The 248,364-nt window shown below is 38.4% G+C and overlaps 2 protein-coding genes across 5 annotated transcripts; one reads left to right on the forward strand and one right to left on the reverse strand.

Annotated features, from left to right (window-relative positions):
* Nucleotides 1-39,700: 39,700 nt before the first annotated feature.
* ZnT86D (solute carrier family 30 member 7) lies at nucleotides 39,701-48,771 on the forward strand. The gene is made up of 2 exons (XM_083119880.1): nucleotides 39,701-39,860; nucleotides 46,932-48,771. The coding sequence occupies exon 2, from the start codon at nucleotides 46,971-46,973 to the stop codon at nucleotides 48,006-48,008; it is 1,038 nt and encodes a 345-aa protein (XP_082976006.1). The 5' UTR covers nucleotides 39,701-39,860; nucleotides 46,932-46,970; the 3' UTR covers nucleotides 48,009-48,771.
* Nucleotides 48,772-62,743: 13,972 nt separating this feature from the next.
* On the reverse strand, nucleotides 62,744-230,820 carry LOC145985057 (lysosomal cobalamin transporter ABCD4-like). 4 transcript variants are annotated; one of them, XM_083118590.1, is made up of 12 exons: nucleotides 230,550-230,820; nucleotides 132,789-132,954; nucleotides 126,240-126,367; nucleotides 124,529-124,668; nucleotides 122,511-122,627; nucleotides 120,481-120,606; nucleotides 118,778-119,045; nucleotides 110,869-111,140; nucleotides 82,394-82,482; nucleotides 76,548-76,750; nucleotides 75,260-75,399; nucleotides 62,744-63,501 (listed from the first exon to the last, which is right to left on the reverse strand). In XM_083118590.1, exons 2-12 carry the CDS (start codon nucleotides 132,928-132,930, stop codon nucleotides 63,198-63,200), a joined length of 1,929 nt encoding a protein of 642 aa, XP_082974716.1. In that variant the 5' UTR covers nucleotides 132,931-132,954; nucleotides 230,550-230,820; the 3' UTR covers nucleotides 62,744-63,197. The 4 variants fall into 4 exon arrangements, with proteins under 4 accessions (XP_082974716.1, XP_082974715.1, XP_082974718.1 ...); XM_083118589.1 differs by lacking the exon at nucleotides 230,550-230,820 and adding an exon at nucleotides 140,974-141,300; XM_083118592.1 differs by lacking the exon at nucleotides 230,550-230,820 and adding an exon at nucleotides 140,679-140,963.
* Nucleotides 230,821-248,364: the final 17,544 nt, after the last annotated feature.

Below are 248,364 nucleotides of genomic sequence, written 5' to 3' on the forward strand. Positions count from 1 at the left end.
ATATGTAATAATATAATCTTATACACACACACACACACACACACATATATATTGTAGCGTGACGTCGGGTAAGGTACGGGATCGAGTCACGCCGGGACGTAGCTCAGATAAATACAATAGGTCTTAAGTTTGACTTGGCTAACCACCTCTACCCTTAAGGAGGCTGATGAAGGATTGTTGGGAGCCTGTGTTGTTGAACGCTACTCACCCCTTGCTGTTGGTCTGGCCCTCGGCTTCTGGCGTCGGCGACGGTGACAGGTGTCCGCTGGAGAGATCGAAGATGACGATAAGAGACGGCAGGCAATTCGGCGACTTGTTTTATTCTTGCAGATTCTTCGGTTGGCTTAATCCGGACTGCTTATGGACTTCTCGCTTGTTGCCGCCTCGTAGTGTCGCGATCTCTCAGCAGGCCGTCGTCCTCTTCTCGTCGATCAGTTTGGTGGTGATATTGGAGCGAAGTGAGAGATCGATTTACTGTCTCCAGCGGTTTTATACATTGGATTTGAGTCATAGGTTGGTGGACTTTGCACCTCCACTGTGCACCTGGGGTATCCCTGGATGCAGATGGAAATTTACAGTGGAGGTGCACTCACCGCTGGCGAGGGCCGTTGCCTTGCTGAGTGTGCAGAGCCGAGTGGAAAATTCTTGTTGCTCGGCTCTGCATCCGGTGGAATGTGGGGTGAATGAGCGTTCAACTTGCGAGCTTCAGAGCGATGTTTGAGGCAAATTAATGTTTCGACTTTTATGCTCCCAATTCCTTCATCATTCCCCTGGCCAAGATGTATCCACTGTGAGTGGTTACGAAGCAGAGTAGAGATGGTTATGGAGAGTATATTTTGAAATAATAATTGAAAGTACATTGAGTAAAGAAAAATAAAAACCCTGTATATAATAATGTGGAAAAATAAAAAAAAAATAAAAAAGTTGGAGCTGTCGGCATAGCTGTACTGCACGGGTCTGGCTGCATGTTCAGCTGGAATGCTGACTACTGGTGGTATGCTGAGCTGCAGGCTGCCTGTGGTCTGCTGGCTACATGTTTATGTGCTTGCTGCAGGATGGCGGCATGGTGTCTGGCTGGCTGCATGATGTCTGCATCGTGTGCTGCAATAAGATATCTGCTGGCTGGCCGACTGCATGATGTCTGCTGCAATAGGAAGGCTCCTGGCTGGCTGGCTGCATGATGTCTGCATCGTGTGCTGCAATAAGATATCTGCTGGCTGGCCGGCTGCATGATGTCTGCTGCAATAGGAAGGCTCCTGGCTGGCTGGCTACATGATGTCTGCATCAGGATGTCTGCAATAGAATATGTGCTGGCTGGCTGGCTGTATGATGTCTGCAATAGAATATGAGCAGGGTGCCTGGCTGTATGATGTCTGCAATAGATGGCTGCTGGCTGGCTGCTTGTACAGCTGCTCCAGGATGACTGCTGCGCCATGATGATTCCTCGCTGACCGACTGCTGGGTGACTGGCTCTATGCGGAACTGCCGAAGAGAAGCTTGAGAACGCCGTGAGAGTAGTATGGCCAGATGGTGACGTTGTGCAAGGGGGAGCCGACAAGCGTAGGGAAGGGGAAGTTATAATAAAAGGTGTTCGCCTAAGTGCGGAAGAGTAAAGGTTGGAGTCGAAGGTGACATAAGTGAAATGACAGGGGTGGGTAGACAGTAGCCATCATCGAAGGTGATACGTGTGGGAAGAGGAGGAGCTAAGCGAGTGGGAGTTGTAAGTTGACGAAGAGTGGGAGGGGGAGGTGGGGAATGTGCGGGACGTTGAGATATAGCAGCTACAGAAATAGGAGAACTAATAATAGGGACGGAACATGTCTTAGGAGGAGATGGGGTTCGCCGGTGACAACATGAACAGCAAGAAGTGTGACGTTTTAGACGTAAGTACATGTAGGTAATGCAAATACAGAGAAGCAGCAGAGCTATGAAAATTAAGAAGAGATAGGTGGTTGTATGTGCAGGAGATTTTACAAGGTCATGAGGGGTAAGTGCACGAGCCTTAGAAGTAAAACATAAGAAAAGGGGAATGTGGAGAAGTTTAAATTGGTATATGACACCTAGAGTGAGACATGTGAGCCAGACAAAAATTATAATGATAGGAAAATCCGCATGTCTGTAAAGTGGAGTTATAGGAGGGATGTCAAGAACTTTATATTGGGAGAGGTTAAGGTGAGGGATATGAAATGTCCATTGTTTATGATAAAGAGCCGTTGCATTCACAAGGGGGGAAATCTTATAATGGGTGTCGAGTAGAAAATTGGGATTGTTGGTCCAGGCAGCAGGAAGGATATGAATTGTTCGGTGGATTGTTGAATGATCGAAACCACAAGGAAAGATAGCATGAATTTTGATATCGGGGGTGATAAGTACATCTGTACGGCAAGCCACGTGTAACAATACTGCACCGGGTTCGTGAAAAGTGGCAAGATTATAATGTAAAGTGGAGCCATTAGCATAAAAAAAGGTGATGGTAGGAGGAGGATTAATTATTGCATAAACATTCAAATCTAATTTGACCACATCAGTGAGGTGGGATTCGTGACATGTGTAGGTACACCCATTCATCGTATCAGCCACGGTTGTTGCTTGAATCAACTTGGAAAAACAGAAATTGAGCCCATCGTGTCTTCCTGTGTGAGAAGGCAGAAGGCACAATTTCTGTGTATGGACCTGACAATTTTCAAGGTCTGTACCGCTAATAGTGACAACATTATGAGAATCATCAATGGCGATATACGATGGATTATGCGACACTACGCATGTTAAATTTTGATATGAAAAGGGGACAGGGATTGCTAAATAAAGTTTATATTTCTTCTGAGTGGAAGTGATAGGCACCTTCAACTCAATATTGACAGCATCAGCAGAAATTCTGCATTGGGACAGTGGTATCTGATAATACATGTCAATAAGGGTGAGAGGAATCGCTATATCAAATCCAGTAGGAAGAATATTTTTTTGAATCTTTTTCAAGTCTCGGTGCAGTGTTGTTTTAGATACTACATGTTCAGAGAGAAAATGATGTTTACAATTGTTAATGGTATTCTCATATTCAAAAAGGGTGAAAATTTGGCTAAGCTGTAAGGTTAGGGTCATAAATTCGATGAGATATGCCTGTGCTTGATGCGCATCTTTGATTGTTAAATTTTTGAGTTTATTAATTAATGCTGCCTGATTTCTAGCCAAACTATCAGAGTGGTTAGCATATTCAGTAAAAACATCCTCAATCTGATGTTGGAAAGAGTGAATTTCACCAGTTAAATTTTGATAGAAAATATGATTAGCTTGCAGTTGTAGTTTAATGTTAGATATCGTTTGTTTTACTTCATGAGCATTTTGGAATAAGGGTTCTAGTTGCTTAGTAGTGGCAAAATCACAGCAATAGTTAGCAATGCTACTTATAAAGCCAAGGAGTGCACGTTTTTGTCTAACTACGGAAGTGTTGGGACTGGGTCTTGTGAAGAGGGAAAGGTGTGAAAAAAGGTGTGAATGAAAATTTTGGAGTTGGACCGCAAGTTTACATTGGTTGGAATCTTCGTCGCCTTTGTTGCACATGGCATTATGTAGTGTTGATGGGAAGTGCTGGGGTTTAGGCATTTCTAATTTCACATTATAGTAGATGGGGATGGTATAATGATAAGGGATGGTTCCTGGTAGTTCTTTCAGATAAATTCCCGAGATGATTTTCACATGTTCAGTCGCCGTGGTGACCGAAAAAATAAGGGAAAAAAGGGAAAGTAGTAACATTACTGCCATTGTCGGTAGTGAACCCTGAAAGGGACAAAGATACAAATTTAAAACTGAGTTTGCATAAAAAAAAATATGTATTAAGGATGAGATTTGTGATGAAAAAAATGTTTTCCGAGTTAGCTACTCAAATAAAAAGGTAAAAGAGCACTAATGATAAATTTGAAAAGAGAAGGAATAACAAGCTGTAATGCAAGAGATTCTCGAGACTGAATAGTTTATAATATAAACTTCTGCATTTTTATTTGTTTGTATTTTATTACCATTTCTTTACGTTTTGCGCTCCGCGATGTATTTGCTCGAGCCGAGGCGATTGCTACATCGTCAGCTGTGCGAGATTCGTCTACGGGTAGGTCGCGCATGCGCAGATACTTGTGCGAGTTTTTTTTTTTTTTTTTTTTTTACCATCTGCTTGCTGCAGACAGAAAAAAAAAATCGCGTTGTCTCAAGCGAGTGAAAATTCACGTACTCAACCAGTAGTCAGATGAGAGACTACGTTCCTGATTGGCCGTTTTTACTTTCTACTTCTTTATTATTATTTTGTGGAATATTAAAAGTTTATTTTAGTCTTCGAACTTGCTTTTAAAGTTAATTCCCGACTCTTTTATGTGTACAGTATTTGAGGAGGAGGGAACAGGAAGAAGAGGGTACTATGTGAATCAAAATGTCGGAACTTCCGTTTTTACATGTGCTCGTTCTTGTGTGCGGCTTGGTGAAAAAATCGCGTTGCGAAGAAAAAAAAATGCGAAAATACAAGTATTATATTGACATGTGGCTGCGAAAAGAATATTTATAAAGTGTGAATGGACTGTGCAACGGTGAAAAATTGAATATTTAAGTGACAGACTCTTCCGAGTCAAGGTGCCTTGTTTTCAAACGGTGAATCGTGATAGCATCAGTTTTCAGTTTGCCACGACCATCGGTGTATTCCACCAAATAGGAATTGGCGTCGTTTTGTGAAATTATTTTCCCTTGAAATTTGTAGGAAGAGGAAAATGCCTTGGGTACGTGGGGATGAGGGGTAGTGTCCAAAATATACACTAATTGTCCAGGGGAGTAGGTTGTTTGTTGTGTCTTTTTGTCGGCACATTGTTTTTGCTGCTCAAATCGCTTTGCTAAATGTTTGTGTGCTAGTTCTCGAGCGGCTTGGAGTTGTTCTATTCTCTGTTCATTAGAGTGGATAGTGGTGTTGTGATTAGTAGGGAGAACAGCATCTGCAATTAACCTAGGGTGTTGTCCAAATAGCAAAAAATAGGGGGAATTGTTCATGCCAAGATGTGTACTTACATTGTGGGCATGGGTCGCGCTAGCCAAAAGTTCATGCCATTTACCTTGTTTTTGTACCACATAAGTTTTCATGATGGATTTCAAGTAGTGAAAAGATGATTCGACGACACCATTTCTGAAGTGGGCAGCAGTATCAACAAATTTTAATGTGACACCAGTAATTTTGGATAATTCCTGTATTAATTTGCTACAGTTCGGGGAGCTCCTGTCAAGCATAATCGTCTCTGGAAGACCAAAAATGAGAAAAACATGCGAGACAAGGGCGTTAGCTATTGAGTTGGCATCATGGTTGGGAAGGGTTGTAGTTATGGCAAATCTGGTACAATTGTCAACAACGGATAGAAAATATTTGTGTCCTGTGTCAGAGGTTGAAGTCAGTGGTCCACACACGTCAATATGTATTTGGCTAAAGGGATGACTAGCGGGTGGGCTCGTTTGCAGTGTATGTTGTACGGCTCCGTGAGCTCTTTTTGCTACTTGACATTCAGTGCATTTGCGTACTGCAGCGTACACATATTTCTTTAGATTAGGCCAATAGTAGCGTAAAGAGAGATGGGAGTATGTTTTAGCAGCACCTTGATGTGCGGCCATCATTTTGTTACAGTGAATTAATTGAAACACTTCTTTTCTTAGTTTTTGGGGAATACATAACTGTCTTTTATAGCCTGGTGAAAATTTAGTGTTCCTATAAAGGATTCCATTGTCAAGAACAAATGAGTAGGCTGTTTTCTCTAATTTGTGATCAGCATCTGGGTGGTTTTCATGAATTTTGATTAATGCTTGTAAGTATGGGTCCTCTCTTTGTGCCGTACCTATGTCAAAGTCATCAGATTGTAACACGAAGACTTGATTTAGTATGTCCTCCTTGTCTGTGTCAAGGGAAGTGTCTTGTGCTGTATCGTTGGGCAAGGAAGGGGCTGGGTCTACAGGATTCCTCGATAATGCATCAGCAATACCATTCTGTGATGATGGGATATGGTGGATTTGGAAGTCGAACTCTTGGAAGAAGAGTGATCTTCGAGCAAGGACACCGGACAACTGTTTTGTTGTTCTAAGGTAAGACAATGCATGGTTATCTGTGAAAACTATAAAGGGTGTGTTGATTAAGAAGAATTTGAATGATTTTAGGACATAAAAGGCAGCTGCAATTTCAAGAGAAAAGACGTCTGCTTTTTTCTCAGTGTCTGTAAGGTGTCTGCTGCAGAAGGCTATCGGATGTAGTACTCCATCATCATCCTTCTGCATAAGACAACCGCCCATACCCTGGTAGGACGCGTCGATGTATACGCATGAAGTTTGCTTTGGGTCATAAGGTCTAAGAATGGGTGCGGAAATAATTTTGTCTTTTAATGCCTCAAAGCTTTTCTGATGCTCTTCATGCCAATGAAAGTTTACTTTCTTTTTGAGTAATTTGAACAAACATTCTGCGGGTTCCGCAAACCCTTGTACATAGCGTCTGATGAAATTGCATATGCCTAGGAAAGATTTCAAATTCTTCTTAGATTTAGGTGGAGGGAATTCTTTGATTGCACGCAGGATGTGATCAGAAATTTGGAATCCCTTTTGCGACACAAGATGGCCTAAGACTGGAATTTCTTCAAAGCAAAATTTACATTTACTTGGCCCTAGTTTCAAATTGGCTGCACGTAATTTAGCAAAGACTTTATGTAAAACTTGTAGCATTGCGTCAACTGAGTTTGTGTAGCAAATTATGTCATCCGTATATGCAGATATCTCGGAACTATCTATGCCAGATAGAGCCATAGACATTACATTGTTCATGACCTGACTACTTGTCTTCAATCCCATTGGCAGTACTTCATACTCGTAATTTCCACAATTACTAATTGCAAATGAGGTCATCTTCTTTGACCTTTCTGTTAATTTTACCTGAAAAAATGCCGATTTAAGGTCAAGGGTTGTGTAATATTTCTTGCCTGCCATGTCTGCTAAAATGTTATCAATGTTAGGTGTTGGGAGAGAAGAGGGCTGAATAATTTTATTCAGCGCCCGAAGGTCAGACACCACGCGGAACGAATTGTCTCGCTTGCGCACTAAGAGAACTGGGTGTCGGAATGGACTACCTTCTGACCTGCGAATGATTCCATCTTGTAAGAGCTTGTTAAGCTCAATTTTCATTTGCTCTCTAAGATTCAAAGGGATGGGGTATTGTCTCATATAGGGAGGTTGATTGTCGCCAATGTCAATGTCGTACTCATAAATTGGGGTTGTGGTGAGTTTATCGCCTTTCCAAGCTAAAACATCAGCATAAGCAAATACTAACTTTATGATTTTTTGTTTGTCTGCCTCTGATAAGTCAGGGTTAATACTAATGCAAGATGGGTCAAATTTTTTCTGACTTTCCTTCAGTCTTGTGTTTTCTGTATTGTCTTCTGTGCATGCGTATGTAGTGGTAGTCGTATCAGTGTTGGATGCGTCTGTCATGTCTACTAGAATGTCACATGGGGTTGCTTGGCCAAGTGGGGTGTTGGATTTGAGTGTGACTGCTTTCTCTGAGGGGTTATGAATTAGTAACAGAGGGGAAGAAGTGTTAAGGAGAGCATGGGGTATGAGGATATTGTATGTAAGGAGTGTTTCCTGAGAGGGTGTGAGTAGGATATTGTGAGGGAGGGGGGGAGTGATGGAAACTGAAACATATGTTCGGGTTCTAGGTTGTAGGGTTACATTTTCTGGGATTGTTACTAAACTGTGTTGGTTGCTAGTAGGGTGTATTTTAGAAAAACTTACATCAGGGATGGTGTAGGTGTGTGATTTTGTGGGAAGGTTATAGTTTGGAATATGGCCTAAGCGTCTAAGAGTTAACAGGTTAGTACTAAGTGAAATGTCACAATTTTGTGTCTTCAAGAAGTCATTGCCAAGGAGAGGAGGTAATTCTTTGGATTGCACAACTCTAAAAGGGTGGGAGTACCTATATCTTCCTATGTGAAGGGGGAGTATTACAATTTCAGAGATAGGAAGTCTGTTACCAGTGACGCCTTTAATAATGCTGTGCATTTGAATTTTCTTTGCATTGGGTGGAATTAAATGCTGAGGACAAATACTAATCTGGCTTGCGTTGTCAATCATAATTTCTAGTGGGTTATTATTTACATGAGCTTGAATGAAGAATAGGTTGTTTTTTTCAAGGATAGGAACTGTGTCAAATTTTGTCTTGCGTGTGGATCCGTCCCATCGATTCACACGGTTTTTCAGTTTAAATCGTCCTTGTTTTCATTGTTTGGGTTATAAAAACAGTCCCTGGTAGAGTGATTTGAACGGAAACAGATCTGGCATTGCGAAAACTGTGAATTTTGTCGCCCCCCGGCTGAATTATTATTTCCACCTCGAGATCTGAAATTACGTCTCATGCCGCGAGTAGAACCTCGGCGATTGCCATTCCCCTGGCCGTAAAAAGTAGGCCGGGTCTGAAATTGATTACTGTTATTTGATTGTATTTGATCTGCCAGGTTCTGGACAGTGTGACACAACGCTTCAACTTTATTTTCTAATGTTAAGGTTTGCAATTGGTTCGTGACTGAATCTAGTTGGTTCGCTGTTGAACCGCCAGATGGCAAAATTGCGTTGCAAGACTGGGAAACGGCCGCGCTGGTAGAACTAGCGGACTGCGTGTGTGGAGCTTGACTGGAGGGGAGGGAAGGAGGGGCTGTGGGCGTGGTTTGGACTTGCCATGAGTTGGTCGGGAGAGCTGGTGTAGCTTGATAAGATTGCTGCGGAAGAAAGTTGTATGGAGCTTGAGAGATCTGCGGGAGGGGGGTAGGGGGGGAATACGTCACAAATGACGAAGCAGGCTGAGGTGTGGGGAAAGGATGCGTGTTGCTGACCTGTGGTTGCGTACAGCTGGGAAACTGAGGGGAGGCTGTTGCGTAAATGGAGTGCATGTACTTAGCGGCATCTATCAGTTTCATCGCTTCACTTTGTTCCTCATTGCGTCTAGCTTGAATCAGCATGTCTTGCCTTTCTTGATTCTGCAGATGTGCAATAAGAGAACTCGTGTCGGTGAACTCTTTGTCTCCTATCGCAGCGATGTGTTTAGATCGAAGTCCCGACACAACATAGGAAAGGATTTGAGGGTTCGTCGCTTGCGGGAAGAATTGAAGGACGAGATTTTTCTTACGAATAACATAATCATGAATGGGCTGGTTAATTTCCTGCTTTGTCTCTAATAAAATTTGGATGGGCATGCTGACTAAGTGACTGCCTTTAAATAATGAAATTAATTCTTTTTTGATTTGCGGAAAGGTGAGGGTGTTGAAGTTTGGCTGCTTCTTGAGATCGTTCAAAAATGTGAGCGCTATGTCTGCGAGGAACAATGGCAACATTTCGCGTTTTTTATTTTCCTCCCACGCCAAAGCGCCCGCAATGCTATCGAACTTTTCAAAAAACTGCTCAACTTCTTGAGGGTTTTTTCCTGTGAAGGGGGCGGGGTATAAACCATGGGGTATATTTACGGACATTATTGACGGGGATGGATTGATGGTGGTAGGGGTGTTAGTTTTAGGTGTACTGGTTTGGGGTTCTGGGTGTTTCTTTTTTCGTTTGGGTGTTTCTAGACCACCTAAAAACTGGGGATAATCGGGATGTTGAGCCTTGGATCTGGTTATTCTGGGGGAAGGAGCGGGGGAATTAATAGCGGAGGCTAAGGAGAGAATCTGGTCAAGAGAACGGTCTAGCTCTTCGTGAAGAATAATTTGGGATTCGTTCATGCGAATTTAGGGAGGGGGAATTTTTATGCACTTATTCACAAGAAATGAAGGATAGTGAGCGGAAGAGAAATTTTACGAGTGGGGAGTTTATAATACGAAGTGTATTATCGAAAAAGAAGAATTTCTAGGGTTGCTGCTGTGTGCGGCGGGGATTTTAAATTATGGGGTTTTGAGTGACGTAAAAAAAATTAAAATTTTCTGCAATTCCACGGAGTGGAGCCGGCTATCTCCACCATGTAGCGTGACGTCGGGTAAGGTACGGGATCGAGTCACGCCGGGACGTAGCTCAGATAAATACAATAGGTCTTAAGTTTGACTTGGCTAACCACCTCTACCCTTAAGGAGGCTGATGAAGGATTGTTGGGAGCCTGTGTTGTTGAACGCTACTCACCCCTTGCTGTTGGTCTGGCCCTCGGCTTCTGGCGTCGGCGACGGTGACAGGTGTCCGCTGGAGAGATCGAAGATGACGATAAGAGACGGCAGGCAATTCGGCGACTTGTTTTATTCTTGCAGATTCTTCGGTTGGCTTAATCCGGACTGCTTATGGACTTCTCGCTTGTTGCCGCCTCGTAGTGTCGCGATCTCTCAGCAGGCCGTCGTCCTCTTCTCGTCGATCAGTTTGGTGGTGATATTGGAGCGAAGTGAGAGATCGATTTACTGTCTCCAGCGGTTTTATACATTGGATTTGAGTCATAGGTTGGTGGACTTTGCACCTCCACTGTGCACCTGGGGTATCCCTGGATGCAGATGGAAATTTACAGTGGAGGTGCACTCACCGCTGGCGAGGGCCGTTGCCTTGCTGAGTGTGCAGAGCCGAGTGGAAAATTCTTGTTGCTCGGCTCTGCATCCGGTGGAATGTGGGGTGAATGAGCGTTCAACTTGCGAGCTTCAGAGCGATGTTTGAGGCAAATTAATGTTTCGACTTTTATGCTCCCAATTCCTTCATCAATATATATATATATATATATATATATATATATATATATTACACATGTATGTATTTATATTTATATACAGGGTGTCCGTAAAGTTTCATCCCCTGGGTATTGTGAGAACGGCTGTAAATAGGAAGAAATGGCGAAACACGTACTCCATGATGTTCAGGGGAAAACGTTTTGAAGCCAACCATTCCCTATCCGCCCCCCCCCCACAAGGGAACAGCCTGAGGTCGACTCATTTTTTTCCAATAGCAAGGGGGGTCGAAGAATATGTCGTTTGAAAGGTCTGATCATAACAATAATAATACAGCAAATCCGGGACCTCTACGTAGCTCCAATTGACAATGGCGTGAAATCAATTGTGGAAAATGACCAGCATTGGACAGGACTCCCAACTCCTACCCTAGTAATCCTAGACAACAGTGGGAGCTGGAAAAATGTTCCTACAGTGTAGCATGATTCGGAGATATCCTAGCAGTGTCTGCAAATACGTACAACCTCCCCCCCCCTCCAAGAGATGATAAGCGTCCGTACACAAAACCGCATATCATCGCGCCCCCTGAGATTGCTACCAGGAGGAGGACAAGGACCGACATGCCGAATCGCAACGCTTGCCATCTCTTGGGGGAGGGGGGGGGGGTTGTACGTATTTGCAGACACTGCTAGGATATCTCCGAATCATGCTACTCTGTAGGAACATTTTACCAGCTCCCACTGTTGTCCAGGATTACTAGTGTAGGAGTTGGGAGTCCTGTCCAATGCTGGTCATTTTCCACAATTGATTTCACGCCATTGTCAATTGGAGCTACGTAGAGGCCCCGGATTTGCTGTATTATTGTTGTTATGATCAGACCATTCAAACGACATATTCTTCGACCCCCCTTGCTATTGGAAAAAAAATTGAGTCGACCTCAGCCTACCCCCTTGTGGGGGCCCGGGTAGGGAATGGTTGGCCTCAAAACGTTTCCCCCTGAACATCATAGAATACGTGTTTCCACCTCTAGATTAATCGAGACTTAACATCATCAAACACACAAGGGCGGATACGAAAGTGTAGCAATGGGAAAACAAGGAGAAATATACGATTAGATTGTATACGGCATCGTGGTGGCAACCCCTATGGTAAAACTTATCCCTAGCTCTTCAAAACTTAATCAAGGGAACACATATCAAGCTAGTTCAGTATTGTTTCAATGTTATCACATGGACGATGTATATCTTACAATACAAAAGAAGTCAAAGGAGAAACATACCTTGGCATGTCTCCGGTCGTAAGTCTCTCTGCCACGAGGTTCAAGTGTCTCTGCCAGATGAAAGGTTCTCTTATCATTTACAACAACACAATAAATTTAGTAAACTGCCAGGACGAATACATTAGATGAGAATGAGAGTAAATTTAGTTTGTGAAGTTTCCTACAATTCAAGGAAATTAAAAATACTTTTTAACAAATCTCACCATTTTTAGACAACTCAACAAGAAGGATCAAGCAGAGCTACTGCCATCTATGAGTTACATAAATATGGTGACAGTCGTACCAGCTACTTACTAGGAGACACAACGTTCGTACAATAAAACACTATATACGTGTATTCCTTCGTACCTTGTCTTCGGGCATTGTATGTTGAAAATATAGGTGTGACTTGGATTCGAGTATGTATGCATAAACATACCACAGTATTAGTGTAATATAGTGAAATGTGCTGTTCCTTTTAAAATGATAAATGTAAATGTTAATAGTGAGTGGCGTGCAAAAAAAATTTGGGTGGGGTTATAGCCTTGTTGTCCAAGTATTTTTAAAAAGATAGGAACATTAAAGGCAAGCGGCAAAATGAGGTCATATTCCTAAAAAAAAGTAAACCGACCTAAGTCACTGCTAATAGCAATGGCAATGGTAGCATTGTGAACGGTAAATGTAACAATAATGTAAATGTATACTACGGCATTGTTCTAATAAGGTGTCTGTATTAGGTACAGTGGGATCCATGAGTACTACCGTGCAAATTGTCCATGACTATTTTCATTAATTTTTCTCTTACATCCTGTGTGATTTTAAGCGATGGATTTTTATGTACGCTGGTGCAGAAGTTGTCAACAGCTTGTTTTTAGTCTTCTTTTAATTATTGAAGCTCTTATTGGGTCAAATAAAGTGCACGAACATGGTGATGGGCAATTTGCACGGTAATACTCATGGATCCCACTGTACATCTATATGACATAAATTGAAAGTATTTTTTTCTCTCGAAAGCTGAAGCAATAATAAAAGTTCGCCTTAACATTCGTTGGTGTCTTGGATACGAAGAAATACGGTAATAGCACATCTACTGCCACTGTCAATTAAGGGATGTGTGGATGAAGTGTATGTATATTTCATGAACGAAACATCTGCCATTCCCACACCCCCACCCTATTTTTGGAACCTAATCGCCGCCACTGCACATGGGCGTAACACTAACACAACTACGCGAACGAAGAAAGTGCGAAAGTCTTAATAACAAGAAACTGGCTGCAGAACGATGTGAGATAGTCCAATACCCTCAGAATAAAAAGTTGAATTTCTACACTATGTGAAGTTGTTTCACATGGATAGTGCTGTCACTTTTCTACTCTTTGCATTTACAGCATGTTATGTAATAACAAAACATTGATGATATTTTTAACAGCATAATACTCTCGCTGCTATAATAGGTAACCGTGATTTGTAAAGTAATCCAAACTTCCATGTTATGGACTTTGACGCAAGGTAACTTAATATATAATTAATTACTTAATAACTTTGACGATCTGATAATAGATGCCTGTGTCATTTTAAAAGAAAAATACAGACACCGTTGAAGAAGAAGAGGACGTAGAACAAAATCCCTAGTACTTTATTTTAATGGATCTAACTTAAAAACAAACCGGCATGACATATCGTTTGTGTACAAAATTAACCAGTACGAAAATGTGTTACAGAAGATTAACAGGTCTCACTGCAGAACATGGGCTGCTGTTTTCCTCTGAATACACGAACAAAATTTATATTTACACAAAGTACGTACCTTCTGCTTCGATTTTCCGGTGTTCCTTTTCGGATTACTATTATATTATTCAGCGTAAAAAATGTTTTTCCTGGTACTAAAAGCAATGCATTTGTCAATTCGTTCGCGTCCATATTATTTAACAACTGTTGCCCTCAATTGTTTCGGAGTCTTCCTATCCGCACAACAGTTTGGCCACCTTGTGTTCCGAAGTCATATTCTTTACAGACATTTTCATTTCTTTTGACGAGGAATGCCTACAAGGTTAGGTTAGGTCTGTTAGGTTAGGTTTCATTAGCATAAATACAAAACCAACATAGTCTTATGTGACAACGGAGGCACCCGGCATTAAATTAACAAGCTTTTTCACGTGTGCTCAAGTGTTGTGCGGTTTCGGGGTCTTCCTATCCGCACAACAGTTTGACCACTTTGTGTTCCGAAGTCTTATTCTTTACAGACAGTTTCATTTCTTTTGACGAGGAATGCCTACTGACGAGGAATGCCTACAAGGTTAGGTTAGGTCTGTTAGGTTAGGTTTCATTAGCATAAATACAAAACCAACATAGTCTTATGTGACAACGGAGGCACCCGGCATTAAATTAACAAGCTTTTTCACGTGTGCTCAAGTGTTGTGCGATAAGCTAGACCTTTCGCATAGACATACTATCGTCTGTCATTTCGCAGCATTCGAGATGATTCCGTAAAAATGGTTTGGGACTGCACAGGTAGCCTTCCCTTCATTAAAATTTCGGTTATGTTTTGTTATAATACATTATTGATTTGGATTTCCTTACCCTTTTCTTTATTTTCATGCAGGAACGTGATAAACAATGTCGCTTTTTCGATTGTTTCTCCGCTATGCAAACCGTCTAGCATGGACATGTATTTTTCATTTTTTTTTTAAATAAAAAAAATTTCCGCACTTTAAAACTTACTTTATTCGATTACTTACTTCAATACCTTACCAAAAAATTAGGAACCACATTCCTTCTAAGCAGCCCATATTCTGCAGTCTTACCGATTAACATGTTCACAAAGAGAAGAAAATTAAGTTCATCGTTATATCAACATGCTTAATTATTGGCCTTTCCGAAGATCAAGAGCATGGACATACTCGAAGTTTTATCCGGTAGACAGGAGTTCTATTTATAAGCTATCATTTAAAGTGAAGGCACAACAAGATGCCACAATCAAGCTCTTCAGCTCCAGAGGAAAGGCACCGCATAAAAAACCAACGTACACGATAACTTTAGGCTGTGACAGCAACAAATATTCTTGTATAAAATCACAATCAGGTAAGATTCGGTCTAAATGTGCTACAGAAGGTATACTTTCAGCTGTTGAATATAGTTCATTTTGGATCACCATTGCTGATGGTACTGTAGAAGTTGGTAAATTAGGAAATTCTGAATCGTTCCTGTGTTTAACGGATCCTGAACAGATCAGCTTACAGAAGTGGTATTTCTCATTTTCGTCTCCTCCAGGAGCGTGTTGCCAATGGCTTTACACTTACCAGCAGCCAAGTACGACTTCATATGAAAAGACTGGCAGAAATGAATATGTAGACGTTTACCCACTTCCATTAAATCAATACGGAGCGGTGGAATTAATTTTACGAGTGCAGGCAGAACTTCTGGCTGGAGTTACGTTTCTGAAGGATCCAGTAACAGGCATGGCATATGAAATAATATTTGGAACATTTGATAATAGCTCTTGCAAAGTATATGTCAGAGGACAATTGGAAATGGAGGTGCAGTCTTATGGAGCATTGTCACCGAAAGAATACAGAGGATTCTGGATAAAAGTTAATCATGGCAGAATACTAGTAGGATATGAAAATGATGTGCTTAGAGTAAATCCTTTCTTGCAATATGATGATCCGGATCCAATGGAAATTGATTGTTTCTCTCTGCTATGTACTACTTCACCTGTTCGTTACAAATGTAATTTTGTGTCAGATGTTGGCTTTGACTCGTACAAAAAATGGCACATGAAAGGCTACATAAATTACTTTCAACTCCCAAGTAACCCTGATGGGAAAATTAAGTTTGAATTCACTCTACCTTCATGTACTGAAAAAGGTTTGTTGCTCCAAGAAGAGCGTGATCCTCAGGGTAAAACGGGCTACGAACTTTCCTTCCTAATGAACACAGTTACATTATTCAGGAACTCAATATTGAAAGATAGGATCACCATGCCTGAGAGAAACTACATGGAACACCAACGCTTTTGCTTTAGTGTGGAGGGTAATATGATCCAGATGTCCGCCTTTGGGGCTGCTAGAAATCCCCTTATTACCTTCACCGACCCATTCCCATTAAGAATTAAGTGGTTCAGTTTCCAAGTGTGCAGCTGTCCTACTTGCACGAAAACTACATGCTACTGCCTTGGTAGTTACAAGTACAATTTCACAGGTTTATTTGGCCACTTGCGACATTTCCAGAGCTGTGTGTCACTTCCGGAACGTGTCGTCAAAATGCCGAAGCAGCACAAGTGCTTCATCACGTTTCAGGTGAAGACAGCCAGCGATGCACATATATTGCTTTCAGGGTTCGAACATCCCCAGGCAGATACTCCTGTGTACGAAATAGTTTTGGGTGCGGAAAACAATACGAAGTCTTGCGTTCGACGTCTACAAGGAGGAACGGCTGTAGCTGTAACCGAAACACAAGGCATTGTTACTGGAGAAGAGTTTAGAGCTTTCTGGCTCTACTATAGCAGTGGTAGAATGGCAATTGGTAAATTTAACACCTTCGAGCCGTTCTTGACATGGTTCGACCCAAACCCTTTACGTGTAAGGTATATATCGTACAGTATAAAAGAAGACAAAGGCCGTGACCCAGGCACACACTTTTCCACAATAAGCTTACCTGGCAGCAAAAGACACGAGACTTCCTCACCAGGTACGTCAGGTACCAACACGAAAGTCAGAGAAGAAGGCACCAAATTGAGACAAAAATCCAGCCACTTCAAGCTCCCATTGGTATCGAGTGTGGCAAACATTACAATTGTCGCTGACGATACGAAGAACGAGCAATTTCCAGCACTGCCTGGGATGTTAAGAAGGAAAGTGAGCGCCTTATCTCCAAAAATGTCGAAACATCTTACCAAGCCCCCAACCACTGTACGATTAGAGGAAAGCTTTAAGACTTCAATGTGCAAATGCACAGATAAAGTTCATAGCGCTCTCGGAAGTAGATTCACATGATAATAAGTACTTTTGCTAAAACTATACGAATAATACTATCTCAATAACGTTATAGTGAACTAAAAAATCTGTCGGAAGAGAATGTATTGCACAAACTTGTATATGTCTTTTATAATAAAGCTAGCTGTAAGACCTTTGCCTTCGTATCTCATAAAAGGTTCTTGGTTAGCTCTACCCAGGGTGGATCTGTGATTTTATCAGGAAAGGGGAACTAGCTTAATGGTCTTATAGATGTTGCCATTAGCTCCCAGGCATTCAGTATCTTTATAATTGACTAATTGCTTAAAATTTAATTATTTTGATATCAAATCAATATAAGTTAGATTTTGACATACATAAAGATTTAGGGGAAAAGTATTTATTTCTACTGCTTGCGTGCATATGATAAGGATATTAATTGGCACCAATTAACACCAATACCATGTTTTAACTGGGTTTAATTTGAGTATTGTTTATTTAAACATTATATAACAAACTTAAAATATTAACAAAAATTAAAAGTTCCGTGAATTCAGATTGTATATCTTTGTCCAATATCGTCTAGTTGGCAACTCCGAAACAATATAAGAACCAGAACGTATCAGTGTTTTAAACATTTAATAAGCAGCATACGATCTAAAAAGAAAAAAAATGCTTAAAGATATAATGTGTATTTTTGTATGTGGCTATGGTGCTATTCGGTGCTATCTAATATGTAGGAAATAAGTATCTCTAGTTGGGATGTTATTCATAACTAGAGGATGACATTGTTCGAAATCAATTGTTGCGGTAAACCAGGTAAATCCCCTTACAACAATAATAATAAACATAAATTACTGTGACGTCCGCAAGATTTTCTCCTTGAAGTGGTAAGCATGTTATTTTTTTTCAGGGGGGGGGGGCAAAGCGGGCACAATTCTTATTTATTGTGTCCAGGGTTCGATACTAGGTGGAAGCACATTGTACACTGGCGAACTTTAAGAAAAAGGTCTCCCTCCTCTCAGTTAGGTTGGAAGCAACAAACAAAAACCGATATTGAATTGGAAACACTCCAGCGCCAATGACGAAACTGTATGCAAGATAAGGAAGAGATGCACAGCTGTCAGAAGAGCAATGTTAACCATGAGTCATCAAGGAATTAGCACAGCGTTTCTTTATGTGGTCATTCGGCCTCGGAAGAAATATTTGTTGTCCATTTTGAGCTCTCAAGAAATCAGGTTCTGAGCTGGCGATTTATTTCCTTCAAGAATGAAAATAGGTTCATTTTTTCGTTTCTTTTCTCTCTTTTGTCATTAGCTCTAAAACAAATATAAAATTAAAACGAGCACAGAAAGTAGTTTCTTTCGGCACGTGAAAGGCATATGTTGTAACTTTGCTATTTTTACGACCATATTATATCCCTCTTGTTTACTTTCAACGATAAGGACGAATGTTGGAGTGACAAGAAAAAATAAACGAACACAATAAGTTCTTAAATATTACCCACGCTTCGAAAAAAAAGATTCCGGCCCCAATGTCAGAGTGGTTATCACATCACGCTACGACGCCAGGCGTCCCGCATTCGAATCCTGGCCTGGGCATGGATTTGTGAGGGTCCATTCATCAATTTCATCATATCGTCACTCATCCCCATATTTGATTGATTGAGTTTGTGTTTGAAGTCCACTTTACGCACAGTAAGGCTAATCGGGACTGGACCTACAGTTTAAAGTTGGATTCGAACCACTATGTGCCTCCACCGGGTATCGAACGCGGGAACCCTTGATCATAAGGTGACGATGCTACCACTGCGCCATCGGGGAGGCCTCCCCCATATTTGCAACTTAGCCAAAAGTGGCACAAGAAGCGAAGTAAAATAAAGCAAATCAATCAATCAATCGAATATAGGGTCTCCGGTTTCATAGAGCAGTATGCAAAGCACTCGGTCATGAAGACCCTCAAAATTGAAATAATAAGTGGAACAAAAAACCTGATATTAGAGTATTTTAAGAGTTTAGGCAGATTAACAATTCACGTCAACCTACAACAATTTCAGCTGTATTGTGTGATATATGGTTCTGCCCTAATTAATTGAACGTGCTCTTGCGATAATAGTTACACATTTCCGTCTTGCAACACTCAACCTCGACTCGGCATGATATGTGCATTCTTTGCCCCTTTTCTGTATTCTTTTCTATTTAGGATATATTACGTTGCCTTTTTGCCTCTTGGTTAATCCGTGGCGATGAGTATGATTGACCAATTGATAACATGGATATGATGGGGCAAACATGCCTTAACCATTGTTCGAACTTAAGACCTCTGTCTTCAAAGCACGTTACAATCTGCCACGTGTGTCTTTTCATCTCCAGTCACCATTAATTTCCAGAGGTAGAAAACGACGTTACTCAAACAAATTGTATAAATATTTTCTATGACTATAAACATTTGTTGCACTTGTTGAGAGAAATCCATACCCTCGTAATGTTATAAGTAAACGTCAACCTAGTTGATGTCCCAGGAACCCTTCCTTGCACGAAAATCACACTGTGTCTACAAGATTTACGACTGAACGCTTACTAAAGTAATAGAAATGTGCATCCCCATTTCCATTAATCGTTCACTCTTCGTATATTTTGAGGTCAGCTAATTCGAACATACGACCCTAAGACAGCGTCACACTGCCAAAAAAAACTACATTGTCAACAAAGTAATTACTGTATATTTATATATTTTATTTTTGGTAATGGAATATTTTTCCCTTCAGCTTCTTATTTATGTTTGATTTGGTTTATTTTACTTCGCTTTTCTGCCACTTTTGGCTAAACGCGACGATGAGGACGAGCGATGAAATTATGAAATTGATGAAGTGACAGTCACAATGAACACCGATCGAACACAACGCCAAGGCGGTGTTTAAGCAAGCTGTGTTAACCACTCTACCACGGAGGCCGGAATCCTTTTTAGTTAGGAGAAATCGTTCCTTGACAGCGAACTAAGAACAGTTAATGTGCGTCACGTCAGAGTTATAATATTTTAAATTTCTAACAGTCAATTGTGATTTATTCTTAACCATTTTTTTGCCTACATAAAAACTTCCACACAGTTAAGATCGTTTACACTGCAACGTCCACCCACGCAGTGCTCAGCACCACCGCGCAGGAGTATTGGTACTGGCTGCGTTCAACACGCTAAACACTGCAGTTGGGTGGTCGGCAAAAGTTTACCCATATGTGCTAACTGATTCAGTCGTAGTACAAAGACTCAGAAATATCTCAGGGCTTGCTGGGTGTAAAGAAAGACTAAACCAGGTTTATATATAGATGTAACAGTTTATTATAATCCTATCACAAGGATGTCCGTTAGCACACTTACACACGTGTCTTTACCTTTACCCTTACCACTCACGTGCATTTACCTGTACCACCTTTAGACTCGAAGAGATAAGGGGGGAGCAGGGAACATCCAATTCATTCCTCGCAGTGAGGCGCCAATGGGGACCTAATTTTATTTAGGGCCTGGGCGCCGCAGTCGTCACGGGTTCCCCTGAAAGAGAGAGTAGGTTGTCTGGAAAACCAACGCCAACACTACCCTGGCGGGGTGCCGCAGGTTGATAGGGGAAGGAAACCTCTCGCAGCAAGCGGAGCGGGTCCTCTCACTCTAAAGTGGAGTTGTTCTCTCTCGCCAATAAGCGGAGTGGGTTCTCTTGCCAAAGGCAGAGTTCAACCTCTCTCGCTGGAAGGCGGAGTGCGGCTTCTCGGGTGCTTGGCCTCTCGCAAGAACGGACAACGGAGTGCAACTTCCTTCCTTCCTTCCTTAGGATGCTTGGACTCTCGCAAGAGCGGAGTCCTTGGAGGGGAGTGATCACTTCTTCCAGGTCCGTTGCGCCCAGAGGGGGCCACTCCACGACTTGCATGTTATTGGCTAGAGCTTGTGACGTCACCAAGAGGACACGAACGGAAGAAAGCTATGCGTAGAATGTAGCAGATGGCACATGAAACGCTGTGTTTTCATGCATCTTTTGATATTATACACCAAAGCTGTTAATTTAATTTGACAACAAGAGATCAAATACGCGATAGAAGAATACACTTATTCCGAAACAATGCATAGTTTATTTTTCAGACATTATTTGCGTGATATCTTGTCCCTGTAGGCTGTAGTCCACTGCCGGCTTTTCTTTCCAGCTAACCTATTGCATTTATTTTAAATGTCTAATTCTAAGGAAAGTTCTTGTCCGGGTATATTCTGATATGAATTTTTACTGAATGTCCTGGAATTTCCCTTTAATAATCTTACGTTACTTTTAAGATTCTCCAGTTGATCGCCACGATGAGGATAAATTTGTGTTTGTTATTTAGAGTCTTCTTCCACTTTTGGCTAATCGCGACGAACAGGATGAGTGATGATTAGTTTAAATTGATGAAGGTACACTCGCAGCAGGCACGTATCCAAGGGGGAGCTTAGGAGACTCGAGCCCCCCAAAAGGTTTTCGGTTTACAATAGATAAAATGAGGTTTTTGGTTTCTTGTGGTGGGAAATAAAATAATGTGACGATAATTTAAGGAGAGAAATAATTATCAAGTCAAGCACGTATCCAAGGTGGGAATCAGGGGGCTCCAGCACCCCCTTCAGGAAATTACGCTACATAAAATTAGGTTCATGGCTTCTTGAATAATGTGATGATAATTTGAGAGAAATAATTATCGAGGCAAGACACAGAATGTTCTATAACCCTGTTATTGTTAATAGCGCGTATCCAAGGTGAGATCAGGGGGCTGGAGTCTCCCCTTAATTTTTTTCAGTTTACACTACATAAAATTAGATTTTTGTTTTCTTGAATAGTGTGCCGATAATATAAGGAGAGAAATAGTTACCAAGGCAACAAGGAGAATGTTCTATAACCCTGTTGTTGATAATATTGCATTAAAACTTCTTTTGAGCTTTCGGTGTTGTCGCAGCACTATGTAAAGACTTGTCAGCATTTGGAAGCTGCAAACGTAGCGACACGTAGGGCGATTCATTGTAATATTTTAATCTCTGGAAAGCGCGAGAGGAAACGTTCTTGAATAAGAGAAGGAGTCGAACTACTGGCAACATTAACGAATCGTTTTATCTGCGGAATGTTCTAGAATATAATGAGGCTAAAATACGCGGCTTCAATTTCCAAGTTGATCTGTACAACAGAATCGGTTAATGAAAATTCAAAGGTAAGTGTGACAGTTCATATGTCGATTAGTGATCAGTCAGTGTCCATTGGTGGCTTTATAAGATCTAGTGATTCGAAGATGAAAAGGACTAAATACCGTAAAGTAACGAAGTCTACTACTAGTTCCAGTTGGGGTCCAAAGCTGAAGACATTAACGACAGCAGAATTTCCGGAGCCTCAGTGTAGTGCTAGTTCGGGTCGAGGGCCGAAGGGATCAACAGCAATACAACAATCAACAACCAACAATCTGTGTATTACTCTGTACTGTTTGTGATCCACATGGATTTGTGATCATCCCTTCCATCTACTCAACATTCATTTTCATCTTTGCGATTAGCCAAGGGGTAAATTATACTTGAAATAAAACAAAAGCAATACAAATACAAAACAAAAAATAATGGAACGATTATGCTGTTACGTTTTCCTGTATTTTAGGCACGTCACATTTATCAGCCAACAGTCAGAGATTGCTTTTCGGTCGAATGATACTTCTAATAATTATAATCAGAGGTAAATGCAAGCTGAGAATTATAATTTGGTCTCTTATCCACCTGAGTTGAGGATCTAAATTTTTAGATTTTATTTGTAACAATATTTACTACTGCGAGGAATTAAAAATAAACTTACGGCTAATTTCGGCACTGGCTTCCTATTCCATAATAGTTACATTTGTTGTAAGAACATAATACATTAATTTACTTTGTATAAATATTACATTATCCATCGTTTTTCCTAATTAAATCTCATACCATGTCCAACACACACATAAAATGTGTTTTACTAGTGGATAGGATCCAACTTTAAACTGTAGGTCCATTCCCAATTAGCCTTTCTGTGCAAAAAGCGGACTTAAACACCAATTCAATCAAGCAACACAAATATGAAATATTAAATCTAGTTTTTTTTTATTTGGTTTATATTACTTCACTTTTCTGCCACTTTTGGCTAATTGCGAAGATGAGGATGAGTCATGATGATGAAATTGATGAATGGACACTCACAAACATCCATACCCAGGCCGGGATTCGAACCTGGGATCCTTGGCGTCGTAGCGCGATGTGCTAACCACTCTGCCACGGATGCCGGCTATTAAATCTACATGGAAATATAGTTTCTGCAGTATGTTTGAGTTGAGTCAAACAAATTTCATAATGTATTCTCGCGGCATGTATTCAAATGTGTACTAACACAGGGCTAAGGCCTAACTACCGACTGCAGACCTCACTTCCACCTGCCGAGGCGGGAGATCATCCAACCTGTTACGAGGTGGCGTGTGGTCAGCACGACGACCCCCCAGTCATTTTTGTAAGTTTCCATGACCGGATTACGCTACTCATTCGTAGCTCTCCAATTTCCTCACAATGGTGGGTGGCCGCCGGTCCCATACACAGTCCGAAACCTCAGAAGGAAAGTTGTTACGCTTCAACTAGGAGACTCGAACCTGCGCGTTCCGTAGCATGACGTCTTAGACCGAACGGCCACGGTGTGCGACTAAATATGCCCTAAGTTTTAAAAGCAAAAGTACCTTCTGCGCGTTGTAACATGCCATGAATGAATATAGGGATTATGATTCACAATCCCGGCCATTTATGAAGGTGGTGTTAGCCCCGGCCTCAAAATACTATTTTTTTAGACCCCTGGTGAACCTCAAAACAGTTCTCATGCAAGGACGTTGCTGAGAAAATCCCCCTCGAGACCAACCACCCTGGGAACAGAATCCTTGTCTTCAGCGTGACAGTCAGATTATTTACCGACTGAACCAACGAGGCTTTTTAAAGCACATATAAAATAAAGCCAGCAAAATAGTATTATATTTGTACGATATCTTTAAATTATAATATAATAGACGTGTATACAACACAAAAATCATTGATAAATTTTTCCTTGCTTTGATAAGTATGCTTTATATTGAATGGCTTCTTTAGGGCATTATTTACATGACAGCTCTTCTCATTGATTGACGAGAAGATTGAAAGGATGTGCAGGGGAGAAACGTCTGTCCTGTAAGTCGTACATTATATTTTCAGCACAATTTCTCAACAAACGCACATAAAGTAAAGTAACACAGTGCAATTGTTAATTAGTGTTGGCCAGTGGCGTCGCTAGGCCATTTTAGGGGGGGGCTTCAGCCCCCCCCAATCCCTCGATAAGCCCCCCCAATTTTTAGCTATTATTACATACAGTATTTCGAGAAAACATATTTGAACAATTGTTAATGCAGGAACATACCTCTAGATACATATTCTGGTAAAGAATCGTTTCGTTATGACTTAGTCTTTTTTAAACCAAGATCTTACATCTGACACGTCATGTCTTTAGCTGGTAAAAGTGCAAACGATCGCAGTCATTTGTTCTATTTTCACAACGGTTGCTACGCGAGGAAACGGTAGTGGTGCGTTTTGTGTTACGGACATTTACTGTTGTTCGTACAACAATGGACAAATTTATTATTCGAAGTAAATGTTAGTGCAGTTAAATGTTCGTGCAGAACATCTAAGTAGCACTAGATGGGCTTGCCAAATAAGATCTCTACTTGCGGTGAGAAAAACTTATGATGCTCTTTTGAAATATCTGAGGAAACAATCAGATTCAGCAGATAAATGTCCAGTACCTAGGCCTTTATGAATTTTTGAGAAAATTCTCAACCATGACGTCTCTGTTTATTTTCATTGAGCTTCTGTCCATAACAGAAATTCTCAATAACAAGTTGCAGTCCCCAAGCCTTGATATTGCGGAGGCAATTGCAGTTGTTAATGCAGTGCTTGACACTTTACGCGGTATGCGAAATGAAGAATATTTTAACTCTGTATACAAAGAGACAGAGTCATTTGTGAAACAGAAGGTAACTCTCAATGAAACAAGTGTTGAATATTATTCAAAAGTTCACAAACGTGTTCACATATTACCATCATCACTGAAAGACCACGTTGTAAATGAAACCCTGGGGCACAAAACTGATACCGATAAACCTGCATTCTGCGGACTTTTTTACACTATCATTGATCGAATGATAAATGAGCTGGAAAGTCGTTTCAAAGATAAAGCAACTTAAAGTGTTCTGGTTGGAATTCAACATATGTCACCTTCTTTACTTTCAACAAATTTTGACTTGTTTTTGAACCCTCAATTCTTGAGTGGTTTTTGTGACTATTTTCAATTACAAGTGCCGATCGCTGAAATAATGGTTGCAAAAAATTACCTAAAGAACTTGACATACACCATCACGTCCATAGTACATTTAATGAACGCCATTCCAAAAGACATGTTTCCGAACTTATGCAGAATGTTGCAAATTGCAGTGACAATTCCTGTGACATCAGCATCGTGTGAGAGGAGTTTTAGCTGTTTGAAGAGAATCAAGACATTTTTGCGTAATAGTATGGGCCAAGATAGACTTTCCTCACTTGCAATACTGGCCATAGAAAAGGAAGAGTGTCATGAATTGTGTGTGGATTGTTTTTATTGATAATTTTGCAATAAATTCAAACCGTAGAGTACAGCTGATACATAAAGACATAGTTCACCAGCATTAGAAAAACAGGACAAGAATATCCATCTGTTTTCATAAAAATTAATGCAGTAAGTCTATGTTAGTTTTAATTCCTTATGATTGTTATATATTATTGTCTTATTAATCACTTTGCTATTTTCAAACATTAAAAATATTTACAACAGTAGAAAGCCATGTATCTGGTTGCAGCCCCCCAAAGCAGATGGTCTAGCGACGCCATTGGTGTTGGCTACCTACGAGATGTTCAAAGTATTATTCTCGCGGACGATGTTTCAATTTCAAAGCGAATAAATCTTATCTTGCACTCAATATTCAATGAAGCAATACTTAGAAACTGAGTTCGGATTCTGTAAAGCTTTTTGAAAGTTTCATACGTGATGATATGGAAGGCGAGTGTGGAAGTAAGGCCAGAGGCGCAACCACGAATTTTTGTCTGGAGGGGACAAGTGCCAGGATAAACGTACCAATAGTAATAATAATAACATTAATAATGGCATTATTATTACTAGTGGTAGTAGTATCAAAGACGTTATTATCTTCATATATTACGCAAAGGGAGGTAGATGTCTGTGCTAAAGCATTTATTTGGAACAAACGATTTGAAATATTTTTTTCAACACCAGAAATTTTACATTAGCTAATAATTGAAAACGAGCACACAAAGTGTATTTTTGAATGGCAGAAAATGAATGTTAAATGCATGCCGAAGATATTTTTTTGTACATATAACATGTATAACTTCCATATGTTTTACACATATGAAACATGGAGCGACATAAAATAAGAAAATACATATGCAAGATGCTAACCATAAATTATGTACGTATTCAAAGTTTATTCATTACATATATACAAAACATATTATTTAAATACATTACATTACAGAAAACAATTATATTGCGAGCGAAGCGAGAAAGAAAATTTTTATATCCAATATTTGCAATTTAAAACGATATTGATAGGGAACAAATAATATCACATTGCGCCAAGGCATTCTCTCTTTCACAACTTTTTTTTAAAAAAAATTAGATTATTTGGCGCCCATGGCCGACTCCCGCCGCCCCCTAGCTACGGCTCTGAACTTGACGAGACTGAGAAAAGCAGGCACTGCAAGCGAAGCGAGCAAGAAAATTTTACGAAATGTATTTTTATTTGTATAAAATTTGAAATAGAAGGGAGCAATTGCTGCTTTGTGCCCCCTGCAGGTGCCTTTGGCCATCAATGTTTGCTCCTCCTAGAATTGACTTCCGTCGAAGGTTGGGTGCAATGCCCCCTCCAGTGTGGTTGCACCACTGAGTAAGTCCGAAATTTGGAGGAACAAATTGAATCAATCCTGCTGCAGCAACTTGTTTTTTGGGAAGCAACGATCACTTCATTCCAGCGATTTTCTTCTATTATTATTGCACGTGGCAAGAGCACAAACAGGGTGATTTGTTCTCATTCTACCGGCATTCAAGAAAAGGTGTGTATAAGTAAATAATCGACCCATTTATCTCAAGCTTCCGTATACACTAACGAAGTAAGTTCCATTCTGTCCTCTTAATGACGTCATAGCGCGCACAGAATCATGGGAAAAAATCTCGAAACCTCGGGAATGGCATACCTAATAAAGGTAGAGTCAGATTATTTTCATAACAACTCCAGCTGACCACGCGAGTCCAGTTAGTGAGCCTACCAACAGTCCAGAGCGCGAGCAACAGGGATAGCGATAGGTGCTGGGTAGAGATGACGTCAGCGGCTCGTTTGTTGATTGGCTGCTCCGGGACTTATGACTCGCTCCAAAGCTGCCAATGCAAAACAGGCAGAGATGTTACGAAAGTAATCTCACTCTACCTTGCTGAAAGCCAATTGAACTCCGGGCCTCGCTGCGCTGGCTTTATACTCGCGGTGGCGCATGGGTGGTGAAAATGTTAACTACAAGTACGCGTTGCTAGCTCATTTTTTTACATATAGCAAACTTCGTACTGAGAAACATCCAAGAAGTAACATTAAGAAAACACTATAGTGCGCGTCAAATCTCCTGCATATGGCGATAGCCAATAGCAGCCCACTGCAGCGGTGCCAAGTCGAAATCTCACTTGGAAAAGAGAGCGTGGTTGAGCGAAAAGCCTTGTCACGGCGAGCTCGGAACATTTGATAATATAACATATAATAAACTTATTTGGAGAAAAGAATATACCTGATTATGTCAGAGGGCCTGCCAGTGGTCCTCGTCACTCCAACAACTGCCGTCGTTGGCCTCACCGTCACTGACCACACTACTTTCGCCCTCTGTGTCACTGTCCTTCAAATGTATTATAATTGGGTCCAAAATTTCGTCCCGACCTATCTCCCTTACAAAATCGTTTTCCTGTAATTGTTGTGCATGTTTAACCCAAGCGGCCCATTGTTCTTGTTTTACATTGTCAAGTTCTTCGTTAACAAGAGTACGTTATCTTTTTGGCAGTAGGAAATTCGCCACGATCGTAAAATTCAAAGACGGTTCTACGAACTCCGTCTTTTTCAAAGTCATCTAAGTTTGTCGTTCTTTTCGGGACGTTAATGTGCTTTCTAGGTGATTGAAACATGCCCCGATCCACATTGCTTTTCCACAGAACATATCCGAGAAACGTTAGCTTGATTCACACCACACGCTTAAGCTGTTAGAGCCTGGCACTTATTAGTCAATTTTACTTCTCTCTTCTTCACTCGAACATTTTTTTAAAAAATTGTACACCTGAAAAATCACCTGTCGTGCCTGGATTCGTACAACACTGTATTTTTCCCTCTTCTCTCGTTACCACTACCACTTGGTTTACTAAACGACATACTGCACACACCCACTAAATACATGTTAAAAACGAACGGTGACGGAATCCTCTTTGTCAACTTCTTGCACCATCACTGGGAACGTAGAGTCCAGCGCAGATAATTCTGCCGTGCGATGCGCGAAACAACTAAAGAAGCAGTGTTGCTAATGGAGCAGATAGAAAAATCGCTGCAGTGCGATGATGCACAGCTGTTACGTACAACAAGAAAATTAGAGAATTCAGGTCTATCTAACGTTGAGTTTTAAACGTCATGCATTATACCAGGACTAGGATTAATATGTACTAACAAGTGGCTTTGTATGTAGCTACATACATATGGACTAAGAATTCGCAAAATATGAACTAACACATAAGTAAAATTACCAAAAATGCTGCAAAGAAGACTTCTTCATACGATTCCTTATTTGAGTGATTTCAAACAAAATAAAAAAAATATATATATTATTTTTCATTGCATTAATGCACTGGTGGCGTTCTAACTTTTCACTCCCAAAACCCGTATACACTGGTATGGAACTGCAACGGCAGATAATAACATGCCAACGTGTTAAACCGCTACAATTGCACCATAACACTCCTCCTGAAGCAGTATTATTATTTCCTCTCTGAGATCGGCGACAGTCGGTTGCCTTTGTTGTACATTTACAAAGGATGCCGGCCTCCACAACAATAACAAGTACATATACTGCCACTAGAAGATAAGCTCCGCGGCTTTTTCTTTTGTTATGAACCAGGGCCGGCGCTAGTCATTTTGCCTCCCTGGGAGGTGGCGGCAGATGCCGCTCTATTTCGACCCCCCCCCCCCCGGTCATTACGCAGAAACGGAAAATTGAAAATCAATATATTCCTAACTAAAACATCAAAATATAAAATAAATAATGAGACTTCTTATGCTATTTCAATACTATTCAGCGCAAAAGAATATCTCGCTCGATCACAGTTTTCAATAGGCTTATTTTTTTCTTCTCTTCAAATTTTGCAGCTCTGGGCGAAGGGACGGTTCGCCCTCCCCTTCCGCCGGCCCTGCTATGAACTTGGTCACCCATCAAAGCATGGCAATTTTAACACAGAAAACAATATGTATCGCATTAAGCAGCAAAAATGACAGCCTCCTCTATGCAATTTCTACAAGAACACGTGCCGGAGCCAGAGTTGAAATGATGTTGGAGCCACATAATTTATTTATTTTGAATAATTCCAAAATTATGAAATATGAACAATTTGTTGCTGCAGTTCGCTGCTCTCTTGCCAAAATGCTTTATTGGGATGCTAACACCATGACTGGCTTCCTCCTTCATGAACTCGTGCACGTTGCTTAGAATTTCCCGAGCTTGGCTATGCAAGGTTTTTGATTTCAACTTCGACAGAACTGGAGGCATTATGGAATTTAACGTTCATTAGCAAACACACACTTTTACATACACACACGCAATACACGCACACAACGTCAAACCGGTCAAATACTTAGTATAAAATAAAAATATGGTGCTTCCAATCCAACAAAACTCACCGCCACTTTACCTGCCTTTTCCCCTTCCGTGACAGAAATAGTGCTTCATTATTACAGTTGGCAACACTAGTTACTAGCTAGCCAATGAACATGCACTGCATAAAAGAAGCAAGCACTACGCCGTGCTATATTGCCACATTAGCGTCCCTACCGAACGGTGGGAACCGCGAGCTGGAGCGCTATTCAATTGTTTTCAATGATGTTTGCGCGAGTGTGTCCAGGAATGGAATGACAATGTGGCAACAATAGCGAAGGTTTTCGAGCAGGGTAGAACACATGATGCTAAGACAGAGGGAGACGAAACGAAAATTCGTTTCTACGCAACGGCAAATTTACGTGTGTGGCACTCTACGTACCCTGTTCCCTTCGCTAATCGGAAAGTTTCGGAATGAAACAGGAACGAAGGAAGAGCAGAAACGATACAATGCAAATACGTTTATAATAACATTGCTTCTACAGAGGGAACGGTATATGCTACAATCACGCTTGTTTTTCGTACATACTCGCAAATTCATTATCTTTCCATCTGTTGAACTACTGACACTTGAAATAATCTATTTCTATCCGAGCGCCAGGTACACGATTTAGTAGCGAGGTGAAACAGGTTCTGAACTAGGCAACGCCGCACGTCTGTGATTCGCTGGTGCTGTGCAGGCGTTCAAGGCCATATGCAGGAGATTTGACGCGCACTTTAGTTGGAAAATCACTAGTTGCACGTGTCAATACAAACTAAAACTATGTGCATTCAGACAATACAATTGATATTGAGCCTCGCAGGACTCTTCAACGAATTGAACAGTATAAATGACCAAGGTACCTTTATAAGGTATGCCATTCCCGAGGTTCCAAGATTTTCTCCCATGATTCTGTGCGCGCTATGACGTCAATAAGAGGACAGAATGGAACTTACTTCGTTATCGTATACGGAAGCTTGAGATAAATGGGTCGATTATTTACTTATACACACTTTTTCTTGAATGCCGGTAGAATGAGAACAAATCAACCTGTTTGTGCTCTTGCCACGTGCAATAATAATAGAAGAAAATCGCCTGGAATAAAGTGATCATCGCTTCCCAAAAAGTTGCTGTAGCAGGATTGATTCAATTTGTTCCTCCAAATTTCGGACTTACTCAGTGGTGCAACCACAGGGGAGGGCAAGGGCATTGTCCCCCATCCTTCGACGGAAGTCAATTCTAGGGGGGCCAAACATTGATGGCCAAAGGCACCTGCAGGGGGCACAGAGGAGAAATTGCCCCCTTCTATTTCAAATTTTATACAAATAAAAATACGTTTCGTAAAATTTTCTTGCTCGTAGCTAGGGGGCGTCGGGAGTCGGCCATGGGCGCCAAATAATCTAATTTTTAAAAAATGTGAAAGAGAGAATGCCTTGGCGCCATGTGATATTATTTGTTCCTTATTAAATCAATATTGTCTTAAATTGCAAAAATTGGATCAAAAAATTTACTTTCTCGCTTCGCTCGGAATATAATTGTTTTTTGTAATGTGATGTATTTAAATAATATGTCTTGTATATGTGTAATGAAAAAAAACTTTGAATACGTACATAATTTAGTGTTAGCATCTTGCATATGTATTTTCTTATTTTATGTCGCTCCATGTTGCATATGTGTAAAACATATGAAAGTTATACATGTTATATGTACAAAAAAAATATCTTCGGCATGCATTTATCATTCATTTTCTGCCATTCAAAAATACAGTTTGTGTGCTTGTTTTCAATTATTAGCTAATGTAAAATTTCTGGTGTTGAAAAAATATTTCAAATCGTTTGTTCCAAATAAATGCTTTAGCACAGATATCTACCTACCTTTTGCGTAATTTATGAGGATAATAACGTCTTTGATACTACCACTACTACCACTAGTAATAATAATGCCATTATTAATGTTATTATTATTGCTATTATTTTTGTTTTGTATTTGTATTGCTTTTGTTTTATTTCAAGTATAATTTACCCCTTGGCTAATCGCAAAGATGAAAATGAATGGTGAGTAGATGAAATGGATGATCACAAATCCATGTGGATCACAAACAGTACAGAGTTGGCCCATATGCCAGAACCTAATAAGCCCGCAAGAATGAAGTTCCTAGGATATATTACCTGGAAGAAATATTGCTATTTGAATGTTTCCCGAAAAGACACCATTTATACAATAGCCATTATCTAATTCATTATTCGCCGGCTCGGTAGCCGAGGGCGTTAAGTGGTCGACTTTCGATTTCGCCTCCGAAGTTCCCGGTTCAAGTCCCAGCATGGGCATAGGAGTTCTCTGCGAGTCAGGCATGTATCCAGGAATTCCTTTCGTGGGGGACTAAACACCATATTTTTAAGGGGTATAGATAGAACCTCACAATTGTATGTTTAAGGCCAATGGTGGCAATTGGGTTCAAAACAGGAGTGGGGGGTGCAAGAAAAGATTTCTCTTCCCTTGGTATACAAGGGTTAGCATAAAGAGGTCATAGTGTGAAGGCAAAAAAATGGGGAGCAACTATCCTCAAAATCGTCGCCACTGTTCAAGGCTGCCAAATTATTCAGAACGTGAAGTCGGAACATTTTTTACCACTCAACTGCTCTGTTTCCATGCATTAACATTGTGTGCCGGAACCATCTCAGTACGTGTGCTTGTCCATTTCTTATCATCAGACATCAAAACATCTATGGCGTCTTCGAGTGTTTTTACGAAGCTGTTACACACGCACGGGATGGACAATCCACTCGACAACGCGAGACTCAAACTGTGGGCTGCGAACTGGACGCAGAAATTTCTCGAATATTTCTCTCTGATTCGAGCCTGAACACCACTACTGTGTCTTGTCCTCCCATGTTTACAGTTCTTATAAAAGCCGAAACTCACCAAATTATTCATATTGAGGCCTAAGCACTCGCAAGTGTTCACAATTGTCTGTCACAACTTCCCCAGTCTTGTCATATATTGGGACAAAACAAAGTAAGTCTTCTCGAATACAGTTCGAAACAATTAATTCACAATGAAAAACCCTTCCGATCCCAACACATCTAGTGTTTTTTCTCCCAATATGATTAAATGCTTAGTCATTTATTTCCAGTGACGTGCCCAAGGGAGGGTTGGTGAGGTCATAACCCAATTTGACCAAGTATTCCTTAAAAAAAATGAACGTCAAAGAGAGGAAAAGATGGCAAAATAAGGACTGACCACCAAAAATTGTATGCATAACCCTCCTCTTCTAAAATTCTGGGAAAATTTGGTCCAGGCACAATTAACTCATCACTCAAAACTTTGATTTTCAGTTGATCTGTGCAGCTTATTTCCTTTTTAATTAACCGCTCCAATACCCGTTACTGCTTAAATATTCACTTTAGAGAGAGACCTTCGATCTCTTCGGCCCTCGACCCGAACTAGCACTACACTGAGGCTCCGGAAATTCCGCTGTCGTTAATGTCTTCTGCTTTGGACCCGAACTAGAACTAGTAGTAGACTTCGTTACTTTATGGTATTTAGTCCTTTTCATTTTCGAATCACTAGATCTTATAAAGCCACCAATAGACTGTATGAACTATCACACTTACCTTTGAATACTCATTAACCGATACTGTTGTACAGATAAACCTGGAAATTGAAGCCGCGTATTTTAACCTCATTATATTCTAGAACGTTCCACAGATAAAACGATTCGTTAATGTTGCCAGTAGTTTGACTCTTTCTCTTATTCAAGAACGTTCCCTCTCGCGCTTTCCAGAGATTAAAAAATTACAATGAATCGCCCTACGTGTGGCGCTACGTTTGCAGCTTCCAAATGCTGACAAGTCTTTGCATAGTGTTGCGACAACACCGAAAGCTCAAAAAAAGTTTTAATGCAATATTATCAACAACAGGCTTATAGAACATTCTCCGTGTTGCCTTGGTAAGTATTTCTCTCCTTATATATTATCGGCACATTATTCAAGAAAACAAAAACCTAAATTTGCCGGACCCTGTGGTTGAGTGGTTAGTACATTGCGCTGCGACGCCAAGGGTCCCGGGTTCGAATCCCGCTCGGCCATGGTTGAGTGTGAATGTCCATTTATCATTTTCATAATTTCATCACTCATTCCCATCTTCGTAAATTAGCTAAGAGGAACAAAACGCGAAGTATAATGAAATAAATCAAATAAAAAAATAATTTTATGTAGTGTAAACTGAAAAAGTTAAGGGGGGGCTCCAGCCCCCTGATCCCACCTTGGGTGCGCGCTATTAACAATAACAGGGTTATAGAACATTCTGTGTCTTGACTAGAAAATTATTTATCTCAAATTATCATCACATTATTTAAGAAGCCAAGAACCTAATTTTATGTAGCGTGATTTCCTGAATGGGGTGCTGGAGTCCTTTGATTCCCACCTTGCATACGTGCTTGACTCGATAATTATTTCTCTCCTTAAATTATCGTCACGTTATTTTATTTCACACCACAAGAAACCAAAAACCACATTTTAACTATTGTAAACTGCAAACTTTCGGGGTGGCTCGAGCCGCCTAAGCTCCCCCTTGGATACGTCCCTGCTGCGAGTGTCCCTTCATCAATTTAAACTAATCATCACTCATCCTGTTCGTCGCGATTAGCCAAAAGTGGAAGAAGACGCTAAATAACAAAAACAAATTTATCCTCACCGTGGCGATCAACTGGAGAATCTGAAAAGTAGCGTAAAAATATTAAAGGGAAATTCCAGGACATTCAGTAAAAATTCATATCAGAATATGCCCGAACAAGAACTTTACTTATAATTAGACATTTAAAATAAATGCAATAGGTTAGCTGGAAAGAAAAGCTGGCAGTGGAATATAGCCTACAGGGACAAGATATCACGCATATAGTGTATGAAAAATAAACTATGCATTGTTTCGGAATAAGTGTATTCTTCTATCGCGTATTTGATCTCTTGTTGTCAAATTAAATTAACAGCTTTGGTGTATAATATCAAAAGATGCATGAAAACACATCGTTTCCTGAGCCATCTGCTACATTCTACGCATAGCTTTCTTCCGCTCGTGTCCGCTTGGTGACGTCACAAGCTCTAGCCAATAACGTGCAAGTCGCGGAGTGGCCCCCTCTGATAAATGACAATAAATGATAGCATTCACCGAATACAGTGACCACGCGGGGTCGAAGCTAATAAACGTAGAGGTGGATCCGTTAGCATTTACAGAATACAGCGACCACGCAGGGTCAAATAATACGTAGAGGTGGATCCGTTAACACATTTAAACTAAAAGCGTACGCTTCGCAGGGACTTTTAGCATGCACTCTTTATCCACACCTTCTTAACAAAATATAATATTGCGACCACGCAGGATCGTTAAATGTGGCGATCACGCAGGCTCGTTACAACACTAAGGACAAGACTGTTAAAGTCTATGCTTTAAGGAATGATTAAGCACTCTATGATGACGGAAAATAATAATTCACAAGCTACTACAGTGATGCATTACATCGGTGAAACATTAATTTTCGATCAGGAAGAAATATTGAAAAAACGCAGGGACACAATGACCAATTTATTTTACTTCACTTTTCTTTCACTTTTGAGTAATCACATAGATAAGGATGAAAGGTGTGTTAAGACGAAATTTGTGAAAGGCAATCACAAACGTAGGACACAGCCCAAACTTCACAGACCATTATACTGGCCTTGTGTCTAGACGCCAGATCCTCGTTAGTCTGCAAAATATACTCCGTTATCACAATGACGTAAGCATTCGTAGAATACATTTGTATATCATTCTCCCCCACCCCTCCCCATAAGAAACGTGAGCTAAACTAGTGCGCATTCTGTGATATGTTCATTACTTCTCAGGAACCACTCGCGGCCTTCAACTAGTTTATCCTGAAAAATAAAAAAAAACTGCGGGTAAGGATGTTAACAGATATTTCAGGGACAATATCCAAAGAATAGCCTACTGTCACTAACGCAGAATGCAAAACATTTCTATTTTCTCATTTCTAATACAACCCTGGCGAAAAAAGGCGGCTGGAGCGTGGTGCTGATCTTATCACCTCCAAAATGGCCGAGCTCGAAAATATGCGGTGCCCTACTACCACATCCCTTAAATGTGCCTTCATGGCACGTTGCTATACGCACGAGGAACTTTACCTAATCTTTACTACTACTAACTACTCATGCCAGGAATTTTGGTATTTTTTATACTTTTTTATTTGCCCATTGCTAACCTGGTTCATTCCCAGCCATAACAGCAATTAGTCGATGCAATAAACATACGCCAAACTTAAAAAGAAACAGGTGTTGGCGTGCGCGCTCGAACACACACACACACACACACACACACACACACACACACACACACACACACATACAGGAGTAATGAAGTGTTTCCAACTACCTTCCAATCTAACTAAGAGGAGGGAGACCTTTTTTAAAAGTTCGCCAGTGTACAGTGGTTCGCCGGCTTCCACTTTAAACTGTAGGTCAGTCCCGTTTAACCTATATGTGCATCAAGTAGACCTAAAATAACAACAACAATTCTTATTTATTGTGTATATTTATTATATATTCATTAGATATAATAGAAATAAAACTCCAAAGCAGGCATGCAAGTAAAACAGAAACATAAGTCCAACAACTTCAAATGTTCAAGCAATTTCTATATACATGAAAAAAAGCTAGTTTTCCGGCGGTAAAGCAGGTAACATGGGTGAATACTCCACTGAATTTTATATGCGGCCAAGACCCCCCTTACCTCCTTTTCCGGACGTCCATGGCAGGACCTGTGGCCGAAGTCCGCGAAGTTCAGTAGGTACGTAGCTACCAAACTATTGCAAATATCGGAATTACAGCGGAAGCAAACAACACGAAGATTCACGTGAATGCCTTAAAGGAATATTAAAAGATGTATTTTTCAGAATTTGTAATATCATGCCGTTTTTCGAAAGAAGAGGAAATTTCGAGAACAGCTTCACTGCCGTGAGCCAAAGATCCAGACGCTGATCTTGCGAGAAACCACGCGACGGAGAGGGGATCTATAAACCGTTAGATAACCACAAGATAAGCCTAGGATAGGACAGGATAAACGGAAACTAGCCAAAAACTCACAATTGCTGCAGAAGCTTCAACAGAACGAGCTGGCGACAGAACTTAGCAAGTATACAATTGATGTACAGTATGTGGGTTGCAGTAGATTAGGTGGAATGGCAGTGGTATAATACAAAGACAAAATAACGCAAGATACTATGAAATATGTAAGGAGGAAGATCTTGTATAGTGGGACCGCAGGTAAAAGACCTGCGGAGAACAGTGTGTCCTGTGCATCGTACGCGCGCGTGGAGGGGCGGGGCAGAGTGGAGCACGCTTCCTTATGGCCCGAGTTGAACTGATGGAGAGGAATATGCACGAAGGCTATTGGGCTATTGGCCAAAGATTCTTTATGTTTGTGGTCGCTCTACAACACACATAAGTAGGGCCCAGATAGTTATGCATTTTGCATATTACATTTTCAAATGTATATTTTAAACGTTTTTGATAAATGCATATTGCATATATGAATCATATATATAAACTTCTTGCATAGTTTAGAGCCAACAACCGCTAATAAAATTGTATTTTACGTCCATTTCCTTCCATCACTCCTGTTTATTCTCCACTTTGTTTTACAAAACAAGGAATTATAAGACGTCTTTCGGTGTCCTCCCGGAACACTCAAGTACTATTTTTGATAAAGAAACGAAAACAATGATAAGGACAGTCTATAGAATGATCTTGGACTTGACGTATCAGATACTGTTGCCTTAAAATGTTGTCCAATTGTATCTTGTAAAGTAAAGCGAGTTATTTCTGAGTATACTCGTATAAATAGTCTTGCCGAATACCTACAGGAGTTTCAAGGTTCAAAATATGAGATATCATGTAATCAAGAGTAGTTTTTCTTTCACCGCATGATCGTCTTACCCTCTTTTCGCAGTCCAAAAATTGGTTTTTAACCTCCCATCGTGTATCGTCACGTTGGAGCATCAGGTAACAAAACCAATGATAGCGGATCAGAGTCATCGGACACAGAAGATTAACTTTTATCCAGTCCGTTCTAGTGAAGGGAGTCCAGTACGGAAGCCCAGTCCATTCCACTGAAGGAAGTCCAGTATGAAGCCCAGTCCATTCCACTGAAAGAAGTCAGGAGAAGGAAGGATCAACGAATACGAAAGTGAAAATTGCAAACTGAAAGAACTACTATAGAGTATAGATATGAATATCGGCTTATGTGAATATTTCGAAGATCATGGACATATAAATATTTAAAGAAGAATGCTATAAATATTTACGTATATGTAACAAAGATAATATAACCTATAACCACGTATTGTAAAGGAAGTTAAAGAATATAATATGCTTGTCATCTCCATTGGAAGATTCTCATTGTTCTGATTCATAATTCCATCAAAAAACCCACAACCCTCGAAATATAGCCGTGGAAAGGATTTGCACACCAGAGGGAGGTAGCATGTATCTATGAATTGATTTTTTCCATTTACTTTGGACCATAATGTTGCAACTATACAATTGTACGTTTAGTTCTAGCTGTAATATTACCATACCATTGGTGGTCACATCTAATACTCCAACAGCATTTCGCCGACCACCGTAGTGGAGTAGTTAGCACAGAACGCTCCGACGCCAGGGGTTAAGGGTCCGAATCCCAGCCTGGACATAGGTGTTCTTTGTGAGTGTGTTCCTTTAATAATTTCATATCTTCCTCATCCTCATCGTCACGATTAGACAAACATGCCAGAAATGCTATGCAAGAAAACCTAATTCAATCAAACTCGCAGCATTTCTAATCTTCTCCTTGTTCCACATATTGGTTCCTTCCCCTTAAAAAAATCATGAGCAAGGGCCTTAGGAACATAAAATAAAAAAGAGCAAAATTATTAATAGAAAGCAATAATTAAAAATTAAATCTAACATTTAATAAAAACATTTAAACTATTTTCAACTTTCTCTAGATTTATATTTACATATATAAACACATTTTTGGATCTGGCCCCTCCCTAAAAAAAATCCTGGGTACTGGGGGACTACGTTCGTGGTTGCTACTAGCATTTTCTCTCTACCGGGAAACGACAAGATATTTTAGTACACAACGAATAGATATTGTTATTGATTTGCTTTATTTCACTTCGCCTTTGTGCCACTTTCGGCTAATTTGCGAAGATGTGGATGAGTGAAGACATCATGAAATTGATGAATGGACACTCACAAACATCCATGCCCAGGCAGGGAATCGAACCCGGCGTCATAGCGCGATGTGCTAACCACTCCGCCACGGGGGTCGACCCAACGAACAGATAGGAAAGACTCGCCCTCGGAATATTAATATCTCCGAAATCCGAATAAAAATTTGTCTCTGGTGCAAAGTATTATCTATAAAATACAATAATCAACAATGCATGTATTGTGCGAATGGATTAAAATAAAGGTTTAATCCTAGCGGCTTCTCTTTCATATCTTTAGCAGATCTGACATAAAAGAAAGATGTCCGTGGCAAGGATGAATCTATAGTGCACGGCTACTTACACAAAGAATAAGATATTGTGTCAATATAGCGCTAGCGCCAAACAAGACTTAAACTAGTAGAAAGAGATCCAAACAGATTATTTGTAGCAGCAATCACTATCAATGTAATGTGAGAGATATAATTGCTCATTGTTTAAACGTGGTTCTTTGTCAAAAAGCAAAGCGCTGTATAAAAAGTAATCTGTGATTGAAGATCACTTCCGGTACTTCCGGTCGGCTGTGTATTTCTATGTGGCAGTGGCACCCGTGTGTCGCGTGTGCCAGAAGCCGGAAATAATAAAATATTTAAAATGAGTATTTTGCTAACTACTGTGCCCAAATATGGGCTGTAATGGTCCATTAGTTTGAGTTTTACACAGCAATTAGGCACCAATTAACGTAAGTAAATTTGATAACTCTTCCAGGTGGAACATGTCAACATATCGTTTCTGACAACAGCTTTACTGACGGCATTTTACGTAGTCCATAAGAACATAACTAGTTATTTCAAAATGTATATTTCCGAATACGTTTTATTGAGTAGATTTTCAAATATATTTTTCCATTTTGGGAAACACGTTTTTATTTACATGTTGTTATTGCCCTTATGGATTGGGCATAATGCTAACATATGTACACACAAAAAAATTGGTTCATAGTTCATGTCAGACTCTTGATGGACATTTTCAAGAATTTTCTAAATAGATTGATAAATTGTTGGGTACCAGCTAAATAGATTGATAAATTGTTGGGTACCAGGTAGAAAAAAATTGATAAATTGTTGGGTAGACAAATACCCCCTCCCCCCAATGTTATGCAAAATTCTGGCCTTCCACTAAAAGTTGTGTGCATTGGTTGATGAATCGACTTTATACAAGTAGTGAGTTTTTTGATTATATACTGACTACATTTTTTGTACAGAATATTTTTTCATCCCATTCCTATATACAGTACTTACGAGTATAGGATGGTTAGGTTTGATTGCGTTAGCATTTTCACTTTCATTGATACCCAAAAGAATGCATCAGACTGCAGTGTGGTTCCTTGTGCAACCTAATGTTCATGAAATTAATACTTTTGTGACAACACAAAATACAGGGTGCCCCCCAAAAAGGTAACCGAACACATAAGTTAACAGTATATATTTCGGTTACCTTTTTTTTGGGCCAAACGTAGTTCCCTCGGCTAGACTCTACGTCCTTATCTGCATGGTGATTGCTTCTTTGCGTTCGTGGTGCGGCAGCCAGCATCTCTTCGGGCAAGTACCTTTTTCTTTTTACACTTTCTGTTCACGATAGCCCCACTAACCATTCACGGGGACGAGGTATGCCTACGAGGTTAGGTTAGGTTCCATTAGTCCTCATTTCACCCCTAGATACGTGCTTCATCATCGAAAAAATTCCTCAGTACGTTCAATTACGCATGTCCGGACAACATCGGTTTTTCTCGATTTACTCCTCCAGGAAATTTTTCCTCGCTTTGGGATTTACATTGTTGAATTCCTTATAAAATAAGCTTTCCGATATATGACACGTATTCCTTAGGAAAGGACGTAAACTAGAGTCTTACCGTTTCCTCAAATGTGAGATGAGATGTACTTCCTTCACAACTTGTGATCACTACACAAGTGAGCAGCTAATTGTTTATTGTCGTGGATATGGACTGCTGCTGCTATCTACGTCATGTGAGTGGGGTGTGAAGGAGTATTACCTCTATATTAAATGCTGCAACACCTCATTCGGGCCTTTTCCAACCAGTCCTATAAAACTTGTAAAAAATCCATCAACACTTGGAAGTGTTCACACATGTTGATATGTGTGTGTGTCAAGTGCTCCCCTGTGTTTGCACCACACCATGAAGGCTTATAGGGGGTGCGGGGTTAGCCAGCCAAAGTTGCGGGTGATGTGATCAGCACCATGCCCCTGGCCTGGCTGCCTTCACCCCCCCCCCCATTTCCTCCAGGTACCCACTTTATACGATGCTGGGTTGGTGCCGGTTCCACTCAATTTTTGATTAGTACACTCAAAATCTTAACACCAAAGGTTTGATGCATGTGTTGTTTTGTGACTGTCACTTCGTAGAGTACAACTAATCATTAATCCACACCTCGCATTTAACCTAAAGGCTAAGAGGCAGAAGAGTGATGTAAACTTAGAAAAATACAAATACAATTAGTCTTTTCCCCTCATTACAAGACATGAGTGGCAGAATAATTCCTGAATTAATCAATATAATTACTAGGGACCAAAAAACCTTGTTAATCAGAAAGATTAGTGTGAAAAGAACCTTTGTTCAAATTAATTGTATTACTTACATAACATTCACAGAAACAGACCATATTTTGTCCCTTCATTAGCCCCGTCTGGTTGGCTGCACTTTTTGACACTCTGTGCAGTGCAGGTGTATCCAGTGTCAGAGTGGTGCAAGGAAATTACGTTTAACCAAGTAGACGGAAAGCGGTGTTCAAGTTCAGAAGATTCAACAAATGTGTGTCTACTGCTTTAAACAGTCATTTGATTAGTTAGCATGCACCACGTGAACATACATATGCCGGTCCGGAAGGTAGTGCAGACGGTGCAGACACCAAATACACTACTTGACTCTAAATTAACGAACTAGATGACTTTGTGTTGCACCGTGCAACCAACTAGACGCTTCAGTTAAAGAGAGTCAAATCGAGTCAAAAAGTGCAGCGAACTAGACAGGGCTTTTGCAAGATAACTACAAAAAGGATAGCTCACTGAAAAGTTTGATTGGTATTCAGAGTGGGTAAAAAGTCCCTACCCACTGCTACACAGTTGGAGAGCTTAACACAGATGTTTTGGATCCTTAATCACTGTTTTATTATTGTTTTATGTGTATTGAATAATAAAAGCAATTTGTAATACCTAACAGTTGATTTATTACTTTGTCCTAATACACCTGTGTAGCAGTGAGTAGGGATTTTTCGCCCACTCTGTACTTTACTTCACTTTTCTGCCACTGTTGGCTAATCGCAAAGATGAGGATGAGTGGTGATATGATGAAATTGATGGGACACTCACAAATAACACCCAGGCTGGGATTCGAACCTGGGACCCCTGGCATCGTAGCTGAAAAGTTTGAAATTACATTCATAAGTACCTGTTTGTTACAAACACACCTCGGATTTTTAAGTTCTAAAAAATGTGCTTTTAGGTTCCTATAATATGCTCTAAATATCCTGAAGAGGGTTCTGAAAGACTTGAAATGGTTCCAAACTCGTGAAATGCTGGATAGGTATTATCGTTAAAAACAAAATTTCCAAAGAAACATAATAAATTTTAATAGGTATATATAACAACCAAATACCTATTATTTTTCTTACCAAATTTTCATTTGCATATACAGGGAGGTTATTTCAGTCGTTCACCGCCAGCGTCACGGCCGTTCGGCGGACTCTTCATGCAACAGGTCCCGGCAAATTGCGTTCAGGAAGTCCGTAACAGAAACCGCTTGTTTTGTAATGTTTCCACTTTTCACAATTACAATTGAAATAAGCACGTACCTTGTCGCAAGGATGCTGTGTGTGTGTGGAAAAGGTGTCCTCCCAAATACAAATATTTCTGGCACCTTATTTCTGACAGAAAATCTTAGATTAGACATCGTTACTTTATCGTCAGTTGTCAGAAAGGGAAGACAGCATCCCGGCGCATAAAGCAAACCGAAAGCGTAAAATGATATTTAAAAGTAATAATAATGATGATCACTAACCTCCTGTGTTATAAGAGATGTTGAAAATGACCTCCTTTAACAGCAATACAACACGTTTCTTAGGTTCAAGAGATCCTGTCTATCGTAATTCCCTGACCACTTTTCTGCAAGAATTCGTTTTCACGTAATTATCGTACATAAAAACTCTCTGTTCAAGACTATATTTGTTTAACGACATAACTAATGAATGAATAACAATTAACACACAATAAAGCACTGGCCATGAGTAGCACATTACAATAACACAGTATAAGCAACACGTCTACTGATAAACGCAAACAGAAGTGAACATGAATGTACACTGACGTCTGGTAGCCGACAGTGTTGCTAACCATTTTTCGGCAATGTCCCTACAGACGTAGTCAAAATGTCCCTACAACTGACCAAATGTCCCTACGCCAAGTAAAGCCTTCACAATGGGTGGGGAAAGGGTCTCCTTGGCCAAAGAAAGTGCGCATGAGTCGGTCAAAAATCAAGGTGATGGTGGTTTTGTTTTTTGATTGGAAAGGCCTTGTGCACCATGAATTTGTACCACCTGGGCAGACGGTAAACAAGGAAGTCTACCAGAAAATTCCAACACGATTGAGAGATGCTGTGCGTAGGAAGAGGCCTGAACTGGGGGAGGGGGGAATCAGCCGTGGATGTTGCATCATGACAACTCTCCACTGCACACATCACCCCTTGTCACAATTTATGATAAAAAAAATTGCCCTCCTGTTGTCCCCCATGCACCCTATTCACCAGACTTGGCCCATACAGGCTTTTTCCTCTTTCCCAAACTGAAAACCACTTTGAAAGGACTGTGTTTCCAGACCATCGAGGAAATTCAGGAAAATGCGATGAGAGTTCTGCGTGCCATCGAAGAAAGTGCATTCCAGCAGGCGTTCCAAAATTGGAAGAAACGATGGCAATGGTGTATTGACGCTTGGGGGGAGGGAGTACTTTGAAGGGGATAGTGGTTGAAAGTGTGAATCATGAGCAATAAAGCATGATCAGCAAAAGTTGTCTTTTTTTTTTTAACACACCTCGTATACCATTTAATTGAATTGAATTAGAATTTATGGATACATTGGAGCCTTTATATTATTAATATATTATTGTGTGTGTGGGGGGGGGGGTGAGAGACTGTAATACATAAGGTTGAAATAGAGAAAACATCTGCTTGTACTCTTGTTTTTTGGAAAGTTCGGCTTGAAACCCGGGAATTATACTTGAATTTTATCATGGTCCTAGAGTGGCCACCCGGAATACATGAAAATCTTTTTCAAGTTATGTACAGTCAGTCAAACTCCACCTTTTGTGTGTGAAGATCATCTTATATGCTGAAAATGATATTTCAACAGAACAGTCAGTGGCGCAAATTTGAATGCTGAAATGTTACTTCGCAAGGCATGAATGCCACACAGCACTGACGTGAAAGTGAGCCAGACCACATAGATCAGAAGTGTGCACTTTGGATTGTGCAGCTAACAGTGGCGAGAGATATTTTGTTTTATTTAGAGCTTTGAAAAAACATCATGGACTTGGAGGAAGGGAAATCGACAGAGTATGTTTCAAACACGTTAGTAATTTAATTTTTCATCACCAAACAGAGCAAATACCTCTGTGCGATATAAAAATCCTGTAAAACCTTAGTAAATGTATAAAGAAATAAAATAGGTTCTAACAAGCAAAATAGGTTATTTTAGGCACTATGAAACTTCATCAAATGTTGTGTTTTTTAATGAAACTGCAACATAACTTATTTCTTATTTACCTGCAAAGGAAAAAAATAGGTTAAAAACCTAAAATCCGAAGTCAAGTTATAAACTCAACCGAATGCTAGAAAGAAAATACATGAATTTGAGTCGGTCTATGAAGGTAATTTAAAAAAAAAAAACAAAAAAAACTGACCAACTCCCTGTACTCTAGAGAAAACTCAAAAAGGATAATGTGAAAAGTATGGCAAACATAGCATTGCACCAAAAATGAAACAAGACTTCAAGAGTGGGCAGTTGCAAATTTACATTGTTTGTGGTATTTTTTGTTATGTATGTGTAAGAATAGGAAATCACAAGGAACATTAAAACCAACATATTTTGCAACTTATTGTGCACAAAAGTAATGTGCTTAATATTTTATCCATATACGATCGCTTTGATTTATCACGAATGTTACAAATGAAGAGCAATACATTTTCACCTCAGCTGAAATATTGAGAAAGTCAAACATTGTACAAATGAGAAATGACATACTTAGTCATAATGTAACTTCTTCATTAAATGTACAGCTTTTCATTAAGTTTATTTATATATATTTCTCTAAATATTTCTAAATCAGTTGTAATATTAACTGAAATAGTAGTTGGAACCATTTTAGGCTGCACTGAGAATTTCTTATAATCCAGTGAAAATTGTCCCTACAATGATTTGAATCTGGGACCCAGGTATTCTATGTGAGAACAACCAACTAACCTATTAAGCTTACTTATAAAGTAAATCTGTGTTATTGTAATTGTGGCATTCCTAAACATGAAGGTTTATTGTTGCACAACCTAATCTATCTCTATGACCATTTTTGCCAATTTTGTCTTCCAACCTTCCTTTAAACTTTCCAACAGGCCTTTCCACCAGGTTTCCTAACAAGTACCTGTAAACAACTTTGCTCATCCATGCATGTCTTATTAGCAAAATGTTCTTGATCTAATTATTCCAATGACGACTTCTGTTTATTTTATGAAACAACATGACTGCATACTAATACGATAGGTTGATTTATCTGTTAGTTCTGCATTCTCGATGCAAGAAATAATGTTTGACAGTTACATCTGTGCGTAAGGTAATCCAATTCACACTACATGGTAGTAAGAAAAGAAACTGAGAAAGTCATTGTGTAGGTAAAGTTTATCTACACAATATTTTAACCATGTTTACTCAGGGTGGCTACTCATCGGGAATTCTGCTTGAATTTATCTCCGTAGTAGACGTGAACAATTGCAATTATTAATGCATTGAATTTATACATATTTATAAATGACCTGAGGCAAGCTTTCCACAGTTTAGATTTTATTTTTATCGAGGAACGAAAGAAAACTGCATGGAACATAAAACAGAATGTTCTCAATCAGTTTACTTTCTAGTGTCCTTTGCAGAACAATCTATCTGACAGACTGAAGATTTGCAAGATAAGATATCTTGAAGTTGATAATTTAAATTTGAGTGTGAAATTCTTACACAATTAACAATTTTTCCTTCATTATTATATCCCATAACATGTGTGACTTGTGTTTGTAGATGTATTTTGAGTCTGAATATTTGAAAATGTGAACTCCGCAGTTTAAATTAAATATTTTAAATGTAGTATATACCGTTTAATTGAATTGAATTAGAATTTGTGGATACGTTGGAATCACACAGACGCTATATATTGTTAATATATATGTGTGCGAGTGGTGAGAAGTGGTAATGTGTAAGGTTAAAACATCTTTTGTACCCCTGAATGTTTGGTAAGAACCTTGAAAACCAGGAATTATGCTTGAATTGTATCATGGTGTTAGAGTGGCCACCCTGTTACTACACCCAATCATGCATAATTGTTAGTAGTTCTAAGTTACTGAAAGTAAGCATTTGAAGAGTAACAAAATAAAAAGTGAGTTAATTGTGGGAATAGCCCATGCCATGTTATCAAGTTATTTCTTCCAGAAAATTTTTGGGTGTTCATTTACAGTGCATTAACTACATGATGTGTTTGTAATTCCAGGATTCTTCCACTATACGAAAAAGCTGTCAGATCTACGTGATGCTTCCAGTAACACACAAAGATGCACCAAGGTCACTTGGCTCTCGCATCAAAGAGAAATTCCAAGGATGGATGCGTCTGGTGTTCTCGGACAGAAACTCCAGAAATCTGTTTCTCTTCCTGATCCTCAATTTGTCCTTTGCCTTCGTGGAGTTGACCTATGGAGTGTGGACCAACAGCCTCGGGCTTATCTCCGATTCATTCCATATGTTCTTTGACTGCACAGGTCTCCTGGCAGGGCTCATTGCATCGGTTATTACAAAATGGAGAGCCAACGACAAGTTCTCCTATGGATATGTACGTGCAGAAGTGCTTGCTGGTTTCGTGAACGGTCTGTTCCTTCTGTTCATAGCATTTTTCATAATGTCAGAGTCAGTGGAGAGGCTGATCGAGCCTCCGGAAGTTAAACACGAGCGCCTCTTCCTGGTGTCGGTCGCAGGGTTTATAGTGAACTTAATTGGTATTTATGCCTTTCAGCATGGACATGGGCACGGTGGTGGCTCAGATGGTGGGCATGGGCACTCACATTCCCATGGGCACGGCCATTCTCACAACCATGCAGATCACGGACACTCGCACGACCTGAGCGGTGGGAACTCTCACATAATGCAGGGTGTGTTCCTCCACATCCTTGCTGACACCCTCGGCAGCGTGGGAGTGATTGTGTCTGCCATTCTCATGCAGTCGTTCGGATGGATGATTGCCGATCCTATTTGCTCTATGTTTATAGCAATTTTGATAGCACTCAGTGTTCTCGCTCTGATCAAGGACTCTGTGTATATTCTTATGCAACGGCAACCGCTGCAGTTGGATGCAGTGTTGCCTCAGTGTTACCAAAAAGTGATGCAGTTGGAGGGTGTGTACAGTGTGCAAGAACCACACTTTTGGACGCTGTGTAGTGATGTTTATGTAGGTGCATTGAAATTAGAGATTTCGCAGAAATCTGACCCTCGTTACATAGTCAGCCACACGCACATGATATTCACTGCAGTTGGTGTGCGGCAGTTGTACGTGCAATTGGACTTTGCCTCTATGTGATAAAACTATAATATAGGGTCAAAAAGGTTATAAAAAATAATAATTATGTAACAACTGTTAAACAGTTGGTTCAGGTGACATTGATTTCCATAATAAAAGATTTGAATTACGAAGTAATTACTAATTAGTGTTGTGAAATGAGAGTGCATTCTGCAGTCTTATGATTGGGATTTTCCCCTACATTCCATAGAGAAAGAATGTAAATAAAATACTAAACAAATAGGGATTTCATTAAAAGCATATGTGCTGTACTTTCAGAGCGGTTTTAATTAGAAATATTTCTTTTCTGATCTCAAGCATTTGGAATTAAATAACACTACCAGTGGGTTAAGTTTTACTGTATATACAGTATTACATAGTGTAAAATATGTATCCATACAGTCCATAATTGTTAAGACAGTGAAGTAATTTCATCAGGTTTTCCTCCTACCAGTATTAGGTGACTAATATTTTACACAAAGAGAAAGTGGGTTTTCTGGCTAGTTGAAAGGTCATGAGAATGAGTATTTCCATTTGATTTTGATATATTTTATTATTTGTTACTGTGTGTTGGCAGGGTGAAGTATTGCTATTTTGTGATTTTTTTCCATTTTAGGGCATAGTGTTGGGAATGGAATGAATGAATGAAATGTGACTGAGAAAAGGAAAAAATTGTAATCAAAGTCATACAAACAGATTGTTGTTTTATATTATTAAACTATATCATGTGAAAGATGATTTCTTGTTGATGTAAATATCTAATATACATACACATTAAATCGTTTCTTATTGTTTTAATTTTAATTTTGTAAAGCTAGATCTCCTATTGCTGTTTTAGCCAGAATCTTCTCTCATTGGAGTGGAAAATTGGATGATTGGTGTAACATACAGGGTGAACTCATTTTTCAAGGCCCTGCAGATTGAACTTGTTCACTTTGATGTGCTCTATGTTTTTTAAATTTTTTTTCTGGTCATATAGCAAAACTCTGTATGTAAAAGTAACCACAAATATATCAGTAGGAAAGACGACAGATCTGCAGAGAAGTAAGTTTGAAACTCTGCATGCTCAAATGGCAGCCTTGATAAGGCACCTGAATTGCCTAGAGTTGAACCAGAAAATGGGCGATCTTTAGGATTGATTTGGTTTATTTTACTTAGAGTTGGAAGTGGTCGGGGAAAAACAGGAGTTTTTTTCCCCCGTGGCTTTTTTCACAAAAGTGGCTCAAATCAATGAAAATTCAGGAGTTGGCAGTATTTTTCCTGTCCCATGGTTTTAGTTTATCTCCCTACTGTAAAATAAACACCCATTTCTAAATATAAAATACAATTTACAATATGAAATTCGTAGCTAGACATGAGCAGTTTTTTCAAGACAGCTGGCTTTTTTTAATAGGCGGTTCTTTCTGAGTTTTATCTACATATTTCGGTAGGCTTATTAAATATATCGATGTAGTATAAACATATTTACATAACTAGAGTAGTTTTGTATGTTTTTAATGGAACCTAATAGTATATGATTTTTAATGTTTGAATTTGTTATACGAACACGTACATGAAGCAGTAAAGAAAATACTGCTATACCTTTTGAAAATCTAGTATCAAATCTCTCTACATTAAATTTTGTGTTCAGTAAAATATATTTGAATGGCTTATTGCAGAAAGGGACCTGAGTCACTTTTGCACAATTCTGAGAAAAACAATGAAAAATCGTATAATATTAATAGTGTAAGAAAGAAATGTGCCGTTGTTGGCTCAAATATTCAACATAATGAATAGTTAATTTTGCAACCCTCAATGCACCCCACTGCAGTATGCTGCTAGACACAGTGGAGATGAAAAAATTAACTCCGATACCTCAAAAATGTGACTCAGGTCCCTTTCTGCAATAAGCCATTCATTTGTATTCTGGCTTTCCAGTACATCATGTATAATTTGGTTACATGGCCTCTAAACCTGGGCACGGAGCAACTACTAATGTATTTTGGCTGTTTGTTGCAGTAGTTCTCAACCTTTGTGAGACCACAGCCCAGTAAATTTATTTCTTACAAGTTAATGCCCTGATCCCAACAACTTCACTCATACATACATTTCTGATCTTTAAAGTTTATATGGAAATTAATATTTATATATCAACTATGGTATAATCATAGTTCAGTTATGTATAGACTTGCTGTCAAATATAAAATTAGATTTAAATTAGTCATCAACACCTGGGTGCAATGGACCTTTTGCAGACCAGCATTTGAAAAGCACTGGCACTAAAACTGAAGCAGAAGCAAATAAGACTGGCCACAAATGGCAAAAAAAAAATCTATTTTAGAAATCTGGACTGGACCTACAGTTTGAATGAGATCTGAAGCATTCTGCCTCCACTGAGAATTGAATCTCAGACCCCTTATTACAAGGAAACAGTATTACTTTATGCCACTCCAGATGCCCATTCATGATTATGAAAGGAACCTTCTATCAAAACACCAGCATTTTTTCTGACAGTACTTGCAATTTGTTTTCTGTAATTTACAGGCTAAATTAAATCTTAATTGCTGATGAAGTAACTAACAATTTTGTTAAGTATAGAGAACATTCAGATCAAAGCAACATATTACAGTGGGGGTGTAACATTGAAGTGGCAAGCGACATGGGCTCCTTCAGTCTATAAGAAAGCACTCCAACACACATGCACAAACAAGATCGAGGCGACACGATGTGTGCCACTGAAGGAGCTTTCAGACTGAAGTCACAGATGTCAAGTGACACAGTCTCCTTCAGTATAAAGCGAAGCATTCACTGTGCATGCAAGAACAACAGACTGGAGCGGCACGATGCACACCATTGAGAAAACAGTATAGTCCGAGCAACATGCAAGTGACATGTTTAGCTCATTGTTGCACTTCGGTTCAAAAGGTTGAATGAATTACTGAGGGTCTGCTTCCAAGTGACACATGTCACTTGTTGCTTCGATCTGAAAATTCTCTGAGAAAAAGGTATAGGCCAAGTGACACTTGCAGCTTATGTTGCTTCGGTTCGAAAGATTTACATTTATGAGGGTGGATCATTAAGTATCGCACAATATTTTTTTCCCGCGATGTTATTGTGGCTGGGACGTTGAAATTTTACAGATGTATAGTTTGAAGTTCGCGCTAGAGACTGCATTCGTTCGATCAGGTATAACTCTTGCGGCAGAAGCGTGAACTACTTAGCAAAGATGGCACACATGTTATTGTCATCGACGTTTGAAGAGCAAAGAGCTGTAGTACGTTTTTTGTGGGCGAAAGGACGAAACCCTAGCGAAATTCACAAGGAAATGTTGGGGAAGACTGAACCGTATAGCAACATCCCCAGGTGATGCACATACTTTCAAGGAGGCCGTGTGAACCTTGTTGAATCGTCACATTCTGGGCAACCAGTAACAGCTGCAACGGAACGGAATATTACAGCCATTCAGCATTTTTATACTTAATGATCCACCCTCGTACTTCTAAGGGTTGGTTTCCACGAGCCATGTGTCACTTCCATCTGAAAGCTCCATTAAACAGGATATATACACACATTCATATAATACATATACTTCTGCATATGTGTTGTGAACAGTAAAGATTTTTACCCTAGCTTACCTGTGCCGTACGAGAAACTTGCATACCAGGGGTCTCACAGGCTCACACTTTTTTATCACAAATTCAAGAAACAATTTTATTATTGAATCATGGCTTACTTTGCTGATTACATAAGCAGTTATTAATTATAATATTTACAAAAATTACTATCATTAATAAAAAATAATAACCAATTATTGCATGTGTCTCTCACAGGCTATATTTTAGCTATATTTTATCATTCACTAAAACTCGCAAAATCCATAATAATTTTTATTAATGCTTTTTAGTTTGCAGAAGTGTATTTGTTTATTAAATATAACAATTACAATAATTACCAACCAATTATACACTGTCACGAGTTTCTCGAATGAGACACATTCAAAGATGGTGGCTGATATGTCCACCAAGTGCATTTTGCCTCCTAATTACATTACATTTGTGTTTTTATGAACAAAAGTAATAAATAAATATTGGGAACATTATAGGAAACAATGTAATTTATTATTTTCAAACAGTTGAAAAATCTAAAAAAATACAGGTGGCAGGCCTGCGAAACCCCCAACTCCCCAGTCAGCTAGGGTTAAAATTGTATCTGAACACTATGCAATGTGTGTCCACTGGGATTAGCCAATATCTGTCTTTTGGCTGCTACATGTAAATTTTTTTAAGCTAGTTGTGAAATATGCAGTGGTCGGACGTAGCGTAGCGGTAGCTGTAGCGGCGCTACATTTTTAAATTGTAGTTGTAGCGGTAGCGAAGCTACAAAATTCCTGTAGTTGTAGCGAAAATTTCACTACAGCTACATTTCGTCTCTGCATTATGAGGAAACTTTTGAAAGTGACCACAACGTTAAAACAAATCGACATTAACGCTTACTTTTGTAGGAGGTTCATAAAGACAGTCTATTACATGGAAATACTTACAATCTAGATTATAAATATCTTGATATCGCAGATTATATGTATCTGCGTAATATATTTCTTTAGTATAGAATAAATCTAATATCCAGGTAACTAAACTGAACTGGCGAATATGAACACAGTATATTCTGGCTAACGGCTATGATTTTTAGCTGCATCGCTATTTTCGGGAGAAACATGCCTCGTTTGTGGCAACCCTAAAAAAGGCCTCATTTGCGCCACTCCAGGAACAAATATTTTTTCAGAAATTTTAAAATTGCAATACATTTACAACACTCGAGTTTAAACACCACTTTCCTCAATATATTTTATGATATCGTAAAAAGTATGTACGAGATATTGACTTTTCTGCAGAAAAGATAATTTTCTTTAGTTAATATACAGTTTCCAAATGTATGTAATTCTTCTACTTTTACGTCGCTTTTCTGTACCTTTTGCTAATCATGGCAATGAGGATGAATGGTTTATTTTGTTATTATCTTATCTAGTGTCGCTTTCTGCCACTTTTGGCTAATTGTGAGAATGAGGAAGAATGGTGAATGATGATGATGAGCAATGTGGGGAATGGAGGAGCAGGAGAATCCATCCTCCCAACTAGGTGTGCTTCCTAGTTTTTGTTTTGAGTCCACTTTATGCACACAGACAAGATAATCCAGACTGGATCTGAACCACTAGAGCCTCCGCCAGGTATCTAACCTGGGGCCTTTGATTACAAGGTGACAAAGTTTCCACTGTGTCTTCAGGGAAGCATTCCCAACAGGAAACTTATGTAAAGCATATCTCCACCGGTCGCTCATTTAGCTATACCAAAGAAGTAACCCCTATCTATCCGCAAAGTTAGAGCAAACATGTAACGAATTACGCTCGTATAACGACCTACGATCGTATTTTCCAGTAAGTACAACTATCATGCTAGGGGCTTCTTTTGAATATCCATGTGCTTGTTTCAAGTTTTTTTCTTATGCAGAAGTACCACAAAAGTAGCGAGTAGCGCACATGAGTAGCGCAGGGAGCTACTTTTTAGTAAATGTAGTTGTAGCTGTAGCGAAGCTACATTTTTGGACAAGTAGCGGTAGCTGTAGCGAAGCTACTTTTAAAATGTAGCGTTCTGATCACTGGAAATATGTCACTTCGAACCTGTAAAATCATAACAGTAACTTCAAGTGAAATAGGTTAGCTGTAATTGGTAAAAAGTCAAAATTTCAGTTTTTTTCAAAAAAGCTGGCTTTTTTATCGAAAAAAAAACATCCATTCAAAAAAGCCAGCTTTTTTGCAACTCTATTGCATAATGTTCATTTCACAAGATCAGGGTTGCCACTCTGAATTTCGTAGTGATTAATAAACTGGATTTTAAAAGGATTTTTTTTTTTTTTAACACTGATCATGCAATAAATAACAAGTGTGTTGATGATTATCTTCCACCAACAAGATTACATGGTTTTGACTTCCCTTTTTCAAAATCATTTTCCTTCCTGGTCCCTTTATTGACTAGTTTTTCTGCCTACATTTCCTATTTAAAAAAAAAAAAAATCTTCCTTGGTCCCTTTATTGACAATATATCAAATATTTTGTACAACTGTTTTCCTTGAACAAAACATTCAACAATTGTCTATTTGATACAGCTTAGAGGAAAGATTCTTACCTTCGCTCCATAAGTGTTGGGAGCATGTTGCAGCGATTTTTGCAACAATGCAATCTGGGCTTAAGCAGTAACAAATGCATCATAAGTGGCACACCTGTTGAGTTAGATTTATACTTTTATTGTGAAGTTTTTTAGAATAGTTTTAACTGTACTGTGCAACAGTATTGAGTGTCAGTGAAATGATAAAGCCAGGTAAAAGTGGCAGTAAGCTATGTTAGTTTGTTGTTTCAAGAATTTCATCAAAACTGATGGTAAGATTATTCGCTGCACTTTAACTTAAAAACACTATAGTTTATTTTTGCACTCCCTTCAAAATGTTATTTTAAATGAAATTACAATACAGTGTGTCCGAGAAAAAATATACCAATAAGGAATTTAAATAACTCAACAATCGTTAACGATAGAAATGTCAAATAACATTTATTTGGAAGAGGGAAGAAAGGAATTTTTTTTTACCACCCGAAGGGAAAAAATCTTAACATAATTAAGCGCATGCGCGGCTTTGTTCATGAGTAGTCTGTAATGGCGCCGTTTACTGTTAGTCAGAAAGATGAGTGCTGCTTTTGGTTTGCAGAATTGAAGTCTCCTGTAACGGTACAAAGATGATTCCGGCAAAAATATGGACAGGAACCACCAAAACGTCATTACATTGTTAAATGGCATAAACAATTGCTGGAAACAGGGTCTTTGTTGAGGAAGAAAGGTAGTGGTCGGAAGCGTGTGAGTGAGGATAAAGTGGTTGCAGTTCAGGAAGCTTTCCAGAGAAGCCCACATAAATCTGTGAGACGTGCTAGTTCTCAACTTCAAATTCCACATTCTACTGTGCATGATATCGTACATAAAAGGTTAAGGCTTAGAGCCTACAAGTTACAGTTTGTTCAGAAACTAAAGTGCAGTGATAAACCCGCTAAGTTTGATTATGCTAGTGAAGTGCTATCACGCATTGATGATGACAATGAATTCCTGACACGCGTAACATTTTCAGATGAGGCTACCTTCCACATTTCCGGAAAAGTGCATAGGCATAACTGTAGAATATGGGGTAAGCAGAATCCCCATGCAGTTGTTGAACATGAACGCGACAGCCCCAAGTTGAATGTGTGGTGTGGTTTGACAGGAGATTCCGTAATTGGGCCCTTTTTCTTTGAGGAAGCTACAGTTACAGGGTGCAAGTTACCTGCAAATGTTGCAACAGTATGCTGTACCTCGTATACCTCATGGGTACATGTTTCAGCAGGATGCCCCCCCCCCCACATTATGCACGTTGTGTTACTAACTTCCTTAATAACAATTTCGCTGGTAATTCGATTGGGAGGGGTGGACCCATTAAATGGCCACCACGGTCACCAGACTTGACTCCTTTGGGGTTATGTGAAGACTATGGTTTACCAAACACCTGTGCAAGACCTCAATGATCTCCGTGAAAGAATTATCGATGCATGTGGCTCAGTCACTCATCAAATGTTGAAGAACACTTGGATGGAGGTTGAGTACCGCCTTGATGTTTGTCGCGCCACCAAAGGAGCACACATATCTACTAAGGTGAAATTTTTTTCTTGTTCTTTGGTTAAAAAAAAATCTATAATTTTCTCTTCCAAATAAACGTTATTTGACATTTCTGTCGTTAACGATTGTTGAGTTATTTAAATTCTTTAATGGTATATTTTTTCTTGGACACACTGTACTGTATATACCATTCATATATATTATATGTGCTTTCATTTAAAATAATATTTTTATTGGAGTGCAAAAGTAAACTATAATCCTTTTTAATTTCTTTCTTTTTTTTTGGCAATAATTTTTGCTTTTTTTATCCTTACGAAAGCAGGCCTGGAAGACCAAAGACTGCAACGGAACCTGTCCTTCTCAATTTCTTGATAAGTTTGGTCACAGTTTCTCTTTAAAATCTGATCTCTACTTATATCCTAGGATTTTTTATGAAAAATTATTTCAAACTTCACTTCATTGTAAATGTTACAATATAATTTTATGGCAAAACTTGAAGGAAAAAAAAACTACAACGGGGATCAAATCTAGGACCTCTTTCATTTCAATTAATAACACTAACCACTAACCTCTACCAGCACCATTCCTTTTACTCTTTCGTTGACCCATTAGTGTATTTTTTGCCATAATGTGAGAAAGTTCAACATTTTTACTTATCTCCGTAGTTCTGAAACTAATTTTTTTATTCAGAACTTACACTTGAATTAAGTACGGTTTCCTTCTGGTTCCTCTCTTTATGCAAACACATTTGTTATTTTAAAAGTGCTGCTGCATGTGATCACGTGTACGTCCAAGTAATGGTAACTTAAATCCAAAAGTTGAGTATCTGTATCTCAACTCTTTTACGATTTTACCCAAAAGGAACTAAGGATCTATTGTTTAATTCCTGTGGACAATTTCGAACGTGATTTTTCTTGGTTAGAATCTGTGCCAAGTACACATTTTTGAATGCCTGTTGCCTGAAATTGCAGTGCTAGTGCAGCACATGATATTCATGGTAGGTGATGTATAGTGAGAACGTACATGAAATATCAGTCAAAAGACATTATCAGAGAGTTTAAAAGTAGTCAAAACTGACTGAATCAAGGGTGTTCCATGACAAGTGTTGCAAATAAAATGGTAATTCACCTTGGTATGTCAAAGTTGTCAAGGTGCAAAACAAATGTTTATCAGTGTGTTAAAGAGAGGTTGTGCATTCTGCACAACAGCAGCAGAGGACCATATATAGTGCCATATGCAAATGCAATTGTTGAATCTCCCTGGTAAATAAGAGTAATCATCTGTTTACCAGTATCGGGACATGGGTGTTGGCAATACGGTTCAATTGGGCAAGGCCCATTTCAGGCAATACCAAGAACTTTGTACTTGAACCAACAGACAGAGCAATGCATATTCCCCAGATTAAAACTCATTCAGTTTAGCACTGGATTATGAACATCAATACAAACTGGCGGGGACCTGGTAGGCAGTTCCTTCAAAATATTGTGGGAAAAATAGAAAGTATGTTGATGGAATCAGTTTTGGGGCAGTGAGAATAGACACCCTTGTTATTGTCCATCATATTTGCCTGTTCTGTAGAGCTATAAGATCGGATTTATTTTTGTGGAAGATAACGAAGTGACCCATTGTTCAACAATTGTATCTGATCTTATGGATATTCCCGTGATCTCAACCCAATAAAGAGTATGATTGAGACGTCTAGTTCAGAGGATATCTTCTACACTGACTCATGAGCTCCGGAACACTACTGGAGGAATAGCAGCATGCTCTGCTGCTAGAACTGTTCCGTGATCTTATACTGAGTATGCCAAATCAGTATCAATGGTGCATATGTCAGTCAAGGATATAACACATGTTCATGTTCCTATGTGCGTTCCAGGACAGTCCATGTCTTTGTTTCTCTGGACCTCAGCATTTCAGGTAGGTGTACTATTTCACATATTAAAGATGTGAGGCACTCTGCATCAGTATCAGATGATTCGCAACTATGTGGACTGTGATTTTCAGTGGCATGTATTACTCTATGTACTGACCTATGATTAATGTGTGGTCAACCCATGAATTTGTTGTTCATGCTTAAGTTTTGGACATGTGTGTACTTTATGTTATGGAAGCAAAAGATTTTCTTTCTTTAATATATTCTTGGTATTGTAGGTTTCAAACTATGCTCGATTAGTCCATTTTACTTATTCTACAAAGTCATTCTGGCAGATATTGTTTTCCTGTGGTTGTAAATCCATAAACATCCCAAGAATGGCTGGTAACTATGTTTACCAAAACCACGCGGCAGGAATTAACGTGCCATTTCTTCAAAACTACATATGATATTTCAGTTCTGTTATTTTTGTTCATTTATATACATATGAAGGTATGACATACTCAAATTACAAAACAATATATCCATTGTTACTATTATTAACAAGTGCAAATTGAAAATGTCTGTTTTTCTTTTCAATATAATTGGATAGATCTTATAAAATGAGCTATAATTCTTCAACCTGAACTTTTTGCAATATATTTCACTTTTACACATACACAACATGTGTCAATTAGGGGTCATGGGGAAATGACCCATTTTGAAAATTTCTAAAAAAATTATGAATCCATCCCCCCTCCCAAATTAGGGGACGGGCTTACACATCCTCAAAGTGTGATATTTGCTGTGCTTCCGCGTACATTTGGTCAATCCAGCATTCATATGACCAACACTAGAAGCAAAATTCTGGATTTTTTCTGTAAGATGGCAACACTGCTGCTCTTGTTCATTATTTTTTTTACATGGATTCCTTATTTAAGACAATTGGAATGGTACTTCAAAGGTAATGCACACTTTCTCCCACTACCATTATACACTGGCTTCATTGCTGTTACCCCTATCTTTCTTTCATATACATTGATTTTCATGTTCTATATTTGGAAGGAATCTAACACCACACAAGAGTAATGTAATGATATAAAATATATATTCTAGTTGCCAGTACAATTGTTCACAATTTTATATATTTAATAAATTAAAACCCTTCAAATAAATTTCTTGTAATTTATGAAAAAAAAACTTTTACTACTGTCATTAAACTATAATGTTCATTTTAATTTTTTGGTAATTATATGTAAAAAAAAAACTTGTTACAAATTGAAAATTGAGAGAAAAATATATTTCTGATCCCAACAAAAGGGCATGTTATTTAAAAATATAGAATTGGTCCACTTTTATTTCACATTTATTACAGCTCTGGGATTTGTTTTAGCACAGAGCATCTTTCAATAGGACTGCAAAATAACTATTGCATTACATATCAACAATGGCAAATGTACTCTACCCACAATATAGTTTCAAATTTACTGGGTTCACCAAAATAGATTGTTTTAAACCTAAAACATTTCAAACAATACAGCATTAACAATGGCAATAAACACTAACTGCATGTATCAATACTGAATGTTCAATTCAAGATACAATGAAATAAGTCTTCTAAAAGGAAAACTCACCAAATCTCAATTCCCATCAAAAGATGGGGCTGAGGACCTCGTTTCAATAACCTTAATGTTTCCAATAAGTTATATCATCAACATTGTTAACACGAACAATATAGAAGTCTAACATTGGGTAGCAATAATGCCCTCATTTCAGGAATTCAGATAAGAAATTGATTGAAATCATACACTTAAATATACTACAGCAAACATTCTGCAACAACAGGCACGTTCAAGCATTGTTCAGAAAAACAGAACATTTGTAGTCAAGGAATATGGATGGACTTCATGTTTGGAATGACTCAAAAATAACAGATAAAATTACAATAATTATTTTATACCTGTCATGATTACATGCTTAACTGCATTAACATCAAAAACATCTATAAGAAATAATGTAAAATTAAGAAAATTATTACTACAAATAACAATGATAAAATATATTAATCTCTATACTTTAAAAATGTATACAAAATATCTAAATTGCATTAATATTTATTGAAAACAAAGTATTAAAAATTACAATGAAACAAAAATAATAATAATACAAGCTCATTAAGAATGTACCGTATTTACTCATGTATAATGCGGACATTTCTCCAAAGTTTACAGAACCCTATCATGTTATATATATCATTGTAAAGCTTGAATTCTGTAGTTTCTGAATATGGCAACAGTATTCCATTCAAGATGGCGACACTTTATTTGCAATGCGGTTGAAATAAGCTCATCACAAAATGAAGGAACGTTCTGATTTTTGTGGTACTTTGGATGAAAGAAAAGATAAGGAGAAAGAAAATAATAATAATATAGGGATGGGACCGATTAATCGGTACTCTATCGGTATCGGCTGATATAGGCATATCGGTTTATCGGTACAATTACCGATTATTTTACCGATCCGATATATCAATTATTATCTGATAATTTAGTGCAAAATTCTGCCATTTTCTTGTAATTTTTATGGATAATATCCATGCCCTACTTTCTAAAAAAGTAAATGTCTAAATATGAAATTTTTCTTGCACTGCAGTCACCTTGAAACACACATTTATTAAAGAGGTCAGTGAACCTTTCAGGTTCTGCAAGGACCATTTCTAATTTTATATCAGATCGGTAGAATATCGGTTATCGGTAAATTTTATATCGGTACTTTATACGTATCGGCCAAAATTTCATATCGGCCCATCCCTATAATAATAATAATTAAAATGTATTACTGGCCAAATAATATGACATATGTGGAGTGTGTAAATGCCTTAATGGAAGAAATCTTGTGCTGCTAATTGCTAGTTTGAGAGTCCTGAATGGGCCTCCTATAAATGTTTCATTAGTCATAGAAAAAGTACATATTTTGAAGTTTTAAAGAGGAAATAACAAAACAACTTATAAATGTTTCAAGGCCATGTGCTACAATTTTTCACTTTTTAATGTAATGTTCTCCTCTTGGTCCACATAGCAACAGGTGACTCATTGAATAGGAATGATGTCATTCACTGTTGATCGGCATAGCAACAGCTTTACAACCTACAACTAAGAAAACCATTTCTTGAACTTGGATTGTACTGTGCATTATATACGAGATATAATTGTTTGTAACTTTTCCCTATCAAAAACCAGGGTGCGCATTATACACACACGTGTATTATACATGCGTAAATACAGTATACAAAATACTAAGAAACTGCCTATTAAGATGAGGGCTGGCAAGAAGAAAATGTTGCCTATTAACATTGTATTGAGTAGCACAACTATGTAACTTTATTACAAAAAAAAAATAAAAATAATTATGCAACAATACATGCATATGCTTGATTTTATAGGTAAGGCTTTTGTTCTGTGCTTAAGTTAGAGCATATTTGGCAACTTACATTCATAAATTGTTTCAAGGGAAAGTATTACATTAAAAGATGTACAGGGTGAGTCATAAGTCTCCATACAAATGGTGAAAACTGTGAATAATGTTTATTTTTCCTTTTCAGGCAGGTGAACGAATTAAAAAGAGATGCCACTAACGAAGGAAGAACTGATTGACATCATTCTGTTGGCTGGGAGTGGTACTACCAGTCATGTAGCATGTACATTCAATGCAATCCACAGAACGCCGATAATTCATGACACAGTGGCCAAACTTATCAAGAAATTCAGAAGGACAGGTTCCGTTGCTGTCTTTGGTCTTCCAGGCCTGCGTTCTGTGGGTTGCATTGAATGTACGTGCTACATGACGGGTGGTACCACTCCCAGCCAACAGAATGATGTCAATCTGTTCTTCCTTCGTTAGTGGCATCTCTTTTTAATTGGTTCACCTGCCTGAAAAGGAAAAATAAACATTAGTCACAGTTTTCACCATTTGTATGGAGACTTATGACTCACCCTGTACATTAAAGGGTGTTATAAAAATTCATTATGAGTATTACACTATTCCTGTTCCATCAAAATCATTAAGCAGTTACTAAGTTCACCATATAAGATTTACGTTCCAATATAAATAAAACAGAGCAGATGAACACAATAAAATATAAAGGTGTGATAAGACAATCTGTAATAATTTTAGTACAAAATAGCAGATATGAAAACTATCAACCAAGTAAAATCAAAAGTTTCCTACATAAGGTGTTTGAAATTGAGGAGAATATCAAGGTGTCACTTCATCCATGTCCCCACTTACAATTTTGGAATCCTCCACAACAGGGTACAGTCTCTCAACTTACCCCATTGTTGTTTTTTTTTTTTTTGAAGTGTCATTAACAGTTTGTGCAATTTATTACACATTTCAAAACTCTCAGCCTGTTATGAAGTTACTCACCCTGTATATATTAAAATTGAAGAATAGAGACCAAATTAAACAGATGATATTTCAGAGCCTGGTTACATATTTACTGCAAAATGAATAAGTGTAGCCAGATGAAGTGTGTTGAAAGATAATAGGCATAGGTTGATCAGACCCTACCAACAGATTGGATCTGGCTACACTGCAGTCTGACCATCTTTCAATCTCAAACTAAAAATATGGCCAAGCTGTGAATATCGGACGTTTATTTATTTTTACCTCCGAATACACCTGTTGTATCAAATTGGATTTTACATTTGTATTTGTATTTTTGCTTTTTTCTGCCACTTTTGGCTAATCACAAAGATAAGGATGAGTGAGTGATGATTAGATTAAATTGATGAAGGGACAATCACAAAGAATAGCCATGCACAGGTTGGAATTCAAACCTACGTACTTCAGTGGTGAGATCTAAAGTCCACCACTTCATGTGCTCTGCCACAGAGCTGGCTCAAATTGGGGTTTATGAATGCACAAAATTTGATATTTACTGCAAGTAGGGAGAAATCCTGTGGCCACAGTGTGGTGCTGATCACATCACTTCCAACATGGATGAGATTGAGAATATGTGGTGGTCCTATCTCCACACTTCACATACTCCTTCATGGTATGGTGTAATTCAGAGGTGAGAACTTTTAATTATTTTATTTACTGGTGCAAAATAAATGCAAACTCTGAAAGTGTCATGTAATATTTTGCAAAGTCCACAAAATACCTGAACTTCAGAGAAGTATTGGTTGGTATCCGTGATTAACTCTGAACAGATACTTTCAGATACTGGATATTGGTAAGGAACTTGGTTTGGAACATGTTCTTTTAGGATGGAAGAAACTTGATTTGAACAAGTTATTTTATAATAAGAGAAACTTTATCTGAAATAAGTTGTTTTATGATGGAAGAAACTTGATTAAGAAGCTCTTATGATGAGAGAAACTTGATTTGGATTAAGTTATTTTCTGATGGGAGGAACAATGCCTTTTTCCACAATAGGAGAATCTTGAGTTATAACATGTTCTTTTAGGATGGAAAGAACCTGAACAACTTTGATGATGGGAGGAACTAGTGACATTTCTTAAGTATCTTTCTTCCACTATTTGGTTACATTAAAAATTGCAAATTCTTAACATAATAAAAACTCATTAATATTAGCTGTCAACAACAATCAAAAACAACGCTGTGACTCAATCACTGTTTGTAACAAGTTCATGAGTACGATCACAGGTAAAGCTTATGCAAGCAGAATTACAAATTGCTGACTTCAGTCTCAGATGTGGCAGTAGGAGACAATGTATCAGTGCATGGCTCAACTGTCCACTTACCCCTCCCATCTAAGGTAAGGACTGTGCTGTGGAATTTCCGAAGACTTTCACGGTGTCCCACGCTCACCAATGTAATTCCCATTTCAAGGCACTTCTGGTACAATATTTCTTCCACGTCCAATGAGATGGCACTTGTTGCTTCATCTGTCACGGCAAATATTGGCTGATGATAAAACACACGGAGGAAGCTCAGTCGTTGCATTTCACCAGGAGAGAGCACATCGTACCTAGGTGACATCAAATAGTTAGGGACATGCAAATTTCATTTTCAACATAAACACAAAATATGAGACTTTGCACTGTCATATATAACGCTTGCTTTCTAAATTTTTAGAAGTACATTTATCTATAAAAATGTAGTCTCTTCATTTTAAAATTTTCACAATCCAACCCACAAATGCAAAAACTACCTTATTGACTCTAGTACCCCACATCCTTCCATTTTAAAGGAAGAAATTGGTACTTGTTTTATTAACCAATGCCACCACCAGTCTAATACTTTCATGGTGATTAATGCTTCATTTCACATTTACCAATTTGAACAGTAACATTTACTTTGCTCCACACACACACAGAGGAGGGAGGGAGGGAGGGAGGGAGAGAGAGAGAGAGAGAGAGAGAGAGAGAGAGAGAGAGAGAGAGAGACACCAGAGATAGGAATGAGAAGGATATTTACAAACCAAGAAGAATTAGTCAATCAAAAATTCTAACAAGCAAGCAATAACCAGGAAAAAGATGTCACAAGCATCATGTGCATTCTATTTGCAACTTCTGCCCAATATCCTGTGCTTTAAAAGTGGTGAATAGTAAAATAATATAGTAAATAGAATATTGTAACTATGTACATACAATTATGTATACTATATCCATAATTGTAAAAAATGTGCATTGTTTGAATTCTTCTATTTTGAGGTAGCATCTTAAAATATCTATATATTTTTATGCATTTCACATGTTTCCTACATATTCTATGTTTATTACACTTAATTTCTCAACTTCGAGTACCCATGCCTTTAACCTGAGAAGAGTACATTTGACAAACTTTCGAAAGAAGTCACAGCTGGTGGAGTAGAGGATCAATGTACCCCTCTGCAAATGTACAAAGAGTGCCCTGGTCCATGCAGCCTGTAGACCAAGATTGGGTTAGGGAGGATAAAGCCTCTAATTTTCACTTTTTTCTTCTTCCCTCTGAAATCTGCTGCTGTTGCTTCATTAGAGTTCTCCTTTGCTGGGAAATCTTTCCAGGTCAGTGACCCAGTGCTAAGCAAAGCTTTGAGACACCTACACTTCTTATAAGCTCTTTGCCTGGGGCCACAGCAGAAGTGGAACTACAAGAATGCTCCATGACCAAGTGATCATCTGTTGTCCCAGCTAACATTACAAAGTACACATTGCACCTTGACGTCTACCATGCATGCATTAGTGTTTGTGTGTATCCATTCTTATTATATATAAAATAACAATGCAGAACAAATTTAGACATTTACGAGCTGCAGTAGCTCAGTCATCTGACTAGCATGCAAGAGACCCAGGTTCAATCCCTGACAGGGGATAACCGGGAATTTTTTCCACCTGTTCAAGTGGCTCCAGTGCTCACTCAGCATCTTATAAAATCACTCCCACCTTCAGCCATGATCAAGAAAGTGTGGGGTCCAAACTCCACACACCCCATTATGTCTTCATGGCATGGTGCAAAGCACAGGGGAGCACTTTACTTACACACATCAAACTGACCAGGTAAAGCCCATTAAGACACACAAACACACACATTACACATGTGTTAATTATTGCATCACATCAAGTGTTATTGATTAATAATTAAAAATGAATACAGTTTAGACTTTACAATGGCATTGCTGGGTCATAGCATGGAATTTCAAAAAATACAAATGAGGCTGATCTAAATCTCAGATTTGCAGTAGAAGGTAAAGGATGTTTCTTCCACCAATTTCACTCAGGATCTGCAATTTCCTCTAGACACATATAAGCCATGCACTCTTATTTTCTATCATGTTTTAGTAAATAAAAGTGCACGGAGTTGAGTAAATTAAGCAAATAAAAAAGTGACATGGAGTGTTTGGTGTCCCGTACGTGACTATTCCAAGTAATATTTTATTCATGGCATTGTTAAAAAACTTTGAATTATGACCCTGTGGGGAAAAAAATGCACATGTTGTCTTCCCAAAATTATGAGGAAAAATTCTCGGAGAGCTTCATTAATTAATTCCTGGATCTGCCAGTACAGAATATATATTGACGATGTAAAGTATTACAAATATACCAATGACAGACTTCAAGATGACAAAAATGGTGTAAGTATTATTTATAGTTTCAAGTTTTCTTTAAAATCATGGTTGTATGACTTTTGAGACACTCTGCAGATAAAAATTAATTTGAAGTAGATAAATTCAGATACTTAAAGAATAATATTACCAAATGAAAATTATATTAAAGAGGAAATTAAAATCAGGCTTAAATCAGGTAATGCATGTTACTTTCCTATTCATAAATTTTACCCTCTTGACTAATACAAGACTGTAATTGCCTGTAGTTTTTATGGATGTGAAATGTGGTCCCTTACACCATCGTTGCAGATTTTATGCCTTTTTTTTCTTTTTTGCAAAAAAAAAGTGTGGTATAACAATTTTCTTAAAAATTAAAATAAAAATTGTGTCTGAAGATTCTGCACCCCTGTTGTGGATTGAGTTCTGACATGCTGATGTGACGTTTACGAGATGAAAGGTTATAAACCAATTTTTGGACTGAAAAACAGGGTGGGACAATTGTGCAATTATGAGGTGAAATACGGTAATTAAATCAAGGAAACTTCGGTGGGTAGGCCATGACGCATGCATGGGAAACCCTCTCCGGATGGGAACGTTTTTTGAGAACGTGGTTATCAAATTTGTGCGAAGTACAAATGAAATCGTACCTCAAGAACTAATTGTTAATACTGTACATATTTTTTTTTTTTGTTTTGGACAGGGCTTTTAGGGGAGTAGAAATTTATACATTGGGCTCCCAATAATTACTGTTAAAGGAAGAATGAGAAGAAAATTATTATTTTTTTTTAAAAAAAAATAAAATATTTCGGCATCGTATGTCTGTGGCCACCACAATAGACCAAAGTGAACAAAAAAAACATAAAAGTATCATTGAAAATAGGCTGATACTTCTTCGGGAACAAAATAATAATGTATAAGAGGGACAGTGTTGCTAGCTTACGGAAACCATTTCCGAAATTTTACTTCTAGCACCTGCCGTATGGATGCCAGATGGGCCAAATTTGGAGGGAAGAATGACAAAAGACCAAATCTTGAGGATATGTGATACCCCTCCCCAAATTTGAAAAAAATAAAAACTGAAATTACGTAAAATTTTTGAGTCTTCATTTCCAGGAAATTTTGAAATTGTTTTTTTTCTTTTCATTATTACATGTAAAAGTGAAATAAATCAGAAAAATGTATTGGTTAATGAATTATATCCCTCTTTATCTATCCCATAATAATCAGAGGAAAACCAAGGACATTTTCAAACTCCTCTTGTTAATAATAGTAACAATGGACATATCACTTTGCAATTCGAGTGTCATACCTTCAAATGTATACTAATGAACAAAAAAGACAGAACTGAAATAGCATGTATATTTTTCAAGAAATAGCATGCTAATTGAGGTTGGAGCGATCGTTTGTTGGGTTGTTCCATACATTCAGGTAGTATTTTACCACTGAGGAAATTGGTGCAGATGGTCAGGAGTGGATTGATCTTGTTCAGGATACACACACTCTCAAGACATACAATAGAATCTTAATTTTATGTTTTCAGGGGACAAAGGTGTAAATACTTAAAATACAGTGCAACGAATTTCTTGTGTCTTAAAATAAATATTAAGTATTTTTTTAAAATACGCATAAAAAATTGTCACAACTTGGTTATCTTCCTTCACCCCTGATTAGGTTTGTGACCTAATTTCTTCTTTTGTTCAAGTAATTCTTCTACAAACCTCAAGGTGGCTCTGCTGATTTGGAGAATTACCCTGGCAAGCGAAGAGAGATAACACACAGAGTGGTCGTCCAATTCTCTCTGCACAGACATGGCTTAACTACGGCACGTACACTGCGCTTCGTCAGATTGAAAGCGCATACTATAGGATATTCTTCGTCGATAGTTATATCTGCTGTAAAATTACTTTGTGTTGCGTGGGAAAAATAAGGATTAGTATCTGTTTACAATTGCATTTTGAGTGTTTGTAAAACTTTAAGCTTTCGATCAGGAAACTTGCATTATGCTTGCTTTTGACGTCACTTACTACAGGGAGGTTATTTCAGTCGTTCACCGCCAGAGTGACGGCCGTTCGTCGGACTCTTCATGCAACAGGTCCCGGCAAATTGCATTCAAGAAGTCCGTAACAGAAACCGCTTGTTTTCTAATGTTTCCACTTTTCACAATTACAGTTACAATTACAATTGAAATAAGCACGTACCTTGTCGCAAGTATGCTGGAAAAGGTGTCCTCTCAAATACAAATATTTCTGGCACCATATTTCTGACATCTAATCTTAGATTAGTCATCGCTACTTTATCCTCAGTTGTCGCGACAGCGCCGGCAGCTTATCGGGGGTTGGGTGAGTTGTCAGCCGCGAGAGGGCGCTTCATACTGCACGTGTCGGCAGTGATGCCAACCGTAGGGACATGTCCCTAAGCATAGGGACTTTTCACTAAATTTCGCCCGCGTAGGAACGTAGGGACAGATTTTGCCAAATCAGGGAAAACGTAGGTACTTTTTTCAATCTCGGTAAATGACATTTTATGAATTAGTTTATCTGGATACTTTAGCGAAGAGGAGAAAAAAGAACTAACTAACAAATCTCCATCAGAATTTTGGAACATGTTATCGGTTACCAAAAACTTTCAAGGCAAGTTCCTTTTTGAAAACATTTCCACTCTCGCGAAAATAGTGCTAACATTGCCACATTCTAAAGCGGAAACGGAAAGAATATTTTCAATGTTAAGTGATACAAAAACAAAAAAGGGAAATAAAATGGGACCAGAATCATTAAAGACTGCAGGAAATACAGCATCACCAACCAACATCTATCTCTGCACAGCAGCAGCATGTATGACTTCAAATAACATAATCAACAGTAAACGACTCAACGTTATTCATTAGGGGTGTGCGGGATCCTTTACTTTAAAAAGTCGTTAATTCTCGACGTTTTCTGCCTTGTAAGTTTCTGGAACTTATCGAAAATTGTAAGTTTTTATTCTAGAAATGCAAAAACAATCACTTAAAGTGAAAATGACTTGTAAAATTCGAGATTTCCAGTGCTTCGGGAAATTTCGAACATTTCCCGTCCCGAAAATTTTCCGACTTGGTCGGGAAATTGCAAATTTTTCAGTCCCGAATGTCGGGATTTAAAAAAATTACCGTCCCGATCCCGTCCCGACCCAAAAAATTCTGTCCCGCACACCCCTATTATTCATTAAGGCAAGAATTTACAATACCGGACCCTTCTGTAATTTCTATGCTACGTCTTATACTCAAAAAAGGTAAAGTGCTCCCCTGTGCTTAGCACCACGCCATGAAGGCGTATAGGGGGTGTGGGGGTAACGCCCCACACTTTCTTGATCCGGTCGTGATTGGGGGTGATGTGATCAGCATGACGCCCCTGACCGCCTTTACCCCCCAGGGTTTCCCCCAGGTACCCATGTTATTCGACGCTGGGTGGGCGCCGGGGCCGCTTCCATCGTTAGAAAAGTTCCCACGAAATAATTATTCGTGATGATTTATCTCAAGTTAACATGTTGGGGTGAGGGAAAAAAAATGTTAATTAACGTGTAGAAGTTGTAAAATAAGCATTTCAATTCTCGCAATGATTCTCCGTATACAAGTATGGTAGCCATATTTGTTGATATGAACAAATTACAATTAGTTACGCTGTCTACAGCGTTGCCACACTGTTGATTTCATACTTGGAGAGCATGGATTGTGTAAGAATAGCGAAAGAGAACAGTAAAAAAGTTGTTAATGTTATACAGATTGTTAGGTGGAGTGTGCAGGAGGGCTAATTAATAAACTTATTCATTTCAGTATATTGCCCAAAGAACGTGCTTACATGTGACAGCGACAATCACGATGTAGAAGAACTGATTTGATTACAGGTAAATTTGGCAACATTACATCAATCATAAAATTGCAGGATACTAAAATGGCGTCTTCGATGATGTTAAAGTGCTACTAAAAAAAATATTTTTTATCGGTTCGTAATCACAATTACCGCAAAACCATTCAGGAATAGCCCCACTGAGCATTCTCGGTAAGGTTAGGTTAAGTTAGGTTAGGCAAGGCAAACATAGTTAAAATTTGGGCTCGAAAAACGGGTAGCCCAACAAACCATTGACGGATAGCCCCACGAACCATTCAGGTACAAAAAAGGTAAAGTGTTCCCCTGTGCATAGCACCATGCCATGAAGGCGTATAAGGGGTGTGAGGGTAACGCCCCACACTTTCTTGATCCGGTCGTGAGTGGGGGTGATGTGATCAGCATCACGCCCCTGACCGCCTTTACCCCCCAGGGTTTCCCCCAGGTACCCATGTTATTCGACGCTGGTTAGGCGCCGGGGCTGCTTCCAGGTACGGTTAGGTTAAGTTAGGATAGGCAAATGTAAATTCGCTCCTTCATTAATTGTGGAAGCACCGAGCAGAGAGATTTGGTAAGTAAATGTGTATATTTTATCTTCTGTTTTGCATGCTCATGAGGTGATAATTTTTTTAGTCGCTTTACTTGGCGTAGGGACATTTGGTCAGTTGTAGGGACATTTTGACTACGTCTGTAGGGACATTGCCGAAAAATGGTTAGCAACACTGTCGGCTACCAGACGTCAGTGTACGTTCATGTTCACTTCTGTTTGCGTTTATCAGTACACGTGTTGCTTATACTGTGTTATTGTAATGTGCTACTCATGGCCAGTGCTTTATTGTGTGTTAATTGTTATTCATTCATTAGTTATGTCGTTAAACAAATATAGTCTTGAACAGAGAGTTTTTATGTACGATAATTACGTAAAAACGAATTCTTGCAGAAAAGTGGTCAGGGAATTACGATAGACAGGATCTCTTGAACCTAAGAAACGTGTTGTATTGCTGTTAAAGGAGGTCATTTTCAACATCTCTTATAACACAGGAGGTTAGTGATCATCATTATTATTACTTTTAAATATCATTTTACGCTTTCGGTTTGCTTTATGCGCCGGGATGCTGTCTTCCCTTTCTGACAACTGACGATAAAGTAACGATGTCTAATCTAAGATTTTCTGTCAGAAATAAGGTGCCAGAAATATTTGTATTTGGGAGGACACCTTTTCCACACACACACAGCATCCTTGCGACAAGGTACGTGCTTATTTCAATTGTAATTGTAACTGTAATTGTGAAAAGTGGAAACATTACAAAACAAGCTGTTTCTGTTACGGACTTCCTGAACGCAATTTGCCGGGACCTGTTGCATGAAGAGTCCGACGAACGGCCGTCACTCTGGCGGTGAACGACTGAAATAACCTCCCTGTAGATTGAGAAGCTTTCGACGATACGTCGCTGCTGGATTCAAGAATAGGTAGAAGGAGCGGATCGCTTGGCATTACGTATGCAGAAACCTGATTGTCATGTATACATGTACTGGTAGGACCACAGTATGTGGAGATACTTCAGAATTCCATCTTTCTGATTGACGATCTACTAGAACTTCACGAGAGCCCTAAACTGCAAAAGCACACAGGTATGTGTATCCATGTCATTTACAATTCTGCCCAATTGTGCCATAATTTCGCAATCAAATTGCACCCTCCTTTGGCAGTAGCGATAATTCAAACTATTTGCATTTTTATTAACAGAGAGATGACGATAAAAAGAGGATGCATGATTAATTAAATGTCCTTTAAATTTGAATATAAAAATCCCCGAGTTTACAGCTTGATAATTCCCGTGAGGAATTAATTGTGTTAAAGTATGTGCCGCATTGTCTGAACTATCATATAATCACTTATTAATTGCACATGTGAGAGTTCACGAAGTTTACAAGAAACAAAGTTTTTCAAGTATTGTAATTAGTACGCAAATTAATGTTGTGGTCTAGTGAACTATTCTGCCATGAACTGTATTTGTACCTGTTGTGTCGCTGTTATCACAAGTAACCAAATCAACAACTATAATTCAATGGTCAAAATAAAAGAGCATTACCTTACATGATCCATAAGTTACCTTATACAATTGAAAGTAAAATTGAAGCAATTAATAATATTCAGAGCACCTTGCCCAGAGCTGAGTACAAGCATTATAAGTAAAGTTAATATTAAATAAGAGTCCAAGAGTTCGTAGTTGACTAATTGTTCTAATTTTTTAATTTCATGTAAAATGCATTGGTTGTTGAATGCCAATCTTGAATGAAGTAAATAAGGCATATGATCATAAATGTGTATTGAGAGTGTATATTGGTGTTCCTGAATTGAGTAATTTACGAAATCATTTACAAAGTTATTCTATTTAAATGTTATGGTTGGATTTTTGGGTAAACATTTGTTATTTGTTTGATGCTTCCAACGCTCAGACATTTACTTAATAATATTGTTGAAACATATAACCAAAATCTATCTATTAACTCCTTGACTGACCAATTTAATATTGTAAGCTTGGTTGACAAATAAGATTGAGTTTAATTATAAGTAGTACTAGTTGATATTATACGTTTTGTACTGATGCAATATTTAAGAGATATATATGTGCTTTCTAGGTTGCAGCTCTATTGAATTGGAACTATTCTTGCCAAACAAGAAAAGCACCGTTGAATGTATTAACTGTTATCTGTTTGCTTGCGTGTTGTTGCATACGCAACTGATACGTGTGACTTTGCGATATTGTATCTTTTCGCAACCTCACAGCAAGCATAATGAACTTGCGTTTATCAGAAAACGAAGTTCTAATTTTGGCCATCAGGTGGCGATAAACCTACTGACAAGCCTCAAGTGCTGCTGCCACCTGGCAGTGTTTAGCGGAACTGCTTCTGTAGAAGTTATCTTGCGTAACTTTTCGCAAATCACTGTGCCCAAAACTCACAGGCGAAGGCATTAGTTTTCCTTTACCACCTGCATCGCCTTGTTCAAGCGAGGATCACGTAAGCATACCTTGTTCTACACGTACTGGACTTAAATGCGACGCCATTACAACTTGGATTTCGATCATGTGCTCCGAGAAATGGAACTTTGTGGAATACGGTAATACTATTGCCGATTTTATTACCAAATGCTGTTAACATTAAAAAGGTACGTAGATCTCTCGCATTGCAACAAGAATGATTTATATTTGTGCATAAAAAAAACTGTGCTTTACTTTGAATTAGACTTGAAAATCCATGTGACTTACTTCTAGTTATTCGAGCACTCTCTTTCTAAAAATAAGCCTTTGTTGAACTGCATATTCAAATCGAAGTATAATTTTGCAAACTACGTTCGCATGTGAACTAAGAAATAGCATAAATTGCATAAATTATAAAATTCTATTATTAATTGCCAATGGACACTTTCGACGTTAGTGCAGTGATTGCAATATTTTATAATTGCTCCAAAGTAATAGAATTTTCGTTTGTGCACGTCGAACAAGTTGAATAAATTTCAGAATACGTATCCATAACGTGTTTTCGATCGCAACCAATAAAAATGCACATTGGTTGAAAAGTGAAATTAAAGTGATACGAACAAAACATAAATCAATCCCTTGAGATTAATTAGTAGTCCTAGTTCGTTACCTATCACTAATCCTGTACTAGCATCAAATTTAATTATGTATTTCTTGAACTACAAACTTAACGTTAACGCATAAAATATTAATGAAGTCTATCTGTTACATGAAGAAATAGAAGCACCCATGATAGGAGTATGATTAGGAAAATAACATGTTATGAAACTAGTCATTGCATACAGGCACGTGCATTATTGTTTGTAGTAATAAGTGTTTATTGAGAATAATTAATCTCGCTGGGCGAGCAAGCATTATTGTTAATGCTGCATGTGCGATAGCTCGCAAAATTGTTGAAATGGAAGTAATTATGAACTTGTTGCAATTTCACAATCTGTGACCTAGAATATTTGGAGTTTAGGTGCATGTAATACTTCATGTGATATTTTGAATGCATGTGAATACTGCGCAGTTAATTGTTTATTGAATAAAGGTCACTTTGTTAATTAACTCATGCCTTGTCTATGGCTTGCGTTCCTTCCCAAGTATAGCGATTCTAGCAGATAAGTAATAATTCAAAAAAATCACTGCAAGATAATAAACCTAGAATTAAGGTACATAAAGTGCTTGATATTTTGTTGATATGAGTGTTTGCCATGAGTGGCGCACATTCATTGCATTAATTGTCATTTCATAATTTAAGCATCTCTTATGCATGTGATTAATATTAGTGTACATGGGGCATGCATGATAATTAGCTGAACAGAAAGATTGAAATAATTAATCGAAACATTTGTATGGAAATAAGATATCAAATGGAAGCATTTAGCTTAGTCCATTTCGGACCTTAAGATACAAAAGGGCTTGCCTCATTCTTGCTTGCATCATAGATCTTGCGATACTGGCGGATTGTTGCTAAGTAAGAACGAAGCAAAAATATCTAACTTGTGCATGGTTGCTTTGGTTTCATGCTACTACTGATAATGTACCCTGATTGCACATCTTCCTATTCCAACTTGTCAGAGCGTTACATATACAAAACCTAGGCCAAGCATCACATACGCTGCGTTAGAAGTGGTTCGTAACCTCGAACTAAGTACTTCTTACCCAAAATGCTTTGTGTATATTAGGTAGTGGTACTTCCACGGGATTTCGAGCTTCATTTTTATATAACCCACCTAATATGTTACAACAGGGAAATTTAAAATCCTGGAACATAAAGTTGGGGTTCCTCCGTATGTTACTCCAGCAATTAACATTCGGGTTTAGGAATGCCAGAGTGAGTGAGTATAGCCATGTGGTTTTATAATTGTGAGCGAGTATAGCCATGTGGTTTCATAATTTTTAACTAACAAAGGTTCCATGAACACCTGTTTTGTGGGTGGGGGAGGGGGGGGGTAATGAATATGTGGGCAACATGAAAATGCTATTTGAGTGGCATATATTTTATTTGCTCAAGTAACCAGGGCCCTCGTTCACACGCCAGAATTTTGAAGTAAGAAAATAGGAATTTTTAAAGAATGCCAGCACCAGTCTTGCAATTCCATGACAGAAGTTTTCTTTGTACACAATGCACTTCAGAATTTTACACACAAAAAAACATACAATAGTGTCAGATGGCATCTCAAAATAAAGAGAACATTGATCTGTGTTGTCAACTTGTGTTAGAAGAAAAGCATATTTATTCTGCAAATTTTTGACACATTTGTCAGATTTTATCTTCAAACACATCAAAAAGTTGCTAGAAAATTTAGTTGTCTTTCTTTGAACCATCCCAGACTAAGCTTTTGAGCTCTAAATTCATTTGTCAGTACGAGTGCCTTAAATTGGCACATTTACATGGAAAATAAAAATCTGAAGGCTTTCTGACATATACTAAAACAGCTTTCCTTCTAGCTCCAAAAACTGAACTAAAGCCACTGAGTTATACTCACCACTAAGGGTTGTACTATCAACACTAGCACTACTGCTCTAATGTCAGTCACAAAAATGTTGGTGAATCAGTGCTCAACTAAATATGGTAATTTACTGTAGATACCCCGATTTCCCGAGAATTGTTTTTCACACATTCATAAACCACATGCCTACGTGCTGACATTACATTCACATGAAAAATCATACAGATATGTACTTTTGTATATATTGTAAACAATATCTCATTATGGTTTTCATGTTCTTAAGAATCGAGGTTCTGGTTGTAATCTTGGATCACTTGCACTTTCTGTGCAACATCCATGGTGTAAATAGCTGTTAACTTACCAATTCCAGTAAACTGCATTGTCCAGACCTCCAGTTCGATCCAAGAGCCCTTCCAGTCTTACAAGGCTCAGCATTTCTACCAACAAGTCTTCCTCATCATTTGGAGTTTCATTTTCAAGAAACCGCAAGGGGTACACAATCTGATGGAAGGAAAATGCAACACTGAATACAAAGTATTTTTTAGTGATGAAACGGGCAATCAGTACTCTATTATTACTAGCTGTATAGGCATATTGACATATCCAATATGATATTTTTATAGCCTCTAATTTAGAGCATAATTCTGACATTTTGTTACTTTCCAAATATAAAGATATAATTCATGTATCTGGATGTTGTAAAGTAAATGTCCTTTTCTACTGAAGTCACTGGGGCATGTAAACTGAGCAAGATTTACACTCCCTGAGCAGACCAATAATTTACTTGGTGATTTTGATGTATTATGCTCATTGATCAAACCAATGGGACCATGTGAAATTTTGTATATCAACGCTGCGATGCAAAGGGTCTTGGTTCGAATCCCGCTCAGGCTTTGTTGTTTGTGAATGTCCATTCATCCATTTCATCACTCATCCCAATCTTCGCAAATTAGCCAAGAGGCAGAAAACGCGAAGTAACATAAACTAAATCAATCAATCAATCAAATTTCTTTAGGAATCATGATGAATTCCATGCAGTCAACATGAAAACTGATAAAAAATGCAATACAGCAAGGGTAAAATACTGATATAATTAGGGCTGAGCTGATAACGATGCCAATGTATCGGTATCAGTCGATACCAGTGGTATCAGTTGGAATTCATCTACCGATATCAGCCATTACTTTTCTGGCATTTTGGTCTTTCATGGGGTCTGCAAAAATGTCACGCGACACTTTCGTAGTCTAATTATCCTGGAAATTATGCAAAATTCGAACTCTCTTTTTATTTTGACTCAATTTTGCACATAAAAGTATATTTTGTGATTACATAACATCTATTTTCATATTCTGGTGTAATTCTTGAATATTCTAAAGTAAATTTCCTTTGTAATTTGATGCATATAATTGCAGAAGAATATTTACACACCAATATTGAATAATATTTTGAACAAATTTTTAATTACTGAAATTTTCAGGTATCGGTATCAGCTCAGCCCTAGATATAATGTTTCCTAAACTTACTTCTTGTAATAGGTCTTTGATGGACTTAGAAATTCAAAAGGGAATATGTCAATACTCAACATTCATTTTTATGAACATGAAATTGGGTGAAAAAAAACATTATCATAGGGTGCTTATAATTCCTACCTGTTCTCTTAAGCAGCCATTGGTGAAGAATGGTTTCTGAGGCAAGTAAAGGACTCCGCTGGGACCAGGAGGGATGTTACGGTAGATAACTCCTTGTTTTGTAGGCCACAGACCTCGCAGTGTCCGTAGTAGGCTAGACTTCCCTGCAGAACTGCTTCCAACTATTAGGAGATTCTGTCCACGCAGAATGGTGAGATCTAAGTCTATGGAGGAGAAGGTAGGTGGAGGCAAAAATCACCAATGCATAACAACCAGAGCCCAGATGTTGAGAGGCTACAAATCTTTTTAAAAATTATGTGTAAAATTATATGATTTTTTTTTTTTAAATGACATGAATCTATAAAAAAATCTATAATTAGGACTAAGCCACCACTGATGCTAATACCAGAGGCATTGGTATCAGAAAATATTGGTTCAAAATTGGGAAATTTCTTTACAATTTCACATTTTGGGGGGCTAAATTTACCTTTAAACCTCCTAGATCCAAAATTGTAGATACATATCTGCATATAAACAATATACTAGGGCTGGGCAAATGTGAATTATAATTTGTAAATAGAAATAAACTAAGATCCAATTACCAAAACTGAAGGTGCTACTTTTCAAAGTAATCCTCCCGGTTTGCAATGTGCTTGCACCAGCAATCTGGAGAAATGTTGCAACATTTTTCTGGCGGTCTTTGTTGGCCTTCAAGAAGTGTTGAGGAATATTCAGCATTTTTTTTAATGATCTGCGAGTATTCCCTTAGGGTCCCACAAGAATGGGTGTGTCGACACTGGCAATGTTCTTGCCTGTTAAGTAAGTTCTTGGCCAATGTGGTTCATTCTACACCTCTTCCTGACCATTTCTAAATGCACTGCATCACTTACACATTTAACTTTCCTCACCATGAAGTTTCTTCAATATGGAACATTTTTTTCCAACAGTTTACAACCTTCTTTGGTCAAGGATTTGATTATAATGTATTGTCCCATGCCAACATGCACCTTTGCACAACTCCACTCCATCTTTCTCGGTACTGACTAGCTGCACAGTGTCAAACATGACGTGTGGTGAATGACCATAGATGGTCTCACTTGCTTCTCATTAATAATTTTGTCATGCACCATGATGTATTGTTAAACTACAAATGGGTGATCAACTAAAACCCGTTCGTTCCATGTATTATTGGTATAGTGTGTAGGAGGATATTGTTTGTCCAATAGTGTGTAATGGCTAATGTCCCTGTGTGTTGGGTGTAGGAATGTTGTTTATACGTGTTTCCGTTTTGCAGGTATAACGAGTGAAAGATGGCGTTCAACATCCCCAATCCGTCCAAACAGGACCAGCGTGCTGTCATCCAGTTTCTGAGTGCCGAAGGTTGTCAACCAGCTGAAGTGTACCGGCGTATGAAAGACGTGTATGGTGATGCATGCATGTCCAAAACAACAGTGGTGGACTGGGCAAGAATGTTTCGGAAGGGGCGTGAACAAACCACTGATTATCCCCGTCCTGGTCAAGCCCATGTTGTTGCCACAGAAGACATGTGTGAAAAGGTGAATGCGGCAATATCTTCAGATAGACGCATGAGTATTTGATCCATAGCGAACGAGTTAAACATGGGTTATGGTACTGCTCACAAAATTGTGAAAGCTCTGGGTGATCATAAAGTGTGCGCGCAGTGGATACCCAGGGTATTGACGGAGGACCAAAAGTTGGAGTGTATGGGATGCTCCATTGAACATTTGTCACGTTACCATTTGGAAGGTAACGACTTCTTGCTGCGCATTGTTGCTGAGGATGAAACTTGGTGCCATCATTTTGAACCGAGTTCAAAGTCTTCCACTATGCAGTGGAAACACCCCTCATCTCCACGTCCCAAAAAGTTCAAGATGCAACCGTCTGCGGGGAAAGTTATGTCGTCTGTGTTCTTTGATTGCCATGGACCATTATTGCTCAACTTCAAGGAACCAGGACAGTCCATCAACGCCGCACGCTACTGTGAGACCTTGACACAGTTACAGAGAGCCATCAAAAACAAAAGGCCTGGTTTATTGACCGCTGGAGTCATTGTGTTGCAAACCAAGTGCAGCATTTGTTTCAACGATTCAAGTGGGAAATGTTGCGACACCCACCCTACAGCCCTGACCTTTCACCTTGTGACTTTCACATCTTTGGGCCTCTAAAGAAGGCTTTGAAAGGTCAGAGATTTCAGTCTGACGCTGACGTTCAGGACGCTGTGCGTGATTGGTTTGAGATTCAGCCTTCGCAATTTTACATGGATGGCATTTGTAAGTTAGTGACACAGTGGGACAAGTGTCTCAACGCTCATGGTGACTTCTTCTGAACAATATTTTTACTGAGCGCTAACCATAGACGCCTCTAGACAGTGTACCAGTTTCAGCTCGAAATAAAATTTATTTCACGAATTATGACCAATGAACGGGTTTCAGTTGATCCCCCCTTATACAAACAAATAATTCATATTTTCCCAACTCTCATATACAGAGTGTCTATTATACCTCTACTGATTGTGAGGTAACTACAGCTTTAATAGTTTTTCTTGTATGTACGCATTGCTTGCATGATAGAATTATTTTCCTGTAGTTTACGGTTATTACAAGCATAAGAAAACAGTTTTTTCTTTGTGACGTTTCAGGAGAACACACGCTCCTTTCATCAGACATTTATTTTCATTTTGACTAAAGATACAGTTATAACAATGGTTAGTAATTTTTAAACAAAAAGAATCTGTTATATAATGGATGTTGTCAATGTTACATTGTTGTAATATAGCAACTTAACTGTGAAAAAAGCAGTCTATTTTATTTTTATTTTAGAATTTTTTAAATTATGAATCCCAAATATCATCAGGTAATTCAAATTCATCATTGTTTTCACAAAGTCTCTTGATGTTTTCTGTTACATTAAATTTTAAAGATGGTGGCTTACTCCATTTGTGAAAAAGAAAACTCCACACTGGATCTATGTTACCATTTTCATTATTTAATTTATTCCAGTGTTCTTCTGCAATGAACGAGGCTTCCCAGACATTCAACTCTGTGTTTCCCGTTAATCTTTTTAAAACCCTTCTCTTTTTAATCAAATGCTTCTCTTCGATGATATGAGTTGACAAACCTGTTCTTGGGTTTAGATTTATAATGTCCAAATCATGTTTGTGCCATCTTATTGCCATTTTCCTTGCTGTTTGTCCCACATAATCTTTTGAACATGAACAACTTATATTATATATTCCTGTGGTTTCCACATCTGGTAGCGAGTTTCTCATTTTGAATTCATTAAATGTACATTCCAAACTTCTTGGTGATTTAAAAACAATTTTGAAATTAAAACTTCTAAAAATTTTTGCAATTTTATGTGAGAATCCCTTGTGGAATCGAATGCACGCAAATTTCTTTTCAACAGATTTTTTTCTGGAATGTGCGTACCTCTCTCCCCGTAATAGATGAATAATAGTTTTTCTTGTATGTACGCATTGCTTGCATGATAGAATTATTTTCCTGTAGTTTACGGTTATTACAAGCATAAGAAAACAGTTTTTTTCTTTGTGACGTTTCAGGAGAACACACGCTCCTTTCATCAGACATTTATTTTCATTTTGACTAAAGATACAGTTATAACAATGGTTAGTAATTTTTAAACAAAAAGAATCTGTTATATAATGGATGTTGTCAATGTTACATTGTTGTAATATAGCAACTTAACTGTGAAAAAAGCAGTCTATTTTATTTTTATTTTAGAATTTTTTAAATTATGAATCCCAAATCTGTTGAAAAGAAATTTGTGTGCATTCCATTCCACAAGGGATTCTCACATAAAATTGCAAAAATTTTTAGAAGTTTTAATTTCAAAATTGTTTTTAAATCACCAAGAAGTTTGGAATGTACATTTAATGAATTCAAAATGAGAAACTCGCTACCAGATGTGGAAACCACAGGAATATATAATATAAGTTGTTCATGTTCAAAAGATTATGTGGGACAAACAGCAAGGAAAATGGCAATAAGATGGCACAAACATGATTTGGACATTATAAATCTAAACCCAAGAACAGGTTTGTCAACTCATATCATCGAAGAGAAGCATTTGATTAAAAAGAGAAGGGTTTTAAAAAGATTAACGGGAAACACAGAGTTGAATGTCTGGGAAGCCTCGTTCATTGCAGAAGAACACTGGAATAAATTAAATAATGAAAATGGTAACATAGATCCAGTGTGGAGTTTTCTTTTTCACAAATGGAGTAAGCCACCATCTTTAAAATTTAATGTTACAGAAAACATCAAGAGACTTTGTGAAAACAATGATGAATTTGAATTACCTGATGATATTTGGGATTCATAATTTAAAAAATTCTAAAATAAAAATAAAACAGACTGCTTTTTTCACAGTTAAGTTGCTATATTACAACAATGTAACATTGACAACATCCATTATATAACAGATTCTTTTTGTTTAAAAATTACTAACCATTGTTATAACTGTATCTTTAGTCAAAATGAAAATAAATGTCTGATGAAAGGAGCGTGTGTTCTCCTGAAACGTCACAAAGAAAAAACTGTTTTCTTATGCTTGTAATAACCGTAAACTACAGGAAAATAACTACAGCTTTGTAGAGAAACTCAAGTTTTCGATCTAGTTGTTCTTACTGCACTGTGAAGATAAATGTACTGGATTCAAATTCTGGGTATGAGGATTAATTACAAGGAGCATTCAATAAATAACGGAAAAGTAGTATAAAAAATCTAAAATAAGACCACGATTGTTATATGTTTGATATTTTGTGAAGGCATCTGTAAGCTATTCATAGCTGGGGCTGGCATGCCTGCCTTGTGCATGGGATGCTGGAAAACAGCTACACAAGATGGCGGCACCCTTACAGGAGTGCTCCAAGCTGGAGCAGCGAAGTGTAGTGAGATTTTCGTTGAGTGAAGGCATGAAAAATATAGAACTTCATCGCCGCATGACAGTTCAGTACGGTGACAACTGTAGGAGTTGATCACAAGTGTACAGGTGGGCCGAGAAGTTCAAACAGGGCACAACCAGTGTTGAAGATTCTCTGCATCCAGGTCACTCTGTCACTGCAGTCACGGAAAGCAACATTGCTCAAGTAGAGGACTTGATACGGGAGATGATTTGCCTCTCCTTCCCTGCCGTTACTTCAAACGTACAATGCCCAGAGGTCATCATGTAAACAGTACCACCTACCCCAACCTTTTGCGTAAAAAACTGAAACCAGCCATTCTGCAGAGACAACATGGTCTGGTGTTAACTGGTGTGCTTTTGCTCCATGACAATGCAAGACCACACACTGCCAGTGTCACATTTTCTACCATTGAGGACCTAAAGTTTGAGTGCTTACTCCACCCTCGCCCGATCTCGTACCTTCCAATTCCCACACATTTGGCCCACTGAAAGATTGACTAAGTGGATCGAGGTTCCAGAATAACCACGATGTCCAGTCAGCAGTGCATGAGTGGTTACGCACACGTCCAAAAGAATTTTTATCCTGTGGAATCAGTGCCCTATCATGTGCTGGCGTAGGTGCATTGAACTGGGGGGAGGGGGGGGGCAGACTACGTTGAAACATAGTACTGTAGTTTCTTTTGGTGCTTGTAATAAATATTTGTTACAACATATTTCTGGTTATATATTGAATGAGCCTTGTATTATATCATTACCATAGTTTATACAACTGCCATGATAAACGCAATGTATAAATATGCAATGCAAATTGAAAAAAAAGAGCAAAAAATAACATGTTCCCTATTCCCCTGCATGTGACTCCATGCCTTGAGTTAAGGTTAAAACATCTTCAATTTCATAAATTTCAGACACTCAAGACATACCTATCACAAGTTCTTCCTCCCTCTGAGGCACTGCTATAGTTACATTTTGTAGAATCCAGCCTGGCTCTGACTTTCCATGTTTCCAATCTCTGAAATACAGTTATACAATCTCATACTATGATATGACCAATATGCCAGGCAATGAAACAACTAAGTGTAGTTGCTGTAGTTGACACTGGTAACTGATTTATGTATCACTTGAAAAAGATGCATGTTTGTAGCATCAAAATATTGAAAATATAGATACACAGGGTGGCCGGCCACTCTAGGACCATGATAAAATTCAAGTATAATTCCAGGTTTTCAAGAGACGTATTTTCCAAAAAATTCAAGGGTACATGCAGAGGTTTTCTCTACTTCAACCTTACTTATTACCACCTCTCACCACCCATACAGATAAACACACACATACATTAACAATATAATGTGATTCCAACATATCCAAAAATTCTTATTCAATTCAATAAAATGGTATATATACTGCTGGACAAAGAAAAACGGACACCTTAATATTTGACATCTGAATTCCAATTACTTATGAATTACGCTCTCAGTTAAGTATTGAACAATTGAACATTCATTATTGAGCATTTTCCATTCTTTTTCCATTTATTATTATTATTTATTTATTTACTCATATTTACTTATTTGGAACACCTAGTAGGCTCAAAATCAATTTCATGCAATTTTGTTTTAATTTATTGATTTTCAATTGCTGTTGATGCTATTTTGTTAAATGTCTAGAGCACCATGAATTTTTGTTCATAGTAACCATAGTAACAGATATTATTGACATTGTCATTGCTGGTGTTGCCCGTACCCGAGTGGTTAGCACATCATGCTGCAACGCTAGGGTTCCCGGGTTCAAATCCCATTTGGGAATGGTTGTTTGTAAATGTCCATTCATCAATTTCATCATTTCATCCCTCATTCCCATCTTCGCAAATTAGCCAAGAGGCACAAAATGCGAAGTAAAATAAAACAAATCAATCAATCACTGCTGGTGTTTTTCTTGCAAGTGTATTGTAAATTTGCTAGCTTGAAAATGAGACGTGAAGAGGTAGTAAAAACAGTAGCTCTTCGTGATTGTGGTCGTAGTATGTGCTTATATTGCTAGGGTGCTAAATATAGCACGAAGTACTATCCATGAAACACTCAAGATGGTATGATGCAACTGGTTCCTATGGTAGAGATTGGGTTCTGATCGGAAACTATGCATGGGAAGATCGTTTAATGTGTATCATAGTCTTACGAGACCATCGTAAGACTTCAAATATTGTGGCACAGCGTTTGAGAAATGTTCATAGAACTGTGGTTTCTTCACGAACAGTTCGTAGAAGACTGAATGAAAGTGCTTTATCATCTCTGAGGCCGGCTACAGGTACCAGGTTGTTAGCACGTCACAGGAAGTGCGAAGACTGGAATTTGCTACACAACACTTACATTGGAATGTGGAGCAGTGGGAATAGGTTTTATTTTCCGATGAGCCAAAATTCAACCTACATTCATCAGACGGTCATGAACAGAAGACTTAATGAGCATTATGCACAATGTTGCTTTGTTGAAATAACACCCTTTGGAGGCGGTGGTGTCATGGTCTGGGGAGGTCTCTCTTTACAAGGACGTACAGAGTTTGTTCTTGTAGAGAATGTGGCAATGACAGCTCGCAGGTATATTACAGATTGTTTGGCAGATCATGTAGTACTATATGCACCATTCATAGGCCCAGACTTTGTTTTTATGGATGACAATGCGCATCCTCACATTGCGAATATTGTCACCGAGTAACCTGGACGAAGTTGGAATTACACGATTAGAAAGGCCACCACAAAGTCCGGACCTAAATCCAATAGAGCACATCTGGGATCACCTGAAACATATCAGAAACTGCGCAATAGTTCCAGAAACAATTGAAGAGTTAAGACGTGCTATTCAAGAAGAACTGAGGTAATTGGACCAAGAAGTGATTGCCAACCTTATTCGAAGTATGCCACGGCGGTTACAAGCTGTAATTGATGCCCGGGGAAGTAACACCCACTAGTAGACAGCTTATATACCCCATCAGTACCAGTTAAAAATATTACAAAAAATGTTGCTAAGATTTCCTATTTTTTTGTAGTTTTCTGTAACTTTCGTTTTTGTTCTAATTTAACTTATTAACAATAAATTTTAATTTGTTTTCTGTTGAATATATTCAGGTTTTCTTATTTCCAATAATTTCTGCAACATTTAGTTAGCCTTCGAATCAGAATATATGCATTATCACAAAAAATGCAAGTGTCCGGTTTATTTTGTCCAGCAGTGCATATTTAAAACATTTAATTTAAGGTGTGGAGTTTACATTTGATTTTTCAGATACTAAGACTCGAAATACATCTACAAACACAACACTCACAAATGTTACTGGATACACTAATCTATGAAAAATTGTTAATTGTATAAGAATTTAAAAAATCAGCTTCAAGATATCTTGCAATAATCTTCCACCTATCAGATAGATTGTTCTACAAAGGATACTAACAAAGTAATTGGATTGAGAGAATTCTGTTTTATCTTTCATGCAGCTTTCTTCTCCTTCTTCAAAATACAGCGTGTTTCAGAAAGAATATATGTATTACAAATTATTGTTTTGTCCAAACTATCGATCGCTGCGCCCCGGCTCGGCTATTAGAGAAACGAATACATAGTCTAGTTTATATAAAGTAAAAAAGGTAAAGTGTTCCCCTGTGCATAGCACCATGCCATGAAGGCGTATAGGGGGTGTGGGGGTAACGCCCCACACTTTCTTGATCCGGTCATGAGTGGGGGTGATGTGATCAGCATCACGCCCCTGACCGCCTTTACCCCCTAGGGTTTCCCCCAGGTACCCATGTTATTCGACGCTGGGTGGGCGCCGGAGCCGCTTCCATCGTTAGAAAAGTTCCCGGATTTGAACCGGCCGGGGATCAAACCCGGGACCTTTAGCATGGTAGTCAGACGCGTTATTACCCCAGAGCAACTTCAAAATACTGAAAATGATTGGATACCGTTTTGAAGTACGATGAAGAGAAGCTGTGGGTTGCTGTAATTGAGAGAGCTAGTTTATATAATAGCCGCTAGATGTCAGTTGTGTTCTGTTTTGCTTGGTAACCGTCAGTTGTTTGAAATGGCTACTCCGCAGCAGAAATCATTTTGTGTTCTTGAGTTTGCGAAGTGCAATTCCGTGATTACAGTGCAAAGACGTTTCAGGTTGAGGTACCAAATTGATCCTCCGAATGGGTGGAACATTCGCAGATGGTATCGACAGTTTGTAGATACAGGATGTGTATGTAAAGGAAAGAGTCCTGGCCGCCCTCGTGTTCCTGAAGAAAATGTTGCACGAATTCAAACTGCTTTCCAACGTAGCCCTTCAAAATCAACTCGTCGTGCCAGTCGGGAGTTACAACTTCCTACAACAACAATTTGGCGTGTTTTGAGACGTCGGCTGGTTATGAAGCCGTACAAGGTACAGCTGTTACAAGCTCTGCATCCTGATGACAAACGCAAACATGTGGCATTTTGTAATGAGATTCTTGATGCTATTGACAATGACAACACTTTCGCACAACGCATCGTGTTTAGTGATGAAGCTGCGTTTCATGTCAGTGGTCAGGTAAACAAACATAATGTTCGCATTTGGGGCCTACAGAACCCACATGCATTCATTGAACATGTACGAGATTCGCCCAAAGTGAATGTGTTTTGCGCGATATCCCGATCATCTGTTTACGGCCCATTCTTCTTTGATGGAAACACTGTTAACGGTCAGCAGTATCTCTCTATGTTACAAAACTGGTTGTTTCCGAGGCTGCACGAAGACAACTTCATTTTTCAACAAGACTGGGCACCCCCTCACTGGAGTCGCCAAGTGCGTGATTATCTGAATGAAACTCTACCGAACCGTTGGATTGGTCGTCAAGGAGCTGGCGACTTAGCATGTATCAGCTGGGCTCCACGGTCACCAGATTTGACACCCTGTGACTTCTTCCTGTGGGGTTTCATTAAAGACAATGTTTATGTACCACCACTCCCACAGAACCTGGAAGAGTTGAAGAACCGGATCCGTACTGCCGTAACATCAGTGACGAAGGACATGCTTGCCCGAGTATGGGAGGAATTTGAGTATCGATGTGATATTGTTCGTGTCACTGCTGGAGGACATATTGAACATCTGTAATCTTAACTTGAGAGGTTCGTAAGTATGTGTGTCAAGTTTCATCTTTGTATGTCTTAAAGTTTAATAAATATATGCATGCGAAATACATATATTCTTTTTGAAATAAGCTGTATTAAAAGCTAAACTGTGAAAAACTTGCCTCAGGGCATTTATAGGTATGTATAAATCAATGGAATTTGGATTAAGAAAGGTTGCCATTTTTCACGTCTCCATGCATAATTCCTGGAGCCAATAATTCACGCATAATTCCCAGAATTCAAGGAATTCCTGGAGAGTAGCCACCCTGACACACTATATACATATCAAGTTTACACAATCTGTGTAAACAGTCAAGTTAGATTCTATTTCTACTTTGGCTATTTTACATAACTTTTCTACCTCTTGTGTTAATTGCAGAAATCAGGATGAATTATGAACAGATGAAATTGATAATGGCACACCAACATAATGATACACCTATACCTATACTTTGACCAAGGTTTGAACCTGGGACATCTGGCTTCAAAGCATGTGGGTCATTCCATGTCAGTTCAACCAAATAAAGGTGGTTTGGGAACCAATGCTCTCAGATTTTGATGAAACTTGGCACATTTAATCCTTCCATGGTGGTGAGAAACCACATTTTTTTTTTTGTTTCTAACATGTCTGGTTTCATTTATATAGCCCCTCAAACTTTCAGCGATTCATTCTTTCTTCCATTCCCAGAGACTCCCAAGTGTGAGCTGTACTGTCTTAGAAAAATAATTCTATCTCCCTTATAAATTATTCACTCTTTTTGAAACTTCACGACAATGTTAACCAAACAATAAGGATTCCAGAAACAAAAAGGCCAACATATCATATTTATATTTTAGTACACTAATAAATTAATAAAATTTTATTATGTTATTTTTTGGACCAAAATTTTTTTTTCTGAAAATATGACAACTTATTTCTGAAAGTTTTTAAAAATGGCTACCAGATTTTATATTTTTCAAATTAACTCAAAATCTTAGAATCTAGCTTCAAAATAGCATTGAAGCCAATTTTTAGAGCATAAAATTGTAAATAAAGTTTGCATAGCTGCACGGACAGTGGGGCAAGGGGGGGGGGCCATGTCCCTTCCATGGAAAATGAATGTCAACCTAAAGTATATATTTCACACACATAATTTAATTCAGTCAGAGTTGTTTGTGTTTATTATTAAAATAATATTGCAGGAACATGATAACGTTATATAGACAGAGTGTTTCTTTAAGGGAAAGACACTATTATGGGGGAATATGTCTCATTTAACCTTACCCAAAACAACAATCCTGCAGATGACCATATGTGTTAGTGATTATTTGAATGAAAGCATATCCTTATAATTGCTTATATTAGTATGTGAGTGGGTGGTTTAGAAATGGTATGTCCAGGGCCCTTGACCGACAGTAACCCTCAAGAATTACGTATTATTTCTTTAATAACTAAAAAATAATTTTTATCGATACATTTAGACTTTGATGTAATGTAAAATGTGTTTCCAAGTTCGGAAATTGCAAATAACAAGAGATATTTGATCCCAAAGTATGGTCCATGTAAGTTAAAATAAAACCTACCTCATAGCACTTTCAATGTACAGGACCAGAATTTCATCTGCAAGGGGCTTCAATTGAGAAATATTGGGTTGAAAAAGGTCACAAAATGAAAAAAAAAATATTTTAATTGTGCTCAAAACATACTGACTATCTGAAACAAGTTAGTTCAAAAGTTATAACTGAAATTGTATATAAGGGGGCCCTCACAATGTTGTTAACTCCACCCCCTCTTTTCATATCTGTGTGTGAGGAAGGGGTAGGGAAGCTAGTTCTTTCCATCAGCTATCAACTAGCATGGGTTAAAAATCTGTGCAATTGAACAAATTATATTAACAATATGCAGAATTCTTATAATAAGCAACATAAAAAATATGCTGCAACGTAACCAAATATAGGACTACAAACCCAAGAGAATAAAAAGCATTACACAAGCCTCGCCCATGACGTAGTAGTGAAGTTTCCCATTATCCCATCTGAGTATTCAGCAACAAACAATTTTCACCCAATAATATTCACAAAACTGTCACGTGATAGATTTTTGAAATATTCTTATGCAAAGAAATGAATGTGGATGCCAAAAGGAAGGATTAAAAATCATAGATACTAGAGTTTGGACTCCAATTAAAAATTAACCAGTAGACCTACATAAAAAATGATTTACATCAAAATTTAGCTTATTCAATTCTGCATTAATCTATGTTAATCAATTTTTAATCCAGTATGCCTTCTATTTTTTTTTATCAGTAGAGAAAAAGAAGTGCCTTTTTTTTAGTTTTGCAAATTATCCCTCTTTGAAATTCTATAAATAAAAAACTGGGGCCCAATAGTGATGAAATTTTAATACTGTGCAGAATGGTTTTAAACACAATTCTTAATTTTCAGAATTCAAAAATTGGTTTTATGACCTTGGTCTTCTTTTTAAACCCTTTGAATCTCTTTTAAAAATGCAGTAGCATCGTCTGTTCGCATTGCAAAAACTATATGTTACAGAATTTTATTCAACAGAGTAAAAATGTATGTGGAACGTGGCAACACTGACTCAGTGATAGCCTGCAGTTTCCATGGTTCAACAACATGGTGTTGCCACATTCCATCTACATCTTTACTCTGTGGAATAAAAACTCTGTATAAAATCTGTTTTGAAATGTGAATTGACAATGATATTGTATTTTAAAATCCGATTGAAAGAGCTTCAAAACACTGGCAATATTGTATTTGTAGGACTACCCAATAGTAAGAAAAAGTTGTTCCACAAAATTGATAAGAACTGTTTTTTGACCAACTTTAAAAATCTGAAAATTAAGAATTGTACAAGTATTTACAACCTTTCTGCCTGCACCGTATTAAAATTTCATCATGATCGGATTTATGTATAGAATTTCAAAGAGGGATAATTTGCAAAACTAGAAAAAAGCAAGGTCTTCTTCAGACTCTGTATCAAGTACAAAAGTAACAAGATACAAAAACAGGGCATTATATATACACACAAACATTACTCCCTCCAGACTATTACAAAGTTGTTCTGGAACTTTCTAGCAGGTGGCTTTCCCTTGTCAACTGTACTTTCACCTAAAAGGCTAAACGTATTTACTTCCATATAGAATGTGGTTGGCTTTATATCTCACGCTCTTTTTCCTTCATTTTTTTTTCCTTCTCCTTTCCTCTTTCTCTCTTGCCCTTTCCACTCTTTCTAACACCTTCTTCCATTCTTTGTTTAACTTCAGTCCCCCATTCCAGTTCATTGTGTCTTCTTCACCTTTCTTCTCTATTTCCTCGGCTTCCTTCCATTTTCTCACTAACATTCTCTTCTCCCTTCCTATCTGCTTAGCCCCATCCCACTCCATGTCATGTCCTGTTTCTCGTGTGTTTAAATATTGCATTTCTCTCTCTCTTAAGTTGTACATCATCCCTATGTTGTTTCAACCTGTCTTTCAGCCTTTTATTAGTTTCTTCTATGTACACACTCTGACATTCTTTACATTTCACTTCGTAGATAATCCCTTCCTCTTCTCTGTTCTCCTTTTTCTTGCTTGCTTTTCTTTTTTTTTGTGAAGAATGAAGTTTTATGCAATATTATTCTAATAATAAACACAAAACTCTGACTGAATTAGAATTGTGTGTGTGAAATATATACTTTTAGGTGACATTCATTCTCCATGGAAGGGACATGGCCCCCCTTGCCCCACTGTCTGTGCATCTATTTAAACTTTATTTACAATTTTATGCTCTAAAAATTGACTTCAATGATGTTTTGAAGCTAGATTCTTAGATTTTGAGTTAATTTGAAGAATATAAAATCCGGTAGCCATTTTTAGAAACTTTCAGAAATAAGTTGTCATATTTTCAGAAAACATTAAAAAGCCATCAAATTTATTTCTGGGTAGGTTAAATCATATCTACAGGATGGCTACACACAAGCAGAAATGAAATTCCCCGACTTTTCCAGGACAAAATTTACATTTTTCCCTGACAATTACAAAACTAAACTAAATCAATGTTTTTGCAAATGGAAATTCAGGGTGGCTACAAACAAGCAGATATGAAATTCCCTGACTTTTCCAGGTTTTCCAGGACAAAATTTACATTTTTCCCTGACAATTACAAAATAAAGTAAATTGATGTATTTGCAAATGGAAACAATAAACTCATACAGATCCACGTATGGTTTTGTTAAGTACAAATATTATCTTCTATGAAATTGACTTAATTTCTCTATTCTCTATGATTTGAATTCAAACTGCGAAATAGTGAATTTGGAAAATTATTACAATTCACAAGCTAGGGAAGGATTACGGAATTTTGCCATATGCAGTAAGTTTAAAATAAAATACTTGATTATTTTTAAAGTTACAATAAATGAGATAAGAGTGAAGAGTGATTGATTAAGAAATACAATTTGTAATTTATCAGTCTCCTTATTCTCGGTATTATATGTTGATATTTCCACTGAGGTTTGGAACCCTCTGCTTGCAAGAACCATGAGTGCGGACTCATTTTTCAATGCATAAAGCTACTTCTCTCTTCGTTTCTGCAATGTTTTCAACGGAAACCAAAACTGTTAATACAATTTGTAATTTATCAGTCTCCTTATTCTCAGTATTATATGTTGATATTTCCACTGAGGTTTGGAACCCTCTGCTTGCAAGAACCATGAGTGCGGACTCATTTTTCAATGCATAAAGCTACTTCTCTCTTCGTTTCTGCAATGTTTTCAACGGAAACCAAAACTGTTATTACATAAAGGGAACCGTATGTACACAAACATGGCCTAGAAAAGACAAGAATGTTCGATTTCATGAAATTTTTCATTGTTTTAGGACATTTCTTTTAAACAAATCGCTAAAAACGCCAACAATTTGCATTTTATGCCAAATTCGCATTATTGTGATATTTCGAACGGGCAAAAAATGTGTCCAGACATCACTGCACATTCCTAAACATAACTTCGCAGCAATTACTATTTTTCACGGTTTTGGCGTTTGCGAAAAATCAATGTCCCTACTAATCGGAAATTACTTTCTGGCCACCCCTCGTATAAATCAGTAGATGGAAAGTGAAAATTTAGCAGGGCTGGCAGAGAAAAGTCAATTCTTGAAGAAAGTGATTTGCTTTTATGATCGAATGATTCGAGTAAAAATGATATTAAAATATTTACGTATTTATTATTAGTATTTTATTTCATAATATTGGACATTAACCTTACTCAGTGAGAGATTAATGACCATCTCTCACGAGTTTAAACAGACAGGACAGAGTGTGGCGTTAATTTCATTGCAATACTAATGTTGCAGTACATTTGAGGTTGGGAGCATGCACTTGCCAATTTTTATAACGTTCACCAATGCAGCTTTAAGTTTCACTTTTTCGTGATAGTATTCAATATATATCCCGTTTGGTTGGATTCTTCTTCATATCTAAGAATAGTGCAATGTCATTGTAAACGTATGTTAACTTGTGCGAAACCAGTAATACGTCAGGATGATGAAAGAAAACCTTTGTAAGCACTGCTACATTAAATAAGGCGAAGTGAGCCAGAAGAGTAATAAAATTCCAGCAGCATATTTGCAGTCTAAAGCTCTTCTTGTTTATGCATGCGATTTTTGTTGGATGTTGCAGTCCATGCAATTTCTGTCGCATGTTGTAGTGAGATACTCTGTCGGGTGGCGATATTCGACAAAAATCGTATGTATCAATGGAACATAGTTGTTTCCATGTTCCTTCAGTTTGCCCAACAAAATGCCTTACTGCGACGTCCGACAACTATTGGACTGCCCCACCTGCTCGCATCCCCTCCATCTGTTGACAAGTCCCCTTACTACTCCCATACGGACAAGAAAAGAATGACAATTCAATGCATTTTCCACGTAATATTTAGAGGCTTAACCTTTACTCCCCCAATGATACCATATGGTATCATCAGAGTACGGTCCTACTGGCCCGATGATACCATATGGTATCATTGTGCTGATTACGAAATGAATGTGCTTTCTGGACCTTCATACTCTTATGTTTGGGTGGAAACTCTGACACAGGTCTGGAGCAATTCATATTGATGACCAACCTCCCCCCCTCTCCACAACATATCCATGCCACATTTCCGAACATAGTTTCACATTTTGGCTCATTATTCAACTTGTATGGCACCCAGGAACATGAAACATGTTTTAATCTCTTTGGAAACGTCCATTCTTTGAAGAGAATACTAAGGTTTGCCCCTTCTCCCCAAAATAGCAGGAGAAGAGGGGGCAAACTCAAGAATTTTGTGTTTTTTTTCCATTGAAATTCGGAGGTCGCAACCCCAAACCCCCTTCCTCGGTTCAGCGTTCTGAATTGTACACGGTTGCATGCTATGATGTTTTAGCTGCAAAACAAAACTTATCCGAAGTAGATTTCTCCCATAGTGCCCGAGTTATAACAATTTTCCTCCAAAAATGCAAATTACCTATTTTTCGTAAAAAAAAATAATAATCACATTTTGGCTTATTATTCAACTTGTATGGCACCATGGCACCCAAGAACATGAAACATGTTTCATTCTCTTGAGAAATGTCCATTCTTTGAAAAGAATACTAAAGTTCGCGCCTTCTTCCCAAATAGCAGGAGAAGAGGGGGCAAACTCCAGATTTATATGGGTTTTTCATTGAAATTCGGGGGTCGCACCCCCCAAACCCCCCTTCCTTGGTTCGGCATTCTGAATTGTACACGGTTGCATGCTCTGATGTTTTAGCTGCAAAACAAAACTTATTCGAAGTAGATTGCTCCGATAGTGCCCAAGTAATAATAATTTTCCTCCAAAAATGCAAATTACCTATTTTTCGTAAAAAAAATAATAATAATCACATTTTGGTTTATTATTCAACTTGTATGGCACCCAAGAACATGAAACATGTTTCATTCTCTTGAGAAATGTCCATTCTTTGAAAAGAATACTAAAGTTCGCGCCTTCTTCCCAAATAGCAGGAGAAGAGGGGGCAAACTCCAGATTTATATGGGTTTTTCATTGAAATTCGGGGGTCGCGCCCCCCAAACCCCCTTCCTCGGTTCGGCATTCTGAATTGTACACGGTTGCATGCTCTGATGTTTTAGCTGGAAAACAAAAGTTGTCCGAAGTAGATTGCTCTCATAGCGCCCGAGTTATAACAATTTTCCTCCAAAGAGCGTTCGAATTTAAAATTCCCGCCGAGAAGACAGTGCGAGAAAAATTTCTGTCTCTCTCTCTCCTCCTGCCATCACTGGTTTCTGGCGCCATGGTTGAGTTGCGCATAAAAGGGACCTAAAGTTGAGGCCGAAACTTACGAACGAGATTTGCTGTTTCCTGTTCCTGTGCAGAGTTCCATAACGATATCTTTAAATAAATAAATAAATAAAAATTAAAAAAGTAAATGAAGACGAAATTCCCTGACATTTCCCTGACTTTTTTTTGCACCTCAAATTCCCTGACTTTTCCCGGTTTTCCAGGTTTTCCAGGTCTGTCGCCACCCTGAAATTATAAACTAGTACAGATCCAGGTATGTATTGTGTTAAGCACCAATATAGGAATTCGTCATAGCGGCGGAGAAAATAGTGGGAAAATTAGACGGAAAAGAAGATAAATCCAATGTCAGGGTAAAAATTCGTGACATTATAGATGAACAAATGCACCTAAGTATAAGGGAACTAGGCCCACCCGTCACCAATCATAGGACATCAAAGGGAAAAACGGAAAGTAAGCTTAGGGGGAGTCTCCGTAACGTGAAAAAATGGGTTAAACAAAGTGACGTGTACTTGGTTAGATCGGATAAGGAAAACAAAATGGTTATTATCGGGAAAGAGGAATACCATAGTAAGTTGGAAGATAGCTTTAGAAGTAATGACTACGAGGAAATCAAAGTTAACCCCATTAATAAAATTAAACGAGAAATCAGAAAAGGCATTGAAACCAGTTTTACCTTGGGAAGCGCGGAAAAAAAGAAATTACTTAAGGGGGTTAAGGAAGGGAATATTCCTACGGCCTTTGGGATACCTAAGACCCATAAGGAGGGGATACCCCTCAGACCCATCATCACCATGTATGCACATCCTGGATATGGTTTAGCTAAAGAAATGATTAAGAGGATGGGAAAAATGAACATGGACACCCCGTATAGTGTCAAAAACTCTCTTATGGTCAAAGAAACTATTGAGAAACTCACCATAGGAGAACGGGATGTAATCTGTAGTTTCGACGTTATTAATCTGTACCCCAGCGTCCCCCGGGACAAAGCTGGAGATTGTTTGTATAGATGGTTGATTGACCAAAACGTTGAAATCTTGGTCGCCTGGGAGTACGTCCGGTGGTTTTTTCTTATTACGGGGTACAATTACTTCTACGTTAACGATAAAATCTTCCGACAAAAAGAAGGGTTGGCCATGGGCAATCCCATCTCTGGTCTCGTGGCCAACATCTTCATGCACTATGTCGAAAAAGCCGCTATGGAGCATGCGGGGGGGAGGGGGGAGGTAAAATATTATGGGAGATATGTAGATGACATCCTCATCATAGGGAATGAAATCAAACTTGACAGCATTTTCGACCAATTGGGGAAGCAGGACCCCAGGATTGGGTTTACTAGGGAAGATATGGCCAACGGAAAGATCCACTTTCTTGACTTGTGCCTTACAAAAACCGGGCAACGGATCGTAACAGGGGTCTTCCATAAACCGTTGGCTGGAGAGCTGTACCTCCATAAGAGATCCCAACATTCGAATAGGACTAAATTAAATGTTTTTCTTAACTTTTTCATTCGCGCCGAAAGACTGTGCAATGACGTGAAAGAGAAAGAGAAAGAAGGGGAATGGATAAGGAAGGTGGGGGTAAAGAATGGGTACACTATCCGCGACCTGGAAAAAGTTGCTAGGAAAGCCAAAAGGATTATTAGGCAAGAAACATCGCAAAATGACAAAGAGGGTAAAAAAACTGAGATAGGTAACGGTGAAAAAAACACATATTATGTCGGGATCCCATATTTTAAGGGGGTCTCAGAGAAAATTGAAAAGTCCGTGAGGGGTTACGGAATAAAATGTGGGGTAAGAGCGCCCCGGAGTATTGAAAAGCACTTTACATCCTATAAGAAAGGGAGGGGGGATAGGCGCAATAACCCTGAAGAGCGGAAGGGAGTATACAGGATAGTGTGTGAATGCGGAAAGGAATATGTGGGACAAACCGGGAGAAGTATGCAAGTTAGGTGGGGAGAGCATGATAAGGACGTAAAGGAGGGCATACCCAAAACTGGATTGTCTGAACACATATTGGTTAACCGACATAAAATTGCTAAAAGGGAGGTTATTAGGGAGGTTAACAATAAATTGGACAGAAACGTATATGAAGCTGCCTATATATGCGCGAAAAATTGGAATAAACTTAACAGGGACGATGGGAATTTAGAAGACGGCTGGGTTAATTTCTTTAAAAAATGGGATAAAGCCGCAACGTTTAGGGACGAGATAGGCTTCCACGTCACTCCTGAGGTTAGGAAAGCCGCCGAGGTGGAGGTCGACTTCTCCTTGGATTGGTGACTCCCGAGCCCCAGTTTGGAAGGATTGAGGAGGGGAAGTTCTCTTTCCCCAGGTACGGGCTGACACTGTGCATTCGCCTACCCTACGCATTGGTCGGCAGTTCGCCGACTTCAGCCTTGGATGTTCTTTTGTTTTTATAGTATTGCGCGGTTTTAGATGTGTAATTTATATTCTTTTTTAGAAAGTGTCCTTCAAACAACTTTTTAACCTAAATCCTTAACCTTCACTTTCACGACGAGGCACCATGTCAGGTGTCTGAATAGCATCGTTTCAACCTGAAGAAGGAGGTAGTGTAACCTCCGAAACGTAGTACGAAAATCTCATACTCACACACGTAAGTTGCCGATTTTTTAATTTTTTAATCTTTTAGCCTAAGTTTATATTTAATTGTGAGTAATTCGCACATTACCAGTATGATACCAATATTATCTTCCAAGAAATTGACTTCATTTCTCTGTTCTCTATAATTTGAATTCAAACTCCAAAATAGTGAATTTGGAAAATTATTACAATTCACAAGCTAGAGAGGAATTATGGGATTTTATCATACACAGTCAGTTTCAAATAAAATATTGGATTATTTTTAATGTTACAACTAAATGAGATTAGAGTGAAGCGTGATTGATGAAGAAAGAAATTTTGTAATTTATCAATCTCCTTAGCCATTCTCGGTATTATACTATGTTGATATTTCCACTGAGGTTTGGAACCCTCTGCTTGCAAGAACCACGAGTGGATACTCATTTTTCGATGTATAAACCTAGTACTTCCCTTTTCTCTGTAAAGCAAAGAACTTAATCCTTTCACATAAGTGAAACAACTGAATTGTACAAAAGAAAGTGTCATTTTCCATACATTATCAATGGGATTTCTCCTTCAGTACAGTAGATCTAAGTGAAGTACTGTGAAATTGACAACATGCAGTTATACCATTATTGCTGACGAAAAGGGTATGTAGGTATTATAAATTTAACGCAAGGAATTTATAGAATTGCTTTGTATAGGTGTCTGATTTAGCTAATCAAATATTTGACTAGAGTGCAACTGGGAAGGCGGTCGTCTGCTACCTTCGCGCAGAGCGTTGCCACATCCGCGGCCGTGTGGATATGCGATGTTTTTCGCACGCACCGCAATGAAACGATGAACAAGATCTTTGAGCCAAAATAAAAAAAAAAAAGAAATTTCGTTTGACATTAAGCGAACAAATCGAAGCATTTTTGTCTCCATAGATACTACAATTATAAACCTACAAATGAAATCGCAAAACAGAAATGAATAGGATAAGAATGCGGCAACTGAACATACATACCTGCAATTTTACTCAGATTCAGAAGATTCATTTTCACCCTCAGTGTCTTCGGAGTCGGAGTCCTGGAGGTTGATAACGAAGGGCTCCATGATGCTGTCTCGAGAGATTTCACGGTGATAATCCTCTTCTTGCAGACGTTCTGCATGTTGCACACATTTATCCCAGGCAGAAACCGACACGTTCGCTACAGCCTCGTGCGTCAACTTTTCGACATCAGCCATTTTAAAAGTGCTGTTCTTTTCTGCAACGTAAGATTTCACTTGCACCCACATTAATTCGATGGGGTTGTATTGGCAATGGTACGAGGGCAGACGCACAACTTGGTGGCCGAATCCTCTTGCAAGTGTATCCACTTCATATGATTTCGACGTCGGCTTGTGATTCCTGACCAAAAGTAAAAGCTCTGCTCTGGTTTGCGAAGATGCGTGGGGAATATTGTGTTTTTCCAGCCACGATATTATTTCTGCTTTCCTGGTATTTGTTGTTGGGGCCTTATTTAACTCTACAGAGTGTACGCTGGCATTATCCATAACTATAGTGGAATTTGGAGGAAGGTTCGGAATTAATTTTTCTTCAAACCACTGTTTAAAAACAGCACCAGTCATTTCGTTGTGGTAATCGGTAGATGTGCTTTTCGATTTTGCTCTGAAAATCAATTTGCAATCGGGAAGGAAGCCGGTGTTTGCAGAGCCAACGTGGCAAACAATCAGATGCCCCCCCTTTCCTATAGGAACTTTTAGGCCACCCGTACCATCGTTCATTTGCCAACATGTTTTTCGTGTGTGGTTCTGGTTAACCCACGTTTCATCGAGGTAGAAAACAGGTGATTTTCCTTCTTGTTTGATGCAATGAATCTTTCGCAAGAATGCAGCTCTCGCATCTACGATGTCCGTCCTTTCCATTAACATCTTCCGTCCATCATTACATTTTCTATATTTAAACCCCATGCTCTTTAAAATACGCAGCATAGATCATCGGCTTCCAACAAATTTACATTGCGCCTTCATTTTCTTTGCGAGTTTCAATGATGTAGGAAATTCACCATTTCTGTACATGTTCAAAACTTCCCTGCGTAATATGCTCTTATCGAAATCATCAATATCGGTAACAGGCTTTTCGCGGCGAGGATTTTTGCCTGGTGATCGAAATACAGCACTCCCACTTGCACGAACAGATTTTTTCCCCTCGCTCACAATTCTCTGCACTGAACGCAAACTTACCCCGCACGCTGCGGCAGTCCTTTCTTGAGGTCTGGCAACATGGCACTCAGCTTCGCCCTCCACAATCGTTTTCTGCTCGGCCTCGATTTTAAAGTAATTGTACACGTTGTACACGATCTCACGTGCTTGCTTGTGTAAAACACAACGCTTCTTATTCTCAGCTTCCATTGTGCACACGGATATGCCAAATATTGCTACTCCAATAGCCACAACCAAAACAGTAAATCACAGCGTTCAAAAGTCCGCGCGCGGAAACATAGTTGCAGATTCGACCGTACTGGCTCCAAGTCAGCGTTGCCAGCCTCGCACGGGAAACAAACGCTGCTCACTGAATTTATTCTGTAGGCTACTGCAAAGGGTAGTAGAATTTCATGCTTATCAGACATTTTATTATTTGCGTTTGTAATAATAATAATAATAACAAAATAAGGAATAAGAACACCAAACACTTATTTCGCTGTTATGGTTCTGTTTACCAGAAAATATTTAGATCGAAATGAATTCTTGGACTGTTACACGCAGTGACGTGCACTGAGGAGTAGCTAGTCTAGCAGAGATAGATCAATCAATCTCACATCTCGAATTATATTCAAATCACAATATTTATTGTCTTGTTAAAGCCACCACAGCTCATATGCAACACCTTCTTTTCCACGCACTTCTCGTCCATCGGTGTTCTCCGCGGGCAAAGCAGGCTGGATACCCTAGCTCGCTCTTCTTCAGCCAGGCCAGTTTCCAGGTAGAAACGGCCGGCCCAAGGAAAAGGAAGATTTCTACCTCTAGTTCCCTTGCCCCCACGCCCCCCGCTGCAATGGTTGAAAGCCCAGGCTTTCAGGTCCCCCAGTCTATCTCCTATAGGACAGATAGGGGATTGGTTTCTCATAATTTTTTTGTAAATCCTCTAAAGAACACAGGGTAAAATTTTCTGCAGTACTTATGTTCTCTGTATTTACACAACCTTTTACACGTTGTACAATATGTGTGTATGTATAATATGGGATGTAGTTTTATTATTTATAAAATAGGAACGTGTTATGTGCAGACAATAATGTTATGCTTTCTTTCTTTTTTTCTTTTTCAAATATGGAATATATAATGACTGACTCTCGTTTTAGTAGTGTTTTATTTAAATATACTAATATATTGGCCTGTAACAGTCATAAATACGGATGTATTTATTTGGGCAAGAGAACGCGTGTTCATATTGTTGTTGGTTTGGTTTATTTTACTTCGCTTTTCTGCCACATTTGGTTATCGCGAAAATGAGGATTGAGTGATGATATGATGAAATTGGTGAAGGGACCTCATATGAACAATCCAGGCCAGGATTCGAACCCGTGATGAGTGCGCATTCTTGTCCTATGTGTTGCAGTGAATAATGAAATAATTTGGAATGAAAAATGTATCTCAGAACTCAAAAAGTCAAATGAATATCATTGAAGAAACTACAAAAAATTGTGTTGTGTTTTGTTTCCTGTCACCAAATCAACCAAGCGCGGGGGAGTGGTTATCACAGCGTGCTAAGACACCAGGCGTTCCGGGTTCGAACCCCGACCCTGGCATGGGTGTTTCCTGTGCTCGTCCCTTAATCAGTTTCATCGTATCATCTTCACAATTAACCAAATGTGACAAAAAAGCGACGCTAAGTAACAAAAATGAAATCAAATCATTGATTGATTGCTCAAATTGGTTTATTTTACTTCGCTTTTCCGCCACCTTTGGTACAACAAAATAGATGAAGGAACACACACAAAGAACACAAATGGCCAATCCGAGATTCGAACCCAGGATCTCTGGCTTAGAGTCAAATCAAATAGTTTTTTATTTTCGAATGTGGTTGGGGGTTACGTGTACTTTTTTCTAGTACTCATTCATAATTTTGCAATATTTTCCTGTTATTGACATTCTTCTTTTTTGAAGGAATACTGGCCCTAAAGGGAGGAGGGGTGTGACTCACACCAACCCCCCCCCCCCTTGAGCACGCCACTGACTGCTACCCCAAGTGTCGACGTCACCGCACGTCACTGGTTACACGTATATTATTTTCTAATAAGTGCTGTAACTTTCCAGTTCTTCGTTGTACGGTTGTACTTTCCATTTTTAATTCAATACATTACAGAATTACTGGGAACGATTTCTTTGGTTAGCGTTCTTATTACGCGTATGGATGACTATAGCAATAGGTATGGCAATAACACTAATATAATACAGATACATTGTTATTGTTACCCATATTGATATAGTAATTTTACATATATAATAATACGTATAACAATAACTCAAACATAACTGTATGACATGATGGTTGCCGTTATAAAACATTGCATAAGATCGTGGTGGCTTGAACCCAATCTATTCAGTATCAACTTTTATTTGGTTTTTGATTTTATGTTTTCAGTTCACTTTATGCACAGTAAGGCTAATCGTGACTGGACCTACAGTTTAAAGTGGGTTCCGAACCACTGTGTCATGAACCTCCACCGGGTATCGAACCCGGGACCACTTGATTGCAAGGCAACGACGCTACTACTCCACCATGGGGGAGGCCCCTTAGATATCGTGTTTGCCTCACGGACCAGATAAAAGGCAAAACGTTCTCTGCAGGTTTTCACGCGTTTTACTTTCTGTCCCAATTACCCACACCTTTTCCTATTTCGATACAAACAGCTGTCCCTTGCCTCACCGACAATGAAGACTTTGATTTTGCACTATTTATTTGTTTGGGATGAGTTGCAAGGGAATAGGTACATAATGCTTGGAAAGCTGTCCCTAGATGTGGTGGTTACATTTTACGGATGGTTTCAGTACTTATAGCTAGGGTTGGCAACGCTGCCTTTCCTTGCTACTGCGCACCCACTTTCCACCCGCCTTCCCAGATGCTCTCAAGTCTAAAACAGGAACACACTCTTGATAATAGCTTCTGAAAGTTCATATACGAGGGGCATCCAGAAAAAAGGTCCAATGGTGCCTGTACGCAGCACTAGTGGCCAGAGAGCGACACACACATGCGGGCAGGAAGAAGTGGCATGTGGCTGTAATCTGATGCAGTCGCAGTGCAGCCGTTTAGGACAGTTCTAGCTTAAAGATGGCAGCTCTCATACAGTCTCCCACCGACTGTGAGGTACGTGTAGTAATCAGATTTTTGCACGCTCAGATCCTGGCATAGGTCCACCAGCAATTGTGTGAGGTGTACAGACCGGATGGCATGAGCGATAGTATCATCAGATGATGGTGCAGACAATTCACGGAAGGCCAATCGAATGTGCACGACCCCATACAGCTGAGTACACGTGGGCTCTTTGCATCACTTCAAGTGAGAGATCTTGGACCACTCCCTGTATAGCCCTGGCCTTGCATGTACAGACTTTCATCTCTTTCTTCAGCTGAAGTGAAGAGGTTTCTGGCAGGACAAGGATTTGACAGCTACACTGCAGTAGAGATAGTTCCAGTCTTTGCTGTCAGACACATATGCCATGGGCATAAAAAATTTAGTGCCATGCTACAACAAATGCCAGAACAATGGTGGTGATTATGCCGAAAATTAGTTTAGGAGTCACTATTACTAATGCAATAAATTACTACTGACATTTGTTTTATTTATGCCTAATCGGTCAGGACCTTAATTTTTTTTTACAAATTGGTGTATTTTTTCATTTTAATTTTTTTATTTTTACTATCTTCCCAAAATCCACATTTTCTGGCAAATACCTGAAATTATACCTTCATGGATTTTTTTTTTTAAACTACTGATTCAAATTGTAAGTCACATGGCCCACACCTCTTCGTGAGAGTTTGATACCTTGGAAGTTAATTTGGGAAAGTTATTTTTCCATACACCTATTTTAATTTAAAGGTAAGATTTTTAGATAAGGGAATTTTCCCCGTATATACTGAAGGGTGCAAAAGACCATAAGGGCGATACACCCAAAAATTTTAAACCAATCGATCTCACATGACAGATACTGATATATTATGGCACCAAAAATTGGCATTATCTTTTTTGACTTTTTTAGTGTTAAGTTTCCCAAAATTTGCATTTTTATTTTAGAACATTTGTCTGCCAAATATACCAAAAGTTATACTTCATACTTCCATTGTGCTTTTAAACTATTATTTTAAATTGTAGGTCACATGGTCTACCTATTTTTGTGACAGTTTGATATGTTGGGACAGATTTTTGAAGAAGTGCTTTGCACCATGCCATGAAGGTGTATAGGGAGTATAGAGTTATGGCTCCACACTTTCTTGATCACAGCCGAAGGTGGGGCTGATGTGATCAGCACCACATCCCTGGTCATCTTTACCCCCCCCCCTTCAGTTTCTCCTCCAGGTACCCACTTGATACGATGCTGGGTGGGTGCCGGAACAGCTTGGACAGGTGGAAAAGATCCTGATTCTCCCCCACTGGGGATTGAACCCAGGTCTCTCGCGTGGTAGTCAGATGACCTAAAGACCGAGCTCCAATATTTCTCGCTCGACAAATGCCGATGTTACAACTATCCTGTGGTGATAGGTGAGTACTCGATCTCCGCCAAAACCGCACCACTTAGCTCGGTAATTCAAAACACTTCACGCACTACAAATACTGAAGATGCGGCTCCCCTGTAACGATAGATATGCACTCGATCTCCTGTTAGAACCCTGCCACTTTTCTCTGTTATGCAAATTGTTCTGATAGAAATTGAAAAAATCGTGGGAAATACATGATTTAATGTTGCTGTAGGAATTATTCCATGTATAACATGCATTATAGTTTTCTCTTCAATAAAATGTTAGAAAACTTGCACTTTCTATGTACACAAATGTGGCACATTTTGTTTCTTTAAGCTCAGAAAAACAAGAATGTTGGATTTCACAGAATTTTTCGTTGTTTAAGGACATTTTTAAAAAGATCGTGAAAAATGTCAACAATTCGCATTTTATGCCCAATTCGCGTTATTTCGATATTTCAAACAGTGAGAAATGTGTCCAGACATCACTGCACATTCATAAACACTACTTTGCAGCAATGAACATTTTTTGCATTTGCGAAAAATCAAGGTCCCTACTAATTAGAACTTACTTTCTGGGCACCCCTCGTATAAATCAGTAGATAAAAAGTGAAAATTTGTAAGGCTGGCAGAGAAACTTCAATTATTGAAGAAAGTGATATGCTTTTAAAATTGAATGACTCTAGTAATTATGATATTAAAATATTTATACGTATTTATTATTGTAGTATTTTATTTCATAATATTGAACATTAAATTCATTAAGTGATAGATTAATGACCATCTCTTACGAGTTTAAACAGGCAGAACAGAGGGGAGCATTAATTTCATTGCAATACGAATGTTGCAGAAAATCTGAGGTTGGGAGCATCACTGCACATTCATAGACACTACTTCGCAGCAATTAACATTTTTTGCGGTTTTCACATTTGCGAAAAATCAAGGTCCCTACTAATTGGAACTTACTTTCTGGGCACCCCTCGTATAAATCAGTAGATGAAAAGTGAAAATCTTGTAAGGCTGGCAGAGAAACATCAATTATTGAAGAAAGTGATATGCTTTTAGGATTGAATGACTAGTAATTATGATATTAAAATATTTACGTATTTATTATTATAGTATTTTATTTCATAATATTGGACATAAACTTCATTCAATGACAGATTAATGACCATCTCTCACGAGTTTAAACAGGCAGAACAGAGGGGAGTGTTACTTTTATTGCAATACGAATGCTGCAGAAAATCTGAGGTTGGGAGCAGGCACTTGCCAAATTTTTATAACGTTTACCAATGCAAATTTATGTTTCACTTTTTCATGATCTTATTCAATATATATCATGTTTTGTTGGATTTTTCTTGATATCTAAGAATAGTGCAATGTCATTGTAAATGTATGTTAACTTGTGCAAGACCAGTATTACACCAGGATGATGAAAGAAAACCTTCCTATGCAATGGTACCTACATTAAATAAGGTGAAGTGAGCCACAAGCGAAATAAAATTCCAGCAGCATATTTGCAGTCTAAAGCTCTGTTTATACATGCGATTTTTGTTGGATGTTCCAGTCCAAAGACATCTAACAAAAACCAATTCCATAAGAGTGTCATGTATGCGATTTCTGTCGCATGTTGTAGTGAGACATTTTGTTGGGCGGCGCTATTCGACAAAAATCATATGTATCAATGGAGCCTAAAATGTTCAACCGACAAATGCTGTACCACGCTGTTCTGGCACTGTCGTTGTGTTGTGCATAAAACGGGCCTAAAATTTGAGGCCAAAACTTTGCAACAAGATTTCCTGTTCCAGTGCAGAGCTTCATAACGACCTTTAAAAAATAATAATAAATAAAGTCAATCAAGACAAAATTCCCTGACTTTTTTGGAACCCTCAAATTCCCTGACTTTTCCCGGTTCTCCAGGTCTGTCACCACCCTGATCTAAGTTCATTTCAAAAATATTTGTGTTGCCGTTGCACCTTTCCCTTTCAATGATAATTCAAATTTTAGTAAACCATGGTTTTGATCCAAAAAAATAACAATAAAATTTTATTAATTTATTAGTGTACTAATATATAAATATGATGTTGGCATATTTTTTTCTGGAATCCTTATTGTTTGGTTAACATTGTCGTGAAGTTTCAAAAATATTGAATAATTTATAAGGGAGATAGAATTATTTTTCTAAGACAGTACAGCTCACACTTGGAGTCTCTGGGAATGGAAGAAAGAATGAATCACTGAAAGTTTGAGGGGCTATATAAATGAAACCAGACATGTTAGGGAAAAAAAAAAGTGGTTTCTCACCACCAGGGAAGGATTAAATGTGCCAAGTTTCATCAAAATCTGAGAGCACTGGTTCCAAACCCTCCTTTTTTTTTGGTTGAATTGACATGGAATGACCTATGTATCAATGATCACTCTGCCATGATGGTTGGTTTTAAGTTTGGTATAAAAAAGCCACAAGAAAAGTAAAAACATTCACATTTCACAGTTGGTTGGCTTTCATATCAGATTGACAGAATATCAGTTATTGGAATCTTTATATTATATTCTATATCAGTACCTTATTGGTGCCAGCGAAAATTTCAAATTGATCCATCCCTAATTTGATATGATCTGATTAATTATGTTTATTTTACTTCACTATTCTCTCGCATTCGACTAACCACAAAGATGAGGATGATGAAATTGATGAGGGGACACTCACAAAGAACACAAACACTCATACTGGGATTCAAAGCCGAGACCCCTGGGGGTCCATACTTCCATAATGTAAATGAATGCTTGTAAATATGGTTAACAATTCCATGGTGAAGATTGGTTTCTTCAAACCATCCAAAGTATGAGTGGAATTCCTTTCATTTTGTGGCATTTCCTGGGGTTCTTTTAGGAACTTTGTTCCACTTAAGGTGTAATTTGTCTCAACAGCTCCACTCAGATTTGTTAGAATTGGATGAACATGTTCAAAAAATCATATTTTTATGGCCTTAAATCAGAAAGTGGTAAACATTTCTATGCTCATATAGAGCGTGTTCAGCTTATATGTATAATAAAAGAAAATTTTATAACTTAAAAAGTATTAGTGCTAATGAGAAACTGCTTGCACCATTGAAAAGAGCAATGTTGGAAATTTTAAATCCACTCATGTGCAACGTGGAGATAAGTCGCGCACCACATAAAAGTCACGCCATGCTGTGAAGAGTGAGTCACAATGTGGACAGCTCTGCAAAAGGTTTTGTGTGGTGTTGCTTGTGGAATGTAAATCTGCGGTGCGTGTGCAGTGCCTTTTTCGTCGTGAGTACAACTTTCCACTGAGGACAGCTGATCCATGTTACCTTTCAATTATCAAATGGGACAAAACTTAGAGAGACTGGAAGTCTGCTGTCAAAAGCAGGTAAGCATGCCAAGCGTAAAGTGTCAGAGGAGAACGTTGAACACATCTGAGAGGTGTTCCAAAGAAGTCCGCACAAATCCATCAGACAAGCTAGTGTACAACTAAACATCCCACCAACAACTGTGCATACCGTGCTTCACAAATGATTGCACCTACGGGCATATAAGATGCAACTCCATCAGAAGATTTTGCCGAATGACAGAAAAGTGCGACAAAAGTTTGCTATTGACATGTTAGAAAAGATCGACACTGACAATGCATTTCTCGAATCTGTTAGTTTTTCAGATGAGGCAACATTCCACAAATCTGGTAAGGTGAATAGGCACAACTGCTGCATATGGAGGTCAGAAAATCCCTGGGTCGTCATTGAGTACAAGATGGATTCGCCTAATGGAATGTTTGGTATGGGGTTCTCCATAACAAAATCATTGGCCCTTTCTTTCTCTCTGAGCCCACGATCAATGGCAACACTTACCTTGATATGTTACAATTGTATGCTGTGCCTCAACTCCCTCACAGAACAATTTCCTGCAAGATGGTGCTCCCCCCCCCCCCCACTACGCCAGAGAAGTTCGCAATTTTTTGAATGAGCAGTTTCCTGATGGATGGATCGGAAGAGGATCAACTTTTCTTCCGTGGCCTCCCAGATCCCCAGACCTCACACCACTTGACTTTTTTCTGTGGGGATTCGTTAAGGACTAAGTGTACTGTACACCGGTGCGTGATCTTGCAGAATTATGTAACCTAATTTGTGCTGCAGTGAACAATGTAACACCTACAATGCTTCAAAACACATAGAGGAAGGTGGAATACCGACTGGATATTTGTCGTGCCACCAATGGAAGCCATGTTGAGGTTTATGGGACATAACTTAAAAATAAAAAAATTCCCACTTTCTTCCATCTGGATAATGAGTTTCATAAATAAAGAATTTATGGCAATTTCTTTTGTTATACATATAAGCCGAACACCCTGTATATAAATCCATCTATTATTGTTCCGGTGTTTAAAAAGGGTGATAAAAAATTAATTGTAATAACTACCATGGAATTTCTCTCAACATCATATAAAATAATTTTTCTTGTATGTACATTGCTTGCGCTGTAGAATTATTCCTCTTGTAGTCTACGGTTATTACAAGCATAAAAACACAGTTTTTCGTTGTGACGTTTCAGGAGAACACACACACTCCCTTCATCAGACATTTATTTTTAGTTTGATTAAAGATACAGTTAAAAAGTCATATAACAAAAAATTCTGATGAAAGGAGTGTGAGTTCTCCTGGAATGTCACAATGAAAAACTGTGTTTTTATGCTTGTAATAACCGTAGACTACAAGAGGAATAATTCTTCAACACAAGCAATGTGTACATAACCATAGACTACAAGAGAAATAATCATATAAAATATTATGTAACATTATTTGGAAACTAATCTCATATGCTAATGAAATTAGTGGTGAACTACTGAACAAATATTTCATATTAAGCACACACTTGAAAAAATGTGGGAACATAATCATAATGTCTATTTACGGTACTTAACAAAAGCACATGATTCTGTTATAAGAGAGAGAAATTATATGAAGGGTTCAGGTGTAAAACATGGCAAGTGACATTTTGGTCATTTCTGAGTTCATTAAGAAAAAAGGTCATTAGAAGCTATACTGTAGATAAATTGTTCTCATGTTGTGTTTACCAATTTCAGAAGGCTTCGCCGAGTCCAATGCAAATTGTATGACATGGCAATTTCACTTGAAAATTGAAGGATTGCACATTTTACTTTGTAACTCAAAAATGACCAAAATGTCACTTGCCATGTTTTACACCAGAGCCCTTCATATATGTAACATTTTAGGTGAGTCTGGAACACCTAAAGAAAACCTAGTTAATATAGTAAGAGTATACCTTAATGAAACAAAGTACAATCTGTGAGGGTAAAAGTATGTCTGATAAATTTTGATGAGTTAAAACAAGGAGGTACTTTATCAAGTTGATTTTTAGCTGTAGAATATGCAGTCAGGAAGGTAGAAAAAATTAAAAAACTGACTATAATTAAATGTTGCAACTTAGCTGTCAGCATACGCAGATGATGTGAACTAGGGAATGGTGTCAATGCAGTTAAGAATATACTAAAATACTTTTAAAAGCAGTAAAGAAGATAGGTTAGAAGTTACCACAAAGAAAACTGTTTACAGGACGAACCCAAGTGCAAGATGATTAAATATATGTGTATATATAACAATTTATTTGAATCATTTTTTAAATTCAAATGTACTTAGGAGTAATGTTAAGAAATGAAAAATTATATTAAAAAGAAAATTAAAATCAGAGTTAATTCAGAAATGTATGTTATTCTTTTATAAAAAAACTTCTACCCTCTAATCTAATATCAAAAAACTAAAAGTTAAAATATACAAGACAATAATTATGCTTGTAGTTCTGCATGCACGTGAAACACTGTCCCTTATACTAAAATAAGAACAAATATTAATTTTGGAAAATAAAATCGTAAGAGAAATTACCTAATGAGATGAAATGACATGTGAGTGGAGAAGGTTAAATATATCTGAACTGGATAATTCATATTCATCCTCTGATACTACTAGAATAATTAAATCAAGACTTTGGTAGGCAGGCCACATAATAGGCACGGGAGAGAACAGGAAAGTTTACAGGGATCTTTTCCAGAAACATGATGGAAAGAAACCTGTAGAGCAGCCAAGACTAAGATGGAATTACAATATTATGATGGGGCCACTATTTTATAAGTAGTTTCTCTCATAGTGTCCCCCTCCATTAACAGATCACTCACTCACTCCTAATGTCACGATAATGTTCACAGACTCTTAATTCTTCTGCCAGTTTCTCCTATACATATAAGAGGTGTGGCTACAAAAAAACCGGACTGTTGTTACAAAACCTTTTATTGGTTATTTTTACAATATGAACATTATCCCCTTCAAAGTACTCCTATGCACTATCGATACACCGCTCCATACGAATCTTCCATTGCTGAAAGCAGTGCTGGAAATCATTTTCTGAAACCATGTTCATGACCTCAGTCGCTTTTCTTTTCACAGATTCTACGGTCGTAAATCTGGTTCCTTTCAGTGCTAATTTTACCTTTGGGAATAAAAAAAAAAAAGTCACACTGAGCAAGATCCAGCAAATAGGGTGGATGGTCTAACACAGATCCCATGCTTGGCCAAAAAAGCCTTGACTGACAATGCCATATGGGCAGGAGTATTGTCCTGATGAAGAATCAGTGACTTCATTTCCACAAATCATCTTCTTACACGCTCATGAAGGGTCGTCAGCACCGTAATGTAATAATTTTGGTTACAGTTTGACCTTCGGGTACCCAATTAACGTACACAATCCTACGGATGTCGAAAAAAACAATCATCATGGCTTTGAATTTTGATTTGCTCATTCAAGTTTTCTTTTGTCGTGGCGAACTCAGGCTCTTCTAATGCATTGATGGGGCTTGGTTTCAGGATCGTAGGTGAAAAACCACGATTCATCACAGGTTAGGGTAGGGTCTGTTTCAATGTTTGTTAAAATGTCACCACAAATGTTCACTCGAGTGTCCTTTTGTTCCACTGTCAGGTTTCGTGGCACCAATTTCGAACACACTTTGTTCATGTTGAAACTTTCGTGTAAAATCTGACGAACACTTTCTTTGTCAATTCCTGTGAATTCAGCAATAGCTTGAATACTCAAGCGACGATCTTTTCGAATCAATTCACCAACATTTGCAATGTTTGATTCAGTTTTTGGCATGCAAGACCATCCAGGATGCAAGTTGTCCGCTATCACTTCTCGTCCCTCTTTACACCTTTGAAACCACTCAAACACTTGCGTGTATGATAAACTCTCATCTCCGTACACTTCCATCAACAAACCATAAGTTTCTGTGGCAGATTTTCAGAGTTTCATAAGATATTTTACATTGATATGCTGTTCCACTTTCACACTTAACATTTTTCCGACTGAGCACAGATGTAAGGTTCACTTCGTCCACAAGCTACAGCGGAACTGTGTGCTGCGCACCCTGGGCAATCACACAGTCGATAGGCAGGATATCACATTATACACTCATGCACCGCTTGACCTTGACGTGCTTGCCGGTTTTTTTCTAGCCACACCTCGTACTGTTTGCTACCTGATATCCGATATACCCCTGGCGGTATTTTGTAATTTGTTTGCTTCAGGTACGTGTTTTATGCATGGAGTAACAAGAACTTTAAATATTTCAAAAAAATTGCTCACCTATGTAATTTCTTTGACATTTCAAGAGGAGTCTCTTGTTCAGTACTGCTAGTAGGGGAAGACTCTCCCTGGCTGCCATACGGAGGTTTGTTGATTGTTGTGGTCAGTGCCAACCCCTCCTCAGACTGGCTGCTCCATGTGTCTTCCAGCAGCAGAAGACGCTCTATCAGCTGGACAACTCTGTGGGTGACTCCTGCCACCATGGACACCTTCCCAGAGATGTCAACAAATCTGCTGAATGCAGATATAAGGTAGATGCAGACAAAGGCATTCTGAAATTAGAACAAGCAGCATTAAACAGTGATTGAAGAAACATACGTTCACCACTTCATGATGGATGCGGTAAATGTAGTTTCAGTATTACCTATGTAAAATTTTGAGATTCCGCATTGCACAATTGGATAGTTATTTCAGATTAATTTCGAAGGCTCACTGCCTAAATTCACTAAGGGTATGATGCCTGGAGCAGAGATAGTAGCGCATCACTTCTTTGTTGTGTTTGTTTGTTGTTGCTCAACAAAGAAGTGACCATCCAATTGTGCAACGTGGAAACTCAAAATTTCACGTAGATAATATGTTCACCACGTTTTGTGGCTTGTACTTTTAATAACTTACTGAAAAGTTAGTGAAAACTGCACCTGAACGAGGGATGGAACCTGGGTACTGAGAATTATGTTGAAAACTCCACACAATAAGCTACCAAACGAACACTTGGATTCTTCACAGAAAACATTTGATATGAAGGTAACAAAAGTAAAGCTCTCCATTCTGCATTGCATCATGCCAAGAAGGCAGCGGCGTATACTCTGGGTCATCTAGGTAATCAGAGATGACCTGGTTATAATTTTAAAAAAAAAAGTTGTTTTCTATTTCTTCGCAATATTCTTCCGAACCAATCTTTGATTCACATATTTCTTTGCTTCCAGCATGCGAATGTTTTCAACAGTTTGCCGCTGACTGTCCGAGAGGCTTTCAACCACTTTCTCCAGCTGGTGGAATCTGGTGATGTCAGGGTGAGATTCCACCAGCTCCCTATAAATCCCTTGATGGGAGGGAGGGGAAGGAAACACTGCTTCTCAGGCACGGTGATTCCTTGGCAAGGGTAACCTCCTTCTGGAGAGATTCCATCAGTCAGACTCTCCACCCCAGAGCCTTTACAATTCCCTCGGCTGGCACCCTCTTCTGCCATTTTCCCCGATGGCCTTTGTATCCTAGGAGCTCTGTTGTTTACGACAGGGAAATTTCTCAGGAAACAGAATTCTGGGTTCACAAATTACGTACTGAAAAGGGAAGTAGAGAAAATAGATCTGAAAGTGCACAAGAAACAGAACAACATTTGCGAACCAATTCTATGTTAATTCTAATTTTACGTTTGCTTCTGTCTATCTGATCTCTGCTATTTCAACAGATATTGTCAAAGGAAAAAAAAAACAAAAAAAACTTTAATATTGAAGATGAAGGTAATTAAATAAATTAAAATTTTAACTACAAATTCAAGAAATTACACCGACCTCTGTGGAGTGGTTACCACAGCTCCCTATGATGCCAGAGCTCTAGGGTTCGAATACCGGCCTGGGCATGGGTGTTCTTTGTAAATGTCCCTTCATCAATTTCATATCATCACTCGTAGTGATTAGCCAAAAGTGGCAGAAAAGCTACGTCAAATAACAATTTAATCAATCGATTAATGAAGTAATTAAACTATTTATATGCTTACTTTTTTCATTTTTGTATTTTAAAATGTGTGATTACTTTCTCTTTGTAGCCTTCAAAACCAATGAGAGTACTTCTTTCACAGAAATGAACAAGTTTTAAAAGGAAAAGCTATCAGAAATAAATTATATATATATAAGTACACATATATTAGTTAATTTAAGTTGCTTTCCCCCCTCTTTAGATTAATAATGATCGTAAAGATAAAAGATGTATGAATGTAAAATATATAAACCAAAAAAATCAATGATTCCAACTTATAGAACCTCACGCATCGCAGGGAATATAAAGCTGGGAAAGGGAATTTTTCAGCATCCATAGGGAATTTAATTCTGAGTCAAGCAGGAAGGAACCACAATAGAAGATTGGCACAGGGAATTGAATGTGTGTTGTAGGTGGCTTTGTGCTGTTGTTCCTATTAGCGATTCGAAAATGTAATATTTGTTTAGCTGTTAATGGTTTAGTATTTGTGCTAGTGTTGTGTTTACTGAAGTTAAAGGCAATGGAAAAAATACAATATTTGCGTGTGAAAATATTTGGAACAGGATCTTTTCCGGAGAAATTGCAAATAGTTAATGCAGGTAGGCCAGTAGCATCTCTTGTACCACCGGTCTTGAACTTAAACTTCCATGTATAAAAACAAAAATTGGGAATGCACGAGTAAATGGGTACTGGGGTAACTTGAATTTTACACTTCAATTAATATTGAGGGTTATTATTTCACTACTGCATTCCATTCATATTCTCTGTTACAGGTTTCTTTCTTATAGGTTTATTATACTTTCTTGTTTTATTATTTGAAATTCTAAACGTAGATTAACTGCAATCACAACAATTGTTCGACAGTGGTCGCGACAATAAGGGAAAATTTTTCACACATATATTCATAAATCCTGTATGGATGTTGAGGTAAATTTGCAGGGAGAATTCAGGAGTGGGGGGATGAATCAAGTGTCTGAGATTACCCACTAGTTAAAACCAGCATATGCCACTGCAAGAAGGCATGTAGGGGGGTGTGGAGAAGATGTAATCAACACTGTAGTTCACCTTTATCCCTCAGGGTTGCAACAAAATGAGAGGCTGTGTGTGCAATTAGATGGTAGGAAACCTTCCCACCACAGATCATTCACCCTGGGGACTGGAACAGAGCAGTCAGATGCCCTACCACCTGAACAACTGCAACTCTCAACTCATTGTACATGAGAAAAATATAAATGATTTGTAATGATTATATATGCACTGAAGAGATAAAATCAAAAAAACAATGGATATTTGCTATAGTTGTACATCTGTACAGAGTTAAACTGCATTTGCTATTCAAGAGAATAATGTTTATTTAACATTCTTGAAAATAAACTAAAACAACAAAAATATATTTACATCAATATCTCAAATGAAGAGGTGGGGAAGAAGACATTAGGTCCTGTTGTTCGCTGAAGACTTAGTAATATGGGGAAACACGGAAGAAGAAGTACAGAGACAACTTGATAGTTGGAATGAGGAAATCAGAAGAGCAGGAATGAAATTCAGTGCAGAAAAGAGCAAGGTGCTAATAACAAGAAACAGAGCCAGAAATGAACCAAGAATAAAGATGGACATGAAAGAACTGAGGGTAGTGGAGAGCTTCAAATATCTAGGAAGCATAATTGACAGAAGTGGAAGAATAGATGAGGAGGCAAACAGAAGAGGACAAATGGGTGGTGGACTATATTAAAGCATTCGAAGATTAATATCAGGGTTGTTAAAGGTCCAGGAACGCATAAATTATAATGGGTTCTATTGGGCTCCGCTGCAGGACCAGAATCCTTTTTTCACGCACAATTTAAATTCAGTCAGAGTTGCATATTGTTTAATTGAAAAAAGGTTCCTGGACCACATTTTATTTGACCCCAAAAACAGGTTCCCGAGCCGTATTTAAACTGATCCAGGAAAAAAGGTTCCTGGACCAAATTTAAATTATCCAGAAAAAAGGTTCCTGGACCGAACTGAAATGCTTTAAATATGAAAAGGTTCTATTCTGTCTAGAACTCATTTAAGTTTGCTGTTTTCTCTCCCAGTCTGGGATTGAATTTATTTACAACTCCTGGACCATGGTTGACTGATTAAAAGTTGCCTTCTTAAAAGGTCCGTGAGTATGTTTACACTGGAAAGTCACACTGCGGTTGTAGAATACTTAGCACAGGGGAGAAATCTCAATGCTGTTGCTCTCACTTCCGTGAACATGACCCCCCCCCCCTCTCACATAGAACACTAACGAAGCACTAACAATTGGCACTATTAGATTCGTTAGTGCTCTATGTAGTGGGGCCAGGTTCACAGATGTTAGCAAATGCAGCTGTTCATTGCCAAACTTTTCCGGTGCTGCCGCCATCCCTGTCGTGTCCCTAAAGTTTTGTTCATCACTTGGTTGCCCTAAGCATTACATTTCGGCACAATGGAAGGCTTTTGAAACTTTCTTTTCAACGAAGGTAAGAAGCAAGTGAATGAAAACGAGTCTCTGCGCAAGTAGTGACTTAAGAGGTCTCATCCAAGGAAAGGAACATGCGTGAGAAAATGGGGCTACAGGAGAGGGGTAACGTGACTGCAGCGTTTGAGTTACACCCATTTCTACTGTTATGCATGGCCTTTTTACTTAGATTCTCGAGACAGCCAGCACCTGGATTAGTCTTTCATGCTCACAAGTGGATAATTACTTTTTGTCAGGTCCGTAAGGAGTTGCAGGGTTGTTGAAGGTCCAAGAACCCATATATTCTATTAGGTTCTTCGATAGGACCAGGACCGTTCTTTTCGCACAATTTAAAATTAGATCCAAGTTGTGTATTGTTTCATTTCAATATGGAACTAGAACCATATTTAAACTGGTTCGGAAAAAAAGTTCCTGGACCAAATTTAAATTGATTAAAAAAAAAGGTTCCTAGACCGTACAGTCAAGTCTCTATACAATGACCTTTTACAGTTCCCGGGAAAGGGTCGTTATTTCGAAAAGGTCGTTATTGGAATTTGCACCAATTTTGAGCATAAACGGAGCTCAAACTGACACGAAGATTCCTAGGAGACAGTAACACCATTTATCCTGGTAGTTATACAACCTGTTATGCACAGGATGCGTGTTGTGAGAAGGAAAATAGAACATGAAAATGTTTTCACAAAAAAGGATTTTAAATAATGTTATTTTCTTTTAATTGTGCACAGTTGTTGCTCTTCCACAAAATTCTTAGTTCTAGTTCATGAGAAACCCGTTTGCACCCAGAGACCTACGGAAAGGAAAACAATCTCATTTATTGCAAGTGAAACTCTAAGAACCTTGACACCAGTCACACTGGCGCCAGCAAAAATCGGGAGATATCGGGCAGAATGAATGTTGGATTTTATACGGGTCTATTAGAGCATTGTCTGTTACAGGATTAACTGGTAAGATAAGATCTCTCAGGAGACAACACAACCTTTCTAGGCACCAGGCAAAAAAAGCAAAAAAAAAGCAGGGCTGTAAATTTAGTTCTAGTTCGGCTGTAAAATACATGGTAAAAAAATTCACAAAAGTCACTTTTTTTTTGCTTCAGTCAATTTCATATTCATCCACCTCCCCCATTCCAGGAAGTAGTCCAAACTCTTCCACGACTTGCATTGTAATCCAGCCTGAAAAAGGAAACTCGCATTTTAAACTGTATATTTAGTCCCAATTAGCCCATCAGCATAATATTAACTCAAAACAAGCTTTATGAAACCTGCGCATTTTCAGATATGAAAATGGGAGCTCGTTATTTACTCTCATGTTAATCGACGATTTAATGTTGGATTTAGGAGTATTCTCGATGTCAAACACCCACTCCTCCAAAAGTTTTCCCCTTGTCAGTCTCAGGGTCCATTTCTATGGAGCACTTTTTTTTTTTCCACATGAATGGTTCTGAAGAAAAGCGGTGATTGCATTTCCTTCCAACACTGCTCTGATGTTCAATAAGTTTATTCTTGTGTCAGGTGTAAAATAAAATTTACAGTTTTGCTTATCAGAAGGTGCAGAACATGAAGTTGTTTTAACTTTTGTTTTTCTTTCTGGAGATTGAATTTCATTATCCAAATGAAAACAGTTTTGCAAGATTCAAAACAATACCTCTTTTCTTCGTGCTGGATGAGTCATTGCTTTTACCCGCAAGCGAATGATCCTTGCTTAATGTTTTACTATGAAGACATGAATTCTGCAATTAGCAAATTGCCCTGTACACCAGTGGCTGAGAATGAGCTGGGAAGGGATGAAGGTCACTTTTTTTTTTTATTTGTCGTATGGTCTTTGTTAATTCTCAAGAATGTATCCAGAACTGGTTGCTCCATTTTAGACGTCAAAGGAAAGGAGGAGGGGTCCACTTCCACCCTCTCTTGTAATCTTGCACACACGAGCAAGACAATCGTGGCTGAAAAAATCTACATCACCTTCACTTTTGCTGACAGGGAAAGAGGGAGAAGTCACTCAGCCAACAGGACACTTTCTTGGCAAATATTATGACATCGGCACAGTTAGGAAAACGTATGAAGTGGGAAACTGTGGAGTTATGATGCACGTAAGATCGAAGTAAACTTTTGCAGAAACCTGGATGACAACGCATTAAGTGGGTTGACTATCTTTAGTTGGTCTATGTGGCTTTGATTATCTCTAACATTTTCGCTTTATTATGAAGTGTTACAGGGAACAAAGAACACGTTTTCGGCTACAAGGTCAAGAGTAGCTCACTCATGGGAACCTGCTGAACCCCCCGTGCGAGTTGTCTGCAGCTCTTAGGTCAGGAAACAAGTCAAGGTCGATTTAAAATAACATCCAAGCACATTCGATCTTCTCTTCTCGCATATTCAACAGCAAGTGAAATCACAATGGCAAAACAATCCTGATGTGATTGGTAGAGGCAGTCGGGTGCAAGGTAACATTGGCACATTTGGGGGAGGGGATGGCAGAGGCCAAGTGTAATTGGATATCACTCAAGCATGGTGTGGTGGTGTCTATTTTTAGATCAGACTCTTACGAGCAGTAGAGCGCTCGTGAAGGGAATGAGTGCGAATAAAATGAGTACTTTTCAGCCAATTTCCTTCAATTTTTCAATTTTTTTTCCAAATTTTTCACGGTTCCCATGTTACTTCGAGAGGGCCATAGAATCGAGAACAGACTGTATTTAAATTCAGCCAGAATAAATGTTCCTGAATCGTATTTAAATTCAGCCGGAAAAAAAGGTTCCCGGACCTTACTTACATCGAGCTGGAAAAAAAGTTCCTGGACCAAATTCAAATACTGTACAGATAAAAAGGTTCTTTACGGTCCAGAACCCATTTACGCTAGCTGATTTTTTCTCCTAAACCGGAATTGAATTGATTTAAAATTCCTGGATCTTTAACAACCCTGATTAATATGGCACAGGGATGTACCTATGAAATGCAAGAAGGTAATATATAACACATACTACGTGCCAATAATTACGTATGGAACAGAGACTTGGACAATGACAGAGAGACAAAAGAAAGATGCAGGCAGTGGAGATGAAATTTTTAAGTAGTTTATTGGGGAAGAATAGAAGGGATAGAATAAGGAATGAGGAGATCCGACAGACAGTGCGGGTGGTGAAGTTTCAGGACAGGATAGATCAGGCACAGATGAGATGGATCAGACACATGAAGAGGATGGATGCAGAAAGACTACCGGTAAGAGCTTACAATGCACAATGACTGGGAATAAGGCCAAGGGTGAGACCAAGATGTCTGTGGAAAGAGCAGATAGCGGAGTGTGTTAGGAGAAGAGGACAAGATTGGAACACCATGGAAAGAGAGGAGTGGTGGAAGACCAGGAAAAAATGGAGGATTGACTTCTATGCTAACTCAGTCAGAGGCAGGAAACTGCGAAGGATGATGATCTCGAATCAAGAAAGTAGTTCACAAGAAATGCAATTTACGTTCATTTCCAAATTAGATTTGCCCTGACTTTTCCAGGTTCTTGGACATATTTTCAAAATTTTCCAATTCATAGGTTGATATTGATTTTTCAAAAATTTCCAGGTCAGTGGGAGTATCAATTTGAAAACCAAAATGTCACTGAAAAAATAAGATACTGATTGTATTACTTTGCCAAAAGAATTGCTGATTCCTCATGTGATTGCTGCCAATCAGCCAAAGATAATATATGATTTACACAAGTGAAAAAAAAAGGAAAGCATGGACTCACCTGGCTAATAAGAGCACTGAGATCTGATGGCGAGAGATCTTCGTAAATGCCTCCAAAAAGTGGAAAAGCCAGAAGGAAGTAGCTTAAGATGCTCCCCAGGTAATCAAATAGGTTTATGGCCACGTTGAGAATAAATTGCCTGTTGTAAAGATGTTGCTGGGTCACCATCAGATCATCCAGTTTGCCGTTGGTCTTTGAGCACTCGAGCTGCGTGGAGCCATGGAAAGCCATGGATTCAGAGTTCACCCTTATCTGCATGTGGCAGAACCTGCAACGAAAGATCTACTTGCTTTACACACAGTATATACTGAATACTTTGGATCGATATGTAAGGAAACATACTTACTCAAACATGGGTCTCAGGCAAATTGTGCCATTGCCCTACAAAGTGAAATATCAAGCCAGGCTGTTTCACTTGATTCCTTGCTTCTGCTCCTTTGCCAGAAAATTGATTGTTATCATTTTAACACTGAAATGTCATTTTATATACAGCATGAATCATAATAGAGTAAACAACTTATCAGGTTTATTGTTAAAAAAATATTTGAAACAACAATGAGAAAATCTTCAAGTTTTGTTTTCGTGCGCAAGACTTTTGTAGGCACGGTCATTGTGGCACTAGTGTAGTATTCATTAAATGGGGACTTTCACAGGTCCAGAAAAAGCAGGCTGTGTCTTAAAGTTTCATGAAACTAAGTCCGCAACAACTGTACAGCGATGGTTCTGTACTACCTACAAGAAACCGGTGCCAACAAGATGATCAGTTTACCAGTGGCACAAATCTTTCATTGAAATTTGTTTGTTTGTGTGAAAAGAAACACACAGGAAGACAATGTTGATGGTATGCGGGAATTGTTCCAACATAGTCCACAAAAATCAACAAGGAGAGGAAGGAGAGAATTGGGTGATGCTTCTCATTCCACAGTTTGGAGGGTGTTAAGCAAGAACTCTAATTTCAATGGTACGTGTGTCACATAAGTGGAGGAAGCTGCATTGAACATTTGAAGACATTTGTAGCCATTTATAGAAACTTGAAGTGTTACTGACTGATACATAAAAAATATCATTGTTGTATTCCATATAGTTTAGTCGAAATAAATTCTAAAAGTTGTTTACTCTCTTATGATACACCCGGTAATTAAAGAAAAAAAAATGCAGTTTCGACCAGGACTCCAATCTGTAAAAACAATCACCTGTAGCCAGAGCCTGCTTCTTGCATATTATCCATTTAGTACATCTGGTACAGACACCTGGTTGCAACTAATAATTAATGAAGGAGGTTAATGAACGATTTATATTTTTCAAGGTGCTGTTCCTGTGCATGACTATGTGATAACCATGGAATAAAGTTTTTCATTCCTGACAAAGGAGATCTCTTGCACTTTGTCTAAACCATGTCACACTATTATTATTCGGTTCAAACTACTGCTGTGGAAGGATAGAAATCAAAATTCCGTATTTTTTTCAGTATCATATGCAGAAGTCAAAAACACAACAAATCATGTTTCACCCTTGCAAACAAACCTTCCTTTTATGAATTTAAGGTAATGCAAAGTAAATAAATACAATTACAATTACTCATGGAATTTCGGTAATGTGTTACATGCGTTACACTACTTCTCAATTAGTAAAATTTACACAAATGTCTTCCAGTTAACCATTTCAAGTCCTGAGTTAATAGTGATAAAAAGAGTATGACTTACCTGAAATCTCCCTCCATTTGTTCTTGTTTAGCTACCCAATAAGCCACTGGAGACATCAGGATTTTGTTTACAATTGTGGCCAACACAAAATACACATATATTCCAGTTGGTCCAATCCATCCTGACCTGTAAAAAGTGATACCTATCAACTATTAATAGACATATAAATCAATCAAGACCACACAGAGATTAACTATGCAGAGTGGGTGGAGGAGGGGAGTCCATAAAGCACAAGCAAGAATGCAGAAAATACTGACGAAGGACAGATGGTATTAACAAAGTGTAGGTTTTGACGTCATATTTCCATAAATAGCCTTTAATTCATGCACAATTTTTAACTTCTTTTTATAGATGTAAAAGTATAGTTTATGCACCACGATGTGGCAATAAATTTAGAACTTGCATATGCTTGCACTAGGCCAAAAAAAAAAAAAAAAGATTGATTTAGTCACCAGGGTTGCTATGATTTTTTTATTATGAAATTCCCTGACATTTCCAGGTTTTCCTGTCCAAAAATGAAATTTTTCCAGACATGTTTATTATCATGATTTTTGCTTTTGAACCTTGTGTTTTTCAATTAAATATATAATCGATTAATTATTATGAATATTCACTTTCACAACTATTTTCTTAGCAAATTTCATTCTACACCCACAAGAACACATGAAAAGTCAGAGTAAAACGTAAAATTAAAATCGGCATCAAATGTATTGGGTGCTACAATCATGTGCATCTAGCCTTGAGGATAAGGTAACAAAGGTACATTATTTCACCATAACAGATCTCCACAATATAAAAACAGAAAAAGTTCATAAACCATAAACAATTTTTCATTTTCTGGTGGATTTATATTGTCACAGAAAATGCTGCTTGTTTGCTTACATTTATAAGTACACAGCATCTGGAGAAATTTTTGTTGCATATAGGAATTCTATAGGAAATGCCAACAAGACTAAGATATATAAAATAATACACGATAACATCATATTATCAATGTACTTTAGTTATCAATCAGATATCTAGAATGCAAGTTTCATTTTGATATTCTTTCTAATATCTAGTATTATAAAAGTGAAAATTTATTACAGAAATTCGAAGGAACCATACATTTGCACAAGACTGAGAATCTTAAGAACGAAAGAAACAAGTTTCTAAACTGAAATCTTTTTTTGGGAAGTGGAATCACAAGAACCGAATCAAGTGAACTGCTTGTTCATTTTGCAACTTTTTGTCTTGTAGACTACAAAATGCGCATACATTCCAGACTATCAGCAAAATTCCCAGACAGTTCACTGACAAGCTAAATTCCCTGACATTTCCCTATTTTCCAGACGTGTAGCAACCCTGGTCACATTTCTGCTAATTTATGCTAATTGCGACGATGAGGATAAATGGTGAAGATAAAATAGATGAAGGAACAATCGCAAAAATACAAGGTTAACACAACTTAAGCCCCACAGTTGATAATACTGGCTCTGAGTCAATGCTAGAGCCTCGTTAGTCTGCAAAATGCAGAAATGCAATTCAGGGTGTACTACATGGAAGTGAGGTTCAGGTTGAGAGAAATATGTATTATATCTTTTGTGGAGAATATTTTAGTGATAGATTCCAAGCACCTAACCTATGGAAATTGATGTGTCACTTTAGTAGCAAGAATACCATGGGTTTTCAAAGTACCTTACAATGATTTATAATGCATAATGTGAAGCAGAATAATTTAATACTGTAATGTTCAGGCTCTCTCATCATATGTCATTTTAAATTTAATTTCAATTTAATGTCTTCAATTTGTTTTAAGTCTTTCATTTTAACAGCTTGTAAATTATCGTGTATAAATTGCTGGAAGAAGGCTTAGCAATCTGTTTTAAGAAGTCTAAACTGATATATAATAAATAAGTAACATTTGTGCTGGTTTACATTCACATTTAGGACATTTACTATTCATAAATTTATGTGTACATTCACATTTAGGACATTTACTATTCATAAATTTATGTGTAATGTAAATCAGTAAGATCCTTTGTACTTACTTGCTGTATGCTTCATATGAATAGTATGCAATGACAAAGGGCACAACAATAACTTCTGTGAAAACATCGCTGTATGTTGAGCACAGTTTCTCTACATCTTGTGTTATCCGTTGGTCTCTGAAAACATATCAAATACAATTCAATTACAACATTTATTACTACACAGGCATTGAGGGCTACTGACTTACAGTGCTGAATATGAAACTGAACTAGGGCATAAAGTCCGATTATCACTTCTATTTAGCTCTCAGTGTTAAATTGGTAAAGATCAGAAAAGGTCAACCATTCCTCGCCCCATATCCCATATGTTCCAAAAGGATGACCAAAAAAAAAGTAACTTGGGGCTATGATGTCATTGTTGCCACTCGTTTGTGTGTATTCGAAAAAATTGTGCAGATTCAAATTAAATGAGCCACATGCCTATTTAAGGGTGCCCTCCTTACAGGAATCTGCAACATTGAGTTTTGATTTTAAGTTCACTTTGTGCACAGAAAGATTAATTGGGACTGGACCTACAGTTTAAAGTGGCATCTGAACCACTATGGGCCTCCACCAGGTATTGAACCCAGAACCTTTTGATTACATGGTGACAATGTTACCACTGCTCCATAGGGAAGGCCCCTCTCAGCAACATTCTGTCTTAAGTGATGGGACACTTGCCACCTCACATTTAGATAAGATTGGGAGAAAAATGAAGATAGTTTCTTCTTAATGGGCATGAAGTGTACCTCTACAACACACAAAAAAGGTGAACACAGAAATGGAAAGGGTAACAATTTTAAATATTAAACCAGAGCAACAAGAAGCCAACAATCAAAAATATGAATGCGGTTCATTCATTGGACTTGTTTTTCAGGGAACCACGATAAAAAATCTTAAAATGCAGGAAGATGCAAAACTGGGGTTCCACTGTAATTAATGGATTGTACCATTTCACAAGATGTTCGTTCCACTATTTACAAGATATTTAAAGCAGATAACTCCTGCACTTTTCTTCGGGATTACTGTATCAGAATATGTGAACTACTATTACCTTTATTCGATTAATAAAAGTAAAAGCAGAGCCTTATAAACAGTATATTTCAAAGATAATGTTCATAGAAATATTTTGCAATCAGTTTTAATCTGTTGTTTAGTTAACCAACTACACAGTAAAAAAAGTGACATTTTATACCATGTATCGTCAACAACATACAAACAATTATGGTAAGTCACAACACATACTTTTGTTTTGTTGATAGTCTCAATTTTTGGATCCTGGACCATTCACTGTCATGATAATGGGACCACCTTTTAACCTAGCTTAAGTCTTTTTAACCATTATTACCACATTTTGTATTTTTACTCTTCCATCCCTGAAGAAGGATCAAAGTCAATTAAAAAAATTAGGACTACCAACAAACAAAGGTACGTTGTGACTGTCTTGGTTGCTGTTTTAAACTCCATGGGTTGATATGATGCTAAAATATTCTGATCAAAATGTCTGTTTATTTGAGTTTGGTTTTAAATCCACTTTATTCACAGATAGGCTAATCGGGACTAGACCTACAGTTCAAAGTGGCACAGATAGGATAATCGGGACTAGACCTACAGTTCAAAGTGGGATCCAAACCACTGTGCAATGTGCCTCCACCAGGTATCAAACCTGGGACCTCTTGATCACAAGGCAACGATGTTACCACTACGCTATCGGGGAGACCAGAAATGATTAAATGTAACCTTATGTGAAAATTAGTTTATGGTACACGAAGTGACCACAAAAGAAACTGAGACAAATATATGTGCCTTATAAAAAGAAAAAACCCAATGGAACTTACTTTCCGAAAAGCATAACACACCTTGTCTAACAACTTAATTGCACTTCTTTAAAAAAAAAAATGAAGAGAATAATATTTTAGTGCTTACGGCAAAAACTGAATTAAATAACCATCACTAGAAAGACAGCTTTCTAAAAAATTGTAACTACCTCCTGAGAACCTAACACTAATGATAATGAAACTGAAATAAAATATACCTACGGATTGTCAATTTTTAAATCAAGAACGTTAAGTTGGTAATAATGTATGTGAGCAAAATACAGGCGATGTAAGCTCCGACTTATTATCTGCCGCCATGATATGTTCAACTCCTGCTGCACAAACCATCGGACACTTTTAACCTGAAAGCAGCCAAAAGATGAAAATCACCTGATGTTGAAATTTTAAATTTTGCAAAGTAAAAATATCTCTTAGCTCCATTGTTATAATGTAAAAAGTAAATTATCCATACCAGTTAATACATTTATGGCAATCCAGAATGCAGAATGATGCTTTCATGGAGTCCAAACATCCAGGGAATTATACAAAATAATATACTGCGTCGAATAACATGGGTACCTGGGGGAAACCCTGGGGGGTAAAGGCGGTCAGGGGCGTGATGCTGATCACATCACCCCCAGTCACGACCGGATCAAGAAAGTGTGGGGGCGTTACCCCCACACCCCCTATACGCCTTCATGGCGTGGTGCTATGCACAGGGGAACACTTTACCTTTTACCTGCCAAATTGTTATCTTTAATATTTTAATTCCATGGAAAGTGTAAAGCGTAAGCAAAAAAAACAGGTAGTTGCATAGTTGTAATGAAATACTTTACTTTAAATATATGGCAATCTAGTCATTAGCTTGGCACAAAGTGATTGATTGATTGAATTGTTGTTTTAAGTCCACTTTATGCACAGAAAGGCTAATTGGGAATGGACCTACAGTTTAAAGTGGAATCCGAACCACTATGTACCTCCACCGGGTATCGAACCCGGGACCCCATGATTACAAGGTGACTATGCTACCTCTGCGCCATCAGGGAGGCATTGGCACAAAGTGAAAGGGGAGGTGAGGGAGAGGGAGGGGGAGAGAAAGAAAGCTGTTAATTTCACTGTGTTTCTTTACAATGAACATGAAAATAGACAATGTTGCCACCTCTGAAGCAATGCTAACCTAAGGAAGGTTTCATGAATGAAGAAAATGTGAGGATACTGTGTCACAGTCTTAAGGAAGGGAAGATCAATGAATGAAGTGGACCTCTTTGGTGATGGAAATTTAAAGAAACAGATAAGAAAATTATTTCTACGTTTTCCTGATCATTAGTTTCAGCATGTACCTCATATTAATCCTTAGACTAATGAAAAGAACTCTAGTTCTTACATTATTCAATTATATCGATATTGTTTACGAATAAATAAGAATATCTGCAATATTATAAACTGAAATGGGGTCAGCCGTTGCTGAAAAAATATGGTTCAACTAGTTCTTGAATTTGAGATGTTTAACTTACAATGAGAATGAATACTAAATGTAAGTGATGGGACAGATTAAGTTCTCTCTCTTGGTATCGTCAATATAGGTATACTGGTAAAATTACCAATACAAACAGCCTGTAATTTAGTGCACACTTCTGCCATTTTCTTGCTATTTTTATGGATATACACATAACTAATATACCATACTTTTGCAAAGCAAATGTCTAAATGTACAGATCCTTTCTCAAAGGAACCCACTGCTGTGATGTCATGTACATTAATTAAGGATGTTAATGAATCATTTATGTACTTCCAGCAGCATTTGTAATTTTATATCATATCAATAGAATATTGAATATCAGTATTGGTACCAATATTTACGTCGGTACTTTATCAGTATCTGCAATAATTTCATGTTGGTTCATCCCTATTAAATAATGAAAAACTCGCTTACCACTGAAATAGCAGAAACAAAGAGAGTGCTTTCCAATGCTTCCCAGAGAAACCCATTGAAATCTTTCTCTCCAAACACTATGTAAAATTTGCTTGGAATAAACCCCACATTGTAAGCAAGGTATTCATCTGAAAAAAACACAACAAAAAAACAATTAAAATTATACATTGTACAGGGTGATCCATTTGCGTATGGATAAAATAAAATGGATGTGACCTTTTTTTAGTGAAATGTAATTACCTGAAAAATTGTATACAAAAGACAAAGGTGGGAGTTTTTGTATTTATACACTACTACCAGTTTGGTACAGTTTTCAGTTTTCTACATGGCCTCCATCAGGGCTGCCATTACAGGTGTGCGACGTGTGCCACTGCACAGGGCCTCGCGTTCCAAATCAGTTATTTGCTCATTTTTTGTGCAAGTGCGATTGCACTCTAACAGAAGGAAGAAAAACATAATTATTGTGAAAAGAAAAATTGCATCATAATAAAGTTGTATTTCTGGTAACGGACAACTCTGTCCTTTTTTCTTGTCAAGCCACCAGTGAAAATTGGCCGACAAGAAACAACGACCCATTTGTGACTCCAACTTTCCCTGATTTCCTGCCTAATGTTCGACTATCTTAAAATGGTTATTTGTCTGGAAACTGAGGCCCAACAAATTTGAGGGTGTGCCGCTCCGCGAAAAGACGAAAAGAAGAGTCGGCATCAAAGATTTGAAGGTTTGCTGGGCTCTTTACTACAACTCCTAGTGTTTACAACTGCAGCTGGGTGTCTTTGACTCACCACCTTGACGTCAAGATGAAACCGTCTACTGAGTGTCTGATACTCTTATTAGTGCAAAGCACACAACGCTCTTGTTTTCGAGAATAATGAGTAGGGTGCAGATTTATAGTCATCAAAAACCTCTGAATCAAGTAAGCAAATAGGCACCCAAAGGATAAACATTGCATTTCTGTTTTTTGGCCTGATCGTGGCGACGATGATGAATGGTGGTTAGATGAAATTAGGGGAAAGTTATTTTATATTAAAGAAATTAAATGAATCGTACCTATTACTGTGAAGAGGGCTTCCACGAAGTCTACTGGTTAGCGGTCTAGTTTGGTGCAAGTGGCCCGCCCAGGTTCGATTCCCAGTACGAACACTCAACATTTCGGTATTAACCCAGCACCATTTGAAACGGCAATAGCGACTCCAGTCTCGAAAAGCAAGAAAACTGTGGCGATGGGATTCAATGCGGTACCACGGGTCACCCAAAGAAAAGTTGATTGGCAGGCTGTGCCCCTAAGACGGCTCTTGCGCCACGGAGTTATTTGTACCAGCAATACTGTCGTGAAGAATTTCGAAATTATAGATACGTTCAGTTAATTTATTTCACTCCAATCATCCATTTTTTAAATTCCTACTATTAAAAAATATCTAATTCTCACAAATCCGCTCACTCTAATCTTGGTGTGGGCTTGGATGTTCCTTTGTGAATGTCCCTTCTTCAATTTTTATAAGCTTCATTCATGCTCGTTGTTAAGATTTAACTAAAGAGGCAGAAAAGTGACTTAAAATAAGAAAAGTAGGCATAAATATAGTTTGAGAGCAGGCCCATTGCTGGCACAATCAATAATTTGCCTGTCACTTTTATGCACTGAAATGTGACTGCAGCATTTACGCAAACCTCAGTTTGCAATAAATTATCATCATTGTGTTTTCATTTGACCTTTTCTGCATGTATAGTAATTTCCCGATTTTTTAGGCAAACAATTGCAGCACAGGATTGGCGTCAATCTTTAGTCCTTATTTGGTGATATTCCAAGCACTTCAGATTGTAAATAGTGCTTGTATAGCACTCTCGTTAAAAATTGAACGGCAAATTTGAAATTTGCCACATCAAATTTGCCTTCTCAATAATTTTTCTCAACGTCTTGTTGGAAGGAAACATGTAAAACAATATCAGTTTTTTTTTAAATTGCACTTTACTGTACTTGACGACAGTATTTTTCTCAAACAGATATTTAATGAGTATCCTACAAAAATAAATCATAAGGAACACATGAATTCAACAACAAAAATTACACAAGATTATTTCACTTTCTAATCAGGGGTGTACTGTGCTTTCTTCAGCGGCCTTCCCCCCTCTGATATGAAACTTTACAACTCCATCCATTTCGAAAAACAGGTCTCTCAGGGCAGGCGGTGTGCAGGTCAAAGGACCTTGGGTCAGCATATTGCCCCCGCAGATGAACTGGATGTAAAGATCTGAAGATATGAGTAGGCCTACTTTATTTATATTGCCTCTCAAACCATCCCAGAGAAAGAACTTTTCCAGATTTTACAACCATGCCGAAGTGTCAACAAATTTCAAGTCATTCATGTTTGACATAATAGTGCGTGCAGATTTGTAGAATTGCGATTATAGGAATGTCAAGGGAACGGGACAAATTTCGGAAATTTGAATCTGGATTCAAAAAGGTTAAAAAAGAAAGGAAAAATAGGATGGGTTTTTTAAAACGTCAGAAGGGTGCCTTCAAAAAACAACCTTGCTGCCTGTAAATACTGGTTTCCATTTAAAATGTCGCCATGATAAACAGAAATAATGTAGATACACTTGACGTCAAGGGTTCTAGTGTTAGTGTTAGTGTTGATGGTGGTGTTACGGAGTGTGTTCGTGATATAGTCCAAGTCGTGTGTACCAGTGGCAGCGGTGACCTTAAATGTAGCTCGTCTGAACCTGGTGCCAAATGTAGGAACTAATTGCGAGGAGGAGTATGTTTCATGTTCATCTTCTGAGCAGTCAGTTTTACACAGTCCGAATTTGATTAAATCATTCAAAAGGGCCCTATTCGCATCATAAATCATGATTACCATATTAATGGTCATAATTGATACTTTTCACTTGGACATTATAAACATGTCACGCAAAATGAGGAATCGGTCTACAGAAGGTAGCCTAATTGGTGTACTTGAAGAGGAAAAATAAGATTTTCTGTTTTTGTTGTAAGCTGTTTGGGAAGAAGGGTGTGTGCATGCTGGCAAATGGAGGCTGCGATGATATATCAGAAAGTCAAATTCAATGCCTTAAAAAATGGACCGAATGTGAGTGCAGAAAAACATAAGTATTGATGTGCAACAGGGACGGTTGATTTCACAGGAATAGCAGCACTAGCGTGAGGTCTTGAAGTGAATACTGTATGTCATTAAGTATTTGGCATAGCCTAATCTTGCATTATGGGGCCTGGGGCATAAACTACTCGCGTGACGTATTATTATTAATCAATTCTTGTTCCTTAGTCTGAAGGACAGGTTTCCTACAAAATCATAATGTAAACACTATTACATTTTCATTTAGTTTTCATTCTGATGTATTGTTGCCTTATAATCAAGGGATCCCGAGTTTGATACCAGGTGGAGGCATATGGCACAGTGGTTTGTATCCCACTTTAAACTGTAGGTCCAGTACTGATTAGCCTCTCTGGGCATAAAGTGGACTTAAAACAACAAATCAATCAATCAATCAATCAATGAATGAATATGATGTACCCCTAGTATGACTCATTTTATTTAATTGCAAAACCGTAAATTTTCAATATCATATTGTTACTTTAACTAAAAAGTAGAAATATTTAATCATATCCAATAACATAATTGTTTTCTTTACTTTTCATTGAATTTTGACACTGCAGTGAATTTGCATTTTTTTCCATAAAATAATATTCATCATATTTCATTCTGTAAGTAAAGAAACAATATATGTTAAGTATGTTTGATGCAAATATTTGGAATTCTACACTATATTTATGTAGTAGCTACTTTGTTTATGATTTCAGTAATTTTGGATATGTTTAAGTATGTCAAAATAATATACGAATGCAGGCTACGTCAGACTAGTAACTTAATTGGAAGCACCAGCATCCTATAAACTGGCACAAAAAATGCACACAAACTATTATTTTTATCTAGCGCATTCTCCCCTGGAGAGCAAGTACTCGGGTGAATGCCACCCTATAGGGCCAGCTCTGGCTGTCATGATTCACTTTCCATATTTAGTGCATTTTCTGGCAGGTAGAAAAAATACATATCACAACAAAGGTGAATTTACAGTACATGGCTACGAACACACAGGATAAAGAGAACTTTCTTTAGGGAAAAATCTGAGCTGAGGTAACAAAGTAACTTCTTCGGTATGTTCAGTGGCACGAATCCTTGTGTGGAATTAGTGTCTTAAGTCTAGTTATATTTTAATGTATAATCATCCGGTGGCAACACAAGGTTATCTGTGCTAAACCTGAGCTACTCCATCTTCAGCATAAAAATAAGTGTGATGTATTTTAGTGGGTCCCACATAATCTAATATACATTGTCCGGCTATGGAACGTATTGTAAGTGGGAAGCAAACATCGAACATGCATAATCTTTACATTCATTTTGTGTATATAGGTTACCTGTATAAGGACTGTATTATATAATAAATGATTTTTTTATTATCCATGAAAGTATTGTGCTCTTATCTCTCTGTGCTGTTAAATATTGCCAGTACCTAACACTATCCCTGTATCTGAGAGGAGTCTATGTTTCAGTGAGTCTCAATGTTCACCACCGTTATTGTTAATAACTATTAAATATAAATAAAAATAAACATTCATTTGCATTTCCTTCTCTCTCTTAAAACATGTCCAAATCTTGCCTTACAGGGTGGCCACTCCCGGTTTTCAAGGCAAACTTGCCAAACATTCAAGGGTCCAAGCTGATGTTTTCTCAATTTCGACCTTACATATTACTGCCTCTCACCACCCACATACATTAACAATATAAAGTGTCTGTGTGATACCAATCTACAAACACAAGTCTCATATGTTACGGAATATACTAATCTACAAAAAATTGTTAATTGTATAAGAATTTCAAACTCAAATTTACCTAATCAACTTCATGATATATTGCAATAATCTTCTGCCTGTCAGATAGATTGCTCTGCAAAGGACACTAACCAAGTAAACTGTTTGAGAGAATCCTATTGTATTTTCCATGCAGCTTTCTTATCTTTGCCTTCCTCAATAAAAATAAATGCTAAACTGTAAAAAAATTGCCTTGGGGCATTTTTATTAATCTAAATGAATTGATATATTACAAGTTACAATTTTTCACATCTACGGAGAAAAATTCAAGCAGAATAAACGCATAATTCTCAAACCCAATAATTCAAGTATAATTCCCGGAATTCAAGGAATTCCAGGTGAGTAGCCACCATGATCTTAGTAATACTTCCAGTTCAAGTCCTTGCGTCACAAAAGCGCAAATGGTGTCGTTGCATCATCAATTTCATCAATCTAATCATCCCATATCTTCATTGTTACGATTAGCCAAAGTGGCAGAAAAGAGACAAGAAATAAAAATACAAACAAAACCTTAAAATATTGAAATGTATACAATGCTCATTAATTTCTACGCACAAATAGCTTTCTTTTCCAAGAATTCTGAATTTCTTTATTTTATTACATTTTGGAACATGTGTAACAGTCCATTTTCTTGTTCAACGAATTCAAATCAATAATAATAACCCATGGTGCAACCGCCGGTAAGGGCCAGGGCCCATCTACCGACTGGAGATCTCACTCCTACATGCCTCAGTAGAGGTGGGCGATCATCCAATCAGTTATGGTTTGATGTGTGGACAGCATGGTGAACCCCCAGTCATTGTAGGTTTCCATGACCAATTTACAGGTACTCATTTGTATGTCCCCAATTTCCTCACGATGGTGGGTGGCCACCGGTCACATGCACTGGCCAGGAGAAAAGTTGTTATGCTTTGCCCCAGGAGACTCAAATCAGTGTACATCCTGTAGCCAGAGCCCAAAGCATGACACCTTAGAATTCTCAGCCATGGTGCAGGACCCAAATCAACAATACTTATAGTAATATTTGTTCGATCTTCCAGGACATATCCCTTCTATATGAAAAACTTAGGTCTGATTTCCAGAGTTGGTGATCTGAGGAAATTTTTCAGACAATGCTCCTGAAAGAAGCAGCTCTGGAGCTCAGCCAGCCTCTAATCAATGAGTACCTGGGGTCAATTACTGAGGAGATAAAGGCAGATCATCTTACTTTTGCTATGACAGAGATTGAGAATGTCAGGGGCCTTGCACTCCCCCCTTCTTCTTGTCTTGATGGTACAGTAAAACCTTTACTGTCAAAACAGCATTCCCATTCCTTCACGAAAGAAACAAGGTTTGGATCTTTGCAAATGTTCATGTTAATTCACATATGTAAGAATGTGACAGCAATAGGTTTTTACTAAGAAAAAGAACTATTTACACATAAATTATACATTTAATAGCAGGAGCAGTTCCCCACACCCGTCCACTATGCTAAACCTTATCTACCATGGGAAAATAAACTGCACTCCCCCCACCACTGTACATTTATATTCATAAAATGATACCAATATGGCTGAATTTTGCACTACATTACAGGCCATTTAAAGATTTATTGGCAGTTTTACCACTAGACTGACATACCAATTAATCTGCCCCATCTCTACTTAATAAATACGAACTCTCACCTAAAAAGGCCAGGGCTAGTAGGAAGAAAAACAAAGCACATGGAATGGAGTTGATCCCTGGGAACATCAACCGATGCAGTTTCCAAAAGCGTTTGAAAAACAGGGAGTTAAATCCATACTCAACATCTAGCTTCTGATTCATCGCAGTAACTTACAAATTCTCCTTCTAAAAATTAGAAGGAAAAAAAAGTTGCCAAAAAAAAAATTAAAATTATATTTTACTTAAATGCAGCACAAAGTATAAAATTAGGCCCACTTTAGACGGAAGCACTTCCATTAGCAATTTTTCTAGCATAAATGCTTCCAAATATCTTACAGCAGGGTCATTCCATGTCAAATCATCCAGAATTTTGTGAAAATGTCACCCACCATCCCCGATTTTAATGAAATTCGGTATGCTTATAGAACTTTTGATGCTGATTACAAAAATGACAACTTTTTTAAAATTGGTCAAGGGGTTCAGAAGTTACGCACTTTTTTAGATCTCCGTGTACGCCACAAGCGGCTCCACTTTGAATGACACGCATTAGGTTATAAACGATCGTATCTTCCCTCGGGTTTGTCGTAGAAACTTCAAGTTGTTTTCTTTTGTTCAGAATAGTATAAGCTTTCATTTAAATAACGTTTCAGATGAATGCATCAATAAACATGTATCTTTATATATAGTTTTATGTAATTTTTTAGAAAAATAAATGACTAACTTCAAGAGCGAATTTCATGCAATGCCCCCCCTTCAATTTTCCCCCAATTTTATATGTAGGTAGCTCAGAGTGTGTACTAATGCCTGATGAAAAAATTGCGGTGGGCGGTTCAGAGACAGGGTGATAAAAAAATAATTTGCATAAAATGACATTAAAAGTAAATCTTATTAAAAATGCTTATGTATTTAGCACAACGCCTGAAGTACAATGTGTTTCAAGTTACAATATTCAAAATTTATGTTCACTATGTGTGAATGTAAGCATAAGCGTAACCTGGCGGGGGCAAAGGGAAGCATTTGCCCCCTTCAAAATTTATAAGTTAAATATATTTTGCGATCCTCCTGTCACCTGAGGAACAAACGAATAAAGAGTAATAATTGTGATTTTCCAAATGCTTTTATCAAATAATCGTGGACACTATTTTTTTGCGATGGAAAACTTTGTGATTATATCAACCCGACGATAGTTTCCAAGTTACCCATCAAGATAGTACCTAAAAATTGTACTCTATGCATTGCCAAAATTTCATGTACTATAAATTGTGCCATTCACATTTTAGATGGATATTTTGACGATTTGAAACACACTAAAGTATTTGACTTATCACTAAGTACATATGTCCATCCATTTGTGTTGTTAATGTCCACTGGACACAGAATTCTTTGTGGCCAGTAGTCGGAAGTTGATGGAGCAAGTGGAATCAAGAATTTAATAGTTGCATCGCCATTTTCACGTGGACTTTTGAAGCAATCCTACAAACAAGTTTGAGTCACGCACACACATGCTAGTACATAACTGTTTACAGTTGGAATTCGGAAAGCCAGTTCTTCACAAAAGTCAAACCATACAGTTACAAAACATATTACATCGGCACTTACTATTTTTGCTCTGACTGTTAAACAACTAGTGTTTCGAAGTAAATAGTTACAAGTACAGTTACTTTTTATTTAGGAATTCTAACTGTAATTAGCTACTTTTAAAAGTAAGTACATGTAACGTTAACAACGGTAACAGAGTTACTTTTTGCAGTAGGGAAATAGCTAAATTGGACAATTCTGTTCCAGACTATAAAAATAAAATATGTACCTTCTCCGGATGCTACATGAAAGGATTTTCTTGGAATTGCTGGCAAGGAAGCTATGCTTTGTTGCATGCAAAATTTAGAACATCCACGCTTTACTGTAATTAATTTCTAATTGTATGTGAAAACTCCATTGTTTTTGGTAGACTGCTGCGTTCGTTTGGAATGTTGTTGTCCAGCTAGGAAAAAAGTCATTGTCGAGGGAGTGGATCCTTGGATATTGTTGAACTTGGAATGGAGGAGAAAGAAATAGGTGCAGGTGGAATCAATGACACCATATTCAAAATACCGTTGTCAGCATACAAATGATTTTTAATTATAATCGTTCAAGCAAAGCTGACTGTGTTTTCCATAATTTATTAGCAGTAATAATGTAAATATATGAAGGCATATTATGTACTAGAAACATAAGTAACACGAAAGTCTTCATGATCATTGATTTTGTGTAACGTTTACACAAATCAATGATCATTAACAGTACGTTGCTGTTACAGTAACTGTAAAAGAAACTCAGTTACTTTCAAAGTACCAGTAACAATAACTGAGTAACTTTTTTTAATTATTGACTGTAACTCAGTTACTTGTAAAAAGTAACTTACGGAACCTGTAAGTTCAAAATAGTGCATACTTCCTGGTACTGTTGTAGTACTTTGCAATCGCTCACACATTGTACTGTGGGTTGTTGTCATTTCACCCTAGATGATTACTAAGAAATTTATGCCTTGAATACTATTTCTACATAATTGTCGTACTTGTTGCTTTATACTATAGAAGTCTTTACAAGTATTTTTACTGTTCCAACCATCCCGTCAGAAGGATATTTTCTGTGGTATGTGGCGAAAAAGCTCCATTTGAAAAAAATCAATTAGCACAAATGTGTAGTATTAATTCTTACTTCATATTACGTATCCCCATGAAGAGTAGCCAAAAAAGAACTTACATATTGAGATAAAATGCACAAAAAGAATGTTCTCGAAGATAAATTTGCTAAACTTGGAAATGTTAATAATAATAATTATATATATAATTATATAATATATAAAATTTAAAAAATGAAGACTGTTGAAACTAACTTAGATACAGTGGAACCTCAATTTTACGTTATCCAGGAGACCAAGCTGAAAAAACTTAATACGCGGGAAAATGTAAAATCTTGAAAAATTTCTAACCAGACCATCAAGATTGTATGCAAAATGAAGGAAAATGTAAAATCGAGGAACTTAAATCAGGGTTCCACTGTAATTATTACTTACAAATTTTAAATTAATCTATAATTTTGGGAGAGGGCAAGAGCTTCCCTTTGCCGCCGCCAGGTTACGCCTATGCTTAGTGAACATAAATTTTGAATATTGTAACTTGAAACACATTGTACTTCAGGCTTTGTGCTAAATACATAAGCATTTTTAATAAGATTTACTTTTAATGTCATTTTATGCAAATTATTTTTTTATCACCCTGTCTCTGAACCGCCCACCGCAATTTTTTCATCAGGCATTAGTACACACTCTGAGCTACCTACATATAAAATTGGGGGAAAATTGAAGGGGGGGCATTGCATGAAATTCACTCTTGAAGTTAGTCATTTATTTTTCTAAAAAAATACATAAAACTATATATAAAAATACATGTTTATTGATGCATTCATCTGAAACGTTATTTAAATGAAAGCTTATACTATTCTGAACAAAAGAAAACAAACTTGAAGTTTCTACGACAAACCCGAGGGAAGATACGATCGTTTATAACCTAATGCGTGTCATTCAAAGTGGAGCCGCTTGTGGCGTACATGGAGATCTTAAAAAGTGCGTAACTTCTGAACCCCTTGACCAATTTTAAAAAAGTTGTCATTTTTGTAATCAGCATCAAAAGTTCTATAAGTATACTGAATTTCATCAAAATCGGGGATGGTGGGTGACATGGCCTGGATGAATTGACGTGGAATGACCCAGCATTTTTTTTGTAGCAGACAAAACTTTACAAGGAAGCATTTCATTTAATATTCCAGTTAGCATTTGTGATTGTGACATGAAGCATGCAGAAAATGTTAGACAATATATACAGTATGAAGTGCAAACGAGATGAGCCAGTGTCCGGTGTTTACAATTGAAACAACTAATTTATCCTTCCTTACGAGTACTATGTGTGTTATAAAGTATGTATTTAAGCAGAGCCATTTGTTTGTACTTAATACCTTTTTTATAGGAAATGTTATTCCTCACAGTTGAATAGTTATCAGCTTTTAAAAATGTGCAGTGATAATACATTGTTCACATCTCACTCTGTCATCATTTCATTTGCACTCATGACCTAGAGCTCACTTCTGATTGATTATACGAGACGAAATATGCTACGGAAATAGGACTGATTCTATCCTTGAGATATGCCATAAGATTTTTCACTTTCCATGGTAGTATTTTTGTTGTGGCATAAATGTTAAGAAAAATGCAAAGGAAAATGCTTTTGTCTAAAGCGGGCCTAATACATCAAAAGCACAAATAAGAAAACTATCACAACTCAAGGGGCTGAATTAAAATACACAAATGTAAATTATCCTAGGTATGTTCAAAAATGGTAAAAGTACTCTGGCATAAGAGGAATTTCATGTAACTGGATCACATTTAGGGGCTAAATATCTGCATTATTTGCAGTTTCCAAGTTTTGAATGAAACAAATTGTATGTTGCATAAAATATATACATACATGGATTGAAAAATACAGGGTGCCCAGTTGCCATGGCACCTAAATGTTCAAATCCAGTTCTAAAAAAAATGATAAGTGTCCTGATAAAGCATTTGGAATTCACCACTTATGAATAGTTGTACACAAGAAAAAAAATATCAAATATAATGAACACATTATTTAAGTGTGCAGCATCAAATTCAGAGTTTAATGCATTTGTAGAAAATTGAAAAACACACTGTTTCATAAATTGACATGTTCTTCCTATATTCATGCAAAAGCAGCTAAAAAAAAAAAAGTAAACAAAGAAGTTCAATGCACACTGTGCATAAGCATTTGCTATTTAGCTTGATTGTGCTACCTGCCTCAAACTTCAGACTTGCTAAAATATCTAAAAGGTTTACAAAGCACATTTTCACCAACAATAAGGTGAGAAACTCTTCACTTCGGTGAAAATAACATCTATAGCACAATTCATCTTGCTCCAATGTAAAGCTTAAGGGGGAGAGGGACAATTTCCCCTATGTCTATCTCCCTGAGGCAGCTGGGGAGCACTGTTGCCAACTTAGCCCTCTGGCTCTTTCGTGCACTCGTTTGGCTGTGAACTGTGGCACCTGCCCCACTATGATGATAGCCCTGGCCCACAGACCAACTTTTGCCCCTTTTACTTTAAAATTAACCCTACTAGCTCCTCACCTTTCGAGAAAAAAGAATGTTCAATTAAAATATAATCCTCCCTGATACAAAAGGTACGATTATTGATATCTCCTATAATAAAAATTAATATTTCATATATTTATAAGGATACATTTTGCATGTGATGTGATATTATTATATTGGCTGCATCGTCCCACGCCCTCTTACCTCCCCAGCTACTTTTATATAGCACCTTGGTTGAGGTGAAGATGAAAATATTGTTATCCGGTAATCCCTTATTTTCGATTTCATATGACCATCAGTGGATTATTGAGATGGGTGATGCCGTCAGATCAAGACTGTGATAGAATAGATTGTCATCACTTTAAAGCAGTGCTCCCACCTCCCTTGACAACTAAAATTACTATGGGAGGCACTTATCCAGCCTTCGTAAATCTAGCTCCTTGAAAGTCAACTTTAGCTCAATTTAAGGTGAAAGTTAGCTCTTATCTGCATCAGGTTTGGCAACGAGGCAAGGAGAAATGCATCACACTTATTTGGAGAATTATTTTATTAGTTTTCTTGGGAATATCAAACTTCCGATGGCAGAAAAAAAATGATGGGGTAGAGGATCCATTGAAGATGATATTTGCGCTAGGAGGAGTCGAAACTCCCATTTGCTCAGTTGCAACTTGAATTTGAAGTTGTCTCTCCATAAGGAATACATGGGATTCTGAAAATACTTATTCATATTTTTCAAACACTGTATGTAGCTTAATAATCAACTTTAAAAACTGCTTCCACTTGCAACATGAGAGGAAATTCATACTCTCAAATTATGCATGGGTTTTCCTTAGTAGCAGTGCCAATTCCGACGATATTTAAATAAATGCATGCCTGGTGCAAAACTATCACACCTCACCTTAAGGTGAGAATGAGATTCCCTAAGGACATAATCTGGTTGGCGCTGCCACAGGAAAAGTTTGGCAGTGTATAGACCCATTCAGTTCAACAGGCAACGAGATTAGCATTCAGCAATCGGAAGTTACTGGCCACACATAGTGCAGATGGCCCCAGGTTGCATTTTTCGCTCATGCTCAATTTAAAACACTGGCGAAAATATCACAAAACTAGCAAATCATGTGAAAGGATAAAGATAAACCATGCTAAAGAACACATGCCAAACATTTTTTTTTTTTTTGGTGACAAATGTCTGCAATGAACAATAATTATTATTAGTATGAATGTACTTTGCAATAAAGGAACTACAAAATGAACTTCGAATACACATAAGAATAATAAAATGACTGATATCATATATGACTATCAAGACTAAATACACCTCTAAATTTACTGCTCACCCCGTAACCAACTTTCCTTGCACTTAAAATGTGACAAATATTTGCACTAATCCTACTAAAAATTTACATTTACGATATTTCAAAATTTTGTATAATTACAGAGTATCTCAGATTGCTTTCAAATTTGGTATACTCACTAATTTTGACCTCAAAATCACGAATCTGCAGTTAAAAATTGGCAGTCACGTCTGAAAAATGTGAAATACCGTGCATACATTACCGCTATGATTGTCGATACCAATGGTCGCCATGTTTGATGATGTGAACAAGTGAAATTCGCTATCCGTTCCATGGAGCGTTGCTTTACATGTGACAATATGGCATCTTCAGTAAATGTGGAAAACATACTTGCCGCACGAACCATTCACGTAAGGTTAGGTTAGGTTAGGCAAGCATAGTTAAAATTCAGGGAATTCATAAACATAGTTTTAGAACGCTAATCATTGCAAAAGATTGTTGTTTCTTTCATAAATCACTTTCTTTCTACTTTTTAGAATTTTCTAGATGTAACCGCCAATTTTTAACTGCAGATTCGTGATTAGGATGCCAAAATTAGTGAGTATGCCGAATTTGAAAGCAATCTGAAATACTCCCGGTATTCTGTAATTGATCCCAGAATTTTAACGTACTTGGTACCCTTGACCCTCTGTACCCCCTGGAGAAAGTGGAATATTTTGCATGGTTTAGGAAGATTGTTGTTTATGAACATTTTCAGCTGATTTTTGTTGGCGGAAATGGGTAAGACTCTAGTTTACTCCTTTTCCTAAGGAATACGTGTCATATCGTTGGAAAGGTTATTTTATAAGGAATTCAACAAAGTAAATCCCAAGGCGAGGAAAAATTTCCTGGAGGAGAAAATCGAGAAAAACCGCTGTTGTCCGGATATGCGTGATTGAACATACTGAGGACATTTTTCGATGATGAAGCACATATTTAGGGGTGAAATGAGTGCTAATGGAACCTAACCTAACCTCTTAGGCATACCTCGTTCCCGTGAAAGATTAGTGACAGAAAGTGTAAAAAGAAAAACTTACTTACCCTACGGATGCCGGAGCGCCGGCTGTCTGCTAGCACGGTTTTGTAAACGGGCAAGAAGGAGTGCGCAAGAAAGACGTAAACAGGCAAGATGGACATAAACGGGCAAGAAGGACGTAAACTAGAGTCTAGCCCGGAAATGTGTTATTGTGAAGTTAAGTAAGTTCGACACCTTAGCGTGTTACTTTACTGTGTAGCAGAACAGCCCGAAGGCTTCGTGCAAGTGAATATAGCCCCTAAAACTACTTTCCACAACAGCAGCTAAAAATTTACGTATCATTGTTAGGTTTGTTTTGATAGTTATTTTCGACGTGTTCTTTCGATATTTTGTGCATACAAACCGTTGTTACTAAGGAAGAGCTGCGAAAATACTCCGAAATTGCAGGTTTTAACTTACGTGGGCCATTCTTTGTGATCAAATATCTGTTATTTGTGCTTTCCTAACGATGCAGTGTAACCACTTTTACATTACGTAAAACATTGAATATGTCGATTCGACGTAATTCTCGAGGGGGTACAGTGGGTAAACGGCCTCGCATACATTTTTACACACTTCACTAGTTCATCTTTTAATACAAAATTCGCGTACATAATCAAGTACATATTTTACTTCAAACTTCCCGCTCCAGCACCTTTAAGGCACTAAACTACTGTTCAGAATGCATGCTTGCACTTATCATAAATCATCCTACCAATTTATAACTTAGTCTTCCCAAATTCACACCACAACTTCACTAATAATCTCGCATGCTAATGTGTGAATATTCATTTTTCTCGCACCCGATCGCTGATATCATTCTTATGTGTAAAGGTCCTTGCTCAACCTTTTGGTCCTTCGTCCTTTGTGTCTACTCTAATTTTCCTATCAGTCATCTACACAAGTGATAGAGATCTTTTATTTCATTGGAGATCATAAAACAATCAGTTCACAGACATTATGAAGGCACAATTGCATTGTTTCGTAATATTCATTATATTTTTATCTTGCAGAGTTCCTCGCTTCCCTCCCTCTGACTGTGTTTCAATCCATCCACGATCACGAATCACCTGCCTGCTGTTCTTTCCCTTGAACTTTGATAACGTCACTCAAGGACAAGTTGGTAATGGGCAGAGGCGCAACCAAGAATTTTTGTCGGGGGGGGGGGGGAGAAATTACTACTAGGATTGCTGCTACAACCTTTTCAAGCATTCCCATTGGCTGGTAGCTTTTTGGGGTAGTAAATCTGTGGTGGTTAGGTTAGGCTTATGCTAGTTGTAGTGGTTGTAGCAGCAATACAGACCTAATAGTAATAATAATAATATAACATTACTATTATTATTGTAATAATAGTAGTAGTAGTTGCAGCAGCAGCATTAGAAAAAAAACGTTATTATCCTCGTAAATCACGTACAAAGAAGGCAGAAGTCTGTGCTAAAGCATTTGCGTAGGCATAAACGATTTGAATTTTATTTTCAAAACTTTAAATTTCACATTAACAGTGGAAAACTAGCACAGAAACTGCATTTTTTGAGTTTTCAAGTCCACTTTATGCACAGATAGGCTAACCGGGACTGGACCTATAGTTTAAAGTGATATCCGAACCACGGATCTCCGAAAAATGGCAAATCAGTATACTAAACAGCAAGAATCAATATCAAGCAGAAACACTATAAGCTCATGAAGGCGTCGTAATCTTACCCAATTCTTAAAATGGTGCCATTATCAGTTTGTTACATGATTAATATTTAAAAATAGATTTAAGCCTCTAGAGGAAAATCTAACCCTACAAGTTTTAGATCACGTCGTCAACAAACACTATGTTCACCCACACGCTTGAAGATTCTAGAAAGATGGTTATTTTTTTACGTTTCACAATTCACATGGCTTTACCTCAATATACGTCATAAACATTATATGTTATCTCACGGTAGCAAATTAAATATAGGCACTTTTATTGCCCCACCTGGTGTCCTTATACTTGTGGTACTTAGATAACAAAGCCTGGGCATAAGAATGTCCTTGGCAACCTGCCGTTGATATTTTAAATATTATTGGTGACAGAGGGGATCCAAGGTGGACCTTGTCGCACCCCAGAAAACGGATGCACTCCATTTCCCCCTGGCCGTCTTGTGTGCGACGGCTTGAAGAATAAGTTAGGAGGACATGGCCTCCCCGATGGCATAGTGGTAACGCCATAGCCTTGTAATCAAGGGGTCTCTGGTTCAAATCAACTGAGTTACCTTTTAAAAGTAACTTTCCAATCAGTGTTGATATGTTGTTATAACGGTTCCCCGTCTGGTAGTATGAAGTTAAACACCTGCACTTCACTATTTATTTCTAAGTACACACACGCATTTTAAGCCCTAATTACATCATATGCACAACGAAGTATATTGTCAACTGAGGCCACCCCATCCCGACACAAGCCAATCAAATACCATTCACCTACCTTCTCTGAAACACTGATAAGACAATAGTTCTGTGTCGGGGAAAAGTGTTACAAGGGCAAAGTACGACAGCGTCACATGTTGTGGAAGACGTGCGTCATCCAGGGAATCCCTTCATTTCCTGCTTCTGAAGTTTTCACTTACACCATCAATATCACGTACATGTTCACTCAGAACCTGAGCAACTTCTCCCAATTTTTGGAACCCTGCACGTCTTCGAACAGATTTCGGAATTTGTTTCTAAGAAGTTGCATGCGTATTCCTGATAGAAAGTTCAAGTCTTCCCCTCGGAATGAGTGATCTTCCGTGTATCTACATCAATTTCATCATCTTCGTCACGATTAGCCTACAAAGGAAAGCGACAAAATATGAAAAGTATAATTACGTATTACAAAAAAAAAACTCCTTCTTCCCTATAATTTTCTCCATATATGTTTTTGTCTTGCTTAGGATACATATCAGCCACTGACCCACGTTATAGGAGCAATCAGAAGTCAGAAAAATATATTGTTAAACATCTGGACATTTATTTTACCGATCGGGATTGGGGATAGGACCATATGGTTGAATTTTCAGCTTACGAATTTATATATATTTTTTATTACTTTCTCATATCTAAGGTGTTTTTTTTTAAATAAACATTTAGATGTGAGATACATGTTACAATATACTTGCATTCATATTTTCTTCATTCTTGTTATTAAGAGATTAATATCCAGCGTCCGCAGATTTTCTTTTAAAAGAAAAGGGCGCAATGATCCCTTATATATGTTACACAGCAAACTCAGTTAAGCAAATGAGAAATGAACGTCGTAGTCCTTGACAATCAGCTGCTAAATAATTTGGGAAAGAGTAAGGTTGTAATGGACGTTAATTTCTAGTCCCTCACCAAAAGCTGTCCTTGAATCGACAATGTTGTACTAATCGCTCTTTGTCAATGTGCTGCTAGTTAAATAGCTTTGGTTATGGCATGGTAACACTGAAGTCGAGACTTCGTCACTTTGCCATCAGAGATTGCTCTAGTTTCAGTTAAGTGGGTACAATGTTTCAATTAAGTATACGTTGTAACATCAAAGAATATAAGGTGATAAGTTTTTTTGCAATGCAAAGGTCCGTTAGGCTTAAACAATGATTGAAATTTATAACGTCAATCAAATATAAGTATTATATTGATTTCCTAGAGAAAAATAAAACTTTTTCCAATTCTTTTCAATGTTTGTCTTGATATTTCATTCAATGTAGAAATCGTCGGGTTAGCGGTAAACGCCAATAGATTACGTAACGTCGAAGGTCGTAACTATGCATAGCCACAGAAACTAATAAGCGCATTTTGAATATGTATTTTCTACTATGAGAATTGAACATTGCTTCGAAGGTGGTCAATCGTTTCGGACGCTCCATTTCTGCATATTTTACTTTTTCTTACGATGGTTTTATCAAAACTATCTTCTATAGTTAGTGTTAAATACAGAACTGTCCCTCATCTAACGTTAATTATTCACGTAATAGGTCATGCTTATCCAATAAAATACTGAGATAAATTAGGAAACTACAGACAAATTTTGTTTCAGTTTAAAACCAATAACTGTGTTTAATGCTTTAATAAGTATTTAAAATATTTTAAAATAATTATACCACTCGTAATCGTAAAACCGCTACGACATGCCAAAATCCGAAAAATTACATCTCCTTAGAATTCCTTCTACAGTATTCATGTGGATTGCTTTAGATTGTCCAGATATTATCAATAGTTTAATATATTTACGTAATCACGAAACTATTTAGAATATCTAGACAACAGCGAAAGCAAACATGAAGATTCACGTGACTGCTCTAGAGGAAATTCTAAGCAGATGTATTTTTTTCACATTTTGGAATATCAAAGCACTTTTTCGAAAGGAGGAAAATTCGAAAAATGCAGCCCTCGCATCGAACAAAAGTCCAGCCGTTGAGTTATGGGTGGTTCCGCTTCCAACGAGTGATCGTAATGTGTTACGAAGCCAGTAGTCCTAGGATCTAACCCCAGGCCCGTAGCTAGAGGGGGGCAGGGGGGGCAACTGCCCCCTCTGAGAGCCTGCTTTGCCCCCCCTGTGAAAAATACAGAACACATTCCTACCTGGAATTCTCAATAATCTTTACAATTATATCATGTGTTACTCAAGCAACATAACAAAGACACTTATTGATTTTGTGATTTATTAGGGTGTATGGGATTCCGTATAATGTCGTATCATGATGGGAGGAAGGGAATTCCCTTCCAGATTCAGACTTCGGAAAATGATTTCGCAATTTTCAGTATCTAGAACAGTTGTGACATTTTGAGTAGTCTTGTATTAAAGGTGCCTAAAGGTGTCGGATGTTTTCCTTGGATGTGTTGCTATGAACTTGGAACTGCTTAAATTTTTGTTTCCCAAGTCTACCTTTTGGTAATAGTGATTCATGTGGTAGAGAGAGGGAGTGAATATTTGATTTTTGTTACTTATCGTTGCTTTTCTGCCACTTCTAGCTAATCGCAACAATAAGTGATGACGTGAAATTGATGAAGAGACACTCATAAACAGTGCCGCAACCACAGGGGGCAGGGGGCATTGTCCCCCACCCCCGACATTGGACGGAAGTCTATTCTAGTTGAAGCAAACATTGAAGTAAAAAAAAAAAAAAAAAAACAAGACTATGAGAATCTAAGAATAGCAGGACAATTGGATACTCATGATTAGGGACATTGAATTTTCGCGATGCGCGAAAACGCGAAAAGTGAAAAAAAACATGCAATTTTGAACATTTTGCACGTAACTACACCCTCAATGATGAAATGTGCATGAGTTTTATTCGCAAAGTAATGCGAAATGTGTGCTTTTCCACGAAATGAACGCTTTTTCGCGAAATAACCGTGAAATATCATCAAATTAAGTAGAAAACACGCAAAAACCGGCAATCGAGGCTGTGTGCGCAAACTGTCGATTTGTAACGAAACGTTTGCCTAAAGTTTCCTACCACTTGCAGCTGAAGAACGTTTTATCTTCGATCACATCAGGAAGATGCTGCAAATTGGGATTTCCCAGGCACATAATCTCAGTTCGAAAACGTCGCTCCCTGTGAAGCTGCATTCCTTTCTTCCCCCGAATATGCATTTTAAAAATGAAGTGATTTTGTGTTGATGTTTTATTTTTGGTTGGACAGCTAAGTACTTGTGTATGTGTACAGTATATAAAAATGAAGAAATAGTTTATCAATTTATAGCTCTTTTGTATGTTGTTTCCTCTCATGATGAAGAAGTGTGTGCCAATTTTTTTTTCCACCGCTGCTATATACCGCTGATCTAACATTTTTTTTACCGCTCTCCTCAGTTTTTATTTACCATAAATTTGTGTCCCTACTCATGATATAATTAGTTTTTACGTGTTCCTTGCATTTTTCTTCCAGATGGCCAAGGGCACTTGCAAGAGGCACAAAGGGGCAATTGCCCCCCTCCATTTCAAATTTTATACAAATAAAAACACATTTCGTAAAATTTTCTTGCTCGCTTCGCTCGCAATTTCTGCTATTCTTATAGTACAACTTCAGAGCCATATAGCTATAGGGCGGCGGGAGTCGGCCCTGGGAGCCAAACGATCTATAGTAAAAAAAATGTTAAAGAGAATGCCATGGCGCCCCGTCAAGTTATTTGCACCCTATTAAAACAATTTCTTTCTATGAAACTTAATATGAAATATTAATGATGATACCGTAATCCAAGAAGTCACAATCAAGGGATTCATATTTGTTTGTCAGGTGTCAAAACATGTATTTCAACTATAATATAATACAATTCACACAATATTTTGCAAAATGGTTAACATAACCAGTAGGCAAACATTGTCTGTAGTGATGCAAGAGTCTCCCCTTTGAAGGAAATAGAGTCCGTGGTGGACTAAGGGACCTATGTTTTAATGTTTTAGCAAGTACAAAAAAATGTATTACAAATTTTTAGACAATTTTACATCAAAGTGTAGATAATATGTAACCATTATTATTTAATTACAGTAATTCGATTTTTCTTGCATAAAACAACACAATGGTGTTGTTGGATTCACGATAGATTCCTTTTTAAGTAAAAATCTTGCATAGTGGAAACTAGAGGGAATAATTATGAAGCATGAATTATAAAGGATTCCCTTAATCAGTTTTGCAGAGAGGCCTAAAGCTGTTCGTACATATTAATCATTTATTAACATTATCGACCTGTAAATATCAAGTAGATACAGTCCCTATTAGCTTATTTATGTTAAACTTTATATTCTTTGCAGTGGCTGCCCAGGATTTTCGAAAGGGAGAGGTTATGTCTACTACATTTCTAAGTAGTCAGTCCTCATTTTGCCATATTCTCATGACTTTGACGTTCTTTTTTTAAAAATATTATCGAAATATTGCTATTTGATGTTGCTCGAAGTTTTTATTGTTCGTTGCAGTTTCAAGATATCATCCCTTTTCTGTTACTTATCTCTTTTGGGGAGGGGGCAAGTGCCTTTGTGTACCCTGCTATATCTGCCAATGCGACACAATATATTAAGAAATTGCCCCCTCTAGGATTGACTTCGCCCCTCCTACAAAGAATTCCTGGCTACGGGCCTGTCTAACCCTGGTATATATCATGTTTGTCCCATCACCATTTCTTGAGTTCATTATGCATCTCATCGTCCCGATTAACCCAAGAGGCATAAAAGCAAAGTAAAGATAACAATACCAGAAACAGAAATTAATAGAAGTCTTGAAGTTGCGCCTAAAGTGGAAAATGTTAGCTGGATGAATGTTCAGTCGATTCTTGGGGTCAGCTGGCGGAATGATGGATGGTTTGCGAAAATTTTCCTAGCTTGGGGATACAATTCCCCCGCACCCCCCTCACTTCAAGCACTGGCAGGAACGAACACCACACGGGAAGCTTTCTGCTCCCACGGTTAGAAAAGGCTTGGTCAGTAATTTGCTTATCTCTTCTTCCTCTCCATATCTCCCGAGTGTATCATGTAAATATTATTCACTGCATAACTTAGGATAAATGAACGTTGAAAGTAAAATGCACCCGGCACAGCTGTATCTACTGCTGGAACGGAAGTGAAGGAAACAATAGAATGTAAGAATGACGGACAGAATTATGAAATTTACATTCCTAGAGCATGTTATTTGTTGACTATCGTAAAAAGTTAACTACATACCTCGTTTGTTATATGCTCTTCCCTAAATGAGATGTAACTTATTTTTCACTACATAACTTAGCGTGGTTTTTTCTTTCTGAAATGTTAACTTGCAAATTCTGTCATAAGCACATATACTACAATAAACTTAAAGTGATATAAACTGGGGCAGGAGTGAAAACCTTGAGATCCCAAGGGAATTTCCACTTTTGAGCTGGTATGCAGGGAAAGTGAGTTTACAAGGCTCCTGACTTCCCTGAACGGAACATTGATTAACGGTACCTCCAATCCTTTGCAAAAAAGTTTTACACAAACTTTAGAATTAGCGTCATTTGCAGCAAGGTGGTTTCTTAGCCAGTGGCGCAGGAACGGGGGGTACAGGGGTACATTCTACCCCCCTAAATTTTTGAAGGGGTACTGTACCCCCTAAATCCGTAAATCTAATTGTACCCCCTTAGATAATTTGACAGACGCAACTTATAAGTATTATCTTCCGTACCACAGAAATTCAAACCATTGTAAACTTATTCTACTATATTGTGTTTGCTACGATTTAGTTCATTGACATGTGTTCTTGGAAACTTTTTTAAGGAGATGAAAATTGTTCAAAATGTGTGTGCAACAGTGGAATAAGGTAAAGTTTAGTCTACTCTCAGAAAATCACTCTCCAGGCGAATGCTCTTTTGCGTAAGGGGGCACATTTCTTAAGAAACGGTCGCGTCGATTCGAAGATAAGATACAAATCTTCGTCAGAAGAGTATATGACTGATTTTTTATTTTCAATTTTTCAAATGGAATTTTCCGAAACGAAATACTTACACAAACGAGACTAGATACGACAGACCAACTTGGGGGGGGGGGGGGTACTATACTTGAACCTATATATTAAGAGATTTGTTAAAAATAGAGATGTTACTAAGACAAGAAAAGTCTCTCCTCTCAAAATTTCAAGACGAGAATGAAATAAATCTCTACAAAATCAAAGCGAGACGATACATGATGTTCGTGACGATCTCGTTGGAAACTCTGATTATCATATTTGAAGATATTGCTTAAAATAAATTTAAAATACTATGTCTTATTCAGACATTTAAAGTGTATATATCATTGATTTTTCAAATTAGAAGCATATTTTATTTATTGTAATTGCAAAGTAAATCCAGTAGTCACAATTACGAGCCTGTGCTGCCCGATTTCATCTATTCAGGAAAAAAAATCCGTATTTCGACGGTTCGCAGTGTCGAAACAAGATGTAAAAGCAGACAGTGGCGTCTCGTCCCTTGGGGCTTCCGGGGCTTAGCCCCTAAAGAAAAACGGACGTATTCACGTAATTATCAATCACCATAACGCATAACTATCACACAGTCTTTTAAAAGGTGATTTTTACCCACGTAAATTCATCGTCTGTTGCAATGGATGCGACAGAGCTCCTAGCGGCATTGATGTCAATTATAATTTTCCGGGGCACGTCGCAAAGGAAGGCGTGGCTTACACCCACCTACGCTACAGTGAAGGTCACATGCTAGCAGAGAGAGGAGGGGAGAGTGCAATGGATTTGAGTGCTGATTCGGGGCTACTTCCGTTGCGTCGCGTTCGATCTCGCGTGTTGTTCTGTAGTGTTTAGGTGTGGCTTTCATTCGCTATGTTTGAGTGAGTTTGGCAGGGTTGATGTTCGAACACAAATTGATGAAGGACATAGGCTGTCAATTACAAGACACAATGAATTTGTCCGGAAAAATAGGCATATATTAAATAGAATTATCGATTGCTTAAAATTCTGTGGTCGACATGAACTTGCTCTGCGAGGACATAATGAAAGAGAACAATCTTTAAACAGAGGCATCTTCCCAGATTTATTATCCCTTTATAGAAGAGGTAACTTCGTGTTCTTTATTGTAGTGAAGAGTTGAAAAACATAAACTCTATCAGTAGATTGCATTCATTTTTTATTTAAAATTATTTAGAGGGTACCTTTTCAGAAACAGTAAAAATGACAAACATAGTTTTAATAACTCCAGTGGCAACAGCTGAATCTGAACGATGTTTACATTGAAGCTTATTAAAACCTGCTTAAGAAATGCAATGGGACAAGACAGACCAAATGCCTTGGCACTTGCTTACAATAGAGATAGAATACATTTCAAACATAGAGGGCTTCAACGAAAAAGTAATAACAAAATTTGCTGAGCAGAAGAACAGGAGTCAACGTTCGTAGAAAGGTATGTTTCACAACAATACCTGTTTCTTTTGTAATCATGTGAATTGTCATTATATATATTAATTCTTTAAAATAATAAGTCCAGTTTTGTAGTTTAGAAGATAAATACCCGTTTTTTTGTAATTCATGTAATTTGTCATTACATTTTAAATTCTTTCAAAAAAAGTAAGTCCAGTTTTGTAGTCTAGAAGAAAAAATACCTATTTTTTGTAATTCGTGTGAATTGTCATTATATTTTAAATTCTTTAAAAAATAAGCCCCGGCCAAATTTGAGGCCACGAGACGCCACTGAAAGCAGACAAACGTTATTAAGAAAAGTTATTGCTTTAATTACATATTGTACGTTGTGAGAGTGGAGACACAATGCACATATTGCTTATACTAAACATTTCGTGGGTCAGGACGAGATATGCCGCCCCCGTGGCGGAGTTTTTAGCACATCACGCTACGACGCCAGGTTCCCGGATTCGAATCCCGACCTGGACATGGATGTTTGTGAGTGTCCATTTATGAATTTCATCATATCATCACGCATCCACATCTTTGCAAAATTAGCCAAAAGTGGCACAAAAATCGAAGTAAAATAAAGCAAATCAATCAATCAATCAGGACGAGATATCTCGCCTTGTAATTGAGGGATCCCACATGCACAGTGCTTTGAATTCCACTTTAAACTGTAGATCCAGTCCCGATTAACCTATCTCAGCATGAAGTGAATCTAGAAAAAGTTTTAATAACTTCTGATCCGAAACCGAGACAAGAATAAGAACAAACAAGAACGAGAAGGACCTCACCACACAGGAGACGATATGAGGCTGTGCGATTTGTGATTTTATCAGAGGGAGGAGAACTTATTTTTACCTATGTGTTAGGTATACTTAGAATTAAGACACTCATTGCTTAAAATCTAATTTGATATCGAATGAAACAAAAACACAACGCCATTTTAAGTTAAACCCTAAAGTCAAACTGTAAGAAAATCGGATGAATGCACGAGTTAAATGAGATTCAGTGCAGGTTCTATGGTTTGCCAGTTGACTTGTCAAGGGCACTGTGATGCTTAGACTTAATCCAATTTCTTGCATTTTTTCTGCATGGAAACAATGCACTGTGGGTCTATTTATTGAAAGAAAGAATAGGTTTAATACTTCTAAATGATTTCTGTAATCAGTTAAGGTTAGGTTTATTGCATTGAACCAGCTTTCACATTCAATTCTAGATGTTTGTAGATTTTGGGATTGGATTTACAAGGTCTTTGAATGAGATGAGAATGTTTGATTGATTGATTTGGTTCATTTTACTTCGCATTTCTGCCACTTTTGGCTAATGAGGATGAGTGATGATATGATGAAATTGATGAAGGGACACTCACAAACACCCATGCCCAGGCCGAGATTCAAACCTGGGACGTCTGCCATCGTGCCTTGCTTGCTCTGAGATATGACGGATTTCGGTTTTGGTATGTATAATAATAGTACTTTCAGCGCTTGAAGACCGTCATTAGGTACAGATAATTAATTATATTACAAATAAATGCTTTGCCATGAATTTTTAAAAGATAATTTTTATATGTAGGCATGGGACTTTAAAATTAAAATGAACTAAACTGAAGTGGAACTCCTATAAGTATGATATATTCAATAATATGGTTTCTATATCCAGTAGGTGGGAGATGATTATTCCTGGTTGGGGTGGCTCAAGATAGAGGGGGTGGGAATCCTTCTCACACCCTTTAAATCGCAACCCGCATTAAAATGAATAGATGTATCTTTGTTTGCAATTTTCACATTTCGAACTCCTGATTTTCCGTTCCATTAAATTAAAAAATAGCCCAGAACAAGGTTCAGAGCTTTATATGTTTCGGAATTATTATCTGGTCTTAAAATCTGTTTTTAAAATAATCATAAATTCTAAAGAAAAACAAAGAAATATAAATTATTTGTGCAAATTTTGCATTAAATAACAAGAAATTCGCGTGTGCTCTTCTAAAATGGAATATTTCCCATGCCTTCACATTATACCTAGGAAGTTAGATATATATATATATATATATAATGGGAGGCTGAATTTTGTACCTCCCCAAATAAAAAAACGTTCCTGCGCCACTGTTCGTAGCCATATCTTGATATATACTGACACTACTTCTGAGGCTTAAAATGATCAGGTGGTGAGCCTTCTCGACATTATGTTCCCGATCACGTGAAACCAGAAGTATTTGACCGTAATGAACTCGCTGGGTAATGACCAAAAATAAATAAATATAAACGAAAACAAAGTAGATGGTATACGTAATGCATCAGAAGGTTTGATTGATTGATTTGGTGTTTATAAATACATTTAATACACAGTGAGGCTAATCGGCACTGGACCTACAATTTAAAGTGGGAACCGAACCACTATGTGCCTCCACCGGATATCGAACCTGGGACCCCTTGATTACAAGGTGAAAACGCTGTAGCAAAAGGTATACGGTAATGAGTAAGGTTAACCAAAGGATATACGACGTATAGTAGCGCCGTATACCCTCGACTACAGCCCTGACTTGGGGGATGCCTTGCGAAAATTTTGCTAGCTTTGGGTATACGATCCCCCGCACGCCCCCTTACTTCCAATGCTGCATCGAATTCGAATTTTGATGCCACATTGCTTTCTGTCGATAATACAAATGAAAGAGTTTCTCCAGACATGCTCATTTTCGAAACGTCTCGATAAATTTCAAACAAGAGGAACTTGTTTCGGCACTCGCGACAGTTATCGGCACTGCTGATAGTATGCTGTAGGTAAAAGTCAAGTTAGTGAAAGGATTTTGCAAGTTTAGCGTAAACTAATAACGCACTTGTTTCAAACGATAATGACGACTTAAAACGTGTTGGCACCTTGGCATCGTGGTAAAATCTGACAAAATCTGCAAGCGCCCGTTCTCTGGGAGGGGTTTTGAGGAAGTGAAAATAAAAGTATCCCATCGCCAGATCGTTTCATACAAATTAGGGATGACAACAAATTTCGGATGTAGAGGATAATCTGAATATCAGTATAACACGGATATCCGAATATTCAGATAATCCGGATTGGTATTTAATTTTTCGAGACTAGTAAGTTATTCTAGTAAGCATATAGTTTCTGAAATTAAGGAAATAATTACAAAGAGGCTCCATCACGCAAATGGCCCACACTGAAAAATAAACGAACAAAAGTGATAAAGGCACATAAACTTCCTTCTTGCGTGCCTTGATGTAATATCCTCTCTCGTCCATCTGTCTCGTTCCCTCTGGCTTGATGATTGGAGGAGGTGAGGGAGGGGACGGAGTAGACGGTTGTCAGATCAAGTGGTGATGGACATATGTTCCATGTTTCTGTTCTTACCGCATTTTTCTCCCACGTCCCAGCAGGTCACCAGTGCTGAAAGTTAAGTTTTAAACTGTACATTTAACTCCTTTAGGGTACCTCATTTGCCTTTTTTTATTGTTTTTAATTTTAATTTTTTATACAACGGAAAAGTTTGTACATGTATACCGAACTGAGCGAAGCAAATATATGTTTTATGCACAAAAAGGTAAAGATATGCGGAGAATTCATAAAACAGATGTTCAATCATTTAAAACTTTCAAATTTTGGTGAAATAGGATTTATTCTTGGAATCAGAGCCCACTTTCACTTTTTAGTGTTGTTGCTGGTTCAAACTAAACATTCTAGTAGTAATGGCAGCACTATGTTCCTACGCGTCAGCAAAAATTCGATGCGGATGGTGTTATGTTACATCCGGTGGTAGCGGGCCACGAGCGATTTTATTGTTGAGTCAGCAGAACGTGACTGTTGACATTGAAGACATCGGAAGCGGTGGGGGGAGGGGGGTCAATGGATTTGTCACGTTGTTTCTTGATGTATGCTAACCTAACACGTGCGTATGTTTGTGTGTGTGTGGAGGAAATGCGCGCTCAACCATTGCGTATGATTCAAAGACATGAAGAAATGATTTAAAGATGGCGCCGAATTTTGCTTTACCCCCGAAAGTTTAGTGGCTAAGGTTATTGCTCTGTAAAACAAGAGGCGTCGAGGGTTCGATTCCTGGTAGAGTCAATATTGATTGATTGATAGATTGAGTTAGTTTTTTAAGTCAATTTTATGCAAGGCAAAACTAATCAGGATTGGAGCTACAGTTGAAAAGTGGTGATTCGGACCACTATGTGCCTCCACCGAGTATCGAACCTGGGACCCCTTGATTACAAGTCGACGATGTCAATATTGAATAGTAGATGTATTTATGATAGGGACAGCGCGAGAAAGGAAGAGTACCTCTCCAGCAGCTTTGCTACACTTAAAACTTGCTCAACATGCCTACATGAGTTTTTTGCTCAAGTGTGGAACCCTAGTCTAACCCAAGATTTTTGTAAAAATGCCCTCGGGAATTTTTCAGAAAGGAAGAGCTCTTCTCATGCAGATTTGTCTATACTTATAACTTGTTCAACATGTTCATATGAGTTTTTTGTTCAAGTGTAGTACCTGCCTAACCCAAGAGTTTTGTAATCGGAAAGTATCAACCCCCCTCAAGCAGATTTGCTAACATTTACAAAAATTGCATCAGCCAGATTTTTGTCTATAAACTTGTCAATTTTTGGCCACACCAGAAATTAAGCCAAAAACCCATACCCATACATACATATTTACTTCTGGTTTAAGTTTAATTGGAAACCAGATTCAATTTGCTTATCTAATATTAAAACAATGCAATATGCCCTCTAGAATTGCTCCGTGTTTGCATGTTTCCCCCTCTGTGGCAATGTGTGAAATTCCCGAGACGGTAGTATTGATTTTTGGTTTGCATGTTTCTCTTCAGCGCCAGTATTTACAGAAATTCCCGAGTATTGCATCAGCCAGTATTGTGAGACTGACTGAGGAGAACAGACGTGTTGATACAGTGCTTCTCATACTTACTGGTTTAAATTCATATTGAACAATATAAAATCTGATATTTGTTGTAATCCACTCATATTTAGAGTCAAGCTTATATTTGTCCCAGCCTGTTATACAAAAATTAATACATAACAAGGTTATTGCCATTCAAGATATGCATGTTCGTGCAGGCATTTGCGCTGGGTCAGTGTGAATGAATATTTATTCTCTTTTTCCACTTGTGGGCTATTGGCTTTACAACCTGTCATAAGATAAGCATAGAGATTAGATTTGAATCCCAGGAAATTTTATATAAATACCAAAGCCAAAAATATTAAGTGTATACACACATACATACATACACACACACAAACAAAGCACACAGCTGAACCCAACTGATATTTTTTATTCAGTATAAAGTTTTGAATTGAAACCCAGGAAATTGTATATAATAAACAACAGCAAAAATGCCAAATCAAAAATATTGTAATCAGTGCAATAAAAATATATCCAGCTCTAATTGGGCCAGACACCAAAAGATTTGTAACCCAGATAAATACAGAACTCCCACAAAAATTTGCCCCAAATGCCATAGAAAATATAACATGGAATATTTCACATATACACATAAAGATACTTGCTCTGTACAGTCATCAACATTGCCTCCACAACCATCAACATCAGGTCTGAAAAGAAAGCACGAAGCACCTCTTAATGCCAGATCAGCAAAGCAGCCACGCTATGAACCCATCCGTAGCAGTTTTAATACCCAACTTAGGGATTATCGCTTTGTATCAGAGCCAAGATGTGGCATTGAGAATTTCTTGAACAGTATAAATTCTGATCTGCAGGCAATTCTTAATGCACAAAATGGCTCTTATAAGCTCTCCCTCAAATTGTTTGTACAATATAAGAAGCCAAATGGCACAAAATTTACACAGCCCCACATAACAGAAACTGTACCTGTATATTCAAATTCAAATTCGGACAAAATAATAAGCAGATTGATGGATCAACTGAATATCAAACACTCTGAATTTGCGGCAAAAGAGTCCGGATGGAGCCTATGCGGTTCATCACACAAGTTATATGTTAATATTTCTGAATTCAGCCCATTACAAGGATCTACATATGTGCCATTACCTGCTAATATCAAAAACAAAAGAGCCGTGGTCAATATAAAAAATAATGACCAGAAATGCTTTTTGTGGTGTATATTAGCTGCTTTGTATCCAGTTTCAAGGGATCCTCAGAGAATAACTTATTACAAGCAACATGAACATGATTTTGACGATGCAATGGAGGGTTTAGAATATCCAATGTCTGTTCAGAATATTGATAAATTTGAAAAAAAGGCCAGGCACATCAATGGCAAACAATTATCTATTAATGTATTTATTTGTTCCACTGGCAATTGCCCGATAGCACCTCTCAGAATCAGTACATTTGATGATGATTCTGCTGTTCCGATTGATCTGCTCTTGATTGAAGGGGATAGCACAAATCATTATACTCTGATACATAATCTTGAAGCTTTAGTCAGAAAACAACTAGACAAATCTAATAGAATATTTAAGTTGTGCAGAAGATGTTTAATTGTATTTGATGGTCAAAAAATGGTAAATAGGGTTCCTGAATGTAACACAGAAATTGCAAAAAACAAGTTAATTGAGCATCTGAAATACTGTGGGAACCATAAACCTGTTCATATGGTGATGCCAATGCCAAGTGAAAATTGCAAATTCAATAAGTTTGATGCCTTGTTGGAACACCCAGCATATATTGTCTGTGATTTTGAATCGAACGTCAAACCTATTGCATTCTGCAATCCAGATTCTGAAGAATCTGCAATTACACCATACCAGCTACATGAACCTTCCAGTTTTTGTTATGTAGTTGTACAGGATGGTGTAGCTAGTGAGCCGTGCTTATACATAGGACCAAATGCCATCAAAGAATTTGCAGATAGAATAGAAAATGTGTGCCGTGACATAGCATCTAACATCTTATTAAAATCAAAGCCTATGTTGCCTTTAACAGAGAAACAGATTGAGGATTTCAACAATGCAGAAAAATGCCCGGTATGTGATTCTGAATTTTCAGATACAAATATCAAGGTTCATCACCATTCTCATACAGATGGTAAATTCTTAATGGCCCTGTGTAATAGCTGCAATATTCAGATCAAGCGACCAAGATTTGTCCCCATATTTTGCCATGGAGCATCCAATTATGATTTCCATCATCTGATCAGGTACGAGGGGTTTGACAAGCAGAATTTAAATATTTTAGCTGAAAATGATGAGAAATATATATCTATTAGCAAGATAATTAAAGTTGATGGTGTTCCTATTCACATAAGATTTCTTGATTCTTACAGATTTTTACCTGCTAGCCTAGATACACTGGCCACTCAATTACCTGATGATCAATTCAAAATCACACGTGCTTCGTTTCCAAATCAGGACCTGAAATTAATTAGGCGGAAGGGTGTATATCCATATGACTATGTTACAGATTTTTCTAAATTTGATGAGTGTTCTCTGCCACCACAAGAAGAGTTTTACAGCAAAATCAGAGGATCTGGAATCACTGATGAAGATTATCACCATGCTCAGTTGATGTGGAACAATTTAAAATGCAAGACATTTGGTGATTATCACATGGCATATTTAAAACTTGATGTGACCCTCTTAGCTGATATAATACAGGCATTCAGAAAATCTTCCATGGAAAATTATAGACTGGATCCAATATATTTTTTCAGTGCCCCAGGCCTAGCATGGTCTGCAATGTTTTTGAACACTAAAATGCAATTGGATCTGATCCACGATCAAGATATGTATCTGTTTATGGAGAAAGGTATAAGAGGAGGGATGGTGCAATGTTCCCAGAGATATGCCAGAGCAAATAACAAGCATATTATGCTGCCTGATTATGATCCAGCACGGCCATCAAATTATATAGTGTATGTAGATGCCAACAGCCTCTATGGTCATGCCATGATGCAAAAACTGCCATATGCAGAGCTTGAATGGGTCGAAGATTTCAATATTGAAGATCTTAAGAATTTTGATGACAGTGACCATGGCCTCTTCTTAGAGGTTGATCTGATAATTCCAGATAATTTACACAATAAATTTTCTGATCTGCCCCCAATTTCTGAGGTTCAGTGCTCACCTGGCTCTAAACAGAAGAAGCTCATGATGACACTGGAGCCGAAACAGGGATATGTCACATATTACAAAAACCTCCAGTTCCTGATGAAACATGGTGTTCAAGTAACCAAAATTGGAAAAGTCTTGAGGTTCAGGCACTCAGAATGGTTGAAACCATACATTGATACAAACACGGAGCTTCGAACATCTGCAAAGAGCCAATTTGATAAGGCATTGTTTAAATTGATGGTGAATTCAGTGTATGGCAAAACAATTGAAAATGTCAGAAAACATACCGATGTTAAAATAATTACTGACCCCAGCCTGAGCAAAAAATTGGTTGCAAAGCCCAACTTCAATTATAGAAGAATTTATGATGAGCATATGGCACTTTTCAACATGAAAAAAACAAAGATCAAATTTGATAAACCTATTTATGTAGGGGCTGCAATATTGGAATCGTCTAAATTACATATGTTAACATTGTATTATGATGTGTTGAAACCTTTTTATGGTGATCGTGTAAAATTATTGTACATGGACACGGATAGTTTTATTCTTGATATTCAAACAGAAGATGTTTATCAAGATATGTCACAGCCTGAATTGTTTCAATACTTTGATACCAGTGAACATACAAAGATTCAACATCACCACAACAAAAAGGTGCCTGGCAAGTTAAAAGATGAGACACTTGGTGATGTTATTGTGGAATTTGCTGGGTTAAGTGCCAAGGTGTACAGTTTTAAAACATGTAGTGGTGTTGCTGCCAAAAAGGCCAAGGGCGTTGGCAAAGTAACTGTGGAAAAAGATCTTGAATTTGAAGATTATAAAAATTGCATCAAATCCCAGAATTCAATCAGAACATCAGAAAATAGAATTCAGAGTGAGGATCACTTATTGACCAGCAATGTTGTAAGACAAGTGGCCCTGGACCCACATGATGATAAGAGATGTATTTTATCATGTGGCATACATACTCTACCATGGGGGCATTGTGATTTGAAAAGTGGGAAACAATGCCCAATTACAGAGCATGATTTGAAATAAATAAACATGCCTATGAACTTATTTGGGTTCAAAAAACAGGCTATTATGGAGCTGCCAACACCACAACCCTCTTCTGATATGCTGTCTAAACTGAGTGGCTTGTTAATTATTCATCTGAACAGCATACTTACAGATGTTGATGAAGAAACAGGCAAAATATTGTACATATTTAACAATAATTTAAATCATTACCAATTACCTGTAGGTGGGCAATTGCAATTTATTACAACCCCTGAGGGTGATGTCAAGATTTCAATAGGGAGAAATATTTATAGAATTAAGCACTCAAACATGATTTCTGGCACTGTATATACTGTTTCTGCTGGTGACTGCTTATATATTGAGGTCCCGGGATCATATGACAAGCTTATACCCTTTTTTATAGAATTAAGAATCAGATACTCTATAATAAATAACCAGTAAAACAAAAATGCCTAATGATATATTTGGCCATACAAGACATGAAGATCACAGTGATGAGATTCTTATGCTTGATGTCAGAGTCAAGAAATTAAGAAGTGATTTACAAGCTTTACAAACCACACTCAATGCCAGTCTTCAATTAGAAATTACAAATTTGCAATCACAATGCATGGACCCTCTTCTTAAAATTGATTCTGAACTCAAAGTGCTGCTTCAGAAATATACTGATTTGGCCACATTAGATAATTTTCAAAGTTTGGAAGAAGCTGTAGCAGCTCTTCAAGCCAAATTTAAGACCCAGGCTACCAACTCTGAGCAATTGAAATAGCAACTGGAAGAGCAGATAAATAATGTCCAGGCACAGCTCCAAACAATTGTCAAAAGCATAAAATCACAAGAAGATTTTGATCTAGTGATTTCCACTCTGAAAGAACAGATTCAATCACTCCAGATACCTAATCTGGATCCTCTGCACAATGCCATAGCCGAGGTTAAAGAAAAAATTGAGACACTTGAAAATTTTATGAACAACTTGCCATCTTCTGATGCTTTGAGTGCAATAACTCGGAGTGTAGCAAACATTAAGCTGCAACTTGAGACATATGAAGATTTTGGAAAAATTCAAAGTTCCATAACCCATCTTGAAGGTACAATAGCAGCAGTGCAAAGTGATTTGGCAAATGTACAAGAATCTCGCCTGCCCGGTATTGTAGACACACTTGTCAGTGTCCAGCACCAAATCACAAAGCTTGAAAACCTCAACACTGAATCTGAGCTATCTCATTTTCATCACTTGATTGATGATATTCAAACAAAACTTGAAATTTTACAACAATCCACACCCACTCAGGCAGATATAGCCCTGCTCCAAAATGCTATGCAAAATGTGGCTGATGCTTCTGAATTAAACAATGTAAAATTGGCACTTGAATTTTTGCAAAATACTGTATCAAATCTTCCTACATCACAGGAACTTAAAAATATTAAGAGGGCAGTGAATAGGATATTGAAATCAGAAGATATCAAGAATATCCAAACAGAGATCAAACAACTCACTCAGACAGTGGCCACTCTACCAACCAATCAACATATTAATGAACTGCATGCCCTGTTTGAGGATATCAGAAGGCAGGTCCATGATCTTACTGCTCAAAATTCAAAATTGGCAGTTGTTGAAAATTTGCAACAAATTGTAGCTAATATCAAGCAACAGCTAGGGACCATGGAATCCAATCAAGCAAATGCTCTGTCTGTTTTTGCCACCCAGCTTCAAGAGATTGTGCAACAATACAAGAAACTTGTTGTGGACATAAAAATCAAGCCAGGCCATGATGATGTTGTTAGGACCATCAATGAGCACCTTGAATCTGTAACACGCAGATTGCTTACAGCAGAAAAAGAAATAACAGGCATAATCGAGAATCCAAAACATTCAGTAATTCTTGAATTGTACAGCATCCCCAACAAAGAATATGATTCACCATTTACACCAGGTGGCAAAATATATATGCTGTCCCCTGCACAATTTTATTACCAGTTTTTTGTTGGGGGCACACTGAGACCAATCAAGATCAAATATTGGCATCAGCCACAGGCACACCACTACCCTACCTTATCAATAACAAATGCTGACAACAAACCAAAAATCACCAGTGTAGAGTTAGAGGATTTTACAGACCCCAATACATTAGAAACAGCCTATACTGAAGATGATGGCTCTCTGGAATTTAAAATACAAATAGGGGACAAATTATATTTAGAAAATCCTGCAGTATCAGCTGCTGAACACCCTATAGTTGCAATATTCTTGTTTACATATTATGTCTAGTTGTTGATGAATTACACAGACAGGCCCGACATAATTTTAAGAGACTGCCAGTAGTCACAAAGGGCATAGATGATTTATGGCAAAGCGACTTGATTGAGTTGTCAAGTGGACAGTTGAAAAACTTAGACAAAATCAACAAGGGCTACAAGTATCTACTCACTGTGATAGATACATTTTCAAAATTTGCCTGGGCTGTGCCACTCAAATCCAAGACTGGAACATGTGTTACAGAAGCCTTCAGGACAATCATCAATCAGAGTGGAAGATCACCGCGCTATTTGCAAACAGATAATGGCAAAGAATTTTATAATTCAGTGCTTCAACAATTTATTAAAAGCCAGGCAATACAACATTACTCGAGTTATAGTGATCTCAAGGCCTCAATTGTAGAGAGATTCAACAGAACCTTAAAAAATCTTATGTATAAACAATTTACACTTCAAGGTAATTATAAATGGATTAATATTCTTCCAGAACTTCTACATAAATATAACAACTCGGTCCATTCCACAATCAACATGAAACCCTCTGAAGTAACTTCATCTGATGAGCAAAAATTGATCAGCACTGTTTATTATCCTAGATACCAGCCAACAACAAGAAAGGCCAAATACAAGGTGGGGGATCAAGTAAGAATCAGCAAATATAAGCACTTATTCAAAAGAGGCTTTACAAGAAACTGGAGCACCGAATTATTTACAGTGGTTCAAGTTAAACCCGGGACCCTTAACACATATATAATAAAAGATCATCGAGGAGAAATTCTCAAAGGCAGGTTCTATGAACAAGAGCTCAGCAAAACTAAGCAGCCTGACACATATCTCATAGAAAAAATCATCCGCAGAAAAGGCAACAAGTTATTTGTCAAATGGCTGGGTCATCCGGAAAACAGCTGGATCGATGCAAACAAAATAATAATATGAGCACCTGGGATGTTATAAAAAGGCTGCCAGAACCTGAACAACAGAATAAGAGAAATGGCAACTTGCTGCCTGATAATATTAGGTGTCTTATTGTTGGGCCATCGGCTTGTGGTAAAACTACACTAATGGTTGATAATTTTTTATTGGCACCCAACTGGTTAGACTGGAAAAACAGGCACTTGTATGTCTTCTCTAAGAGCTTGGAACAATTAAAATATCAGCAGCTGATGAAGCTATATGATGGATTGGATATTGCCACTTTTGTACCAGATGTTAAGCCACTCCATGAATGTCTCGATAATTCTGTTGTTGTGTTTGATGACATTATAATGGATAATCAAAACAAGGTTAGAAATTTCTTTACACAGGGGCGGCACAAAAACATTGATTGCTTCTACCTGGCACAGACTTTTTCAAAAATACCGAAGCAGCTGATCCGAGACAACAGCAATTTTATATGTGTGTTTCATCAAGACCATACCAACCTCAAACACATACATGATGAATATGTAGGTGGGGACTTGAGCTACAATGATTTTTCCAAGTTTTGCAGTAGGTGCTGGAACCAGGACAGTTATGGGTTTGTCACAATTGATATGACAAGAAAACCCAATAGTGGCAAATACAGAAATAAAATAAACGATTTTCTAGACGTTGAAACATATATAAATAACCATGAAAAGGCCAATCATTGATGATCTTAAGTTAAGAAATTATCTTGTAAAAAGATTTAAGGGATGGAAATCAGAGAACCGAGGAATTTATGAAAAACACAAACAAACAGAACAGCCTGTAATTGATGCTATTAATAATTTAGGTAAGAATATCAAAACTGTTACAGAGCAAAATCAAGATTTGATCACGGAGCTTGTACCTGTAGCTGCAAGGAACATATTAGATTATCCATTCACCCCACTTTCCAGCATTCATACACCTAGTCCTATTGCTCCTAGAAGAATTGAAGCTACTCAGGATCCTATTGAATTGGGTCTTCTTGCTCAAAAATATTTAACCACACCTAAAGACAACAAAGGTGAGGTTTTTGGCTTATATGCTGACACAGAGCTTGATGGTAGCATCATACATAGAATTGGCAATTTCAGAGTAACTTTTATGGGAGATGATCTGATTGTTTATTCAGAATCTCGTCTCGGAGAAAAAGGTGGTTTTGTTAAATATCCCGGCACACCTGGATTGTGGGAACTGATGACTAGGAAAAGGCCTGGCAGCTATACAGATCAAGATTATGAGCATTACAAAGAAATATTAATAAAATCAGATGCTCTATACCAGAACAATGATCCCACACAAAAAAGAGTCAAGTCTAGCAGTGGGGCAAAATACAATAATTTAATCAAGCCCATATGGTCACAGATCAAGACTGGCAGTGGAATCAAACAATACAACACCCTGCCTAAAGAATTTGTGTGGGTTGATGATGTCAGGAAACTTGTAGATAGGTTATTGGTGATAGCTGGGGAGGAAAATGCTGGGAACCACAATTTTTACAATGAAAAGGTTGGAATTATGGACATGATAAGCACAAAATTATCTAATTTTATAGTGAATGACACTAAGGGTATTGGATATCTCATAAAAATTATTAATACTCTACCACCTAAATTTTGGAATATTTCTGAGGGTCGGGGCTTGGTTAATGACATTATAAACAAGCTGCCATTTGAACTACACATTCCAGGCTATCAGTATTGTGGCCCAGGCACAAAATTGGACCATAGATTAAACAGAGGTGATCCTGGTGTTAATCCCCTAGATGCTGCTTGTAGAGACCATGACATAGCATACAACACACATACTGATCTTGACAAGAGACATGTTGCAGACAAGAAATTAGAAGAGGCTGCATTTGGTAGATTTGTAAGCAAAGATGCTTCTTTGAGTGAAAAAATAGCAGCATTGGGGACCACCATAGCTATGAGCACCAAACAAAAACTGGGGTGGGGTTTGTGAATATATATATAATAAACCTACAATGAAGGCCAAGGGTGTTATGTATCAAATACCTTATGCAGGTCTCAAATCTCTTAAAACTATTGATAGTCTTTTGACCAAAAAGCAGCGCAAGAAAAAAAATTCTTGTATTGCAAAGGGACATGGTATGAAATTGTTGCTTAGTACCCCCCAATTAAAAAAATTACAGCAATCCAGGAAAAAATCACATGTGGGGGGATTTATATTTACCATCCCTGCCATCTTAGCAGCACTTGGGGCTGTTGGGAGCTTGGCTGGGGGATCAGCTGCCATAGCAAAAACAGTAATAGATGCCAAGAAGAATAAGGCAGAATTAGATGAGCAGAGGCGCCATAACCTGGCCATGGAGAAAAAAGGCAAAGGTGTTAAGAGAGCCATGAATAAGTTTAAAAAAAAACAAGAGCCGCTTACAAACCAAGATATTGAAGCTTTGATCAAGCCACTGGGCATCAAACATTTTAGGGGTGTGTACATGTCTGATTCTTTACCAGAACAACCACTCAACAAAGAGTGTGGCATTGTTAATTTGGATATGTTCAAAAATCAGGGCACTCACTGGATTTGTTATCTTAAATATTTAAAAAATGAGGCATTTGTGTTTGATTCATTTGGAGGTGTTCCACCTGAAAATTTAATAAAATATCTAAATTCAGCTAATCTTTATTACAATAATGCCCGTGTTCAAAACTTCAAAGATGTTAATTGTGGACATTTGTGTTTATCTGTTCTTAGATATATGTCTCAAATAAATAAACCATCAATTGAAAATTTTCAAAAAGCCTTGTGGTATCTGAAACATCATGGGGGTATTCCATCTCACCAGCCAAAATTCAATATTGAAACTCAAATTGCATGATGACATAGTGTATCCCAAAACAATAGCTCTCAGAGCATTTTACGGCATGTACTTGATACCTAATATTACGCACCACAACAACAAAATTGCAGTAGGGGATCAAAAAATTGTCATCACTCCAGGGCAGTATAATCTGTCCACTCTAAATGCTCAATTACCCAGAGGTGTAGTGTTAAGTCAAAATTCTGTCACTCACAGAGTAGAGATTGTATCTGCTACAGAAACAGTGGATCTGGGTACTATAGGAGAGCTGTTATGCTTTGAGAACAACACAAAACTTGAAGCGGCCATCAAACACACTGCTATGAATATACCCAAATTCTTAGCCATAGAGACTCTGAATATTCACTGCAATGTGGCCGAGGGTATGATCACCAAATCAAATGGCATAGGCACTCACAAACAAACTGGCATCATTGCAACCTTCAAACCTAATTCCGAATTCATGGAGCCTATCATCTACAATCCATCCCCAACATTATATTTTCCTGTGTGCCATAATAGAATAGACTATATTGAATTGATGGTCACTAATGAAAAAGAAGAATTAGTTGATTTTGCTGGAGCCACAACAACTGCAATCATAGAGATTAACATTTAAATAAAAATACATACAATGGAAAATATTGAGAGTTATGAGCTACAATCATTCCCCCCAAACAGGAGGACATTTGCAAATTTAAATCAACCCAACACAGAGATTGAGGTTGATCTTGATGTAGGGGATGGCTTTATACACCCTCACAGAGCAGATCTATACATCAAATTTGATGTTGTAAAGCTCGATGGAACAGATTATCCGGCAAATTCAAATATAAGATTGGTGGACAATTTTGTGCCGCATCTGTTCTCTGAAATTGAGATCAGAAAGCATGGCGTTGTTATAAACAGAGTAGATTATCCCGGTATTACCTCCACAGCTTTGGCTACACTAAAATTATCCAAAACCGAAGCTTCATACTACAAAATAGGGGGATTTGAAGCTGGTGATAAAATATTATCCAAGAACCATACAGTGCTGTTCCCCATGCGCCTGTTGCCAGGATTCTTCTCGGATTACAAAGATATTATGTGGAAGGGCGGGTTAAGAATTACATTTAGAAGAGCTGCATATGATAATAATGCTTTGATGAGGTACAGCACATTAAACTCTACAGGGGAAGCTTTGCCTAATACCTTACCAGATGAGGGCAAATGCATTATTCAGACTATGGAGTTAAGAATCCCTGTTGTTGAATATGAGGCCAGTTATGCTCTGAAATACAAAGCTGATATAGTAAAAAATCCACAGATTCCTCTGCAATTTTACACATATCAATGCGTACAGAAGCCCGCATCTGGTTCTTATTATGAGTTTGATGCCACAAACTCATTCTCCAGCATACAATACGACATGCCAGATTTTGTGGTGGTTCTGTTTCAGACTGGAAGACACAATAATCAAGAAAAAAATTCAAGTAAATTTGATAACTGCAACATCAAGAACATATATCTTAAAAATGGCAGAAATGAGGTTTTTCCTAGAGAAAATTATAATTTAGACATGTCCAAGGATGATTTTCTTAAATTATATGAGGCATTTTCGGCTTTCAAGAGTGTCACTACAGGCAGTACTGACATGTATTACACTCCAGATGAATTCAAAACACAGAGACCCATGTTTGTAATCAACACTTCAAAAAGGAAACAAGTTGTGGTTAATGACAGGACAAACATTAAAATTATCTGTGAATTTCACGAGGCTTTACCCGATGACACCATATGTAGTGTCATTCTCATAGGTGAAAAATCATATGTTTATGATGTAAGAAATGAGAGAGTCACGGAGCAATTCTAGAGGCCCGATTCAAACACAGAGGCCCTTTAGATATAAAACAACACTTTACCGTCAGAAAATATATTACCTACCCATTTTATACCACCTCTGCTCGTGGCAGAAAAGCTTTTACCTACCCAAGTAACACAGCCAAAAGCTTAAATACAGAAATATTGCAATAATTATTCTGTAAGTTACAGACTTGTGTACAACAAGACCAAGCCTAAATGCAATTCAGTTTGCATGACAATATCCAGGAATTTCCTCAATATGATGGATGGTCCCTGAAAGGGTGCATAGTGTAGATAAGAATTTCTCTTTGAGTTCCATGACAAATGACATGTAATTTCCCTCGGAAAAGGCACAGTACAGGTAATGTCAACAGATATAATCACTCAGGCCTACAGAAAGAAGGCAATTACTCTTTGATGATAAATAGCTCTGAAAAGACGCAGTATAGATTATATCTGCTGGCATAAAAGAAATATAATTTTCCCGGGCAAGCATGATTAATTGTTGGCCGAAACATGGGACTGATCAAAAGATTGGAAAGAACATGCAAACAATTAATTATGTTTGCTTGACCTCCATTCTATTGTATTGATCAGGCAATTTTGCCCGTATTGTTGAGCTGATATTTTACCCAGATAACAGCAATACCAAAACTCTGGTGATTCTTAATAGAGAATAATTTTGCTCTGTTGTATAACATTTTTACCAGGTTTTCAGATCTGGGAGCTATCAACTAGCAGTAATTATTCTCAAAATCTCACGTATGGAGTGCCACACATATTTCAATCTATCAGGACTCGAACCCGGAGCCCCTTGTTTACAAAACAACAATATTAACATTTTGCCATCAGATTTTATGAGGACTCAAACCCAAAAACCTCCTGATTACAAGGCAATAAAAACCATGCACCACACTCCACTGGGTCTCAGAACCCAATAAATATCAATTCAAGATTCCTGGGATTTTGACAGAAAAACATACTATAAACAATAAGATGATAAGAGAACTTGCCATAGTTATAAGTATAGACAAATCTGCATGAGAAGAGCTCTTCCTTTCTGAAAAATTCCCGAGGGCATTTTTACAAAAATCTTGGGTTAGACTAGGGTTCCACACTTGAGCAAAAAACTCATGTAGGCATGTTGAGCAAGTTTTAAGTGTAGCAAAGCTGCTGGAGAGGTACTCTTCCTTTCTCGCGCTGTCCCTATCATAAATACATCTACTTTGAATGGTCTCGATTAGCCTGTGTGTACATAAAGGCAACAAAATGGTTGAGTTCGAAAATCGAGTTGGGTTAGTGGTTAATGTTGTCACCTGGCAATGAAGAGGTCGCGGGTTCGATTCTCTAGGTAGTTAAATTAGGCCAATTGTTTAGCCCCGCCATTATAGGTCCCCGATTAGTCCATCTGTGCATAAATAGTGTTTGAATAAAATCAATATGGCGGCCTTGGGTTAGTGGTTAATGTTGTCGCCTGGTAATGAAGAGGTCGCGGGGTTCGATTTTCTAGGTAGTTAAATGAGGCCAATTGTTTTGTCCCGCCATTATAGGTTCCGATTAGTCCATCTGTGCATAAATAGTATTTGAATAAAATCAAAATGGCGGCCGCGTTTTGTGTTTAGCGGCGGCGGCGGCGGCGGCGACCGGGGGCGCGGCGCGGCGCGGGGCGGGGCGGCGCGGCGCGGGGGGTGTTTTTTTTTCCGCGAGATGTTTCAACCAAGTGGTTGAGGGTTCGATTCCCAATGTTGGTGAAAATTGGATATTCAATTGTATTTGTTTAAAAGTTCCGATTAGCTTTTTTGTGCACAAAGAGAAAATGAACTAATTGGAAATAGGATGTTTATGCTGTAATGAAAAGGTCCCGGGTTCGATTCACAATGTCAAATTGGCTGATAATGATGTTTTTTTTTAAAAAAAAAAAGAAGTGTGTTGAGTCCCCATTAGTATTTAGGCAGGAACAGATATTAAAAATCAAAACAAAATGCCTTTTGATTACAACGCAAAGACTTTACCGCTAATGTATAAAGATTAATTAGAATCTGTTGTTTTGCCGTGTGGGGCCCCAGTACCGATTACCTTAAATGCATAAAGAGTAGGTAAAATAAGCAAGATGGCCGTCACTATTGTTTTGTGATCAAAGAGGAGTCACAGGTTCGATTCAATCAAAGGAGGCAAGATTCTATGTTTCAATTCCATGTAAAAGTCTAAAGTTATGTTTCGATTAACCTCAATGCATAAAGAGGAATTAAACAAAAACAAGCAAAATGGCGACAGATGTGATAAAAGAAAAATTGAATTAGTTTTTTATAGTGACAAGAAAAAATAGCGAATCATTGTTAGAAATAGAATGAAAATAAAGATACTTGCCTTTGCGTGTCCAGCGCTGTGCAGAAAAGCTCTCATGCTTTATCTCCGACAAGTCCACAATACACATTTTTTTTTTATTGTATAGTTAATTATTAATGTTGTTATTAACACAGATTCTTACCAGTGTGAAGAAAAGCTCTCATGCTTTATCTTCGACAAGTCCACAATACACAATTTTTCATTATATAGTTAATTATTAATGTTGTTATTAACGATTGTTACCAGTAAAAATATAAACCATGAGGATTTTTAAAAGGGTGATAAGTGAAAAAAGCCAAGACATATATTTTATCCCTGTTTATTACCAATATTTACAAAATTCAAAAGAGCCGCACACACACACACACACACACACACACACACATACATATGTAAAATGTTTATATTGTGTCACCAGTTTATCAGCATGTTATTTAACAAGTTTTTATTCTTCAAGTTTGTTCACTCACCCACATAAGGAATTGTGTCACTATCATATCCATTTTCTGCTGCAACCACTGAATTAAAATGTTTCACTATTTTTTCCACAAGCATGTTCTCGCAAAAAACAAACACTTCTTTGGAAAGTCTTTTTCCGTCGATGTTTTGTATAGACAAAGGCTCAGGTTTTGTACATCCATGTAGATGGGAAAGCACAAACTTCTCCTTATTACATGCATGGACAGGGGAAATATCTGTGCAACCGAAACATTGTTCGCGAAGGTCGAGAATGCAAGATTCCACACAGTTTCCAAAATATGATTTCAGATACGGCGACACTGTTTCACACATAACTTTCGCATGCTCGATGCACACAAATATCTTCATAAAGTTCCGCCACGAACTTTCTGCGATGAACACTATCTCCAGGGAACCGTAAGCTGGTTTCTTCCTTATAATGATCTGACGGCGATTGTACAGTGTGGTTATCAGCAATTCATGTTGCTCACTTAGTGGGTAGGAAACACGAGGCTGCTCACCTGGAATAGCGATGTAATTGTCGATTACTGGAAACAATTCCTGAAGAGCGTGCCACTCCTGCAACTGTAGTTCAACACCGGCCGCCCCGCTTCTGTGTAGCCTGACCACAGGTTGGAAATCCAGATGAGAGGAAAGTCCGATTGAGATAACTTTGGTTTTCGAAGCATTCAAATAGTAGACGTGATCGAATAATATCGACTGGCGTATAAGACTAGTTACTTGTTTTTGTTCTTCAGGTAAATGCTGATCGCTCTCTTTCTGAAGAACCCCTTTGAAATTAGTGTACGGTTGAAATCTTTTTTTCAACGGCATCGAAATAGAGGATTCCATGACTAAGAACTGCGAGATACTGCATGTCGCAGCGTGCAGGTATACATTTGAAGAAATGCGTGGGTGTGTTTTTGAGACGCATGCGCGCGTAGCAAACCAAGCATGTGCTGGACAAAAAAGGTGGAGGGGGCGGGGCATTACAAAGATCAATGGTGAGAGAAAAATCAGCAGAATATCATAAACGTCATATTGAGGAAATATTGGATAACAAATATTAATTAATTTAATTAAAGCATCAACCGCATTGTCGATCTGAAATTAGGTTTATAGACAGGGGGCAAAATGGAAAATATCGACGATGTTCTAGTATTGGATTGTTTCTGTATTTCCATCGGTATAATCCTCCACCACATTTGAAGCATACTGTTTTATCCTCTTTTTGAATGTAAAATAATCCTGCTTCGGACAGAGCTTCTACAAACGGGAATTCTTTTGATTGCCAGTTTCTGAAAGAGGACAATCTAGCATTGAAAGATCCCATCTCTGGATATTGCGTCATTGTTCTGTAAAGACACAAAACAAGATAAATATTATAAGTAAGCTGTTGTAAACTGTAACGCTACAAAATTATTAATATACTATTAGGACTATATGTAACTTGTATAAAATTTCAAACAGTATTTACTGTCAATATTTTCTAGTATACGTACCGAGTATTATAAATTTAATTTACGAGTCAGCAAATAAGTTGTTACAATATTGTCGTTTTTTATCGGTACTGGGAATAAAATTTGAAATTTATGCATGGGTTTACCAGAGGCTCTATGGAATAAATACAGAAAACAGTAATGCCCACAGTACACAGACCCGTAACTTTGTATCTGATGAGTGTTGTACGTATAGAATTTAGAGTTATTTTCCAAAAATCGCAAATGGTTATGCACATGTGGAGGTTTTCCGTAACTATCAAAAAATTCCCCCCGGGAGTTACTGTCTATGTAAATTGCTACCCAGTGCTTCCCGGGGCTATCTTTGGGATCTGTATTTACAATCAACGCTGCTGGTAGTTCCACATGTACAGGTAATTCATTAGCTGCGAAAACCCCAACATGATGATTGTCAAAGGCTCTATTTGATATTAACCCGTGAAGCAAATTTAAAGTCGACAGCATTGCTGGACACTAAATAGTAATATTGTGCAACTCACCTTTTTATACTTCAAAGTAGACGGTACACGTCACAGTAGATTCCAGAACCAATTTGATCTGGGCCACCAAGCTGTTTATCGTTGTTGAAACAATGGAGAGCTATCTAACACAACGCTGATGCTCGGAATATGTAGGCGGGGTTTACAAACGCGCATGCGTACAATGCTATCTGGCATTTGTTGTGCTGTTGTAAAATGAATTTTGTACTATAAGAAAATTGTCTGTATGTGTGTGTGTGTATATATATCTATATATACAGACACACACGCATATTTATTTATTGATGAAGTGTATATATATATATAATACAATACAATATAATATATATATATGTAATTTGAAGATACAACATATCAGTAAAATCTAACAACTAGAAAAATATTCATAACATTCGACTTTTATATTATATGTAATTTAAAACATTCTTCACAGTTTGAGAAATGGAGTGCTTGTGGAAACACCCGTTCTCTGCAATATTGGCTGGTCCATCAGGATGTGGAAAGACATATTTTGTGAAGCATTTTCTCCAGTGTTTACCCCAAATGGTAAATGTAAAATTCAACAATATTTTGGTGTGCTACGGGGAATGGCAATCTGCATACAATGATTTCCCTGGTTTTGTACAATTTCGGGAAGGAATGCCTAATATTGACCAATTTGTGCCAAATTCTGGACCTCATCTTATTATTATCGATGATCAGATGAGGGAATGCGATCAAAGAGTCACAGATTTATTTACAAAAGGGTGTCATCATCGTGATATTAGTCTTTTCTTTATCACTCAAAATCTATTCCATCAGGGAAAAGGGAATAGGGATATATCTTTAAATAGTCATTATATTGTATGCTTCAAAAATCCAAGAGACAGAGCCCAAATTAATTATTTATCTAGACAAGTATACCCGGAGAATCCAAATTTTATAAAAGATGCATATTACAATGCCACCGCTGAACCCCATGGATATTTGCTGTTTGATCTGAAGCAGAACACTCCGGAAGAAGTACGTTTTCGGTCGCGGATATTTCCCGACGATGATATCAATTATGTATATATTCCTACAAAAAAAGCAAGCATAATCACTAGTCGTTTATTCTGTCATCATGGCTCCAAGAGTGAAACACGCTAAAGTGCTCCAAGTTTTGTCGGATGCTAAACCAGCACTTCGCACAGCGATATTACAAGCTGCTGATTCTTCCTTAGTTAATTCAATCTGTGAGTGTTGTTACAATGTTCTAAAAGGGAATGTTCCTCTTTCAACACCTCAGAAAACAAGATTGAGCCGGTACAAGAAGGTGATACGTAATCTCTCTGCCAAAGGACACTCTACAAAGCAGAAGAAACAGATACTAGTGCAACACGGAGGATTTTTACCTGCGTTATTAGCCCCTTTAATAGGAGGTGTGTTATCAAGTTTATTTAAGTGAAAAAGAAATCTGAACATGGAGCATGCCAAAAAAATGGTTATAATACCTCAAGAATTTATGGATAACATGAGACATCCTGTTATGTCTGCACCGTCTACATCCTTATCGCAATTGGATCAGGATATGCAAGTAATTTTGAATCTCAAAGGTCTTTCGGATGATGAAAAATGGAATCGTTACAGTATTGTGCTCCAAAAATTTCTGTCTATTACTCGAAAACAAAGAGAACCTGTGTCGCTACCGATTACAGAATCTACTGAAAAGTTGACTGATATGAAAGAAGAAATTCTAGCTGCTACACCTAGCATGTATCGTAGAAAAGCCGAACTGTTGTATGAACGTCTTTTACATAATAGTAATATTGATTGGGATAAATATGGGGCAGTTTTTATTAACAATAATAAAATTGAAGGCTCAAATATTGTCGATCTAGTATCGGATATAATTCGACCACGAAAAACAAGCAATCCTGTTGGGTGGCAACTATTCAATAGAGCTCTGGCGTTATCTAATATTCCTCAAGAATATATAGGTAACCCCCGGAGACAGGAGTTTATTCAACAGATTGTTTTTGGCAACCCCGGACGCCATGTTCCGCTGTCCGGAGCTAACCAAGAAGAGGCACAAGAATTAACAGAAGCAGAAGAAGAAGAAGAAGAAGAAAAGGAACCAATTTCTTTTGTATCATCATTTCCAGGGCACAAACGTAAACGTACTGTTCCAGTTTGGTCAAGATACAAACCATGAGCGAAAAAATATTAGAGAATATCTGGTACAATCCATCTCATCCAGCATCCTATTCTACAGCTTCAACACTATGGAAAGCTGTAAAAAAATCCATACCATTGTCAACAATCAAACATTGGTTGACAAAGCAAACTGCATACACTTTGCATAGACCTGTAAAGCGTGGATTTCCGAGAAACTTTTATTTTGTGCATAATATCGATGACCAATGGCAGGCTGACTTGAATGACATGCAGAGTTTGCGGAATCACAACAAAGGGTACAGATATATACTCACAGTTATCGATATTTTTAGCAGGCATGCTTGGGCTGTCCCTGTAAAAAATAAAACTGGTGTATGTATAAAAAAGGCTTTCCAGCAAATTTTCAAACAAAGCAAAAGAAAACCTTTGAAATTACAAACTGACAAAGGCCGTGAGTTTACCAACAGTATTGTGCAGGAATATCTCAAAAAACAAAATGTAATTTATTTTACAACAAAGAATCCTGATATTAAAGCTAGTATTGTTGAAAGATTCAACAGAACTTTAAAGGAACGCATGTGGAAGTATTTTACTAAGCAAAGAACCAGCTGTTATGTTAATGTACTCCCAAAGCTTTTGAAAGCTTATAATCATAAAATTCACTCGAGTATTAAAATGGCACCAGCAGATGTTACTCCTGAGAAGGTTTTGAAAGTATGGCACAATATGTATGACAAAAAACTCAAATCTGATTCATCTCCACTATTGTCATTGAAGATGCCATTCAAAATAGGAGATACGGTGAGAATAACAAAAACCAAAAAACGCTTTGACAAAGGTTACATGGAAAATTGGACAAGAGAAATATTTGTGGTGGAACGTATTTTGAAAAGAAATCCTCAAGTGTATGAATTAAAAGATCTACAAGGACATAAAATCGATGGAACATTTTATACGGAAGAGTTGCAATTGGTCCGCTTACCGGATATGCATGAAATTGATAAAATCCTTGCGACCAAAGGTAAAGGAGCCAGTAAAAAGTTGTTAGTTCATTGGAAAGGTTACTCCAGATTATTTGACAGTTGGATTAGCGCATCGTTTTTGGAGTCAAAAAAAGAGAGAGAGAGGCATACATTTTTGTAGGTATTCTCATCAGTGGTACAAATAACCTTCATAACACATCATGAGAAAAGCAAACGCTTTCTACCTTACTTTGCCTAGTAACAGTTCCATGAAATATTTCCCAAGTAATACTCTAACTAATTACACCACAAAGCTTCAGAACCGTGTGGAGTTGGACACCAACAAATGGGAGATGGCATTGGTAGAAGTGCATTATCCTTATTCAATACTAAACATTACAAGATTTAACAACTATATTCAATATAAATCTATGGATGATGTCAAATGGAACGAACTTCGAATATCCGAAGGCTATTACGCATCTATAAACAGCATTGTTGCAGAAATCAATAAATATTCTGAAACATTAAATTTTAGTCTCCGAAATCATCCTGCGTACAAACATGTGACTGTTGATATATCTACCAAGCAGAGAAACATAAATGTACGATTGTCACCTCAACTGGCACGGATATTAGGTTTTAAACCGACCGATGATCTATCAGAAGTAAAAATTGGACGCTCGCCTCCAAATGTTGTGAGAGAAATTCCTTCCCAGATGTATATTTACACAGATATTGCGGAATCACATATGGTGGGTGATGCTGTCGCCCCTCTATTACGTATTATAAACATTAATCCTATGGAACATACTTTTGGAAGTGATGGTGTGCAAATTTTCGATTCACCACATTACATCCCAGTGCAGAAACATAATTTCGAACAAATAGAAATTGACTTAAGGGATAGCACTGGTGCACACATCCCATTCTCCTTCGGACTAGTGTGTTTGAAACTTTATTTTAGACGTTGTGGTGAAAAGCTCTGATTATGAATGACCCATATTTTTAATACTACCATCAACAAGCTGGATCTGGTGTAGGTAACATATATTACGGTGCTGCCTATCAAAAAGGACATGGCATTGGAAGTTTTCTTGGAGGACTTTTTCGGTCAGCTTTGCCTCTTATCAAAAAAGGAGCGAAAGCTGTAGGGAAAGAAATGTTAAAAACAGGGGTAAATGTGTTAGGTGATGTTGTAGACAAAACACCCCTAAAACAGTCACTACAATCCAGAATTTCGGATGCCAGATCAAATCTTAAAAGAAAAGCTGAAACAAAGCTCAAGGAAATGATTGGTTCAGGTTATCAGGGGCATAAACATTTCAAAAGGAATCACTCTGCTTCGGGACAGCGAACTGGAAGGATCGCTCAGAGAAAGAAGAGATCCAGTGCCAATACAAACACCAAGAAAACAACCAAACGCAACCGTAAGAAAATTCAAATAACATCAGATATTTTTGATTAGATATGGCGCTAATTAGGGAGAAATCATGTGAGTGTTTTAAAAGTGAATTGGATATTTTCTCGGTAAAACCTACTCAGACAAGCATCTTAGAACACCACACCATCGGATACAAACCTGCTAGTTCCCTGGCAGATAATGCCCCCACCGAGTTTGTAATACCTGGACGTGGTGATGATTATATGGATTTAGCACACACAATGTTGAATATAGATGCCAGAATTGTAAAAGCGAATGGTCAGTTATTGCTACCCACAGATAAAACAATTGGACCTGTCAATGATTTTCTCAATGCAATGTTCAGCGAAGTACAAATCTACTTAAATAACAAACTCATCTCGTTTCCATCTCACATGCACCCATACAGGTCTTATTTTGAAAAAGCACTGAACTATGACATATCTGCAAAATCATCTCATCTCCAAAGTGCATTGTGGTACAAGGATACAGCAGGCGCTTTTGATAACGTTTCGGAAGACAACAAAGGCTTTACAAAACGTAACCAACTAACAAAACAGAGTAAAACATTTGATATGTTTGGTTACTTGCATTCTGATATTTTCAATCAAGAGAAATTTTTGATCAATGGAGTGGAAATGCGAATAAAACTGATTCCTTCGAAAAACACTTTCTGCTTGATGGGATTAGATGACAGTGAAGGCAAAGTGGAAATTCTGGATGCTACACTATATGTGAGAAAAGTATCGGTCAGTTCATCCATCAAACTTAGTCACAATCGCATATTGCAAAAACATACAGCAAAATACCCTCTAACAAGAGTACAACTTAAAGCTGTAACTATTCCAAAAGATATTGTTTCAAAAACAATTGACAATGTGATACTTGGACGTCTTCCGAAACGATTAGTTGTGGGGTTTGTTACCAACGATGCATTCAACGGCACACTGTCTACAAACCCATTCAATTTTCAACATTTCAATTACAACTTCTTTACTTTATATGTTGATGGAGTCCAAATTCCCGGCAAACCACTTCAACCAGACTTTGAAAACAACAAGTACATAACAGCATATCACACATTATTCTCTGGAACAGGGATACACTATATGGATGAAGGAAACAATATATCGCGTGAGGAATACCCCCAGGGATACGCATTACTTGTTTTCGATATAACACCAGACGCAGCTGCAAGTGCCATATCCCACTGCAGTCTTCAACGGCAAGGGGCTGTTAGCTTGGAAGTCCACTTCAAATCGGCTTTGGAATCTACTGTGACTTGTGTTATCTACTCTGAATTTGACGCTCTCATGGAAATTAATAATCAAAGAGATATTCATCTGGATTAATTGTATAACAAGGTGAGTTGCACAATATTACTATTTAGTGTCCAGCAATGCTGTCGACTTTAAATTTGCTTCACGGGTTAATATCAAATAGAGCCTTTGACAATCATCATGTTGGGGTTTTCGCAGCTAATGAATTACCTGTACATGTGGAACTACCAGCAGCGTTGATTGTAAATACAGATCCCAAAGATAGCCCCGGGAAGCACTGGGTAGCAATTTACATAGACAGTAACTCCCGGGGGGAATTTTTTGATAGTTACGGAAAACCTCCACATGTGCATAACCATTTGCGATTTTTGGAAAATAACTCTAAATTCTATACGTACAACACTCATCAGATACAAAGTTACGGGTCTGTGTACTGTGGGCATTACTGTTTTCTGTATTTATTCCATAGAGCCTCTGGTAAACCCATGCATAAATTTCAAATTTTATTCCCAGTACCGATAAAAAACGACAATATTGTAACAACTTATTTGCTGACTCGTAAATTAAATTTATAATACTCGGTACGTATACTAGAAAATATTGACAGTAAATACTGTTTGAAATTTTATACAAGTTACATATAGTCCTAATAGTATATTAATAATTTTGTAGCGTTACAGTTTACAACAGCTTACTTATAATATTTATCTTGTTTTGTGTCTTTACAGAACAATGACGCTATATCCAGAGATGGGATCTTTCAATGCTAGATTGTCCTCTTTCAGAAACTGGCAATCAAAAGAATTCCCGTTTGTAGAAGCTCTGTCCGAAGCAGGATTATTTTACATTCAAAAAGAGGATAAAACAGTATGCTTCAAATGTGGTGGAGGATTATACCGATGGAAATACAGAAACAATCCAATACTAGAACATCGTCGATATTTTCCATTTTGCCCCCTGTCTATAAACCTAATTTCAGATCGACAATGCGGTTGATGCTTTAATTAAATTAATTAATATTTGTTATCCAATATTTCCTCAATATGACGTTTATGATATTCTGCTGATTTTTCTCTCACCATTGATCTTTGTAATGCCCCGCCCCCTCCACCTTTTTTGTCCAGCACATGCTTGGTTTGCTACGCGCGCATGCGTCTCAAAAACACACCCACGCATTTCTTCAAATGTATACCTGCACGCTGCGACATGCAGTATCTCGCAGTTCTTAGTCATGGAATCCTCTATTTCGATGCCGTTGAAAAAAAGATTTCAACCGTACACTAATTTCAAAGGGGTTCTTCAGAAAGAGAGCGATCAGCATTTACCTGAAGAACAAAAACAAGTAACTAGTCTTATACGCCAGTCGATATTATTCGATCACGTCTACTATTTGAATGCTTCGAAAACCAAAGTTATCTCAATCGGACTTTCCTCTCATCTGGATTTCCAACCTGTGGTCAGGCTACACAGAAGCGGGGCGGCCGGTGTTGAACTACAGTTGCAGGAGTGGCACGCTCTTCAGGAATTGTTTCCAGTAATCGACAATTACATCGCTATTCCAGGTGAGCAGCCTCGTGTTTCCTACCCACTAAGTGAGCAACATGAATTGCTGATAACCACACTGTACAATCGCCGTCAGATCATTATAAGGAAGAAACCAGCTTACGGTTCCCTGGAGATAGTGTTCATCGCAGAAAGTTCGTGGCGGAACTTTATGAAGATATTTGTGTGCATCGAGCATGCGAAAGTTATGTGTGAAACAGTGTCGCCGTATCTGAAATCATATTTTGGAAACTGTGTGGAATCTTGCATTCTCGACCTTCGCGAACAATGTTTCGGTTGCACAGATATTTCCCCTGTCCATGCATGTAATAAGGAGAAGTTTGTGCTTTCCCATCTACATGGATGTACAAAACCTGAGCCTTTGTCTATACAAAACATCGACGGAAAAAGACTTTCCAAAGAAGTGTTTGTTTTTTGCGAGAACATGCTTGTGGAAAAAATAGTGAAACATTTTAATTCAGTGGTTGCAGCAGAAAATGGATATGATAGTGACACAATTCCTTATGTGGGTGAGTGAACAAACTTGAAGAATAAAAACTTGTTAAATAACATGCTGATAAACTGGTGACACAATATAAACATTTTACATATGTATGTGTGTGTGTGTGTGTGTGTGTGTGTGTGTGCGGCTCTTTTGAATTTTGTAAATATTGGTAATAAACAGGGATAAAATATATGTCTTGGCTTTTTTCACTTATCACCCTTTTAAAAATCCTCATGGTTTATATTTTTACTGGTAACAATCGTTAATAACAACATTAATAATTAACTATATAATGAAAAATTGTGTATTGTGGACTTGTCGAAGATAAAGCATGAGAGCTTTTCTTCACACTGGTAAGAATCTGTGTTAATAACAACATTAATAATTAACTATACAATAAAAAAAAAATGTGTATTGTGGACTTGTCGGAGATAAAGCATGAGAGCTTTTCTGCACAGCGCTGGACACGCAAAGGCAAGTATCTTTATTTTCATTCTATTTCTAACAATGATTCGCTATTTTTTCTTGTCACTATAAAAAACTAATTCAATTTTTCTTTTATCACATCTGTCGCCATTTTGCTTGTTTTTGTTTAATTCCTCTTTATGCATTGAGGTTAATCGAAACATAACTTTAGACTTTTACATGGAATTGAAACATAGAATCTTGCCTCCTTTGATTGAATCGAACCTGTGACTCCTCTTTGATCACAAAACAATAGTGACGGCCATCTTGCTTATTTTACCTACTCTTTATGCATTTAAGGTAATCGGTACTGGGGCCCCACACGGCAAAACAACAGATTCTAATTAATCTTTATACATTAGCGGTAAAGTCTTTGCGTTGTAATCAAAAGGCATTTTGTTTTGATTTTTAATATCTGTTCCTGCCTAAATACTAATGGGGACTCAACACACTTCTTTTTTTTTTTTAAAAAAAACATCATTATCAGCCAATTTGACATTGTGAATCGAACCCGGGACCTTTTCATTACAGCATAAACATCCTATTTCCAATTAGTTCATTTTCTCTTTGTGCACAAAAAAGCTAATCGGAACTTTTAAACAAATACAATTGAATATTAAATTTTCACCAACATTGGGAATCGAACCCTCAACCACTTGGTTGAAACATCTCGCGGAAAAAAAAACACCCCCCGCGCCGCGCCGCCCCGCCCCGCGCCGCGCCGCGCCCCCGGTCGCCGCCGCCGCCGCCGCCGCTAAACACAAAACGCGGCCGCCATTTTGATTTTATTCAAATACTATTTATGCACAGATGGACTAATCGGAACCTATAATGGCGGGACAAAACAATTGGCCTCATTTAACTACCTAGAAAATCGAACCCCGCGACCTCTTCATTACCAGGCGACAACATTAACCACTAACCCAAGGCCGCCATATTGATTTTATTCAAACACTATTTATGCACAGATGGACTAATCGGGGACCTATAATGGCGGGGCTAAACAATTGGCCTAATTTAACTACCTAGAGAATCGAACCCGCGACCTCTTCATTGCCAGGTGACAACATTAACCACTAACCCAACTCGATTTTCGAACTCAACCATTTTGTTGCCTTTATGTACACACAGGCTAATCGAGACCATTCAATATTGACATCGTCGACTTGTAATCAAGGGGTCCCAGGTTCGATACTCGGTGGAGGCACATAGTGGTCCGAATCACCACTTTTCAACTGTAGCTCCAATCCTGATTAGTTTTGCCTTGCATAAAATTGACTTAAAAAACTAACTCAATCTATCAATCAATCAATATTGACTCTACCAGGAATCGAACCCTCGACGCCTCTTGTTTTACAGAGCAATAACCTTAGCCACTAAACTTTCGGGGGTAAAGCAAAATTCGGCGCCATCTTTAAATCATTTCTTCATGTCTTTGAATCATACGCAATGGTTGAGCGCGCATTTCCTCCACACACACACAAACATACGCACGTGTTAGGTTAGCATACATCAAGAAACAACGTGACAAATCCATTGACCCCCCTCCCCCCACCGCTTCCGATGTCTTCAATGTCAACAGTCACGTTCTGCTGACTCAACAATAAAATCGCTCGTGGCCCGCTACCACCGGATGTAACATAACACCATCCGCATCGAATTTTTGCTGACGCGTAGGAACATAGTGCTGCCATTACTACTATTCTCTTATGTTTTTTTTTACAAATTTTCCTTACCGACCGTAAATTCCCTGTGTTGTTAATCCCCCTTGGAAAAAGAGTTCAAATATGGAACCTTTACGTTTATCTCCCCCCCATCCCAACGTTCGGCATACCTCTATTTAGTCCCATAAAACATCTGTTTGTATATTGTATTATGTATAGTGATTCTACATAATACTGTTAAGTACTGTTAGAACCAATCAGGGCCGGCGGAAGGGAGGGGGCGGCCGAACCGTGCCATCGCCCAGAGCAGCAAATTTTCAGGGCGGCAAAATTTGAAGAGTAAAAAAAATAAGCCTATTGAAAACTTGAAAGATGTAATATTATATTATACGTATTACTAACTTGGAAGTTAATATATGCCAATTGCCAACCTACTGTTTTGAAGGAACATATCAGTAGTCTCACTTTAAAACCACTGAATGCCACAAGGTGGGAAAGCAGATCAAGTGGGAGAGGTCTATGATGCGCTCCTTGAAATAAGTGGCGACAATAAAACTGTCCGAATGGTCGCACATGAGGCTCAGTTTATTGCAAACCAGTTGTGTGGGTTTACATTCCTTTGCTCACTAGTTATCTATCTGGTATGACTTTCTACTCCACGTAATGTAATGAGCAAGTGTCTTCAAAACATTAATCTACGATGTGTTAGATGATTTCTTGCAAACCTATCAATGCTTTGAAATAAGAGCAGGAGTGATGAAAAATTTCAAAGTTTCTTAGACGCCACTTGGCAGCCTGGGAGGGTCTCTCTCCGTCCACTTGTGGAGGCGTCGGGGGGCGGCGACCACTTAGGTGGGCAGGCCATATGGCACGAATGGGAGAGAAAAGAAGAGTTTACAGGATTCTTGTTGGGAAACGTGATGGTAAGAGACCAGCAGGAAGACCAAGACAAAGATGGAGGGATAACGTTGAGATGGACCTAAAAGAAATTGGTAGGGATGAAAAAGAGTATATAGATTTTGCTCAGGATATGGGCAGATGGAAGGCCTGTGTTGCTGCAGCAATATAAGAAGGCTAGGGAGTTAGTTACACACTAAATAAGTATAATTTTTTGGTTTGTAAATAGTGAGTATATCGAATTTACATTGCATTATAAGCAGAAAATTAAATCAATTTGCCTTAGAAATACATTTTAGGAGCAGCCCAAAATAGCATACTTAACAGAAAATTAAGAAACTTTCTCATGCAGGAAAGTGTTGACTAGGGCTGAATCATTCAATTACTGTAAAATATTAGTCTCTGATTGAAGTAATTTAACTGCGAAAATTATCTTTTGTTTGTAAAATATAATTGTTAGTTGCACTGATAGGTACAAATATTAACTTTACACGACTTCATACACTCTAAATAACATAACTTTGATATATAAATTAGTAACCATTTGTAAAAAATTAAGTTAAACTGTAGCTTTGTTTCCTTAAATAAATATGAAGTTGCAAAAATACTAAACCAATTATTCCTTTTTTATTTAAAGGCTGTCAAACAGTGTAAACCAGTTGTTATATTACACATTTAATTCATCATTTATCAAGTATAGAGCTTAGGAACTGGCTAAATAAAGTAAAAACATAAAACTTGAAGGCAGTAACAATATTTTTTTAAAAAAATACTGAGGACACAATCATAAAAAGAGGACACCGAAAATAATGGCAAAACATTTGCAATTACACACAATTTAATAAAAAAAATCTTACCAACACTTTGCTCACAGATACTTTTCACGTGATCTCTTTCATTAACTTCATCTTACCTTTATGCAAAGAAAGCAATCTCCTAATCTGTTATGTAACAAATGAAAGAAAAACAACTTTAGCACAGAATTTTACTCCTTTTCTAATTCTTGGATATTAGAATGAAATATCCCCACAAGTGAATGCAAATGCAACAACTAAGATTAGCTTTAACTTATTTCCAAACACCGAATTAAAATTTGAGGTAGTTTAGATTGGGTAGAGAAATACGATTTTAATGCCGCAAACATTTTCAACATCAGGGGAAAGTGAAAACCACCTTACACTTTCACCTTATATTCATTTCTTCCATCCTTTAAAAGCTGGATATTTTCTTGCACGATCATTGTTGACTTTACACTTTTGCTTCGTTATTTCACGAAAGTAAATATTACTTAATAATCAAAATTCTCACTACGCATTTCTATATCGTGCACAACTCGAAAAGGAACTGGCCGATCTCCGTGGCGGAGTGGTTAGCAAACCGCGTCACAACGCCAGCGGTCCCGGATTCTAATCCCGGCCTGGGTATGGGTGTTCTTTGTGAGTGCCCCTTCATCAAAATCATCATATCATCGCTCATACCCATCTTCGCGATTAGCCAAAAGTGGCAGAAAAGTGAAATACAATAAACCAAATCAATTAATCGAAAAGGAACTCTGCACAGACTCAGTCGTTAGGGCGTCTGACCATTCGAGAGAGAGGTTCGATCCCCGGCGGGTGAAATTCGGGATTTTTCTACCTGTTCAAGCGGCTCCGGTGCCCACCCAGCATCGTATAAAGTGGGTACTTGGAGAAAACTCTCGGGGGTCAAGGTGGCCAGGGGCGTGGTGCTGATCACATCTCCCCCACCTTCGGCCGTGATCAAGTGAGAGTGGAGCCCTAACTCCACCCCCTATACGCCTTCACGGCATGGTACACTTCTCCAAATGTTACTTGACCGCCCTGAAAGATTTCTAAGTCCAGAAATCGTTAATTTGGCAACATTGCTCTTGAGAACCAGCAGAGAATAGCCAACTTTACTGCAGGTCCCTCTATGAACACTTTGGTGAAAGATTTACACTTGTTTATAACATGAAGTCTGAAACTATATTCACCAAAGACATTAATAGAGAACCAAACGGAAATCTCAAGTATGAGGAAAAAATTAAGAGAATTCTTGCGATTCGGCATGTTAAAATTGGAATCAGACTCACTGTTGTGAGGTTGGAAACACTGCACTCGCTAGTGGTCCACCTGGAGGAAGTCGCTCTCAAGTTTTAACACAAAAGGTGATAATTACGAATGTTTATGCAAAGCAGTTATAAGAACACCTTGCACAGTACTGTGCAATGTACGAAAATTAATAATTCTTTCAAATTGCAGCGAAAATGTGGTCGTCGCATTGAAAAGTGGTTACTTCGGCAGTCATCAACACGTTTCAAGGCATTTTCTACAAACGGTCTTTTAGAGTATTGGTAAAGTACTCACGTCACAAACACTTTTTTCCTGGGAATTAAAGGTCGCGGGTTCAAATCCAAAGCTCTACACAGTGTTTTTTTCTTTTTTCTTCAAGGAATAGCATTGAGTATTGACTTTAGCAATTAAGTTGAATAATTTTGTTTCAGAATGTTTGGAAAAATTAATTCAGTGTCGAGTTTGGTGAATGTTTCCAACAGGTCAATGTATTTTTTTTTTCTTTCTGGCACTGAGGTATTCAATTCTGAGATGAGATTTATTTCAAAGCATTAACTTTCCATTCAATCTTAGCATGATACATGTGAAAAGTCTGCAATTATTTTTAAACGAATTTACATACCATTCATTCTAAGCAATTCTTTTTAATATTCTTCAAAACCCAATAGGAACTTTCATCAATTTAGATCGAAAGATGCCTAAATTGTTGTCAATTCCAACAGAAAATATTTGGTCAAACAACAAACCAAAAGACCTAAGCAGTGGATTGTCATTCTTCAAACTGAATGTTGAATGCTATTGGCGTCTGTGGTCTAGTGGTATCGTGCTAGACGTGTGTGACAGGGAGCTTAAGATCGATTCCCAACCACGGAAGACATTTTTTTAGAAGGCGAAAAGCGATTTTCCAAATATTTCTTCAGATTCATGGAAATAACGTTGATTTCTTGCAAGAGCTGTAAACCTTAAATTCCAGACAGTTATCTCAATTGCAGCAGGCAGATACCACGTGACAGGTGCAGAAACCAGATAGGAAGCATAGCTTAGTCATCATTAGGGCTCGGAAGTTTATGACGTGTAGAATGACATTAAATTAATTTTATTAAATGGCCTACAATCCTTCTCGCGCTATCACTGAAAGTTTAATTTTTTAATAAATTAAAAGAGAGTCGTTGAATAATTGGATAAAACCCTCTGTTTAGTGGTATAAACTACTTAATTACTGAAGCAAAGGGATAAAAGCAGTTAAGTGCTAATTTAGTTTTCTTTATTTTAACTTCAAGGTTACATAACATGCACTTCACCTTTTTTAATATAAATCATTCACCACCTTTGAGAATGGATATTCTACAATACAGTAGACGACCAGCAACTGAAAGTACAGTTGTGTTTGGCGTACATAAGATTATATATTCTTTATTATTGTTACTAATTTGCCTTCAAAATCAGATTAGAGCGATAACAGTGGCTAGCAAGGGAACGTGAAAGTAGGCACACAAAGTATTTTAAGTTTGCTGTAGGGAAAATAAATTTAACACAATTATTTATTTAATGGGTTCCTAAATTTTTCACTTCAAAATAATAGTTTGTGCTTTTCTATTGGCCATACATTCGTTTAATAGCAAACTTGCTAAAAGGACCGTGTCTCGAAATTTAAATCCGTAAGTTACGTTAGCAAATTCATTATAATTCACGAAACAACAAGGAAGGAGAAAAAATAAGTCTTAAAAATTAAGAAAGATGTAACAAAAAAGGCAAAAAAGGATCGACAATGCAAAAAAATACATAAAAATAATGTTTTCTGGTTCTAGCTGAAGGGAAACTGAATGATATCAGGTTTAGCATTGTTTTTGAAGGTTTAGAAAAGATGATGATTCTTCATCAAATTCCGAGGCCTAGTTATCACGTTCCTTGTTTAACCAAATACTTTCTGTTGGAATGTGACAATAATTTAGGAATCTTTCGATCTAAATTGATGGAAGTTGTTATTGGGTTTTGAAGAATATTAAAAAGAATTGCTTAGAGTGAATGGTAATAATAATCAAGGATAGCTATGTTATGTAAATTTGTTTAAAAATAATTGCAGGGTTTTCACATATAGCATGCCTAGATTGCATGGAAAGTTAATGCTTTGAAATAAATCTCATCTCAGAATTGAATACCTCAGTGCCAGAAAGAAAAACAAATAGCTACATTGAGCTGATGGAAACATTCGCCGAATTCCACACTGAATTAATTTTTGCAAACATTCTGAAACAAAATTATTCAAAATCAATTCAATTACCACGCACTAATTGGCAGGAAGTGCCGTTCATGCGATAGCAAACGATCCAGGTTGAGTTCGGGTTCTGGACGGTAATGGTACTCTTTGAATGAGGGGTCGGGGATATAGGTGGATTTCATGTGACGTCAGAATTCGCACCGCCGCCATGTTTGAGGCAGAATTGTTTGTAGTCTGCAAGGAAATACCCACCACGTAGGAGAATGGGATCCATTTTCTTTGCAGGTAGCGTTCGTTACACCTGCGCCAACTGTACGTTTGTTGTTAGTACTGTGTAAAATTTCGGTAACATTGCATACAATTAAGGACTTGGTTGTACAGTCATGTTCAAAAAATCTGTCGCATGGATTTTTTCTAAGTCCAACGTCTTACGAAATTGTGTTGGTAGCTCTGAAACAAGGAAGTGTTGTGAAATATACGATCCTCCAATCAGAGTGAAGTTCGAATCGGAGAAGCAGGAGGCGTGGCTCACGGTCTTGTCCACAGGAAGTTCAACCAATGCAGCATTTCCAAATATGAGATAACGTCCCCATTGGTTAAATATTGTTTCGATAATGCGAATCGGCATAAAGATTGCGCAAAAGTTTACTTTGTCGTTTTAATTGCCTTTAATCGTTTCAAATTAGTATTAAATTGTTCCAATTATAGTTCACGAGCTTAATATAATGTATTCATGTATGTGTTTGACAATCATATATCACTCATTAGAACAATTTTCACATTGTTTTCACTACGTGAGATGACATTTCATTTACATTTACGATAAAATAGTGGTTTGGGTGTAATAACAGTTTTCATTAATTAATTTAGAGATGCATTTTTATTTGTTGAGTTAATGATTAGGTTCATTCGTTATTTCTCGCGAAAAGAGGGAACCACAGCTGAAAGAAAATACACAACTTGTATTATTGAGGTCAAGAGTTCGTTTTAACATCACTTTTTGCACACATAAGCTAATCACGATTAGGGATACATTTAAATTGGAATCTGAAACATTATGTGACCTGACTGGAACTCGGAAAAGGACACACTGATTACAAGACGTCGATACATTACCACTTGGTCTGGCGAACGCCAATAATAATGAGGGGTTGTTGGAGTGGGAGAGGGGTGACGGAAAGTAGAAAATAAGTAGTATTTTTGGGGGTATTTAATGTTATATTTATACACATACAAACCTAAGAAAATATTTATTTTGATACATGTGTGTGGGGGGTGGAGAAGGGGGAAAGGAGAGGAACAGAAAGATATTGGGAGAGATGGGACGAAGATGTGATTATGGAAAATGTTTTATTTGACGTTCAGTAATAAAAACAATCAAGTCAATGATGATTATCTTATAAATACCATATTTCATGTAAATTTGTTTTAAAAATGGGGGCGGGGAGCTGTTTGTTTTACGTTCAGTGCAGGATAACAAGTGGAGACACATAGTGGTTCGTATCTCACTTTAAACTGTAGGTCCAGGCCCCATTAGCCTATCTGTGTATAACGTGGATTTAGAATTCAGTAGAAAATAACGTCGATCTAGTATTTTGGATTTTAGATGCGTTGAGATCACTAAAATTTCCAATTCTTATAATAAGAAACCTGCCCTCATATTACCATTTTAAAAAAGAGAGAGAGTTAATTGTATAGTCTTTCGTTGTTAGTTTCAAAGAAGACTAATTGAAATAGTAACAATGGGAACTAATAAAGCTTACGAAAAGTTTTTGCCACCGTGAGGATTTGAACCTACGACCATTAGAGTGACAACCCAGTGCGATAACCACTACCACACGAGTTCGTTCCTTCTTACTGCATGATTATGAGTTAAGACCAATTCGTTCAATATGCATTAGAAATATAATCCCCACTCGCCTCTTTACAAACAACACACCCAAACGCTCCTTTGTAGCAAATTAAATAAAGGTGGTATGAATTAGGGATGGCCAAACGGACCCGGATCCGGATCCAAAAGTTACGGATCTGGACCCGGATCCGAAAATTCCGGATCCGGATCCGGGTCTGAAAGTTTCGGATCTGGATCCGGATCCGAAAGTTCCGGATCTGGATCCGGATCCGGGTCTGAAAACTTCGGATCCGGATCCGGGTCCGAAAGATTCGGATCTGGATCCGGATCCGAAAATTCCGGAACCGGATCCGTGTCTGAAAGTTTCGGATCTGGATCCGGATCCGAAAGTTCCGGAACCGGATCCGTGTCTGAAAGATTCGGATCTGGATCCGGATCCGAAAATTCCGGAACCGGATCCGTGTCTGAAAGTTCCGGATCTGGATCCGGATCCGAAAGTTCCGGATCTGGATCCGGATCCGAGAGTTTCGTATCTCAATCCCATTATAATATTACCACACCTTAAAAGGTATTATGATCTTCGATTACAAAGAAATTTTTCGTTAGTCCTACAAGAATTTTCTTCAAGTGTTGTTCCAAAAATACTTTGCTACGCATCGGCTAACACACTCGTGCACACATGTCAGAGGTGATTTTGTAATTGCCATTGAAACGAATATGTATTCATTCGAATGTATTGGAAATGAAAACACACATAAATGTGAGACATTCCATTCCAGGATGAAACCTTTAACACATATAACAAGATAGAAATGTTATACAAATATTATACAATTGTTCTACAGTTACAGTTTTACAAATTAAAATAAAACATTATAATATATGCAGTGTTAAATAATTACAAAGTGTAAGACTAATAAGGGAGGTTATCTAAGTGTCCCCCTCAGATTTCCATGAAACTTGGCAGTATAGTGGGGCCCAAGGAAGAATTTTTTTTCAGCTAAAAAACTGTTTTAGGAAAAAACCCTCAAATGTCAAGATGAGGACAAATTCAAGTGAGGATCTGACCCCTGTGTCCCTCCGATTTCCATAAAACTTGGCAGGTGTATACTGAGGCCCAATGGAAGAAATACGTGTTTTTTTGTTTCAGCTAAAAAACGGTTTTAGGGGGCAAAACCCCCTCAAATGTCAAGATGAGGACAAATTGAGGTGAGGATCTGACCCCTGTGTCCCCCTCCGATTTCCATGATACTTGGCAGGTGTGTGTATAAACGGGCCCAAATGAAGAAATACGTGATTTTTTTTGTTTCAGCTAAAAAAAACTGTTTTAGGGGGCAAAACCCACTCAAATGTCAAGATGAGGACAAATTGAAGTGAGGATCTGACCCCTGTGTCCCCCTCCGATTTCCATGATACTTGGCAGGTGTGTGTATAAACGGGCCCAAAGGAAGAAATACGTGTTTTTTTTGTTTCAGCTAAAAAACGGTTTTAGGGGGCAAAACCCCCTCAAATGTCAAGATGAGGACAAATTGAAGTGAGGATCTGACCCCTGTGTCCCTCCGATTTCATAAAACTTGGCAGGTGTATAGTGGGGCCCAATGGAAGAAATACGTGTTTTTTTTGTTTCAGCTAAAACACGATTTTAGCGGGGACAAAACCCCCTCAAATTTCAAGATGAGGACAAATTGAAGTGAGGATCGGACCCCTGTGTCCCCCTCCGATTTCCATGATACTTGGCAGGTGTGTGTATAAACGGGCCCAAATGAAGAAATACGTGATTTTTTTTTGTTTCGGCTAAAAAACTGTTTTAGGGGGCAACCCTCAAATGTCAATATGAGGACAAATTTAAGTGGGTATTTGACTTATGTGTCCCCCTCCGATTTCCATGAAACTTGGCAGGTGTGTGTATAAACGGGCCCAAAGAAAGAAATTTTTGTTTCAGCTAAAAAACGGTTTTACAGGGCGAAACCCACTCAATTGTCAAGATGAGGACATATTGAAGTGGGGATTTGACCCCTGTGTCCCCCTCCGATTTCCATGAAACTTGGCAGGTGTGTGTATAAACGGGCCCAAATGAAGAAATACGTGTTTCTTTGTTTCGGCAAAAAATTTGTTCTAGGGGCAACCTCATCTCAAATGTCAAGAAGAGGACAAATTGAAGTGGGGATCTGACCCCTGTGTTCCCCTCCGATTTCCATGAAACGTGGCAGGTGTATAGAGGGGCCCAAAGGAAGAAATACAAGTTTTTTTTTGTTTCGGCTAAAAAACTGTTTTTGGGGGCAAAAAACGCCTCAAATGTCAAAATGAGGACAAATTAACCCCTGTGTCCCCCTCCGATTCTCATGAAATTTGACAGGTGTATAGAGAGGCCCTATGCCCCCTGTTTCTTCCTATGCCATATTTACGTGGTTTCGGGGTCAGATCCCCGCTTTAGTTTCTCCTCATCTTGACATTTGAGGGGGGCCTCTATACACCTGCCAAGTTTCATGGAAATCGGAGGGGGAGACTTAGACCTCCCTTGTAAGTGTATTAATTAATTACAAATCGCGCACGCGCACACACACACTATATATATTGAAAACAAATAGTCAAATCATAAACATTATAATATCTATACTTTTATTTGGTATAGATAGTTTCGAGATATCTGCATATACGGATGACATAATTTGCTACACAAACTCACAAACTCAAACTTAAATCCTATCGCATTTATCTAAGCTACATCCCGGCGTGACTCGATCCAATACCTTACCCGACGTCACACTACAATATATATATATACACTGCTCTCCATAAATTAAGCAACAAATGGTGATCATCCAATAGAATGAAACACAAGGCCGGAGGGTGTACATATTTTATTTGTAACGAAAGTGACCGTTGTCTGACACTAATAAGGGATATGATCCCTAACGCATTCGTTGCTTTCTTTCAGCGTACCCACCGCTCTTCTTCTCTTTTCTCCAACTGTTTTCTCTTTTACCTCATATTTTCTTGTTGTTGCTATTTCTGGAGGGCAGTGTATATATATATATATATATATATATATATATATATATATATATATATAGAGTTGGTGTTTTAAGTCCACTTTATGCACAGTAAGGCTAATCGGGACTGGACCTACAGTTTAAAGTGGGATCCGAACCACTATGTGCCTCCACCGGGTATCGAACATATATATATATATATATATATATATATATATATATATATATATATATATATATATATATATATGTATATTAGCAGGTAACAATATGTTATAAGCACATTCTTACTTTCCAAAGAAGCGCATGTGGGATGGCAAACGGATCCGGATCCGAAAATTCCGGATCCGGATCCGAAAATTCTGGATCCGGAAGTTCTGGATCCGGATCCGAAAAATTTTAGGATCCGGATCTTTAGGATCCGGTACCAACCGGATCCGGATTTCGGATCCGCCAGGATCCGGATCTGGCCATCCCTAGTATGAATGTCACAAAACATTTAAGCAAAATCTACTATATTTACGACGCAATCGTTTTACACGGAGAGGCTACAGCTTCGAGAATTGAGGTTGTGGTTTGACTGTAATTGTAGGATACCCCATAGGTATCGATAAGCCAAGGCTCTAGTGTGCACTAGATTGGTTCATTTGTAGTGACGTGCTCAGGAATTTGTAAAGAGGTATGTGAATATAAAAATGTGTTAATGCTTATTTTTTAAACAGTGAACTCACAATTTAATATCTCTCTGTCCATCTCATTATCCTACTTAGGGACTAATTAGTATTGCAGGAGTCATACTGAAAAGAAATCTCACGTGACAATGACGAGAAATTAGATTTACGGAAGGAATAGTTTTCATATTTTAAAACCTCGAAGGGCCATGGGCTATCTCCCGACTGTCAGTCTCCCTTCCACAATCCTACCTAGAGTTATCTTCAACTGGCAACGAGGTGACGTTGGTCAGCACGTCGAACCCTCAGCCGTTATAGAAGATATCTGAAACCCGGTTACACCAGTCACTCGCAGCTCCCCAATTTCCTCACGATGGTGGGTTGCAACCGGTCCTATGCAGATAACGGGCCAAGAACCCAGGACGACTCGAATCCATGCCGTCCCGCTGCAGTCGGAGTCCAAAGCACAGAGTCGTAAACCGCACCGTTACTTAGGAGGAGAGTTTTCATATTTGGTTTCTTATAAATGTCGACAATGCATTAAATATATTACGCACCAAAAATTAGTGTAAAAAAATAGCCGGTTCTATAAGAGATTCGAACCTTCGATCTTCACTCAACTAGGCCGCTAGTTTTAACAATTTCCCATTTTCTCACTCAATAACCTTCGTTGAACGTTGTCTTAAAGAGTCGTTAGCAACCTTGTAAACCTTATTAACCTATCTGCTGTCTATCACAAATGTATTTTACAACCTGGAGTAGATTTTGATGTCTGCAATTTAGAACTTGACTTTCGTGGTAAGTAATTCTCTACCGTCTACTATAATAAATAAATCAAAGTCTACATATCTCATATTTTGTAAATGCGAAATGTCATTGTTAAATGTTACAAACTATTTCCTATTCCACCGTTAGTTCCAGATTTAGCCACAGCATTCTGGAAACCAGCGTGAAACGTGTTTCCCACACTTCCAAGGTCAGGTGAATCCTTATCAGTTGTATTGGATGCCTGTGAACATGTTACTTCATACGTCATGGTACTGTGGTGGATTTCTTCCCCTTCCCCTTTTACCTTGAACGGTATTAATCCCCGACTGGGCACGACGAATCAATCACAGAAAAGCAGACTGTCTAGTAAATCGCATGACATGTATTATTTCGAGCTCCTAGGTATTGGAAAGTGAAATAAAAGAAAGTATGTAACATTAATTCATAATGGTTGACTTCTTTGGGTATTATTTCATGACTCTTTTCTACTTACTCCAATGAAACTTTTGTCTACTGTTTTCAGTAGATCAATAGGTGTTTTGAAACATCTACTGTGTTCAGATTTTCAAAAAGATATAAATACAAAAATAATAAGGGGGTATGAAATTAATATTTACAGCAAAAATATTAACTTAACATATTATACACTATACTGAATAAATTAATTTCACTTGCAGCTTCTCTACTGTACTGGTTTCAGTAGATCAATAGGTGTTTTGAAACACCTATGTTAAGATTTTTTAAATTTGAATTACAATTTGTGTGCCTGAAAACTTAGGGTATTTTACACCCGTCACGCTATACGGGGTCCAGCCCCTTATCATGACAAAAATAAAAGCGTGTCTGAAAACTAAAATATCCTTACGTGGGTTAAAAGCTGAGCCTGTAAAGCGACAGACAGTCAGCACAAACAAGGACAACACACACGCAGTCCTACAAAGATTACACTAACAGTAGGTCCAGTCAACAGAGCCTCGTTAGTCTGCAAAATGCAGTTCAGGGTGTACTATATGGAAGTGAGGTTGGTTTAAATTTTTAATAGATATAAAAACAAATTGTTAGTGAGGAGGAATAAAAAGTCATATTTACAGCTAACATGCTGAGCTAAACACTCTACAAGGGTGTAAGGGATGACCTTCCACGAAGTATGTACACCCAATTATTGCTTCCACGTAGTACACCCTGGACTTCAGTTTGCAGACGAACAAGGTTCTGGCGACTGGCCTCATGGCCAGTATAATTTTCTGTGTTGTCCTGTGTTTGGTCCTTGTGGGTGCTGAGTGTCCCTTTACAGCCTCAGCTTTTATCCGAATTCAGAATATTTTAATATTTTAGTTACAACACGACGTTATAGTTATGTTATTTTAGTTTTGGTAAGGGGCTGGACCCCGTATAAAGTGACAGGTGCAAAATAGCCTAAGTGCTGACGCACACAAAATTTGGAATTCAAATTCAAACACACTACATGCAATATTACATGTAGTACTGAAGAGAATATTTCACTTGTAGTTCCTCAACTGTAATTACACATTAGGCTTACTGAAAGTGTTCAGTAGGAAATCATTGATTTTGAGTAGATTTCCGAGAGACACAGTAGAGTACTACAATTGATAACAGTAGATTCTGTCTACTGTAAGCAATAGAAATTACGTAGGTTTATAACGACGATGAGAATGAAACAGAGGTAAAAACAATGATAATGAAATGCAGAAGCGACCTGGAGCAAACAGGAACGTAGAATGTCTGGCAGCAAGACGCAAGAGTTGATCAAGCGATTGTAGCGTCAAATTTAGCTTAGAGCTCATAATTGATATTTCTACATGAGCTCAACATACAAGTTACATACAATGAGAGAATTGAATTGAGTTTACATCTCACGTGATATGAGTCTAAACTATTGTTGCACATTGAACTGTTAAGTGAATCAATATTCAATTCGATTAACTAGTGAATGGTGATGTGCTGAGATTTTGTAACGAGATGTGCCAAATGGCTGACAGTATAAAAACTTATGGACACATTGATTTAATATATTTGAACAATCTTATAACGTGCGATTTTGCATGAAATTTTATTACTTGAATCTACATCACTTCATTGCAAAGGCTACAAGGCATTTTATGGGTTGTAAAATTCTGTGTTCGATTCACCGTTCGGTTAACTCTGCGATTTTTATTTCTTATTAAACCGAAAAATTATTTATTGCATTTTACTTATTACGAAAATTCGTATATTATTTGCTTTGCGAAATGTAGAGAATATATTGTTTTTCATGATTTTTACAAGAATACAACTATGCATGGTGAACAAAAAATAATGTAAAATAAATACTATTCACAAAAGGATGTCAATAGTATTTATTTGTTTTGTTTCTTGATAATTTTCCCTAAAATAAAAATGTATAACTTTCGCTGTACATGACATTTCGTCGAATATGATACATGGATCATTTTTATGCAAATCCTAGTAAAATGATGAGAAATTCAAAAACATATTCTGAAAAATTATTTTCAAAAATAACATTGAAAAATCATTAGAAAGGAGTGTTATTTTTTAAAAAAAAATATATATAACATTTTTATTTCTTTAAATTATTAATTAAATACAATACTTAGTTGCTATATATAATAATAATAGGGGTAATCGAACAGAAGTCAAACCTATAATCTTCGGCGTGTAATACTGATAGCCTATCACCGAACCAATTTACCATAATAAAAAAAATCGAAGTTTTTTTCCCCGAAATTACTGGCTAGTGCACGCTGGAACCTTGCCATACGAATATCTACCCTACCACTACAAGAAGCCACGTCACAACCTCAATTTTCGATCCTGTAGCCTCTCCATGTAAAACGATTGCGTCGTAAATATAGTAGATTTTGCTTAAATGTTTTGTGACATTCATACCACCTTTATTTCATTTGCTACAAAGGAGCGTTTGGGTGTGTTGTTTATAAAGAGGCGGGTGGGGATTATATTTCTAATGCATATTGAACGAATTGGTCTTAACTCATAATCATGCAGTAAGAAGGAACGAACTCGTGGGGTAGTGGTTATCGCACTGAGTTGTCACTCTAATGGTCGTAGGTTCAAATCCTCACGGTGGCAAAAACTTTTCGTAAGCTTTATTAGTTCCCATTGTTACTATTTCAATTAGTCTTCTTTGAAACTAACAACGAAAGACTATACAATTAACTCTCTCTCTTTCAAAATGGTAATATGAGGGCAGGTTTCTTATTATAAGAATTGGAAATTTTAGTGGTCTCAACGCATCTAAAATCCAAAATACTAGATCGACGTTATTTTCTACTGAATTCTAAATCCACGTTATACACAGATAGGCTAATGGGGCCTGGACCTACAGTTCAAAGTGAGATACGAACCACTATGTGTCTCCACTTGTTATCCTGCACTGAACGTAAAACAAACAGCTCCCCGCCCCCATTTTTAAAACAAATTTACATGAAATATGGTATTTATAAGATAATCATCATTGACTTGATTGTTTTTATTACTGAACGTCAAATAAAACATTTTCACAATCACCTCTTCGTCCCATCTCTCCCAATATATTTCTGTCCCTCTCTTTTCCCCCTTCCCCACCCCCCACACACATGTATCAAAATAAATATTTTCTTAGGTTTGTGTGTGTATAAATATAACATTAATTATCCCCTAAAATACTATTTATTTTCTACTTTCCGTCACCCCTCTTCCACTCCAACAACCCCTCATTTTTATTGGCGTTCGCCAGACCAAGTGGTAATGTATCGACGTCTTGTAATCAGTGTGTCCTTTTCCGAGTTCCAGTCAGGTCGTATAATGTTTCAGATTCCAATTTAAATGTATCCCGAGTCGTGATTAGCCTATGTGTGCAAAAAGTGATGTTGACCTCAATAATACAAGTTTTGTATTTTCTTTCAGCTGTGGTTCCCTCTTTTCGCGAGAAATAACGAATGAACCTAATCATTAACTCAACAAATAAAAATGCATCTCTAAATTAATTAATGAAAACTGTTATTACACCCAAACCACTATTTTATCGTAAATGTAAATGAAATGTCATCTCACGTAGTGAAAACAATGTGAAAATTGTTCTAATGAGTGATATATGATTGTCAAACACATACATGAATACATTATATTAAGCTCATGAACTATAATTGGAACAATTTAATACTAATTTGAAACGATTAAAGGCATTAAAACGACAAAGTAAACTTTTGCGCAATCTTTATGCCGATTCGCATTATTGAAACAATATTTAACCAATGGGGACGTTATCTCATATTTGGAAATGCTGCATTGGTTGAATTTCCTGTGGACAAGACCGTGAGTCACGCCTCCTGCTCATCCGAATCGAACTTCACTCTGATTGGAGGATCGTATATTTCACAACACTTCCTTGTTTCAGAGCTACCAACATAATTTCGTAAGACGTTGGACTTGGAAAAAATCCATGCGACAGATTTTTTGAACATGACTGTACCATCTGGAAATGGCGGTAATGTTTCGTGTTCAAGCTCTTTGCGCAGTCGACACAAAAAGATATGGAGAAAAGGCGAAGTTTTGCGGTGTAGATCCATATGAACTGGACGATAACGAAATGAGAAGGGGCCTAAACCTTTGGCCAACTCTAGTTCACGTGTGCTTAATTACTTGACCCAGCTACATGGAATCAATTAGTTTTCGTATTTGTTAGTGGTTCGTATTCTGCTTGAAATATTTACATCCAGTACAGATTTACTAATATTTTTAAGGCTCTGCCATTATTCTGCCATTATTGTCTCTGTTTCCCTTTAAGGTTTGTTCAAGCGCTGTAAATTTAAATGTTGAGTTGCTCAAAAATAGTAATTTTACTCTTTGCTTTAACAATTTTGGCTATGCTGGCGGAGTGGTTAACACGGTGCGCTACGATGCCAGGGGTCCCGGGTTCGAATCCCGGCCTGGGCATGAGTTTTCTTTGCGAGTGTCCCTTAATCAATTTAATCATATCACCACTCAGCCTCTTCATGATTAGCCAAAACTCACAGAAAAGTGAAGTAATGTAATTCAAATCAATCAATCAATTTGGGATACTTTGATGTACCATTAATATGTTTTAATCAAGCAGTGTTTTTTTTCTGACAGTACGCAAAGCCTACTACCGGCACCTTTTCTCATGGATCGGCTAAAAATTAATAACAGTTTGTGTTAACGAACGAAATATAAATAATCAAGTACAAACGTAAAATTATCAAGATGAATTTAACGTTGAATGTTATCATTTTTATCGTCAAATTTTTCGGAAGTATCAGCACCTTACTACCAAACAAAAACAAGAAACCCTACTTGCAAGTATGATTAAACACACCAGCTTGATCCATTTGTACTAAAAGTCACAGAGAAAGGTGATATATGAACTTACCTGAGAGGAAATGTTCACTCCACAGTCTGTAATGTTTGCTTTGTTCATTAATGTTGGCACAATTTATTCTCGCCAATCTTCTGATCAAGTTCCGTGACCTGAAGCGCACCTTCTGTTCTTTCTCGGAAAGTTGGAGGATAAACGTGAGTTTCTGTTAAACAACCGAATACTGCACAATGTACCATTGTACATTATATTTTGCAATATACATTTCTCATTGAGAAGTAACTTCAATTAATTTTTCTCTACACAAATCCAACTCTTCATAAAACAAATATCCACATTTATGTAATCAGAAATAAGGATTTGGCCCTCCTAAATCGGGACGCCCCAGTCTGGCGCCGTCGAGGGCGGTGCACCGTCAATCGCTAGGGTCGCCTGGCCCTTAAGCCGCCTACACACACACACGCGCGCGCGTATTGCTCTGATCGTTGGTTAAGCATTGGTATAAATATGTAACAGTGCAACTTTCAGCCACATCAATGGAGTATCAAAGAGTACCACCATTCTCTTTAATGGAGTATGAAGTAGCGCACACATGTTTACAGGTACACTTCTGTTCACAAAAAGTGACACACTCGTTTGAGTTGAAGTCCAGTTTCGTGGTCGGAAGCACAGCCGAAGTAAGTGTTCGGAAAGCAGCAGTGTTGCTTACTATCAATCAATTTAACCATATGCATGGAATTTTGTGTCTCTCAGACTCAAAGAAAAGGCCTAACGGAAAGATTGCAGCGTAAATATTAATTAACTGGAATTTCCACGTCTACAATCAAAGTAATGTAAACGTGAAATATTCCTGAAATTTATTTTAAAAAGAAACGCATTTTTGACGTTCGTGACGAAGTAGTTATCACAATTCGTTAGAATGCGAGGGCCCCGGGTTCGAATTTGGCCTGAGCATGGGTGTTCTTTTTGAGTCTCTCTCCATCGTCGCGAGTAGCCGAAAATGGATGAAAAGCAACATTTTAAATAACGAAAAGGAAAAAACGCAATAAGAATAAGCGAGACAGAAATAGTGCTGTTGTAATTCCTGAAAATGATTCAAGAAAAAATCTGGATCCGCGCTTAGAAGGAACTGTACGGTAAACAAATGCACGTGTATGAATACAGTGTTGCCAACCAATAACTGCAGAATATAGCGAAAAGCGAATTCTCACAGTGTGTAGTGTTCTACATTATATTGTAGAAATTATTTTTATGACTTAGAAGGAACTGTACTGTAAACAAATGCAAGTGTATGAATACAGTGTTGCCAACCAATAACTGCAGAATATAGCGAAAAGCGAATTCTCACAGTGTGTAGTGTTCTACATTATATTGTAGAAATTATTTTTATGACTTAGAAGGAACTGTACTGTAAACAAATGCAAGTGTATGAATACAGTGTTGCCAACCAATAACTGCAGAATATAGCGAAAAGCGAATTCTCACAACTCTGCTTTTTATGGATAATCACTATAATCACAATGTGGACATGTCATACCATATTTGTTGCTAGTTTTCATAGAATAAAGAATACAAATTTTCCTCCTCACATCCCTCACAAGAAAAGCCATTTTTTGAATGGCCAGTTCTTTCCGAGTGTTACCTTTGTATATCCGTAGGTTTATTAAATATATATATATATATGTAGTATAAACATATTCACATAACTAGAGTTGTTTTGCATACATTTTTAGAGTTTTCCAAATTTCACGCAAATTGGACAAAAATTGTAAGAGAATTTGAAAAAAAAAATCCAATATCGAGGATCCGCGATTTTCTTTTTCTATGCTATCAAAAAATTAAGTCATGTCTTGCAATGGATGTAGAGAATATATGTGCAGAATTTCGTCTAATTTACTCAAAAATCGTAAGAGGTGTGACGAATCGAAAATTACCAACGAAATGGAACTTCAGCCACTTTATTTCTTCCATTTTTCAAAATTTTTAAAATCTAACATCATATTTAGAAACAGCGACGTAGAGAACGTTCGAATAGGAACATCTGCAACAATACCACAAGGATTAATACTGCTGTTAAAGAAAATAAATAAACAAACGAAAAATAGGTCACTTCCGTGTCTATTTTTGAATGAAGTCAAATAAGTATGATACTACTGTGCAAATATCTGAAAGCCATTATTGTCACCAATGCAGAACCAAAAAGTTCAAAACAGCTAATTTTAGCAGAAGAATAGGCGGATTGGCAACACTTCTCGTTGAGCCTGCTTGAACAACAGACCCTGCCACGCGCAACAAAATATAGTCCACTTTCTAACTTGCAAGAATAGAACATTCCTTCAACACAATTGTAATTATCGTACTCTAGAATTATCATAACCAATATTTAGTATGTAAATGAACTCCAGGTTGGCATAAATACACAAGACGTGAGAATTTTTACTCTGGGTACAACACGCATGCGTAAAGGCTGGGCAGGCGGGAGGGAATTTCAATTTGTGCGAGATGGATGTTTGCTTTGGCTACGTTAAACACTGCAGCGGGAAACCGTTGAAAAGCGCAGAGAAACAAATTGTATTGAATGTGTTCGCACAGTTTTGCGAGAAATATCCAACTATGGTTACCCAGGACGTGATGAAATTGACATCTGAGTTTACTGGTGTCTCTGTTAAGAGTGTAAAATCTGCGCGCAGCGAGGTTCTAAATGAGGGCATTTTAACAACACCAGGGAAAAAGCGTCAACGTCAAAAGCCTGTGTTACAAGTTCAGTGCGATGAGTTTGCGAGGATCCGTCTTAAGGTTCATCACTTTTTGGAGAGGAACGAAGCGCCAACAATAAATAAAGTGTTGGTGAGTGTGAATAGTGATCCGGATCTGCCGAACCTTAAGAAAACAAGTTTCCACACACTTCTGAAAGAAATCAGCTTCGAGTTTGTGCAACGCAACAGAATAAATATTATTGTTAACCGAGAAGACATATTGTTGTGGCGCCGGAACTACCTGAGGAAAATACGCGAATACAGGCAGGAGGGGCGAAAGTTGTATTTCCTTGATGAAACGTGGGCGAATGAAGGTCATACTGTTTCTAAGGTGTGGGTAGATTCTGCCATAAAATCTAAAAAAACAGACTTTCCTCTCAGGATTAACCACAGGGCTAAGAAACCCGACCGGCAAAGGCAGACGCCTTATTGTATTGCATATTGGAGAAAGAAGAGGAACGCTTCTGGGAATCAGATTACATGTGCGACACGGTTGTTGACCGACTTGTTATCAATCCAGCTGATAGCAGTAGCGGCGGCACCAACAGTGAAGGGGAGGAATCTATGGAAGGAATCGAATTTCTATCTGACTCTGCTTAGGCAAGTAAAACACTTTTATATCTTCAAATTAAATTCTTAAGTACAGAAGTTCAGCTTATCTTGTGAATAGTTATAGTTTTCCTTTTTATTTAATCTCTCGTAACCTGTAACATTGCTTTCGCGCCAACTTTCTCTCACACGTGGTGGAAGCAGCAGAAGCTTTACGATCATCCAATCGCTGAAGCCTGGCGGAGTAATACTTTTGCCCTTGTGTTTACAGTGCAGTCCCTTCTAAGCGCGGAAAAGGTAGTGTAAAATAAATAAACTCCATCCCCATACACTTTGGCAAACAGAATCGCAAAGTTGGCACTGAATATGCGATGGGAAAAATAATAGAAATCCTAAAGGAAGAAAAGTTTATGTCACAGCCAGGCGGGGGGGGGGGGGGCACATAAGAGGAGGTACACCCCCATGAGTCATCCAGGCTATTAAAAGTTAAGTCAATGCTTGTCCTCTCATTTAACTTTAACAGTAAATTGAATTTTTGTAAAATAAAAATTGTCGGGCTTTACTTGTTTTACATGTGCACGTTGGTTTCGTAATGGAGCACAAAAATAGAATTGTGACTCTGTAAAATTCTTACCGAATGAATGAATGTCTCCGTAGATCCCAGAATGACTCTTCATTTTGAAATAAATAGTTTACAATAAAAAAAAACATGTGCCGTTGGTTAATGAGATTCGTCGTCACATAGCAGAATCCGCTATATTGACGGAAACTAGAGAACGGTTATCATTTAGGGTTGCAAACACTAACCTTCCACAAAAGCACGATTTCCCAAAAGTCTTCATTAATTTTCATGCACAAGCTTCACTTGTATTTTGTCAGCAATGTGTACAGCATATGAACCCTATCTGATGAAGCGTATTGGTTTCAAATTAATGTAATTAGCGAGCAGCGACATCAAAATTTCGAGCTGGTCAGGAAAAGATGCAACCTTATGGATAAATTACTCTAATAGCTTGGTTTCTTCACCGTGGCTTGTGGCCATGTCGGTTAAAGGGCAGCTTTGTAAGCTGAAATCCTAGGTTCGAATTGCATCGCCTTGAATAACGTAGTGTGGAAAACGGCACAGTTCTGCGCGCTCTGGCTGGTTCCACTCGAAAATGATCCGCTAGAGGCGCTGTTGTTGAACCCGGTGCTTGGTATTCGTCTGCTTATAATGGAAGTAAATGGAGTTTTCGCTGCAACGTCTGATGCTTTTACACGAAGCATTTCTATGAATGTGATAATTGCTATGATATTTGGTACAGTGGTCGCGAAGATATTAACGAATATTCTAGACAGTCGATCACGTCCTGTTATCGTCATACCTTCGTTAATAATACGGGAGAAAAAATACGCGTGGAATGCTCTTGGCAAATAATTTTTTCTATATGAATTAGGTTCATTATTATTATCATCATCATCATTTCTTTTAAAGATATACACACTGAAGCATTTGTATTTTTGATATTTACTCTCTCTTTTCTTCCGCTTTAAACTAATCGCGGCGATGATGATAATGATGATTGCATGAAACGACAAGGGGAACCCCACAAAACTTTCTTAATGCCATCGACATGAGTGTAAGGAAACTTTCAAACCAATGGGACAAGCGACACGGAATGTTCATACTGTCACACTAGTGACACACACTTCCAGACTGTAAAATAGCATTCATTGCACATGAGGGTCCAAACAGCAAACGACACGTTCATATGGCGTATTCGCGTGCTACTTGTTACTTCGGTCGGAAAGCTCCTTAAATTTAGGGTGCTCAGATCGAAGCGACGCGCTACAGGGGGAGTTCCCAACTAAGTGACAAGCGACATGGTGCCTTCAGTCTATTGGCAAGCGTTCGCTGCTAATTGTGCGAACAACAGATAGGCGACACGAAAAACGGCACATTACAACAACAGATCTAGGCGACACGATAAGTCACACGTGTCGCTTTGTCGCTTGTGCGTCGCTCAAACTGGGCCATTTCCTTATTAGCTTGCAACATGTTGCCGTGGTTTGTTGTTCGCGCATGCGCGATGCAATGAGTGTCTTGCTTTAGGGAGATTGCGCACCAAAGCAACAAGGGGCACGCGACACTTATCGCTTGAGGATTTCACCAACCGAACGCTGGCCTGTGCTTCCCGTCATGCCGCTACGATGTGAAATGTTACTCTTGATTGGCTCGTTTCCAAGCAACATGTGTCGCTTCGGTGTGAAAGTTGCCTTGGACCGAAGGACCCGTGTCGCTTTGATGTGAAATCCTCGTATCGTTTGTCGCGTGTCGCTTTGGTGTAAAATCTCCTTGAGGAAATTGTGCAGTCAGAGCTTGTGTCCCTACGGTTCGAAAGGCTGCATTGATTACGGACTGCTCGCTTCCAAGCGACACTTGTGGTTTGTCGCCTCGGTATGAAATATCTCTCAGGATACTATTTATATTCTAATAACTAATAACATAGAAAAATAAAACTCTAGTACACAATCCAACACCTGACGTCCGGAATCACTTTGCGATGTTTCTTCTTGTGTTACGCATGCTATTTATTTATTAATTTTATTTTACTTTTCTTTCCAAATTAATGTCATTTCGTGACTGCAAATCACTCCACAAATATAACTGTTTCCATCAATTCACTTACCGCCTTTCTAGACAAACAAATCTACACAATATATTCCAAAAACTAACTAAGCCGCATTACTTTCATAAGAAAATTAGCACCGACATTGATCGCACTGCCATCTATGATTCTCATCCGTCTGGGGAACCAGTTTCTTGGGTCGTTTTCCACACTACGTTATTCAAGACGCTGTAGTTCGAATCCCCGTTTCTCCAAAATATTTTTTCTTACCAAATGGGTGCTACATGAAACTTTGTTATTGTTTGCGTGCCAATAAGAAAAAATGTACTGGAACTATTACTCATTCAGAGAACGTGACTGTTAGTCGAGACTACTTGAAATTGAGATTCTTTAGTTGCTGCTAAGCCTCGATATTTAAAACAAGTGCTAAAATTGAAAATTGTTGTGCGATAAAACACACCGTTAACATTCGGAAAAAGAAAACCACTGAAATTAAACGAGTGAGTTGTGAGGAACATCAGCAGATGTATTTTAAGATGTTCCGTCATTCACGTGTCACTCTCCTAGTTTTATAAGTGACCCACTCGATAAATGCTCGCACCTTAAGAGTAATTTTCAGATGGGAAAGAAAGAAAGCCTGGTCCAAATTGTAAAGTCAAGACGTGCGCAGATCTCCGCCCGCCCCCACACTCATTGCCTATTTTAATGTATTTTTTTTATTTTAGGGTGCCTTTTAAGTGCCTATTTTCATCATTTTGGTGCCTATTTGAGAGGTTTTTAGTGCCTATAAATTCGTACCCTACTAATGACTCAGTCGGGAAAGTGATCGCGTTCAGCTCCCAGATTCTAGGTGAGAATTAATCTAATACTTAACGCACCCCAAGTGATATGCCTTAAATGATGATCGTTCTGTGTGAAAGCTTTCTCTATGCAGCACATTTGCTATGGTCAATGCTATACTCTTTCCAAAAAAGGAGGACATATACAGATTTCTAAAAAATCCGCCCGGACACAGGACAGACACCTATAAAGGAGGACATATCCAGATAAAAAGAGGACGTCTGGTCACCCTGCCCATACACTGTCGGATACCAACAAGCAACAACGAGTGACAGCCTGTTTCTCGTTGCCTTCTCGACACCGCAACACACCCATATTCGATAGTGCTCACCAGTGACAAAAAATGGGTCGTATGACACTCCCAAGCATGCCAGTCTGCCAGACATTGGTTGTTAACACAGAATCCTGTGCCTCACACCGCAAGGCCACCTCTACACCCACGCAAGATCATGCTTTTAGTCGCCAAGTGGTGCTACGAGCTGCTACCTATGGGCCAAACCATCACTGGGGACCTCTACTCGCAGCAGTTGGAACGTGTGCAACAGGCACTGAAGCAGAAGGACGCAAGGGTGCACTGCTCCTTCACAACAATGCCAGGCTGCATGTGGCGCGGGTGGTCAGGGATGCCATACCATACAAAAACTTGGCTGGGAAACACTGCCATCCACCGCACTCCCCGGACCTTTCGCCAACAGATTATCACCTATTCAATTCCCTGGACAACCACCTTCGTGGGAAATCCTTCGCAAATGAGGCAGATTTGCTGCAAGCACTCACGGACTTCCTTGCATCCAAGACCCCCGAGTTTTACCGACAGATCATTGCACAGCTGGAGACACGTTGGCAAAAGGGGCTGTATGCTGATGGTGATTCATTTCAGGACTAACGGTATGACATTTGCTGTGTACCTTTTTGTTTCTGACGATCAAAAACGGCAAGAACTTTTTTGGTTACCTTGTAGTTTGTCATTCTCATCGCCACAAGAACTATTTCCGAAGCACGATGACCCAAAAGCGTCTTAACTCTTTGGTACTGTGTGCAGGGGTGCCCATCACCCCCAAGTCCCATGACGCACTCCCCCCAAAAAAGTAGAACATTTCCCCCCGTTTATGACGAATTAATTACTCAAATTATTTTTGTCAGACAAAATTTGCGGAAAAATATAATACCAGAGGTGCAACCACGAATTTTTGTTTTAGGGGGGGGCAAGTACCAGGATAACCGTACCAATATAATAATAATAATAGCTTCATTATTATTATTATTATTATTATTATTATTATTATTATTATTACTAGTACTACTACTACCAGTAGTAGTAGTAGTAGTAGTATCAAATACGTTATTATCCTCATAAATTACGCAAAAAGGGGGTAGAAGTCTGTGTTAAAGCATTTGTTTGGAACAAAGGATTTGAAATATTTTTTGAACACCGTCAATTTCACATTTGCTAATAATGGAAATCAAGCACACAAACTGTATTTTTGAATGGCAGAAAATGAATGATAAATGCATTCCGAAGATGCATGTGTTACTTTCATGGAGGCTACAACATATGTTTTACACGTAGCCTATGCAACATGGAGCGACATAAAATGGAAAATACATATGCAAAAAGCTAACACTAAATTGTGTACGTATTCAAAGCTTATTCAATACAAATATACAACACATATTATTTAAATACATTACATCACAGAAAACAAATAGAATGCCAGCGAAGCGAGCAAGAAAATTTTTAGATCCAATTTTTGTAATTGAAAACAGTATTGATTTATTAGGGTGCAAATAATTTCACTGGACACCATGGCATTCTCTCTTTTACAACATTTTTTTAGATCATTCGGCGTCTATGGAGTCGGCCATAGCTACAGCTCTGAACTTGACGAAAACGAGAAAAGCAGATAATGCGAGCGAAGCAAGCAGGAAAATTTTACGAAATGAATTTTCATTTGCATAAAGTTTGAAATCAAAGGGGTAATTGCTCCTCTGTGCCCCCCTTGCAGGTGCCCTTGTCCCCCCTTGCTACCCCAGAATTGACTTCTGTCGAAGGTTGGGGAAGCATTGACCCCCTGCCGTTGCGTCACTGTATAATACAGACATATTTAAGCAATATATGTTTACTTTAAATACTTTAGGCTCACTGCCATTGTTAGTCAACCTTATTCTGCACAGTTTGTCTGCTCCACTAACCTTATATTAATGCGAATACCATGCCTCCCCTCCATCCAAACCGATTCTATAGGCATAAGAGGTGGTGTTTCATGTCAACCCTATCGCCGCGATCACCCACAGGTAGGTAGAAAAACTATACATAATAACCAAAACTAAAAATCAATAACACGTCAATAAACGATACGATCTCCCCGTTTTTGTGTGAAGATATATAGAATTGGTGTAAAATGTTGTCCACCCCAAAAAATTCCATGACGCAGGCGCGTCATAACCCCCCAGTAGTAGAATCAACCCGGTTCACCAACATCAAGTGAGCCGATTTTTCTTTTACGATTTAACCTCAGTGATAGCCTTTTATGACGATTTTTTTGTGGATTTTATAGAGTTCAACGATATTTTAGTGCAATTTTCATGACTTATAATTGACGGGTTGACCAACATCAAGTGAGCCACAGTGTTGCCAACCCACGAAAATTTCACCATATGATATTTCACAGGCGAAGCTAACCTACAAATAGGAGTTGGCAGCACTGATACGGCCTAGTGAGATATAATTGCTTGCTTGACCAACTTCAAGTGAGCCACAGTGTTGCCAACCCACCCCAAGAAAATTTCACCATATGATATTTTACAGGCGAAGCTAATCTACAAATAGGAGTTGGCAACACTGACTAGTCGCTTCACAAACCTTTTGATTTTTAAAAATTTTGCCATATGATAATTCAGAGGCGAAGCTAACCTACAAATAGGAGTTGACAGCGTAGCCTTCTAAGATGATAAGTATGCAGTAAGATGAAGAAGAGTTGGTGACGCTAACTGGCAAATAGTGGTGGTGCTCTTGTTACCCCCCCCCCCTGTTTTTTCTAGCATACTGATCTATTGCATGCTAACCAAACCTCTTAAGCAATATTGGGAGGCCGGGCTCTTGTAACGCCACGTCCTCCACATGTATGTATGTATGTAATGCGATTTGTGGGAAGAGGGGGGGCCTAATTTTGAACTTACGGCTGGAAATGTTTCTATAACAAGTTTTTGTTCGAAACAAATTCATAGATATTGTTAAATAAATATTAATATTTTGCTATTAATTGTAAATATATACTTATTGTATTGTAGCAATTAGTTTTTGGTATCGAAAGCAACTGTGCTCTTTTTCTGTTATCGTATTTGAAAAATTATTTTTCTGTGGACATCTAGAAACGACAATTTCGTCCCCCCTGCGTGCCAACAATGTTGCCAGAATGACAGATGAACAATAGGTAGGCCTTGGACGGCGGAAGTTTACTTCCTGTTTTTTTTCAGTAGCTCAACAATAGGTAGGCCTTGGACGGCAAAATTTACTTCATGGTTTTTCAGTAGCTGAACAATAAATATGATATTCCTCACCGACGTATACAATTTGTTTGTTCATGTTTCAATACACACGATGCTATGTAGGTTACAGCAGGTTTTTTTTACATCAGCCTTGGCAACTGTTGACCTCACTAAAAAAACGAATAAAACTAAATGCTCTAGTGTGGAAAAGTTCTGTGTCATTTTGAACTTCGGTGAAGAAGAACATTTCAGCAGGATTTCCAAAAGTGAGTAAATTTGTTTCTTAGCTTGCATGGGTTGGATTTGAGTTACAAATATGGCGTTGCTTTTGTGAGTTGATTCTGAAAAACCTAACAGACGTAAGGGATTGTGGATGGGAGGTAACTTCCTGAAAAACCAAACAGCCCTTATGTATTGTGGAAGAAAATATACTCACAAAAACATACAAAGAGAGAGAATATAGAAGGTGTTTCATGTCTCCCTCTGCTTTATATATATATATTTGGAGCATGCTGACAATTTAATGTAACTATTTTTTTAAGAATTTGTGAGCAATATGTTATTCGTGAATTCTTAAAAAAACTAGTTGTATATTGCTTTTTCAGTATGTGGGTAGCTGGAATATTTTTCTCTTCTGTGTGCCGTTGTTGGTAGGAAATATGTGTAGTAGTGTAATTGGATGTACTATAAAATCGATAAATGAAGAGGTGTTTTGACTGTATAGAAATACTTAAAACTAAGGCAAAATGTCTATAAAATTTTATTGTTACTGTGTAAAACCTACGATTTTTGTAAAAAAATGCTTCTGAGAAAATAAGACCCCCCCAAATTGATGTGACAAAACCTAAATTTGCTAAAATTGCTGTTTATAAATTTGTTAAAAATATGGCTTTTCTCAATATTGTTTTAACTACACTAAATACTAATCCCAGATACTCATATGAGCCACACCCACACACATCTACACCCACACATATTTACTTTACAAAACGCACAATCGTCAAAATTTAATAAAATTCTATTTACTAGAAAAAACACTTTTAAACTTATGATAATTGATAAAATATAACTTAAAAGACAATAATTATAATTATAATATTTTTTCAGCTCTGGTATTTATATATACATTTTCTCGGGAAGAAATTCAAAATTCAAGTGTGTACATAACCCCAAGAATACAATTTAAAATCACTAATGTAATCACATTTTCAGAATCTTTTTTTCCTCTTTCCCTATACTTATCAACATCTAAAACCAACACATAGGCCTATATATGATGGCAAATTTCCTATAACTATTTTATAATAAAAACTAAGCTGTATTAGGACATTCAGAAGCCCCAACTAATCCGAGTTCTGGGTTCAGGTACGTGGAAGTGTGTTGGACCCTTTCTTGAGAGTAATTCTCGAAAACTACATGTTATGCATTGCATCTCTTCCTATTATTATATCTTCTTGTTTATAATTTTGTTATTTTACGCCACCTTTCTTTCGATTTTGGCTAATCGCGACGATGAAATTGGATAAAGAACACTTATAAAGATCTCCTATGCAGGGGTTCAAACCCGGAAACTTCAGTGATGAGACCTAAAATCGACCCTTGAGCACTAAGCAGGTAGAATAATTATTGATCCACACAAAACTTAGTGCCTGTCTGCATCCATACCTAGATCAAAAAATTCGAACCATGTCTCAGCTCCTTGTAACTTATTTAATTATTTACACTTGTGCTTGTATTAGCTCTCTTCGGGTTTAAGATGTCTAGAGAGTTAGTTAGGTAGTTGTTTTCCACTGCACTATTTGAATTTTTGAATAATCACATGTTAGTTATGAATGCATTGTTGACATCCTGTCTACGTCAAGCAAGTTACATGATCCTCTATCTCTTTTTTTTATAGAAAAAAGGGAATGTCACGACCTTCCCAAGCTAGTATTATTGACGTGAGATTCTTAAGAAGTTGACGTCACATCTACACACACGCACGCACACTCGGGGAATGCAAAACTATTGATTTTGTCAACAACTAGGTTAGATGAGAATTCTTGCCAACATTTCTGTGTTGCAGAAGTTTCTTTCTAAAAATAATTGCAAATAAGAAATTATTAGCCCCGTCTAGTTCGATATACTTTTAGACATATTGTGGAGTGCAGGTACATCCCAGCGCCAAGCAAGTGTAGTAGAACTGTGTTTTTTGAACTTCTGCAACTATAAAAGAATTCTTATACAATAAAACTGGAATTTGAACTCTTGCGTAAAACAAATTTTCAGTTTTTAAACTTGTAAAATCAGCTAAAATCATGATTTTCAGTTAAATTACACTAAGAGAGCTCACTATGAAATTGTTAGATTTTGGGGAGAGGAGAGTATTTACTCCTACCCCCTTCTCTGACTACTGAGGAGCACTGGAAAAACACCTCTATACTCTTCAACTATTCTCACAATATTAACTCATCTGTAAATAGCCTAAGCGCGGACCGCATCTGAAACAGTAAGCCAATCAGAAAACACCACAGTAACCCACAAGTGTCTGTCAAGTAAGCCGGAAGTAAACCAGAAGTAGACTAGAAGTGGACCGGAAGTAGACCGGAAGTAGACCGGAAGTGGACCGGAAGTAAATATGTGTGGGTGTAGATGTGTGTGGGTGTGTGTGGGTGTAGCTGATATGAGTATCTTGGATTAGTTTTTAGTGTAGTTAAAACAATATTGAGAAAAGCCATATTTTTAACAAATTTATAAACAGCAATTTTAGCAAATTTAGGTTTTGTCACATCAATTTGGGGGGGGATCTTCTTTTCTCAGAAGCATTTTTTTACAAAAATCGTAGGTTTTACACAGTAACAATAAAATTTTATAGACATTTTGCCTTAGTTTTAAGTATTTCTATAGTCAAAACACCTCTTCATTTATTGATTTTATAGTACATCCAATTACACTACAATGTGTGCGGGGCATATTTCAAAAATAATAATAAAAGGTCGAAAATGTGTTAAATTGTTAGAGGAAGGCAAGAAAATGGAGGGGTGTAATCGAAGAGTTGCGTGTGTTTGATATCTAGTGGAAGTACATAGTGATTCGAATCTTATTATTTAAAATATTTAGTTTTTTATGCACGCTTATTGATATTAAACCTAAAATTAAATAAAATCCTCTAATTAATAGCAACTATATCCAATTATGCTTTTGGTCACAGCAAGCATTCGCAAAAAATGGCGATGATGTGGCTTGAGATTTTGTTTTTGCTACGGCAGACTCGCAATGACTGTGCCAAATATGAACAGGCTATATAGATTGAGAAAGAGAGATGGATAGAAAAGTTAATTAAAATTTAATTTCATGATTGCAACACGGAACTTAAATATACATACATATAAATTAAATGTTTGATGCTGATCACATCACACATTACCAACTATGTATTGGACTTCCCATATGCACAGATATGAATTTTTTTTTTGTTGTAGTGCAAATATGTTGTCTGGCTCGTGAGCTGGACCTACAGTCTAAAATATTATGGTATTATTCCTGCAATTATTTGCAAATTATTTGAAAACGTCTTAAGACAAATATCTTAATCTTTAAGAAAGTCGACTTCCGGTCTGTCAAGAAAATTTTCTTAAGACAAATATCTTAAGACGTTTTCGAAGATATTGATTTTCTTGGCTCCTAATTGAGCTAGGATGATGATTTGTTTGTTGGATAGGATTCGACGAGAACTAAAATCTATTCTACCCCCTCAAGTTTCGGAAATACAGACAATTTTTTTTATTTTTTGAGAAACTTGATTTGCTGGCTTAGTTTTTACCCTAATTCGAAAATTTTAATAACATTCGATAAAAAAATAGAAGTACTCTACAACCTATTGGAGCATGTGCTTGCTGTTTTCGAGTTATTTTGGATTAAAATTTCAAGATGTAATTTCTAAGATGTCTTGTAATTCATAAACTATGGATTGTAGGAAAACGATTCTTGCTCTAGCTGCTCGACGAATAGTATAAACATAAATAATACTTATGGTTTGATTTCAAAAATAGCGACCGAAAATAACTGTTTTCTGAAATTATGATTTATACTTCATACTCCAAGAGGACTGAGGGTTAGAAAGAGATTGTTTGGTAGAAAAACTTAAATATAATTATGTACACATAATATTTGTGTGTTTTCTATACACAAACATATTTTTTTTATTTATTTATTTACAGGATTGATTAAGGAGCAAGAATAGCATATACATAAATAACACACACCAAACCAGCACCATCGTGAATTAGCCTTCCAAGGTTTTTTTTTTATTGCAAAGCATTTATTTTGTGACACTCCACAAATAAAATAACATACCCACAAATATTTTCAACAAGGTGCAATCTGTGAAAATTTGCCCTATGTGTGAAACTGGTGTTTCAAGTAAAAATTTAGAAAGGCACTGCCGTACCCGTGTACCTGGTAAGCATGTGACCGCTAGAGAACCAAGTCCCAGGTGCGATAAACATATCACTATTGGTAATCTGAAAAAGCATATAACAACATGCAAAGTCGTCGGAGCACCTGTCCCACAACCGTCGACCAGCTCGACCAAGAGAAAAGCGAAAGCCGACTCGCCACCATTCGCCAAACGTGTCAAGCCTGTGGCGAAAGCGAACCAGTCTGCTTTCGAGCGCTTGTTAGAGGACTTTGTCCTCACTTCGGAGGGCTCATGTGACGTGCGTAGCTTTTTGGAGAACGAGCAAGCCAAAATTATTTCCATCCTTAGCGATGCGCTTGCAACGCACTCCACCAAATTCTACGCATCGCTATGTTGCCAATACAAGAAGCCGTCTGATGAAATTTATAGCTTCTACCACAATACCAAGGCGAAGACGCTGCATCTGGCAGATGTCGACAACTTAAAGGTCATCTACAACGAGTTTGCCGAGGAGCTGGTGCCCAAGCAGGAGGAACATCAAGCTATGGGCTCAGGAGGTTCGCTGTGTGGTGAACCTCACGAACTGTGTATCAAACTTAACAAGTTTGTGCCTCTCTCCGCGTCCAGCTACGTCCCCTTACCATCTACCATTGCGGCAAAGAAGGCTATCCTGAATATTCAGAACAGTGACGCCAAGTGCTTTCTCTGATCGGTGCTTGCAGCGTTGCACCCTGTCCACTGGAAAAAACAACCACACCGAGTTAACCACTACAAGCAGTACGAGCCAGAGCTGGAAGATGCGATGGTTGGGATCGACTACCCTGTGGAGGTCTCGGATATTCGCAAGTTTGAGGCCCGTACACACAACCCGCAGTTGGCTATCAATATTTATGGCCTCATGGAGATGAAAAACAAAGTATACCCTATTCGGGTAAGCGATGTAGACAACAATAATGCTCGAGAAATCCATCTCCTACTCATCAAGAATAAAACTCACCATCACTACACCCTCATCCGTTCCCTCTCCAGACTTGTTTCGAGCCAACGGAGCAGTGATAGTCACCACGTCGATGTATGTCGCAGGTGCTTGTCGATGTTCGACGGACAGGATCAACGCAGTTACCAACATGTTCGAGGCTCCAACATCGCTGCCGAGAAGCTCGCTCGCCACAAGCTCTACTGCAGTAACAACGAGCCGGGGATGGCAGTCTTGCCCAAACCTGGTACTGTAGAAACATTTCACATGGACAGTGCCATGGTAGAGCACCCTGCTATCATCATCGCCGATTTCGAGGCCTTCCTCAAACTTATGTCCACATGCGATCCCAATCCCGAAGTTTCCTCTACTACCCCTTACCAACTCCACGAGGCCTCGAGTTTTGCTTATGTTGTGGTGTGGAGAGACCGACATGTTTACCCCGAGCCCTATGTGTATCGCGGTCCCGACGCAGTCAAACACTTTCTAGAGAGGATGGTTGTGGAAGCCAACAAGATAGGGAAGTTCCTGGTGACCCCCAAGTCTATGAAATCGCTGTCTCGTGACGACAAAATCAAGCACAAGATGGCTACTACTTGTTCTGTGTGCACCTGTGAGTTTAGCACCAACAACCGTAAAGTTCAACATCAGGATCACTTCAACGGCAAATACATTGATTCTTGGTGCAACCGGTGTAATTTGTTGGCCCGGGACCCGCGCTTCATCCCTGTGTTTTTCCATAATGGCTCGGGGTACGACTTCCACCATCTGGTGCAACATCTTGGGTACGACGACATGCAAATCAACGTCCTGGCACAGAACGAGGAGCGTTATATTAGCTTGAGCAAGTGGGTGCGAATCCCAGAATCAGGCTCTCGCATCGAACTTCCTTTCCTCAACTCCCTAAGATTCCTCCCGGCCAGCCTCGATGCCCTGGCGAAAAAGCTCAGCGACGAACAAATGCTCATCACCTCTGCCTTCTTTCCGAACTTGGACGCCGGTCTCTTCAGGCGTAAGGGGGTCTACCCCTACGAATACATCACCGACTCTACCAAGTTTGCGGAGAAGTCGCTGCCTCCTCGAGCGAAGTTCTACAGCAAGCTGCGAGGCTCAGACATCTCTGAAGACGACTACAACCATGCTCAGTCCATGTGGCGCGAGCTGGATTGCCAAAATCTTGGGGACTACCACGATGCCTACCTAAAACTCGATGTGACGCTCCTCGCCGATGTGATCCAGGCGTTTCGTGCAACTGCGAAGACCATCTACAAGCTGGACCCTGCATACTTCTACAGTCTTCCTGGACTGGCATGGTCGGCCATGCTCCTTGTTACAAAAGTTAGGCTTGAGCTTCTTTCGGACGTGGACATGATGCTGTTTGTAGAACGTGCCGTCCGGGGTGGAATGGTCCAGGTGTCGCAGCGACACTCGCACGCCAACAATCACCACATGGCCACAGGTTACGACCCCTCCCAACCGTGCAGCTACATCATGTACACAGACGTCAACAACCTTTACGGACACTCCATGATGCTGTCACCCCCCTCCAGAGGGTTTATGTGGACTGACCCCTCCAAATTTGACGTTGAAGATTTCTGCGATTTGTATTTGTTTTTTTGTTTTTTGCCGAGGTGGACCTTGAGTTCTCCGAGAAGCTGCAGGATTTGTTCTGCGACCTTCCGCCAGCCCCGGAATTCAAATGCCCGCCTGGCTCGAACCAACCAAAGCTCGTCATGGACTTCAAGCCCAAAGAGCGTTATGTTCTGCACTACCGAAACCTCTGGTGGTTGATGAAGCAATGGGTTACCGTCCGCACAGTACATCGAGTTCTTATGTTCGTGCATTCTCCATGGTTGAGGCCATACATCGAGCTCAACACCAAACACCGCACAGTCGCTACTTCTGATTTCGATCGCGATTTCTTCAAGTTAATGAACAACGCAGTGTTTGGGAAAACCATGGAGAATGTGCGGAATCGTGTGGATGTGAGGCTAATATAAAAAAAAGCGCAATGTCGCAAGCTTGTAGCAAGCCCGTTATTCAAGTCACGTACTATTTACAATGAGCAGCTTGCTCTGGTGCATATGAGGAAGAGCGAGGTGATGCTCAACAAGCCAATCTATGTTGGTGCCTCAGTATTAGACCTGAGCAAGCTGCACATGTTTCAAATATATTATGGGATACTACGCCAGCAGTATAACGACAATATCAGCCTACTCTACACGAACACAGATAGCTCGACCACAAGGAAAAAAACCTTCCGTCCAAAGCGTTCGTGCCGTTATCGGTGTTCGGGGCAGTGTTGCCAGGTCAGATTTGAAAAATTCGGGAGATCGTTCCTTGGGGAACCAGAAGATCTGCTACAAAATCCGATGATCTAATAGTAGCGGATGAACGACGTTCTTGGGGGCGGAGGGGCGGCATAGTCGTGCTCACGGGGGGGGGGGGGGGCAAGGGGAGTGGCGCTCATTGTTTACGGTGTAAACGTCACAGATACTTTTGTAACAATGGTGTTAAACCCAGCACCCTGTGTTTGGCGAAAATATTCCGAAGATCTCCATTTCAGGAGTGGACATGTTTCAAACAAAAGAAAATAAACCGCCTGAGGGAACCGACCAACATCTTTCATCTCTTCCGCATTTTCCGGTTAGAGGGTGCTTGGAAAACACCCTCAAATTTGCCCTTTCTCAGCACCGACACAAGGGGTTTGCGATGCCTCTATTATCGCGAGGAATTTTTATGACAGGAAATGGTAGAAAGTTGTGTTCACAGATGAACGTGCCGCCTTTCGTTGTCGGCGATTTTCCACAATCTTTCAAGTCGAATGCTAACAAAAAAAAATCAATTTGCCTTCTGCTGGTGTTCGGTGTGCAACTATCGATAGGGGTGGGTACGCGTCCTGCACCATAATGAGAAAATGCATTACGTATGTGAAATATATTTGGTGAATTAGACAGCATGTCTTCCTCAATAATTCAAGATAGCAACGCTAGAAACCATCTGCTAGAAATACACCCACAAACACATACATGTATAACATAATTTGCCCACGCTACGAAGTCAGTGTTTCCACCTCGTAAGGCAAGGACGTTTCACTGTGTTTGTGTCACATCATCCATTTCATCAGTTTTTCATTCATCCATATTGTCGTACTTACCGGTAGAGGCACAAAAGCGACGTAAAATAACTAAAATAGAAATAGAGTTTAGGGTGGGATAAAATACAGCCATCTAAAAATAGTAATGTAGTAAAAGTCCTAGCACAATTGAGTAGCATTTGACATAATTCCACAGTTCAAACAGCACTTTTCACGGCTGAGTGGAGTTCCACTCCACATCTCCCCTCCATGTTCAAGTAAGATGAGCAGGAAACGTGTTTTTGAGCTGCCCGTTGGAGGTTCCATAGCAATAGTTTATTAAGAATTTCACCCGAGAAATCAATAGCCCTGGCAACGCTGACGTGAGCCAGCTGAATGTTCCTTCCCCCCTGCCCTTTCCCGCACCCGCCGGCGCGATGTGCTTCTGCGCATGTTTTTTTGCTTGTGGTTCCACTATAGTTTGGTGTACCACGTTCGCACGGACGACGCATATAGGGATATACGTAGCCACGGTACCAACTTTTGTGAACCTTTTTGACACGTCAGACTATTCCCAGCCGAACCGATACAAAATCCTGGCTCGCAACAAGAAGGTGCCCGGCAAACTCAAAGACGAGAAGGACGGAGATGTAATTCTTGAGTTTGCCGGTCTTCGCGCCAAAGCCTATGCTATTCGGGCAGAGGGTTCCATCACAAAAAAGCTAAGGGTGTGGGCAGGCAGGTCGTCCAAGAGCACCTCAAGTTCGAGGATTACGTCGAGACTCTTCAAACTAGGACGCCAATTCTAGGAGTGGAGCAGCGCATCCAGAGTGTCGACCATGTGTTGACAACCAACAAGGTGAGAAAGGTTGCCCTGGACGCACGCGACGACAAGACGTGTGTTCTGAAATGTGGGATTCACACGCTCCCGTGGGGCCACTATCGTCTAAAAACTAGTAAGACATGCCTCAAATGTAGTAGTATGAAGTAGTAGATAGTATGTATGAAAAAAAAAAACCCTCATGTAACAGAAGTTCCAATTTAATATAGCCAAGATACTAGAACAATAGTGTTTATCTTCAAATGCAAACAGGTGGAGGTTTGGGATTTTTTTTTTAAAACGGAACTAACTCCCTGTCGTGTCCTACGGGACGAAAAAGAGGCACACGCAGGGCCAAAGAGGAAGTTTCTTTGTGCGCTCAAGTGTGATTATTTCTAAAATGCATCAAAATTAAATATTATTTCTTTTCCAGATTATCCTAAAAAAAATCTTCTCCACAAATGTAAGAAGATGTTCCATGAAGTATGCTCAATTATCAACCTCTACTCTTTGCAGTACATCCTGGACACTGCGTTGCAGGTTAACAAAAAATCTAATGTTTGAACCTACGGTCAGTATAATTTTTATAGAATTATGCGATTTTTTTTTCTTCTTGTACTTAAAACTGTTCGGTCACTCTTTCATTCTTGACATCATACACAAAAGTTTTCTCTGCAATAAGGATGACGCTGCACAGGGTGTTGGCGTTCAAGGCATCGTGGAACTCGCAGACAATCTTGATGTTGGTGCGATCGTTAACAACCACCTGCTTTCTCTTCGATGTGTTAATGACGAACATGGGTCTGCGAGCTATGAACTCATTGGGGTTGTAGTACACGTCCACATTGCCGGAGGTCACCCTCTTGTAAGCTGTGTATGCCTCGTACAGTTTCAGGTAGTCGTTGTTTGCAATGTTCAGGTTGTAGTTCTCACGCGGGGATATCTCGTTCCTGCAATTTTTGAGGTAGATGTCCTTGATCTTGCAATTGTGGACTGGATGATGCACTTGGCAGGATCAGGTAGTGTGTTGGGAAGTGCTGAACCGTCTGCACTCAAGGTGCTGTAACGCATCAGCGCATTGTTGTCGTTGGCGCTTCTGCAAAAAGTGACGCGCAAACCACCCTTCCACATAATCTCTGTGTAGTCTGAGTAGAAGCCAGGAAGCAGGCGCATGGGAAACAGTACTGTGTGACTTTGAGTTTTGATTTTTGTACCTGCTTCGAATCCCTCTGCCTGGTACTATGCTGCAACGGTCTTGGAGAGTTTCAGTGTTCCCACAGCTGTAGAGGTAATCCCGGGGTAGTCAACCCTATCGATTACGGTGCCATGCTTTCTAACTTCCACCTGCGAGAATAGGTACGGCACAAAATTATCTACAAGTCTTAAATTTGCATTGGCAAGGAATGCTTCGCCGTTGTCTCTCTTCACAATATCAAACTTAATATACAAATCAGCTCTGTGAGGGTGAATGAATCCATCCCCGACGTCCACGTCGTATTCTATCTCTCGATTCGCTTCATTGAGGTTGGCAAACGTTCGACGATTGGGAGGGAAGGACTGCAACTCGTAACTTTCGATTTGCTCCATAATGGATATTTATTATATGTTAATCTCCACGACGGCAGTGGTCGTGGCTCCTGCAAAATCAACCACCTCTCCCTTCTCGTTGGTAATTGCCAATTCTATGTTGTCTATGCGATTACGAGATACAGGAAAGTATATCGGTAGGGAGGGTGTGTAGATAATTGGCTCCATGAACTCAGAGTTTGGTTTGAACGTAGCGATAATACCTGTCTGCTTGTGACTCCCTGGGATGCCGTCCGAATATTTGGTGATCATACCTTCTGCCACATTGCAATGTATGTTCAGAGTCTCGATGGCTAGAATTTTAGGAATGTTAGCACCGATGTGCTTGATGCCAGGTTCGAGCTTTGTGTTGTTCTCGAATCCCAAAAGCTCTCCGATGGTACCCAGGTCTACGGTTTCCGTGGCAGACACCAGTTCCACCCTGTGAGTTACAGAATTTTGCGACAGCAGTACACTTCTTGGTAATTGAGCCTGCAAGGTAGACAGGTTGTACTGGCCAGGGGTAATGCTGATTTTTTCGCTGCCAATTTTGATGGTATTGTTGTGTACCGTCACGTTAGGTATCAGGTACATGCTGTAGAATGCGCGAAGAGCAATAGATTTAGGATAGATGATATCGTCATGCAATGTGAGTTTCAGAAGCGAAGTCTCGCTTGTGAGATGGAATACTCCCATAGTGCTTTAGGTGCCACAATGCTTTCTGGAAATCCTCGATCGTTGGGTTATTTAATTGTGAGAGGAAGACAAGCATGGAAACGCAGAGATGGCCACAGTTCACTTCGCTGAAACTCTGAATGCGTTCGTCATTGTAGTAGAGGTAGACAACACTGAGATACTTTACCAACCCAGCAGGTGGTATGCCTCCGAATGAATCGAAAACAAATGCTTTGTTGTTGTTGGTTTTGAGGTAGCATATCCAATGTGTACCTGGATTTTCGTAACTGTCTAGGTTAACCACACCACACTCTTTTTTCTTCACAACAGAAGGTAGAGAATCAGACATGAAAACGCCCCTGAAGTGCTTGACCCCCAACGATTCGATCAAAGATTCAATATCGAAGTTGGACAAGGGCTCTTCTTTTTTTAAAACTTTTTCAAAGCTTCGAGGTTGTTCTTTCGATTTTTGGTCACACCTTTCCCCTTCTTCTCCATAGCCAGGTTGTGGCGTTTCTGCTCTTCTAACTCGGCCTTGTTCTTTTTTGCATCGATGACAGTCTTGGCAATGGAGGCACTGCCTCCTGCCAAGCTGCCTACAGCACCCAAAGCTTCCAAGATAGCCGAGATGCTGAATATGAAACCTCCAGTCTTCTGCTGCTTTCGCGAACCTTGTAACCTCCTCAACTGAGGAATACTGAGCAGCAATTTTATTCCATGACCTTTTGCCAAGCAGGAATGTTTCTTCTCGCGCTGCTTTTTGGTGAGCATTCCATCTAATGTTCCGAGAGACTTGAAGTTTGCGTAGGGTATTTGGTAAACGTTGTGCTTCTAGGTGATATGTTATTTATATATCGTGAGAGGGTAAGAAAAGATCTCTGCTTTGCCCCTAATGCAATAAAATGATGATAGGTTGGTTATACAAGTTGCTTTTTTCACAAGGGTTATTTAGTTACACCCTAATTTTTGTTTTGTGTTCATGGCGATGGTCGTACCCAATGCGGCAACCCGTTCACCTAGCGAGGCATCTCTGCTGACGAGTCTTCCGAAAGCTGCATGCTCCAACTTCCTGTCGGCATCGTGACGTGCGTCGAGATCTGTGTGTATGTTGTAAGCAATGTCGTGGTCCTTGCATGCTGCGTCCAGGGGATTCACACCCTTGTCTCCTCTTTCCAGTCGCTGTTCGAGTTTGGTACCCGGACCGCAGTACTGGTAACCTGGCAGGTGCATCTCGAAGGGTAACTTGTTGATAATATCGTTCACCAAACCTTGACCCTCGGCTACATTCCAGAATTTGGGAGGCAGGGTGTTGATGATTTTGATAAGATAACCTATATCTTTGTTGTCGTTGACAATGAAGTTGGCAAGCTTGGTGCTAATCATGTCCATGATGCCCACCTTCTCGTTGTGGAAGTTATGATTGCCTGCATTTTCTTCGCCTGCGATAACCAGCAATCGATCTACAAGCTTCCTTACGTCGTCTACCCAAACAAACTCCTTGGGCAAGGTGTTGTAGAGTTTGACACCGCTGCCAGTCTTGAGCTGGGTTCATATCGGCTTGATGAGGTTCCTGTACTTTTCTCCACTGCTATATTTCACGCGATTCTGTGTTGCATCGTTGTTTTGGTACAGTGCGTCCGTCATGATCAAAATTTCTGTGTAACTTTGGTAATCCTCGTCTGTATAATCTTTAGGTTGCTTCTTAGTGATAAGTTCCCACAGTCCCGGGATACCTAGTCCAGCTGTTCTTCTCGCCCAAATTGATTTTCACGTCGTCGCCCTCGAACGTGACTTTTGACTTTCCAATCTTCCAAACCACACCCTCGTTATGTTCCATGGTCAGGTACAATCCGAATACCTCGTCTTTGTCGAATTTCCCGGTGCTTAGGTAATCCCTCGCCAACGGACCCAGCTCGACTAGCTTGTCCGAAGAGGTACTGCCTAGGGCCTGACGTCTCGGAGCCGGAGCAAGTTCGAACGGAGTAGTGTGAATGCTGGATATCGGTGTGGGTATGGTATAATTTCTAGCAGTAAGTGGCACAAGCTCGTTGATTAACTCTTTGTTTTACTCTATGACATATTTGATTTCCTTACCAAGTCCACTGATGGCATCGATGATAGGTTGGTCCTGACGCTTTTTCTCTTCGTAAATTCCACGATTCTCGGATTTCCAACCCTTAAACCGTTTTGCCAGGTAGCTACGCAGCTTCAGGTTATCGTCTGCAAGTTTGCGTTTCATTTTTCTTTTGTATGTAGTTATTTATAATAGGTCAAGACGTTTCTTGTAACGTTGCAACGTTTAGAAAATTATTAATTTTGTTTCTGTATTTTCCGTTATTGGGTTTCCTCGTCATGTCTATTGTGACAAATCCGAAATCATCTTGGTTCCAGCATGAAGAGCAAAATTTGGAAAACTGATTGTAGTTTATGTCCCCACCTACATAATCATCGTAAGCGTGTTTTAAATTGGTGTAGTCTTGACGAAACAAACAAATAAAATTAGCATTGTCTCGGAGTAGCTGCTTGGGGATTTTGGAAAAAGTCTGAGCAAGGTAGAAGCAGTCCATGCCTCTGTGCCGACCCTGAGTAAAAAAATTGCGAATTTCGTTCTGGTTCTCCAGTATCACATCGTCAAAAACCACCACCGAATTTTCGAGACAGCAGTCTAGTGGTATCACTTCAGAAGCAAATATAGCTATGCCTAGTCCCTCGTACAGTTTCGACAGCTGGCGATACTTCGGTTGCTCCAAACTTTTGGATAAAACATACAGTTGCCTGTTCTTCCAGTTTAACCAGTTGGGTGCAAGAAGAAAGTTATCAATAAGTAACGTTGTTTTTCCACATCCAGAAGGTACAACAATGAGGCAGCGAATGTTGTCGGGTAGAAGCTCGCCATTTTTCCTATCCTGACGTTCCGATGGAAAATCTGGCAGTCGCCGTACCACATCCCAAGCACCCGTGACACAATCACCTCGTTTGCGTCTATCCAATTTTTCCTCGAGTCCCAGCCATTTCACCAACAGTTTGTCACCTTTTCTACGTAATAATTTTTCAATAAGATACGTGTCGGGGTATTTTGTTTTAGAAAGTTCCTCTTCGTAAAATCTTTCTTTCAGAATTTCGTCGCGATTATCTTTTATTATATACGTGTGACGGTTTCCGGGTAAGACTCGAACTACGGTGAAAAGTTCCGTACTCCAATTTTTAGTGAAGCCTTTTTCAAACGCACGCTTAAATTTACTGATTCTCACCTGATTTCCAATTTTGTATTTCGGTTTCTTGCTTGTAAATTTGTACTTTGGGCAATAAACCGTAGAAATTAAACGTCGCTCGTCCGATTTGTTGACGTCAGCTGGTTTCATGTTTATCGTGCGATGCAAACTGTGATTATAGCTGTTAACAAGTTCCGGAAGCATGTCGAGCCACTTATAATTCCCCTGAAGCGTGAATTGTTTCCACATGCGTGTTTTTGAGAGTTCGGTTGAAACGTTCCACTATGCTGGCTTTGATGTGACTAAAGGTGGAGTAATGTTGAATATTTTGTTTTTGAATAAATTGCTGAAAGACAGAGTTGTAGAATTATTTTCCGTTGTCTGCTTGAAGAAATCGAGGTCGCCTTCCACTTTCATTGAAAATAGTTTTGAATGCTTCCAACTACACAGGTTCCTGTTTTTGCCTTGAGGGGTAAAGCCCACGCAAATTTTGAAAATGTGTCTATAACGGTGAGAAGATACTTTTATCCCTTGTTGATTTTATGTAAATTTTTTAAGTTGCCACTGCTCACTTCCACAAGATCAGCTTCCCACAGGTCGTCTATGCTTTTGGTCACTACCGGTAGTCGTTTGTAGTTTCGCCGTGCAGGTTTGTGCAACTCGTTCACAATAGACTGCCTAGACATTGCGCGAAATTAAGAATATAGCTTGGATGGGATTTCTGGCAGCAGAGAATGCCGGGTTTTCTATGTACAGCTTGTGACCTATATCTATGTCGATAATTTGAGTGGCATCTTCGGCATAGACAGTCTCGCGAGTTTCGGGGTGGGTGAAATCGACCAACTCCACTCCTCTTATTTTAGGCTCGTCACTGATGTTCGTCACGGTCATGGTTGGGTAGTGGGTTGCGTGAGGCAAAGACCAGTATGAAACCTTGAGGAACTGAAGTGTGCCAGCGATGAAAAACTGGTGATAGGCTTTGGCAGGAGTCAGCATGTAGAGTTTGGCACCCGGATGGAAGAGCGAGGAAAATTCCCTGTTTGGAATGCTGTAAAGTTCGATGACAACAGTGGACTTGAGATTGTCGATGCTGGCGTTCAGGGTGTTTACATTGGTTCGAACCTCGCTCTCCACATCCTCCAATCTACCGTTTATTGATTCCAGATGCTCCTCGATAGCACGGACAACAGTGTCGTAATCGGGCTTGATCTTCACATCGACTATAAGCCTCTTGAATGTTTCGTTTAACTCATGTAGTTTGGTACTGAAATTGGTTATGGCCGATTCCTGGCTCGCCTCGATGCTGCCAATTTGCTCTTTCACATTGGTGATAATCTGCTGTAGATTTTCCACGAGTGTCAACTTGGAGCTCTGGGTTGCGAGGTCGTGGACCTTGGTTCTAATTTCCGCAAACAAGCCATGTAGCTCGATGATGTTCTGGTTGGTGGGTAAGGTTGCAACAGACTCCCGAAGCAATTCAATTTCGGTTTGGATGTTTTTTATGTCGTCGGATTTGAGTATTCGGTTGAGAGCCCTCTTCACGCTTTTCAGTTCCTGCGAGGTAGGCAGGGTGACCACCGTGTTTTGGACCGACTCCAAAGCTTTTTTCATCGCATCCAACTCTGAGGCAGCAGCAGCAGCGCGTATGCCTTCTTGTAATTGTGTTATGTCGTCCTGGGTGGCGGTGGATTGTTGCAAAGTATCCAACTTAGTCTGTATGTCGTCGATCAAGTGATGAAAATGCGACAACTCTGATTCGGTGTTTAGATTTTCCAACTTGGTGATCTGCTGTTGGACGCTGGCCAGAGTATCCCTGATGGCAGGCATGTAGGATTCCAGTGCTTCGTGTACGTTTGCCAGATCATTTTTGATGACGGCAAGAGCATCCTCAATATGGGCTATGGTACCTTGCAGCTTCCCGAAATCCTCGTAGGTCTCAAGTTGGAGTTTGATGTTGGCCACGCTACGGGCAATAGCATTCAGCTCGCTGGACGAAGGTAGATTGTCGATGAAGTCCTCTAGCGTTTGGAGTTTAGTTTTGACTTCGTTGATGGCTGCATGCAAAGCGTCTGTTTGAAGCTCAGCCTTGATGCTTTCCAACGTTGGAATTTCGAACGATTGAAACTCTTCGTGCAATTTGGCAATACTAGCATTCACGCGATCGTAGTCATCTTGAGGCTTGATGCTCTGGATAATGTTTTGCAGTTCAGTCTGCATGGTGATCGTTTGGTCCTGCAAGTGTCGCTTCAGCTGTTCCACATCGGAGGTCTGCGCTTGCTGTAGCTTCAAAATTTCGTTCTGCAACTTGCCTATGCTCAGCGCCAAGTTGTCGAAGTTGTCTATTGACGCGAGGTCGGTGTATTTTTGCAGCAGCGATTTAAGCTCGGCGTCAATTTTGAGTACGGGGTCCAGGTACTGAGACTGCAGGCTGGCTATCTCTGTCTGGAGGCTGGAGTTGAGCGTGGACTGCAGGGCCTGCAGGTCGCTTCGCAACTTCTTGACCCTGACGTCGAGCATGAGAAGCTCGTCGCCGTGGTCGTCGCGTTTCGTGTGGCCAAAAATATCGTTAGGCATTGTTGCTATGGTTATTTATTATAGGGTAGGTGATTCGCATCTCCACAAAAAGAGGGATGAGTTTGTCGTAGTCGTCCAAGAGCTCCACGTACAGGCGATCGCCAGCAGACACATCGTACGTTGTAGTCGCATCCATCCTATCATGCTTGATGCGATAGATGTTCTTGCCAGAGGAAACCTTGACCTCCCCTTTGTTCTCAGGGTTCATGTTGAACTGCAGTTTGCCCGAGATGGGGAACCGGTAATAATTCAAGTTGTTGTTGAATACATAGGAAGTTTTGCCCACATCCTCATCGTACTGGGTCAAAATGCTATTCAAGTGTATAAGTGTATAATTAACAGACCATTAAGTTTAGATAGCATGGAAGGCAGGAGTTCGTTGAAGCTCGTAGGCTGGACGGGCACTTCCATAGCTTGCTTCCTGAAGCCGAACAGATTCATAGGCATTGTTATTTTATAGAAACATTTCTAGCTGTAAGGTTAAAATTGGCCAGTGAGGAATTCCATCGTTCAGCTACTGAAAAAAAAACAGGAAGTAAACTTCAGCCGTCCAAGGCCTACCTATTGTTCAATCTGTCATTCGGTCAACATTGTTAGCACACATAAGGACGAAATTGTCGTTTCTAGATGTCCACAGAAAAATAATTTTCAAATACGATAACAGAGAGAGAGAGCACAGTCGCTTTTCGATACCAAAAACTAATTGCTACAATACAATAAGTATATATTTACAATTAATAGCAAAATATTAATATTTATTAACAATATCTTTGAATTTGTTTCGAACAAAAACATGTTATACAAACATTTTTCCAGCCGTAAGTTCAAAATTTGCCCCCCTTCCCTCCAAATCGCATTACATACATACATACGTGGCGTTACAAGAGTCTGCCTCCCAATATTGCTTAAGATGTTTGGTTAGCATGTAATAGATCAGTATGCTAGAAAAAATAGAAAAGGGGGGAGAAGGGGGAGAAAAAAGGGGGAAGCATTAACACTGCACCACCACCACTATTTGCCAAACAGATTCATAGGCATTGTTATTTTATAGAAACATTTCCAGCCGTAAGTTCAAAATTAGGCCCCCCTCTTCCCACAAATCGCATTACATACATACATACATGTGGAGGACGTGGCGTTACAAGAGCCCGGCCTCCCAATATTGCTTAAGAGGTTTGGTTAGCATGCAATAGATCAGTATGCTAGAAAAAACAGGGGGGGGGGGTAACAAGAGCACCACCACTATTTGCCGGTTAGCGTCACCAACTCTTCTTCATCTTACTGCATACTTATCATCTTAGAAGGCTACGCTGTCAACTCCTATTTGTAGGTTAGCTTCGCCTCTGAAATATCATATGGCAAAATTTTTAAAAATCAAAAGGTTTGTGAAGCGACTAGTCAGTGTTGCCAACTCCTATTTGTAGATTAGCTTCGCCTGTAAAATATCATATGGTGAAATTTTCTTGGGGTGGGTTGGCAACACTGTGGCTCACTTGAAGTTGGTCAAGCAAGCAATTATATCTCACTAGGCCGTATCAGTGCTGCCAACTCCTATTTGTAGGTTAGCTTCACCTGTGAAATATCATATGGTGAAATTTTCGTGGGTTGGCAACACTGTGGCTCACTTGATGTTGGTCAACCCGTCAATTATAAGTCATGAAAATTGCACTAAAATATCGTTGAACACTATAAAATCCACAAAAAAGTCGTCATAAAAGGCTATCACTAAGGTTAAATCGTAAAAAAAAAAAAAATCGGTTCACTTGATGTTGGTGAATCGGGTTGATTCTACTACTCCCCCCCCCCCCTGTGGGCACCCCTGACTGTGTGAAGTATAAGGAAAAACTGCATAGTATTGGCACTAAAGAGATCGATGTTGTTTCCCTTCGTAAAAGTCTGGTAGAAGTTGAAAATATTCTGATTTGCAATATGTCACTGTTTAATTTAATGAGAATTAGTATTTTTTTTTTACTTATGCCTGTGAACATATGTGTGCTACTTCATACTGCTGCATTGCTACACATTAACGTGATGCGTAACCAACGTCACATATGAAGTATTATGTTGCAGAATTATATTTAATCATAATATAGTGATTTTTTTTGGTCCAGCTAATCCAAATCGATGTAGCATGATATATGTTTTCTGAGTTAGTAATTGTAATTACAGTTTTGAAAGGTTAACTCGAGTGTTCATTCTTAGGTCCCTACTATTGATATTTAAAAAGTTGCTGGTCCCCCCCTCCCGCCGTAAACTGAAAGAAATCGGTATTTATGCTTTCTCATCTTTGTCCCCCCAAATATCAGAATAAATCTGCGCCTATGCCCCATATTACTGAGTGTGACTTGCGAGTTGATAAATATGTCCACTGTTATACTTGCATCTTTGGGGTAAACTATAGTAGGTACTGGTTTTCTCATCGTTCCAGTCATTCGCATATACATTGAGTAACGAAGTAGAGGAGTGCTCTATCATATTACTATTATTATTATTATTATTATTATTCTGAGATACTTGGTTCGGACCCCTCCCGCCGAAATATATTAACAGATACGTACGTTTCGTCCATGTAAACAGCTTCTATAATTTTCTCTGTCGTTCAGTTTTAAAGTCATTCAGCAAATTTGTATGTCAGTATGTGAAATTCTCATTACCAAAAAAAAACAGAATCTATACCTTAATTTCTTTTTTAAAAGAACACTATCTAAAATAGCATTGAAACAAGCAGCTCTGTGTTTTTAAAATGACATGAGCCATGTCTTGCCGCGAGAAATTGACAGAATGCAATGGATGGTCGAAGCCAAGAAAACGCAACCAAAAAATGAGCGGCGTTGATATTGCAGCTGCAAGTGTGCAACTATTCGACTCCAGCTTTTGGCAAGGTTAAATAACTGTTTTCTTGAATGATATTCCAGTGGTTTTTGTTCTATAGTTAAGAAATGGTATAGCCTACTGTATGCTTTAATTCCATTTTCATTGGGGGGATAAAAATTAAAAACATCCTTGGCAGGAATTCAAAAATTTTGCTTCTGCTGGGGATAAAGACATTTTCGTGAGGGGAAAATTCCCGGCATCCCACCCGTTAATTCGCACACTGCTCCATACAAACAAACTAAGAACTGTTGACCAGATAAAGCTTACGCCAGCAAGTTTTCTGAGAGGTCTTTTGTCATCTTGCCCGTGATAAGAACGCTCACACCGCCGTCAGCTGTTGAACTTGACCGAGTAAATTACGAAGACGTGGGAGATGGAGTCTCTACATAAGTCAAGACAAACGCAATGTTTCATATTCTTAACCTCCGTATCAGAAAGAAATAGCATCACATAAATAAACCTACATACACGAAAGCTTATGATAATGTGTATTCCAAAAGAAAATCCAGTAAACGTGACGTGAAAATGTTGAGATTTCTTTTTTTAACATGTTCAAATATGTTTCTGTATAAAATGAATGCTTTTCGTGGCAATTCTAAGTTTATTGGTGGAGTTCGAGTATAGTCTGAAACGATTTCAAGTTCTCAGTTGAAAACTTGCTCGCTATCGAAGGTTCAAGGTTTGAGTCCTGAGTTTGGCACGAATGTCCCTTTGTTCACCAATCTTATCTAATCATTCATCTGCATGATCGCAATTATACTAAACATAGACGTCACATCCAATACCAAGGTAAAATTTTCACAAAGGCTCCAATTTATGCTCATTTCGTCTCAAAAATTACCCAGATGGAAATTATAGATGAACCCCTGTACATGTATAAAATAATCCAAAGCTTTGGGGCTTCACAGTTCATGGTTTGTTCAGCTCAGCTTCAATGGTTGTTGATTTGATTTATTTAACTTTTCTGCCACTCTTGGCTAATCGCGAAGATGAGGGTGAATGGTGATAAGATGAAATGGATGAAAAGACAATCACAAACACACAAGAACAACACACATCAAGAGCCGCAGGATTATTGTGGCCATGAGTCCAGACGCCAAAGCCTCGCTAGTCTGCAAATGCACTCCAGGGTGTACTACGTGGAAGGGAGGTTGACATTTTGGTGTCTTCGCAAAGGGTCACCCCTTACACCCCAGCCCAACTTCAATGGTAAAGAACAAAAAATAAAATAGATTACAGCTGTAGCGATATGGCTATTTTACTCTCCTCCCCTTCCCCTATAATCAGTTTCTTCTACGCATTTAGATTCGTAGTTTTGGTCAAACCCCAGCAAGTCCCGATTTCACCTTCTGAAAGTATGGTAGCTTTGATTCATCCTTACAATATCGGAATTGAAATTGCTTACTACTGCTAACAAAAACTAAGATAGAAACTGCAATTACTAAAACTGCTGAAAAGAGAAATTAAGACGCCACCACCACTATTACTCACCACCCAAGTTAGGTTCCTCGTATCGGGAGTTGACCTTCTGCCCACTTAAACTGTACACGTTCGTTAGATTAATTGGACCTCACCGCCTTTATTATTGGGGCAGTCTTTGACCATACATTCAAACTGAGTGACTTCTATTACAAAGCCATCGACAGATAAAAGAATGGGACCACAAGATAGTCCAATAAAAGTAAAAATCCTCTTCCCCTGCAGACACCAAGGGTCAAACACGGATCAGCACATACCACACCCACCCTCTCACTACCGCGGCACAAGGCGAACGCAAAAACTACGCTCACGATCCAGTGAGCTCACGCAGACCGCAACGCCATCTTCAGATAACGAATGATACTATTCTTTCAGAGATCGCAGCGAAGTTCAACAAACACGGTCAACTGAAAAAGAATCTAAGTTTAAGTCCATTTATGCTCAAATAGGCAAATCGAGGCTGGATCACATTTTCTCCTCTCTCGCATCGTCACTGGTCACCGACAGTTACGGCTGCTTACGTAAGGGAGAGCGACAAGCGACACGAGAGTTTCACACCGGGGCGACAAGCTGCACGACAAACGCCACTTGTTTCTCTGCTCACTTCGTATTGTGCCGTCATCGAGGGATGATAACGATATCATGCGCTAATCAGTTTATTAGTCACCAGAAGAAAACGTAACGTAACGTATGTACAAGGTGGTTATAATTAAAGTGACGGTGTTCAGAGTGGTACAGCACGGGCTGTAATGAGAGTAGCAGTCTGAAACTTCGTAGATATGCTAATAAAGCAATGCGCTCGCGAATTATGCAAAAAAAAAAATAGTTCCAATTCTCGCCACCAGGGTAAAAAATGGCGCTGTAAGCAGTCAAAACGTGGAATTTTCCGTAACTCTGACGTCAAAGTCGTTGACATTGCCTAACCATTGTGTGAGCTCCCTGGTTGTTGTTGGTGACGCTTGTTGCTTTTTCCTTTAGTAATGTTCATGTAATTCGAATAGTGAAATTGTAGCGATATTTTATTACAAAGAGTATTGTTTTCTGCGATTTATAGTGTTTTTTCTATAACTATACCAAGTTTTGACTGCTTATAGCGCCATTTGTTACCCTGGTGGCGAGAATTGGAACTTTTTCTTTTTGCATAATTCGCGAGCGCATTGCTTCATTATCATATCTACGAAGTTTCAGACTGCTACTCTCATTACAGCCCGTGCTGTACCACTCTGAACACCGTCACTTTAATTATAACCACCTGGTATATATGTAAATCATGTAAAATTTGTGCAAGTTATTTAAACTCGGGAGAGGCATGCTGTAAATGAGAAAACCAAGAAATCATATGCACTGACGTCAAACTGTAGATGCACGCTAGATTTTTCGCTTTCCTTTCTAGCCTGGATAAAGCAAAGACCTAAGCACTAGAGCAGTGGTTCTCAACCTTTGATACCCTGGCTCGGTAAATTCTTTTTTTAGAAGTCGATTTCCAGATCTCAAGAATTTTCTTCGTAAATGCCTTTCCAGCATTAAAAATTTTATACATGGATTAGCATGTATCATTGAAATTAAATATTGATAAATAAATTCTGGCCAAGAAGTATATACATTATAAGTAAAAAAAATATTGTTGTGAATCTTGCACCCCACCCCCAATATTTATATGAAGTTGCCGCCTCTGGGTCAAAACCTTGATGAAAGTTCAGTCGGGATAGAAAAACCTCATTCTATCTCACTGTTTTACTGTATTGGTGGGTACGAAACAGGCGTATATAGTGTGTGTCCGAACCAAGCGAAAATCCCCTTAGTGTAATTCTAGGTGTAATTAGCTATAGTTCAATTACGTATGAAATAATGCACACCCCTCTCCCGTAGTTGCTGGGAACTTTCATACTTGAAAATACCGGCATGGACGTCAGGAAGGGGGGGGGGGGCAAGGATGGTCCCAACTCCCTTGGAAAATGAATGTCAACCTAAAAGTACATATTTCACATATATTAATTGGATTTCAGTCACAGTAATTGACATTAATTAATAATTATAATAGGTATGCAGGTACGTGATAATTTCAAACTCAAGTGATGTTTTTGAGAGGACAATATGACTCGTTTATCCCCTGGAAAAAATGTCCTGCTTGCCCCTCAATAGGAAAAATCTGCGGGCGTCCATGATTACGGGGGGCAATTGCCCCTCCTCCCCCCGTGCGCGCGCCTATGTCATGGGCGTGCGCAGACCTAGGCGAAAGTCCAGTCGGGGAAAGAAAAACCTTCTCAGGCCCAGTCCCAGGATTTTTTTAGGAAGTGGGGGGTGGCAGATCCGAAAATGTGAAACAAAGAGGAGAGCAGAAAATGCTGTTGGACTGATTTAGTTATTTTATTTTACGTCACTTTTCTGCCACTCTTGGTCAATCGTGACGATGAGGATGATTGATGATATGATTAAATTAATGAAGGAACACTCCAACACCGATGCCCAGGCTGGGATTCGAACCCGGGACCCTTGGTGTCGTAGCGTGATACGCAAGCCACTCTACCATGGTGGTCGGCGAAATGCTGTTGATGTATTAGATGTGACCAGCAATGCTATGGTGGTATTGCAAGGAACTAAATGTATAATTGTAGAATTGAAAATTATGGCCCAAAATAACTGGAAAAAAATCAACTGATCAACTCCCCAACCTGACAATCGGCAACACAGTCACTCACATACAAAGGCTGTCACACAGCGTACAGCTTAGTGCTTACTGTTTACGTTCAATTCTAAGAAGTATTCGAATAGTACTGTGTTCCGAAATTAACAGAGTTTTCAAATTTCCTTTAATTTTCTTATACCAGCATCATTGAACAGCTATGATAATTAGTTTTAGAAAATAATATATTTATAAATTAAATTATAGCTACGTATTAGCAATAATTGTTATAATGAAGAATGTGTCTAATTCTGAGTTAACCCACCCCCCAAAAAACAAGACATTATCTCACCATTCCAGTTTAAAAAAAAAGTAGGGGACAATGATTAGAAACAATAGATTGTCCCACTAAATCTGGACATCTGCTGGCCTTGCATCAATGGCTATAAAACTAAAATTACTCAATATTGCAAACTGCAGAATCTATGGTCAGCCTCTCTCCACAACATGCCCAATCATTTGTGGTATGCAATGACGCTAAATTCTTTCAGAATTTGTTTTGCAGGATTTTATTCACATTCTATTTCATAATTCGAGGGGAGGGCCTACTACTTCACTGTTTTATTGTATTGATGGGTATGAAACACGGTCATGTACCGAGTGTGTAGACCCACCGAAAATCACATTAGTGTAATTTTACAAGTAATTATAATTATATCTCTATAAATAACTGTTACTGTAGAAATGGAACCTACCAAGTAAAGGAAAGCCGAATCGAAACAAAATTCAGGGCTCTCCTTAAACTAAAACTTTCACTACACACATACACACATGCTTTCAAATTAAAGCCATATATTTTTGCGTGCACACCCCCCCCACCCCCACCTCCACCCCCACACACGGACTTTCAAAGAAAATGCTTTATTAATATCTGAAAGGAAATACACTCTTTTGCAGGGACGTAGCTAGGTTGATCAGTTTGAAGGGGGGGGGGGGGGCAAACGTAAGATATTTTCTATCAAACTATTATAAATTAACAAACTATTTATACACCATATAGGCCTATACTGTATATACTATACGTATATAGCCTTTGAAAGGAAAGGAGCAAGGGCCTCCTCGGTGGCGCATGGTAACATCGTCGCCTGATAATCAAGGGGTCTGGGTTCGATATCAGGTTGATGCTCGTAGTGGTTCGGATCCCACTTTACACTGTAGAACCAGTCCCGATTAGCCTTACTGTGTATAAAGTGGACTTAAAACACCAACTCAATCAATCAATAAATTGGAAAGGAACATCATTTTCTTGTAGCACCCAACAGTCTCGCGAAATCCACAACCATTATTCGGGAAACTAAATGCAGAATGAACTCATTAACTTAATGGCTGATACACCAAGAACAATGTTATTTAGTCTTTAGATTTGTAAATTTGCTCGAAGAAAATTGAGAAGTAGATAAAACCCTTTTCCATGGTTTTAGATATAAAGTGCTGGAACCAGGTTTACAAGTATGTGCAAATATGAAATGTGTGCATAATGAGTTCAAGCTAGGTATCTCATGTATACAGTTCATATCGGAATCGAGTGCGGTATTTCTTAGTTCAAGGCGACCGCGTTAAGCACTATTCTATAGGGTGGTCCCGAGTCTTCTATGGCATCTGATTGTTTACTTGGGTAATGATGACGATAAGAAATTTTATGCACACATCTAATTTCTTAAAATTCATCTTATTTGTGTGTGGAAAACTGAATATATGATGGCATTGAATAAAACAAAGTTCCCACACGCTCAAACAATTACGCTCTCGTCTTTGGTTCAGCAGGTTCAACAACCTGTTCGGGTTCGATTCCCATGGAGGCACATAGTTGTTCGGATCTCACTTTAAACTGTAGGTCCAGTCCCGATTAGTCTTACTGTGTATAAAGTGGACTTAAAACACCAGTTCAATTAATCAATCAATCGAAAGGTTCAATGTTCGATCCCTGGTGGTCAGGCCGGCAGCCAGAATTTGATTTCGGAAGGGGCTTATCCCTTATCGGCAGCCGCCATCTAAAGACGAAAAGGTTGAGGGGAGGAGTAAATGCGCTGAAGATGAATTTCTTGGTATATTTCAATTTACCATATGGGCCTGTCCATGGTGCCGGACGCTACATTCGCATGTGTTTATGTCTCGTTTTTTTTGTACATTATCAGTACCCATATTGAAAGTTGTCCTTATTGTAATATGGTTGAACAGAGGGTAAAATATGCAACATTTTGGAATATTAGAATTTAAAATTTGAGCAAATATACAACGTAAAACAGATCATTTTATTTTAGTGCCGGATGCTACACAGAGAATTTTGTTTTTATTCTTACTTTTAAACTTTGAGCAGTTTTTCTGTGAATCTTTTTATGCAAGAAACATAATTGTTGTACAGAAATATGAACATAGTGGTATACAAGTTCTTCAACCTGTTTTTGTGCTTTAAAACATTTCTGTTTTTTATATATTGTCACTTAGATGTCGGTGCCGGAATAACATAAAAGTGCCGGACGCTACATTGTGCAATACCTTTATTAATTCAAACGTTACTAATGTGTGTACACATATATGCATAGACTACAGTGTAAAATAAAAATATAGAAGCTATACTTGAGAAATAGAAAAACAAATAATTAATTTTGGTTACATATTTTGCGTTAGATATACACTTAAACAGAAACCCGTGTTCTTGTGACATGTACATGTTAATTATTTTGGTGCCTCACTTTCTAATGTTTTAATCTACTGAAAATTCAAACATTCAGGCAAGTCTTCAAAAAAATACTGTCCTCTATTTTTTTATTTGTTATTCAAATGTACCAATTTTACATTACTTTGGACATTCCCTCTTAGAGTAAACCTTTAAAATGTTGTTATATTCCTAAAGATTAGACTTCCACCTTTAAAATGATATATGATATGTTATACTTTGCATTAGTTAAAAATAAGCTCACTGGGGACCACTTTCCATGGACAGGCCCATATACAAGATGTTTAATCCTGTTAATGAAGTAAATTTAATTACTATTGTACTACACATAATTAAAATCAGATATTTGTAGGATTTCAGGAAAGGACTGCAGCCCCCGAGCCCCTTCCCTAAGTACGTGCCTGCTTGTAGTAGTTCCAAAATTTCTGTGCTGTTCCAACATCGTGAGGATAATTTGGGAAATATTTGAAAGCGATATGGAAGCAAATTCTGCTCTCGAAACTATGGGACTCGATGTGATGACCATGCGCAACCGAATGAAAGAACTCTTCGCAGGCCTTGTCCCTCAATACGAATTTTACTGACTGATTGTAAGTTTCTCTGGGCCTCCTCAATGACGCAGTAATCAACGCCTTGTAATCAAGGGGTCCCGGGTTCGATACCCAGTGGAGGCACATAGTAGTTCAGATCCCCGATTAGCCTTATTGTGTATAAAGTGGACTTAAAACACGAACTCGATAATTGTAAACATAGCTTTTTATGCATTGTACAATTTTGCTTCTTTTCACCCTACTTTTACAGGTTTCCACTGAGTATAATACGCTACGAAACCAGAGGTCCAAGCTTCGTACCTTGGACAAGTATGGTTGTATCATGTTTGTCCCATCGTCATTCCTTCGGCTCATCATTCATTCTCATCGTCGCATTTAACCCAAGAGGTAGAAAAGAGGCGTAATATAGAAATATATAAATGATTGATTTGGTTTATTTTACTTCGCTTTTCTGACACTTTTTGGCTAATCGTGAAGATGAAGATGACAATGAGTAATGTGAAATTGATGAGAGGGCCATCTTAAAGAACACACATGCCCAGTCTGGGATTCGAACCCAGGACCCCTGGCATCGTAGTGCAAATTGTTAACCACAGCACAACAAATAGAAACAGAAAATGGTTGATAAGTAATTTGCTTCTCCATAACTCATGATTATATTAATAACTATTATTTGCTGTATGACTAGGGATTAATTATATTTGTATGTCTAGCCCACCTTGCCCCGCATTTGCAGGTGGCAGCTAAATGAAGGAAAATCACAGAAAGTCAGAAAGAGAGCATGCAGACGGCTGTAAATAAAATTGCTGCATACCTAGTTTTCTTCTTTAATTGAAACGTGGTTTATTCTTCATTATACATGAGATCAACCACCCTGGAAGTCGAACCCAGGATCTTGTGTGGTAGTCAGACTCTTTTAGAACGTCAATATGTTCCTGATCCATTGTTTCCAGAGGAAGACAATCTGGCAGCTTCTCATTCGACATTTCACTCGCGATGTAGGAAAACGAGATCTCAAACACTTCGCGATTCTATCTTCTTACGCCACTGATCAGACCACAAACCCATACTTCAAACTATCTGACAGATATCAATTGTTCACCAACAGATGAACCGACCGCTTCAATGTTTCTCCGAATTTTCAGAAAGTGGCCTTTTCCTCCTTTGCAGGGCAGGTCATTAGCAGGAGGGTTGAGTGTATTTGAGAAGAACCACTATGTCATTCATTCCCGTGCCTAAAAAGGGACAAGCAATAGAATTCTGTTCTTGGAATTTGAAATGCATGGGGATATCTTTTCTGAACCATAAAATAATAAACCCAGAAAGTTCTAGCCACCCGCAGCTAAATCTTCCTGTTTGTGTCGTCCTTTCGGCACCCATGGTGCCAGTGCAGGGACAGATGAAGAGAAAGTGCGGGTTTTGGCGGATCCTGGATCTGGTGTGCAGCAGGAAGGAAAAGTACATTTTCAATAGGTCTTAGACTTCCCTGACTGGGGCGGACCACAAAACCATTAACTGCATCCTCTGCTATCTGCTAATACATCTGTTTGTGTTCAACAAGCAAGAAACAGGGAAATAAGAAAGATATACCTTGCTTGGGTTCGTGCTACTGAAAATTGAAGAAGTGTTTCAAACTGCATGTAAAATTTACTGAAGAATTATTTTGCAATATTTGTCATCAAAGTAAAAATTCCAGCAAATACAGAACAGTTTCCCCGGGGCCAGTGCCCTCGCATGCCCCCCCCCCCCTAACGACGTCCCTGCTCTTTTGAAATTGTTTCTTTACAATTCAATAACTAATATAATTAGGAACATAAAATCTTACCCAAATTCTGTATAACCAATGACAATAATAAATTAAATGAAACTGAAAGAGAAACATGCCATTTTTTGTACAACTTTTCTATTCGTACGCTGAATAATATAAAAGAAAAAAGTATATTCAGAGCAAATTGACTGACAGTTCTAATACTTTGATGCATATCCTTTGGCTTTAATTACTGCTTGACACCTGTTATTCATAGAATTAACCAGTTTCCGACATGTTTCAGAGCTTATTTTATTCCACTCGGCTTGCACAACAGTTTTCAACTCTTGTTTGGGCTTGACGCCTGCTTTATGGACTTGCTTCTTCAAAATTGCCCATAAATGCTCAATGGGATTTAAGTCTAGACTTTGAGCTGGTGTTTGTAGTAGTTTGGGCACATTCCATATTAGCCAATTCATGTTAACTCACACCTTATGCTTACTGTCATTGTCTTGTTGGAATCTGTAGATAGACGGCATGTCCATTTTTTGAGCACTCTGCTTTACATTGTTCTTCAATATATCCAAATGGACATATGCATCCATGATACCATCAATAAACTGGATGGTACCAACCTTTGGATGACATACAGCCCCAAATCATTAATGACCCACCACTGTGTTTAACTGTTGGAACTGTGTTAATGTGATCATTGTCTTTATTTGATTTTCTCCAGACCCTATTTATCCAATCTGACTCGTATATATTAATCTTGGACTCGTCTGACCATATGACCTTGTGGATGTGCTCTTTCGCGAATGAAAGTCTATTCCTGCGATTCAGCTTATTTACATACGGCCTCTTTCGTGGTATTCTGCCATGATATGGATGCTTCCACAAGGCACACTGGACAGTTTGATCGGATATCATCTTGACAGCAATATTTTCTACATTTTTCTTGCACTCTTTTTAAAATAAAGTGTTCATCACGTTTATTCAACCGTCTCTCTTTTGGTTTTCTCGGCACATTCTGTGTTGAACCTTCCTCTCTAAATTTGTTTACTATGTATTGAACTGTGGAGTGTGATTTATTGACTGTTTGTCCAATTTTTCTTAACGAATAACCTCTCAGAACCAAATTTATAATAACATCCTTCAGATCGGAACTAAGTTCTTCACCTTGCCCATTTTGAACATGCTGATAGATAGACGACAGGCCTACAACAATACCTACGTCAGCAAATATACTTGATTTTTCATTAATAGTATAATATTGTTTCATATCGTTGGCAAGATTCCTCTATACAAAATTTCTAATTGGCAGCATTAGGGGAGAGGCAACTGGCCCCCTTGCCACCCCGTGCACACACCTATGATTGAAACATGTGACCAGTGAAATACAGTAAAATAAGAATAAAATCTACATGAACAATAATTCCCCATATAAAGTGGATTTTATGTTACGTGTACAACAATGTACTCGATCCCCCCTTATTTCCGGCCTGCGACGGTCATTGAAAAAGTTAAACCAATGGTGGCGCCAGAGGATGAGTAAAGAGGTGGGGGGAGAGTGGATGCCTCTAGCTGAATTTTGATTTTTCTTTTTTTGATGTACAAGCAGTATGAGCTACTTGTGTTTTTTTCCCTTATTACTAATCCTTTGGAGGAATCAGATGGCCTCTGTGGAGGTGGGGTTAGCACACCGCACTAAGATGCTAGAGGTCCCCGGTTTGAATCCCGTCCTGGGCATGGGTGCTCTGTGTGTATCCCTTCAGCAATTTCATCATATCATCACTCATCCCCATCTTTGTGATTTACCAAAAGTATGAGAACCAAATCAATCAACCTTTGAAGGGATTGTTTCTATTAAGTAGCACCAGGCCGCTCATTCCTACTTAGTTGTTTGTAAGTCCAGGGCGGATCAAGATAAAGTTTTCACTCAGGCAAGAAGAATTTTTGATGCTACTTCTCAGGGCCGGATTAACCTATGGGCAACTGGGGCAATTGCCCCAGTGCCCCCACCAAAAGGAAGCTGTGAAGGGCCTCCACCAAAAAAATCTTTTAACCAGCTGGCTATGCTTGAGAAAAATTTTAAAAATAAAAAAAAACTTCAATATTGTCGTATGTGACACTCTTCTGGATCTAATTGTTGCACAGCTCTCAGTCGATCTGTTTGTAGATATCTGAAGCTCAGTATACTTTATACCATGGATTGATTTGGATGTGGTGTGGAAATAAGGCACACTTATTCAAGCAATCATTTTTCAGATACGATTAAGATAATAAATAATCCTACGAAGTACATTATTTTCTTTCGTTAATAACATCGTTTTAGAACTGAGTTTTTCTAGGGGAAAAAAATTCTGAAGATACTAGCACTCTCTCTCGGTGCATAAGTGAACTACGAGACACCTAACTGTAAGCAGCGCTTTTGTGAACTGCGTTAATATAAGCTAACTGATGGCGGAATGAGTTGATTGTTTCCTTTCGGCTAAATAAATTATCAGATCTAGTACCATGTTGCGCCCACGATTTGAATCGGGTAGGGAAAGCAGCAGCTAATGCATGTCCTGCAGCTGTTCATTTCTTCGATTTTGTACAACGGCTTTATGTGTTCTTCACAGCATCACCTCACCATTATCAAACATTGGATAAGTTAAGACAAGCAGAAGGGAAATACTATGTTCCCAAGAGTTTAAGTGAGACTCGGTGGGCATATAGAGCAGATGCCACAAAAGCCATAGTCCAAGGTTACGAAAAATTTAAGGAAGCTCTTGTCGAAATAGGCAATGACAAAGAAGAGAAGGGTATATTTAAGAAGTGAAGCGAATGAGCTCTCACAGCAGATGTCATCCCTGGAAATAGCGTTGTTAGCAGTCTTCTGGAATGACATTTTAGAGATATTTGATGCTACGAGCAAAACACTCCAGGATCCAAGGTGAGTTCTTCAGTCTGCCATTGACATTTTGAGATCTTTAAAGAAGTTCGTAGAATCAAAAAGGAACTAGTTTTCTGAATATAAGGAGATAGCCAGAAGAAGAAGTGGCACAGAAGAGTACAATAAGGAACACTCATGTCAGCGGGTGAGAAACGTCCGACTGAATCCTCTTGACTATCAAAATGAACCTCAAATCCACCTCTCGCCTAGTGAACATTTCAGAGTGGAAAGTTTTCTACCAGTGATTGATCAAATCACCTCATCACTCACAGACAGGATTTTTCCCTATGAATCTGTCGCAAAGAGGTTCTGTATTCTAAATGAACTTGCAGTAGCAACTCCATCACAAATTACATCTGCAGTTCGCGAGCATCTACGAGGAGGATCTGGAACCCTTGCTAGAGAATGAGCTGATACAGTTTGCGCACCTAATAAGCAGTAGTAATGTCAAACATCAGGAAGACATCCCAATGGAACTGTCTATGTATAATATTGTATGTAAGGACTCTTTCCGCAGTACATTTCCCAATGTCAAAATTCTATTTAGAATTTATTTGGTCTTAATGGTAACAAACTGCAGCAAAGAAAGATCTTTCTCAAAAATGAAATTAATAAAAAACAGACTTCGTGCTGCCATCGGACAGGATCGCTTATCCAATCTTTGTTTATTAAACATTGAACATGAACTTCTTCGTGAATTGGACTTCGATGATATAGTAGATGAATTTTCGGCAAAAAAGGCATGAAAAGTGTGTCTACTACTATATGACTTTGGGAATTTTCTTGAAGAAAGTGTAGTTACTACAATTTCGACAATGAACCTGTCAGTAATTGTCCAGTAGATGGACCGTGCATGTGTAGTGATATGTTTACTCTTAATTGTAAATAATATCATTTATAATAAATTATGTACGTAAGTACAGTCTACTACTCAGTTCTCTGTTTCCATCTGAACCCCCTTAGTATTTACCATATATTGTATTTACGGTGTTCACTCTTCATAATATACTGTAGGCATTTAGACGCAGAATTTTACTGCTGCCATAGCGCTACAATCTTCGCCCTGTAACTTTATTTTACTGCGCTATTCTCCCTGCAAACCTATCTGCGATATGTTCGATTGTGAATGACTACTGATTCTAAAATCATCACCACCGGATCAAGAAAGTGTGGGGCGTTACCCCCACACCCCCTATACACCTTCATGGCGTGGTGCTAAGCACAGGGGAACACTTTACCTTTACCTTTACCATTTCAACTGCTGAAAATTGGTGGTTAACATATTGAGCTAATAAAGCTCCTAGTAAAAAAATAATAAAAAAAATGGGGGGCCCCACCAAACATTTTGCCCAGGGGCCTCCACAAACCTTGATACGGCCCTGCTACCTCTACTTTCAACCCTGCCCATCCCCTCCCCCAGTCCTCCAACTTCCTCCAATAAAAAAAACATGACCATATTATATATTTACGGTTTTAAGCATGAAAAATTATAACCTTCTTTTTAAAATACTTTAGGTGTTACTGTTAATGAACACTTTTATTGCAGTTATGAGTTCATTTAATACCTATTCCTACATAAGGACATCCAAATGACAGTAATCTCTTAGATAAAATTGCTATGTGATTTTGCAGTATACTTAATATGTTATGCAGCAGTAACTTCAATTTATCCAACACTTTTAGCCATGCACCAGGTGGAGGCACATACCTATTGGTTCGGATTCCACTTTAAACTATAGGCCCAGTCCCAATTAGCTTGTGTGTGTATAAAATAGACGTAAAGATAAATTCAAACAAACAGCCACGCTTATGTAATCAGAAATAAGGTGTTGGCACTAATCAAAGGGGGACGTCCCAGTTTGGCAGCCACCCATCCCCTCCGAGTGTGGTGCCCCAGCCAGTCGCTCAACCTGTAAGGTGCCCTACTCAATGAGGGACGGAAAAGAAAAGGTGTATTCATCATTACTAAATCTGTGACCGATTGCGAGCAGTAGAAATAAAGGCATGAAATTTGTGTTTTCAGAGGGGTGCTGAGATGAGAGGGCACACCGGGATTTTGCCCAGTGTCCCAGTCGACCCTGATCAGAACGAAAGCATTCTTTCTTACAATAAATCACTTAATAAATATGAAATTCCATTTGCTATTGAGGGGGAAACATAATAATATCCCTAAGATTTAAAATAAAACTAACGAAATCCATCTTATTGATTTTTCTTTGGTAAAAAATAAATAAAAAGCAAATGATTTCATGGGTGTAGAGGTTGATTTACGTGATGATATTTCTTTCTGTTAAGGCATTGGTTTTCATTGAACACAAAACTAAATTAACTGTGGAAACACAATAAAGCCTTTATATTTATTTCAATTGTGAGGTATAAAGTAAAAGTCACTGAATGGAAATTGCTCCTGTCCAAGTTTATTTTGTGACTGTGAACTACATGAATGAGGAGAAGCATGAAATAACTTACAATATCTTCTAATTTGAAATGAAAGTAATTTACAGGGTGGTTTTTTAAAGCATTGCATTTAACCCCATTAAAAAGAACCATTTGCAGAACGTATTCTGCAACCTATAATTCATGTTTACTGCAGTGGGGGATAACTCTAAACACAATGAATGAGCTATGCACATCTGTGGAATCTCCAGTCTCTTTTGTTCCTGCTTACGGGGGCAAGTTACCAATAGTAGTCATAATGAAGTAACAAGAATATACAATAGCACTGCAATATCTTTTGCATCATAAAACATTATTATTACAGCTAAATCTATGATTAACACAACTTAACACTGTTTCATGATATTTCACAATGAGTTGCTATTCCTGTCTGGAAATGAACATTACAGGAAGACTATTCGCACTAGTAGAAATCACCATGAGTGCAGCCAGGCTTGAATCCATAAAACTTAAATATATTAGAGTAGGCACAGCCTTTTGGCTTCATAGGACACTTCAGCACTGCCGTGAGGAGAAATCCATAACCTAGAACTGTTCTCTTATTTCTATACTCATGAGCATTTTGACAAAATAAATAAACAGGGTGTCTATCAAACTAACAAATCCAAAATTCATAAGACTTTCTCATGACTTTTCTTTTTTTTTCTTACCGCCCACACACACACCTAGTACACACTCAAAAAGTCTTTTGAAAAGGAGAAATTGGATATTAACAACAAATCCATGGAATTTGACCACCATAACTTGGACAAATGGCTGGTAGACTCCATCAAAGCGTTCAAAGATTAATATGAAACAGGGATGTATCTATGAAATGCAAGAAGGTAACATAAAACCTTGGTTAGAAAAGTTCCAGGACTGATTTTTTATTATTTACCTGTGATATTCACACACAAGAAATGGGTGTTATTCAGTTACCTGACATGTGTTCTGAATAGACATGGCCTTGGAAGTGTTTCCATGTAAGCTCACTAGGTTGCAGGGCTGTGCTTAGCAACCCACTGTTTGGCTTGTTGGAATTTACACGAGTGACGTGATGGACGTGTATTCTCAACAGAGAGTTGACATTAAGTTCTGCGTTAAGCTAGAGAAAACCCCTAGTGAAACATGGAATATGACACAGCAAGAATATGATGAGGTATTATCGCGAGCTTATAACGTACAAGGAGTGGGAATAAGGCAAAAGGGTAGATCAAGATGTCGATGGAAGACTAGAAGAAAATGGAGAAGCGTGACTTCTATGCTGACCCAGCCAGAGGCAAGAAACTGTGAAGGATGATGATGAAACATTGTTAAGATTAATTGCCTAGGCCCTTCATGGGCTGTTGCGCAACGGATTATTATTTATTAAATTACTAGCCAATTGCCTGGGTATTTATTTATCCCAATCTTCTATTAGACAGGAAAATAATGAATTCTAACTATAGTGTAAAATGATCTTTGAGTTGAACGGAATTGGGAGTGTCACTATTCATCTTAGCAATCCCGAAAACTATGGATTCCACACTAATATCGGTTGTTTTACATGCCATCCCCTTCCCACCCCTCCCCTAGGGGTGCCAGGGGTGTCTTACCGCCACAGTATTTCTTTCCAGATTGTAAGTGATACGTGTACAAAGTTTGGTTGAAATCTCTCCAGGCGATCGAGAGTTATGCTGGAACAAACACACACACATACATCCATTTTTATATATATAGAATTATAATTACATTCATCTGTGTAACAAGTTCTTAAAGATGATGAGAGTTTCCTGTAGAGACAACATTATATTTTATGTCTCCACACCACATGAATTCATGTTAAATTGCCAATACTTAATATTTCTAGACTTGCCGTTTTATATATTGTACTTTCATTTTATGCTTATTTTCTGCCTAATCTGGCAATAAGCATTAATGATGGGACAATTGCCGTGAGACATGCCCAGGCTGGGCCTAGAACTGAGAATCTTCAGTAGCTTTGCAGATATGTTTCCATTTACAACCTAAATGAGTGTGCTTAAAGGCGCATCCCCACTATGCTAGTCGGCAAGGCTGTGCGCGAAAGTCGTTCTGCTTTGCCGAGAGACATGCATCAGTCTGGTTCGACTTCTGTTGGCAGCACACGTGAAATACTTCATGAAAATGCATGACAAGCAAACAAATAAAACAGCATTTTTGTTTTGAACATGTTTCAATGACGAACAAAAATGTGTTTTAAACAAATGAAATGTTTAAAATAATGCTAAAAAGACTAATTTTCTAAGAATGATGATTAATAAGGAATCTGTTAATCATCCAAGGAAGGATCGTGTTTCTAGTTATAAAGTAAACATTTGATTTTCTTAAAATACATACCTATTTACGCTATTCTTAAATCTTGCATGTAAGCTGTTCAAGAAGGTTCAACTAATCTACACTATCCACATGTTAGCTACTCTGTCTTCTGAGACACATTTCATCATGAATGCAACAAAATATTGACATTAACAGTTATGTGCACTGTGCAGTGTGTCAAGTGCGGGACAAACCTGTTTCATCTATATATTATTCAATTTTATAAATGTTTTAGACACTTGTAAAAAAAATAAAGAAAACATAGCCAGGTGTTTTAAATGTGCCCCACGGATACTCATATGTCTCTTTGTTAACTAAATATATATTTTCAGCCACTGAACAGACTTCTGTGCACAATAAACAAAATGGCACAGATTGAATGAAAAGACAAAGTTCCAAAACATGCAAATAACCAGAATATCAAATATCAAAATGTGTTTTAAGCAAGTCAACAAAAATAGTCACAACACTGTGTTTTAAAAATTTGTAAAAAAAAATGTTTAGAATAAATAATATGTTACTTACGTGAAATTTACAAGATTTCGTAATTCCGCGTTGCACAATTTAATGGTTCAATCCTATTAATTTCGAAGATCCACTGTCTTCATTCACAAAAGGGTACGGCGTTTGAAGCGGAGATGGTACCGCGTCAGTACATTGTTTGTTCCCGGGCGGCGGTGGTTGCGATTTTTCCCGTTCGGCAGCACTGGCGCGCGCATCTTGGTTTGCGTCGTCTGCTTCCTGTTGTCCGGTGGCGTTGCAAGTTGGGGGTTGGGGGGCTGGGCCATGTTGCTCGGTAATGTGCCGTTCCTGTTCCCCGCGTGGCTGGAGGGGGGTCGAGTATGTGTATAGCATCTTTTCTTTTTCAGGTCGGGGATCTTTCTGAGGACAGGGTGCCAAGTTGGGTGTGCTTGTCCATTGTCCAGGTTTAGTGCTGGTTTCTGCTGGATGATAGCATGGGTTTCTTTGATGGTGTTTTCTATGACAGAGCCGGTTGGGTGAAGTATGGATATGGAGGAGATGGTGTGGTTAGTGGAGTGGAGGTGTTGGGAGAGGCCTGATTTAGGTGTGTCGTTTTTGGAATCTTTTACATGTTCGTTAATCCGTTCTTGGACGGTGCGGATGGTTCTGCCAATGTAGGTGTTGAGGCATTGGCATGTGGTCTTGTAGACACCGGGGGATGCAAGTTTGGGTAGGTAGTATCTCTTGAAGTTGGGTAGTGCCCTTCCGATTTGGGATATGGGTTTGTGTGCTACTCGGATGTTGAAGGGTTTGAGGGCCTTGGCAAATTTTCCAGATGTGGTGGGGTGGTATGGAAAGGCGATCCATTTGGGTTTAGGATTTTGGTTCGGGTTATCTCTGTTTTTTGGATGTCTGAACTGGGTTTCTGTTTTTTGCGCACCACATGGATAGTTGGCGCTCGGTGTAACCGTTGTTTAGGCCTATTTCCATTACGCACGCTATTTCATCTTGCAGGTCATCTTCTGTGCAGCTGTGTGTGAAGGCTCTTCTGTAAAAGTTCATCCATACTCCAGCTTTCTGTTTTGGTGGGTGGTTGGATTTTGCATGGATATACTGGGTGCCCGAACCTGGTTTCCTGTATACGGATGTGACGAACTTGTTTTGGAGTCGTCGGATGCTGAGGTCGAGAAAGTTGAGGTGGCCATTTTGTTCCCTTTCAACGGTGAAGTTTATGTTGGGATGTATGTTATTGAGGGCAGTTAGGAGATGGGTTAGGTCCTCTTCCTGTTTGTAAATGACTATGGTGTCAGCGGCATATCTTTTGTATCTTATATGAGCAAAACTCTGGTTGGGTGAGAATTGACTTCTCGGCCACATGCAGCACTATGTTGGATAGGGGTGCAGAAAGGGGGTTGCCCATCGCTAGGCCCCCTGTCTGGTGGAAGAAACTGTCCTCGAACTGGAAGTAGTTGTGGGTGAGGCAGGCTTGTAGAAGGTTGCAGATTTCATCAGTTACAAATGGAGGCGTGTTATTGCTGAGTAGCCAAGTTCTGGTGGAGTCAAGTGCAAGGCTGATCGGGATGGAGGAGTACATGTCCACTACGTCTATGCTGGCTAGTTTGCAGTTGTCGGCTTTGACAAAAGAGGTGACAAATTCTTTTGCCTCGAGGCTGTTTTTTTTAGGCAGTAGGTGAGTTTTGTCATTGTGGGCGGTCAGTTTCTGGAGGAGCCATTTAGTTAGGTGGACACTTGGTTGATTGAAGCCGGCCACTATGATTCTCAAGGGGGTTCCTGGTTTGTGAGTTTTTGGTATGCCATATGCACAGGGAAGGCTGGGGTGGGTGTTCCTTAGTTTCTTCTTTTCACTATCTTGAAGGAGGGCACAGTTATCTATGGCTCGTCGGATGGCTGTATTGTATCTGCTTGTGGGGTCACGTTTCAGCTTTTTGTACCCGTCAGAGTTTAGTTTTGCTTGCATTTTTGTCACTGTATTGGC

This window comes from Lepisma saccharinum, chromosome 3, assembly GCF_977018435.1.
Source record: "Lepisma saccharinum chromosome 3, izLepSacc3.1, whole genome shotgun sequence".
NCBI lineage: Eukaryota > Metazoa > Arthropoda > Insecta > Zygentoma > Lepismatidae > Lepisma > Lepisma saccharinum.

Coding starts and splice junctions, on each gene's coding strand:
- ZnT86D (XM_083119880.1), top strand. CDS start 46,971: ATGCTTCCAGTAACACACAAAGATGCACCAAGGTCACTTGGCTCTCGC.
- LOC145985057 (XM_083118590.1), bottom strand. CDS start 132,930: ATGAATCAGAAGCTAGATGTTGAGTATGGATTTAACTCCCTGTTTTTC. Junction 82,483..110,868: donor ATGTCAAAGAAATTACATAG/GTGAGCAATTTT, acceptor ACTGTATTTCAG/AGATTGGAAACATGGAAAGT. Junction 75,400..76,547: donor ATGGCTGCTTAAGAGAACAG/GTAGGAATTATA, acceptor TCCTTCCATCAG/ATTGTGTACCCCTTGCGGTT.